Source organism: Monodon monoceros, unplaced genomic scaffold, assembly GCF_005190385.1.
Source record: "Monodon monoceros isolate NGI ecotype Baffin Bay Population unplaced genomic scaffold, NGI_Narwhal_1 Super_Scaffold_5, whole genome shotgun sequence".
In the NCBI taxonomy this organism is placed as follows: domain Eukaryota; kingdom Metazoa; phylum Chordata; class Mammalia; order Artiodactyla; family Monodontidae; genus Monodon; species Monodon monoceros.
In genome coordinates this window covers 108013128-108270871 of record NW_021703782.1, presented here as the reverse complement: position 1 = coordinate 108270871, position 257744 = coordinate 108013128, and the positions used below count along the sequence as shown (strand labels likewise).

Here is a 257744-nt window from a genome sequence, read left to right as displayed (position 1 = left end):
CGCCGCCGCCGCCGCCGCCGCCTGCGGACCTGCATCCCCGCGGGGCCGGCGAGCGGGCGGCGGTCTTTGCGTGCGCTGCGCTCCGGCCGGCGGCTACGGGCGGACACGGGGCCAGGCCGGCGCAGGGGCTGAGTTTCTGCAAAGTTTGACCTGGTTGCCTTTCCGATGCTGCAGCAGAGCGAGGCAACGCGGGGCGCGCCAGGCGGCTGCGGCGCGGCGGTGGGGCTGAGCGGCTACAGCACGCTCACAATGATCATAAAATAAAGCAGGCGCGCGGGGTGGGGGCGAGAGAGCCCCGAGCCTCACCCCTCCGCCCCCGGCCACCCCCTAGCAGCCCCGAGCTAGGAGGGCGTGGGGGCCGGGGGCGCCCACTCCGGCGCCAGACCCCAGTAGAGCTAAAGGACACTGCTTGGGGAAGTGGGGGGGCGCCCCGAGGACGTGCCCGCGGCGGGTTCAGGGCGTCCGGAGGGCGGCAGCCCGGGCACGCGGAGCGGCCCGAGGGGCAGGTGAGTCGGCGGCGCCCGGGTGGGGGTGTGCGCGCCAAAGTTCCCGGCGGCGGCGAGCGCGCCGGACGCGCGGGTATCGGGGGCCGCTTGGGGCTGGCGAGGGGGGCACAGAGGCCCCGGACGCGGCGGGGCTGGAGCATTGCGCCCTCCGGGAGTCGGGGGACCCCGGCCCGGGAAGGGGCGTGCGCCCGATCAGACCGGCCTGCGGGGTGGCACTGCGCCCCCCGGGGGCCGAAGGGACCCGTTCGGGGAAGGGGCGCCGGCGGCGAGGCGGTGGGGGCAGTGCCAGGACCCGAAATTCCACGAGGCCCACTGCAGTGCCAGCCAGTCGCCCCCCGCCCCACCCCGCCTACGGGCCGGGAGGGGTCAGCGGAGATGTCACCGGCGGCGATTATTCGCTGGTGCGCGCGGTCGTGCGGCCGCCACTGACGGGTTGGGCGCGGGGGGGGGGGGGGCGGGCCGCCGCCTCCGGGCAGACCTCACAGAGCTGCGCCGTCAGCTCCGCAGCCCGCGCCCCGCGCAGACGCGTCGCCGCCCCGCGCGCCCCCCGCAGCAAAGTTCGGCTCAACTTTGAGGCGGGCCTTGACGCCCTGTCCCTTCCACCTCCCACCAGGTCCTCGGCGGTCGCGGCGAACCAGGCGGCGGCCCGAGCGCAGCCCTGGGGCCCCGCACGGCGACAGTGACAGCGGCGAGGGGACGCGGCGTGCCCGCGAGTGGTCGCCGACGGGGATCCGCGCCGCGCTCCTCGGGGACCCCGCGGGAGCCGGGCGCTCGCCTCCTGGAAGCCCCCGAGGGCGCCCAGACCTCGGCGGATTGAACAGAAACTGCTCTTCCATTGATTCGGCCGGGCTGGGCGAGCGGCCGGGTGCGTGTGCCCCGAGCGCGTGCGGAAGGCAGAAGGGCAGGAAGTCGGTCTTCTGCAGCGAGGGTGGCGGCACCGCGCAGGCGACGGAGCCTTCCTTATTTATGTGCCTGCCGGCATTTGCCTTCTTCGCCTCAAGACTTCAGGGAGCGTCTCTGAGCTGCGTTCCCCGCGTGTGAGGCACAGAAGGAAGGGCTGGATGTCTGAACAACATGATTATCCATTAACCTCCAAACTTTTCTTTTTTTAACCCAAAGAATATCGGTGATTTTTGTCCACTGCTAGCAGAAGAAGAGAGAACCCAGGGCCCTTGAAATGCAGCAAAATCCTTATTTATAATCAGGCCCGAGGTAGTGATATGCAAACCCCCTCTACTCAGTGAATTTTCTATCCTATGGATATCAGTCTTGAGATTTGAGATTGGAGAGCTGTACCGTCTGCACTGGGTCCGGCAGCCTCCATCCTTTCAATGCCCGATTTTCTCTGGGACTGCTGGCCTTCCCTGGAGATCAGACTCGTACTGTGTGCCATGGGCTGTATTCAGAGCATCGGGGGCAAAGCCAGAGTCTTCCGGGAAGGCATCACGGTGATCGATGTCAAGGCCTCTATCGATCCCGTCCCCACCAGCATCGATGAGTCCTCCAGCGTGGTGCTCCGCTACCGGACACCCCACTTCCGTGCCTCGGCCCAGGTGGTCATGCCGCCCATCCCCAAGAAGGAGACCTGGATAGTTGGCTGGATTCAGGCGTGCAGCCACATGGAGTTCTACAACCAGTATGGGGAGCAGGGCATGTGAGTACTGCTCAGGAGCAAGCTTCGGGGGGCCCCTGGGATGGGGGAGCTTGGGGGTCTGGGGGTGAGCTCGGCGGGGTTAGAGAGGGGTCCCATCAGGGCCAGAGGGAAGTGTTAGGCAGACATGGAAGTGGCCTCTGATTCCTCCTTGGCCAGGTGACCTAGAGGGCTTGCCTGTTAATCAGATTCAGATTGGGGTCAAGGCTCTAGGACCGTCCCTTCCACTGTCCCTGGCCCCCTGCGGTTCCCGTACCCTCCCTGCAAGACGCCCAGAAAGCAGAAGGACGTTCCACCAGGTTCCTCTTTGGCAAAGCACGCATGCTGTCCCGGGTCACTAGAGAGGCTGTGGCTTGGCCCGGCTCAGACCTGCACACGCGGCAGGTACTCAGGGAAGGAGAGCTGGGCCTCTGCAGCCTCCAGATTTAGTGTGCAGGGCTCTGTGTTGGACCTGAACTCGTCCCCTGGTGTTTTCAGAGGCACATCAGGACCTGGGGGAACACTCTGCTCTGTTCCGGACGGAGTTTTGTTTGAGAGGGTTTTAGAAACCCGGTGTGCTTTTCAGTGCAGTGTTTTCTCTCTCCGCAGCAGAAGGCCACTTTATGTGGACAGCCAGTGTCTGTGTCCAGAAGGCTCCAGTGGGCCCCTAAGAGCTGAGAGGAGCCCACAGACCTCTTCTGTCCAGCCCAGTCCCCAGAATGTCCCCAGGAGGGTGTACCTCTCGGTGTGGCACCCTGAGCCCCTGGCATGTTCTCTGACCCTAGAGATGGTCATCCTGCATGTGGCAAGAGCAGCTGTAGACAGACGGGGAGGTGACTTAACTTGAAGGGCCGCCTAAGACAGGGTGGTGACAGTAGCTGTTTCTGAGCACGAGGACGCTTCTGAGAGCACCAGGCAGGCCCCAAGGGCAGCCCCCCAACTTGACCCCTGTGACTCCCATGGCTGGCCATGGACACTCGCCCACAGCCTGTCTCTCGGGGTCTCTACCCCGTGCAGCATCCCTCCCCGGTCCCGCAGGTGAGGAATGGAGTAGACTTTCCCCAGGACTTGGAACTCTTCACTGATTTAAGAATATCCTGGGCTTCCCTGGTGGCGCAGTGGTTGAGAGTCTGCCTGCCGATGCAGGGGACACGGGTTCGTGCCCCGGTCCGGGAAGATCCCACATGCCGCGGACCGGCTGGGCCCGTGAGCCATGGCCGCTGAGCCTGCGCGTCCGGAGCCTGTGCTCCGCAACGGGAGAGGCCGCAACAGTGAGAGGCCCGCGTACCACAAAAAAAAAAAAAAAAAAAAAAAGAATATTCTGGGCCAGCTGAAATTAGAGAGGGTGGGGAGGGGACACCAAATCTTGTGGCTTCTCCACTTGATGACTGAAGTTGCAAGGGCCAACAGGAGGATCATGGAAAAACTTAAAGCTAGGTGTAACCATGACCGCCCCAGAGGTGCACATGGCGCATATCTGGACACTCATCGGGTCCCCTCGGTCCACCCGACGTCTACATCCAAGTCTAATTCTCCAAGTGGCTCTTAAACCAGGCTGGGGGCTGACTTTCCATCCCAAGAAGGGAAACATGATTCTTAGTTATTTGCTGTGGACCTTCCCTAAGAAGCCTTAAGCCCAAAACCTCCTCAGGCTTTGCAAGGCTTCTGGGGCAACTGGCAAGACACATAGGTTTTCCTAGGGCTTTTAGGCTCCGCTTGTTTTCTTGCCTAGAAAGGGTAAGGAAGCCAGAGGGTCCTTCTGAACTTGGAAAGATGCAAGCTCCAAGAGGAAGAACATTGGGGAAAGCTAAAGGGACTGAGTTCTGCAGAGACGGACGTGGTGTGTGGTGGGGAGGGAGTGGGCCTGGCTTGGAGCCTCAGCTTCCCCATCTGTGCACGGGGGTGGGTGGGTGGGGGATGTTTACAGAGTCTTCAAGGCCCTGTGCTCCCTTTGTTGGCTCTGAGTCCATCCGAGCGCCATGGCTGGAGACAGGTGTGCATCAGGAGACCTGAGGTGACCTTTCTCTGTCTGTGCCAGTCCTTGGTTCCCGGTTAGAGGAACCCAGTGCACATCTAGACTGCAGTCAAGCAGACCTGGGCTTGAGTCCAGGTTCTGCCACTTTCCAGGGTGTGACCTGAGCCACTCTGACCCTCGGTTTCCTCGTCTGCAAATTGGGGCCAGTCACAGTCCTTGCACCACGGCTCATTGAATTACGGGAGATGACATTGGTCAAGCAGCCGGCACTCCGCCAAGCCCACGGTCAACAGTTACTGCAAGTGACTGTTGTCCTTAACAGTGTTATTACTGTTCTGATTCTTCTATCGGATGGGAAGTGGGTGATGGGATATGTAACGAGTTGAGAATCAGGGCCGAAACGACAGAATTTGGACAGATGTAAATTACTCTTTGTGTGGAATTTTCTCCCCAGCCCAGGTCTTCCTCTTTCACAGAGGGCCCACTCCCTGACTTTTAAGAATTTAATAATAGTGTAAGTCATGGACGATTTGAGTTTTCAAGTGGTTGAAGGCTGTTTTCCTTGAGTTCCATGTGTTTCCTTTTGTTCCCTCCCCTTCTCGGGACACGCCTTCAGCGCAGGGACCCCTGTGTCCCGCATACCTCGTTCTCCTGGGTCCACTGGACTCCTGGTTGGGATAGGACCAGCCCTGGAGAAAGGCAGAGTTCGAGGCTCCCTGGAGGGGCAGGATGGACTGGTCGTTAATGGGCTCAGGCCCCGGGGTCAGAATTACGGCCCAGTACTGGCTCTGGGGCCTTGGCAGGTCACCTCTTGGAGGTTTGCTTTTGCCATCTGTGAACAGGGTAAGAATCCCCCTTAGGCTGCTGGGAGGATTCGGGGAGAGGACAGGTGTAGGTCACCCGTGGTGAAACGCTGAGTTGGAAACTGCTCGATTGATTATTAATCAACAAAATTATATTAAGAAACTGAATTACCAAATAGCACGGTTCCTCCGGCCCATGGGGAGGCTCTGTATTCAACTGGCGCCCTCCGGAATAAGCCTGGACAGCTGCACCTGCTCGAATGTAAACGGAAGCATTTTGATGTGATGAAAATACCCTTCCCATCTCTCCTACCCCAAACCTCCTGTGGTAACTAAGCTTCTTCATATTTTTAAGACCCGTGATGTGAAAGAAAGTGAGGGATGGTGAGCGCTGGGATGACCAGCGGCCTCAGGCTGCCCGGAACTGTCCCCTAACTTTGCCGGGACCAGGCTGTCCTGTGCGCTGCAGGATGTTGGGCAGTGTCCCTGGTCTCTACCCACTCAATGCCAGCAGCCTCCCTCCCCCTGTTCTGACAACCAAGCATGTCTCCAGACACTGCCCCATGTCCCCGGGAGGGGTATGAAGTCACCCCTGGTTGAGAACTACTGGGCTAGACCCAGACAATTTGAAGGCTTAAAACGAAACCCACATGGGCACCGGGCTTTAATGGCCTGGGGAGGGAACAGCAATGTGGCAAAGGTTAGGTTAGGGCTTCTGCTTGCCAAATGGGCTTGTATTAAAAATATTAATTCCAAATGCTTAAGCAAAACCCATAATACCCCCAAACATTATCCCTGCTTGAAATTAATCTCTAATCCAGGAGGAGAACCGTTTTGAACGTCGTGGGTTGGAAATATTTGCAGTGGAACAATGCCACATGCCACCCCAGTAATACCCCGACTTACAGACGAGAGCTAGAAGATGGCGAGTGTCTTGTGCCAACTTGAGAGGATTCTATATGGTTTGGGGTCCAACCCACAGAGCTTTCAAAGCCACCCCCCCAGAACACTGTGGAATCCGCCTGCATCCACCACCCCACCCTCCACAATCGTTAGCTGCCACCTGTCAGCTGACGCAGTCTTCCGAGTGACGAGTCACAGTTTCTCCCCTGTGTGGGAGATGCTTCACGTTATCCCTAGTTTGCCCTCTTCTGGAGCCCCCAGAGAATCTGGCCCATGGCCAAGGTCAGGGTTGGTTCTGGCTCAGGGTTCTGCCACAGGTCAGGCTTGGGGTGAGGGGAGGAGAGCAGCTCAGGAGACGGGGTCTCTCTGGGTTGACAGTGCCACCCGCCTGTGCCCTTGTCCAGCCAGGCGTGGCTCCAGCTCCACCGTCCACGGGTGTGGCGAACTTGCGCCAGGCTCTCAACCTTTCTGAGCCTCACTGTTTCCTTCTATGAAATGGGGAGAACAGTCCCTCATCGCAGGGTTGTTTGAGGGATTAAATGAGATAGTATATGCGGTCGCTCTCCATACCGTAACTAGTAATAATTCATCATCAATTACACAGTGCCTGGCAGAGAGTCAGCACAGAGATTGCCGTGTTGGAGTCATTACTGTTCTTTCTTCTCCTGGGTTGGGTTTCACATACCCGCCTACAGTATGAGAATCTCGGGCGATGAGACCTCTGAGGGTCTCTCCAGCCAGAACCTGTGGTGACATCTGCTGTCACAGGGTTATGAGGCTGGTGGGAAAGGGCTGGGCAGGGGCGGGGGGGCCTGAGGCCTCTGGCCAGGGGATGCTGGAGCTGGGGTGATGCTGTGTGGCTGCCCCAGCTCCCCGTTCACTCTCTGGTCTCCCAAGGACCCCATGAGGATCCGATTTTATGGTGAGGCCAGGGCTGCTGAGACCTGAGGCCACTTGCCCCAGGAGGCTTGCTCTGCTCCAGTGGTCAGGGGCCGGGTCAGGAGGAATGGCCCTTGTGACCATATGGCCTCTTCCTGCAGCCTGGGCCCGTGCAGAACAATTGAGGACGATGCTTCCTCTCTGCAAGCGGAAGACAGCCTCCCCCATCTGCGGGGCCCTGGCAGAGGCAGGAGAGGGAAGTTCTCGTTTCCAGGCTTTGGGGTGGGAGGAAGTTTGGGGGGACGGCCTGGCCCCAATAAAACTCCCCCTGGACCGGCCCCGGCCAAGCGATCGCACCCACCCTCACCTTCTGAGGGCTGAAGACAAAAGCTGGCAGCTTCCAGAGACATGTGAGGAGGCTCTGACAGCACAGCGATCAGGGAACCGGCAATGACATACGGAGATGCTTTTCGTTTCTGCTGATCGGATCTGGGTGAAAATACAAAAGATCAGTAATGCCTGCTGTGGGGCGGGGGGAGTAGACAGCCTCCGGTGCTGCTCCTGGGGGTACAATTTACGCAGCTTCCGGAAGGTGAGCTTGGCTTTGTCCACTACAATTTCAAGCACACGTGCCCTTCAACTCTCTTGTCCTACTTTTAGAGTCTGTCTTAGAGAAACTGAGCCCCTGGCCTGGTGCCTGGAGTATGGCAGGCACACACAGAAATCTCCCGAGCAAGTGAATTAACGAATACGTGAATGCAGGAAGCAGGGCAGAAGGACGTATGTGTGGGGACAGAGACTCCGGCCCTGTCCATCACTGAAGAGCCACGAGCACCCCAAGTGTCCATCAGTAGGGGGGTGAAACTATGGTCTGTCTCCAGGGCAGAATAGGCTGAGGCTCTTCCACATGAGGAAGAGAAGCTAGAGATCCCCTATCATATTATCATCGTTGCATTAAAAGAAGTTGTAAAAGATGTAGGGTAGGAATCCATTTTTGTTAAAAGCACTAGAAACGGGAACATTTACTGTGTGTATGTGCAGGGAGGATGCTCTAGAAGGATGTTTATCAGAGTGTAATGTGGTGAGTAACCTCAGCGAGGGAGGCGGAAGCACGGAAGACAGGACTTTCGTTTCTCACTTTTTTTTTTTTTTTGCGGTACGCGGGCCTCTCACTGCTGGAGCCTGCTGGAGCACAGGCTCCGGACGTGCAGGCTCAGCGGCCATGGCTCACGGGCCCAGCCACTCTGTGGCATGTGGGATCTTCCCAGACCGGGGCATGAACCCGTGTCCCCTGCATTGGCAGGCGGACTCTCAACCACTGTCCCACCAGGGAAGCCCCGTCGTTTCTCACATTTTGTACTTCTCGATGGCTTGCTTTTTTTTTTTTTTTTTTTTAAACAAAAACGCAGCTTTTATAACTAAAAACTAAAACGCTGTTGGCCCGTTCCCCCTCGTGTTAGGCCCTGGGAGTGTGGCCTGGGCGAAGAAGGGTAAGGTGGGAAGAAAAAGTGGTGTTTGTTGTTTGGGGAAACCCTAGGGGCAGGCGGGGAGGGGACACCTCCAGCTCCTCCCCCAGGGAAGGGGCTCCTGGTGACCTGTCTGGTGGGCAGGGGCCAGCACAGTGGGCGGCCGCCCAGGGCAGGAGTCGGGAAACCAGGGTCCCAGTCTGGTTTGGAAGGGGGCTCTTGGGCCTCACTCCTCGTAAAATTGCAAACATTTTACAAAATTGGAACTTTTTGCAAATTGCAAAAAAACAGTAAGCTCTGTCAAATTGGGGACCAGGTGAGAAAATCCCTAAGCGCCCATCTGGCCCCCAGGAGGGCACTGAAACCAGCACTGGGCAGAAGAACCTTGTGCCCTGGGCAGCCCTCTTGCCCTCGAGCCCCAAGTCGCCATCTGTAAATGTGTTTCTTAGAGTGCCGAACGGTGCCACTTGTGGGAAGTGAAATAATATTTAGGAGAACTCGTTTCAGCTTAAGTATGATTGTAATTTAAAGCCACATATTTATTCTAATGTGTATTAGAAAAAAATATATATATATACCCAATATATCCGACCTGTTATTTCAAAGGTGTTCCATAGGAAAAGCTAAATTTAGTTGAGTTTTTTTAAAAAGTGATTAATTTCAAGGAAAAAAATTAAGTGAATAATAGCACAGGAGATATGTAAACAGGACCAAAATGAGGAAAGAGATGTGAAGTTTGGGAACTCTGCTCTGAGACCAGGTGCTCTGTTGTCCAGAATTCAAAATGCAGTCAGAGAGCTGGGAGAGACGAGGGCCCATGGGGGCACAAGGGTCCACCCGTGCCTAGGAGAGAGCTCAGGCCCAGGCTTGCCACCCTGCCTGGCACAAAGTAGCTGGGAAAGGTGTGCTCCCAGGGCCCTCAGACTTACACTCTAGGTCATGTTGCTCAGAGCCGTGTGTGTGCGTGTGTGTGTGTGTATTTCAGGTGAGGGTCTATTGGAAGCCAGATGGGTAAGAACCCGTATGTGTGTGTCTACGTGTATGTGCGTGCACGTGTGTGTGTGCATATGTGTGTGTGCGTGCATATGCATGTATGCGTGTGTGTGCTGGGTGAGGGGCCGTTGGAGGCCATGGGTAAGAGCTCGCTCGGGCTGTGGGTCCTGCCTGGTGGCTTCCCTGGGTCAGGCCTCTGATGTCCCCAAGTCTCCTCTATAAAACACCCTCAGTTGCAGCCCTGGGGTAACTGAGGAGAAGCCTGTGTGGATGTACGTACGCAGGGCGCCCAGCACGTCTGATGCGCTCAGGGAACGTGACCACTGTCACCAGTGTTGCAGTGGGGACGACCTGTGCTGGGCATGGCTGTCCCAGCCGCAGCTGCTCCAGGTGAGAAAGTACACAAGCAGAGGCAGCTTTGGGCACCCTAAACTCATCACTGGGACCCCTTTGTGGGGCTCAGGCCCTGAAGGAGAAACGGGGCAGGCTGCCCACCGCCACTGATCCAGGCCACCTGCCTCTATTGTGTCTGACTCTAGGCCGGGCACCAGGATAGATCCTGGAGGCCTGGCCCCTGCTTCTCGGCCCCTGTGGTCTGTCTGGGAGTGAGGTCGTCAACAAAGGGTGGCATGATTATTAAATCACCCCCGTGCGTGTCCCAGGAAGCAGCATGACAAAGGTTGAATATGGGGGCACCAGGCCTCGTGTGAAGGGTCCAGGTGAGCTTCCCTGGGGGCTCCAGAGATGAGCCGTGGGTACCACTGGCTAGGACAGGAGGGGGGCGGGGGACGCTGCTCGTGGCCAAAGACGCTGAGTCGGGAGGGCACAGCCCATTAGAGGGATGGCTGGTGGGTCTGGAGCCTGGGGAGGGAGGGAGGGAGGGAGGGAGGGAGGGTGGGAGGGGGGGGGAGTGTGTGTGTGTGTGTGTGTGTGTGTGTGTGTGTGTGTGTGTGCATGCAAGACCCTTGGCTTCACCTGCATCTGGCTTTCAGGGCCTTGGGGAGTCATGGCAGGCTTAACAGGGTTGGAGGGAGAACAGTTCCATCAGATCTCTGTTTTTAAAGATCACTCAGGCTTCAGGGAGGAGAGCATGGCAGGTGGCAAGAGGAGGCTGGGAGAGGTGAGGGGTCGTGGCCAGGGCGCAGGCAGAGCAGAAGGGGGGCAGTCTGGAGGCGAGAGGGAGTCAGGGATGGTACTGGGTGCCCAGAGGGTGCAGGCCCCCCTGGCATCACTGATGACCAGGTCAGCAGCTCTGTTTCCCTTTCACAGCATCGTGACCAGCGTCAATGGCAGGTCCCTGCAAACATCTGTTGAGTGCATGGTGGATGGGGCTGCAGAAGGAATGGGCATTGAGGGACGCTGAGGAGTCTGTCTCAGATGTGCGGCAAGGGGGCCCCAGAAAGCATTCTGAGGTCCAGCTTCAAGCCTGGACTTGCCTGCTGTCCTCTGGGTTCCCACACCTCTGGGATGAGGGTGGGAGTGTGACAGGGCCCACGGAAGCAGGCCAGTTTCCCGGGCGTGGGGACTGCACCGTCCCACTGGGCCCCGTGCTCAAAAGGGCCCCATGCTCAGAAGGGCCCCTTGCGTGGTTCCATGCTCTGCTGTCACCACGTGGCAATTCTTTATTTTTGGACAAGGGGCCTCCTATTTTCACTTCACCCCCTGGTCCCACAAATTCTGTAGCCAGTGTTGCCCTGAAGACCAGCACAGGCCAGTGAGCAAAGGGGGAGGACACGGGGGAGACCAGGGCCTCCTGCTGGCCTGTAGGAGGCCTGACACGACCTGCCCTGAGGTCTGGAGAGAAGGTGCTGGGGCAGAAATGGGCGTTTGCTCGTGTTCACAAAATGCCCCTCCTCCACCTAAATCTGCTGGTTGGGCATCCGTGTGCCGGGCACGGAGCTGGGAGCCTTGCCTACACCTTTCGTTGGCATGTGCACCTGTATCGTCCCTCCTGTGCAAACAAGAAGGCTCAGGGTGTGCAGGACCAGGGTCTAAACTCACCCCTCCACCCAGAAGGTGGAAAACTAAGGGTCTGCCTTGAAGCCCAAGGTCATTCCAGAACAAACAGGAAGTCTTAGAGGCAGGAGCTGTATGGAATCATTCCTTTCAGAGCATGGATAATCTGAAAACATAAATGAGGTCAAAAGCCTTCAGGTCACATCAGGGCTGGCAAATCCATTAGTGTTAGAGGCAAGCGTCACTCCAATGGTCTCCGGAAGTTTCCACGTATTGCTGTTTACTATGTACCAGGTAGTATATATTGACGCATTTAATCATCTCAAAAACCTTGAAGGTGGGTGCGGTTATCCACAGTGAACCAATGTGGGGCTCAGAGATTTGTGACTAGTAGCCGGGGGGGGGAGACTGGACCCGGGCTGGTCCACGTCCCTCAGAAGCTGTGCCCTTAACCATGCTCCCTCCACCACCTTGACAGGGAGACTGGACCACGGGGCCCAGAGCCAGCCCAGCTGGTTTGTGATGATTTGAAAACAGACGCCCTTGGCCCTGGTTCTGAGTAATACCCCACATGAGACACGGCTGTCTGCCAGCTCATGGGGACTGTCACCCATCTGTGACTGAGCCAGCGCCTGGGCATTTGGGGGCTGGGAGGCGGAAAAGGAAACCTGAAGCTGGGGGTCAGAGGCTGAGAGAGAGAGGCCATTCTGGTGGCAACCCCGCGTCCCACAGCAAGCCAGCTCTTAGGAAGTGAAAGAGGGCAAAGGCAAGAGAAAAGGTCTTTTGGCAAGATGGCTTTCTGCCTTAAAAACAAAACAAAACAAAAACCACTTTTATAAGCAAGTGTAACCACTGTGAGAAGACAGAGGGGGTGCCTTCCACCACAGGAGGCTGGGCACGGGTGGGGCACAGGCTCCTGAGAAATTCGGGACAGGGACCCTGACCCCCTTCTCTGGTCCATGGCGGCCACCCCCGGGGGCAGCCGAATCTGCCGGCTCACGACTGTGACCTCCTCCTTGGCGTTTGATGAGCTCAGGGCCCCGGGCAGGAGATGGCCTACTAGGCAGGTGTTACCCTAATTTTGTGACCTTTTTAATGAAATAAACAGAAAAATTAGCAAAATCACATTCCTGATCATCCCTCCTGTAGTGGCCCCACATTTGCTAACTGCTAACATTAAACGATGCATTTTTTGCATTGTGATTAGATACACATAAAATTTACCATCTTAACCATTTTTAAGTTTGGCAGCATTAAGTACATCCACATTGTTGTGTGTCTATATCCAGAACATTTTCATCTTCCCCAACTGAAACTCCGCACTCATGAAACGCTGACTCCCTCGTTTCCCTCTCCCAGCCCCTGGCAACCGCCATTCTACTTTCTGTTTCTATGAATTTGACTCTTCTAGGGACCTCATATATGTGGAATCATACAGTATTTGTCCTTTTGTGTCTGACTTATTTCACTTCGCATAATGTCTTCAAGGTCCATCCATGTTGTAGCATGTGTCAGAATTTCCTTTTTAAGGATGAATAATATTCCATTGCATGGATAGACCACTTTATCCACCATCCGTTGACAGACACTTCAGTTGTTTCCACCTTTTGGCTATTGTGAATAATGCTGCTGTGAACAGGAATGCATTTTGTAAAGGAGTATATTCTGGAGAGCACCGCTAGTGTACACAGGTGTGCGGAATTCTGGGGGCAAAGTGTCCTGATCTTTGGTATGGCAGGTGCCCAGGCCTGATTGCTTAGCTAAATCAACTTGGGAAAAAGATCCCCCCCCCCACAGCTGTCGTTACTTTATCTGTCTGGTGGGGTGGATGTGATTGTTGATGAGTTTCTAAGGGGTGGGCTCCCCAGACGCTGCTGTGCCCCCAGCCACGTGTCCTCAGAGCAACTCAGGACAGTCCTCTTCTGTCAGAGTTATTATTATAGTAACAATAGTGACAGCAATGGTGCTAGCAGGCACCAATCACTGGCATTTGTCTTGTGCCCTGCCCTGGACTGGCATGTTCCTGCCTGTGTCCTTCCATGACCTCAGGTGGGAAGTGGGTGATGAGTCTGGGGTCCAGGGAGGGCTGGGATTTTGCCCAGGGTCTCACACCAGTGAGAGGGTGGCTGAGACTTTCAGCAAGGTCACTAGGTTTCCTGAGTCCGAGCTCTGGACAGCCTGGCTGCCAGGAGGCTGAGCCCCCTGCAGGCAGGTCGGGCTGACCAAGTGCTGCCGGTTCTCAGCCCGGCCCAAAGCTGCAACTGCAGGTTCCCCGGCAGCTGCGGCAAGTCCAGGAGGCACTGATTGTAAAGCTGGCCCCGAGGCTGGGACTGAGAGCAGAGTTTTGAGACTGGCTGGTTAGGTTTTCTTGGTTCTACCGCTCCGAAGACAGGGGCCAGCCAGGTGGGAGCCATTCTGGCTGAGCTGTGCTTCCTATTCTAGGCAGGCATGAGCAGAAACAAGGCGGGGGCAGGGTGGGCGGTGGGGAGAAGAGGGCACCGCCCACGGTGTTGGCCTTGCTGGGCAGAGGGCCAGGGAGCCCAGGCCCACGTGTGGTGGAGGAGATGTGGAGGGGAGGGGCCAGAGCCTTGGTGAGGGCCCTGAGCGCTGGTTCCCATGCCCCTGGCCCCGGTGCTGGACACCAAAGCTCGGGGGCAGGCGGGCATTTGACCCCGGTCACACGCTGTCAATGAGGGGCTGAAATCACTCCCAGATGTGCCAGCCCCACGGCCACTGGGGGCCCCTAAAGCAAGAGAAAGAAACTCCCTGCCACTTGCACTCCTACCCAGGCCGCCCTGACGCGCTGTGTGGCCAGGAGAGTAGCCCCACCCCAGCCTCTCGGGGCCAGTGGCCTCCGCCCTAACCAAGGTCACAGGGTTGCATGTGGCCGTCCCACCAGCCGCTGGGACATGGGACGGGGGGGGGGGCACAGCGCAGGTTAGGGCCCCCCATTACTGTGTGCTGCCCCCAGGCCCCTCCCTTGAGGGCAGGGAGGGCTTCCCGAAGCCCAGCCAGAATCCAGCCCTGTCTACAGTGGTTTCCGGGGGAGACCAACTTGAGATGATGCAAGACAACAGGATGTGGCTTTTGAGGGGGGCCATGTCTAGGGGAGCCCCAGTTCCCTGACATGATGTTGGGTGTCTGTTTACTGTCTGGGCCCCTGGGGAGGTAAGCCCCAGGGACAAGGGGATGCAGACGAGCCTGTGCGTGGCTGGCTGAGTAAACTGGCCTTCCCATCCTCAGGTCTAGCTGGGAGCTCCCAGACCTCCAGGAGGGCAAGATTGAGGCCATCAGCGACTCGGACGGGGTGAACTACCCCTGGTACGGCAACACCACGGAGACCTGCACCATCGTGGGCCCCACCAGGAGAGACTCCAAGTTCATCATCAGCATGAACGACAACTTCTACCCCAGCGTCACGTGGGCCGCGCCCGTCAGCGAGGGCAGTGCGGCCAAGCTGACCAGCGTCTACCGGGACCAGAGCTTCATCACGTGGCTGGTAGCCACCAACACCTCGACCAACGACATGATCATTCTGCAGACACTGCACTGGCGCATGCAGCTCAGCATCGAGGTGAACCCCAGCCGGCCCCTGGGCCAGCGCGCCCGGCTGCGGGAGCCCATCGCCCAGGACCAGCCCAAAATCCTGAGCAAGAATGAGCCCATCCCGCCCAGCGCCCTGGTCAAGCCCAACGCCAACGACGCTCAGGTCCTCATGTGGCGGCCCAAGTACGGGCCGGCGCTGGTGGTGATCCCGCCCAAGCACCGGTAACAGCCAGGGCACCCGCGAGGTGACACGCAAATAATAACACCACGCAAACAACCCGCACGGACTCTGCAGTCGTTCAGCAAAATACAACCTTTCTACCTTCTCCAGCGGGCGGATCTCACTGTGCGAGCGCGCGGGGATGGCCCCCCGCCCTCCTGGGACCTGCTTCCCTGGCGGAGGGGGGAGACCCAGGCGGGACCGACCACTCCACGTGCGCCCTCAGTGTCACCTTGGGTCTCCTTTCCTCGCCTCGCAATTTCCGTCATTCACTTGCAACAGACTCCCTGAAACAACTGCTTTTTCCGTTCCTTTTTTTTTTAACGCCTCTTTAAGAGGTTCAGGGGTGGGACGAGGAGGAGCTGGTGATGAGCCTGGTCGCACCGCACCGGGGCTGATCCCACTGGGGCTGATCCCACCGGGGCTGATGCCACCGGGGCTGACCCGCGGCGGCCCCGCCCCGCCCCGCCCCGCCCGGGCAGCTCCCCTCATCCTCTGTCACGCGGCCTTATGTAGACTTGCTTTGCCAAACTTTTGCCTTAAGCCGATTTTAAAGGAAAAACCGGAAACAAAGAGAGCAGTTTGTCTTTTCTGCTGGACTTTGCATCTTCCGCCAGAGGTGAGGGAGGAGGGGGTTGGGCTACAGATTTAGATCTAAAACCGGCTGCTCATTCTTCCGTTTTAGCTGAGCCGAAACCACAGGCAGATTCTGCCCCCAAAGTCCCTTCTCTCCACCCCAGGTAGAACCCTTACCCTACTCCGTGCCTGCAGAGACAAGCTGTGAGCTCGGGCTCAGGGTAGATCTGCGGGGGGGCTTCTCTCTCCTCTCTCCTCTGCAGCCGGAACTTGCCTTGGGTGGGCCTAGGAGCAGAGAGGGAGGGTCCCGTGAGTTATAGGTTGAGCCCAGGGAATTCCCACCGTCTCGGTCCTCAGCGCCCATCGCCAGCTGGCTCTGTCGGCACATCTCAGTGGGCAGCTTTTCTGTTTCCATCCACACTGTCCCAAACGCCTGGAGGGCCAGCCACCTTACCCAGCTGTAGTTCAAAGGTAAGAAGGCCTGCCCTTGCCGCCCAGCACCTTCTCGGGGACGCCCCTCCCGGGCTCTCCGGGGGGTGCCTGCAGATCGGCTCCAAGCACCGCGGCGCTGCAGGTGAGGGCACCCACAGATGGGCATGCCTGGACCTGGTGAGGCTGGGGAGGTGGGAGGCAAGGGGCAGACCCCCTGCTGCCGGCCCTCACAGAAGCGAGCCAGCACCCACGGCCAGGGTGATGAAGTGAGCCTGGGGTTGAGGCTGGTCCTTGAGGTCACCCTCCTTCGGGTCCTGGGCCCTCTGGAGCCCCAGGACCTGGTCCTGAGTGTCGCCAAGCTTTTATAGCAATGTCTGCCTTGAAGGCTGCTTGCAGGAGCTGAGGGGGGACACCCTGCTGAGGGAGGCCCCCTTCCTCCAAGCTTGACAAACCCACAGCTACATCGCCTGGGTTCCTCATTCAGACCGATAATGATCAAGCCCAGAAGACTGTCAGATGAGAGAAATAATCCATCTCTGCTGCAACTGAGCCGTACGCAGGAGCCCCAGGGACAGCGTGGGCGGGCGTGGTTCACGAGTCCTTGCTCTGCTCCTTTACCCACGGGCTACTGTATTTATTCGAGGGGTGCTTAACGTCCAGCCATCGCCCGAGTGCCCCGCTCCTGACGGGACGCGTGCGGCTCTCCTGGAAACTCTGGACGGGAAACAGCTTCGTGCGGCCCGGCTGCCGGCCTGGTGCTTCGGGAACCCCTGTCAGGACTGGGACCTTCCCCCTGGAAAGTGCCAGTTCCCCCTGGTGTGTTCGGAGGGAGGCCTGCCACCCAGAGAGGCCACAGCCTCAAGTGAGGGGCATGATGGGTCCCAGCTCCCCCTCTGGGCACAGGCTGCGGAGGGGTCAGGGTGGCGGTGGCCGGCTGCCGCGGACGGGACCTGGCCTCCTGATGGCACGGCCCTTCTCTGCACTCAGGTCTTTCTTGCACTACAAAGGAGAAAGGGCCCTGGGTGAGGGGTCAGGGACCAGAGTGCTGGTTCTGGGCTGGGTCATCGCTAAGGAGTTCTTACTAGGGTAGGGGTGGGCGTAGGAACCAACAGTAAGTGGTGGTCCTGAGCTGTCTGGGGGCAGAGTCCCCCAAGCCCGCCCGCGCTTCCTGCGTGTGAGCAGGCCCTGGGCAGGGGCCCACGGCTGGGCCCATTGGGAGGAGCCCTGCTGCTCCGCCCCGCCCCTCACTGCCCGGCCCCTTGCTCTCTGCCCCTCCTAGCCTTTCGGAAGACAGGGCTGGGAGGGCCCTGGGGAGGCTCCAGGTCCCGCTAAGGAAGCTCGGCTTAGCTTGGGTCTGGTCCCTCGGCTTCTCATGTCAGGAACGCAGAGCGCAGGCTTCTCACCTGGGTCCCCGATCCCTCTGGTGTCCCCCTCCCCGGCGTGGACACACTCCTCCAGCAATAAGGACCGTCTGTGGTCGTGGAGAGTACTGTGAAAACAGACCAATGCACTTACTAGGAGGCACAAGACTCTTGAAGAAAATGTAAAATGAACCTTTTTAAAACAACAACAAATATTCACAAAGAGAAATAAAATGTAATTTTCAAGTAGGCCTGGCTAGGAGCTGGATGCTTCTGAAGTGGCGGTTCATTTGGGGGCTGACGGCTCTGGATCTCTGGCCTGGGGAGTGAATGTATCTGGGGGGGGGTGGGTATATGGCTGGAGCCTGGGGGTTCTGGTGCTAAGGGCCTCCACCCAGGAGGAGGTGGGCCACTTCACAGATGGCATCCTCTGCTCTCCACAGCTCTGGACCTCAGTCCCCACCCAAAGTGCCCCCTGGTTGGGGCCCTGTGTGGAGGAGGGGCAGGAGACTTGGATGTGCCGCTAGGACTTGGGGGCAGCTTGGCTTTTTGGCAAACAGTAGAAACCTGTGTGGCAAGAGGGGTTAGTGTTTAGACTGGGTCCTTACCCACAGACTTGCAAACCTGTCTTCACATGGAGACGCGGCTGCTAAGTCAAGGTCAACCTAGGCCGTGGCCCTGCCCCTGCCCTTGCCTGTAGCTGCCGAAAGGGGTCGTGTGGCCAGTGCACTGATAGTAAATATCTTCTCCTCCTACTGGAAGCTCCTTATGGAAGGATGAGAGGTGGGGCAGCCCAGAGGTCTGGAGTGGGTGTGGGCTCTGAAGGTGCACCATGGATTCAAGGTCATTGTTGTGAGTCTGGGCAAGACACTGAGCCCCTCTGACCCCGTTTACCTTGTATGGAAGATGGGGGTTCTCTGAGTAGCCGCCTCCTACCTGACACAGTGAGAACACCCTATTCTACTCGGTTTCTGGGTGTTAACTCACCAAATCCTCACAACACCCCAGATGTTATCCCGATCCCCATTTCACAGGTGAGGAAACTGAGGGAGAGCCGAAGTCGAGAAGCTGCCCAAGGCCACGCACCTGGGAAGGTGCAGAGTCAGGATTTGAACCCCGGCCCCAGGGCCCAAACCGTCCCCTGTGCGCTCCCAACCTCAGTGAGTCATTGTGGAGCACACGCTCTGGGCTCAGTAATTAACAGCCCCTATTAACAAGAAGAACCCCCGCCTGCAGCTCACTCCACGCTGGGTTCCTTCCCCAGGCAGGAAGTGCCTTCCTCCCCCGCCACAGGAGGTCTGTGCTGTCAGCTCTCCGTGGCCCACGGTGAGCCCGCTCGGTCCCTGCCTGCGAGGGGCTGCCTGGTCAGTTGCAGGTCACGGGCTCGTCGGCTGGGTGGGCGGTGGCCTCTCAACATCGCCACGGAGCAGGAGGGGCCCCGTTCACTCTGGGCATCGGGGAGTTGGTTTCTTCCCTGGGCTTCCCACACTGCAGCAACCCAACGGCATTCTGCATCCTGTCTCCTGGGTGTCTCCTCTGAGACACCAAAGCAGGAAATTGCATAATAGGCTCCACTGGCCGCCCTCCACCCAGATGGCTTATGGGTGGTGCGGCTCACTGTCGTGCTTTGGCTTTCGATTGTGGATTCAGCTCCTGCGCTCTGCCTGTGAGACCATGGTGTGTGCGTGTGCGTGTGCGTGTGTGTGAACAGAGAACGGGGTGTAGCCCCGGCCAATGGCAGGAGGGAGCTGAGCCGGATCCCATCAGGGTTCAGAGTTGCTCAGGCAATCGAACCTTCACACTGACATGGCAGGACGCTCAGACGGCTGCCTGCGTTCGGGGGTAACATTTGGGAGGGGAATGCGCAGGGGGAGTGGTTACGAGTAAAATGGATTCCAAGTGGCATTTCGTCACACAGTGGAAGCCTCCAGCCTCTCAAGCTGATAGCAGGTTAAATTTAGAAGTCCCAGACTGGGATGAGACACAGACACCAGGCTCCAGCCAGCTGTTGCAGCGTTCTCCCCACCCCCCGCCAGGAACCAAGGCCTGGGGAGCTGGCTGTCCAGGCTGGGCCAGGCCGACCTGCCCCAAGACGCCCGGAGAAACAGGCTCACTGCAACCTCACACCCAGCCTGCCTTCTACCAGTAAAGTCACTTCTGGGTAGAGCCCAACCTCTGCTCTGGACAAAGAGTCCCTGTAGGTTCGGCCCTGAGGCCTAGAGGAAAACCCCATTTGGGTCCAAGAGGGAGACAGCTTGCTGGCAGCTGCAGAAAGGCGAAGGCGGGTGGCGCTCTCAGGTCCCTGGACATTTCCAATGGCCCAGGCACTCTCTCGCACCTGCGGCTTGAGCTGTCTCTTGGTCCTCATCTATCCTGCCTGAATGGCCCCAAAGAGACAGTTTCCCACCTGGTTGGGGTCCGGGCCCTCAATTAAGGCAAACGTTGTGGGTAGCGACAGGCCCCAGTGCCCACACACTCAGGACACATCCGAATCATCGACACGATGAAATCCCCCAAGACAAAGCGCATGCAAAGGGCGAGCGCTTGGCTCTTCCACAGCCCCTTTCTGTCCCCAAACCTCATCGAATGGTACCCCGTTTACAGATGAGGAAACTGACCCTCCCAGAGGGCCGAGGGTCTTGCTAAAGATGCCTCAGCTGGGAAGTCACAGAGCTGGGCTGCTTTCCAATAGCTGTCTTTTGACGCGGCTCTGTCACTGCTTTTTTGGCTACACCATCCCCAGCTCTTCCACACCCCGATTCTACCACACTGCTCTTAACCATTCCTTCATTAACTGGCACAGAAGGTCCCTGAGCACGAGGCTTCGCATGAGTCGTCAGCAGCCCCGCTGGCACTGGAAGAAGGAAATTACTGAACGCAAAAAACACATCTGAGTGATGAGCTCCGCCTCTGCGCCTGTGTCTAGAGAGGCACATGCACACAGTTGACACCGGTCCTGGCAGAAGCCGGCCCAGCTCCGACCCGGCAGGCCTTCCCCACTTGTCCCTGCAGACTGGAACGCAGAGACGGGATTAGTTCCTCCAGCGGCTCGAGCCCAACTTCGGTTTTGGTGCCGCTGCTACCAGGCTCCTATTTTATGGTCCCTTTTAAAATCAGACACATGAAGGGGGGTGTGGCTCGGTGTTTACAGCAAGCGGGACGCAGTTCGAAGCCCTGTGCTATTCCTGGCTGCCACTTGTCTTGCTGAGTGAGGTCGGGCTGGTCGCCAGACCTCCCATGCCTGTTTCCCAATCTGCAAGCTGGGACACGCACCCCGAGCCTTCCCTCCCCTGTCGGGACCCAGCCAAGCGTAGGGGTGGTGCTCGGTATTGAATGTGCAGGAGGGGCTGCCTGAAAACGGTCACGCTGGACCCTGGTTTATATTAGAGACCAGAGACGTCTCTCTTTCATTGTGGCTAAAAGTCACGGCAACATCCCGATGACAGGACTTGGTTATTCAGGACTCTGAGCATCTTTAACAAACACACACCGAATGCCAGCCCGTCAGCCAGACAGGTGTGTTAAAAAAACTTTTTTCACGGCTTTAGTGAGATATGATTCACATACCATATGATTCACCCACTTAAAGTGTATAATTCTACGGTTTTTAGTATCTTTACAGAGTTGTGTAGCCATCACCAGTAAATTTGGGGATATTTTCATCTCAAAAAGAAACCCTGTACCTGTTAGCTATCACCCGCCGCCCCTCTCCCCAACAACCCAGACCTAAGCAGCCACTCATCTACTTTCTGTCTCTATAGATGTCCCTCTTCTGGACATTTCATGCAGATGGAATCACGTGACGGGTGGTCTTTTGTGCCTGGCTTCCGCACCGGGCACGTTTTCAGGTTCACCGTGCTACGGCACGCACCAGCACCTCCTTTTTGACAAACGCACTTTCGATCATCTCCCGTGAATGAGGTACTTTGCTGGGTGCCTGAGAAGCAGCAGCCTGGAGCATACAGTCCCGAGGAGAAGACAAATGAAATGTTACAAAGGACTAGCGCGATGCTGACAGTCAGCAGGGGCTGCGAAGGGAGGTGGGGAAGGCTTCCCCGAGGAAGAGGCCTTTTCGAGGAGACTTGGAGAATGGACCCAAGAGTCTGGGCCTTGTGAGCGCGGGGAGAGGAAGCAGGGCTGCCTGGAGAGGCTCTGAGTTAGGAGAGCGCCCTGGGGGCTGCAGACCAACTGGAGACACAGCAGCCGGGTGTAGAGCCAGGCCTGGTGAAGGAGCTCCTGTTATTTTAGGAGCAACGAGGGAAGGGGGTGCCTGGTTACGCCCGGGGTAAGCGTGCGGCTGCGGCAGCAGCTTTCTGGAAGGTGCCCATCACTTGTGAATGACTGAGAAACGATTCCGTGAAGGAGAGAACGATGGAGGCCACGTGCAGGAGCCCCTGCCTGCCAAGGGGAGCTCTCGGGCCTCCCCAGATGGCAGCTCCTGTTCCCTCTGACACAGCCGGCTGCACAGGCAGGAGAGGGTCACGGCAACCTCAGCGGGGTTTGCAGGCCTGCTCCACCCCTGCCTGGCCATGTGACCTTGAGCAAGATATACGGATACGGTTATGGAGAATGGGGATAAACATGGTTGCTTAATGAGGTTCTGGTCCAAGATGGTGGCGTAGGAGGACCCTGAGCTCACCTCCTACCACAGGTACACCAGAATTTCAACTATTTACGGAAAAACTATTCAAGAGAAAGACCAGAATCTAGCAGAAAAGATCTATGACTAAACATATAAAGTGGGGGGACTTCCCTGGTGGTCCAGTGGTTAAGACTCTGCCTTCCAATGCAGGGGTCCCGGGTTCGATCCCTGGTCGGGGAACTAAGATCCCACATGCTGCACGGTGCGGTCAAAAATTTTAAAAAGTAAAAAAATTTTTAAAAAAGGATATAAAAGCGGGAATCACAACGAGACGGGCAGAGGAGGCAGAGTCGTAGTATAGGAAAGACACACACCACTGGGTGGGTGACCCACAAACGAGAAAATAATTACAATTGCAGAGGTTCCCCTCAAGGAATGAGGGGTCTGAGCCCCACATCAGGCTCCCAGCTCTGGGGTCCTGCAATGGGAAGATGAGCCCCCAGAACATCTGTCCTTGAAGGCCAGCAGGGCTTACATTCAGGAGGCCCAGAGGACTGCGGGGAATATAGGAACTCCACTCTTAAAGGGTGCACACAAAATCTCACACACTCTGAGACCCAGAGCAGAAGCAGAAATTTGAAAGGAGCCTGGATCAGACCCAGCTGCTAACCCTGGAGAGCCTCCCAGAGAGGCAGGAGACAATTGGAGCTTCCCCTGGGGACACAGATGCCAGCAGCAACCACTTCTGGGAGCTCCTTCTACCATGTGGATGGCGAGGGCCATTTTGGAATCCTCCCTCGAGCTTATTAGTGCCGGGACCTGCCCCTGCCCACCAGCCTGTCGGCGCCTGTTCTGGGACACCTCAGGCCAAGCTGCTAGCTGGGCAGGAACACGGCCTCACCCACCAGTGGGCAGGCTGCCTTAAGATCCCCTGAGGCTACAGCTGCTGTCCCTGGACATGGCCCTGTTCACCTGAAGGCCCAGGACTCGGCCCCCCACACCAATGGACGGGCACTAGACCTAGGATTCCTAGGGCCCTGCAGCCAGAGATTCCAGGACCCAGCTCCACACACCAGTGGGCAGGTACCAGTCCTGGAATCCCTTAGGCCCTGGCTCTGCCCATAAGTGAGCCAGATCTAGCTACAGGACCAGCTTCACAGACAAGTGGGCAAGTATTAGAATCAGGAAACCCTGGGCCCTGGCCTGCCCACTGGTGGGAGAATCCCAGTCCCAGGACCACTACAGCCCTGCAACCTGCCATAGCAGGACCCAGTCTACCTACTGGCAGGCTGGCACCAGCTCTGGGACCCACTGAGCCTTGGCCCTCCCTACCAGCAGGCCACCACCAGCTCTGAGACACCTTGGGCCCCTCAGTCAGTTGCCCTGGGATTTCACCCCACTCACCAGTGGGCCAACACAAGCTCTGGGACCCCTGGGCCCTGCAGCCAGAGACTCCAGGACCAGACTTTGCCCACCAGTAGTCTAGTACTAGCCCTGAAATCTCCTGGGCCCCAAATCCACCCACTATCAGTGGTCACCAGCCCCAGGACCACTGAAGCCCTGTGGTCTGCCTTGTCAGGACCCAGATAACACATCAGCAGGCTGGCACCAGCCTGGGACCCTCCGGGCCTGGGCCCCACCCACCAGTAGGCCAACACCATCTGTGAGATACCTTGGACTCTTCAGCAAGCCACCGTGGGATCTAGCCCCACTCACCAGTGAGCCAGCACCAGCTTTGGGACACCCCAGAACCTGAATCCAGCTGTGTCATGAATTGCCCCCCCGCTCGCCTCCACCAGCAGGGTGACAATAGCTCTAGGAACTCTGACCTTACAACCACCCACCTCAGAACCTGGTTCTGCCCACTAGTGAGCCAGCACTAACCCCAGGACTCACTTCAGATCTAAAGACACACACAAACTGAAAGTGACGGAATAGAAAACAGTATCCCATGCAAATGGAAATCAAAAGAATGCTGGGGTAGCAATACTTATATCAGACAGAATAGACTTTAAAACAAAGACTGTAACAAGAGACAAAGAAGGACATTACATAATGATCAACGGATCAACCCAAGAAGATATAACAAATTGTAAATATATATGCACCCCAAAAAGGAGCACCAAATACATAAAGCAAATATTAACAGACATAAAGCGAGAAACTGACAGCAACACAATAATAGTAGGGGATGTTAATTCCCCACTTAAACCAACGGACAGATCATCCAGACAGAAAACAATAAGTAAACATTGGCCTTAAATGACACATTAGACCAGATGGACGTAATAGATACATATAGACCATTCCATCTAAAAGCAGCAGAATACACATTCAAGTGCACATGGAACATTCTGCAGGACAGATCACAAGCTGGGCCACAAAACAAGTCCTGGTAAGTTTAAGAAAAGTGAAATCATATCAAGCATCTTTTCCAACCATAATGCTAGAAGACTAGAAATCAAGTATAAGAAAAAAACTGCCCCCCAAAGACACGTGGAGGCTAAATAACATGCTGCTAAACAACCAATGGGTGACTGAAGAAATGAAAGGAGAAACAAAAATACCTGGAGACAAATGAAAATGAAAACACAATGTTCCAAAATCTATGGGATGCAGCAAAAGCAGTTCTAAGAGGGAAGTTTATAGTGATACAAGCCTACCTCAGGAAACAAGAAAAATCTCAAATAAACAACCAAACTTTACACCTGAAGGAACTGGAATAACAAACAAATAAAACCCATAGCTAGTAGAAGGAAAGAAATCATAAAGATTGGAGCAGAAATAAATGAAATAGAGACAAAAAAAAATAGAAAAATCAGTGAAACTTAAGAGCTGGTTCTTTGAAAAGATAAACAAAATTGATAAACCTTTAGCCAGACTGATCAAGAATAAAAGAGGGCCCAAATCAATAAAATCAGAAATGAAAAAGGAGAAGCTACAGCTGACACCATGGGAACACAAAGGATCATAAGAGACTACTATGAACAACTATATGCCGATAAAATGGAAAATCTAGAAGAAATGGACAAATTTCTAGAAATGTACAATCTCTCAAGACTGAACCAGGAAGAAATATGAAACGTGAACAGACCAATTATCAGTAATGAAATTAAATCAGCAATTTAAAAAACTCCCAATAAACACAAAGTCCAGGACCAGATGGCTTCACAGGTGAATTCTACCAAACATTTAGAGAAGAGTTAACACTTATTTTCTCAAACTATTGAAAAAACAAATTGCAGAGGAAGGAAATTCTGAAACCATTGACAAAACGATAAGATAACCTACTGACTGGGAGAAAATATTTGCAAATGATATGACTGGATCAGGGATTAATATCCAACATATATAAACAGCTCATACAACTCATTTTCAAAAAAACAAACAACCTGAATAAAAAATGGGCAGGACAACTGAACAGACATTTTTCCAGAGTGGAAATGCAGATGGCCAACAGGCACAGGAAAGATGTTGAGCATCACTAATCGTCAGAGAAAGGCAAATCAGAACCACAGTGAGATCTCACCTCACACCTGTCAGAATGGCTGTCATCAGAAAAACCACAAATAATAAATGTTGCCAAGGATGTGGAGAACAGGGATCCTTGTACCCTGTTGGTAGGAATGTAAATTGGCGCAGCCATTATGGAAAACAGTACAGACAGAGGTTCCTCAAAAAAACTGAAAATAGAACTACCATATGATCCAGCAATTCCACTCCTGAGTATATATCCAAAGAAAACAAAAACACTAATTCAAAAAGATACATGTGTAACCAAGCAGAACCCTATGGGGCCTTCCTGGGACAGACACCTGCCACCCCCACCCCCCGCCATGTCCTCTGCCTGCCTCTTTTTTTTAAAAAATAAATTTATTTATTTGATATATTTATTTTTTAATTTTTGGCCGCATTGGGTCTTCGTTGCTGCGCGCGGGCTTTCTCTGATCGCGGTGAGTGGGGGCTACTCTTCATTGCAGTGCACGGGCTTCTCACTGCAGTGGCTTCTCTTGTTGAGGAGCACGGGCTCTAGGCACGTGGGCTTCAGTAGTTGTGGCTTGTGGGCTCTGGAACACAGGCAGTAGTTGTGGTGCACAGGCTTAGTTGCTCCACGGCATGTGGGATCTTCCTGGGCCAGGGTTCGAACCCGTGTCCCCTGCATTGGCAGACGGATTCTTAACCACTGCGCCACCAGGGAAGCCCCTGCCTACCTCTTGTCTATAGACAAACTTTAGCCTTCCAGGCCTTCCCCACATTTCAAAGAACACGTTTAATCAGAGAAGTGAGAAAATGCAGAAACAAATGAAACAAATAAGACAAAATAATAAGTTTAGCTGTTAAACAAAGAAAAGGACTTTTAGTTCCTTCTCAGGGGCTACACAGTATTCTGAGCTATATCCTTTGAGCTGTTTTTCAGATACTGAAACCCCAACCAGGTGGAAGAAGTTAACAGTATAGTGCCCACAAGCACACAGACCCCAGACTGGCTGGAATCAGAAGGTTGATGATGTTAACTCCTTATTAACTCAACACTAACCAATCCCAAGAATGTCCACGAGCTGATCACACACCCTGCAACCCTCTCCTTCACGCTGTCTTCCCTGAAAGCCATTGGTGAGTTCAGATCTTTTGAGCATTAGCTGCCCGGACTCCTTGTTTGGTGTCTGCAATAAATGCTGTAATTTCCTTCACCACAACCCCGTGTCAACAGGTTGGCTTTACTGCACACAGTCAAAGAGACCCAAGTTTGGTTCAGTAACACACGCACTCCAATGTTCATAGCAGCATTATTTACAGTAGCCAAGATATGGAAGCAACCTAAGTGTCCATCAATAGACGAATGTATAAAGAAGATGTGGTGTTATATATACATATACATATATATATACACACACACACACACATACATACACACACACACACACAATGGAATACTACTCAGCCATAAAAAAAATAAAATTTTTGCCATTTGCAACAACATGGATGGATCTGAAGTGTTTATTCTTACTGAAATAAGTCAGAGAAAGACAAATACCGTATGTTAACACTTATATGCGGAATCTAAAAAATAAAACAAATGAGTGAATATAACAAAACAGAAACAGATTGAGAGATAGAGAGAACAAACTAGTGGTTACCAGTGGGGAGAGGGAAGAGTGAAGGGGCAGGTCAGGGGTAAGGGATTAAGAGGTACAGGCTACTATGTATAAAATAAATAAGTTACAAGGATATATTGTACAGCACAGGGAGTATAGCCAAAATTTCATAGTAACTTTAAATGGAGTAAAATCTATAAAAATTTTGAATCACTATGTTGTATATCTGAAAGCAATATAATACTGTAAATCAACTATACCTCAATAAAAAAATCTATCATTCAAAATACACAAACCTAAGTAAGTGTAGAAGAACTGTAAGTCAAATTTTTATTAAGTTTGTAGAATTTATGGTTCTGAAATTATTAAAATTTAGAATTGCATGAAGGAAAAGAAAAAGGTAGCTTACCCCAGGATTGTGGTGGGTGTTCAAAGGTCAATGGATACAAGGCATGCGAAACAGTACCTGACACATAGTAAGTGCTCAGGGCATTTGAGCTATTAGTATGGGTTAGCCCCCGAGCCTCAGTTTCCTCATCTGCAAGATGGGGCTAAGGGGCTCTCTTCATGGGGAAGGACTCAGCAGGATCAGTAAGCACAGCCTTACTGTGCTCACATGTAGCCAGGTGCCCAACTGGCATTAGCTGATATTGACTTTGTAACCCGGACGTTAAAATGGTTTTCTTTTCTGCCCCAATTTCAGCTGAGACACGGAAGGTAAAGTACAACACAAGCAGTACTGCTCCTCTGTGCTGGATGTGCTGAGGGACCAGGGATCACTTTGGCCAGTATTTGTCCAATCACACTCAGGGGTGTAAATGAGGCAGAATAAAGGCTGCCCTGGAGAGAGCCAGTGGTGGGCTGTGTGTTCTTCGGGATGCAGCGTGTTTACTTCACTCCAGCACCCCTCCTCGTGGCAGCCTCCCCGAGATGGGCAGCCAGGCCTCCCTGCAGCCATGCCAGCCTGTGTCTGTGGGCTGTGCCCTGTGCCCACCAGGTGCTTAAGGCTCAGTTAATGTTTACCACTGTCCTGAGCTCAGATGCGTGTGGTCCTGGAGTCAGACTGCTGGCTCCACCACCTGCCACCTTGGCTTGTGGGTTACCCTCCCTGAACGTCTTGGCATCCTTAGCTGAGAATGTGGATGGTATATTATTATTATTATTGTGGTAACATACAATTTACTACCTTAACCACTTTTTAAGCATACAGTTCTGTGCCATTAACACTGCACAACACCCACATTGTTGTGCAACCATCATTGCCATCTACCTCCAGAACTTCTTCACCTTGCACAACAGAAACTCTATACTCATTCAACAACTCCCGGGGCTTCCCTGGTGGTGCAGTGGTTAAGAATCTGCCTGCCAACGCAAGGGACACGGGTTCAAGCCCTGGTCTGGGAAGATCCCACATGCTGCGGAGCAACTAAGCCCACGTGCCACAACTACTGAGCCTGTACTCTAGAGCTCGCGAGCCACAAGTACTGAGCCCGCGTGCCTACAGCCCGTGCTCCACAAGAAGCTTGTACACTGCGATGAAGAGTAGCCCCTGCTCACTGCAACTAGAGAAAGACTGTGCGCAGCAATGAAGACCCAACGCAGCCAAAATAAATAAAATAAAAAAATCAAAACAAAAAAACATAACTTCCCATCCCCCTCTCCCCAGTACCCCTGGCAACCACCACTGTACTTTCTGCCTCTATGAATCTGACTAGTCTAGGGACCCCATATGTGTGGAATCATATACTTTGTCTTTTTGTGTCTGCTTTATTACACTTAGCATCCTGTCCTCAAGGCTCACTCATATTGTAGCAGGTGTCAGCATTTCTTTCCTTTTTAAGGCATTTCTCTCTGACCCATTCTTCCACGGGTCCTGACTACCCAGAGGTGTCCCAGAATTACAGCCCCCTCCCTGCTGCTCATGGCGAGTCATCAACACATGGGTAAATTCTAGAGCTGTGCAAAGACGTCCATGTGTGGTCCACTTTGGAAGATTTCGGAAACTCCAACTGGTTAAAATAATAAGATACAAAGTGCTTAAAGAGAGAAATTCTTCTCATCTAGAAAACTCATTTATAAAAGGCTATTCTCCATGAAATGAAAATTATTAGCTCTACGCATGAAGAAGGTAAGAGTATGAGGGAGCATTTTCCGAAGTGCCATAGTGAATCTGGACTTCAGGGTGACCTTTGATAAGGTCCTTTATTATATCCTCAGGGGCAGGTGTTTACAGGTATAACCTTGGGCTTCCCTGATTCTTTTAATCTGGATAAAGCCCATCACAAGATGTGGCGGAGACAGGAGGGGGACCCAGAGGCTGTGGGTTACTGGCAGGGGCATCTGCCCTGATTTTCAGCGATCACTTGGTTTTGGCTGCAGATCTGGCTGTCAGCAATGGAAAATGAGCTCCCTTTGGGACTTCTTCTGGTGCTTCTGATCAGTTAGGAGCTCTGCACGGCGGGGTCTCAGAGAATAAGTATGGCAGCTGGCAAGGTGGACTGAGTGATTAACGCAGCACTTAGGATGTTGTTACCTGCAAGGCGAAGGGATTTCCCTGTAAACAGCCTGACAATTCCTGTAAAGGTAAATGAGGGGCGGCTGACTAGGCTTCTTCAGCTGTCCTCCTAACACATGGCTCCACACGGTGTGGCACAGTAATTCTGCCATGTGGACACATTCCTTCACCCTCTGATGGTGACGGAGGAGGAGAATCCAACTCCTCCCACCCCATGACATGAAGCTGATGCTCCTAAAGGAACTACAGATGTGAGAAATGGTGGTAGGGTTGGCAGAATTGATGGGTTTGATGGTCAGGGAACCCAGAAAGGTCTGAATCCTGCCCACAATCCATCTTCTTTCCCTGGGGGGTCTGAGGGAGATGGACACCCTAGGAAGAAGCACCTCTTCTTTGTTAGCTGGACAGGGGTCCTGAAAATCCAGCCTGAGAATCCAGAAAGCTGGGTGTTACAGAAAATCCCTTTGGGTACTAGTTTCATCCCACCCCACACTCTCCATCGCCAAGGCTCAGCAATATGGCACATCACTGTGGCTGCCTGGAGGGCAGGTAGGAGAAACAAGATAAGGATGGCCACTCTTACCACTTCTGTTCTACCTTGTGCACAGAGCAAAATAGAAAGAAAAATAAAATGCATAAAGAATTGCTAAGGAAAAAGAAAACTATTCGCAGTGAAACGAAATGTCTCTGTGTGCAGATAATCCAAAGAAATCTACACATACACACACACATTAATAAGCAAATTTATCACAGTTACAGAGCACACAATTAATATAAATCAATTATATTTCTATATACCCTCACTTGTTCAGCACCATTTGCTGAAGACCATCCTTCCTCCACTGAATTGCCTTTTCACCTTTGTCAAAAATCAGTGGATCATATGTGTGCATCTATTTCTGAACCTTCTATTCTGTATAATTTATCTATTTCCTTATCTTGACACCAGTATTGCATGGTTTTAAATATCATAACTTTATAAGTTTAGAAGTCAAATAGCTTAAGTTCTCTTTTTCAATGTTGTTTTGGCTATTATAGGTTCTTTTCATTTCCATAAGAATTTTAGAATCAGCTACACACACACACACACAAAAGCCTATTGGAATTTTCATGGGATTGCACTGAATCTATAGATCAATTTGGAGAGAACTGACAACAATATCGAGTCTTCTTATTCATAAGTATATATTTCTCCTTTTATTTGGGTGTTCTTTAAATTCAGTCGGCATTATTTTATAGTTTTCAGTGTACAGGTCTTGTACATCTTGTCAGATTTATACTTAAGTAATAGGTATTTGATGTTACTGTAAATGGTATTTGCTTTTTAAATTTCAATTTTTAATTATTCATTGCTAGTATGTGGAAATACAATTGGTTTTTTTTTATATTGACCTTATATCATGCAACCTTGCTAAAATCACTTACTGGTTTTAGTAGTTTTATAGATTTTATAGAATTTTCTATATATATGATCATGTTATTTGCAAACAAAGCTTAACTTCTTCCTTTCTAATCTGGATCCCTATATTTCTTTTTCTTGCCTTAGTGCATTGGCTAGAACTTCCTGTACAATGTAGGACAGAAGAGGTAATGGATATTCTTGCCTTGTTCCAAATCTGATGTGAAAGCATTCTTTCACCATTAAGTATGATATTAAAAGTAGGTTTTTCCTAGATGCCCTTTATCAGGTCAAGGAAATTCCTTTTTATTTCTATTTCACTGAGAATTTTTGTCAGAGATGGACAGTGGATTTTACCAAATGCTTTTTCTGTATCTATTGAGATGATCATATGGTTTTTATTTTTGACTCTGTTAATTGTATTGATTGGTTTTCAAATGTTTAACCATTAATTGCTAGAACAAACCCCACTTGGTCATTATGCATTATCTTTTTAAATATATTATATAAAATATATATTTTATATATTTTTAATATATTATAATATTATTTAGGATTTGATGCCTAAATTTTTGTTAAAAATCTTTACATCTATCTAAATGAGTGATATTTGTCATTTTCATTTATATTATATAACTTTGTTGGGTTTTGGTATAAAAGTAATGCTAGCCTCATAGAACGAATTGGAATGCATCCCATTCTTTTCGATTTTTTTGGAAGAGTTTGTACATAACTGGCATTATTTCTTCTTTAAGTATTTGCTGGAACTCACCAGGAAAGCCATTTGGACCTCGAATTTTCTTTATGGAAAAATTCTGGATAATAAATTCAATCTCTTTAGTAGCTGTAAGGCTATTCAGATTATCTATTTCTTCTTGAGTGAGCTTTGATAATTTGTGTTTTTCAAGGACTATTTCATCTAAGTTGAATTTATTGACATAGGTTATTTGTAGTATTACCTGTCTTCTTAATATCTGAAGAATCTGTAGTGACGTCACCTTTCTCATTCTTGGCATTGGTAATTTGTTTTTTGTTATTTATTTTTTTCTTGATCAGTCTGGCTAGAGGCTTATCAACTTAATTGATTTTTCTCAAAGAACCAGTTTTTGGTTTCACTGATTTTTCTCCTTTTTGTCCTGTTTTGTTTTCTATTTTATTCATTTTTGCTCTGATCCTTATTTCCTGTCTTCTGCCTATCTTGGGTCTCATTTACTTTTCTAGTTTCCTAGTTTTCTTCATTTTTAAACATAGGCATTTAGTATTATAAATTTCCCTCTAAGTACTTCCTTAGCACCACAAATTGTGATTGGTTGTGTTTTCATTTTTCATTCAGTTATAAACATTTTCTAATTTCCTTTTAAATTTCTTCTTTGAATAATGGGTTATTTTAAAATGTGTTATTTAGCTTCCAAATATTTAGGGATTTTCCAGATATCTTTCTGTTATTGATTTCTAATTTAATTTCATACACTAGAGAACATATTTTCTATGCTTTGATTCCTTTTGAATTGACTGAGACTTGTTTTATGACTTGGAATATGGTCTATCTTGGTACATTTGAGAAGAACATATATTCTACTGATGTTGGGTGGAGTGTTCTATAAATGTCAATTAGGTCCAAGTTGGTTGATAGTGTTGTTCAAGTCTTCTGAAGACTTACTGATTTTCTGTTTACTTCTATCAATTATTGAGAGTGTTGCTGAACCCTTTGACTAGAATTGTGCATTTATCTATTTCTCCTTGCAGTTCTAATGGCTTTGCTTTATGTATCCTAAAGCTGTTATTAGGTACAGAAACATTCAGGACTCATGTCCTCTTCATGAATTGACATATTATGAAATGACCGTGCTTATCCCTGATAATATTCTTTGCTCTGAAATCTTCTTTAACTGATATAAATACAGCTACTCCAGCTTTTAAAAAAAATCTATGTTGGCATGATATCTTCGTCCCTCTTTTTCTTTTTAACCTACTTGTGTCTTATACTTAAAGTTGGTTTCTTCCAACAAGCACCTACTGTATAGCACAGGGAACTCTGTTCAATATTACATAACAACCTAAATGGGAAAAGTATTTGAAAAAGAATAGATACATGTGTATGTATAACTGAATCACTTTGCTGTACACCTGAAACTAACACAACATTGTTAATTACCTATACTCCAATATAAAATAAAAAGTTAAAAAAAAAAGTTGGTTTCTTACAGGCAGCATGTAGTAGTTGGATCTTGCTTTTTTATCCAATCTGACAATCTTGAGATTTTAATTGGGGAATTAGACCATTTACATTGAATGTGATTATTGATATGGCTTGGTTTACATCAACTATCTCGCTGTTTGTTTTCCTTTTGTTACTTTCCCCCTTCTTTTTTTGTCTTCTTTTGGATTAGTTTTAATGAAGCTCCATTTTATCCCCTTTGTTGGTTTATGAGCTATAACTCTTTGTTGTGCTATTTTGGTGGTTGCTTTAGGATTTACCAATACATCTTTAACCTACCATAATCTGTCTTTAACTAACACAGTGCTTCAGGGGTAGTTGATGAACCCTACAACAGTGTATTTTCATTTCTTCTCTCCCAGCCTTTCTGTTATTGTTGTCATAAATTTTTTCCTACATGTTATAAAACCCTTAATACGTTATTATTTTTGCTTTAGTTATATTTTAGAGACTTGAAAAATACCCCCACGTCCCCATTTTTATATTTACTCATGTAGTTACCATTTCTGATGTCTTTCGTATTTTCCCCCCATCTCTCCTCCCTTTTCAAGGACTCTCATTACACACATCTCAGGATGCCTGAAGTTGTTCTTCAGTTTACTGATGCTCTATTCCAATTTTTTCTCAGGCTTCTTTGTGTGGTTCATTTTGGGTCGTTCCTATTGCTATGTCTTCAAGTTCACTAATCTTCCTCTGAAGTGTATAATATTGTGTTAATCCCATACAGGATATTCTCATTTCAGACATTACAGTTCTCATCTCTAGTTTGATTTGGGTCTCTTCCATGCCTCTATTTAACATGTTCAGTCTTTTTTTTTTTTTTTTTTAGCTTCTTAAACATATACAGTTTTAATAATGATTGAAAAATTCTCGGCCACTAATTTTATCATCTGGGTCACTTCTGGCTTAGTTTCAATTGATTTTTCTCCTCATTACAGATACTTCTCCTTTTGCACACTTGGTAATTTTTGATTGGATGCTGGAAATTATGAAATTTATTTTGTTGGGTACTGGGTACTTTTGTATTCCTGTAAGTTTCATGAGCTTAGTTCTGGGATCTTACTCGGTAACGATCTTATTCATTTGGGCTTTGCTTCTAAGCTTTGTTAGGTAAGAGTGGCATTTTGTTATGACCGATTTTCCCCTACTACTGAAGTAAAACCCTTCTGAGTACTCTATCCAATGCTAAGTGAATAATGTGGTTTTCCACTTTGGTTGATAGGAACCAGCACTAGTTTATGCCCTAAAGTTCTTAGGATTTTGCCTCTAGTCCTTTCATGTTGCTTTTTCTCCAGACATGGGATTTCCTCACATGCATGCACTGATCAGTACTTAGTACTTGAGACAGTCCCTCTGCAGAGTCCAGAGCTCTTTCTGTGCAGCCCTGTCCTCTCTGATACTTTGCCGTATGAACTCAGAAAGACCACTGGGCTCTACTTGGATGCTTCTTCCCAATGCTGTGACCTGGAAATGTTCCCTAGGCAGGAAACTAGGGCAATTGTAGGGTTCACCTCATTTGTTTCTTGAATCCCAGGGGTCACTGTTGTTTGCTGTTTGATGTCAAACTGTTTTGAAAACTGACCGGTATTTTAGTTGTTTCAGAAAGAAGGTAAATCTGGTACCTACTAACTCATTTTGCTGGAAACAAAGTTACCCTACTTGGAAATAGAAGAATCTGTAGGCCAGTATCACGCATTTCCACAATTTCTGGAGGAAAAGAACTCTGAAATAACCAAGAATTAGAGGGACTGATTTTTTTTTAAAGGTTATTACTGCAGCAATTTTACAAGAACACAATGATCTACCAAAAGGAAAAACCACAGTAACCCTAAAATTTATGAATTCATCCATAAGCAGCAACTGAAAACCATGACCAATTCAAGGCAACGCTGCTCGCTGAAAAAAATCTGGCCCTCCCCCAAACTGCAAGAATTCCCACCCTCTTGACAGGCACTCATGCAGTGGAGAGTTGTACGACAGCTAGACATCTCAACAGGGACCTAGAGTTCTCTGTAGACTTTCGCCATGCTTTCAACTTGTGAATACCTAATATGGGTAACCTTTTCTAACTCAGTAAGTCATTTTCCTTGCATGTGAAGGAAACCTAAGGAGTTCTGTGTTGAAGAACAGACTTCCATTTTAGATCCACAGACCCTTCTAAAGGATGTTGCCTAGAGGTTTGGGCACTTGGCCCATAGCTCTGGTGTCAGTAGCCAAGATACAGATTGAAGGAGCTTTACTTTAAGGATAAGCAGTGTAAATTTTGTCTTCCTCTCTAGCCCTCTGGCCTCTCTTACCTCTCCAATCTGATATTAGTGCTAGGAAATAAACAGGAGTCACTCACTATTTGATAGTATTAATAAACTTACAAATGGCAACGGATCACCACAACATAGGTCCCCATGGTCCTGTTTCCTGTTACTAGGCAGCTAAGTCAAGTATACTTTGACTATTCTACTTGTTCTTGACAGAAGTTTAGCTTTAAGATAAAATAAACATCTTTGATTAAGAATCCAACTGGAAATTAAATTGACTTTCGGATAGAATAACTCTATCTACTCAGGCAAGTTGCTCTGATGCCCTGATCAGCATTAAATGATGAGCAGAGCTGGGGCCCCTTCTCATTCCAGATACCCCAGTCCAATCACTGTGACACAAAATACTCCTTTATAGGTAAGATGAGCCACTGGAAATAAAAATGAGTTTGACAGAAGCCCAAGGTACATTCTGATTTTATATCCAAGAGGCAGTGGATGGACACCATCATGAAAAGGCTCATCTGTACAGTAAAAATCAGACTAGAAGCTTCTTCAAAGGCAGGGTTTTAATTTCTGTGTATTTGCAGGTTCCAGTTTCAGGCCCAGAGCATTTTGAGAGACCTCACTTTAACATGGATCACTGGAAAGTGAAATCTCACCTTCATGGGTGCCATTCCATTGGGGAAAATTGTGCAGAGAGGGCATTTAGGGACACCCAAGAGCGATGAGGGACAGCTCTGGGTGAACTACCAAAAGTGGGAGGAGGCAGGGCCCACTGGTTTGTACCTTCGAGCGACAGGCACCCGTGGACAAGCCAAAGTCTCAAATGGACCACGTGTTCCTGCCACCCCTTAGTCCTTCAGAGACCACAGGGACCCACGTTATAGCTAGATTCCCATGATGAGACTTTTTTAAAAAATAAATTTCTTTATTTGTAAATTTTGGCTGTGTTGGGTCTTCGTTGCTGCGCGCAGGCTTTCTCTAGTTGCGGTGAGTGGGGGCTACCCTTTGTTGCGGTGCGTGGGCTTCTCATTGCAGTGGCTTCTCTTGTTGCGGAGCACAGGCTCTAGGCACATGGGCTTCAGTAGTTGTGGCACACGGGCTCAGTAGTTGTGGCTTGCGGGCTCTAGAGCGCAGGCTCAGTAGTTGTGGCACACGGGCTTAGTTGCTCCACAGCATGTGGGATCTTCCCGGACCAGGGCTCGAACCCGTGTCCCCTGCATTGGCAGGCGGATTCTTAACCACTGCGCCACCAGGGAATTCCCGTGACTTTCAATAATTGATTTTTATTGCATGGCTGAAAACATGAAAATAAAATGTTCACCAGCAGTTTAACTGTGGATACTTTTCTTATCCAGGGAACATCTATTGCACAAGCTGAGCCATCATGTGTACCTTTAAGTTGTAATGCTCTGAGCAAGATTTTACCTCTGGACAGTTGAGCTCATTTGTTTTGGAGTATAAACAGCTAAGAGAGCAAGCGACTCAGATCTTGCAGCAGACTCATTTTAGCTCTTTGATTACTGCCGTTATACTGAGTGCCGTAAATGAGAAGTGGGTCAGGGATGGGGAACTTAGCCTTCTGCTCTCACTCTAATAAATGATGATGATAATAATAACACCAGCCTTATATATAATGTCTCATTTAATCGTCAACAAACCTAGACAAATATATTATCATTCCCCCTTTTTACAGATGATAAAACTGGGGCTCAGAGAGGTTAAGTGACTTGCCTTAAGTCACACAGCTAGGATGGGATTCGAGCCCAGACACACACATGACCTTAAGCAATAAACTCTACTTGCTGGATTGAGTCACTTTCTTCCCTGTTTTGGGTCTGAATTCCCTTCTGTATTGAGAATAGAATCGAACAGGATCATCTTCGGCCCCCAGATGCCGGCTTCTTTGATTCCCGCTTGGGCCAGCGGGAGCGGAGGTGGAGGGAGGCCGGGAGGAGCGATGAGCTGGACTCGCCGCGACGTGCGGCCCGGGCCTGCCCCACGCCCCCATCACCACACGGACTCCCTCTCTGCAGCTGGCGGGCTAGGGCCGCGAACGACGTGGAGAATCTCTGGCCAGGGCTGTGGAATGGACGGGACTCCACTCATGAGCAGAGAGGGGCGGGACAATGGAGTAACTGCCGCCTCGGTGGGTCTGTGGCCGACCGTCTGCGGGACTCTGGAAAGCCTCAAAGCCAGAGCCCGGAGGAAACGGCGGAGGAAGGAGGGGCCTGGACGGCCAGAGGGCGTGGGGCCAGCTGCTTCATCCGGGGTCTGATCGCCTTCCTCCTCCTCCGGAAGCGGACGCGAGCCCCTATCTGTACATGGTGTGCGCCAACGCCGGCACCACAGACTCAGCCCCGCCCCCGCCCCGCCCCGCCCCGCTGGGGTTTTGGTTCAGTCGGACGATCACGCACAAGTTGGAGCAGCAGAACGGCGGCAACCGACCACACAACCGGCAGCGCGTTTACCGTGGTCCACACCCAATGTCAGCTCCTTTCCGTGGGGGTAGACACGACAGGCATGTGCTGGGCTTGGCAGTGTCCCTGGCACAACTGCGCAGGTACTGCCTCTAGAATGAACGACCACCTTGAGGGAGGACGATCACGAGAGCCAGCGGTGGACGGCCAGGGCCCAGTCGAGGGCAGGCGGGTGCGGTGCGGGGCAGGGCAGCAGGCACTGCCCCGGTTCCTTCTGGCTCCACCGCTGCCCGGCTTAGGACTCCGCAAACTGCTTACTCTCTTGGTCTCACTCTCGTCTGGAAGATGTTAAGTTAAACATGCAGACAGTGATCATTCAACGAGCCATCACTACTATTATCACTGAGTACGAGAGAGAGGAATGTGTATTGGAAACACAGCCTGCAGGAAGTAAATAAGCTATGCTTTCTGTCCAGCGACACCGACAATGAAGCAAGGATGAGTTTCAAGGAAGCCGGCTCCAGCAGAAAGGTTCCACGGTAAAAGTATTTGGGAAATGGCAGACTATTGCATCTTACTGATGTACAAAGCAAATTTGCATACTAAAGGCTCAAAAGAGTCCGATAAAAAGACGTGTTAAATTTCATTCTGTTCATTCTTTTCCCCAACTTATCTGACCGTGGAACCATTCTTGTTTTGGCTGAGTATACAAACGTTCCGTAGGGAACATCCTGAAGACAGAGGAGGTTTGGGGGCTAAAACCATCTCAGTCTAATTGCTTTTTTTTCCTCCTGTGAGTGATGAAGGAACAGACAAATCAGAGAGAACCGGGGTAGGAGGAGGAAGAAGAGACTGATCCCGGAAGCCCGGGGCCGGGAGGTACACCTGCCCCTGCTTTCCGCCCAGCAGGTGACACCCAGAAGCAGCAGGAGAGCCGGCCGATGCCCGGGAGCACTGGGCAGGCGCTCTGTGAGGAAACCGAGCGGGAACCCACAAGTTGACGGAACTGAAGAGAAAAGGAAAGGGTGACAGAGCCAAGCTCAGGAGGGTGCAGGACACCTGCCCCTCCTCCTCCAGTACTTTGTCTGAAGCACAACGTGGCGACAAGAGACAGCGGGGCTGAGTCGCGTCGGGAGACAGGATGAGGTCAAGGAGGGGAGCTCCTCCCACCCGTTGATCGGGGAGACCTCACAGAGGCGGCGTTCAGAAGCTGCCGAACAGGAAGGCGCTGACAGCCCACCTGCGCTTTTGTGTTTCCTTTTTGAGCAGGTGCCCAAAATGCAGCCGAAACTTAAACTCGGTGCCCCTCATCAACAGTTTCAGAAAGATCCCTTACCCTGGACTCACGGCCAAATCAACACAGCCGTGGGAGTGCGGGTCTCTTTCAGATGCTCCACAGGAAGAAGATATTTATAGTTATTGCCATTAAAAGGTTTCTCTAAATGTGGACCGTGGACCATGGACCATCTGCGTGGGAATCACCTGTGAAGCTTATCGAAAACACAGCTTGAAGGGACTCAGCTCTGCTGAGGGAGAATCTCAGACTGAAGTGGAGGCCTCCTGCGCCACAGCTTGGTTAAGCAGGCGCCCTCCCGGGCCCATCTGCGGTCACGGTCCCTTCTCACAGGGACATGACCCTCACACTCGCGGCTGCTCTCCGTTTGCCCCTATTTGGGGAAGGCGCAGCCCCACCGTCTCCTCCCCAGGCAGGCTGGAGCCACCGTGCATTCCCTGCCCAGCATCCTGGGAGCTTGGGTTTCAGGGGACGCATGCTGGCTGCGCTCTGAGATGACCCCTGTCACCCACCAGCGAAATCGACCCCAAAAAAGGAACTCAGAGGGGCTCCCACACCAGCCATACATTCCCTGGTGGCCGCCGCGCCCGACAGTGAGTGCGGGAGCGGGGGGGGGGGGGGGGGGGGTTATCTGGCCGAGCTCAGCTGATACGGCCTTAGGGAGAGATGTCACATGCCACCTCGATGGAGGATTACACAGAGAATTTGAGGTCAAGGGTTTAGGCCAAACCAGCTTCTATTTATAAAAAAGAGCCTCTGGGGGGAACATAAGCGCAGGAGATGGCTCTGTCGGGGTGCCGGTCAGGAGGAGGACACGCGGAGGCAGGTCAGCTCCTGCCGTTTAGTCACGTTGCTCCCTTAAAGCAAGGCCCTCCACCGCGAGCTGTTCCCATCAACGCTCGAATTCCTTTGTCTCAAGATGGCCCTGTGTACGAACTAGGGAGAGCACACGTGGGAGGAATGAGCCCCGTGTGGACGTCTGGGGGACTGGCTCTGTGGCTGGGGGGGCCTCACATGAGAACAGGTGGAGACGGGCTCTTCAGTTCCACAAAAACCAAAAAGGGTACCCGTTAAATGACTGAAGTCCAAGCTCTTTGAAGGAGGCAGATGCCCTGATTAATGGAACATACGAACAGACTCTCACTCTCCTCTCATAAACTGCACAGAAAACAGGATAAGTCACCCAGGGGTCCAATTCCGGTCTGGGATTCCTGAAACCCAACGTGCCGCACTTAGGAGACTCCTCTTCTGATGAGAGTAAGAAACTACTGCCTTCAGCCGGAGGGCGTCCAGTACCAATTTCAGTCCTACTGAATCACAACCTGCCAGACTGGGGCTTCTGAGTCTGTACTTTACACAGAGCCCCTAGCAGAGCGAGGACCGGCAGGGCAGGCTGTGGCCCAGGGTACCTCCCCGGGGTCTACCCTCCCAACAAGCCAATAGAACCAGCCAGGTCATACCGGCTGTAATGTGACAAATTCAATCACATGGAAAACTTTTATTAACACCTTTCAAAATACAACTTTCCAATATATAAAAACCTAAATAACTGTCCCTTTCCAACCCTCCCCTGCTAATGACCCAAGCCAAAGCGCTGTCCTATTCTGAGCCTGAAAGATAACAAATTCTTATGCCTACGCTTTGGTGCAAGGCAGTCCTTGTTTGCCAGCAACTGGCTAGGACATCACAGGCCTAAGAACACTGCATGACAAGCACTTTAATGAGACCAAAGTCACGACCTCTAGGCCACCCTAGCCAACACTTGCCTGGTGGCATCGGGCAGTAGCAACACCTTCTCAACTCCTGGGTCTACCCAAGGGTTACGTGCACTGCAGTTCATAGACAGGAGCCAGGAGTGGTCACCAATGTCACCATCACCTACTGGAGATAAAAGCTGTTTCTCAATCAACTGTCCACCTCGCCGCCAGAGTATAAGAAATTAGCCGTGGGACACACAGAGCCCAAGAGCCAAACTGAGAGGATGAGCAGAGGTGTTCCAAGGGCAGCACACCTGTCACCAGCACCCCCTGGCAGGTTTTCCACGCCTGCCTCACAGCTACCTGTACTCTGAGGCGTTAATACCTCTTCCGAAACTCAGCTAATGCCAGCATAAGTGAGTTTCTTTCCCTCTACTCAATCACGAAGTTGGCACCTTGAGGGGCCTCATACTCAATAGAAAAAAGGACGTGAAGAAAAGACACCGAGTTATGGCCTCAAAAAGGCGCTGGCCAGCACTCAACCTCTTCCCCCTGGGGAGGGCCCCAGTCCGAGGAGACCAGGGGAGACTGTCTGGGAGAAGCGCCTGCCTATCCGTAACCTATGCTGGATCCTTTTGGCAGCCGTCTTTGAAGACACATGCTGCTGGCTGATGGCAGGCTGTGCAGGTTTCTCAGACCCACAGAAATGAGGAAACCTCTCTCCTTGGCTGTGACCTGAAAAAGCCCACATACATTCTGTATGGAAACAGGCCAAACAGTTTAATAGCGGCGGGGGCGGGGGGGGGGGAACAACCAACACAAAATATAAAACAAAACAAGCAATCAAGCATCTCTGGAGTTTGGTTTCTGCTGTTTCTTTCGGGGTGTGTATTTCAATGAGAACGTCCAGTTCAAAGGACTGCTCCAGGGTTTCTCAGTGAAGGGGAGCTGAGAACGCAGTTGGTCACAGGAACGGAAAGGAACACCGACACCCACTCAGCTTCTCCAGCCACCAAAGCCCTGGACAGACCTGCAAGGAAGCGCCGGGAGAGGCATATCAGCTCCTGCTCTGAGGAAGGGCTTCGGGGCTTGTGCCACTCCCTGTGTTCAGAGTTCAGGACCCTGACTTTTTAATGTCATGCAGTTCTACACAGAAGCATAGAGCGGGGATCAAAAAAATAAGACCTGGTAATCGGCTTGGAGCCCAGGAAGCTCCTGGGACACCAACAGCAAAATAAGCAAAAGCATCTCTCGAGTCCTGCCTTCCAGACTTTGCTCATCAGAAGGCACAACCTTCTCTCTCAGGCTCAGCCCTTGAGGAGAGGCCAAGCCGGGCACCTCCTGCCACATGCCCGAGATCAGCAAGTCCACAGAACCCAAAGCCTGCTGCCAGACCACCATGCTGCTAGGACAAGCTTTTAAACCAGGAAAAATGGGCACAAAACGTACAAACAGAGCAGAAACTAGTATTTTCACATACCACACACTCTTTCATCCTTCGTTAATGACTCAAAATAACTGAAGATAGATACTTACGAGCTAGATGATCCAAAGCTAAATCCTGAAAAAGAGGAAAAGGGTGCAGTTAAAACACACACACACACACACACACACACACACACACACACACAGGACTTCCCGTGGCTCAGTGGTTAAGAATCTGCCTGACAATGCAGGAGACACGGGCTCGAGCCCTGGTCCGGGGAGATCCCACATGCCGCGGAGCAACTAAGCCCGTGTGCCACAACTACTGAGCCTGTGCTCTAGAGCCCTCGAGCCACAACTACTGAGCCCGCATGCTGCACCTACAGAAGCCCACACGCCTACAGCCTGTGCTCTGCAACAAGAGAAGCCACCGCAATGAGAAGCCCCTGCACCGCAACGAAGAGTAGCCCCTGCTCGTCGCAACTAGAGAAAGCCCGCGCAGCAACAAAGACCCAAAGACCCAACGCAGCCAAAAGAAAAAAACAAACAGAAAACCCAAAAAAAAACACCACCACACACTTGGAAGACAAAGGTGGTCTCTAGGCTGCATTCTTTCCCTCCCTTTGTCTCCCTCCTCCTGCACTGCCTGCGGGTCTGGGTGGGCAGGAAGTGCCGTGGTCTTTTATTTCAGGGTTCTTCCCCCCTCCCTGGCAGGCACTGCCAGAGGGTCTTGGGTAGGCGCCCTCTCACTGCTGCACCGTGCCACACAGATCCACTGCGTCGGGAAAATATGTTTTTTCTACTTCTCCCGTCCACTTGCTTCCTCTTCTTCTTGAGGCCAGAGCAGCAAGACACGCGGGTTCTAGGCCTGGCTCTGCTGCTCACCGTCTGGCCCTTTGGGCAAACTGGTTCCTTGGAGTTTTTGTGTCATTTGTAAAATAATAACGATGCCTAACTTCTGTGTCTAATAAGTGTGGTGCAAGGATAAAAGCAGAATGCACACACTGTACTATGTGGAGAAGCGGAGTGCCAAACAAATGAAAGACATTTTGTAAAGTCTCTACGTCTTATTTTTATTTTTTTCCATATCTTATTTTTTGAGTCTGATTTTTAAATCAAGGTTTAGTAGAACCTGATTTTTAAATCAAGGTTATTTTGGGGGGGGTCCTCAAATCTTGAGAGAAAAATCAGGTCAGCCATTTCTTTACTTGGTAAGAAACAGCACAGCGTTACAAATCTAATTAAAACCTAAAAAGAACATTTTGTCTTTCAAGCACTTTTGGCTTTTAAAATACTACACTGAACAGCCAGGTAAAACCACTCATTCTTGTTTTTTTGGGCCGGGGGTGTCCAGGCATTTACTGAGGAGACGAAAGGAGGGACCACGGTGAGGGAAGAGGTCTGGCTGCCTACCTCCGCTGCCTGACCCGAAGGCGGAGAATCCCGCGCTCTGGGCCCCGAACGCAGAAGACTGTTGGGACAGCGATCCGAACGTCGGGGCGTTCTGACTGGCGAGGGTGCCGAAGGACGTGGTGTTGCTGCTGCTCCCAAACCTGGGTTCCGGCGAGAAATGAGGCTGCGGTTAAGCGTGGCCACGCGGTCACTCTGCCGCCCGATGAGGGGGGGCCTCATCCCCCCTCCCGAGTCTCAGGAAGTGAGACTCGCGTGATTCGAGGTGACTTGCTTGGTTTAAAGTGGCCGCCTCTCAGAACAAACAGGCTAGAGCCCAGAGCCAACCTTCACCTCAGCTTCGGGAAGAAAAATAAAGGGATGCCATATGAAACGCCCCCTTGCCCAGTGTTTGAGTTCTCCTCCACTGTCTGGAAATTCCAGGTCACTGATCCTACTCTAACCCCACCCCTGCCTCGGGTCTCTCATGTACGCCTGTGGGAACTCTTCAGATGCCAGTCGGGGTCAGATACAGTTTCCTGGCCAGGGACCTGAAAAAAGGTGACAGGCTCTTTCGGAGATTTCAAACCAAAGCTGGAACTCAGCTCTGCTGGACAAAATGGAACCAGCCAGTCAGGATTTATGTGGGAGAGCCCCCAGCCAAGGCAGAACCTGATACTTTTTTTTTTTTTTTTTTACTAGTGAAGAAAATAGCTGGTTTCAAATAAATAAATAAAAACCTCCAGATTCCTAGTCAACCACGAACCTTCCACCAACTCTGCAGCATTATGTGCCGGGCGGCCACTGGCGAGAACAGTGCCCGTCAGAACCTGCCAGGATACCGGCTTAAGTCGATCCCAACTCTCCTTTAAAAGCTTTTCTTAACTTTAAGTCTTGGGGTTTCCTGACTTCCTGGGAGAAACTTAAAAGACCCATTGGTCTCTGCATGAAATCTAAGAAGCAATACATCAACTTGCTCACTTTCCTTGAAATTCGCCAGCACTGCTGCACCAGCATCTTTCATGGAGAGGAAAGGGTATGAATAAGGAGTCCACCTGAGTTTATTTTCAAGATAAAGATGCTTTCACCTGGCCAACCCTCATCCCATGTACCCTGACAGCTCTCCCAAACAAGCCCCTGGCTCCACTCCCCAGCCCTCTAGCTTTACACATCCTGAGCCAGTGCTGAGGACAAGGACAGCGAGAGGCCTGTAAGACGTTAATCTCAGACTCCACACCTCCTTTGAAGGAGACACTTCGTAGTCATCACCACATATATTTTACTGGGAATTTGTGGTGTGGTGAAGGCTATTTTTTCCATGGGGTTTTGGTAACCAGACCGAGTTTCTGGGGCCCTTAAAAGCAAATCTCTAATATGGCATTTTCAAGTGAGGATATGCACAAGGGAGTGAGAGCTGCCCTGAAGGCTGAGCAGTCGTGGAGACTCTGAAACACGCACGGGGCCCAGGCAGTGCCTAAGGAAGCTGGCCCAGGGGACTGTGCACCGAAGACCCACTCTGGGGGTCTGGAGCGGAGCAGGGGACACAAGGAGTTGTTTGCTCGAGGACAATGGGCCTCCTGCGCAACAATCCCAAGAGGAAAGAATGTGATTAGAAACTATTCATTCAGAGTCTCCTAACAGAAGTCACCACACAAGGGGCAATCCTGGCTGTAAAGCAGCCACGGTGAGACTGTTTCTCTTCCTCTAACCAATCCTGTAGCTCCACCAGGAGAACAGGGATCTGCCAGCCACGATGCCACGTATCAGGGGACAGCAACACGGCGGACGTCCACCGCGTACTGGACAGAGTCTGCCTTGGAAGACACGAACCTTCCCCTGGAGACAACAGGAATCCTGGAGCGACTGGTTTGCTGATTTCAAGGGAGGGGCTTTCAGCTCAGTCGAGAGTAGGGGAAACAGAAGAACTTTCTTTTCAAAGCAGCAGTACTGGGCCCCAGTGCTTCTGCTGACCTGAGCCTGTGGGTTTGCCCAGGCCTCTATGGGGGGCTTACCCGAATCCTCCCGCGCTGGCGGCCGCGGTACCCTCTCCGAACACTTTGCCTCCCGTCGAGCCCAGAGGGCTTGTAAAGGCTGGGGCTGAACCGAATGCTGGCACCCCTCCAAACCCAGGGGATCCCCCAAAAGTAGGAGGGCTGCCGAACACTGGAGCAGCACCGAAGCCACCTGAGCAAAACAGAGGCAAACAAACAGAAACGGGGAGAAAGAAAGAAGGAGACAGGAAGAGAAGACAATGAGCAGTGAGAAACCAAATCAAAAGAGGGAGGAGAAAGGGGAAAGTACGTTAGAGACTCAAATTCAAAACACTACAGCAAAGGGCAACATCCTTTCTACCAGCGAAATAACAAACCCAAACCCAACCCAACCCGCCACCCCCTCCATTTCTAGCAGAGGGGTCTGGGGTCCACGTAGGAGAGCTCCGTGGAGTTCTAAGAATCCAGCAGACTCCGTGCTTGTCTGCGAGCTCCCGGGCCCCTCCCAGGCAAGCTGCACTCGTCAGCTCCAAGTCTCGTGAGAGCCGACGGCCACCAAGAGCCGACCCCACGCACGCAGACCCCCGCCCAGACCCTCTGCCACGTTTTGAGGCTCCTCACTGCAAAGTCACGCTCAAAAGCGCCGATCCCTACCCAGCTGTCAAAGTGGTCAGAGTTTATTACTTATCATCACATAGGCAAGGCATCTCGCTTCATGGAAACACAAATTATAAAATTAGAGGCTCAAATCCCCTCTCAGGGAGAATCTGCGAGCCGGGTTACAGAGGAGATGGAGAGGCTGACGCTCGGCCAGGTGCTTTTTACTTATTTAGAGCCTGAGAGCTCTCACATCTCTCACAGGAGTCTTTCTCTCCCTGTACAGAAGAATTTTTAAAAAATGCTCTCTCTCTGCAGTCAGGAACTACTCCTCAATAAAAAAGCACGCCGTTTCTTGTCTGGAGGAAGGCTGCTGCATAAATGGGATAAGGCAATCAGTCAGCCAGGAGGAGAGCCCTGAGTCCACGACCCCCTGGGCAGGCTCCCAGCGCTCTCACTCACGTGGACACAGGCCTGCAGGGGTGGCACGCATGCAGGTGACCGCACAGGAAGGGCCAGGCGTGCCCAGGCCACCTCCCCTGATTGCTGGATGCCCATCAGGCGGGAAGACAGAAGGTCCTTCCCTAACTGTTCCTTCTGCTCCTGAGGAGGGTTCCCAAACCCCAAGATACTGCATACATCACTCTAGGCTATTAGCAGAGACACTTGCTGAGTATCTATTGAGCAGAACAGAGCAAAACGGTACAGGACGTGTGCTCTAAAGGGCAGCATTTCTTACAGTGACCATCGGCCCAGGAGCTACATGCTGAAGGGAGGAGTGGTGGCCCAGGCAGAGCCAGGAGGCGATTTGCCCAGGGAGACAGGGACCTCATTCTCGTCCCTTCAGAAAGTGAATCCCGTTGACAGAGGGATCACTCAGGCCTTCTTACTATGAGCGTAATCACAGCACAAGCTTCGGCCACCTGCAACAGGAAAGATCAACCGCTGGACACGAAAAGCTGTCAGCTGAACGCCTTAGTTAGCTGCTACTTTGTGGTTCAATCGTTTGCTTATTTACCATGAACAGCAGAAGCACAACTGAGAAGGTGCTTTCTGTGCGGGCTCACGTTTGGGTTTACATTCTGTATTTTAAAACCTTGAGTGAAATTCCAAGCCATGATAATGGAGGCTGTTGGGTTACAAATATAACAGACTGGAAAAAAAAAAAAAAGTGCTAAAAAACCCTTGCAGTTGAATTATTTAAGACTGATCACAGATCTGGTTACACTTTCTTCCTGGACACACAGGCCTTTATCTAGTGCCTTGTACTCAATAGTGTTCAGAGTTCTTGGTGGAAGGTGACTGAAAAATGAGAAGTCACAATGATACAGAAAGTATACTGGACAGGAAGGGGAGGAGATTAAGCGCACACGCGTGCGCGCGCGCGCGCGCGCACACACACACACACACACACACACACACACACACACACACACACACACAATGCCCCCAAAACAACGAATCCATGTCACAGCTACGTGACAGAAGAGAATGGTCACTTGGGCTTTATTTCTGGAGACAGGCAACTCACTCCTGATGCTAGGGGGGTTCCAATTTTATTAGATGCTTATATTTTTTCTCCTCCAGAAGAGACAGAAATTTAGTAGCACTCAATGATAATAAGATTTCTGATTTACTGAGGGCCCTCCACGTGCCAGGTGCTGTACACCAGTTTGTTTCAATCCTCCCAACAAACCTGGGACTCCCTACTTCACAGGTGAGGACCCCGAGGCTCAGAGAACATGTCTCTCAACTACGCTGAGCCAGCTGGTGAGCAGTAGAGCTGGGATTGGAATAGGGCTGAGTGACTCACAAGACTACCCATCCCCTCACCACTACATGCCACGCTGCCCCCTGCCACTACCACCAAATCCAGCAACTCCACTGACAGAGCAGTGGGGTGACCCCAGTGGGCTGGGGGTGGCAGGAAGGTCATTTTCAGTCTGTCCCACTTCCTGTTCTCTCCTCAAATGATCTCCAGTGGTATTATTTTCTACTGCAACTGTACTCAAGGGAGGATGGGCACTTTTGGGATTTCAGAGACCCATCCAAACCATCAATCTAAAAATCCCTCGAGACCTCAATCTAGGTGGTTTCATGGGGCAAGTAATCAAATAGGAAAAATATTCTGAAACGTGGGAGGACACATGTTCTCTCAGACTGCAAAAATAAAAGGGGCAAATTCTCAGATCAACTGGGACATGATCCCAGGATAAGGAACAACATAGAAGATAAACACAAGAATCGAAGAAAACATGATCAGGTTCCTGAAAAAGTAAATTTAAAAGTCTTGATGATTAATAACCTAAAATTTCTTAGTCAAATAATATTTGCCTTGTCAAGCAGGACCAAAACCTTTGTAGCCCTTTCATTTTTAAATCATTCACTGCAGGGAAGGGTGGCGGCAGAATAAAGCCGTGATGCTCATTTCTAGTCCATTTTAAATTCTAGGAAGGAGTATAAAAAAACTAGCACTCATAGACTAACCCAGCCCAGGCACGGGTCTGAGTAAAGGTGCACAGTGTGTGCAGAGACCTCAGCAATTCTGGTTCTAAAAGGTGGGATTCCAGGTACTAATTTGGGGCAGTTCTGCTCCTCAGTCAGAGCCACCCAGGCATCTGCTCCTCGGGTAGGGTCCTTCCTCTGCAACCCCCCCACCCCAATAAATTCAGATACACACAAGGGAGAAGTATCCTGTCCGCTCATCTGCGGGGCATTTGCTTTATTTTGAAGAACTGCTTGCTCAGCAAATATCCTCCCCCTTGACCCCCTGCCTTAAAAAAGTCTTTTCACACAATCTTCCACACAACAAGGGCAGGTATGCACAGAGCCCCTCTGTAGATCTCAGAGACAGAAATAGGATAGAGGGGCAGCTGACAGAGATGAAGTGCGGTTTTGCAGGTAAACATATATTGTTCTTTAAAATTTTAAATTGTAAGTGTAATAATACATGATTATGAGAAGCCACACAGTTTATAAATGTATACTTTAAAAGTAATGCTGGGATAAAAAGTAGTACTGTAGCGTTCTTTACTCCTGACTGCATGGGTATATTCCAACCGCAAAAATTAACTGAGCTGCAGAGTTATGATATGCGGATACTGTGTATGTACAGGAGTATCAATACATTTACGTATGTTACACTCACAAGTACAAAAAAAAGTGATTTGGGAAGGAGGACAAATGATACAGACGTAAGAAATTACATAAGTAGTCTGTCTTGCCCGTCACAGGTAGTGGGCATCCAAGCACATCTGGTTTAGGATGCTTTCTTGTTTATATTTCAGTTATCACGGTCTTATACGTTCCCTCACTTTGGTTGTTAAATGCAACTGAATATTTACAATGCTTTCTTCCCTAAGAAAACATGAAGTTCTCTTCAGGGCTGCATGCTATGCATTCTGTGCTTTTTAACATGTCTCAGGAGACCTAGAACAGCGTCAGAAACGTAGTAGGTGCTCAATAATTAGAAAATGAATTTTGGGGAAAAGGTCCCTTCATCCATACTCCATACTCTCCCCTGAGAACACCCCAGAGAGCTCTCCTTCCAGAGGTCTATACAATGTTAAATACGCATCTAACAATAACCACAGCTAACAGGCATAGGAGTACCTGTTTTACTTGGAGTGGAAAACCCAAAGCCTTGGGAGGCCACACTTCCTCCTCCAGAGCTAAAGGTGCCAGCAGGTTTCTGGTCTCCAAATGATGAGCCGGCAAAGCCGCCAAACGTCTTGGCTCCACTGTTTCCAAAAAGGTTAGAGGTATCTGAGGAGATGAAGAACACGTATGAGGGAGATCAGAGGGAGAAAAATGTCCTTATCTGCTTCTCAGAACAGAGAAGGAAGGAACCTCACTAGGTGTCTGCGGCGAAGGGAATGATAGAGAAGTCGAGGACCCAAGGTCGCTGAGACGACCTTGTGCGCTCCGCGGCACGTGGGATCTTCCCGGACCGGGGCACGAACCCGCGTCCCCCGCATCGGCAGGCGGACTCTCAACCACTGCGCCACCAGGGAAGCCCTGCATGCATCTTGATGACAAGTTTTTAATCATTCTGGTGCTCAGGCTCAGGATTTCCTGGCGTGATTCTACAGGCACAAAACAACGGGGCCGCAACAGGTCCCAGTGAAGGGGCTCTTCTGCAGAAAGGTACCTGCGTGCCCACAGGTATCACAGGTGTGTCCAACACAGGACCAGCCCCGCAGCTGCACACGAGACCATTCGCTTCTGAAGAACAGGGCTGGTTTTCATGGATCTCCTCGTATGAAGACCAACTTCAAATTTTGTCAAACTAGAGAAAACAAAGAGCGAATTCAAACCGAGCGCGGTGGCTTCCAGCGTTCTGCTTTTACAGTCTAGCTGGGCATGCTTGCCACTGCCTGATCTGTGCAGAGAATGGCAGGCGAAATAGGAAAAACCCTGCTGCTCCTACCTCTGATCTGATAGGAGCTAGGCATGCTCTGAAGAATGTAAGGGGCCAGCAAGACTTCCAGTCTGATTTCCTCTTTCTAAGAGGTTCAGTCAAGCCCTTGACCTGTCAGAGGGTTATCTAGTGGGTCGCTCCTGCAGCTACACACTGAATCGGCTCCAAGACTTAAAGGAAAAACGGAAATGAGGGACTTTCCTGGTGGTCCAGTGGTTAAGAATCCGCCTTCGAATGCAGGGGACATAGGTTCGATCCCTGGTCGGGGAACTAAGATCCCACACGTCGCGGGGCAACTAAGCCCGTGCGCTGCCAACTACCGAGCCCGCACACTCTAGAGCCTGCGAGCCACAACTAGAGAGCCTGTGTGCTGCAACTACTGAGCCCGTGCACTGCAACTAGAGAGAAGCCCGCGTGCCACAACAAAAGACCCCACATGCTGCAACGAAGATCCCGCGTGCCGCAACTAAACCCCATTGGAGCCACATAAATTAATTAATTAAAAAAAAAAATAAGGAAGTGAACTACTAAAAACCAAGATGGGTGAGAAGTATTTTGTTACAAGAAATGTGAATCTGACAGGCAACGTATAAACAGCCAAAGTCAAATACACAGAAGTGCTTGGAGAGAGTACAAACAGCACACTAAATGACAGGAATTTTTCTTTAACCCTTTTCCGGGGGGAGAGGGGAGGGATAACTCACATTTCCCCACCATGTTTGGATGCGTGTTTTATTAAAATGAGTTTGCACCCACAGTAAGGCAGCAAGAAGCTCTGCTGAAATGGGATCACTGCCCAAAGCCACAGGCATGGACAGGAGGCTGAAATGACATGCTCCGGGTGGCAATGGGGCATTGACTCCATGTCACCAAGCGAGGCCTACAAACACCCGCACAGGCCAGTCTTCCCCCAAGCCTGCCAGGCGCTCACAGAGAAGGTGACGGAAAGGAGAAGAGTGGAGGGCGAATAACTCTGCAAGTCGAGCCGTCTGAAGAGGTGGTCTACCACTAGCCCGTCAGCGCCAGGGTCTCTCATCTCGCTCTGCTGCCAATCCCACCCCAGTGTGAGATGCAACTCCGTTACTACTTCCGCTTGCAGTGCTCTCGATCTGCAGGCCAAGGAGTGAGGAGCCTCACCTCAGGGACACAACCACCTCAAATGTCTATAGGCACCGATAACATAGAGCCTCAGACCACCGCAGGGTCACCTGCTCTGTAAAGCTATTGCTGACAGTTTGGGAGCTTGGCTGTGAGTAGGTCAGGCACTGAGAGCAGGAGTGGATAACAGATTCCTTTTCACCACCTTCACATACGGTCGCACGGGACTATATACCCTTCGGTAGAGTCTGCAAAATGCCCTCCTGAGCAGTCTGATCCTTCCCTTAGTGAGCCGGCTGAAGGTTACATCAGATTCCTCCAATGGCAGTACAAAACCAGGCTTCTCAGCCATTCCTTTTATTTGGTATTTCAAGAACAGAGGACTGCAATTTTCTGACTTTGTTAGCGCTACCAAGGCAAAAATTCCAAATAGCAAACAAATTCAGGTACAAGATTAGAGGCTAGATCTCCTCTTGGAGAAACCAGAAATACAGAGATGAAATGATTTTACTGGGACAGTGCTGGAAGACAAATTCTAGAGAAGTCAGAGAACATTTAGAAGTCTTCGGGCTTCTGTATCCCTTTATCTCTTTAAGACTCCTTTGTCTTTAAGATGTTCACAGATATGACAGTGGAATAAATGAGTTGTGCAGTCAGCCCTGGCTTCGAAAACCTAATAACTGTGGGGCAAGGACTTAACCTTCCCGAGTCCCAGTTTCCTCATACATATAATGGGACAGCCACTGTGCCCAGGCAAGGCTGCTGCGAAGACTGAATGAATTAATGTATGGAAAGCCCCTAGTCAGGCATAAGGTAGTCCTAGAAAATAGGACTTCCCTCTCTGTTTAACTTTTCTCCTGCCAATCATGTTTCCTATCCCAATCAAGTTCAATACAAAAAAACAGAGCAGGTCAGCTGCAGAAAGTTAAACCCTTTTCATTTTGCAAAGATCACTAGAATCAAGCCATTCAAGTTGTAACAGCTGTCATTTGTAGTCTCCAAAGGAGCTCTGCATGTTGAAACATTTTAGGATTTATTTACGCTGCTCTGAAACGAAGTGGCATTAAACGATGGGATGTCTGCTTCTCTCTGTCTCTATGGCCAACAATGTGCTTCTCAGTTTTCTCCTAGTGGCTCCAAAATAACAGTCTCTGGCTCTTGAGAATATGGTGTCTTGGCTGTTGGAGCAATATTTCACTGTGGAAGAGACTTCTTCACTTGTGAACTAGCCAGTAAGAAAGCCTGTCTCTGCAGAGCCACCGGATGACCTCCACTGGGGGTCCCAAGAATGGGTCACACTGGCATCCGCTTTGGGCTTCCCCCCACTGGTGCAACGTGGATCCTCTATGGTCTTTTATTTGGCAAAAACACTAGCAAAATCCAACAACAGGGTCTGAGCCAATTTAAATTGATACTTGATATAAATTTGATATAAATAACATCACAGAGACCAGGTCCCACGTCATTCTGCAGGTCTAAAGTCACTAGACGAGAATTCAACACACACTGAGAAGGCAGTTCTCAGGAAGCCCTCGTCGAGGATACCTTCCCAAGACATTCTCTTAAAGAACAGTAGTAGAAGGAGCCTTGTGGGACGAAAGGATTCTCATCAAATGACTCCTTCATCCTCATACAAACATGTCTTTCAAGCCCCTGTGCAGAAAATGTGCTGAGAATTGTCCTCACCAGTGTCTTCAGGACAAGACTCAAGGAGGCAATAGGGCCTTACAGGTAGCAATTCACAGGACCCCCAAGGGTTAACTGTATCTATGGTAGAGTCTCGGGGAAGAGAGAGAGAAGAAACCTTTCTAGTGTGAGCTTCTGGATATAGAACACGCCAACTCCAAGCACCAATGTTCCTAGCTTGTCTTTCTCGATCAATGCATAGTTCCAATTACTTCTCAGGCCTAAAGAGGGCAGCTCCAGGACCAGGCAGCCTGGGGCCTAAATGTCACCAAGGGAACTGCTGGCCGCCCAATCTGTGCTCGGATATCTATCTGCAGGTGAGCATGTTCGATGCCACGCAGAGTGATCACAAGGGCTGTCAGACAAGGCGCGTGGGGAGGCGTTCCATTCCATGGCGAGGCCAGACGATCTCAGCAGGCAACACAGTGGATCAGAGCTCTGCACACATGCCAGGATGAAACCCTCCTTATGCCACTTAATGGCTGTTACCACTGGAAGTCAACATTCCCACTCTGAACCTACTTCCTTACTGGTAAAATGGGGACGGCCACATCTGAAAATACTGTTGTGAGAGGTGATTAGACCGCACACACTGAACAACTGGCGCACAGCAGGTGATCAGTAAAGATGAGTTCCCTTCTGCTGACGGCTCGTGAAAGAACAGAGCATAAGGGCTGCAGGATTCCAGAGAGGGAGAGATCACTGTGCATCCTCGTGACCTTTCGGCCACGCTGCAGAGGCAGACGTACATTCATGCTGAAAGGAACGGCAGGTTCAGAGGAGCGGCGTGTGGGGAGCAGTGTGAACCCTGGCACTGAAGCAGGGAGAAGTGAGGGTGTGTGTGTGTGCGCGCGTGTGCAGGCGAAGGAATTCGAAGTCAGAAAAGTGTGTCAGGGCTCATGGAGGGCCCTGCATTATAGCCTAAGGAGTTGGTCTGGACTTGGTTCTATAGTTAGTGGGACATTGCCAAAGGGTTCTGAGTAGGGAGAGTGGCAAAATAAAAGAGTTTTAAGACATTCAATTTGGTACAGGTTTCCAGACCACAGTGTAGGAGACAGCAGGCAGAGAGGGGAGTCTGGAGACTCCTGTGACAACCTGGATGACAATGGGGACACACCCCACGATGACAGGGAAAAAGGAGAGGGAAAGAGCAGGGAAGGAAGTGTTTGGCAGGCAGGAAAAGAGCCGGGAGCCCATCCACACAGGGCAGGAAACTGTGCTGCTCAGAGGATCACACGCCGCACGGTTGCCCGAGGAGAAAGAGGCCGCCCCCGTGACCTGCAGAAAGCGTTCTCAGTTCTGTGGCGAGGCCAGTGTCCTCCCCAGGGGCCTTCCAGCTCCTTCTCCACTGTTCCTTCCTCTCGTCCTGCACTTGGTCCTCAGGGCTACAGAAGCTCTTGTCCGTTTCACTAGCAAATTACGCAGTTTTAAAAACCAAAATAATGCTAAATCTTTCCTGCATACTTTCAAATTCACTTAAACTTCCCTTAAATGTGAAAGTAAACTGCTGGTTTACAACAGCTGACCTTTAGGAGGTGAAGACCCGCAGGTGTCTGGTATCAAGAACAGATATATGTTTATTTTAAACCAGAATTAAAGAATTAGAAACAACGGTGTGCCTATGAACAACAGGTCGGGGCCGGGCAGGGGGCGTCTGTCCCCGATCTGTAGCACTGTCCAGTTACTATGGTGTAAATAACTACTCCCTGATGTCACTGAACAGGGAGCTGGGGAGAAATGTGCAAGCTGGCTCTCCTGAGCCGGTACAGGCCACCTCCAGCCCAGCACTGACAGAAGGCCATTTTCTGCCAGGTAAGAGCCACGGCATTAAAGGTGAATCTGACAGGAGGAAAGGATTTTTTACAAAGATATGACACACCCACGTTTTAACAAAATAGGCTAGTAACACAATCTTGCAGACAATAATCTGCCCATGGGACAAACGCACATTTCTCACTAGCATGTTTTATCAAATGCCTGTTCTGTGCTAGACGCTGTGTTTGGCACCTTATGCATGATCTGGCTGAGTTCTAGGTCTGCCACTTTCTGGCTTTGTGACTAAAAATCACCTAACCATTCTGGGCTTGTTTCTTGATTGGAAAAGGGAGACCGACACCCGAGGATCATGTTTTCAAAGTACGTGCTATGGAGCCCTGCAGTTGTGTGCTGATAGCTGGGAAAAAGATGGGGAAACCGCCCAGGAGTATTGCTGGTTCTTGGCCCCTGCTTCTGAATACGCTGTTTTTCTCTGTTTTATGTATCAGGATTCTGCGTAAGAGTTCATCTGCAGAAACGGCTTCTGAAAACTGTTACTAGACTTGACTTCTAAGATCCCTTCATTCAAGGGTTCTAAATTCCTCCTAGCAGAACACAAACTTCTGATTATATAATTTCACAAGTTTAAAGCTATGTGTGTCTTCACTATAATCTCTCCTTATATATTACCAGATGAACAGTGACATCAAAATAACTGATCTGTGACTCCAGGAGTCTCAGCAAAGAGTTTTGCTTTTTAACTACATGAGCCTTAATATCAAGGAAACATCTGTTCTGTCTATGGAACACGAGCTCTCGCATTAAGATCGCGTATAGCACAACAGAAGAGAGAAGCTTCTGGTAGAGCGTATTAAACAAGAGAAGCTAAGATGAAGGTGACAGGTGCCCGACTTCCCATCTCAGTCTCCACTGGCAGCAGGATATATTTTTTTAGAAGATTTAAACAAACACGTTTCTTTCATTTCCAACCATGAACAGACATCAACAAGGAATCAGCTGGAGAAGAAAGTGCCGGCAGAAAGATACAGGTTCATTTGAAAATAAGACAAAAGCGTAAGAGATGGGAAATAATGACGGCGTCAACTTTTGTGTGACACTTCTCTACAGTAGCTGAATTTTAAAGCAAATTCAAAGAGAGTCCAACACAAATGAAAATCCAGATGCTCCTCCAAGCACACCCAGCTTGTTCTGCTGCTCTCTTTTACGCCTGTCTGCTTGCATTCATTTCAAGTCATTTCAATCCTAAGAAACAGAGCAATTTGGGCCTTGGGAGAGAAGAGGGGAGTAGCTCAATATACAGATCCTCTCTCCCTGCAGCTCTGATGTCTTTCCGTGATTATATAGGACATCTCATTAGAAAACCAAAAATAAAAAACAAAATCAAAACAGATCACACTGCTTTGGGGTAGATATTTTAAATGGGCCTTCTAGACCTTTTCTTTCCTTTCTACACTTGTCACTGAAGCTTTGATAACACCGCGAGGATGACGATGACATCAGGGGACCAAGAGACTGGGAAAACTTTCTTAACTTACTTGGGGTGGCTGTAGATCCAAAGCCCCCGCTGGCCGAGCTGAATGGGTTTTTGTTGGCTGCATCTTGGCTGGGTTTCCCTCCAAGGCCACTGAAGAAACCTCCCCCTCTTCCAGTGTTTCCAGACCCAAACACGCTGCCACTGGAAGAGGACGACTGCTAAAAAACAAAAGGGACAGGAAGCACGATAAGATGAGAGGTCACGGTAAAATGGCAGGCCACATCCACGGAGAGGAGGCACTCACAGCTGTGCAAGTGGAAGAAGCAAGAGAACGCTGATTAGTTCTGGTGCAGATGCTCTAACACCCACAAAGGAAGCTGAGCTCTGCACAGGAACACTCTCTACAATCACAGGTTCTCAAGTTCTTCTATGTGCACAGTTCTCTGGAAACATCATTTATGGTAGGTGGGAGTCTTAACAGTTCATCTGCCCTGCTGCCTGCAGTCTCTGCTGGACATGACGCCAGGGGCAGGAAAACCAAACCCTCACAAGCGCCCCCAAATGCGAAAGTTTAAAAACATGTCTAGGTTATGACGAGCACCAATTATTTTAATTCCTCTAGTGTTTGGCTGACCTCATCAGCAACCGACGATAAGGGAGTCGCACTGTCTTTTCTCCCAATTTGCGCGCTTTTATTTCGTAATGACTTCCCCAGTACTGCAGAAATGAGCTTAAATTAGCTCCACTGTTGAAACGATGACCGCAGCTGAATTCTGTCCAAGTTTGCAAATCTTATGCTCAGAGGATGGTGAGCACGTGCTGACACAAAGCTGTATCAGGCACCACACACTGTATTTTTGTTTGGAAACTGGTTCTTTAAGGGAGACCAGTGCTAGATTTGAGGGACAATTAATGATTAGTTAAGTATGACATCTCCCTGGCTGATAACGTAGAATACGATGGGCCATTAGAAATGGGTCGCTGTGCACAGGAACCTTACAGGAGTCACTTCAAAGGGGGGGGGAAACCAGAGAAGTGTACAAGTCCCTCTTCTTTCTGGCAAAATAAACCACCCACCTCAAAACAGTGAGTGAAATATCAATAAATGAGCTAGGAAGGTAGTGCCCTTCAGAAAAGTGCCTAAAATGTAATTTACACGCTCAAAAAATGGTTCCTGTTCAGTATTTTGACAATGACGATAATGAACCAATGACCGAGCACTTTCTCTGTGCTAGGCACTTTTCTACGCACTTTACAAATAATTATTTAATCCCCACAACAGTCAAACCTCTAGCAGCCTGCCCCTGAAACATGCCCCAGCACACCCCTGCTCTGAGCCCCCGTACCGTGACTTTCTGCCTGGACCATGTGACAACTTTATTGACGTTCTGCTTCCCCTACAATCTGTGTTCACACAGCAGCTGGATTAATCCTTGAAAATGGCAGTCAAAACATTTCACTCCTGCTTACAAATTCTGAAAGATACACATGACTTGGCCCCATCCATCTCTTGGCATCGTCTTCTATCACCCCCCCGCACTTGGTACAGTCACACCAGTCTTTTGTGCCTTGGACAGGACAAGCTAATTTTTACCTGAGGGCAACATACTTAATGTACTTGCCTGTCTCTCTCCTTTTTTTTTTCCCTCTTTAAACTTCTTTAACAACAACAGTAACTGTTTACTACAACCATTTAATGATGAGTAACAGCTTTTTAAAACTTGGAATGAAATCCAACCGTAAGAGCACAGGCTTTGATAACCAGTAAACTGACTTTCAAAGGAACGAAGACGTGACAACTACGCATGCACGCGGAAAACAGCAAATATCAGGTTTCTTGGCTGACTTCCACGCATCAGGCTGAAACATAGGAAACTGCCAATATACGGACATTTTTGCCCTACAAGGAAAAAACCAAAACAAAAACCCCACCGAACCCAGCAATTTCAGATGGCTCAACTTATTTTTAAAAACATCATTTGAAAAGTAATGGATATCTGCAGAAATGAATAGAAACGGGTAGCACCTCACTGAAGTGAATGTGAATCGACAGTTATTGCATCCTCAGAAGCGGGTTTAGAGTATTCCATTCATTTTAACTACAATAAATAACAACAGTTTTTAAAACTGTAAATTATGGAAAATCTCAAAAGTATAGATGGAGGAGCATAATGAACCCATGTGCCCATCACCCAGTTTCACCCGCTAACTCACAGCCAGCTGAGTGTTACCTAGAGCCCCATTTTCTTCCCCTCAGCCTTTATTAGTATGAAGTAAATCCCAGACATCTCACCATTTCATCCACGGATCTTCCAGCATAAAGCTCTAAAACATAAACCATAGCCATAATAACATTATCGTGTCTAAAAAATTAATTCCTTTATATCATTGAATAGAGAGCTAGTGTTCAAGATCCAGCCTAATAAAGTTGCCAAAAAACCCTGTGAATCTCGTCCAGCCTCCAGACCCAAGCACCATTTCACAGGAAGTAACAGGGCGCTACACTGCGGGGATCTCCAAAGGACCAACGATCTGCTTTGTTCATCAACTGTACTATGAGGGGAAATAAAAGAGGGGCGGTCCTGGGAGGGCAATTTATAGATACAGAGGCTGAAGAGAACTACCAGCCGACCTCAGTGAGTGAGGCTGACTTGATCCTGATTCAAAGAAACAAACGTAAAAACAGACATTTATGAGGCTTCTTCAGAAAGGCATTTCCTGACTATCGAACCTAAATCAGCTTCCCTGATTACTGCCACATCATCCTGCTTTACTGTCTTCATAGTACTTAAATTAACTATTTGAAATGAAACTGTTTTAATAAGGACTGACACCCCTCCCCACCCCGCCAAATGTAAGCTCTACGGACACAGCCACTTTTGTCTGTCTTACTCATTACTGAATCCCGGCATGAATGTTAAATTAATTTTCACAGTCCTGGTTCTCTACTGCCATTTTAACAACATTAAATCTTCTGATCCATAAACCCAGCATGCCCTTCCACTTATTTAGATCACCTTTAATTTCTTTAAACAATGTTTCACTGTATTCAGAGCACACGTTTTGCACTTCTGTTAAATGTATTTCTAAGTATTTTACTCCTTTTCATGATACTGAAAATGAATTGTTTTCTTAATTTCATTTTCAGATGGTTTGTTGAAAATGTACAGAAATACAATTAATTTTTATATATTGATCTTGCATCCTGAAAACTTGCTGGTCCCATTCATTAGTTCTAGTTCTGTAGTGGATTCCTTTGGGATTCCTATATACATGATCATGTTACCTGCCGATGCATAGTTTTACTTCCTCCTTGCCAATCTGGATGCCTTTATTTCATTTCTTGCCTAAATGACCTCGCTAGACACAACATATGCTCTTGAGAGCCACCCCTATGGTTGCATGCCATTAGCCGTCCTTCCCTTCTTGTTGCTGAATAGTATTCCACTGTGTGAGGACGCCAGGGTCTACTATTCCCCTGCCGATGAACATCTGGACTGTTTCCAGGTGTGGGCTATCATCAACAAAGCTGCTATGAACATTCTGATAGAAGTCTGTCTGTGAGTATACATTTTCATTTCTTTTGGGTGAATACCTAGGACTAGAATTGCTAAACCCTAAAATTAGTGTATATTTAACTTACTGAGAATTTGCCAAATGGTCTTCCAAAGTGGCCACACCATTTTACCTTCCCACCAGCCAGCGACGCGTTAAGAGATCTAGTCACTCTAGATCTTTTCCACATTTGGTCTTGTTGGTTCTTAAATTTCAGTAATCCTACAGGTATGACATAGTATCTCATGGTTTTAATCTGCATTTCTCTGATGACTAACAATGCTGAGCAAGTTTTCATGTGCTTATTGGCCGTCTGCATAGCCCCTTTTGTAAAGTAGCTGTCCAAGTATTTTGCTTATTTTAATATTGAGGTGTCTTTTTATTTTTGAGTCATAGGAGTTCTTTATGTATTCTGCACAGAAGTCCTTTAATTTATGTATTGTAAAAATTTTCTCCCAGTCTATACCTTGCCTTTTCATTTTCATAACAAAGTCTTTTGATGAGCATAAGTTTGTGATTTTAATGAAATCCGGTTTTTCAATTTCTTCTTTTATGGTTAGTGCTTTTTTGTGTTCTAAGAAATCTTTGTCTTCCTAATGGTTTCTTCACAGTGGCATTATTGACATTTTGGGCCACATAATTCTTTGTTTTGGAGGGCTGTAGGATGTGTAGCCTCTACCCACGAGATGCCAGTAGCGTCCCCCACTCATGAGGATCAAAGGTGTCTCCAGACGTTGTGATTGTGAAATTTCCCCGGGGAACGTGTCTCCAGATGTTGTGATTGTGAAATTCCCCCGGGGGGCAAAATCGATACCGGTTGAGAAGCACTGATTTACTCCAAGGTAGCAAAGATGTTCTTTTTGCCTTTTTGCTACGGTTGTCATATATTTAATACCTTGTTATTAACTGCACAATACATTGTTTCTCTTTATGTCATCAATATTCTTTCTTCAGATGCTTTAAAATTTATTTTCTTTTTGTATTTGGTTTTCAGAAGCTTAACCAGGGTGTGTCCAGGGGTGGTTTTCTGAGGTTCACAGAGTGTCTTGGATTTGTGGATTCCTGTTCTTCAACAAATTTGAAAAAGCCTGGCCATTGTCTCTTCAAAAAATTTTTTTCTCACCAATTCTGTCTCCTCTCCTTTTGGGACTCTGATTGCATTATGCTGAATTGCTTGATACTGTTGCACAGGTCACTGATGTTCCGTCCAATTTTTTTTCAGTCTCTCGGAGCTTCATTTTAGGTAATTTCTATTGACATATTTTCAAGTTCACTGTTCTTCTCTAGTATTCACTCTGCTGTTTAACCTGTCTAATCGTTTTTTATTTTGGATATTAGATTTAAACTTCAGATACAGACTGACTTTCTATTTGTTTCTGTAATTCCCATTTCTCTTCTGAGATTCCTTATTCAACCATTCTTTTATTTTCCTGTAAATCCTTGAGCACAACAGTTATTATAAAGTCTCTACCTGTTAGTTCTAATACCGGATCATCTGTAGGTTATTTTTTTGCTGATTTCTAAAGTATGACCGTAGGTCCCCCTTTTCATTTTGATTCTTCATGTGTTACATACCTTTTTTTGTTTGTTAGGTATACTGGACTTTATACAGAGGAACGGTGGTGTGGTGACTGAGGAACGCTAGCGTGTTCCCCAGAGAGTGAGAGACCACTCTCGTCTGTGTCCTAAAGTGAGGAGGCAATTATTCAGATCGCCCTAAGTGTCCAGTTGATCGGGAACTGGTTCACAGATTTAGACCGAACTCACCTCTGGTTAGCCAAACACTGTCTTTGCTTAGGGCTTAGGTTATTTGTCATGTAAGTGTTGGAGCCTGGAGCCAGAAGGCAGTTAGGCTGGAGTGCTACCTTTGGATTCAACAGTTTCAGGGAACAGGAGGTTGCAAGACTGCAAGTTCTTTCTGCTTTACTTTCTTTCTCTCAGCAAAATTGGGGGAGAGGTGAATAGAGGATTCTTATACTGAACTTGCAAGTCTTTCAGACTCCAATTTGTTGTTGTTGTTGTTTTTTTAAAAGCAGCTTTACTGGGATATAATTCATATACCACACAACTCACTGATTTAAAGTATAAAATTCAGGACTTCCCTGGTGGCACAGTGGTTAAGAATCCGCCTGCCAATGCAGGGGACACGGGTTCGAGCCCTGGTCCAGGAAGATCCCACATGCCGCGGAGCAACTAAGCCCGTGCGCCACAACTACTGAGCCTGCGCTCTAGAGTGCGCGAGCCACAACTACTGAAGCCCGCGCACCTAAAGCCTGTGCTCCTCAACAAGAGAAGCCATCACAATGAGAGGCCCACGCACCACAACGAAGAGTGGCCCCTGCTCACCGCAGCTAGAGAAAGCCCGCATGTGGCAACGAAGACCCAACGCAGCCAAAAATAAATAAATAAAAAATAAATTTATAAAGTATAAAATTCAACGGTTTTGGTATATTACATCTTTAAGTTTTAAAACGTGTGGTAAAATATGTATGACATAAAACTTGCCCTTTTAATCATCTTTTAGTATACAATTGAGTGGCATTAATTATATTCACAATGTTGTCCAACAATTACCACTATTTCTAAAATTTTTCATCACCGAAACCGAAATTCTGCAACCATTAAACAAGAACTCCCTGGTCCCTCCTCCCCCCAGTTCCTGGTAGGCTCTAATCTACTTCCTGGCTCTATGGATTTACCTATTCTAAACATTCCATATAAGTGGAATCATACAATATTTGTCCTTTTATATCTGGCTTATTTTACTTAACATAAGGTATTCACGATTTATTCATGTGTAATATGAATCACAACCGTATTCCTTTTGAAGGCTGAATAATATTCCTATGTATGAACAGACCACCTTTTGTTTATCCAATCCTCTGCTGATGAACACTGGGTTGTTTCCATCTTTTGGCCACTGTGAATAATGCTGCAATGAGCAGTGGTGACCAAGTGTCTGAGTTCTACTGCTGGGTCATATGACAGTTCTGTGTTTAGCTTTTCAAGGAACCTGTTTTCCACAATGGCTGTACCATTTTCCATTCCAACCAGCAATATACGACGGTTCCGAGCTCTCCAATCTTTGTCAATACTTGTTATTCTTTGTTTTTTTTTTTTTTAATTATAGCCCTCCTAGTGGTTGTGGAGTGGTATCTCATTATGGTTTTGATTTTCATTTTCCTAATGTTTATAATACTACTGATTATCTTTTTGTGTGTTTATTGGTCATTTGTTTGCCCTCATTGTTGCCAATAGCTTCCTCTGGCTTCTCCAGCCAGTAAATTTCCTTCGGCAAGGCCTCTCCTCCACTTCCTAAACCCAGACCTGACATTTGCCCCCAAAAGCTGCTGTACCATCAAGCTCACCTACGATTAACTCCCCTGTCTGGAAATCAACAAGGCTTTCTGCCATGTTTTGATGGTCCCATTGTGACAGATTATATTTTCCAAAGATGGTCACAGTAGTATTTCTAGACCTAAATGCTCTTCTAGAGCAAGAGGTGAAGTCTATTCCCCTCCCCTTGAAACTGGGTGGGGCTTTGTGACTGCCTTGAACAAGAAGATGCAGTATACATGATGCTCTGTGACTTCTGAGGACAGGTTCTGCCTGGCTCCCTCTCTTTCTTAGAATATTCTTCCGTGGAATCCAGCCACCATGATGTAAGGAAGCTCAGGCCATACAGAGAAGCCACATGTAGATGTTGTAGCCAAGAGTTCCAGTTAAGGTTGGAACTAACAGCCAAGCCAACCACTGGAGAATGCTACTGAGTTTTGGGGTAATTTGTTACACAGCACTAGATAATTCTAATATCCACAGAATTAGTGTGATTTTCACACCATCTGGATTTTTCTTGGTATTATGATGAAAATGAAGTTCTTCTATATCCTGGCCAGATCTACCTGTATCCTTAGATTTTTCTGAGAATACCCCCTACTACCTGAAAATTCATTCATTTTTACAATGCTTGTCCTGTGCTAGCCACAGTCCTAAGCACTGGGGATACAGCAACAAATATAACAGATAAAGCCCCTGCCATGACAGAAAAAAAATTCATTTGAATTTCTAGCCCCTCCAATTGCAAATATAATTTCTGTGAAGGAAGAACATGAGGTGCAGGGCAGTAACCAATATGGAATTTATCACAGTAAGCTTTAAATCTCTTTGCTCAAATTATGCCTGCGAGAGAGAGAAAAAATTTATGCCTGTGAAAGTCACGCATGTAGCTCTAATTTGTTCATTTCCACAACGTAGTAACGTTCTACTACAGAGTAATGTAAGTTCATCTGCCCAGTGGAATGGCCATAGCCGTCTGGGTTGCTTCTAGTCCTGTTATTGTAACAGTGTACCCTGGCGCACAGGTGCATCAGTTTCTCTAAAGAACAAACTAGGAGTGGTTCTTCTCTAAAGAACAAACTAGATCACACCAGACTATCTTCCAAGGTGGTGTGCAAACCTATGCCCCAGCTAAGAGTGTACGTGAGTTTCTGTGGCTCTGCATATCTGCTGACATTTGGTATTGCTGGGCTTTTAAATTTCTGCTGCGTTACAGGTGTGCATCTCTTAGTGGTTTTACTTTGTGTTACTAATTAAGTTGAATATGTTTATGGTCCTCTGGCTATCCTTTTTAAAAAATGTTTTCTTATTTCTCTCTTTTCCTAAATTGTGCTAAAATATACATGGAACTTACCATTTTAAGCTTTTTTTCCCCCATGCGTCTGGGGCATGAACCAGGCATGGGCACAAACCAAAAGCCAAGCTGGGATAAACAAGGAGTTGCTTTGTCCCCGGCTGATATGAGACAGGCACCAGCAACTAGGTGCCACTCGACCCAGGTCAGGGGCAACATTTTAAGGATTTTAAGTGTATAATTCAGTAGCATTGAGTACATTCCACAATGCTGTGTAACCAACACTACCCTTTTTTATGAAGTCTCTTGTCCTTTTTCTTTCTGTTGTGTTTTCTATTAAGTTTTCTATGTACAGAGCTCAATGAATTTTGACATATAACTGTTTATGATGTTCAACTTTTTTTTTCTTTTTTTTTGGCTGCGTTGGGTCTTCGTTGCTGCGTGTGGGGGCTTTTTCTAGTTGTGGCGAGCGGGGGCTACTCTTCGTTGCGGTGCACGGGCTTCTCATTGCGGTGGCTTCTCTTGTTGTGAAGCACAAGCTCTAGGCGCGTGGGCTCAGTAGCTGTGGCACACAGGCTTAGTTACTCCGCCGCATGTGGGATCTTCCCGTACCTGGTATTTTCAAGTTTGTCTTTTATTTCTTTACGGCACGTAAAACACAGCTGTTTTATAGTCTAGGAAGTCTTTGGAAATGTGTGTCTCATGTTTATTCTGGCTCTTGATCATAGTTCCTTGTTTCCTGTTGTGATGAATTTACGTGTGGGAATCAACGTCCTTAAAAATTATCTGAGGCCTACAGTTACTTTTCTTCAGAGTGGCCTGTGCTCTTCTGCCAGACATCTGGAGACACCGCCATCCTCTGATCGGGTCAAGCCGCATTCTTAGGCCGAGACCGGTGAATCTGGAGTCACAGCTTCTCGTGGGGATGGTCTCTTTTAGCCCTCCCACTTTGTTCACGTCTTGGTGAATGACGTCTGCCCCTCTGCCCTTTTGGTGTTGTTAACATAGTCAATTCAGGTGCTCTCAGATTAGTAGATGCTCTCAGGGCAGAACTGGCTTCTGTGCTCCACTCACTTCTACAGGTTCCCATTTTCCCTTTAATCTGGTTTGGTTAAATACCTTATTAGTTTATAAGTGCTTTTGAAACTATGGTTTGTACGTTTTATGTAGCCATTTTTAGCTGTTTTCAGTGGGGAACTTGAAAACCAGAAGTTCTGTTTCTCGGTCAAGGATCACTGACTAGGGCAGGGCCCATCTTCTAAGGGAAAAGGTGATAAAGAAAATCTCCTACTGAAGACTTGGAAGAAACATAATATGGCTACCACTTTCTTAACTACTGGACAAGTACCAACCCCACCTTTAGAAAGTCACAATCGTTTCCAATATGTCAGAGTACCTTATGAAGCTACTGTGATCTAAATGCAGCAGCTAGCGTTTACAACAGTAAATTTAACCCCTCTGGGTCCTCCGTGTCCTCATCTGTCAAATGGGGATAATAACAGCGTTACCTTATACAAGTACTAATGATTCCAGGACTCAGTGCGTGTACAGCACTTAAAACCACACCCAGCACATAGATAACCACTAGCTAGACAAAGTGAAACGGCTCAGGTCACCGAAAGGTCCCTGGACTATATACTGCTTCGCACAGGGGCCACATACAGTTTCTGTTGCATATTCTTCTTCATCTTGTTTAAACAACGACTTAAACAAATAAAAACTTTTAGCTCAACGGCCTTAAAAAAAAAAAAAAAAAAAGGCCAAGGAGCAGATTTAACCCATGGGCCATAGTTTGCCAATCCCTGGCCTAACAACAGGCAGAAGATTGATGGAAATCAGGCAATGTGCTTTAAAGTGCTTCCCGAGAGGACTTTCACACAAGGATCAAAACTGTAGTGATTCTCTCAAATCAGAGGCTGAGACTTCTGCATCCCCAAGGGAGCTACAGAAGGCAGAGCTTGAGAACAACAGGGCTGTTTGTTGGGGCTGGTTACATCCTACAGGACCGGTTACATCCTACGGGAACATGACTGATTGCATCCTATAGGAACGACGCAAATGGGTTTGATACATGTTGACATGAATAGAGGCAAACATCCATATTTACCTGGCCAAAGACTGTTCCACCAGTACTGGCTGCTTGACCAAACAAAGAACCAGTATTACTAGACCCAAAACCTGTAAAATAAAAAGAAAACCAAAGTTTAATTTGGATGAACCTTCTATAATATCAAAGTTTTGTTTTTTACTTTTTAAATGGCATTCAGGTGTGCTAAAGTGCCTCACAATAAATCAACTCATGAAGAAAATCTGTTTTCCTACCTAGGAAATGGAGAAAATTATGAGTAAATAATTTAAAGAAACTCTTTTTTTTCATTGCTAGAATTTTATAATAGTAAAAAAAAGTCCCAAAGTCCCAAGGACTGAATCCTTGTCTCCTACCAAACCCCAGGTGGGTGAGGACTCTCAGCGTAGCTCCCCTAGACTTACAGCTGCCAAGAAGTGCTTCCAGTGACTGACTTAAAATCATGAATATTCCTACTCCCTGGTTACCTCTAATCTCAAATACCAGATTCCTTCAGGGTAGTTTATCTTTCTTCTAGGTGGCATAACGTGGTTGAGGTGCTGAGTTAACAGGGCCTGGGAAAATCAGGAAGAACTATATTTTACAACAAAAGAGCCCTAGATGAGGAGCTGGAGGACAAGAGTTCCACGCTCATTTCTGCTACTGGTCTAGGCAGGGGAGCTCAGGCAAGGCTCAGTTCCTCAACCAGCGCTGGAGGAGGCTGCTCAGGTTATCTTTCCACCTAGCTCCTGTAGGAAAGAAGGGTTTTTCAGAGGTTCTCAGTTGTACTGAAATAGTTTTGATTATACTTGTGAACGAGGATTCTCAAGTTTTGACGGCAGAACAAAAAGATGCACTAGCGATAGCGTTAACTATCCTACTCTCTTTTAAGACCCACAAGGCCTCTTCCCTGCCCGTTCTCTAGACCAACTTATCACATCTCCTCCCGTCACTCAAACAGGCCAAGCAGCCTCTTCACAGGGCATCAGGTGGATCCCAAAACTGTCGTGCACCACTGTGTTCTTGTAGTGGAACATAGTGGGAGCTTCACAAACATTTGTTGAAGGCAGGAAGGAAATGACTTCCTTTCTAATAAGTTATGAACCAGTTTCAAATAAATTTTCACCAAAGGAATGAACGCGCAGTTACTTGTAATCCTGTCCACCAAATCATTGATCTTTGATTCCGCCCCCCATCCCCTGAGCCTGATGGCTGAAGAAATGCCTTTCATAAGATAACCATGGAGAAAGGAAAATTAGAAGAGATACTCGAGTTGTCCTGTCTACTGGCTTTAGGAGCAAAAGCAGCTGCTAAGCTTGGACATGCAATAGTGAGGATTACATTTTACTTTCAAAAATAGTAAAATTTAAAGATTTGTTTCTTTAAAAGAATTACACTGGGGCTTCCCTGGTGGTGCAGTGGTTGAGAGTCCGCCTGCCGATGCAGGGGACGCGGGTTCGTGCCCCGGTCCGGGAGGATCCCACATGCCACGAAGCGGCTGGGCCCGTGAGCCATGGCCGCTGAGCCTGCGCGTCCGGAGCCTGTGCTCCGCAACGGGAGAGGCCACAACAGTGAGAGGCCCACGTACCGCAAAAAAAAAAAAGAATTACACTGAAAATAGAAAAATAATCCAACTTCTCAAATGTCACTATTTGCCCTTCTAGAAAGCAAGGTGGTGTCAGCGGAAATATGAAATACCGGCAGCGCAGAGGAGGATGAGGAGCTCTGGAGTCTAGTCCTGGCTCCAGTAGTGGCACTAAATGACATTAGATCAGTCACCTCGAGGCCTGACAGGTTTGGACATAATGACCTCCAAAGCACCTTGCAAATGTAAAATTTCATACTTATGAGTCATTCGTTATTTGCCATGACTTTACATCTGTTTTTCTCCCCCCATGAAACTGGCACTCCGGTGGCTAGGAGAGTGGAGAACTTGCTGAGAAGCACAACTGGAGCTGCAGTGATTAGACCAAAGAAATGCCCGAGACTGCCAGTGGCCAGGCTCCCTTCCGGACTTTCCAGAGCCTCTTCTGTTTTCCTTTCCTTTCTTTTAATCACCAAACGAATGCAGATTTGCTGCAAATGTTTCAAATAATACAGAGGACAACAAAGTAAAAATCTTCTATAAATTCTTACCTGAAGCTTGACAAAAGCTAAACCCAGAGGATGGCGCTGTCGTGGTGGTGGCTGAGGTGCCACCGAACACAGAGCTTCCCTGCCCAAAGCCAGGACTCTGGCCAAAAGCAGGAGGGCTGCTCTGGCCAAAGAGCCCCCCTCCAGTGTTGGCAGAAGACTGTCCAAATGAGAAGGAGCTGGAGCTACTGGCGCTTGAAGATGCACCGAACACGTTCCCGCTGGTGGACGCGGGGGTGGGGGACGCGGACTGACCAAAAGCCGGCACGGAGCTGAAGCCGGGCTGACTGAAGGAAAAGCCGCTCGCGGGGCTGCTGGTCGGCTGCCCGAAGGCCGGGGCCTGCCCAAAGCTCGTCTGTCCAAAGACCGTCGGGGCGGAGGTGCCAAACGCTGGGCTGCCGAACCCCGAGCCGCTGACCTGCGGCGCGGCAGCCGCCGTGCTGGCGATGCCGCCCGCCTGCTGTCCGAACAGGCTCGGGGCAGTGCTGGCGGCCACCTGCCCAAACATGGGGGTCGCCGAGGGGGCGGTGGCTGTGTGGCCGGTGAGCTGGCTGAAAGCCGAGCTAGAGCTGGCGGCCGGCGGCTGAGTAAAGACAGGCGAGCCCGAAGTGACCGCCCCAAACACTGCGGGCTCCGTGGCTGGGCCTGGAGCATCACCGGAAACAGCGCTGGAGGCGGCGGGAGGCCTGGATGTCTCCGGGGCCACGGGGCCGGCACCTGGGACGGCAGGTGCTACGACAGCAATCTGCCCAGGCGCTGCCGGGGTGGGGGCAGGGGACGGCGGTTCGGTCTTGGCGTCCGGGGCCCCGGTGGCTGCCGGAGTGGCCTCCGCGGACGGCGCTAGGACGGTGGCACTGGGCGCCGCTGTACCAGGGCTGCTGGCCGCAGGCTGGACGAGAGCGGGCTCCTTCTTCACGGAGTCAGATGTTTGAGAAGGAGCCTGGGGAAGCTGGGCGGATGGCTGCTGCCCTAGGAGGGAGGCCGTTGACACCAAGGCCTCACTACCACCTGGCTTCTCAGGCAGAGCCGATGACGCGGCTGCTTCCGTGCTTTTAGCGGAGGACGTGGGCACGCTGGGAGCACATGCTGAACTCAGGAGGCTGCCAAACGACAAGGCGGGGAGGGATGTAGGAAGGGGTGTGGCAGCGGCAGCGGCAGAGGACGGCGCTGTACTACTTGTCTGCTGGCCTCCGAACGGAAAACTGGTCTTGCTACCGCTTAGCGATAGCCCCGCAAAACTGATTACGCTGGAGGGTCCCCCACTGGTGAGCGGCAGGCTGCCAAAGACGCCTGTCGAGGAACTGCCGGGGCTGGGGCCGGCCGCAGCCGCCAGGGTCACTGCGGTGGCAGCCACAGAGGAGGTCACGGGAGGCTCCGCGGGCTTCCCCAGCACCACGGGGCCGGTGAAACTAAACCCGGAGGGGACGGCCGGAGCCTTGGTGGGCTGTGCACTAGCACCAGTCCCGCCTGGGGATGAAGCCTTACTGGCTGCCTTTGTAGAATCATCGGCTTGGCCAACCCGCAGTCCTGAAAAACTTCCTAGAGTCTCTCCAGCCAGAGAACTTGGAAACAGAAGCTCTCCCAACTTGGACGGCGGAGCTTCCACCTTGCCAGAGGGGGTGGAAAGAGCAATTCCAGAAGGTGCCACGGGCCTGCCGCCGGATGGAGCAGACTCCCCAGGAGAGGGACCAGCAGCTCCCATGCTACTTGACGTCGTCATTCCCGAGGGAGGTGAGCTTTCAGGAATGGCCTCGTAAAAAGGTTTGCCTGTCCCGCCAAAGGAGAATGTGTCCAGCTGGCTTGACTCTTTGCCGGGGGGTGCTGCCACTAGCAAGAAAAATAAATTAGGAAATGGACTGGATTTCACAAAATATGACCTATCACAGTCTCACTGACTTTTCTAAGCCGAAGCCTCTCTCCTCCCTTGATACTGTCAGGGACAGCTTGTTCTGACAGCAGCAGACAGAACAAATGCTTCTCCGCAGGAACGTTAGCTCTGAGTCATCTCACTGAGGTGGGATGAACGAATGTTCTCTTTATGACCATTAAATAATAACAAATACATCTCTATCTAGAGTACATGAAATTAACCTAGTGGCCCAAAAGAGAAAGAAAAGGCATCTTCCCACATTTCCCCCGTGTGTGTGCCACAATAACATTCCTGGCAACAGTACTAGCCTATGGACCTCCTGAGAGACCAGGAATTGATCCTTTTTTTTTGGCCGCACCTTGCGGCTTGTGGGATCTTAGTTTCCCAACCAGGGATTGAATCCAGGCCCTTGACAGTGAGAGCACGGAGTCCTAACCACTGGACCACCAGGAATTCCTCCTTTGGTTTTATGGACAGATAAGAGTGTCAATCCACAGGCAATCATTTTTACCTATAATTAAGGGCTACTTCCTAGTGCTCTCCTCACTAAGTGCTTTCATGGCAGCAGTGTGGCCAGATGGTCAAGGACATACGTGGGCTCTGAGGCTGGGGGCTCTGCCACTTGCTGGCTGTGCAACTCTGGAAAAGTTAATTGACTTCTCTGGGCTTCAATTTCTCCATTTGGAAGAGAGAGCTAATAACAGTACGTACCTCACAGAGTCGTTACGAAGATTAAATGAAATACAGGTAAAGCATTCACAAGGCCTGGTCAAAAAACTGATCAATAAAGACTAATTTGACACTTACAAACTGAAATTGGTCTATCGAAAGTGGTTGATGTTTCTAACTCCATGCTGTTTTAAAAAGTCTGTCTAGGGGCTTCCCTGGTGGTGCAGTGGTTGAGAGTCCGCCTGCCGATGCAGGGGACACGGGTTCGTGCCCCGGTCCGGGAGGATCCCACATGCCGCGGAGCGGCTAGGCCCGTGAGCCATGGCCGCTGAGCCTGCGCGGTCCGGAGCCTGTGCTCCGCAACGGGAGAGGCCACAACAGTGAGAGGCCCGCATACCGCCAAAAAAAAAAAAAAAAGTCTGTCTATCACAAACGCCTGAGAACACTGCAAAGCCCCTACTATATACAGGCAATTCCCAGAAGCCCCTCTTTGTACCACTGGTGTCGTACTGAGCTGTTGACGGTGTTGGATCGTTGTCTATTCTTGTATTAATGAAAATGTTTATGGAATTACTACTGTGTTTTATTACTAATTTATTTCATTGAGGATTTTTGAAATTATTCTGTTCCTCTCCAATCTTTTTATATCATTGAGTTGTTTTTCTTCTAGAAAGTGAGACTGGGGAGAGGGTGGGCCTCAAGGGTATTCAGCCACATCTAAGTGGGCAGAACAGTTGAAGAATCACTGTTCCAGAGAGAAAGGACTGAGATCAACAACCCTTTAAGTGCCACACACAGCTCAGGTTTAGGAAGTCTGCTATGCTTTCAGCTCCCTAATCTCTTTCCAGGAGGTTTTAGGAGATCTCTTTTTTACTAAAAAAAACTTCTACCACTTGGGTTGACACATAGAAAGCACTCATAAAAATATGTGTTGAATGAAGAGATGAAAAATGGTCATTGTCTTATTTATCATAGGGAAAACCTGGAAAGAGCCTAAATGTCCAAAAGGTGAATAGTTAAATTACGGTATATCCACAAGACAGAAATTATGTGGCCATCAAAAATGACATCTACACAAGATTTTCAATAATACTGGAAAACTCACAAGAGATTGTGTTAAATGAAATGAGTGGAAGCAAAAACCCCAGAAGGAAATATAACCGAATGGCAATGGTTAAGGGTACAATGTGTGATTCTAGAACACATCACTTTTATAATAAAATATAACAATCACTTTTATAATAAAAGCTTTCTTTTTAAAATAAAAGTAAACTTAATTACTTAAACTGAGAACTGGAAGGCACTTAAAAAGTACATCTGGTTTCCTTATAGGTCTTCAAAGTCTTTTAAACATTAAAAACATGCTGGTTGGTAGATCTGTAACAACATGCATGAGACCAGTGTGTTTTCTGCTAGGTTATCAAGGAAAAAAGATGAGTTCAGTCTTTGATATCTATAGCATTAAGTCTATCTCATCCTATGAATTGATAAAATTTTAAATGACATAGGAAAAAGATGGAAAAAAATAATTCACATGTAAACATTCACATTTAAAGCACAGCCTTGCTTTTCTAGAAGCAAATCCTTTCCTTGTACTTAATTATGAAGAGTAGAAGTCCTTCCCCAGTTTCGTAAATCTAGCCTATTTTTAATGCATAATATCAACACCAGGTTAATTGCAGATACTTTAGGCAAGACGCAGCAGCAAGCAAAATGTCAACATATCTGACCCCCGAAACCTGCACTTGTTTAGGGGGAAACACAAAAGTAACACTATGCCATGCAGAGACTGTACCTTGTGTGGCCGTGAAATTAGAAGACGGTGTTGGTGTGACTATCCCAAAATTAAAGCCAGTCCTAGGGAGGGGAAGAAAAGAAGCTAAAAATGAACAAACCCAAGGCACAACATTGCCCTTTTAAAGTACATTTTATAATTCATTCACACAAACTGTTCTCGAGGGACTTACAATCTAGGAGATAAACGTCAACAAAGTGAAAGCACGTTATCTCTGAAGCAGCAGAGCCATCGCAAGCTCTCTAAGCGGGGAGAGACAATTTGTGGGTGAGGTAAGAAGGGAGAAGCAGGTGAGAAGACCTTGGAGGAACAGCTGGGCTTTCCACGGTGGAGGCTGGGGTGGGGACCTATTCCAAGGAAAGCAAAGGAGTAGGAGAAACGCACTGGGAATGTTTCTGTGGGGAGAGTGGCCAGAGCAGATGGCCCACCTAGCGAGCAAGACGAGACAGGCTGGAGAACCTCTATGACCCAGACCGAGACCAAAGAGCATGTCAGGACAGTGCACGCCACAGGGAGGTGACGGACAGCACGGAACAGGCGCCACTGTCTCTGCCGTTCTGACAGAATGCTTAGTTCTGGGCTGGGAAATTTGGTTCAAAAGCTTTTCTTTTCTTTTTTTAAAATTTTGGCCACACCTCGCGGCTTGCGGGATCTCAGTTCCCCAACCAGGGACTGAAGCCGGGCCGTTGGCAGTGAAAGCGCCGAATCCTAACCACTAGACCACCAGGAAACGGCCCTCAAAAACCTTTCTGACTCTTGTCATCACGTCGTCTCTTTCTGTACATTTTCTTTACACCGTGAATGAAGACACCATGGTCAAAGAAGAAAACGCAGCACGAGCTGAGCCAGAACAGACTATTCACTGTGAGAAAAGTTCAAATAGCAAATTTAAAACTCTACAGCTTTAAAATGTAAGGGACCAAGCATACCAAATATGGTAAGAAATGGTAAGGACTGGACTTAGAGTTTTCTTTTTAACCCATCATTGGCTTCGTCAAATGGACCAAGACCACCTAAGAGGTTGTGTTAAACATTTCATCACATCAAAAAAGAAAACAATTCTCTTTCTTTGTCTCAAACTTGGTGAAGAAATTTTATCTAATAGAGGTAAGCCACTGACCCAATGACCCAAACCTTTTCAGGTTATTTTAAAAATGGCAAGAAGACTATCAGTTCACAGAAGTAAAGATTAAAAGATGCAGTAACTCCAGGGCTTCCCTGGTGGTGCAGTGGTTAAGAATCTGCCTGCCAATTCAGGTGACTTGGGTTCGAGCCCTGGTCCGGGAAGATCCCACATGCCACGGAGCAACTAAGCCCATGTGCCACAACTACTGAGCCTGTAGCCTGTGCTCTAGAGCCGTGAGCCACTACTACTGAGCCCGTGAGCCACAACTACTGAAGACCGCGTGCCTAGAGCCCATGCTCCGCAATAAGAGAAGCCACCGCTGGGAGAAGCCCGCACACCGCAACAAAGATTAGCCCCCGCTCGCCGCAACTAGAGAAAGCCCGCGCGTAGCAATGAAGACCCAACGCAGCCAAAATTAAATAAATAAAATAAATAAATCTATTAAGGAAAAAAAAAAAGATGCAGTAACTCCTGGCACTGACCTACTCTTTAAAATTTGCTCCAAACTACCTTTGGGAAGTAGAAAACATAACGATTGACAGTAAAATATATATAATTTCCTCCCCTCAAATTCTATTCTAACCACCTCCTTTCTTTTAAGGGGTTAGGTTGAAGGATGCTCAAGAAACAAATTCACGTCAGGAAAAAGAGATTGTGGTCAATATGATTCCAGTTACAAAAGCATAACCTGAAAGAGCTTAAGAGGCTTTTCTAATGGAACTGAACATGCAACTCTTCACAGTAAAAACAATCTTTGGATGGGTTTTTATCTCAGCCACACAGAGCCTAACTCCACCCCTGAAGGGGAAGGACGCTTTGGCGACTCTCACAGGTTTCAAGATGAGTGCTTATAGCACAGAGAAAAGGCACTCTCCTTCCAAGGTTAATAAAAGCTCCCTTTGGAATGAGGGTTAGAAGACCCTTTTGTTTTTAAAGATGACTCAACTTGACAAGTATAGCCACCATTACTTTTTAAAAAATGAAACAGAAATGTATGTCCCCACATCTATATAAAACCCAAATTTTCAAATGGCTACTGTCTTGATCTCTCAGAAGTTGCATATAACGTGACCTCTCAAGGCAGCAAAGCCAATCCAAACTTCTCACCCAGCCCCCAGATGGTGTCAGAATGAAAACACCTCGGTGTCATAAACCTGATCAACCACAGACTCACTATCCAAAGAAAATGGAGCCTATCCTAAAAAACAAAACAAATAAGCAAGTATGTAATAACACATGTATAAACTTGAATCAAAAAGGGGAAACAGATTTACATTAGGACACTAAACTACTGTCACTATTATCAAACGCATCACTGCAGTGATAAGAACTCTGGCTTCATATAAGTATACCTACTGATGGTAGGATTTGGGACAGCTATCTGTAAGGTTGCTGGTGATGTCACAAAATTTAGTTCACTACTGACCCTGACGGAGAAAATGAGAAAGACTTGCTGAACTGCCCAACAACAGATGGGGTAGACGTCACAGCTGTCTCTATCTTGGTTGCCACTGGTCCTGAAATTATGGAAAAAAATGAGAACATTACAAAAAACCAGTTAGAATCACCATTTTAGTTTAATTCTCTGTGGCAGCGAATGCGTGGTGCCGTGTAGAGCGCAGCCCCAGGTCACGCACTTTCTAGGACAAGTCGGTGGCCGCAGCGCTGCCTAAGTCATGCTGCCTCAAGGTCTCTGAACTTGCTCTCCGGCTCAGTCACTGTCAATTCCAAACCAGGACATGCCACACTTGCCCCTTTGCAGGAAAGAGGTCAAAATAGCTGGAGTGCAGTTCAAATTTAAGGCTTTAAAAGTAGCTTTTACAATTACCGAAAAGTAATATATACCAAAGGAAAAACAAAATTCCAAAGAGAAATAGGTTAACTAAATAGCTCTGAGTAGTGACTTCGTGGCTATTTGCTTTCTCTCCGCATTTCTGTATTTTCCATAGACTTTTTGTATGTAAATAATAGTTCTTTTTTTTTAATTACAGAGGTAACATATGATTGCTGTAATATAGAGAAGTATAGAGAGTTAAAAGTGCAATCCATCATCCTTCCCACGTTCAATATACTGTAACTACTTATTAATAGTCTGGGGTATTACCTACAATCTTTCCCCTATCGCTCTACTTTTAAAAGGAGGAGGGGAATGGGGGAATTACATTTAAAAAGCCCAAATCAGGGATTCCCTGGTGGCGCAGTGGTTGAGAGTCCACCTGCCGATGCAGGGGACGCGGGTTCGTGCCCCGGTCCGGGAAGATCCCACATGCCGCGGAGCGGCTGGGCCCGTGAGCCATGGCCGCTGAGCCTGCGCTTCTGGAGCCTGTGCTCCGCAACGGGAGAGGCCACAACAGTGAGAGGCCCGCGTACCACAAAAAAAAAACAACAAAAAAAACCTTAACAGGGTACAACTGCACAGTGAAGTCTTAGGCTACCATTAAAATGAGTGAGGTAGAGTTGTATCAGATCTGGAGAGATGAACATGATATTTACTTTAGGGGGGGCGGGGAAACAGATTACATATCAATATATACAGGATATGACTATTTTTGTTTAAAAAAACAATACACATCAAACCCCAAGAGATACACATCAAATCGCTGAGGGCTGTTATCTCTGGAACAGGGAACTTATAGGGCAGCTTTCGTTTTCTACATTATATAGCTCTACACCATAGACTTTTTGTGGACTTGTAATAGTTCTATAATCAGAGAAACAATGAAGGTATTTCCATTATTAAGTAATAAGGGAATTATTCTATAGAAGTTTCAGAAATGCATTTTTTTTTTAAAGAAAGTTTTTGCAAACTCTTAAATAGTACTTTTCAGGGAAATTTTCCTACTCAAAAAAAGTCTGTTTCCAGAAAGTGAGGACAGAAGGAAACACACAGCAAGGACAGAGAATATTTCACAATCATCACTGAATGATGAATCCTAGAAATTTCTTCGCAAGTCACGCTAACTGCCTAGACATGCACGAAACAAAGCCCCTTAGATGTCCTTGATTCTTAACTTCAGGAGTGACAAAAAACTCTTCAATAAAATCCTTGAAAGGGGTTAAGATACATAATCTTTCAAAAAATTTTTCTAAAATATTAGCTAGAAATGGAAACAAATTTCTTAATTTGAATCCTAAATGATTCAAAAGTCTTCGACAAATTCCACTGAAATTTCCCTTCTAACATAAAGTTTTAGCTGCTAGTTAAGAAGTGCTATACACCTCCTTCTCATGGAAGGCTTACATGATAAAAACTGTGCTCCTCCATTAATCCGAATTCTAGAATACAACTTGGGCTTACACAATAAGGGTTTTCTTCTGAATGCAAGGAATACTTCTGAAGATAAACCCAATATCCAATGAGAAAGATTTGACTACAGAGAAGTTGGGATGATGGTATGATTGTGTAGCGATTACGGAAAGCAGGCTGCTAAAGTGTGAAGTCCAGCATCTCGAACAGAATTTATTAGCTTGAAGACCCACTGGAGAGCATGGATCAGAATGAAAGCTAGAGTCCAGAGCATGGGGAGAACGCTGGACCGCGGGCAGCACAGTCTAGCATTTTCTGGGCTGTAGCAGAAAGTAACACATGTCAAATGAAGCGGACTCTAACACAGAGTCAACAAAAGGGGCTGCTGAGGAAGAGCCCACATTAAACTAGGCACTACGTGTAAGCACACTTCTAGGTCAAGTGGGCTAGGGCGGCGTGGATGCCTGGTCAGAGCGCTTTATGGTGACTGTAAAAACTAATTTCGGTTGAGAGTAATTACGCCTGCGTGACTGCTGGAAGCATGTGAAGCCACAGTCTTTTAATACTGAATTTTATCTACTCTGAGATCTTATATTGTAACAGATCCATTTTACTTTCTGTGTTTTACCAGCTTCTGAATTGTCCTCGTAAACGCAGAGAGGTTTTCTTTCCTTTGTAGTAGAAGAAATAGAGTTCAGTGTTCTGATCCACTCCTCTCTAAACTTTGATTATCCAGCAAGGCAGGTGCTCCTTTTTAGGAAAAACATTTAAAGGCAGGCTTTCTCCTATTGCTCTCATATTTCAGAAGTCTGCAGGGCTGCTGAAGGGCTCACTAATTTCCTGGATATTCTACATCAACTGAGGCCTTTCAAATATGCCTTTACTGTACTTGATTTCACATCAAGCTGCCTTTGTGATCCACAACAATAAACTCTACTGTGGAGCATATCTTTCACCTTTATTTTCACTAAAACAAAAGTGCAAACTTACCTGAAGCTTTATCACCAGATGACAATTGACTGGACGCTGGTGTGGGCCCAGACGGCTTTAAGGCGTTTATCAGAGATCCCTATAACAGGAGCAAGACATTTATGTGAAACCGCAAACGAGCCTTTGGAATAAAGGAACATGTAAAATGATAACATAATTTAAAATAAGCAAGCACAAACACTTTGATTTAGTTTAATTTTGTTTTTTCCTTTTCAATTTAAGTCAGTATTTTTAAATGCTTACCACATGTAAGATCGTATCAGAGATGGGAATATTCCACAAGCACCAAGAAAACAGAGTCAGGCCTGTTTAGCTGGTGGCTATTTCCTCAGTGCCTAACACAAGACTTGGCACGTAAAAGGCACTGGGATATTTGATACACAAATGAAGGAAGAAGTTAATGAATGAAATAGGTCCTGGCTCTCAACAAAACTTATAATAAGGTTAGAAAGCAAAACCGTTCAACTTATCCACCTCCAGTCAATGTTCCTTTTCTCTTGGTAAGGCAAGAGGATTTGTGCCTTACCATGTGTCTTCCAAGGTGAACATGGAAACCTCCAGAAGAAAGACCAAATGCTAACCACTTAAGTGTCATGTTAAGTCACGGCAAGCTAAGGAGTAGACAGCCACGTCTGAGAACTCACAACAGGCAAGTTCTGATGTTCAATCTCAAACACAATCTACCATTATTTCTAGAGACAGAGATGAGTAGCAGAGCAACCAGGTTTCTTAGGGAAAGTCTCCGAGAGAGCTTGGTCTACCTTTCACCATCTCTTATGATTTTCTTCTGGATTGCGTAACTGTTTATAATATAACCTACCTTTGTAAGGGACAATGTTTATCAGGCAACAGCCTGAAAGTAGACATAACACACATCACTGAAGATGCAAGGTCTGAAAAACAGGGATTGCAAGAGAAAGCAAGAGAACCTATCCCCTGGATGCTGACACGGGAAGGTACAACGAACAAAGCAGTGGACAGGAAGAAGTTGGAAGACTTGGTTTCCAGCTCTGGTTCCATCATTTAGTAAAAACCGTGGGAGCCTACGTTAGTCACTTGAGCCCCGGCTTCTTCATTAGTGAAACATAGCTGAACACCTGTCTTGTCTATATGGTTGTTGTATGGGTTAACTAGGACAATGTTAAATGAAAGTAAATTTCAACTCCATACAGATGCCCCATATACAAATATAGAATTATGACCCAAGATTACTAGGTGCAGGATGTCACGTGGCCTACAAAGACAGTATCAGGTCCTAACTGACCTACCAGGTCAAGACTGGCATAAACTGTGGAGAAAGGATCACAGGCCTTTGTCAGACTTCCAGTTCCTTTAAACAACATGAGGACCTAGTACAGCACTGTCTTCAGTTACAAAGACGGTCACTGCAGGTCACGTTAGCAAAGCCCAAAGCAGCAGGTTACCTGCTTAGCTTGGTGAGCAGACGCTGGGGTCAACATCGGGTGAGGTGTTTTGGCTGCAGAGTACGGCACTGAAGAACTGAAAAACACAAAGCATATGCTCAAGAGCAAGGCATGACTGGGTGTAAATCACACTCATCCCAGAGCCAACCTTCTGTCCAAAAAACAGTATCAGTTTAGGGGTAGAACATAGATGTCTGGGACCCTAATCAAAGTCATTTGACATTTTTCGGATTGCAGACTAAATTCTTTAAATGACATTTGGGTCTTTAGCATAAAAGTCAAAGCAGCGACCTGTAATCCTAGGAAAAAATTATGAATATTCAGAAGTAGATCCTTTTCTTATCTGGAGACTCAGCCTTCTGCACCTCCTCCCCAACACCCACCGCCATTCCGGACCACGTGGGGAATTCCTGATTCTGTTTTCCAAGCCTGAGAAACTGTTCAACAGGATCTATGGGATGTATATGATCTGGCTCAAAGAAGAGACCTCAGCTTCTCACAGCAACCAGCCCTGGGAGCCCAGTGCTCACGATGTCAGCACACAAGAGAGTCAAACATACCACGGTTCCGTTCCCGACCTGCACTTCTGCTATGGTATGAAAAGTGCATCCAGTGTGTGTAGAAAGAGTTCTCACCATCTTTTGTTACCCCTGAACACAGTAAGCAGGGAACTGTTGTTTCAGTAATTACTCAGTGTTAATATGTGACGGAAAAAAATCACCTGTTTAACGCAAAGCTCTATTCTTGGCTCCTGGGAGCAATTCTTTCCAACAATCTATCTGTCCTCAGCGCAGAGCTACTTTGACTAGTATGCATAGGAATAGCAATTATAGGACCTGGTTTTATTTTTCAGAACTCTCATTTAGGGAGAATTAATGATTTTCCATTGAAAGATTAACTTGGAAGAGGAAAGACAAAAATAAGCCCATGCCTCATAGAAAAAAATTATCAAACATTTTAATAATCTTACAGTCACCTCAGGATACTCTCCTGGAATAATACAGGAACCTTCCCAAACAAACTTTATTAGATTCAGAGAGAAGAAAAAAGGCAGTTATTTTCAATGAAACAGAACCTCTTTATTTTCCTACTGAAGAGAGAAGGAGCTGTGAATGTGCGCCTCTCTGAAGAGACACACCCCTGTTCCCCTGAGATGTTCTACCAGACAGGTACGCAGGGACACTGCTCCCCTCATCTGCTGACTCTCCAACGAGAAAAGGAATGTGTGAGTGAGATGCTGGGACTGAGAAATCCCTGGGCGGACACAGCAGACTTAGGTGGAAAAATGGCTGCAGCTCAGGCGAGCCACGAGGGCAATGAAAATCTTTCACGCGTTCTTAAAGATAAGCAAAAAGTAAACTACAAATAAAAAGAAAAGCAGCAGTTCACCAATTTTAGAACATTTTTTGCACCCTAAACTTAGTTATAACATGACGGTAAATTAAATCATGCATGAAGCAGACTGAGTGTAATTACTGTTCTATTTACTTGTGATAATGCTATAAATCTCTTGGGTGTCCTAAATCCCCAAACACACAAAATTAGGATTCACAGTACTTACACACCGGGCCATATGACAACCCTGCAGAGAAATGCTGCTCAGTGCAATCAGCTAACAAACCTACTGACTAAATCGGACCCACCATGATCCAAGAGCACAAACAGAAAAGAACAGTATACTACCAAACAAATGTGTTCAAAGACTTGTGCGCGATTGTGAACCAAAACAATGGAAATCAACAGCTAGCAATGTTCAAGAGAAGATGGAAATGCTAAACTTGGAATTATCCTATTTTGGATGACTATATTCTACTTTCTAGCAGTATGGACCTGAAAAGAGATCACTGGAAATTCATTTGAAATGTTCTGTTCCACAGCTGAAAACAAAGGGCCACAGGCAGAAAATGGCACTGTCACATATATTTACTACATGAGTCTACAAATGACATTTATACTACTGCCAACACTAGGGCACTGCTTTAGAAAGGAGGAACGGAGTTCCACAGGTCACTAAGAGTAGTAAAATTAGGTTCTTGGAGAAAAACAACTGCAACAGAACTTAAGTTCTCCGACTTTCCATTACCCAGACCATCCTGATAAAAGTTAATACACAAGTGGAGGTGAACATATCAAGTATGATAAGCATCAAAAAATGTCACAACAAACCTCGTTCAAACACTGCCTTGAACACAGGAAAGCCATTTTTTTGTTTTTATGCCACACCCTATCAGCACTGCCTGCTGACATAGGCAGGCTAATGCATACACATTCTAGGGCTGTGTACTCTACACACAATGATAAAATTGAGTTGTTAAGATTGTGAAGCATTAAAATGTTGCCTAGGCCCTTTCTTAGTGGTCCCTTAAACTTTAATGAACTTTAACAAGGCAAATATTCATACTATTGTTGTGAAAGGGGCCAACTACTCATTCTTCTGCCTATTTCAACATTTTAAAGAGCTTAAAAAACAACAGACCTGGTTATGTTTTATTTTGGTAAGTCTGATTCATTATCATGTACATCTTTTTATAAATTCACATATGACACAGTGGATCTAAACTGTGAAAGCTGCTAAAGTTAAGTATTTAATGAACTATGAATTTTTTGTAATTATTTAAAGGTGAAGCAAGTAAGGGGACAGGACTACTTAACAAGAGCAACTGAAGAAATAAATCCGGAGAGAAAAAGAAAATAATAGAAGATATTGAAAACAAAAGCTCTCAGTTCATTTTTTCACCTATCAGACTGTAGTAATCGTAAAGTTTGATAATCTTGGCAAAGATATGGGGAACCAGATTGTCATACACTGCTTGTGGGAAGGAGAAATTGGTATAAGCTCTACTGAGAGAAAGTTGACAACAATTATAAGAATTATATGTATGTATATACACTCACATATATGGATATCTCCTTTGCCTCAGCAGTCCTACAACTGAGAATTTATCCAACAGATATGGCTGCAAGCATGTAAAATTATCTAAGTGTCAAATTATTTTAGCATTGTTGGTAACAACATAAGAAGCACATCCCTGAATATCAGTCAGTAGAGGAAAAAAAAGCTATCGGTTCACTTTTAGGCGTTTCTTATGTCTTGTTACCACCAACTACTGTGCCCTATTGGTAAATTTTATGTCTCTGAAGACTCAAATGCTTTCCAAAATATCATCTAAAAGTCTGCTAAATCAAACTAGTTTTTGCACGCATGTCTAGGTGCCAAGTAACTTAAATAATGCAAGTTGGAACTGCATTAGAGCTTTAAAAAAGACGTATATTAAATATGAAAACAGGATTGTTAAGAATTTATAATGACATGGAAAAATGTTAACAATTAAGTTTATGTGCCCACACCATGCAGCTTGCGGTATCTCAGTTCCCTGACCAGGGATTGAACCAGGCCACGGCAGTCAAAATGAGGAATCCTAGCCACTAGAGCACCAGGGAACTCCCTCCAAATTTTACTTTAAAAAACTAAATTTTCATGGAATAAAGATGAAGAAACATGTAAACAGTGATTAAATGTTTGCAGTGGGAATAAAGGTAATTTAAATTTTGTTCTTTTTTAACTACCTGAGATTTTCATACTATCTACAATGAACATTTGTAGTAAGAAAAATAAAAGAATGAAAGTTTTTTTTAAGGTTATGGTAATTACTATAGTTATTATTTTTAAAGTGGGGCAACATCTTTAAGTCAGTGAAGGAAAAAACTGTCAACCTAAAATTCCTTACTTAGGAAAAATATCTTTCAAAAATAAAGATGAAATAAAGACTCTGGAATACACACAAAAGATGGAAGAATTCAGATCTAAACCTGAGGAAATGTTAAAGAAGTCCTTGAGCAGAAGGAAAATCATACCGGATGGAAACCTGGGACTGAACAAAGCAATGAAGAACACCGGAAATGATAACTATATGGGAAAAGAAAAGATATTTTTCTTCTAATTTAGTTCTGTTTAAAAGATAATCAACTATTTATAACAACATATCATGGGATTTATAACATAGGCAGAAGGAAAATATACAACAATAGCACAAAGGTGGGGAGGGGAGAAATAGAAGAATACTGTTATAGATTCTTTTACTATATTTTAACAGTATAATCACACTTGAAGATAGACTGTGATAAGTCAAAGATGTGTACTATAAACCCTAATGCAACTACTTAAATAACACACAGAGGTATAGCTAATAAGCCAATGAAAAAGATAAGAGAATCATAAAAATATCACTCAATCCAAAAGAAGGCAGAAAAAGAGGAAAATGGAACACAGAACAAATGGGACAGACAGAAAACAAATAGCAATATAACAGATTAAAACCCAAACATGTTAATAATCACATTAAATGTAAATGACCTAAGTACTCCAATTAAAAGTCACAGACTGTCAGATTGGATAAAAAAAAAAGATCCAACTACATGCTGTCTACAAGAAACCCATTTTAAATATAAAGACACAAGATAGGTCTAAAATAGAAGGAAGGATAAAAAAGCTATACCACACTAGCACTAAACAAAGAAAGCTGGACTGGCTACATTAACATAGGAGAAAGTAGATTTCAGAGCAATTAATCTTACAAGGGAGAAAGAGAGTTATTTTGTAATAACAAACTGGGTCATCTCATCAAGAGTATGTAACAATCCTAAACATTTATGTAACTAATAACAGAACTTCAACATGAAGCAAAAACTGATAGAACTGTAAGGAAAATAAATCCACAACTATAGTTGAAAATACCAACACCATTCTCATTAATTGATGGAACAAGCAGACAGAAAATTATCACTATCAACCACCTTAACTTAATTGACATTTATGGAACACTCCAACCAACAAGAGTAGAATACATGTTCTCTTCAAGTGCACACAGAACATTTACCAAGATGATTAATATTCTAGGTCAGGGACTGGCAAACTACAGACCAAAGACCAGCTGCCTGTTTTTGTAAATAAAGTTTTACTGTAACAAAGCCCATGCCCATTCATTTACAGTTTGTCTACAGCTGTGTTCAGGCTGCAATGGCAGAGTTGAGTAGTTGAGACAGAGACTATATGTCCCACAAACTTAAAATATTTACTATATGGCCCTTAAAGAAAACCCTTGCTGATCCCAGTTATGGGCCATAAAAGAAGTCTGAATAAATCTAAAGAATTCAAGTCATACAAAGCATGTTCTCTGACCACAATAATTAAATTGAAAATCAATAACAGAAAGATATTTAGAAAATGTCCAGTTATTTAGAAACTAAATAACACACTTTAAAATAATCCATAAGTATATTAAAAAAAAGTATTTTGAACTGAATGAAAACGAAAAATAACATATACAAAATCTGTGGGATGTAGCCAAAGCAATTCTTAGAGGGAAATTTATAGCACTAAAATGCCTGTATTAGAAAAGAACAGTCTCAAATCAATGACATTAGCTTCTACCTTAAGAAACTAGAAAAAAGAGTAAATAAAACCCAAAGTAAGCAGGAAAATGAAATAATAAAGACCAAGTAAAAAAGTAATAGGAAAAAAAAAATCAATGAAACCAAAAGCTGGTTTCTTTGAGATCAATAAAATTGATAAACCTCTAGCTAGACTGATGAGGTAAAAAAAGACACAAATTACCACTAACAGAAAAGAGGGAACTGAAATCATGAATTCTACCCACATTAAAAGGATGATAATCAGTGACTATTACAAAAAACGTCATGCCAATAAATTTGACAACTCAAATGAAATGAACAAATTTCTTGGAAGACACAAACTACCAAAGTTCACTCAAGAAGTGGATAAGCTGAATAGTCCTATATCTACTAAAGAAACTGAAATTTCCAAGCCAAAATGACTTCAGTGGTGAATTCTACCAAACACTTAAGGATGAAATAATAACAAATCTACATAAACTCTTCCACGAAACTGAAAAGGAAGGAACACTCCCCAACTCATTCTGTAAGGCCAGCACTACTCTGATAACAGAATGAAACAAAGATATTACAAAAAAACAAAATCTACAGACCAATATCGCTCATTAAGACATGAAAAAATTCTTAACAAAATTTTAGCAAATTGAATCCAACCATATACTAAAAAAAAGGACAATACATCATTACCAACAATTGGTTTAACATTAGGAAACCGATCAATTGGGCTTCCCTGGTGGCGCAGTGGTTGAGAGTCTGCCTGCTGATGCAGGGGACACGGGTTCGTGCCCCGGTCCAGGATGATCCCACATGCCGCAGAGCGGCTGGGCCTGTGCATCCGGAGCCTGTGCTCCGCGGTGGGAGAGGCCACAGCAGTGAGAGGCCCGCATACCGCAAAAAAAAAAAAAAAAAAAAAAAAGAAAACTGATCAATCTGACAAGGGCACCAAGACAATTCAAAGAGGGAAAAGAAAAGAGTCTTTTCCGCAAATGGTGCTGGGACAACTGAATACCCACATGCAAAAGAAAGATGTTGGACCACAAAGTCACACTATTTACAAAAATTAACTCAAAACAGATCAAAGACCTAAATGTGAGAGCTCAAACAATAAAACTTAGAAGAAAACACAGGAGTAAATCTTTATGATCTTGGATTAAGCAATGGTTTCTTAAACACATACCTATATGTAAGACACCTATAGCACAAGCAACAAAAGAAATAAATAAACTGAATTTCATCAAAATTAAAAATTTTGTTGTTCTAAAGGACACTATCAAGAAAGTGAAAACTATGCAAAGAATGGGAAAACATATTCACAAATCATGTATCTGATAAGGGACTTGAATCTAGACTACACAAAGAATATGACACCTCAACAATTAAGATAAATAACCCAATTAAAAAACAGGCAAAGGATCTAAATAGACATGTCTCTAAAGAAGATACAAATGGCCAATAAGCACATGAATAGACTCCCGATTATCATTCATTAGTCATAAGGGAAATGCATATCAAAACCAAAAGGAGATACCATGTAACACCCATTAGGGGAGCTATAATCAAAAAGATGGACAATAACAAATATTAGTGAGGATGTGGAGAAATTGGAACCTCATACATTGCTAATGGGAATGTAAAATGGTGCAGCTGCTTTGGAAAACAGTTTGAACTACGTTTAGCTCAAAAAGCTAAATGCAGAATTACCATATGATCTAGCAATTCCACTCCTAAAACATTACCCCAAATCACTGAAAGCAAGGACTCCAACAGATACTTGTACAAGAAGAGGCGAAACACCCAAGTGTCAACTTACAGATGAATGGATAAGTAAAATAGGACATATGCATACAATGGAATATTGTTCAGCCATAAAAGGAATGAAATTCTGACATACGCTACAACATGGATAAATCTCGAAAATTCGAGCGAAATAAGCCAGACGCAAGAGGACAAATACTGTATGATTCTACTTATGTAGAACAGACAAATTCTTAGAGACAAAACGTAGAATAAAGGCTACCAGACACTAGAGGGAAGGGGGAGTAAAGAGTTACTATTTAATGGCTACAGTTTCTGTATGAGATAATGAAAAAGTTCTGGAAACAGTGGTGAAGGTTACACAACACTGTAAATGTACTTAATGTCACTGTACACTTAAAAATGGTTAAATTAATAAATTTTGTTATACATATATTTTACAATTTAAAAAAAAAAAGCTTCCTAACTGTTCTCCCTGTTTCTACCATTCCTCACTCCAGCCCTTTTCATCTATTCTCAACATAAGAACCAGAAGCCTCCTGCTAAAGCCACAGGTCAAGAGAGCTATCTGCACTTATCAAAGCTCATGGAATTTCACACCAAAAAAAGGTGAATTTTACTGCGTGTTAATTACGCCCCAATATTTTTTTTTTTTTTTTTTTTTTTTTGCGGTACGCAGGCCTCTCACTGTTGTGGCCTCTCCCGTTGCGGAGCACAGGCTCCGGACGCGCAGGCTCAGCGACCGTGGCTCACGGGCCCAGCCGCTCCGCGGCATGTGGGATCCTCCCAGACCGGGGCACAAACCCGTGGTCCCCTGCATCGGCAGGCGGACTCTCAACCACTGCGCCACCAGGGAAGCCCACGCCCCAATATTTTAAAAAATTGCTAAAATTGCTTTTAATAAAGGAAACATAAATCCGATCAGTTTGCTCAACATCCATTGGTCAGCCAGGTCCTGACCGAGGCTTACTAGATGTTACAAGACCTGTATCCCGGGCCCCGGCCCTGCTATCCCTCTCCCTCCAGCCACCAGTGGCTGTCTGGCTCCTTCCTGAACCTGCCAGACATGCTCTCACTACAGGCCTGGTGCTTGGGGCTTTCTTCCTTAGGATATTCATGCGACCTGCTCTCTTGTCTTTGGTCTTTATTCAAATGTTACGTGTCAAAAGACACTGCAAGGCAAAATATTACATAAGGCGGGAGAATCCAGCTTAATGGTGAAAGAAATATGGTCTGATATTTCTGAGATATTTTACTCATTGGCCATGTATGAATAGCGCCTTCCTTGTTCCTATTTAAAATTGCAACCCATGTCCAGACAACAGTCCCTAAACCCCTTCTCTGCTTTAATTTTCTCCATCATACCTATCACCACCTAAAATACTATATATTTTACGTACCATTTGTCTCTCTGTGACAAGGGCAGGGTTTGGGGGTTTTTGTTTTGTTAACTGCTTTATCCCTGGCACCTAGAACAGTGTGTGGCATACAGGAAATGCTCATAAAGTATTTGTAGAAAGAATGAATAAACGAATGCCAAAATTCCTGAAAGTAATGATCTATCCGGTGTGCTTTGGAAAAAAACCCAACCAACCAAAAATCCCACCGTATTTCTAACCTCATTCGGCCCTGCTTTCCTCATCCTCCATTTCCTGCCAGGTCTCTAGACATACTGGCCTTCTTTTACCTTCACCTCAAACATGCTCTGTCCTTTCCCAGGTCTGGGCTTTTACACATCCTGCACCCTCTGTTTATAACAATCTTCTCTCTACTCTGCCTGGCAGCTTCTGGTCACTGCTCAACTTTCAGCTAAAACACCTCTTCCTTCCCAACCTCCTCATCAGCCCCAGATTCAACCAGATGGCCTCACTGTGTGCCTTCTTAGCACCTTGTACGTCTCCTTCATCCAACTCATTACACTGCAGTTAGAGAACTGTCCATGTAATGGGTCATTTAGTGGCTGTCTTCTTGCTAAGATCTAAGTGCCGGGAAAGCGGGGACCTGGTATGTCTTACTCACGACTGGATCCCAAATACCCAGGGTGTTATCATGCTCATGGCAGACACCCCTTAGGAACCTGCTGAATCAAGTGACTGAGCACTAGAGAGGAGTCTAGATAGCCATGGGTTTGCTCCAGATAAACCCTCTTCCTGAAAACAGGAGGTGAATATAAGGGATGAGGCCAATGAACATAAGACATACCAACGGCAGAAATGTGTAAGCTCATCTTTTTTGTTTGTTTGCCTTTGTTTTAAAATTTTTATTGGAGTACAGTTGATTTACAATGTGTTAGTTTCAGGTGTAGAGCAAAGTGAATCGGTTATACATACACATATATCCACTCCTCTTTTTTATTAGATTCTTTTCCCATATAGGTCATTACAGAGTATTGAGTAGAGTTCCCTGTGCTATACAGCAGGTTCTTATTTAGTTATCTATTTTATATATAGTAGTGTGTATATGTTAGTCCTAGTCTCCCAATTTATCACTCCCCCCCTTATCCCCTCGTAACCATAAGTTTGTTTTCTACCTCCATGACTCTACTTCTGTCTTGTTAAGTTCATTTGTACGCTTTTTTTTTAAAAGTCCACATGTAAGTGATATCATATGATATTTGCCTTTCTGTGTCTGACTTACTTCACTCAGTATGACAATCTCTAGGTCCACCCACGTTGCTGCAAGTGGCATTATTTTGTTCTTTTTTATGGCTGAGTAATATCCCATTGTATATATGTACCACATCTGCTTTATCCATTCCTCTGTCGATGGACATTTAGGTTGCTCCCGTGTCTTGCCTATTGTAAACAGTGCTTCAATGAACACTGGGATGCATGTACCTTTTTGAATTATGGTTTTCTCCGGGTATATGCCCAGTAGTGGGATTGCTGGGTCACATGGTAGTTCTGTTTTTAGTTTTTTAAGGAGCCTCCATACTGTTCTGCATAGTGACTGTAACCAATTTACATTCCCACCCACAGTGTAGGACAGTTTCCTTTTCTGCACACCCTCTCCAGCATTTACGGTTTGTAGATTTTTTTTTTTTTTTTTTTTGCGGTATGTGGGCCTCTCACTGTTGTGGCCTCTCCCGTTGCAGAGCACAGGCTCCGGATGCACAGGCTCAGCGGCCATGGCTCACGGCCCTAGCCGCTCTGTGGCATGTGGGATCTTCCCAGACCGGGGCACGAACCCGTGTCCCCTGCATCGGCAGGCAGATTCTCAACCACTGCGCCACCAGGGAAGCCCTGTAGATTTTTTGATGATGGCCCTTCTGACCGTGTGGGGTGATACCTCACTGTAGTTTTGATTTGCAAGAAATGTGTAAGCTCATCTTATAATAAATCTCTTTAAGATATTACTCAGAAAAAGTTAAATGCAAAATTAAATATTTAAAATACACTTACCAAACTACTGCTTAAAAGAATCTGAAAGTAATTTTATAATGAATGTAATTCCCTCTCAAGCTTTCTTATTGGGGGAGGTGGTAAATACCAATTTCCACTTGTCAATTATGCTTAGATTCACCTATTATTCAACAAGTGGTTATTAAAAAGGAACTGCATTCCAGGCACCACTCTGGGCTTACAAGTTAAATAACTGCACCAGAGTCCAAATTCTGTGGGGAGAGGAAGAGATTTTCTTTGATTCCTTTTTAAGTTCTGTGTCTATTTTTCTTAAGTCAGAAAAAAGGGCAAACTCAGCATTGCTCCTTTAACAAAGCCCTTATCAATGATTAGCTCAGATGAACCCTGGAGGGAAACAAAGCCTGAGATAAGATAAAGGAAATCACCAACAGGTGCTTCTCATACATGGTTAACAGCTAAAATATCTCAGAAATACCAGACCATATTTCTTTCACCATTAAGCTGGATTTTCCTGTCTTATGTAATATTCTGCCTTGCAGTGGCTTTTCTTTGCCTACACTACACTAGGAATCTGGCTATAATTCCCAAACTCTAATGCATAGTTCTTTCCCTTGAGAAGTTCACAACGACCACAAATGCCATCTTGGTCTGAACAGCATACCAAAGCTTCAAGGTCACTACAAGATAGGAAAGCGAGAAGGCTTGTTTTTGGCTGTTAGTATGGCCCTGAGATAACTAAGAAATTCCTGGCAGTGTTGATAAATGGACCAATGTGGAAAAAAGAGGCCAGTGGACTAGTGCAGCAGGGCCACTCGATAAAGCCAAAACAGAACAGTGAGCAGACCTGGGGGCAGGGGAGTAGGAGAGAGCTAATGTAAACTGGAAAAAACACAGGGTCTGTGGCTGTTCATCTCACCGCTGGACTAGTAATGGGCACCAGACTCTAAATGCCTGAATGACACTGGTTCTCACGATCCCTACATTCAGACTGAGGAAACGGCCCTCAACTCTTCCTTCTTCAGCCACACTGAAGAGCTCCTGGCTACAAATACACAGAGCAACAGGGCACAAGCATATTCTATGAACCGTGCTGCCCAGAACAGTGACACGGAGTCAATGCCTTGAATTCTAAACACAGATTCAGACTTAAGAAAAGTCAGCTCTGGCAGCAACGATCCGGCCCTCAGATATGGCATGAAGTCAAGCTAGAAGTCTCCAAACAGAGCTGGTGCCTTTTAAAAGATTGTTTTTTCATACAAAAGGTATGAGAAACTTGAAAGAACAGGGGTGCCTGGAGACAGGAAGGAAGGGAGGAGAGACCGTCAATCTCAAGATCATCACTGGGTTTTCAGAATCAACAGTCTGCATTAGAGTCGAACTGCCAACTCAGGAGCCCCAAGAGTATTAAAAAACAAAACAAATCAAAACTCAAAACCTACACCTTACCTGACTTAATAACAGTAATGTGTATCATATGTAGACTTACACATGACAAACAGCATACTGAGTATATATCACCAAGACTTTGAAGGTTTATGAGGCAACTGTTACTGCCAGTTGAAGAGGACAATCTCCTGAAAACCCTATTGTGTACCCAAGATTAGCTGTCCACTCCACCCCTCTTATAACCTAAAGTTCTGCAGGAAAAACAGTCACACTCTGACAATGGCAATGCTGCTCCCTGCAGGCAGTTCACCACTATTACAGAATAATTCACCGGCTTAAACACACTGAAAAGTAGTAACATACCCCATCGCTGCAGAGGGGGCTGTAGGATTATTCTTCAATTCCTGCACATTTACCACTTGAGGGACATTCTTCAAAGTTGATTCGGTCAAAGTACTGACAGCTATTTAAATAGAGAAGAGAAAGGCACATTAATTGCGGTAAAGGATCAAAAATTCTAGCCAGGTATAATGAATCACTAGGACACAAGCTCAAGCAGAAAGCAAACTTATTATATAAAGGAAATTTAGGCTGTTCTGCAGCACTGTGTTCAGTGGAGCACCTGGCCTACTCCACTCATAAAAATTACTTGGTGAAGCTTTATGCAATTTAATCAAATGTACTAGTTTAGAAAAAAGGAATTCCCTAGCCAGCTTTTATACAGCAGAGCTGAGATACCTGCCTGCCATATTGTTGGCTCGCTCTGGAGAAGGGCAGAAGGAGCTAGAGGATTAGCAGTGCTCGGACTAAGGGCTTCTGCCATCCATCATGCATTCACTCATTCAACCGTTCTTTCGCATGAGCTTATTATTGTCAGACTCAGGTGCTGGGAATACAAAAAAATGTCTAAAACATAGTTCCCTGTCTAAAGAAGCTCATGCCTTAGTGAGACAGACACGATGAATAAAATGTGAAAAGTGAGGCCAAGAGGCCTGAATTAAGGAATGGCAACAGGGATTGACTTGACACCTACTTATCTATCTTAGGCTTGTCAGCTTTCAGATCTCCTTTTCTGTGTCTTATAATTTAAAGCTGTGGCCCAAGACAATGATATTTCATAATTAACTATTAAGAAGGCCTAAGCAAAGCTCTTAGATCTCTTCCAACTATACTTTGGGCAAAGTTGAAAGCTGTAGCCCAGGTAGGATGGTGGGTCCATGGCAGCTCACTTCACTCCCTCGTTCAGAGAGGTAACCAGGGACATCCTGCCCATGACTGCATGTATTTCATCCTTCACATTCAGAGGTGCCTACACCTTAGACATATTTGCTTCCAAAATGGTAACAGACATCACACCACCTCCTGCTGAGAGTGGAATAATCCTTAATCCTGACAGATTTAAGTTTATAAATAACCAACTCAATCAGCTTGATTTGGGGCCTGTTCAGCACAATGGTAAGATTCTGCTTGGTGCGACAAATATTTAAAACATCAAAGGTTTCTTATTTTTTCAGACGGCTCAAAAGTGCCTTAAAAAGTTCTCCGGTTTCTGCTCTTTCATTTCTATTTTAGATGGCTTAATAAGGGTTTTAATATTTGGACTTTTCTTAGAAATCTTTTATTATTATATAATGGCAATTCTTTTTTGTCTAAATAAAACCATCACGTTTTTTTAGTCTTTTAAAATTTTAGTCTAAATTGGTATGTGTTCTAAGCAGTTGCAGAACTAAAACCTAAGTTTATGCAGCTAAAAAAAAATATTTGATTTATAGCCGAGTTTCTCAACCTTGGCACTATTGACATTTTGGGGCTGGATAATCCTTTGTTGTGGGGTTGTCTTGTGCATTTAGGATTCTTTTTGCAGCCTTCCTGGCCTCCACCCACTAAATGGCAGCAACACTGCCAAGTGTTGGAGGGGAGATGGGTGGGGCAAAATAGCCTCTGGCTTGTAAAGATTGATAGCTAGTGATAACTGAGGTCCCGAGGCGAACTACCTATAAATCTTAATGCAGAAAATTACGGATAGCCACAAACCACTGACAAAATGCAAAAGCTGATTAGCTTCTTAGAGTTTTCATCTGTCAAGTTTCCATCTTAAATTTGCAGTCTTAAGAAAAAGCTGTACTACAATACAAAGAACACAGGGTTGGAGTCTGGGTTTTGTTACGTATTGGTCAGGTGACCTTCACCTCTCCAAACCTTACATTACTCAAAAGCAAAATGGGCATACTTATACCCACCTCAGAGGGTGGCTGGGATCCTTCAGATACCATCAGACAACTCTAATGTTATTAGGTGATCTAACTGCGAAGATTAATTTTGGGCTTAAAGCAGACATTATTCAAAAGTAGGGATCAACAACTCCATCAAAAAACCCCACTGATCTCCCACTTGACTGAATGTGGCAGATAATACTGCCCCTTAAAAGGAAAGTTCCCGACTAAGTCTCTGCCTTCACAGAACTCTCTCCCCCAAAAGGTGAGAGACCTGTCACATCAGCCTTCTCTTCTGAAGGGCAGCAAAGAGAGCCCGCCATTTCTTGGCACCTGTGTCCTGGCCTGGGGCTCAGACAGCTCACCATCGGCCCCTGCATAGATGTTTTTACCTGGCGCCTGACTGGCCATCTGCCGTCTCAGGGCTGCTGCAGCGGCCGCCTGGGGAGCAGAGATGGGGTGGGAAGGGCCAGGGGCGCCATGCTTCACGGTTTTTGTTGCAAGCATTGTGCTATCAGCCCCTTGGGGAATAATTTTGCTAGCAGGTGCAGACACTGAGGAAAAAAGATAAATTAAGTGAGAGAGTGGGTCAGAGAAGAAGAAAACACGAAAATTAAAATGGTAAATTCTCCATGTGTGGTTGCAGGGAAAATGCTACGATTAAAAATCCTTAAGCATTAACACAGGAAAGTACTGGCAACCTGACAGGCTGGCCCTTTTACCTTTCAAAGATGCTGCAGGCAATTTGCCTGCCTACTTCTATTAGTGAAAATACTTCACACGATCATTTCCTCTGACACTGAGAAAGATATAACTTTTGTGCCAAAACAGAGCAATGTCCTGCTCTCCTCTCATAAAATCTCTCCATTCTGGTACCTCATGCCCGGCTTTGTCCTCTTAGAAGTCACTGCAATACAAAGTCCTGATGCTCTGAAATAAGGTGTGACAGCACAACACAGGTCACATCAGCGAGCCAACACAGACAATGAGCATTCTGGCTGGTGAACTCTGAGGCACAACACGGCTACAATGGAGGAGCTGAAATGAGGTGGGACGTGAAAGGCACAAGTTGTGCTCCACAGTAAAGCAGTAACTGTGAACCTTGCAGGGTATCCTCTTCCTCAGGTCCTACCAACCACTTTCAAGGGGAACACACCTCTTGAAGCTGTCCTGTAATTTCTAGAATATTAACAGAAATGGGCTGGAACCCATGACTTATGGGTGCGATGATATAAAACCCAGTTACAGGAGTTAGAGATCTCTTAGGGAAAAAAAGATCATTTCCTGTCTCATTGTTTACTTACCTGAAGTCCCCATCACACCTGGTGAACCATGAATCAGGTGAGATTTAGCAAAAGGAGTCGCCTGGGGCAAAAGACTGGGCTGGATGGAAGGCGTCCGAACCACGGGAGCATGCCGGGGAACCTGGACCACTGCGTCGTCATCCTTACAGGATGCCCGTGTGTCTTCACCTTCCAGAGACTGGGAAATGGATGACGTTGAGCTGACTTCATCCAAGTCTTCATAATACCTCTGAGACAGGAAAGCTGACCGAGACAGGCTGGCTACAAAGCCCAAAACAAAACACAGCTTAGACAATTCAAGTCCAAAAGCTACGTAATTTTCACTGCCGCTAGAGAAATACCCAGTTTGTCAACTGACTTAATTATTACTTATTTTATGCGGAAGCAGCTGTTGCTGAACGCGAACAAAGATACTTTTTGCTCAAACGGGCTTTACAAACCCGAGCTGTGTAGGGCAAGAACATTTTGACTGTTAAACAAAAAAAATGATGTGAGGTGAGAGAGGGGATGCATGCTGGTGTAAAAGCAGGAAGTTCACAGGCAATAACACCGTCTCAGAAAAGCAACAGACAAGCTTCCAGAGCAGAGTAAACAGTCGCAGTGCTGCCACTGCGTTCCAACAATAAACTTCTGAGAACAGGCCTAACGCAAACTCGAAAAGACATCATGTCCTCAATGTTGAGGGTCTCAAACACTGCCACATAAATCTAATCATTCTTCTGAATCAATTAGGTTAAAACAAAAAAATCACTGAAATCGAAGATTGATTTTCACCTTCCCTGTTTTTTCCTTCCATAAACTATGGGGTAATATGCCATGTCACTTTCTACCGTGAATTTCAGAAGTCATGTTACTGTCTGTATATTGGAAAAAAACCAAAACCAAACAAAAAACAGCCCTCTCTCCTCCTCAAGTTACGTTAAAGTATTGCTAATATTTACTGACTTATTTGCCCTATAGGCACATCACTCTGCAAGATTTTATTTGTCATAATGGGACCGGAACATAAATAAATGCAAGTGAAAACCAACGCTGTGTGCTGGCGCTGCTGCTAGGCTGCACCAGCCATGCGTGGCTATTTAGATTAAAAGTAACGCAAAGTAAATCAATGAAAATTTGGAATCCTAAGTTGCACCAGCCCCCTTTGAAGTGCTCAACAGCCACAGCTTAACTGCTATACTGGAGAGCACAGACCCAGAACATCGTCACCGCTGCAGCAAGTGCTACGGGACAGCACTGTACCAAAGTGTTCTGACGCAGGTCACTGTGCAGCAGGGTCACTTAGCAAGTCCCTCCATAACCACCAGCACCACCAGTAAAATTGCAGTTAACATTTATTGAGAACTTACCTGGTACCAGGTACTGCTCAAAGCATCTAAATTAGAAATTCCTGTTATCTGACTTTATGGTTATAGAAAGGCTGAGTAATTTGCCCAAGGTCACGAAGTTGGTAAGTGGTAGAGCCGGAATTCAAACCTGGCGTGTATCCGACTCGAAAGACCATGTTCTTAACAATACTCTGTTATATATAAAATACCCTGTGCTAGGTAGAATTTTGACCCCACGACCCTTGCCCCCGGTGCCACGCCCATGGTTATGTTCTGTTCGATGGTTATATTACATGGCCAAAGGGATTCTGCAGACACGATTCAGGTTACTAATCAGTGGGCCTTAGAACAGAGAGGTCAGCCTGGATTTTCCAGGTGGGCCCCGTGTAAAATCTCAAGAGCCCTTAAAGGTAGAGAAAAGAAGCACAAGAGGAAGCAGAGAGAGGTGGCAGAAGTGGGGGCACAGAAGCATTCAATGTGCTGTTGCTGGACTGCAGATGAAGGGGGTCGGGGGCACATGCAAAGCAAACGAGGACCTCAGTCTTACAGCTGCAAGGAACCGAATTCTGCCAACAACTCAGAAGCGGGATCTTCCCCAGAGCCTTTAGATGAGAGCTCAGACCAGCCAACACTGATTTCAGCCTGTGAGCCCCGAGCAGAGGACCCAGCAGGGCCATGCTGCGCCTGGACTTCTGACACACACAACTGTGAGATCATAAACAGGTGGTGTTATAGGCCACTACATTTGTGATAATTTGTTACACGGCATCCACAGAAAACTAATATAAACCCCACACTCTCTTAGGGCCACACTGCTCTCACTAATTTCTCTAAAATCCCACTTCCTGAGAGTTAATAGCAACAAGAGATGACTCAGACTCATCACCTTCAGGAACTGGAGAGAAAACGGAAATAACTTTCACTCCCAAGGTCTGATACCACCTGGGGGTTCTCTCAGTTTCCTTCCTTCATCTTTCTGATGCCATTCATTGGATTTGGGTGGAGGGACACCCATCAATTGAAAATGCAATGGCCATGCTCACTTGCAGAGGCCAGGAGCCTGGTCTGCTCAACTGTCCCAATGACGCTGCCTCCGCAGCTGACACATGCTGCTTCCTGCTGTGATCAAGGCTGCAGCTGCCTTCCTGGCACTAGAAAGGGGGCCCCACTGAAACCTAAAGAATCTTACTCTGCTTAAATGCTAGCTCGGATCAGGACAGGCAGAAAGCCACATTAACAGGAAGGAGAAGGGGCAGAAATCATGATCATGTCAGTAGACGCAGCAAACCTCATATCTTATGAGGAACTACAGAAACTGTTCCCTTTGAGATAAAGGCAAGGATGCCTACTCACCCCTTTTATTGGACTTTGCATTGGAGGTCCTAGCCAGTGAAATAAGGTAAGAAAATTAAATAAAAAGCAGAAACAAAAGTGTTCATATCCATGGAAGGTGTAATTGTTTCCACAGAAAGTCCAAGAAATAGCTACAGACGTGTTATTTGAAATGAGTTAGCCAAGATGCTAGATTCAGTCAACATACCAAAAAATCTAGTACATTTCTATATACTATATCTAACAGAAAATAAAACATAAAGTGAAATTTAAGGAAAAAGCCCCCATCATTATAAAAGCATCAAAAATATCAAACTTAGGAATAAATCTAACAAAAGATGTGCACGTCCTCCATGCAGAAAACATTTAGAAAAATTAAAGACCCAAATAAACATACGCCCTGTCTAGGAAATGAAAGATCAACACTGTACAAATGTCAATTCTTCTAAGTCAATTTAGAGATTCAATACAATCCCCATCAAAATCTCAACTCTTTGAGGGCTGAGGGTGGTAGAACTTAACAAGGTAATTATAATGTTAATATGGAAACGGAAAGCACCAAGAAGAGCCAAAACATTCTAGATCATGGGTCAGCAAACTACAACCATGAGCTAGCTGCTTGCTTTTATAAATAAAGTTTTACAGAAGCATAGGCATGCCCATCTGTTTACATACAGTCTGTGGTTGCTTTCCTATTACAAGGGCAGAGTTCACTAGGTACCATAGAAACTACATGTTTACTACATATTTACTATCCAGCTCTTTAAGAAACAGTTTGCCAACCCCTACTCGAGACTGTAGAAATTTCTGTGATGATGAAATGTTCTATGTCTGCGTTTCCCACTACAGTAACCACTAGTCACGTGTACCTAGTGAGCACCTGAAATGTGGCTACTGGGATTAACTGAATTTTTTACTTTATTTAGTTTTTATTAAATTTTGAATAGGCTACCATATTGAACAGCACAGCTTTAGGATTTAGGAAAAAAACCAGTACTGAGACTTATTTTAGCACCAGTTAATTGAGGCAGGGTGGTGGCAGTGGTTTCTAATCAGTGTACAGACCATCAGACCTACAGTATAAGGAAAACCGATTTACAACAAAGGCGGCCACTAAGCGGGGAGGAAGAATCTTCACTCAACAGTGTTGGGACAATCAGATATCTAAATACAAAAAAATGACATGAGAGCCATACTTTGTATCATACACAAAAATCAATTCCAGATAGTACAAACGAAATATGGTCTACCCATACAGTGGAATACCATTCAGCAATAAAAAGGAATGAACTACTAATACATGATACACATCATGGGTGAACCTTAAAGTTATACTAAGGGAAAGAAGCTAAAGCAAAAGACTACATATGATTCCATTTATACGCAGTTTCTAAAAAAGGCAGTTCCACAGAGCAAGAAAACGGATCAGTGGTTGCTGGGAGCAGAATAGGAACTGATTACAAACAGCATGAGGCAACTTCTTAAGTGATGGAAATGTTTTAAAACTGGAATGTGGTGATGGTTATACAATTCAGTAAATTTACCAAAAGTCGTCAAACTATACACTTACAACAGGTGAATGTTATGACACGCAAATTATACCTCAATAAAGTTGTTTAAAAAAATCAATTTCAGGTAGATAGCAGATCTAAATTTGAAAGGCAAAGCATTAACATTTCTAGACAATAATACAGGTGCATACATACTCTTGTTACCTAGAGGTAGAGAAAGATTTCTTCAACAGAACAACAGGAACTGACCATAAAAGAAAAGGCTGAAAAATCTGTTTTAAAATTAAGAACTTCTCTTTGCCAAAAGATACTAAGAGGCTAAAAAGCAACAAAGTGAATAACTACAAACTCATATGACCAACAAAATGCTGGTATTAAGAACTGATAAAAACTTTTACAAATCAGCAGGACAGATTATCCAACAGACAGATGAGCAAAGGATTTAATCAGGCACTTCACAAAAGAAGATACCCAAATGGTAATTAAATATATAAAAGGGTGACACCAGCAGAGTTAAAAGGAAAAAGATTGATAATATCAAGCTTGGCAAGGCTGTGGAACAGCTGGAATATTCATACACTGATGGCCAAGTGTGACTTGCTACAAGAGAACTGCACACAGAATCTGAAGCTGAGCACAGGGACAGAGTACGAGACACAATTCCACTCGGAGCCACAAGACCACAGAAAAGACATACACGTGTACCCCAAGGGACAAGCACAAGAATGTTCAGAGCAACATTCTACTATGTTACAGCTAGAAGCTGCAAACAGTGAATGTCCACCGCAAGGAGAATGGATAAACAAATGCAGTATATTCATACACCGAGGCAACCAAAACAAACAGCTACCTGCAGCAACATGGATGACTCTCAGAAACCTCATGTAGAGTAAGAGAAACCCATCCAGAGAGTAAATAAATGGACTTCCACAGTATCCAAAGCCCAAAAAACAGGCAAAACCAAATTACGGTGTTTGGGGAGGCAAGCTAAGCAGTAAAACTATCAAAAAGGAAAAATAAAGGAGACTAAAGAGGACAGCGGCTTAATGCAATGTACAATCCTGAACTGGATCCTGATTTTCCAAAAAGCTTGGCTACGCGTGCTGAGCCCGCGCCTAGAGCCCATGCTCCGCAACAGGAGAAGCCACCGCAATGAGAAGCCCGCGCACCACAACGAAGAGCAGCCCCTGCTCGCCACAACTAGAGAAAGTCCGCGCGCAGCAACGAAGATCCAATGCAGCCAAAAAAATAAAAATTTCAACTCAAAACATAGTTTCAAAGAAAAAAGCAGTTACAGGCACTAGAGCAAAGCAGGGTTATGCCTAAAGTTGCATCTAACAAATATTTCTTTAAAAGCAGATTCAGGTAATTATATAGATAATTTCATGACAAAGTATTTTTTATCAGGTATATGGCTTCTTTTCAGCAAGTGTTTTTAGCCATCATTCCCTAATCTGTAGTTTTTTTTTCTTCTTTCTTAGAACATCTTTTTTTCAAATGTAGCCTTACTCAAAACCCCATACCAATCAGAAAAGTAAAGCTTCTCTAGCTAAAGCAGAGGCTAGGACCCCTGGAACCAGCTCAGCTTCCCCCAAAACCCTTGAGAACCACTGCCACAGAACCTAAGGACTACAGAAAACACAGTGTAAAAGCCAGAATAACTACCTTGAACTGCTTCATTGACCATGTATAAGCTGCTTCTTACCCCAATATTCAAATGGATGACAGGGACATTTTCTCTGTCTCCCATCAAGAACGAAAGGAAAACACACACAGACACAGACACACACACACACAGACACACACACACACAGACACACACACACACACACACACCATCCTACTCCCACACCATGTACTATATGGTTTATCCTAAAAATTCAGGACCAGTTTCCTCTACCTGGAGCAGTAGATCTCACCGGTGGGGTCTTCCTCTTGGCCAAGAAGTTTCTCAGCTGTGCCTGTTTCACGGGGGACAGTTTAGCTGCAAGAAATTCATGAACCCATAAATGCATAAGACTCGGTTTTTAAGATGTCAGTAGATGAAAGAGAACAAAGAGAGCTTAAAGACCGGGAAGAACTCATTTACCTGCGACTTTGGGCAAAGGTTTGGTTTGAAAGTCTATGGTGGTTTTCAACAAAGCATTGCGCAGGCTTTCGAGGTCACTGTCAAAACTGAAATAGGATAGTGTTACACATGAACCAACTACGACCCGAGAAATCGGGGTGGTGGTGGTGGTACATTATCCTCCTAAATATAAAGGCAAGATATGAGAGCATCCCAATACAGAAGTGGAAAATCTGACCAATCAAGGAAATTAATCCAAGAGGAAAGAGATCACAGTCTTAATATTATATCCGAACCCCAGAGCAAACACACCACCAACGGGGCTCCAGCAGGAAGGGCAATTAAAATCTACACATTCAGCCTAAAGGCAGAAACACAAGACCACCTTGGTAACTTCAGGGGTAAACTGTCTAACTGCAGGGTCTGAAATCTTCACACTCTTGCAAAATGATAAATCTGAGCTTCAAGACAAATTGGTCAACCTAATCCTGAGAGTTAATTTTCAATTGAACAATAATACTGTGACTATAGTACCTGTTACCATCTATTGAGCATCTGTTTCATCAGGCACACTACTAGGTGCTTTAAAGACTTAGTTTTAAACTCTCCAGTAATGCCATGAGGCACGTACTGTTAGCCCTACTTTTTGGCAAAGGAACAAAGGATCAGAGAGGGTGAGGAATCTGACCAGGCCCACACAGGGGAAAGAAAGCAGAGTCACTTTCAAAGCCACATGTGAACCATTCTAAGACTACTCCACCTAACTCTATTTATTCGTTCATCAAACCACATTTATTGAGTGCACGTGGCATTAACAGGCCCATCCTCCTGCACACCTGTGAGTGCTGCTCTGAGAGGGGACATCCAAGGGAAGGCCCCACTGGGAGGTCTGGTTATAAAGACGGAGCTGCTGGAGACTATCCACCAGGTGATTCAGCCTCTTCCTCTGTTGGTTGATGATTTCCCGGTTGTTGGCAAGGGTGTTAAACAGTGTCTCTCGCTCTGGCACAAACAGGCGCCTGTTGAGAGCAAGGAGGAAAGAATTAAATGTGAATGGTTCAAGTAAAGGAACTCCCCACCGAATGGAAAAAAAAAAAGACTGCAACTGTAACAGTGAGAAGACTGAACTGGAGAACCACTAGTGGGAAAGAAACATCAAGAAATTACTAGAACATAAAAAGGGGATGAAAGCCTAACGAGGATAAGGTGTAAGGAGGAAAGAGCAGCTCAGGATGTGCAGGACCGGGCCTGCAGCAGAGGACAGCACAGCCAGACAGAACCTCAGATGGGTTCCAGGGAAGAAATGGGGGAAATTCATCCTGCTATATATTTAGGATATGCATATTTCTCTGTATGTAAATTATATGAAAGAAAAAGAAAAAGCCCAAGGGTACAGGGAAACCTAGGGAGTCAGTCATTTCTTCAGAGTGCTGTCAAAAAAATACCTAGAAACAAATGCCAATGGGGACACAACGACCCAAAACCTATGGGATGCAGCAAAAGCAGTTCTAAGAGGGAAGTTTATAGCAATACAAGCCCACCTTAAGAAGCAGGAAACACCTCGAATAAACAACCTAACCTTGCACCTAAAGCAATCAGAGAAAGAAGAACAAAAAAACCCCAAAGTTAGCAGAAGGAAAGAAATCATAAAAATCAAATCAGAAATAAATGAAAAAGAAATGAAGGAAACAATAGCAAAGATCAATAAAACTAAAAGCTGGTTCTTTGAGAAAATAAACAAAATTGATAAACATTAGCCAGACTCATCAAGAAAGAAAGGGAGAAGACTAAAATCAACAGAATTAGAAATGAAAAAGGAGAAGTAACAACTGACACTGCAGAAATAAAAAAGATCATGAGAGATTACTACAAGCAACTCTATGCCAATAAAATGGACAACCTGGAAGAAATGGACAAATTCTTAGAAATGCACAACCTGCCAAGACTGAATCAGGAAGAAATAGAAAATATGAACAGACCAATCACAAGCACTGAAATTGAAACTGTGATTAAAAATCTTCCAACAAACAAAAGCCCAGGACCAGATGGCTTCACAGGTGAATTCTATCAAACATTTAGAGAAGAGCTAACACCTATCCTTCTCAAACTCTTCCAAAATATAGTAGAAGGAGGAACACTCCCAAATTCCTTCTACGAGGCCACCATCACCTTGATGCCAAAACCAGACAAGGATGTCACAAAGAAAGAAAACTACAGGCCAATATCACTTATGCACATAGATGCAAAAATCCTCAACAAAATACTAGCAAACAGAATCCAACAGCACATTAAAAGGATCATACACCATGATCAAGTGGGGTTTATTCCAGGAATGCAAGGATTCTTCAATATATGCAAATCTATCAATGTGATAAACCATATTAACAAATTGAAGGAGAAAAACCATATGATCATCTCAATAGATGCAGAGAAAGCTTTTGACAAAATTCAACACCCATTTATGATAAAAATCCTGCAGAAAGTAGGCATAGAGGGAACTTTCCTCAACATAATAAAGGCCATATATGACAAGCCCACAGCCAACATCATCCTCAATGGTGAAAAACTGAAAGCATTTCCACTAAGATCAGGAACAAGACAAGGTTGCCCACTCTCACCACTCTTATTCAACATAGTTTTGGAAGTTTTAGCCACAGCAATCAGAGAAGAAAAGGAAATAAAAGGAATCCAAATCAGAAAAGAAGAAGTAAAGCTGTCACTGTTTGCAGATGACATGATACTATACATACAGAATCCTAAAGATGCCACCAGAAAACTACTAGAGATAATCAATGAATTTGGTAAAGTTGCAGGATACAAAATTAATGCACAGAAATCTCTTGCATTCCTATACACTAACGATGAAAAATCTGAAAGTGAAATCAAGAAAACACTCCCATTTACCATTGCAACAAAAAGAATAAAATATCTAGGAATAAACCTACCTAAGGAGACAAAAGACCTGTATGCAGAAAATTATAAGACACTGATGAAAGAAATTAAAGATGATACAAATAGATGGAGAGATAAACCATGTTCTTGGATTGGAAGAATCAACATTGTGAAAATGACTCTACTACCCAAAGCAATCTATAGATTCAATGCAATCCCTATCAAACTACCACTGGCATATTTCACAGAACTAGAACAAAAAATTTCACAATTTGTATGGAAACACAAAAGACCCCGAATAGCCAAAGCAATCTTGAGAATGAAAAACGGAGCTGGAGGAATCAGGCTCCCTGACTTCAGACGATACTACAAAGCCACAGTAATCAAGACAGTATGGTACTGGCACAAAAACAGAAAGACAGATCAATGGAACAGGATAGAAAGTCCAGAGATAAACCCACGCACATATGGTCACCTTATCTTTGATAAAGGAGGCAGGAATGTACAGTGGAGAAAGGACAGCCTCTTCAATAAGTGGTGCTGGGAAAACTGGACAGGTACATGTAAAAGTATGAGATTAGATCACTCCCTAACACCATACACAAAAATAAGCTCAAAATGGATTAAAGACCTAAACGTAAGGCCAGAAACTATCAAACTCTTAGAGGAAAACATAGGCAGAACACTCTATGACATAAGTCACAGCAAGATCCTTTCTGACCCACCTCCTAGAGAAATGGAAATAAAAACAAAAATAAACAAATGGGACCTAATGAAACTTAAAAGCTTTTGCACAGCAAAGGAAACCATAAACAGGACTAAAAGACAACCCTCAGAATGGGAGAAAATATTTGCAAACGAAGCAACTGACAAAGGATTAATTTCCAAAATTTACAAGCAGTTCATGCAGCTCAATAACAAAAAAACAAACAACCCAATCCAAAAATGGGCAGAAGACCTAAATAGACATTTCTCCAAAGAAGAGATACAGACTGCCAACAAACACATGAAAGAATGCTCAACATCATTAATCATTAGAGAAATGCAAATCAAAACTACAATGAGATATCATCTCACACCAGTCAGAATGGCCATCATCAAAAAATCTAGAAACAATAAATGCTGGAGAGGGTGTGGAGAAAAGGGAACACTCTTGCACTGCTGGTGGGAATGTGAATTGGTTCAGCCACTATGGAGAACAGTATGGAGGTTCCTTAAAAAACTACAAATAGAACTACCATATGACCCAGCAATCCCACTACTGGGCATATACCCTGAGAAAACCATAATTCAAAAAGAGTCATGTACCAAAATGTTCATTGCAGCTCTATTTACAATAGCCCGGAGATGGAAACAACCTAAGTGCCCATCATCAGATGAATGGATAAAGAAGATGTGGCACATATATACAATGGAATATTACTCAGCCATAAAAAGAAACGAAATTGAGCTGTTTGTAATGAGGTGGATAGACCTAGAGTCTGTCATACAGAGTGAAGTAAGTCAGAAAGAGAAAGACAAATACCATATGCTAACACATATATATGGAATTTAAGAAAAAAAAATGTCATGAAGAACCTAGGGGTAAGACAGGAATAAAGACACAGACCTACTGGAGAACGGACTTGAGGATATGGGGAGGGGGAAGGGTGAGCTGTGACAAAGCGAGAGAGAGGCATGGACATATATACACTAACAAACGTAAGGTAGATAGCTAGTGGGAAGCAGCCGCATAGCACAGGGAGATCAGCTCGGTGCTTTGTGACCGCTTGGAGGGGTGGGATAGGGAGGGTGGGAGGCAGGGAGACGCAAGAGGGAAGAGATATGGGAACATATGTATATGCATAACTGATTCACTCTGTTATAGAGCAGAAACTAACACACCATTGTAAAGCAATTATGCCCCAATAAAGATGTTAAAAAAAAAAAAAAGAAAGAAACAGAGGAACAGCACACGATTTAGCAGCAGGGGGGTCACCCACCCAAAAGAATTACAAGAAGCCAGGGACAACTGTTCCCTTCTTTCTGGTGACAAGGTAGTTAGTTCAACATATATTTTTAACAGGCATTTCAATAGGGTACAAGGTAATATTTAGAGAAGGGCCCAAAACAGAGAAGTGCTAGAAAATTGTACAGATTTAAGAATCTGAACTCTACAGAAAGGGAACTTAAAAAAAGCACATTAAGGGACTTCCCTGGCAGTGCAGTGGTTAAGAATCTGCCTGCCAATGCAGGGGACATGGGTTGAGCCCCGGTCCAGGGAGATACCACATGCCAGGGAGCAACTAAGCCCATGAGCCACAACTACTGAAGCCCGTGTGCCTAGATAGAGCCCGCGCTCTGCAACAAGAGAAGCCACCGCAATGAGAAGACTGCACACCACAACGAACGAAGAGTGGCCCCCGCTCGCAGCAACTAGAGAAAGCCCAAGTGCAGAGGGGAAAAAAAAAAAAAAAAAAGCACGTTAAGTAGAAAACCCATGGGGTTGTTTAAAGGAGAACAAAGAGCCTGGCTTCTCTGTAAGCATCATGCACTTTTTATTGTTTATTTTCATTTTAAAATATTTTATTTTATTTTATTGGCCGTGCAGCTTGTGGGATCTTAGTTCCCCGACCAGGGATGGAACCAGTGCCCCCTGCAGTGGAAGCACGGAGTCTTAAGACCTGGATCGCTAGGGAATTCCCCATCATGCACTTTTAAAAAAAGCCAACTTATTAATTAGCAAAGAGAAATCCAACTGTCAAGCAGAGCAGAATGCTCTCACTGTCAGGTCAAGCCATTCTCTCACATGGGGAGCAACATGAATTCAGAATCAGGGGAGTAAGCTCTGAAATCTCTAAAGGGGCCCAACTGCCCACGGGGACAAGTGCTCCAGGCCACAGAACCTTCCCCCTGCCAGTGTCTGGAGGATCAGTGTTCACCTCTGTCGTCCCATATCTATGCTCCTCATGGCGGGCACAAAGCCTTTTCTCCACATTGTGGAATATAATGTATTAAATTTTGTTTACTGAATTTTAAACACCTTCTAGCCCTGCCCCTGACACAACACCCAGGTTGCCCCACTTAAAAGTCTGTGACCTCACAGCTTTGTGAACAAGTGAATAGACCATTTCCTGGTTTGTTTCCTTACAAGGCTAATCACATTAATCAAGTATAGGTGTTTCAGAAATCTAGCATTTGGAGGGCTGACCTGGTTTTCACATTTCTTGTGGGCACCTTACTGCTTTCACAATGTACTGCATTCTATTCCTTCTGGAAAACACGAGGCATAAAACCAAATATCCACGGATGGAAGATCAGGACAGAAGATTTTCCTCTACCTCTGTTACCACTCCTCTCGTCCTTTTAGTTATCCATACTAATTAGGAATGTTTCCTCCAAAGGAAAATTTGGAATATACAGAAAAGTATAAAAGAAACATTCCTCTTGATCTCGTCTTGCAGGTGTAACTATGAGTATTTTGACAGATTTATTTCCAGCCTTTTCTACATTAGACCTCCACAATGAGGTCACCTAGTATGATTTTATGTCTTACCTTTTTCATATTTTATATTTTATACCTAATAATTAGTTACAGAATTATGTATCTTGTATAGTTCGTGTAACACAAAATATATTTAATATGATTTTTCTGAGAATATGAGATTCAACGGCTACACAGTATTCTGCATTAAGAAAAAAATGTGACCAGATTTATTAGCCACTCCTCTAACTTTTGGGTAACTAGGCTGAATCCAATTTTTCACTCTCATAAATTGCACTGTAATATAAACTGTTCTATGTAAATTATTGTGAATGTTGCTATTATTTATGTAGAACAAATTTCTAGATGTATAATGACTGAGGGTCAAAGAGAATGAACCTTTGTAGGGTTTTTTATAAATCCTCCTAAGTGATCTTTTAAAAGGGCTACAGCAATTATCTACACAGTGGATGAGAGACCTCGCTCACTTTTGTTTTTTCTTTTGTTCCAGATGCCGATCCCACTCCAAGTCTAGAACATCATTCACATCTTGGACAGCAAATTTCACATACTGATGAAGGCGCCGAATTTCCTACAAGAAACAAATGAAACGTCAAAATGACTCAGTTGTCCAGTAGCTTGCAGGAAGGTGTATCAAAACAGTTAAAATGACTTTGAAGTCTTTTTATACTGAGAACCATAATGAACAAGGAAAACGTAATAGGCTTTAATACAATATTAGAATGTTATAATTCAAAGGAAAAACAGCAACTCGACCTTTTAAAGCGTGTGACAGAGAGGTGGTGTGAAGAAAAGGGAAACAGAAAGGGCGGATCGGCCTAGGGCCTCTAGGGAACCAATGTTCTTGCTTAGTTCTCATTTTCAGCTCCTGTAAAGTATCTCCACATGGCCTAGGAATTTTCCACTGCACTCTGTTACTCCGACAGGGCACCCACTTAGCTTTTGCTCTCCCACCCATGAAATTAACTGTAATACAGACAAAATTATTCTACAAAGCAGTGGCGGAAATACTTCTGCACCTATCTATTCATAGAGTAGAACACATAAGTCATCTCACCAGTGGCGAAAAACTCATTTCTCAAAAACAAAGAATAGTATCAGCACTAGAAACTGAATTTGCCATTATTAAAAGTCTTACCTATTAATTCATTTTAGGCCTGCAATAATTTTCTTTAAATATTGGTCCAGTGTTAACCTTCATGGCTATACCATTTGACTCTCAAAAACTAAAAAAGTATAGCATTCCATTAAACATGTATACAGATGAAGACAATGTACTTTACAGTGGAAAACACTCTTTACATCTGTACAAAGATCTTAATGTGTTTAACTGTATTTTCAAAATTATTTTCGGACAAGGGTATGTGTCCTAACTGAAGAAGAAAATGTCATGTAAAGAGAGCCAGGCTGATTCTAGGAAGCAGCAGTAACCTTAGCATCAAATACAAATTTCAACTCAATGCTCCATGACTACAGGGAGGCCCTTTACTGTGGACACTTCAAATGTGACCATACCTCTGTGCATTAACTGATCTTGTTTCTTCTGAACGCCCTCCCAACTTTGTCTGCCAGGAAAAAAAACTTTTCTTTTAAGGCCTATCACAGATATTTTTCTGTGGCTTAGCTGCTCCCCCATCTGCAATCCCATAGCAACACACCCCACGTTATATTTACAAGTCGATCTTTCTGCTGCTACTAATCCAGCTGTAGTGTAGTGTTGAACACCATAGGCTCTGAGCCAGACCCCCCAGGCTCCAGGGTCCAGCATTTATTAGTGGTGAGACTTGGGTAGTTCCTGTGTCTCTGATTCCTTATCTTTCTTTTGTATATGGTATGCATTCAATAAATGCTAGCTATTATTATCTACTTAGCACTGTGGAAAAGAGAAAATTATTTCCCTTGAATGGGGAAAGTGGTTCACCCAAAGCTGAATTCTTTTAGTTTGCACACAGAGCAAGGGGTGAAAAGGCACATAGGAAGAAAGAGTAACCAGATTCAATGTGGAGGCCTGTAATTTGATGAGTGGTAGGCAGGTGGTCGGCACTCTCTGCTAAGAGGGTTACCATCCCCAGAAGGACACACCTAGGAACACCTCAAGGGTGGCAGGACACAGCAGGGGTTCCTCAACCTTTCTGGGAGGCCTCCACTTCTTTCATTTTCCTACTGTCAGTATGCTTACCAGGTGTGGGATGGAAATGACAGCAACAGTAGAGTCTGCAGCCTCAAATCCTCCGAGGCAGGAGGGGGTTCACCACACTCACAGGCCCTCAGGTCCCAGGTGAGGAAGGCCAGTGCTGCCACCCCTGCACCCTTTCCTACCTGATTCTAGGGAAATGCAAGGTGGTGGGAGATGACCCCTACTAAAGCTGTGATGCAAGCTGTGATGCAACAATTTTGAATAAATTGAAAGATGGAAACAAAACTCAGATTTCGCTCAGAGAGAATATAGGAATAATTAAGAATGAGAAAAGTAACTTTGCTAATAGTTACAGGAAGGAGCCCCGGCAGGTAGAAGTTTCGATTCTGGTCCCACTCTTACTAGTATCAACATTACCTTGGGCAAGCTCCTTAGCCTATGATATTCCAGTTCCTTATCCGTACAATGGGATCAGTAACTCTCACCTTGCAGAGCAGCAGGTTTTGAAGACTAGAAATAATGTATTAAAAAACACCTCACAGGGCTTCCCTGGTGGCGCAGTGGTTAAGAATCCGCCTGCCAATGCAGGGGACACGGGTTTGAGCCCTGGTCTGGGAAGATCCCACATGCTGCGGAGCAACTAAGCCCGTGCGCTACAACTACTGAGCCTGTGCTCTAGAGCCCACGAGCCACAACTACTGAGCCCGTGTGCCACAACTACTGAAACCCACGCGCCTAGAGCCCATGCTCCACAACAAGAGAAGCCACCACAATGAGAAGCCTGTGCACCTCAACAAAGAGTAGCCCCTGCTCACTACAACTAGAGAAAGCCCGCGTGCAGCAAAGAAAACGCAATGCAGCCAAAAATAAATAAATAAATGAATACATTTATTAAAAAAAAAAAACAACACACCTCACAGAGTACTTGGGTACTTGGTGCCCAATGAACAGTTGCTAGTTTAATAATTATTATTCCTGATTTGATTTCTAAATATATCTTTTTCAACAGCTACTCTCTACCAATCTTAAGGTTTAATTAAGAATTATGTTTTTGTTTAATCCAAAAAACCTTAAGTGGGAAAGTGCCATTTTCTTTGTGACAGTGAAGGGAGTCTACGCCAAGTGGGTCAACACTCGCAGGAAATGAACAACTTTACAAGCAGTTGGGCAAGCCTGTACCTCCCAAAGGAGTACCTGTCTAGGAGTCTGTTCTCAGCAGCTCTGGCAGGGCTCTCCCTTACCTGGAGCTGAGCCTCACTCCTGGGGTCCAGCGGCCTCTTATAGAGCAAGTGCAGATACCCAGAGTCACGGTTTCTCTCATTTTGTTCTCTGGCTTCTTCAACACCAGCAAAGCCCTCAAGTAAAGTTGTTTTCAGGGTACTTATATCTCCATGAAGAGACTAGAAAAGGTACGAGGATGAATTGATACAAAAGTTATTTCCAAGAAATAAACCTTTCTTTCTAGATCAAGGAAGGTGGTATTTCTCAAATATTTAACACGATGAACATATGAATATAGCAAAAAGTGAATTTCACTGCTTGGAAAGAAAGATACTAATGCTCATTTTTTTTTCCTTCCTCACTAAAAAAAATACATACTCTAATGATCAGAAACTCAGGAAATAAGATAAGTACTGGTAATCCTGCCATCTAAAGATGATCACTGTTAAAACCGTGGAGAACTTTCCCCTTTCTTTTTTTTAATTTTTAAAAATTTTATTGAAGTATAGTTTATTTACGATGTTTCAAGTGTACAACAAAGTGATTCAGTTATATATACATATATATATATATATATATATATATATATATATATATTCTTTTTCAGATTGTTTTCCATTATGGGTTATTACAAGATATTGAATATAGTTCCCTGTACTATACAGTAGGTCCTTGTTGTCTATCTACTTTACATATAGTAGTATCTATTAATCCCAAATTCCCAATTTATCCCTTCCCCACCCTTGAGAACTTTCCTCTTTCCAAGTGTGTTACTTAAGACCAGAGCTCTGGAGTCAGGCAGTCTGAACTGGGATCCTGGCTCTATAACTCAGTAACTGGGTGGCTTTGGGCAAATTACTTCATCTCTCTAAGCCTTGGTTTCCTGTTCTTGCAAAACAAAAAGAATAATAGTGCCTACCACACAGAAAAGCTGTGATGATTCAATGAGATAATATAGATATGTCTGGCACATAGTAAGTAGTAATAATTGTAACAAAGTAAATAAACAGTTAACAACAAATATTTGTTATTTTTATACTGTATATGCTCTTAAGTATCCTGCTTTTACTTTAAACCTAACCCTTTATAACCTAACAATTTGCCATAAAAAACAGTAAATTTTCTCCTGTAAATGACCCACAGTATCTTCATTAAAGTCTGCTTTAATACCAAGAAAAAAAACTTAGTAAATTTTCAAATATATCTAAACTAGGGCTTCCCTGGTGGCGCGGTGGTTGCGAGTCCGCCTGCCGATGCAGGAGACACGGGTTCGTGCCCCGGTCCGGGAAGATCCCACATGCCGTGGAGCGGCTGGGCCCGTGAGCCATGGCCGCTGAGCCTGCACGTCCGGAGCCTGTGCTCCGCAACGGGAGAGGTCACAACAGTGAGAGGCCCGCGTACCGCCAAAAACAAAAACAAAACAAAACAAAACAAAACAAAACAAAATATATATATATATATATATATCTCTAAACTAAATTAACAGCTAGAATAAACTTTTATGGAGTGCCTTGTAAGTGTCAATGGGGTAGAAAGTACTTATTATTCCATTTTCCACATGAGAAAACTAAAACATAGAATAGCTGGAATAATTTGCCCAAAGTCACATAATTTATTATTAAGTGCTAAAGGTAGGATTTGAAGTCAGGCATTCCTAGGTAAACCACTCATCCACGTAAAAAACAACACTGGTGGTTCTTGAAGAGAGAAAATATATATATCCGTGGAGTATTAGGACAACAATCTGCAGATGTGCAATTCAACTTAGGAAGAATATCAAAAACACAAACCTCTGTGGTCTCTTTAATCTCCAAAAGAAAGGTGTGCAGGTCATCTGATTCTGTTCGCAGTATCCTCATCTCCTCAGAAGTGCCCACTTGGAAACAGGCTTTGGAAGTTCGGGCTTTCAACTCTTCCAACTCCTTCTGAAAGTGAGTGATCTGTAGAGGCCACAAATGAGGAGACGGCTCAGTCTGAATGGCATGGCAGTCATGTCACTGCTCCCGGGCCCACTAACAGCGCAGACTCCCGGGACAAGCCAAGGCTCAATGCCAGAATAAAACAGTCACGTATGAGTCCACACTCAGAGCCAGTCAAGTCTCACTATCAGAGCTACTTCTGGAAAAATCTGCAGGAACAAATTTACCTCCTCCCCGATTCCAGCCATCACAGGGTCTGACTCTTTCCACTGATGTCCCTGCTTTTCTGTAACAGGAGGCTGAAGTGATTTTGCCTGAAATGAAAGGCAAAGGTTTTAAAGTGCACCCCACCCCCCAAGTGATGGCATCCTGGAGCAGGTGGCTCAGTGTCTATCACAGGTGTGGCGCTCTCACAATACCATCACTGTTCCACCATTCACTCTTTTGAACCCGTATTTACTGGGCACCTTCCTGGTATAAGATACGCTCTAGGGCTTCCCTGGTGGCGCAGTGGTTGGGGGTCTGCCTGCTGATGCGGGGGACGTGGGTTCGTGCCCCGGTCCGGGAGGATCCCACGTGCTGCGGAGCGGCTGGGCCCGTGAGCCATGGCCGCTGAGCCTGTGCATCCGGAGCCTGTGCTCCACAATGGGAGAGGCCGCAACGGTGAGCGGCCCGCGTACCGCAAAAAAAAAAAAAAAAAAAAAAAAGATATGCTCTAGATAGAGGTAAACAAGGTAGATGAGGTCCCTACTCTCATGGAACTCACAATCTACTGGGACAAGACATATAATAAGAGGTAAACAACTCAGGTAATTTCAGCTAGTGATAAGTGATATGAAAAAAGTAAACAGGAACATATAGAGAGAATAAAAGTGGGCACTGCTTGACATGAGACAGCCCAAAAGCCCTCACTGATCACTGCCTCTGCACTGAGACCTGAAGAAAGGGAGAAAGCTATGGAAAGCTCTAGGGGAAGCACCTCCAGGCAGTGAGAAGAGCAAGTGCAAAGAACCTGAGGCAGGAAAGACTTCAGCAAGTTTGAGGCAAAGATATAAAGTGAAGGTGGGCACATCAAGTCAGGGAGGGAGCTGGGGGCAGGCAGAGGCAGGTCGTGTAAAGCTATTCCAAGGAGTCTGGATTTTATTCTAAGTGTGTTGGAAAAGTACTAGCGGAGTTTTAGGAGAGTTTAAACTATTCTGATTTATGATATTAAAAGATCCCTCCTACTGCTAAATAGAGCATGGATGACAGTGACAGGTAGGAAGAGAAGTAGGAAGAGGAGTCAGGAGGCTAATGAGGGAAGAGATGATAATGGTCTGAAATACGATGTTAGCAGGGGACAGAGATGTGGATTTATGACATATGACACATCACAGAGCAGAGCTGGCAAGACCTTTGCTAGTATGGACTGGGGGAGGTGCTATTAAAGAGAGGAATCTAGGATGACTTCTGGACTGGGGGTAGAGCAAACTACCTGGTTAGTGCTGCTTACTGACAAGGGAATACTAGAAAAGGAACAGGGTCTGGGGAAGATGGAAATCAAGGATTCTGCTTTGGAGATGTTATAACTTGAGATGGCTTTCAGATTATTTGATACCTACAGCAATTAACACATGGAGAGTTTTCAGACTGCATAAGCATTCATTAAAACAGCTTTATTTAATAAATGCCATGTGTCATGCTTTATGCCAAAAGCTACACCTGTAAACTGGCCATTTACTGTGGAGCCTGTACAGGTGTGTGCTGGGGGCAGGAAGGAGGTTGACTGGGAGAGGGACAGAAGGAAAAGACATGACTCCTGTTCTGAGGACACTCAAGTAATCAAGTGGGAAATAGACAGAAAATGCTCTTTAAGTTAAACCATAAAAATAAATGGAGATGACAGACTGCAGATCTAAGTATGAAAAGTAAAATAATAAAACTTTCAGAAAACACAGGAAAACATCTTTTTCTTTTTTTTTTTTTTTTTTGCGGTACGCGGGCCTCTCACTGCTGTGGCCTCTCCCGTTGCGGAGCACAGGCTCCGGACGCGCAGGCTCAGCGGCCATGGCTCACGGGCCCAGCCGCTCCGTGGCATGTGGGATCCTCCCGGACCGGGGCACGAACCCGTGTCCCCTGCATCGGCAGGCGGACTCTCAACCACCGCGCCACCAGGGAAGCCCAGGAAAACATCTTTTTGACCTTGGAATAAGAAATGATTTCTAAAACAGAACACAAAAAGCACTCATTATAAAAGAAAAATTGATATATTGAATTATACTAAAATTAAGAACTGCAGTCATCAAAAGACACCACAAAGAAAATGTAAAGGCAATTCAGAGAATGAGAAAGTATTAGTATTTGCATTATACGTATGTGTTTGCACATGCATGTGCATATCCAACAAGGAACGAACTCTTACAGATCGGTAAGAAACAGACAACCCAAAAGACACCCTGTAAAAGAAGACAGTCAAATGGCTAAGAGTCATATGAAAAAAAAAAAGCTGAATTTTACTAGTCATCAGGGAAACACTAATCAAAACCACAAAATACAACAACAATAAACAATGAAAAATACAAAGGCTGGCGAGGATGTGGAGCAGCTGAACTCACATGCTCCTAGTAGGAATGTACTGAAGAGGAACATATGAATATTCTATGACCCAACAATTCCACTCCTAGGTATCTGCCCAGCAAAAACGCATACACATATTAACCCAAAGACGTCAGCTAGCATGGTTATAACAACACTATTCACAATGACTTAAACCCAGAAGCTACTCAAATGCCTGTCAAGGATGGAATGAAACTTGTAGTAGAGTCGCCCAATGAATTCCATACAGCAACAATGATAAAGAAAAATCTCACAAACATAATGTTGAGCAAAACAGTCAGACACAAGAATATATACTGTATGATTCCACTTTACAGAAGGTACAAACAAGCTAAACTAAGCTATGCTGTTAGAAATCATAATAGTGAGACCCGTTTGGCAAGAGTTGTGACCAGAAAGGTGAACATGAGGGGGACTCTGGGACCCTAGTATGTTCTATTTCTTGATCTGGGTGTTAGTTACCAAGGTGTATTCAGCTGGTGACAATTCACTGAGGTGGACATGTGTCATATGTATCCTTTTTTACCCCCATGTGTATTCTATGTTAGTAAAAAACTAAGTAACTAAAATAAACTGAGTTGTTATGGAAAGAAAAAGAAAAAGAAGGCAGTGGGTAGATTTCTTGGTTACTTTGGGAATGATAGAAAAAAATCAGGTGCTACACCACAGTCTTCAGACATAAAGAGAATTCAACAAACGGAACATAACATGGATAAGTTCAGGAACCAGCAGAGAAAACAATTCTAAGACTCTAGGGATGAGATAAATGGCTTTTATGAGCTCACATTACAAATATTCAAAGATCATACTTTGGTATTTCCTATCACATAATCCTATATACTATTTCAAAGGTGTGAATTCTAAAACACAAAAACCCATTTTATAAACATGTATGTTTTGGGCAGTAAATTAATAAACACAGCATTGTAGGTTGAGTTTAAACATACCTGGGGAGAGCCTGACTTGGCCACCGGAGGGGTTATCCTGGGTGATTTCTGTACCGTTGACGGCACTGCACTTGGACTACCCTGAGCAGACCGCCCTGCTAGAACAAGAAGTCAGTTAAAACCAACAGTATTTATTCCCATTATTTCTCCTATCACAAACATCCTTTCCTCAAATCTAAAAAAAAAAAGTTTCTCATTGTCCCTAGCCCCCGTTTATGATCTTTGTTACCAAGAGTGACACCCACAGTTCCCAAATAACTAAAAAACACATATTACATTTTAAAACGGGAAACTCCTTTGTAAAGCAGGTAGAGCTGGAGTGTCTCTGATCGTAGGTGTGTGGATGGTGTGCAGGCCCAGGAGGCTGCCCACTTGGCCCATCCTGACTCCCCACAGAGGCTCCTGATGCACCTCTGGGAACTGGGGGCAAAGTTTAAAGACGACCAGAACAGTAATCCCCATCACCCTTTAAGAACTCACAAGGTCTTCAGGACCCTCCTGGAAGCCTGTAGGACAAGTCTCACCCTGTTGTGCATTAGAATCACCTAGGAGTTCTTTAAAAAAATACACCAAAACTCATACCCAAGCCTCATCTCCAGAGAGCCTGATTAAACGGATAGGGAGGGGATCCCCCCACTGCGTCCAGTGTACAACTGGGATTGCAATCCAATAATGCAAGACCCACCAAACTGTAAGAATTAAATATGTCAATGGGGGTAGGGAGATCTGGGCGGTAAGCGGTGGAAATGGAGAAAATGTACGTGTGTCACGGTACATCTCCTCTCTCCCAAACTGTAAAGACATGGGAAAAGACTAAAGGAAGGCTTGTTAATTTTTTGGGTCACAGACAGGTGCTTTTCAGAATTTGATGACAAGTCCCAGAATGAGGTGACTTTGGCAAATGCCACAAGGCAGCTCTCTCTCCTGAGCAATAGGTAAGAGAGAAGATTTCAGGAATTTCACAGCTCAATGCTTGCTCAATATCTATCAAGATAAAATTATTCCTGACGCTCAAACACCAAATGGCTACCCAAGTATGTCTGGCTAGGTATTATCACTGGAATTCATAGAAGCAATCAACTTAAAAACTGAGACAGATCTGACAAACACCATCCCAACCATGTGAGCAAACTGACATCACTTACGTCAGGACAAAAAGAAATCATGTGATGTGATGCACGTCACCTATGTGGTATTACTGCTCGAAATGTTTCATGCGAATCTCACCATGTGGAAACTCTCAAATCCAAATTGAGGGACTGTCCACAAAACTAACTGGCCTGACCTCTTCACGAATGTTAATGCTGAGAAAGACAAAAAAGGTGAGCAACTGGTTGAGACTAACGAGACAAAATCGGAATATAACGTGTGGTCCTTGAGTGGCTCCTGGATTGGAGGGAGGGAAAAAACGACTACAAAGAACATTAAAAGGACAACTGTGGAAATGTGAATACCGGCTGTAGACTGGATTACCGTTAAATTTCCTCAGTGTGACAAGGTATTGAGTACCCTTATTTTTGGGAAACATACTGAAGTTCCTAGGGGTGAAGTGTTTCATGTCTGCGATTAACTTTCAAATGTTTTAGAAAAAAATTACATTAAAAAGGAAAGACATAAAGCAAATGGTGCAAAATATTCGCAAGTGTTGACTCAGGGAAGGGCATGGTATTCAGAATATAATTTATGCAACCTTTCTGCAGGTTTGAAGGAAGAAAGAGATAGGCTGGGAACATTTACTCGTGGGGTTTTATAACGCACTTCAACTTGGCTATAATCATTATTCCCATTTATGATCTCTATTTAATAAATTTGCTTGCGGTAGGGCTGAGTGTGAAAACCCAAAGACAGTCATCAGAGGAAACAAGCATAAAGCCACCGTAGGCTCCTTCTCATCTATGTGGCTTAAAGACTTGCTCTGTGACTGACCTTCACGTAGGGCAGGCTCTGCGTGAAGATAAATGTCCCACAACAAGATGGAGACAGCATGGCAGCACTGAGGCCACTGTGAACCTTCCCAATCCAGAGTACAAAAGCCACAGAACTTCAGTGTGAGTTACAGGGAGCAAGAAAAAGGATTTGAACAACAGTCCTTAAAAGTAAGGATTTTTAAACAACTTGGGAAAATTTTTTTTGGCCGTGCCGTGTAGCTTACAGGATCTTAGTTCCCCAAACAGGGATTGAATCCGCACCCCTGGGAGTGAAAGCGCGGAGTACTGACCACTGGACCGCCAGGGAAGTCCCACAGCTTGGAAAAATATTCATCTGGGAATTCAGGATTGAGCTCTAAAGCAGTTTGCTTAAAATCATACCCGATACTGAGGAAGAGACTGAGGACTTGGATGACAAGGAACTGGATGATGCCGAGAGAGGTGCAGGGTGGCTGAGAGGTCCAGAGGATGCTGGCTTGGAGACCGAGGAGAATGGCAGCATTGAGGGTGAGCTCTGTGAGTTGTGAACAGGAGCAGAGGTGGCCGCGGCCGTGAACCTGAAAATGGAAGCCCGAATGGATCAAAATGGCCTGCTGCTGTGAGATCCTTTCACACTGGTCATGAGCGATCATCAAAGGATAACTTACTATCCATACTTTTTTGCCTTCAGGAAATGCAAACGTTTAGCTGTTTCTTATGAAAGGTGAAAGCTGCATGAAAGCATTTAGCGTCTGCTTATTTGGAATGAAAAATTCAGTGAAAATATCTAATAAGTACTTAACATGATGATGAAACTGTTTATCATGGCATAAAACATTTATTGTCGATTCTATCAAGCAGAGTAAAGAAAGAGGGTGGGACTCTACTGGACTTAGGAGAGTTTAGTGCTCTCCCTTTGCCAAGGAAATTACTGAGAACTCGTTGTGGGGTGATCATCTCTGGGGAATGAGGAAGGAAGAGGAGAGCAGGTCACCCTCTTTGGGATGCTGACCATCTACTGGGCAGGGGAGGTAAGTTCCACCTAAAGAGCAAACGTCTGTGAACAATGTAAACAACCAGCATCAGATGACTGGTCAAATAAATTATGGTGTGGCCACAAAATGGAATACTAGGCAACCTTTAGAATGAAGTGGCTGCGTGGCAAATTTAATATTAACAATGACAGCGGCCAGCAGCCCCTTCACAGTAATAAGGGATAATACAGAAGAGTGGGGGAAAACTGGTAGCGTTTACACTCAATGGCTATCTTAGGAAGGGTTACAAGGTATAAGGGATTACTTCACTCAAGAAGCTTACATGCTAGTGGTGAGAACAAAACAAGCAGATAAAGAAGTAAAAAGTAAGATATGAGTGAGTTAGTAGGACCCAGATCTGGAGGAAAGTGGAATACCACGCTGAAGTGTTTGGATTGTACTCAAACAGCAATGAGAAGCCGCTGGGGACTGTCATCTGATGTATTTACAATTCCACAAGATCACTCAGTGGCTATGTGGAAAACAGTTCAGAGAGTCAAGAGTGGACACAAGGGAGAAAAAGGACTAGAGGGATTCAATTTCCTTAAGGGACATATAGTCTGTATTGCTTCATTTTTTAAAAGTAAGGAATACCTCCTACATTTAAAACCTGCAAAAGCAAAACAAGCATTTAAATATAAACGTCTAATAGTTAAAAAAAAAAAAAATTCTAAGAGACATCTCTGGACTCTGTCCACTGATGAAATGCAAACCTTTATGTTGTTTGCATTTTTACCATTTGCAAGTATTACTATGGGAAAAAGGAAAAGAAAATCTATTCAATAACTCCACTCACAGCGACTCTATTTCTAGTGAACAACAAGCGATATTTCTACCCGTCAAACTTTAAGTGTTACCTACTTTTCGCTAAGGTTGACCTTCACTGCAGAGGCTGATGGTGGGAAGGTGGGCTTCATTCCTGTATTTGGAGCAGACATGCTTGGCACTGGCGTGCTTTCCAGGGTAGGCTTAAAACCCGATGATCCAAAGGAGAATGAGGCGGCTGAGGGTGCCATGGGAGAGGCCGCAGGGGTGAGCACGAGGGAGGCTTGAGGAGGAGGAACAAAAGAGAAGGAGGATGCTCCAGGGCCCAAGGCTGCTTTGGAATTGTCAGAGGCACTGGAACACGGAGGGGCCTCCCCAGTGACAGAACCAGATGACTTCAAGGATGAAGAACCAAAGGAGAACACAGCAGGCGCTCCCACGGCGGAAGGCAAAGAGAAGGTGGAGGTGGGAGCAGCCGGTGATGAAGGCAGAACGGAGGCAGGAGCTACGGCTGCTGCCGCATCGAGCTTCTGCGGGGCCTGAGAGGAGGTGGGAGTAGTAGGAGTACTTCCTGCAATGGGAAATATGGAGAAAAAGGAAGGGAGAAGTTAACCCCGTAACAGTGGAGGTCCACATCACAGAAAGCAAGTGGGTTTGTGGAAGAATGAAGCCAGAAATAATGGTTCTCGTTCCACAAGGGGAAAAAAAAAGGGAAATAGAGTTGATGTTGGACTTTCCATAGCAAATATTCCATATGGTAAGATGTCTAAAACTTTGAAGGAAAAAGGAAATGCAAAAAGACATTAGACTAATAGGAATTCATGAACACCCACTTGAGTAATGTAGAAAAAATACACTTCTCAATGTTACAGTGAAAAATAAGTTATTCTGCAATATTTTATTATCAGGAAAAACCTTTAATTCAGACTTACACCTCATAATAGTCACTAAAACAACTCTAGGTTAATTAAAGATACACACATATACAAAAGCATATATATAACTATATCTCAAAACAAAGGAGGCAAAAAGTGAGTTGTCTCTTAGAGTCTATCAACTTGATAAACCTAAAAGTGACCCCCCCCCAAAAAAAACACAAAAGATAAAGATTTGACTATGTACAGAAATAGTTATACAACCAAAAGGTAAATGAAAAAAAATCTGCAGCAAATGACAAGTAATATGTTTTATTTTTTTTAAAGCTCATACAAATTGAGATTTAAAAAAATTTGAGACTTTAATAGTATAAGCTGGGAATCTAATTCATAAAAAGAAAATATATTCAGTCTCTCTAATCAAAGAAATACAAATTTAAAAGAGGCATATTTTTGCCTGTCCTCTAAATTATCAAAATAAAAATATATATAATCCCCTATGTTTGAAAGGGTAAAACAAACCTGAAACTTTTTATCACTACTAGGTACCTTTTTAGCACAGTCTTTTAGAAAGCATTTTAGCATTTTGCCTCAAAAATCACAGAACATGTACCTAGTAATCCCAATTTTAAGAATAAAGACTACGGAAATAACCTAAAAAATGAAAAAGATATTTAATACAACCCAAATGGTAAAATATATTCAACAGAGTGTTAAACACTCCTAAATGAATCATAAAAATTACTTAAGAACCTGGAAAACACTTAAAATTTAAAGACCAGCATACCAATTATGTATACAATATAATCACAACTATGAAGATGTTTATGAAAAAACACTGAAAGAGAATACCATAAAAGGCAAGTTTAAAATTTTTTCTATTTTCCAAACTTTCTATAAACATGTTAATTCTCCAAATTAAATAACTAACTAAGAAAGCAGTTTTTTTTTATCAATACATTTATGGGTCTTGGTTCTTCCAAATTGTCAGAGGTGACAGTTTATCTTCACTATGTCTAAAGCAAGGAAATACTTAGGATACAAGTATGAAAATGCCACTTTCTGAAAACAATGACCCCCAGGTAAATTGTCACTTCGATGACAGTATATAATGCAAGCCTATCTATTCTGTTAATACTTCCCTTACACAATAAATATGGAACCAACAACAGCTTACCTCTTTAGAGACCCAAGCATATGTGTCAATCACTTCCATGCATTTAGTAGACGAATACAAAAAGCATATGCCAAACCCCAAGGAAATCACAGGCATCTTCCCCACTGAAAATGGAACTGAATATCTGAAAACCATCATGCTGCTCTTTGTGATCATTCGACCCAGCATCCTTGGCGCTGGAGTGTGGGAGCAAGCAGAAGCACTGATGTCCTCTGAACCCATGAGCCAGCTTCAGCTAGAGCTGGTGAACTGGTGGGACACCTCCTCCCCCTTCAGTGGCTCTCTTCCTCTCATCTAAACATGGCTGTTACCTCTGGGCTAAGCATGAGGGAACACGGGGTTTCTCTAGGAGAGGCAAACAGTAAAACTGGTCTTTGCTCGCGCTCAGGGAATAAGGGGTTTGTAGCAAGCCCCTCACACTGAACTGTGCTCAGAAACAAACATCATCCCACAGGCTCCCGACTTCACAGGGTACACTGCTTGTTACAGACAGACCCAGCAACTGAGTGTAGGTAGTTCATGGGACTCAGGACCACTTAAAGGGGAAAAAATAACTCAGAGTACACACTGCAGGTAAGGAGATATCCCAACACAACAACACTGATACAGTCTATGCAAGGCACCCGGTACATTACTTGGGGTCACACTGCCAGTTGATAGGAGCCCAAGTATCTGAGTGGCTCTATTTATGAAGTACGACTCACTCTGCATTGGGAAGCAGTGAGAAAAGATCCCCCAAGTGTTCTCCACCACATCCAACCCAACTGGTCAACATTTCTTCCTAGATATAGAATTGGTGGCAGTATGAGCTTTTTTAGCTATATTAGAAGAGAAAAAACTTACTAGTTATATACTCACAAAATTCAAAAAAAGAAATATTAGTAAAATTCCACAATATGAAACAATGCCCTTCTAGAAAGTTCATTCTGTTCTCACAAGTGACCCACTGCCGTTGTGAGAATTCTGAAGACGCAGATTGGCACTTACATGCATGCATTTATGTATGTGAAGCATATGTACCAAAATGCTGACTGGCTATATTGCTTGATGGGTTCTGAAGTGGTTCTGTCTTTGTATTTTCTAATTTTTCTCCAATAAACATATATTACTTAAGTGATATCTTCAAAGAGAAAGGGAAAAATAAACTAAAGAAAATTAAATACAAAGAGAAAATTCCCATGTTCTCATCACCCAGCAATAGCCACTATTTAGATTTTAACATCTTTCAAGTATTTTTTCTATGTACATATTTTTCTCATAAAAAAGGAATCAGAGTATACAGTGCTCTTTTACAATATGTTCTGTCCTTTCCTTGTCAATAAATATAACATTTTTAATAGTTACATGGCATTTCACTGTATGGATGTACAATCATTTATTTAACCAACCTCTCATGATTAAACATGTTAGGTTTCAAACCATATAATATAGGGTCTTATAATAGGATACTGTCAGTAAATTACCTAATGGGATCCATCGGGCTGAGATTCCTTTTTCTCTAAAGTAAAGGTTGGAGAATAAAGCTTGGGGGTGAGAGAAGGCAAGTATGTGCACGTGTCTGAGGAAAAGATTAGTCCTGCCTCGATAAGACAGACCGGCTGCTAAAGATAACCACTGTGTGTCCTCACAGTATTCATCCCAGCAAATACTCCTGTACAAGCCCTCGGTATCCCCTCTCGGCCAAAATGGGGGGAGGCACGCACCTGATGACTTGGGTTGTCGCTCTCCTTCCAATGAGAGCCGCTCTGGTGTCCTGAGGAGGGACCTAACACCAGGATTTTGATTGATCATGTAAAATGGACAAAGCACACCGTCTGTCGAAAGTAACATAAGAACTGGAGCAGGAGGAAGAGTCATCTCATCATCTGTTAAAAAAGAAAACAAAGGTGACAAAAGGGCCAAGTCGACTGAAGGCCTGGGCCCAGAAGCAGAAGACGGCCGGAAGCAAAAGACTCTTCACAGGACTCATCTCTACAGTAGCTCGAGGTGGTTTGTTCTGATTTGGATCTGAACAGCCTTTTATGAAACAGCTCCTTAAAGAAGGGCTACTGCCATGATCAGATGGCCACCGTCCCACCAGCCCTACAGGGAAGCCCTAGCAGTCCTGCAGTGGCTCTGACTCCCAAACCTCTGATTTTTACGTGTGTCCTGGTGTCTGGGAGGTAGGTTTAGCATTCCCCTGACCAAGACAGGAGTCTCCAGGAAGCGACTCCTTTAGTTAAAAAAAAAAAGACAGATGAGCCTCTTTGGAAAACACACGGTAGGGCACAGAGAAGTGAGTCCCACTACTTTATATTCATTCACAGTTGAATCGTAAGCATGTATTTTGTCAATTAAGTCTTTACGAGAATCAGAGTAAATGAGCTAATCAGACCAAACAGCCTGACCAGGGAAAGGACAAGGAACTTAGTGGTGTCTGACGGGTACACCTTTCTAAAATGAAGCACAAAGCGCAAAGAATATGGCTTTTTGTAAACAAATATTTTTTCCCAGTTTTATTGGGATAAAACCGACAAACATCGTACATGTTTACGGTACACAACATGATGGTCTGATGGATGTATACGCTGTGAAATGATCACCACAACCAGGCTAATTAACACATCCACCACCCCACGTACTTTACCATCTTGTGTGTGTGGTGAAAACTTTTTTTAAAAATTTTTATTGGAGTATAGTTGATTTACAATGTTGTGTTAGTGTCTGCTACACTGAATCAGTTATACACACACATATATCCATTCTCTTTTAGATTCTTTTTCCATATAGGTCATAACAGAGTATTAAGTAGAGTTCCCTGGGCTATAGGGTAGGTCCTTATTAGTTACCTATTTTATATATAGTAGTGTGTCTATGTTAAGATCTACGCCCTTAGTAAATTTCAAGTATAGATCCCCAGACCTTATTCATAATATAATTGAACGTTTCTACCCTCTGACCAACACCACCCCATTTCCTCCACCCTCTAGTCCCTGGCCACCACCATTCCTGCTCTCTGTTTCTCTGAGTGTAACTTTTTTAGATTCCACATATAACTGAGATCGTGCAGTCTTTGTCTTTCTGTGTCTGACTTATTTCACTCAAGGTCCATCCATGTTGTTGCAAATGGCAGGATTTCCTTTTCATGGCTGAACAGTCCATTGTATATATACAACACATTCCCTCTATCCATTCATCCACTGATGGACACTCTGGCTGCTTCCGTACCTTGTCTGCGGTAAGAACACTGCAATGAATATAGAAGTGCAGCTATTTCTTCAAAACCCTGATTTCACTTCCTTTGGAAAGGGAAGTGGAACTGCTGGCTCACATGGGAGTTCTATTTTTAATTTTTTTGTTTGTTTGTTTGTTTGCAATACACAGGCCTCTCACTGTTGTGGCCTCTCCCGTTGCGGAGCACAGGCCCCGGACGCGCAGGCTTAGCGGCCGTGGCTCACGGGCCCAGCCGCTCCGCGGCATGTGGGATCCTCCCGGACCGGGGCACAAACCCGTGTCCCCTGCATCGGCAGGCGGACTCTCAACCACTGCGCCACCAGGGAAGCCCTATTTTTAATTTTTTGAGGAGCCTCCATGCTCTATTCCATGCTGGCTGCACCAGTTTACATTCCCACCAGCAGTGTATACAAGGATTCCCTTTTCTCCACATCTTTGCTAACACTTGGTATCACTTAGCTTTTTGATAACAGCCGTCCTAACAGGTGTGAGGTGATAACTCACTATGGTTTTGATTTGCATTTCCCTGGTACTTAGTGACGTTGAGCACCTTTTCGTATACCTGTTTGCCATCTGTACATCTTTTTTGGAAAAACGTCTATTCAGGTCCTCTGCCCATTTTCTAATCAGGTTGTTTACTTTGTTTTATTCTGCTATTGAGTTGTATGAGTCCCTTATATATTTTGGATGTTAACCCCTTATCAGATATATGGTTTGTAATTTTTTTTCCCATTCCACAGGCTGCCTTTTCGTTATGTTGTTGGTTATGCTGTTTCCTTTGCTCTCTCTCTTTTTTGTTATTCTCTTACTTTATATTTTTATACAATTTTTAAAGGTCACACTCCATTTATAGTTATTACAAAACATTGGCAGTATTTTCCCCATGTTGTACAATACACCCTTGTAGCCTGTCTTACACCCAACAGTCTACCTCCCACTCCCCCACCTCGATATTGCCCAGCTCTTCCCTCTCCCCACTGGTAACCACTAGTTTGTTCTCTAGATCTGTGAGAAAAAATGTCTTGTCTCACTTTCACATTTCAGGGGACTGCGGCCCTGCCGAGCCTCAGCAGGGGAGAAGACAGACTCAAAGCATGTGCTCAGGCCCCATCTGGAAGCCTGTGCCTGAGGCCTCCATTTTCTAACCAGGCCTTCGAACCAAGTATTGGTATGTAGCACCCAAGTGCCGTGGGGCGCTGTCCCCTTGGGAGGCACTGGGAACCTGGAAGGGGCACAGAGACAAAGCTATGATATCAGCACTGTGTATTTTAGCCGTATTCTAAAGCACACACAGACACGCCAACACTCAGATACTCAGACACACAGAGTATGTGACCTCGGTCAATGAATATCCATTCAAATTAGATGAGCGCTGTATAACACACTGTCTCACTCTTTAAGTAGAAACATGGTACAAGTTAAAAGTGCACAGCAGAGTAGATTCTGTCATGAAAACGTAGAGCTGGATTTGAATATTAGCCATGATGGGAAGAAGACCACTTCTGCGCTAAGCTATGTCAGACTATACTTACTGATGGTGATTTCCACTTGGTTGGTGTAATCTATGGCAACTCCCATGGGCAAGGAATCATCACTCTTGTCTGTCACAGGCAGTTCAGCTCGGCTAGAATCCTCCAGCAGCCAAGATTCCCAATTACTCTGGACAAAGGAACAAGGAGAAGAAGAAAATGCCTTGTTGGTTAGAGCCTTCTCCAGCACTGCTCAACAGGAGAGAAGAAAAAAGACAGCTCACGTGGTTTAGAGTTATATGTTGACTGAGACTCTGAAATCTGGAAAAACAGTCTAAAAGCTATGAGTCCCCCAGCAAGCGAGGGGTTACTTTTCCAAGTCAACCTCTCTGTCTGTTCCTGGCATACGAAGCTCCTGCCTTGTGAATAAATAACCACTACTGTGAACACTCTCTGAAGTAGTGTCCACCACAACCAGGTAGACTCCTGAACACAGAGGGTGAATCTAATAGCTGCACTAAGCCAGTCAGTAGCTGCTCCTAGAAATCTGGGACGGGAACCAGGATCTCCAGGGGATCCCCAGTGAGGTCTTGAGCAGAGCAGCTTATAAAGCTGGCCAGATGCCCTGTGCTCACTCGACCACAGAGACAGAAGGTAACCTTAGTTCTTGTCTTCCTAGTTCCTGGTGTCAGTTCCTCACACTGGCCAATCATCCTGCCACTGGATTCCTTGAGAAACCAGCACATCTTTCCAATAAACTCCCCTTTCGTTCAAGTTTGCTCGAGTGGGATCTGTTCCTTGCAACAAATGATTCCTGGTTTTTAAAAATCTAACCTTTCAACGTTGACCAAAACTGGGCAGCATGAATCAAAGGGGAATAATGCTCAATGAGAAACAGAAAAACAAAAAAACTGCTCAGGAAAGGGAACATAATTATGCTCCATGACTTAGCTATGGAGTCAATAGTCACATTCATAATAACGTAAACAAAATGGATTCCAACTTGGAAAAACAATCTATAGACAAAATAAAGAAGGCTTGCTAATCACTACAGAACAGAATACAAACAGTATCAGCTTTGATTTTGCGAAAGACGAGACACAGATGACAACAGCTTACAGGTGGGAGTGGGGAAGGTGTGCTAAAGGCAAGGGTGGGGCGCTGACATGTTCCTCTCACAGCTCGGAAGATCAAGAGAGATGCTATATGGGAATACCTTAAGAAACGAAGGTAAAAATGATTACTTAAAGTTCAAAGATAACAAACAGAAGAAACTAAAACAGTGCTATAACCCTACTGAAAGGAAGGAGGGAGGGTTTGAAGGCCACATGTGAGCTAAATCCTCATTTGCCCTAACAGCCCAATAGTTTAACATTAATAATCAACAACTAGTGATAAAGCAAATTATTATTTAGGGATAAGGAGGTAACCATTAAAAGAAAAAGTTTACAAGTTAAAAGTGGTCCCCTTTCGTGGTTGAGAGTCCGCCTGCCGATGTAGGGGACACGGGTTTGTGCCCTGGTCTGGGAGGATACCACATGCCACGGAGTGGCTGGGCCCGTGAGCCATGGCCGCTGAGCCTGCGCGTCCGGAGCCTGTGCTCTGCGACGGGAGAGGCCACAACAGTGAGAGGCCCGCGTTAACGCAAAAAAGGTGGTCCCCTTTCGAGAACAGGACAGATCAGGACAGGATGGGCAGTGGTGATTTTTCACTTATAAGCCTTTCTCCACTATTTGATTCTTCAACCATGAACATAATTATTTTGATAAAAAGCAAAAATAAAAGTGTTTTTCAATGTGTGAATACATAAAATATTTGTGCTACTAAGAAAGTGTGACTGAAGTTAATCCAAGAGCAGCAAATCAGACTGCTGAACTCTGGCCTGTGACCCTGAGGACTACGCACTCATGGTTGGCCACCTTGCTGCCCAGAGAAGGATGGATAAATGTTGAATGACTGAAGAGGCATATGTACCTGTGCATGGGGTGCACAAAACATTTTTAAACTCAAGGTAGACTTTTAAAAAGAAAAGTTTCTGGCTGAGGAGTTGTGAGAAATGGTCAGAATGCAGATGCATTTTGCAAGTAGACCAAACATTACCTTTTGATAGATGTGAGATGTGAGAGAAAGAGAGTCAGAGGTGACACCATAATTTTTGCTTGAGCAATTGATGGAATGGAGATTAACCTACAAAGAAGGGAAAAACTTGAGGGAGGAGCAGGTATTGGGAGAAAAACAAGAGTTTAGTTACAGACAGTGTTAGTTTAAGATGCCTCTTAAAAATACAAGAGGAGTTGCCACTTAGACATTTACATATGAGATAGAAAAATACCCCTGGAATAAACTCCACTTGCTTATTGCATGTGATTCTTTTGCTTAATGCGTTATTTAATGTAGTGGTATTTAATTTGCAATGTCAAATTCTGATACACATACTACTTCATCTGTATTTTATTGGTCCACGTATTATTTTGTTTCTTTTTGCCTAGTTCACTATTTAGGGTATACCAACACCCTGTAACAAATATAGATCCAAATATGCACTAGCCAACATTACAGAAGATTTTTGGAGTTTGACTGGGTATTCAAGTTGGCAGAGTGGCTGTCCTACCAGCTTTATTCAGGGATCCAAGCTCCTCATTTGTGGCTACACAAGCCATTATTTTAGTCCTTAACCAACTCTGTATCCAGGTGACAAAGAGAAGAACAAATGGAGAAGGCCCATAGCTCCTGGTGGCCGGGCCTAGAATTAGCACAGAAACTGCTGCTCCCATTGGAATAGGTAGAACTCAGTCACGTGGCCACACCTAACACCAAGACAGTAGCAGAAAAATAGCTCATCAATTTAATGTTCAGAAGCGAAACAAATTTTAGGTCATCCTCCTGGTTTTCTTAGCAATAAGAAAAAATATTTAAAATTAGCAGAATTCTGTACTCACTTTGATTAGGTGAATAGGTAACTGACCCATATTCAAAATTCTCTGCATCCTTTTCTTATAATCCTTTACAAAATGCAGCAGAGGCACTAAAATTTGGCTCACATTTTAAATAAAACATTTTATTGATTTGGTCTCCTGTAGCTTATTAAGTTTTCATTCTCTCTTATTCTTTAAGAACAGCTCCGTATGTTTTTAGTTTGTCTCTGCCGTTATTTCTAAGTAGTCTGCAACTGTAGCTCTGAGCTTCTCTTTGACCTGCGTTATTTCAGTTAGTGACTTCATATACATGTATATATATTTGCCAGTATTTTGCAGTTTTGTTTTGATGGTTTAAAATTGTGTCATTATCCAGCTTTACTACAATGTCAGAAACAGTGCAATGTCATTTCTACATCTGACTTGATATGATCAATTTTTCAAAATGTTTTGTGGGGCTTCCCTGGTGGCACAGTGGTTGAGAATCTGCCTGCCAATGCAGGGGACATGGGTTCGAGCCCTGGTCTGGGAAGATCCCACATGCCGTGAAGCAACTGGGCCCGTGAGCCACAACTACTGAGCCTGCGCGTCTGGAGCCTGTGCTCCGCAGCAAGAGAGGCCGCGATAGTGAGAGGCCCGCGCACCGCAATGAAGAGTGGCTCCCGCTCGCCGCCAACTAGAGAAAGCCCTCACACAGAAACAAAGACCCAACACGGCAAAAATAAATAAATTAATTAATTTAAAAAAAAAATGTTTTGTGGCTTCTGGAAAAAAAAAAGTTTATTCTTGATGTGTACCCAAATTTAATACAACCATTACCTGGCCTTTACTAATTATGTAATTAAAAAAAGAAAGAAAGAAAGAAAAGCTTCCCTTTCATTGTGTCTCCTGTGTAGTCACTGTGCATAATCTACCAGAGCTCAGGAGAGCTTACCACGACAACTTCAGCCCACCCTGGCCTGCAAAGAGCACAAAGGGGAAGAAGGGAGATGGGTGCTTAACCGCACAGGTGCTTTTAGCTTTCTGGCAGTTTTCCAAAGTCAAACAGAAAGTATTTCAGATGAGTCACAATTTGGTTTGATTTGCATGTCTCTCTTCCACAGTCAAGGATGGGTTATAGTTAACCAAATAGAAGAGGCAGGTTCAAGTAATAGGAAGAAAATAAAGACGGTTGAACAGAACAAGGCAGAAAAAACCTCCTACACATCCAGGTACACTCCTACTGGAGGCTGATTACTAGTATGTTTCCACACACAGTGGATACATCCTAACCTAACAGAAGGGCTTTTGATGACATTCAAGGAACGGCTAAATCTGACACCCATGTTTGTCCAATGCAATATCCAAGCCATTTGATCCAGGGCTCTTGGTCATTTAAGCTGTGCTCTCATCCAGAAACTCATTAAAAGGGATGTGCCTTCATCTAAATCTTAACTTCAGTTAAACTCCTCCAAAATCTTTCTCAGAAAGGTATCACATAAAAGTGACGAGAGAGGCACTTACCTGGCTGCTCTGCCGAGCGAGGACACTAACTTCTGTTGAAGCCGCAGATGCTGCCAGCACTAAATCCCTGCAAAGGATAAAACCGGAAGGCCATTAAATTCAAACAGCAGCAGTTGTACCTTGACTTGAGTCACTGGTAGCATCTACAAGGCTTTCATTGGGACGTGAGGGAGAAAAGCAAGGTTTTCTACCCGGCTGAAGAAAGGTAAGAAGATTTTGGATGTAAAGCTTTATGTTTTAGTTCATAGGCTAGAGCCCTGGAGACTCAGCCAACTGCCTCCCTACTTAAGACAAAGGAGAGACACAACAGAATCAAGTCAGAGTTCCCAATAAATATAACACCCCCCTGCAGAGAGAATAATCTAATTAGAGGAACAGAAGCTTTGCTTCAAGTCATCTATCTTTCAAAGGGACACTTCTGCTCAGAGGGAACCTTCAGTATGTTCCTTAAATATCAGTATTTTCTTAAGTCATCACCGGAGTTAATGAGAAAATGGGATTTCTAAGTTTAGTATGTATTTGAGCTAAATAATTCAAGACTGGGAAAACAGAAGTAGTAGTCAGAAAGGCATTATCTAGCATGAGCTGAAAACGTTCGGGGTATCTCCAGCCTCTAGTTTCCTCCCTTACAGAAAGGAAACAAAACAGAACAAGCAGGACCAAGTGACTCAGGGGTGACCTGACAGCGAGGGCAGGTTGTACCCTCCCTGGGTACGCGGCTCACCATTCTTCAATGTAGCTGAGGTAGTAATGATGCTGCCTCTCTGTACAGCTGCCGTAGCAGGGCTCCATAAAGTTCACAAACACTTCTGGGTGCTTTTCTTCTTTTTTCTACAATGAACAGAACGAGAAAAAAAAAATCTCATGGGCGATTTTTCTTGAATCCTACACAGTTAAGAATCTCAAAAGATAAAATCATTTAAGTTTTATGAGAAAATTCATTCAAAATATATAGACACTATATAAAGGCAGCATCGAGCAGTACAAAGAACAGAAGCATTGGCCACTGACCAAACTGAATTCAAAGTTTTCTGTCACTTTAGCATGGACAGATTACTCAACCTCTCTGATAATGTTTTCTCTCATGTATGATGGACCTAAAAAACCTACATCAAAGGCTGTTGTGAGATATGAAAGGATACATATAAAGCATCTAACCCAGTCTAACACGGAACATAAGTAGTATTCAATAAATGCTAGTGTTAATATTATCCCTGGGAAAAGAAAATCTTAATAATATCTTGAAATAAGGCATCTTAATAAACTTATTTGTAAAATTCAATATTGTCAGGAACCCAAAAGAGTTAATAAAAACAAGGCACTTTTTTCTCATATCAGATTGGCAAAGATTAAAAATGGTACCATTGCATATTGACACACATATTGGGAAACTGGTAGTTCCAACCATGGTAGGAGTACAAACTGATACAACTTTTCTAAAAGATACTTCGGCAGTGTTTTCAAAAGCCTATATCAAAAGAGCATATACTGCTTGACCTAGCAAATTCATTTCCAGGTATTTATCCTAAAAAATAAACATAATCCCATTAAGTGTACATAAAAGAGTGTTAGTATTCTTTAAAACAGGGAAAAACTGAAAGCAACCTGAGTATTCAACAGTAGAGGAAGCGCTAAATAAATTGATTATCTGCCCAAAAGCAAAATTCAGATTTACTGAGGTAGAAAGGTAGTTGCAATTTACTAAGTAAAACAAGGTTGCAAAACAGAATGACTAGTGCCACTCCCACTTTTGTTAGACTTAGACTTTTATGTATGTATTTAATGTTTTTCTAGACTTTGAAAGTTAACATGATTTGGAAATATAAGCCCTGCCTCATTTGCTGTTTTTAATGCCACTGCAATTTAGGAAGACAGTGTAGATCTTATCATTCAGGTCCTTCTTTGTCCTTCAAAATGACTCACTCCCTCACTCAAATGGCTCTCCCTCAGAGGCCTTCCTTGACCACCCAAGCTAAATCACACCCCAGTCATCAACCACCCCTTACCCTGCTTTATTTCCTCCATCACCCCTATCATTCCTTGATCCGACACTTGTCTGTGGACTAGCACGTTCATCCGAATGCAAGATCCACAAAAGCAAGACTTTGCCTTGGTCGCAGCTGTATTCTCAGCTTTAAAGCACACTGTGTAGGCATTCGATAAATATCTGATGAATAAATAAGTGAACGAATTTTGAAAATCAAGGTACTTTCTTGCTTCTCTAAAACGTCTTTATCACGTTAACATCTACCACAACTCATAGTTTGCAACTTAAGCAAAGTAAGTTTTAGGACTTTTTTCACCTTGTGACTCAACAGTAGAACATGCTCTAAGTGAACACCACCATTTTGGTCCCTAGGCTCCCAGTGCAGCATTAAAATCTTACACCTCAAGTTGCACGACCACTGCCAGCAAGAAAAGGAAACTGAAGCCTAACTGCGAACTTTATTAGAAGACTTCTAAAATCCTCAAATAACAGAGACATCCTTTTCATAGACATACCGGGAGTAGAGCCATCACCACATCTGGAGCAGTTTCCAAGGTCCCGTCTGCAGCAGCATATACTATTGTGAATTCATACGTACCGATCCACAGCACATCCAGAACTGAAAGACACACATCCTAAGAAACCATCTTGTGCTTGGGATAACCCCTGTACATTATATTACCATCTCATGGATAAAAAAAAAAAAAAATCCAACTCCTATAGCTTTTAAAAAGGTCCAGATTTCACTAACTAAATACAATTTCACAAAGACTCAAGAAGCCCAAATTCATCCCAAAGTGGTATTTTTTTTTCTTCTGGTGGATTATAATCAAGGCAAATAATGAAGAATTCTAATTAAAAAATCAGGATCCATTTAATGTCATTTAGCAAGAGACACAGGTGTCTACCAGAGAATTCTTGTTACAGCGACTTAATTAGCTAACTGAAATAATGAGAGTTTTCATACAGGAGGCACCAACACTTCCCTGATCAGGTATGCAGGTACATCACATGATCTGAAATTTCTGCAATACGGACATCACCTCATTAGAGGTCAGCCCAATAAGAAAAGCAGATGTGTTACCTCTGACAGGATGATCTGCCTCATAAAATGGAGGACAAGGAATGACTTTTTTCTCCTGCAAAGTCTGAAAGAGATTTGAAAAAAAAAACACAGAGTCGAATGAAACAATCCCCAAACCAATGAAACTGTCAAATCCAATAAGTTCCCCTAGAAACCACCTACGTCTCATCTCCCCAGCCAGGAGAGAATGAATACAGAGACGAGTGGATGCCTACTTCTAGAATCCTACCCTATGGAAATACTCTCAGCAACGTGATCAATGTAGGTGATGAGGATGCTCAACGCAATACCACTCAGAGTAGCAAAACCACTCACACTGATACAGATAACCATCAATAATGGAACAGAGATATTCACATAGTGGAGTCCTATGCAGCCATTCAAAAGAATGAAGTAGCTCTATATGTAATGAGCGGGAAGAAGAAGACTCCAATACACTTTTTTTTTTTTTTTTTTTGGCCGCAGTGCGCAGCATGAGGAATCTTAGTTCCCCGATCAGGGATCGAACCTACGTCCCCTGCAGTGGAAGAGCAGAGTCCCGACCACTGGACCGCCAGGGAAGTCCCTCCAATACACTATTAAGTTAAAAAAAAAAAAAAAGCAAACAATAAAATTAAACCAACTGTATTAACTTTTTTTTTTTTTTTTTTTTTTGCGGTACGCGGGCCTCTCACTGTCGTGGCCTCTCCCGTTGCGGAGCACAGGCTCCGGACGCACAGGCTCAGCGGCCACGGCTCACGGGCCCAGCAGCTCCGCGGCATGTGGGATCTTCCCGGACCGGGGCACGAACCCGTGTCCCCTACATCGGCAAGCGGACTCTCAACCACTGCGCCACCAGGGAAGCCCTGTATTAACTTTTTACAGGCTAATGCCCTAAAAGAATATGTACCAAATGTCACATAACAACTTTGATGACACAGAAGAAACAAAACCTTAACCTCAAACCTATTCCACCACATTCACCACTCTGCAACCCCTCAGAGAACAGGAGGAATACACAACGGCACAGGCCTTGGCATTGCCTGTGAACCCCTCCTTCCCATTCGGATGTGACCAGATATATATGGATTCTTTGTCGATTTACATTGAAGAATATTCATGAATATCACCTCTGGAAGACCACAGGGAGAGCTGACCGAGTGCACATGCAACACTCTTTCCTGCATTCACTTGTGTACTGACAGATTTGTTGCAATGAGCGTAAATTACATTTTAATAGAAAAAAACAGCAAAGATACTCCCAAACCACCCCCAAAACAGTGGGTAACTTAAGCAAAAAAGTTCTGAAGTCCAAGGCAAGACTTACAGGAAGATACTGGACCACAGTTCCATTCTGTTTCCCCACTGCCAGCTGCTTTCCTTTGGGGCTCCAGCAGACTGGGTAAAGAAGAGAATGCTACCAATTAAAAACTGAATAAAATGGAGCAAACCAATGAGATCTGTACCAAAACAGCTACATAATAACCACTTCTTGTTCTTCTGTCAGTCCATGGAAGACTGTGGGATCATCCTTACTTGGCACAGTGAAAAAAGAAAGATCATTTCGATGATACAAGCCAATTGTGATTTATCACTGGGCCACTGAATCAGCTGTTAAAAATGCTTTTTCAATGGAGTACTGCCCAGAAAGCTGTAAAGTACAGAAAACTCTGTAGTCTTTAGATAAAACAAGGAGAATACAGAAGGTTCTCAAATATCAAGATGTCATTCTCTTGCTCCTGTTTGATATTTTCTAATGCTTTTCCTCAAAGGTACAAATGACTGTTTCAGAGTACGACCCTTTTAGATCAAAACAATTATTCTCAACAACACAGTTCTAAACCGGCTATACTAAAATATTTCTTTCTCCAGAAAACCCAAGCACATTCAAGTTAAATCATGTATGCTATTTGGCTTCAAGGACATTAACCATGGAAATAAAAAACACTCTCTCCACTTCTACCAAAGAACAACAAATATGACAAAAAACCCCATTTGCTTTTTTTCCAGAGATTAAATTTTAACTAGATCACCATTACCATATGTTACAGAGGAGAAGACTTTATTACTCACCAGATGTTACTCCTACTGTGGAAGGAAGAGTCGCACACACTTTCACTGTCTCTGTGATCTGTAGGACAGCAATGCTGCCATCAGCCAGGCAAACTGCCACCATGGAGGAAACGGTAGGGTTCCACTTCATATCGATCACCATGCCTCCTGCATCTTTCAGGAGCTTATGATATGCAAACGGGCGTTTCTGCTGTTTGGCCTTTTAAAACACATGCCCAGAAGCAAAAATAAATTAGTAAATTAGTAAGTACAGAGACATTTAATAGTCAAAGAAAATTACTGAATGTGCAAGTTTTCTCGAATTACGGTTCACCTTTCTCCACGACCATGAAAAACAAACGCAGCTCTGCACAACAGTCTATTTGTTACAGACAGTTTTAACACAGCTTTGAAAACGGCAATCAATCGTTATAGCATACTCAGAGGGACTCGCAACAAAGGAATACACAAACGCAAAATAATCCGTAAAGAGCAGACACTAAATAAAAATCTGGGCTCTGCTTCTTAATACTGTTGGGCCCTTGAATTTTAGAGAGCTCGCATCTTAAAATATTATACCTATTTTAACTGGTATGCAGAAACCACCAAAGGCTTCAGGATTCCAAAAGAGCTTCACTGAAGATTTGTTGTGGAAGGTTAATGAAAGATTATTGATATAAAAGGTACCCCAAACAAACAGACACACAAGAACCCCAAATACCTAAACTCCTTGGGCCTGTTTCTCTACCTATGAAATGAAGATGACAGTACCTACTGCATAAGGCCATGAAGGGTAGGCATGAATGAGAACAAGGCATGTCAAGCACTAGCACAGGGCCTGGCACAAAGTCAGTATAAACACTCAATATTATTAACTATTATCATTACTAAACGGCCTGGAATGGAAGAACACTATATTAGGAGGCCAGAGATCCAGGATGTAGGAACTTCTGACATTAACTACTAACTCTATGGCCTTGGGCAAGTCACCTAAGGGTCCCTGGGCTCTGGCTGTCTCATATATAAATGAGAAATGATAACATCCTGGGGCAGGTGGTATTATGAAATAATTTCTTGAAGTCACCTCTATCTCCAAAGATCTATGATTCTGTAATTAAGGACCTTTTAAAAACCCATATTTTAATCTAGAAAAAGGATTCAAAGGCCAACCAAGAACTTCTAGGTTATGATTCAATACCAGGAAATCTTCTTAGGTCCCTACAGTTTGCCAGCAGCTTACCTCATTTGAGAAAGTGCGAACATCAAAAAAAGCAATAATGGAACCATATTCACTGGACATCATGCACACGGAAAGTGTGAGGTTATCACAGCTCAGGGCCAGGTGATGTATCGGGAATTTCATAGGAACTAGCAAGCTTTGAACTTTATCAACTATGAAAACATAAAAAAACACAAAGCAGAAAATGGAATGCTCTAAGCATAAGCCACAAACTCTCTATTCAGGTCTATGTGAAACAATTTTTACATCTACATAAAAATATGCACACACCCTGATAACAAGTTGTACAGATAAATCGTAGCTTTCTTACAGATGTATAATGTTGCATTAAGTATCATAGGGACTCTTCCTCATCCGACCTGAGAAAACTAACTGTGGCTGTAGCCCTTGTTGAAAACAGTGCCCTGTACCGTATTTTTGCAGCAATGCTCCAAAGAGCACACATTCCCATTTGTTTGGATGGCGCTGTTGTGACAACTAAAAAGCCACGCAATGAAACTCTTCTCCCAGGGAGCTGGAACCCAAGTTCAACTGAGCATGGCACAATGGTAAGCTGTTCTTCCCTTTGAGCTCAGAGGGACAGCTCTTCAAAAGAGAAATACAATGGACCAAAGAGAACACCCAGGAGGGCTTCCAGAAGCCTACCTAGAACTTCCTCTTCTTTGGGGTCAATCTCAGGACTAACAGCAGTTTTACTACTAGAATGATTTCTTGTAAATCAAGTGACATTAGCACTTCACTCCTCTATCACGCAACACAAACCAAGGAACTTACCTATCTTATTGGGATCATCTCCAGGTTTATTCTGAATAAGAAGATTTTTAGTAGGAAAAATCTGCAACCCACTGGCTCCACCAGCGAAGACCAGGCCATACTTGTTGGACACGGCAAGCAGATTCGAGCGTTCCTTGGGCAACTCCTCGGGGGAGTCAAAGATTCTCACCTTCTTCAGGGCTCTAAACTGAAAATCCTGTGGTGCGGGGTCAAAGCAAGATCAATTCAGGGAAGACAGGAAATTAAATCACATCTGTCATTATATTTCAGTACACCCAATTCCAGTACAACAAAATATACATTACCCTGAGGGTAAGGGCTGTGTGGCTCAGTCATTTTTAAGCTTCCTGTGATATTGTGGCACCCGGTATAGTGCTTATTAGTATTTACTGAATAAATTAAATTAAAAAAAATTCTTTCATGAAGCCTTCCTTGACTAACCCAGATAACACCGATCTTTTCCTTTTCTGAATTCCTAGCTAATTTATTGTCTGAACCACCACACAAGCTGCACTTTTTTATTTACAATCTTGTCCTATTTCATGGTATGTCTTACGATACAGAGTAGTGCTTAATAAATTGTTGCTAAATATTGAAAGCATCACTCAACTACCCTGTAAGCTCAAACTACCAGTGCAGTACTCAACAAAGATACATGGAGATAATGGCCACTGAATGGTAACCGAGTCCCAAACTGGCTTACCTGCATCAGACACTAAACAAAACTCCCACCACAGAAGAGGTCAATCTCTTGGTGTTCAAGACCTATAAACATACCTAGATGCTATGAGGACATCTAAAATCAAGTCCAAACCCCTTAACACAGGCTATAAGGCCAACATGGCTTGACTCGTCCACTTCCAGAGCCTCACCCCACAATACTCTGCTTCCCTCCCACAACTGTGCCATCACCTCTGCCACATCCAGTGCCACCTCCACCCCCCACCTATTTCCAGTTTTCATTTCCGCCCATTTTCATGGTCCTTAGCCCCTCAGGGCCTGGGAGCCTTCCCCAACCTCCTGTCAATGTCTGATTCATCCAGTCTTCCATGAATTTATTGATCTACTTTCAAGGAATTTTCAGTGTGTACCACTTCTTGGTAAAAAGAGTTCCATACGTTTACCAAGCATTATGTTAAGTTATGTTTTATATATATATATATATACATTTTTTTTCTTCAATTCTAAACCTATCTTTAAGTCAAGGTTTTGGTGAAAAGAATATGAATCTCCTTTTGCTTACACTCTAAAAAGTGTAAAAGCCAAAGACAGCCTTTCTCAGCCTTCATTTGTGTCCATTTACGGTGTTTCATCCAGGATCCCTAACACACCCCACATACTAATTTCCTTGGATTCAATGTTTAATACATATTTGCTAAAAGATTAACTGAAATACTCTTAATTCCAACTGAGTATGGTGATCAGAAATCCACACGGCTTTCCAGGTCAGACCACAAAATTTTCAACCTTTTTTGTTAATTCTCATCCTGATAATCCCAAATATCCTACTTGGGTCTTGTAATCAGAAACTCAAAGGGAGGCCATCATTTTCTAAGTCTGTGGTTCTAAAACCTTTTTATCCTTCTGCTCCAGCATATGAAATATGGCACACTCTCACTGGGTTGCTCACCCTTGGCGGTGATTCTCAAGAAGAACGAGAGCATCACTATTCTAAACATGGTGTGGATTACTACTCCCTAATGCATTTCAGTGATTTCTTGTTCAAATGCCTAAAATATTCCTACAACTTATTTCCTTTCGGGTGTTTACAACCATCATTTGGATCACCTGGCCCTCTCAAGTTTCCTGACTTCAGGCTGATTTCCAGTCCCGAAACAGCCCTCCGATTCTAGTTAACTAAAGCTCTTGTAGGATAAGTGATGAACCCTGGCTCTGCACTAGGCAAGCGTGGACCGCCTTACTAGTACAGCGAGAGAGGAGGGTCTTAAAAACAGTAACAACAATCTGGTTTTCAGCCCGCTTGTCAAATGCGGCTTTGGGTAAGTTACTTCCCGAGCCTCAATTTGCTCCTCTACATTAACAAGTATTCCGCGGGGTTGCTGTGATAATTATCAGTGCCTCGCACAGTAAACGCTCAATAAACAGTAGTTAGTACCACTACTCCAATCACCACATTAAAGGGGCCAGGATAACTCAAGAGGCTCGCACAAGACCAACAGGGGACGCGGAAACCGCATTCGGTGGGGTTTTCACGCCGACTGCACTGAAGAGCTCTCCAGGACGCGGTAATGAGAATTCTGAAAGCGGCAAATTGTTCAAGCAGGAGGCGCGGGGTCGGGGGGGGGGGGGGGGGGGGTCAGCGGACATCCGAGCTTCCCGGGTCAGCGGGGCTCCAAGGCAACACCAGAACTAAGGAAGGGAGGGAGGCCCCGGCCAGTGTCTGACCTTCATCTCCCGCTCGGGGATCACGGCATCCATTTCGTCTCCCATCGCGCCGCCCTCAGCAGGTCAAAGCAGCTACCGCAGCTGCCCGCGTCCTTGCAGACACAGCCCAGGCAGCCCCCAGGCCAACTTCCTTCCCTCAGCTCTAGCGGCGCGCGGGCATGACGCACTTTCCGGCGCGCTTTGATGACATCACACGTTTCGGGCCGAGGGAGGTGGAGGGACCATCTAAAGTCGCGAGCTCTTCTGGCCGCCGCCTCCCATTGGCCGGCTCTGACAGAGTATGGGGCGTGGCCCGGCGTCTGTGCGCCTGCGCCCGGGAGCGTCCAGGTGCCGCCGCCGCGTTTTCAGGTGGAGCGCGCTTGCTTCCTGTTGGTTTCTCACACTGGGAAGTGCAGGCGCGAGTCCTCCACGTTCGTTTCGTTGAAACTTCGCGGTAGTCTTTGGATGTAGGTGGTTATTAATAGTTCCGATTTCAGAGGAGTTGGGAACTTGACAAATATTTCCAAGGGGCTGTAGCTTCTGAGAAAGGCTTTACAGGAGTGTGGAGGAAAAAGGTTCTCAGAAAGTCGGGGGGCCGGGTTCTCGCCAAGGAGACCCTTACGTGTCTGAAGGCTGAAAGGGGATATTAAAGGGCCCCAGCGATCAGCTTTGTTTACTCGTTGGAGTAACAAGCCTGGAAACTGCGCGAAACACTGCGCAAAGACATCCTAGTCACCTAGCAGTTATTGCCATTTAATTGATGAGGCAGCTGGGAGCACAGAGAAGTTAAGAAAATTCCCCAATGCCCCTCAGTCAGAAAGTGGTGAAGGCTGGATTAGAAATCAGCCTTGCTGATTGCTGGCTATTACACAGTCCTACGTAGAGATTTTTGTAGTTGAATTATAAATGCTCTAGGACAGAGATTCTTATCTTGGAACCCATGGGTCAGCTCCGGGAGGGGGGGGGTGTATTCTGCCACTTACTATTTGGTTTTCAGCAAACTGCTTATCTGCTCCAAGCCTGCTTCTCATTTATCAAACTAGGATGATATAATAGAACCTTACTCATGGGGTTGCTGTGAGGAGTAAAGGCACACAGGACACATTCAGTCGTGTCACTATATCAGCTAGCTCTTCTGAATTTGCTGACCCCGGAACCACCCCCAAAATACACCAGTCAAGACGTTGATAAGTTTGTCTGTTTTATTTCCAGTCCAGTACCACACATACTCAACACGCACACGCACACACATACTGCATCCACTTGAACTTGCCCGACACACTCCTTCCTTTTGAATGGCAGGGACAGAGCCATACTCGGCAGTCCCCAAGCTGCTGGTTACATTAGTTAGATTTGGTCTTTCAGAAAGAAGACAGCTGAACTCCTAGAAGCTGAGCCCTTAGCCAGAGAAGTAAGAGTCCTAGAGCTAATAGCCACAACCTGAAATACATGCAGACCACCACCCCCTTTCCAGGGACCACTCTTGAGACCCTCTCCCTCTGGAAGTTGAATTCCAAATGATGAAGGAGCTGGTAAAGTTTCCCCAGGACACTCCCCATCCAATGAGAGAACTCTTTCCTGCCCTTTCTAGAAGCTGGGGACACACCCACTTGCTCTCCTCCCTTAAGAAGGTTTCCTGCAGTCTTGTAAAGTGTGTAACCCGCTGAAATAAGCCTGGTTGGTTCTGTCCTCCTGTCTGAGTGAGGTACAGATACACTGACTATGATGGGTAGTCAAGGAAGGCATTACCTTGCTCAAAGGTCTCAGCCTGTCCCAGAAAGGAGAGGCAGTGGGAAGGGGTGGAGACAGGCAGTTGCTCATCTAAGGATCTCAGGAGAAAAAAAAAAAAAAAAAAAAGGCAGGGGAGGGAGTGGAGGTGAGATTTTACATTTACAGGGTGGAATGTTCTGCTGGGGTTTAAACTTCAACTAGGCTTATGCATTTGAAGTACCTTCTTAGGCCGAAGATCAGCCAGTCATGGCCAAATAATCTCGTTCCTGAACTGGTCGAGACCAGTGGATTAACCCAACCTGGCCGTTTCCCCATCCCCTACCTGCCCACTCCCTGCAGCTGCTGTAAAGTCAGCTCCTTGGCCTTGATTACGGGTCAGAGGAGTCACAGGGAGCTCCCAGGGGCTCCAGCGCCCCCCACAGCTCTCCGCTTCAGGTTTGTGAAGGCTTCTCCAAGACCCTTGCCCAGTGTTGGACCCAGTTAGGCCCCCCAGGATTGCCCTGCAGTCACCTCATATCCTCCTCTTTCCTAACTTTCATCACCTGGGTCAGACTTCCCCACTAGACTCTAAATTCCATGAGTCTGTCCATTTCACTACTGGGTTCTTAGCTCTTGGCCCATAACAGGTGGTTAATAAACATGTTCAATGGATGAGTGCATCTAAGTCCTGAGTGGGCAGCGGAAGGGACTCCAGAATACAGGTGGGGTCAAGGCTGGGGTCCCTGCTGATGCTGCCACAGAGGCACTGGGAAGGGTGAATCCTGGCCCAGGGCCTTGCCCAAGGGTTGACCTAGGAGACTGCCCCTCTCCGCCCCTTCCCTTGTTTTCATCACTGACTGAGGCATGGGCAGGGCATCTGAACACCTGGGCCCCGGTCCGGATCTTCCATCTCCAGATTGACCCCTGCCCTAGGGCAAGGCACTTAATCCCTGTGGGTCACCTGTGAACTGAGAGGCCTGGCCCAGCTAACCTACAGGGTGAGTCAGGGCTCTAAAACCCTAGTCCATAATAAAAAACACAGGTGACCCCAATCTAATCCCCAAGCTCAAGGTTTTGAGTGATTTGGAAACAGAATAATGAATTAGAGAGACACTGGACATGGCACATGTCAGGACAAAGTGGGGGGACTTAAAGCTTATAATAGGTTGTAAATAAATACCTATTGAATGACGGAGTGAGTGAGTGAATGAATGAATGAATGGTGTGAGGAAGGCGTGAAGGCAAATGCGGAAGCGGAGTCAGGTTCCAGGCAGATTGGGATCAGAAAGGCAACCTGTTTCTCAGCTCCTGGCTTAACAGTGGTGCTGCCTCTCTTTGCCATGAGCATTTAAGTCCTCATCCTCCTATCCTGTAGCCCTCAACATCCTCCCTAAAAGGTGGGACTAGACTGAGCTGAATCCCCTCCCCCAAGGCCCCTGGACCCCCTCTGCCTCTGAAGCCCCAGCAAGGGTCAGTGGGAGCTGCACCCTTCCTCTGAGCTGCCTGTAAAGGTGTGGCCAGGGGGCAAGGCTAGAGGATTCCTCTGGAACCTTCCTGAAGGGCTCAAATTGCCAAGTCCCTCTCCTTTTCTCCTTCTGTCACCTCACTAAGGATAAGACGAAGTGTGGACTGAGAGGGGACCAGCTGAGGAGATGGGACATCGTGTGGCCACATCCTGGCCCACCCAAGAGCACTGGAACCACAGAGCTGTCCGAGGATACCCTAACGAGGCCCTGCAGCCTTATCCCGACTCCAGGGTCTTCTGAAAGGGGCAGAGGGCCTCACCAGGGCCAGGCCAGGGTACCGGGACTTAGCTCAGTGACCTGGAAGGACAAACAGTACCAGCTTCAAGTGCGGGAATCACAGGCTTCTGGTCTCCCTGTCCTGGCCCTGCCCCCTCTGGTTTTTGGTTTAATGTCAGCCCTTCTGCACAGGGAGGGGAGATGCAGGGAAAAAGAGAAGGAGGCGATCTGGACTCCCCAACCCAGAGCCCCTTTAAGGCAGATAACTTGTGCTATACAAAGAGATCACTGACTCTGCTGACGAAAAAACAAACGCACAACGACCAAACAGAACAAATAAGACACATCGCAATGAGTCGAGAAGGGCAGTGAGATCACGAGGGAGACAGAGGAGTGGGGAGGGCGGGGCAGGTCCAGGCGGGGGTCCTCAGGGCAGGCTGGCAATGTCTCTCTCTGGAGGGGGGCCAACTGGCTTGGGGCTGCTCTCGTTGGCTTTTCCTTCAAACATCATGACTCTGGTTCAGAAACGGAGAAAAGAAAGAAAACACAAAACAGGATTAGGACTCCTTTCCTCGTCCAGGGAAAGATCATCCCAGCCCTCACGTCTGCAGGGTCCTCCACAGAATGCCCTTGCATCCACTCTCCAGCGAGATTTTCCCAGAAGCCCATGCGGCAACTCCACAGAGGGGGCTGCCAGTCCCATTTTACAGAGGAGAAAGCTGAGACACAAAGGGGCAATGAGACTCGTCCGAGTCACACAGGCAGCCCGAGGCAGGACGACACTCACTCGAGACCTCGGACTTCTAGGTCATGCGCCCTCCCCTGAGCACACTGCCTGGAGGAAGCAGAGCTCGGCTGGGCCGTGGCTCTGCTCAAAACCCCTTCAGATCTTCAAAAACCTCCCACTACTCTGACAGGAAAAATCTGGGCAGCAGAAGAGGATGGGGGTTCAAAGTATAGCCTCTGGAGGGAAACTGCGTGGATTTGAATCCCAGCCCTACTCCTTCCCAGCTGGTGACTCCTGCAAGACACTCAACCCCACCGATGCTCAATGTTTCCAACTGAAAGTGAGGATGTCAAAAGCACTTGCATCCTGGAGCTGTTCCAAGTGACAGTGCCCTTCACCCTCTGTACTCCCTCCCTGGGTGGGCTCCTTCAGTCCCTGGCTTTAAATCCCATCCAAAGTGTGACAGTCGGGCTTCCCTGGTGGCACAGGGGTTAAGAACCTGCCTGCTAATGCAGGGGACATGGGTTCGAGCCCTGGTCCGGGAAGATCCCACATGCCGTGGAGCAACTAAGCCCGTGCACCACAACGACTGAGCCTGCTCCCCAGAGCCCGCGAGCCACAACTACCGAGCCAGTGTGACACAACTACTGAAGCCCACACGCCCAGAGCCCGTGCTGCGCAACAAGAGAAGCCACCGCAATGAGAAGCCCGTGCACCGCAACGAAGAGTAGCCCCCGCTCGCCGCAACTAGAGAAAGCCCATGCGCAGCAACGAAGACCCGACGCAGCCAATAAATAAATTAATTAAAAAATAAAGTTAAAAAAAACAACAACAAAGCGTGATAGTCCACAAACGGCTTACCTCTGAGCTCCAGATCTGCACAGCCAGTTCCCTCCTCAACCCCTCCCCTTGCGTGTCTAGGGGCTCTTCCAATTCAATACATCAAAACTGAGCTCAATTCCCACCTTCCCCCCTGCTCTTTTCTCAAAGCAAACAGCACCATCACTCAGTTAACTCAGACCCCAGACCTTACAACCATCAGACTCCTTGTTTTCTTTTAAACCTGGAAACAACCCTTCTAGCTCTACCTCCAAAATCACTCCCAACTCTGACAGCCCCTGCCCACCTCCACTACAGCCTCTCCAGGATGAGAGCCTCATTTCTGACTTGCACAAGTGCACGAGCCTCCTACCGGCCTGCTTGCTGCCACTCTTGTCCCCAACGCAGTCGGAGGGGGCCTTTTAAAAGTCAGTTCCTAGCTTAGAGTACTCCAATGGCATCCCTCCACGGCAGTACAAAATGCTAAATCAACCGTGGCCTACAAAGCCCCACATCACCTGGCCCCTGCCCATCTCTGCAGACTCATCCTTCACTCACTGCACTCCAGGCACACGGGCCTCTGTGCTATTCCTTGAGCGTAAAAGGGCCTCTGCACTTGCCGCTTCCTCTGCCTGGAATGCTTTCCCCTAGATACTCACATGGCTCATTTCTTCACATCTCCCTCGCGCAGAAGGTCAGATGTCACCTGCTCAATGAGCTCCTCTCTGCCTACTATGCCATCCCTCTCTATTCCTCTCGCCCACTTTATTTTTCTTTGTATTGCACTGTTGCAATCTGGTGTTTTGGTTTGTTTTTGTCTGTCTCTTTCCATTAGAATGTAAGTAATTCATGTGTCCCCAGCACCGAGCATAATTCCTGGCACATAGGTGGTGCTTAATAAATATTTGCTGAATGAATGAATGATACATCTAAGGAGTCGCTATGCAGACTAGATGTATCAGATTGGAAGTGCCCAATACATAGTAAATGTCCACTAAATCTTAGGTGTGGTTTTTAAAAGCATCACCACTCTTATTGCTACCACCTGGCCTCTCGGGTGCAGCATGATCTGACCTGGACGGTTTTCCCACCACACCTCCTGCCCCACCCCTCCCGACAATAAACACTCCAACCAGGCCAGCCTGAACCGTGGGCTTACCAGCAGGTCACCCCGCTTCCCCCTTTGTAAAATGAGACAGGTATATTTTACACTGGTACATTTGAAGAAGTTAATCTTACAGATACACACCACTATATATAAAATAGACAAACAACAAGGATTTACTGTGTAGCACAGGGAACTACATTCAGTATCTTGTAATAAGCTATAATGGAAAAGAATCTGAAAAAAACATGCATATGTATAACTGAATCATTTTGCTGTACACCTGAAACTAACACAATATCGTAAATCAACTATACTTCAATTTTTTTAAGAAAAAGTTAATCTTATCGCATAAAAGCCAAGTGAGTGTCCTTTACAGCTTGAACACATACCATGGGACTCTCCAAGGAATTTCTCTGCTGCTCTCCAGTGGGGAAATACCCGCAAAGTGTGATTTTGGCCACCATACAATAGGTGTTTGCCATCAGCCAGGTGCTGGGCTAGACGCTTCATATATATTATCTCATTAACCCTCAGGACAACACTTCATGCAAGATATTTATGACCGGGGCTTCCCTGGTGGCGCAGTGGTTGAGAGTCCGCCTGCCGATGCAGGGGACGCGGGTTCGTGCCCCGGTCCGGGAAGATCCCACATGCCGTGGAGCGGCTGGGCCCGTGAGCCATGGCCGCTGAGCCTGCGCGTCCGGAGCCTGTGCTCCGCAACGGGAGAGGCCACAACAGTAAGAGGCCCGCGTACCGCAAAAAAAAAAAAAAAAAAAAAAAGATATTTATGACCATCTCTGTCTTACAGGTGAAGGAAAGTAATTTGCCCAAGGTCGTTTCAGTAGCGAGAAATAGCATCAAAATTTGAACGATACCTCCCTTTAGAGCCGGTTTTTGACTCTGTTATGCTCACAACCCCATGGGGTGGTAGAGTCACTCTACAAACAAGGAAGCTGAGGCTCAGAAGATTTCAGCAGTGCATTTATCATCATCGTCACCATCACAGTCGGCCACTTACTGAGCACTGATTCTACCAGAGGTTCTGCTACAGGCTCATTTTGCCTGCAAGGTACATATTAATGTGACCATTTGACAAATAAGAAAATCATGTTCATCAAAGTTAAGCATCTTGCCCAGCAGATCACATAGTGAATTACCTCCTGGCCAGGGACTGGCTGGGGCGCCCAAGCCAGGAGCCTCTCCACACACTATGACTTTGCCTCCAGAGGTCCCAGGAGAGGTGGGAGGTACTCACAGCTTGAGGACCGCCGACCGTTTCCCCAGCATCACGTTGACAAAGTCTCGGTAGGAGATGGTGTCGCTGACCCCGCCCGTCACCTCCGAGATCATCTTCTTCATCTCCAGGTGGGTCTTAGGGACCCCAAGCTTCTCCATCATCCTCTTTAAAGACATCAGGTCTGCCGGAGGAAAAGCAGAGCCGTTAAGTGGAGTCAGGGGGCCGGGCTGAGTGGGGAAGCTCCCCTCTGGCACCCCCATGCCCAGAACAAGCCCGGCAGGAGAGTCCATCCCTGGAGACTGCAGTCGACAGCTTTTCTCCTACAGGGAGAATGAGCCCATCGCATCTTCCCTGCTCTCTGCGGAGGCAGTATGGACTAGTGGTTAGGGACTTGGGCTTCTAAAGTCAGACAGACCTGGGTTGGAACCCAGCTCTGCTATTCTTGGCTGTGGGACCTGGGACAAACTGCTTAACCTCTCTGAGCCCCTCCTCCCATCAGTGGTAAAATGGGTTGATGGGATCATCTGGAGTGAGGATACAGCAGAAGCACCTGGCACACAGCAGGTGCCCAGGAACACAGCCTGTCTTCTTCATTCTCTTGTTCTCTCTGCTGCTGCCTAAGGTTCAGGTGACCGTGAGCCTGCGGCTCCAGCTACCCGGGAAGTCACGGCCCAGTGAGGTGGGGTCAGGGAGTCGGCCTGACCCAGGCATCAGGAGTCACTTTCCAGGGCGCGGCGGCAGCTTCTCCCCACCTGCCACTCCCACCCTGCAGTCCCTGGCTCCACCTCGCTGGAAGGGAGAGGATGCCAAGAACATCCCGCAGAGCAGGAAAACCAACAAAAGAACAAAATTCAAGAAAAACAAGGGAGGCACCAGAGTCACTACACTCCGAGGAGTTGGTGCCTCTGACCTCCTGGCTCCCAAGATCTGAGGCAATTTCCTTCGGATTGTTCCGTGAACAATGGGGCAGGTCAGCAAAGGACAGTGGGAGTGTGGGTGGAGCAAGGGGCCAATTTTAGGGTCAGGGGAGTAGTGGGCCAGCTCACCGGAGAGGCAGGGCTGGCACAACTGGTGCCAGACCCTTAGGTGCCAGGATGTCCAGGACATTTCAAAGAAAGCTCGGCAGTGTTCTACAGGAAGAAGTGAAAGGTCTCCTACACGCTGCTGGCCACACTCTAAATTGGCAAGACCTTTCTGGAAGGCAATTTGGCAAGATGCTTCAAAAGCCTTTGACCCAGAAGGTCTAATTTCTGAGATTTACTCTAAAGAAATAATCAGCAATGTGGATAATGATTCATGTACAAAGACGTTCTTCACAGGATTATCAATGAGTTAAAACCAGACGTCATTTAAATGGGTGATACTAAGGCATTGGCTGAATAAATTATAGTCTGTCCCCAAATGTAATATCACGCAGCCATTAATTATATTTTTAAAAAATGAATTATATGTCAAAATACTAACAATATATTGTACAAAATTTTAAAAGGAGGTCCTAAAATGGTATTGAACGGTGTTTGTGATTAGAACAAGGAATGGAAGGATATAAACCAAAATCTTTATCACAGTTATTTCTGGGAGTTGGGATTGTGGTGATGTATTTTTGTCTTTGTGCTTTGCTGTGATTTCCAAAACGTTTTATGATGACGATGTATTCATTTGATACATCGTTTTAAGAAAAAAAGGGATAAAAATATTCAAAAAGGAGAAAAATGTGAGAAGACAGAGGAGGGGGAGAAACGCTGGAGGGAGAACCCACTCGGAAACCACAGGCTGGGATCTGGGCCCTGGCTACCACTTAATGACCACATGCCCCAAGCAAGTCCTTTCACTGTTCTGAGCCTCGGTTTCCTCATCCATACAATGGGAACAATTAAACCGACCTTGACCACGTCATAACACTACTGGTGAAGGTCAAGGTATGGTCACGAACATAAGTGCCATGGAAAAGGTGTTTGTCACCCCTAGCACCTGGACGGCAGGACACAATAAAGGTCTGCTGGAGGAGAGGACCAATGTCCATGGAAGGCCCTTGTCAACTGCAGGACAGTTTTCAAATGGAAGGACAGGCTTGGGGACAAAGGAAATGCCAGCCCCCTGGGCCAGGGTGGCAACAGCCTGAGCATCTCCAGGCCTGGGCTGGGTGGCACCTCTATCCTGAGTCCGGGGAGCACCTGGGGTGGGAGGCTGGGGTGTGGGCAGGGAGCTGGGGTCGGGGAGGGAAGCAGTGGGGAGAGGAGTTTGGGGGGCAGGGGATCCAGGGTGAAAGGCAGACAAGTTCAAGGCCAGCTTGGCTGGCCTGGCCCATCGGGGAAGCTTCAGTCGGTGCTTATCACACTCAAAATATAGCCCCAGGCCGCTCACCCATGCAGGTGAGTCAGTGGGGTTCTCTGGACGCCCACACCCCCTACCCACGGAGCACTCTCCCCCACCCCACCCGCCGGCTCACCCAAGGCCTCACTCACCAATCTCGCCCTCATTGTTCAGGTCAAACTCCATGTACTTCTCTGGAAATCACAGAGCAAAAACTGGCATTAACTGGGAAGCAGGGCTGCCCCCTGCAGGGTCCCAGGGACTCCCTTGAGGGCAGCTGGCTGGGTCCCCAGGGTGCCCACACCATCCTCCTCACCCCACGTCGGGGTCTTGACACAAGTCCCGTCATTCCTCTGGGGAAAACCATTGTCTCTGGGAAAAGGGCTTGCCCACCTGCATCACCTGCTCACAGGCACCATGGAGAAAGGTGCCCGGGGGCCACTCTGACCCTGTACCAAGAAGGGCAGCGGCTTCCCCCCAGGCCCCCAGTGTGGGCTGGCTGCATCCGAATCGGCTGTAAAGTGACTGGAATAAATTCCCGGCCCTGGAGATGCAGATCTGCAGGATTTGGGAGGCAGAAATTGGTGTGTTTTCAGAGTATCTCAGGTGATTCAGATGGGCAGCTAGGTGTGAGAACCCCCAATTTAAGAAGTCCCTGTAGTTCTGAACTTTTGGTGGCGGGGGGGCGGTCATGGCTGCCACTGAGAATCTGATGCTCTCTCCGGAGAAATGCCCGCAGACCTGCCCTTGACTACAAAGTGGCACATACAGTGCCCGGGGCGCAGAGACCCTCCCCGCAAACCTCACCTACAGACTTTGAGTTAAACCTCCCTGATCAAGGGGTCAGAGCAACGAGCTTGGTGTCTGCTGACCAGGCAGTGGGTGCAAACAAGTCATGTGGCCTTGAGTAGCCACAGGGTCTATTCTGCACCAGCAGCCAGCACGAGAAAGCCAAGGTCCTGCCAGTGACCCTTGAGCCCAGGCTTGCCGCCCCTCTGCCTGGCATGTTCCTCCCGGGCATTCTCAGGGCCCCTCCTCACGCCTTCAGGGCCCCCAAGCCTTTTTAACTGGGCACGGTCAGTGCCCCCTGCAAAGCACCTGCTACCATGACACACTTTCTACTTCCTTGCTCTCTCTTCACCACCCCTCCCCCACTAGGACACCGGCTCCTTTGGCCAGGGGCCGTCTTGTGTGTTCTCCATTGTGTACCCAGGCCCCAAATGCCCTGGTGCCTAGTACGGCTCATTTGGAGATCAAATGAGTGAATGATTTGAAACCTCCGTAGTCCCTTGGCTTCCAAGGTAACCTCCTGTGGTCCCAGGATGGACCCTTATCCTACAGCCCAATGAAGACAAGGAGAATGGTCGTTAGACCCCTGGGACCTCTCCCTCCTCTCATAGCCACCTCTGAAGAGTGACCCTATTGGTATCCAGGGAGAAGGGAATGGACTGGCTGCTCCTGCTTTGCACTGGGAGGGGGAGGGGCAGAGGGATGGGGCAGGGGAACCAGCCAGGGGTGGGCGTGTCTTTGTTCTAGTTCTTTTTTCTTTTCTTCTCTTTCTTTTCTTTCTCTGTCTTCCTTCCTTCCTTTCTTTCTCTTTCTTCCTTTCTTCCTTTCTTTCTTTCTTCTAGTTCTTTTCTTTCCTTCCGTCTTTCTTTCTTTCCCTCTCTTTCTCTTTCTCTCTCTTTCTTTCTTTCGCTTCCTCCCTTCCTCCCTTCCTTCCTTCCCATGTAAAAAGCACCATTGTGTAACAGTCACAAGCAGGGGCTTTGGAGTGAAACCAATATGGGTATAAGCCCCAACTCTGCCATAGGTGAGCTGTGTGACCCCAGGCAGATGACCCCACCTCTCTGAGCCTGAGTTTCTTCATCTGTAAACTAAAGCTCCCACCATCTCCCTCCTGGCTGGATTGGGATGAGGCAGAAAGATCGCAACCCTGAACACAAGGTCACGCTCAGCAAATGCTTAGCCACTGGTGTCCTGCCTAAGGATGGCTATGTTATAAGCGGTCTGAGGAGCATTGGCAGGTTCCTTGCCCTGGAGCAGGGAGGGTGTCCACGTTGCCAAGACTCTGGCGGCGGGGAGGGGGGACGCAGCCTGGAGGATGTTCACGTGGTCCCCCAGCGCACCCAGGGCCCCCGCAGCGCGAGTGCATCTCCCGGACAGGAAAGGTGGGTCTGTCCCACTCCTTATGTGCACAGCTCCTCTCCTTTCGAGCCGCTGGCTGAGAACCAAGCGCCAGGGCCCGGAACAGAAGGACCTTTATGCCGCCCCCTCCCCGCGCGGACTCCCAGGCCCTGTTTTCTTTTCATCCTGTACTGCCGAGATTCAATGGGCAGAAACTCTGCCCCCTGCCCCACTGTGGTGACACAAACGTCCATTCTCTGCAGGGGCTCCCAAGATGCTCCACCGCGCAGGGGGAGAGACAAGGGCTGCTACAAAGAGCTGATTGTGTGCTGGGGCCCCGGGAGCGAGCAGGGCCTGGGCAGGGGCGGGCAGGAGCCAACCTGAGCCCTGCTGGGCAGCAGAAGGGAGGGCAGGGCAGGGCAGGCTGGGGCCCGCAGGCGAGGGACGAGCGGCCTGTGCCCCCAGGCTGGGCATCCCGTCTCACAGCCCGTCGGGAAGAGGGGTATTGTGGATGCAACACGGGTGCAGCCTGGCCCTGCGGGTGAGGATTTGTATAAGCGGGTGGAGGGGCCCACCCAGCTCTCCTGTGGGGGGTGGGCAGCCAGCCCCAGCTCACCTTTAAAGGCTGCAAGTTTTTCCGGCAGGTTCTCTTCATCACTGTACTTCTGGTCACAGAGGAACTCCTACAGAGGAGAGAGGACAGCACTGAGCAAGGGGTCAGCAGGCAGAACTCACCAACACACAGGCCCACTGCCCATCGCCTCCTCTCCCGCCAGGTGGCTGGGCTTGGCCGCGCAGGGCAGTGGTAGTCCTGGCCTCCTGTCAACCCCCAGAGGTGGATCGGTACAATCCACCCCATGGGTAGGAAGTTTGCTCAGCAGCTGGGGGTGGGGCCCAGAGGTTCCGCTGTAGAAGACTAAACACCTTCAGTCAACCTCTGAATTACGGGTGCAGGGACCTGGGCTTCCCCCCAGGGCACCCCGGCTCCAAGATCCATGAAGCCATGAGCAACCAAAGACACGTGGCTTGGCCCTGGCATTAACTTCTTAGGTATGTGACCCTGAACAAACTGATCCCTCTTTGAATCTCTATTGCTTTATCTGCCAAATGGGTATAACTGTCATAGCGTCTTCTTGCATGAGAATCCAAGGAGAGTGTATACAGGAATCTTAGCAGCTCAGTAAACAGCAACTGCTATATCATTATTATTAGTCTCTCTCTAGTCAGAAAATAACTGCCCACTGCTTGAGAGGTCACTTACCCGCTCACCTGCGTCCTCACCTGTAAAACAGGGCCCACCTTCCCCTCAGATGCTTGGAGAGACTCAAATGAGTCTTTTCAGAACCAGATGGAGTTGGGAGGAGATGGGAAGGGACTAACAACAGCCCCCAGAATGAAGCACTAACCCACATGGTCGCTCCGGATCTCTCAGTGGGCCCAAGAGGTGGCAACTATTATTACTCCCATTTTACAGATGAGGAAACTGAGGTTCACAGGGCCAGAACTTCAAGTCATCTCTGTCTGACTTTAGAGCCTGCATCTATCTTTAACCCTGACACTTAAAGATGGGCAGTGAGCAGGTATTCACCCGGCTTTAAAACAAAAAACTAACAATTAGCACTTGCGAGGCTGGGCGCAGTGGCCAGGTATCTTACTTGCCTTGTTGCTAATCTTTAAGCGTCCCTAGAACCTGCATTCAGATGAGGAAACAGAGGGTGTGTTCCCATCCTGGCACCAGAGTCCACAAATCCCCTCTACTTCCCTGGACCTTGCTTTCCTCATTGAGTCAACTGGACATGGCTGTGACTCCTTCATTCCTTCAACAGTTTTTGAGGAACCACAGTATACACTGCTCTATTCTAGGCATCCAGGGAGCCGGTGAGACTAAGGTGAATAACACAAGGTCCTTATCCTAAAGGATAATTTTAGGATGCATTTAAATTTTATCCTAAAATTACAGGAAGTCCCTGTTTAAAATGATGTTAGGGACTTCCCTGGCGGTCCAGTGGTTAAGGCTTCACACTTCCACTGCAGGGGACACGGGTTCGTTCCCTGGTCAGGGAACTAAGATCCTGCATGCCACGTGGCACGGTCAAAAAATAAATAAATAAAATAAAATAAAACAAAACAAAATGATGTTAAATGTTATCTAGGTCTAACTAATACACGGTTTGAAGGACCCTTCTGCCCCTCCCTAATCCAATTTCTTTTCCTTCCCAGAGGTAATCATTATGCTGAACTTGGGGTTTCTACCATTCTCTTGAATGTTTTTCCTACTATGACTAGGCCAACCAAAGACATCTTATAAGTTAATTTTGAGGGGTTTAAAAAAATTCTAATTCTAAATTTTGGAACATTCCATACAAATATATACTTGTAGTTCAATAAATGATCTTTTAAATGAAAAAAATTTTATCTGGGTCAGTCACTCAATATGTTTCTAAATTCCTGCCGTCATTTCCCACTAAATGATGACCAAGTCTGTACTTACACATCTCCTAGGACAGGGAACTCACTACCTCTCCAGTCACTGTAAATGGAATGTAGAATGGGACAATGACAAGAACCTAAGTGAGGATAAAGCCCTCTGGGTTTGGATCCTCAGCCCCCTCCTTACTAGCTGTCAAATGGGCTCACGGGTACCCACCTCCTCAGGCACCTACCCCTCAATCGAGACAACCCACTGCGGGCAGTTAGCACCTGGCTCGAGCGTCCGTGCTCAGTAAACAGTAGGTACAATTCCGTGTAGGGCAGAATCTGATCCCTTCCAGGGTTCAAGTTCCTCCACACTAACTCAGCACCCTTTGACTGAGTAGAAGGAACCCCCCGCCAATGTGGCTTCCCTCGCTGGGTCAGGGGGCCTCTGATAGCCCCCTTGCTTTTGGCAGGCACTATGTTATCCCATTCAATCCTCACAGCCACTGTTATTTGATTTTACAGGTGAGAACAGGAGGACCAGAGAGCTAATAACCTGTCCAGGGTCCCCAGGCCCTGGGGAAGCTCAGGGTTGGTTTGGAACCTGTGTCCATCAGACTCCAGGGCCCATGGGGTCCAGCTGGCTCAGCCACAGACTCACTCAGAGCCTCATTACCGTGTGCCATGCACAGCCCTGCCTGCACTTAGCTCCACGGAGCTGGAACCTTCCCCTGCAGCCTGGAAGGCTGCCCTCCTGTCGGCTGGCTCTGTCTGTCCTTCCCTTCCTCTTGGCTTCCTCTCGTAGGTCTTCTCCACTGAGGCCCCCACCCCCATTCCCTGACCAAAAGTAGGGCAATTAACTCTTGTCTGTGACCCTGAGCAACCCAGGCACCTCCTGGGGTCACAGATCCCATATCTGTCCAACGGAGGTACAAATTGGCCAATGGTTCCCAGACTCTGGGGTAAAGCAGAAAGAAACATTTCCAAAAAAAACACAAAAGCGTGGGGGAAGGTGCTAATATTGGGCTTTCAAGATTTTATTTTGCCAAGTAAAGACTTTAAATGATGACCATGGACTGTTGCCACGAGTTCAGAAAAGGATATTTCGTAAAAGTAGGAACTTCACAATCTCCGAATTTTTAAGTGGAACCCATTTAGCCTACGTTCAACTCACCACATTGTCCCTATGTTCCCTTCACTTCACCACATTAGGAACTGGAAAGCCTTCCTGGGGAGGCACAAAAACCCAGGTAAGGCTCAACATCTGGGAACCTCTGGGGAAAGACCTGGGGGTCCTCCAAATTCCCAGGCTCTGGTTGACCCGAAATCCCGCACCAGCCTGGAGCCTGTCTGTAATATACACTGATCACCTCTAGGGATCCAGACAGATTGGGTTCGAGGGGTAGGACATGGTCCTGGGTCTTGGAGACAAATGAGACACAGACAGAGACAGACAAGAGCTCAGCCTAAGCCACAGGGTGCTTGATAGCCACACCCCTCCCTGGACCTGACCCCAGGACCATGCTCTCGGCAGCCCCGGGGCTTCCAGGATTATTGTCTTTTCGCTGACGAAGCCGGTTTTCTCCTTAGCACCAATCACCATCTAACATGGTATTTCATTTTTGTCCCCAACTCCCCACCCCTCTCCACCAGAGTGGGTGCCTCAGCCACCCTGACCTCCCTTCTATGCCTCTCCCATGCCAGGCGTGCTCCCACCGTGGGACCTTTGCTCCAGCTGTGTGCCCTGCCTGGAGCGCACATATCTGCGTGTCACCTCCTTCAAGTCTTTACTCAACTGTCACCATCTCAATGAGACCAACCCCATCCACTCTGTCCACTGGAGTCCCCTCCTCCACTTCCAATCCACCTTAAGATAACACCTTTTATACCATGATGAGTCATCTCCTAACACAATTTACAGTGTAATTGCTTATTAAGGGTGTTGTCCATTATCTGTCTCCCCTGCTGGGTTCTACATAGTAGGTGCTCAATAAATATTTGCAGGAAGGGTCAATGAACTGAGACTCAGACAGGATGAACAACTTGCTCATCAAGGAAGCACAGCTCACAGGTGGCTGAGCTGGGATTAAGCTCCACTGCAGAGGCTGCTTGGGTTCCCTCCCTGCAGAGAGCTGGGGAGTAGAAGTGACCCAAGGAAGTGGGTGTTGGAAGGATGCCGAGAGGAGGCAGGTCCATGGTCACAGGACACATCCAGGAGGATGTGTTTACTGTCTCTGCCCCACGGATGCCTAGCACCCAGCAGTGCCCAGCGTACAGTAGGTGCTCAATAAACATTACTGAATGAATGGAGAAGGCTGCCGTTCAGCCCAGAATGACTTTCTCCACTTTCAGCCCTGCAATGGAAAGGCAGCTTTGCAAATGCATGTGTGTGTGTATGACGGAGGCTGGAGAGGCCTCAGAGATTGGAAACACACATTTCCTTAGAGCCAACAGTGGCAAATGCTTGAGCCACAGAGTGACCGGGGGTGGGAGAAGCAGCTGACTCGTTCACGTGTGGGTGGGCAGCCCTCGCTGACCCAGGGCTTGGGGCAGCTGTGTGGACCAGGGGGCCGGGGAGGCAGGAAGGCGGGTGGCAGGCACAAGAGCTCCACTGGCTGGGCTGCCAGCTCCCACCCCACCTCCGAGCTTTGGATTCCTGGTTCCTGCTCATGCACAGCCCACAGCTTCCTCCCTCCAGGGGTCCTCCCCCCCCCCCCCCCATCCTAGCTCAGCCTCAGGGCACAGCCACGCCCACTGGGCAGATCCGCTTGTACCCGCCCCGCCCTGCCCTAACTCTGGGCCCCCAGGCAGAGGAGATGGAGCTAGAAGTCACTCCAGATGTTTGGAAGAAAAACAAAAACAGAAACAAAAAGAGGGCAAACTGGAGCCAGAATGCCTAGGTCTGAGCACACTTAGTGCTGTGTGAAAATGACTTCATTTACCTGTGCCTCAGTATCCTCCTCTGTAGGAAAGATAAAAGTATTAACCACATAGGCTTGTCCTGAGAATTACAGTATGTAAGCAAACATATCTAAAGTGCTTAACTCAGGGCCCGGCACTTAGTAAATGTTAAATAAATGTTAGCCATTTATTATTATTATCGGCTAACATCTATATACATTCAGTCCACTTACAACCCACAGCTCATCATCCAGACCATCACTGACTATTAAATAGATTAGGAAGGAAACCCCTCCCCTAACTTAGGCTGGTTATGGTTGCTCTTTCTCCTTTTTGGGTATTCCCATTTGACAGATGGGACAACTGAGGCCCAGAGAGGTTGCTCAACTTACTAAAGATCACAACGTTTTCACAATTCAAGGTCTATCTCCCTTCACCATCCCAGCTCCCTCCCTGCCCCAAACAAGGCCTGGCCACAGGTTTCTGGGCAAAGAAAGTCAATACTGGGAGTTACCTTTCCTCTTGGGCAGAAAGATGTTATTCCAGAGGCCAGGGAACCACTTTATAGCCCTCTAGGGGCATGGGGGTGTGTGTAGATGGTTTATTCTAGCCCCTCTCCCACTCCAACCCACCGTCCCAAAAGACAAGTTTTTCAGGCTGTAGAAGCTGCTGTCAGGACCTCCAGGTATGAGGGATGCAGCGGTCCCCTGGGCTCTGAGAGTGGCAAGTCTAGAGGCCTTGGTGGCCTGGTCAGTCCCTGGCAAAGAACCAGGAAATGCAAGCAGGGAGGAGCCTGGGGTTGAAAACAGGAAGCTCTGAACCAGGCAGTCGCTTCTCAAGCCAGTGTCCACAGGCCAGGTCCAGGGAGGTGGCAGAGCTGTTCCAACATCCACCCAGTCACAGAACCCAGAAGGGACTCCTCAGAGCATCCGGCTTGTTCTCTTTGTTCAACAGCTGGGGAAACTGAGGCCCAGAGGGCAAGGTCTTGATTAAACCATCCTTCCTCTAGGCAAGTACAGGGCGTGCAAGGCAGAGGGACAGGGCAGGGAGGTTGACTCGGGCTGCCAGGGTTCAAATCCCAGCTCCGGCACTTACTAGCTCTGTGGCCCTGGGCAACTTGCCTTACCACTCTGGGCCTTAGTTTTCTCATCTGCAAAATGGATTCATAAAGATAGAACCTCCTCACTGGGTTGGTGTAAAGATTAAATGAGTGAGCTGCATAGAAAGAGCCTGGCTTCTAGCACACTTAACTAACGGTTAGCGATTATCATTGTGCGTTTGGATCGCCCAAACTCAAGCCGCACCGAGAGACAACTCTTGGGGAAGGGCAGAGAAGAGACCCACCCACAACTTTCTTTGTCCCCTACTGTGCCACGAAGTCCTCCTGGTGAGTCATGACCCTCTGGTCATTCCTCCTCGAGGACAAACTTTGCTTTGTCCTTGGATACCTATGGCTGAACTGGTCGTGACTGGCCATCCACGGAGGACAGACTGCACCCATCTCAGCCCCGAGGGACGGTGCCTGCAGCTGCACGGGCTCACTGCTGCCTCTCTTGGTCATCTGCAACCTCCGACGCACATTAGAGACTCCCCCCACCCCCAGAGAGCCCCGTCCAAGTGCTCATGACCAGGAGGGGCTATTTCCCCAACCAGCAGAGGTTGGCAGCCCCTGCTGTGTCCTGGCCTCCAGACCTTTGCCACCTGCCTGCACCCCCCAACGCCCACCCTGACTTAACTCTCTTTCTGGGCTGGCACCTCTAGCACCTGCTCCTGGCCCTCCAGGCTTGCCTTTATGAATTAGCCGCAGCAGAATTTTAGGGCTGGCAGATAAGCACCATCTCGGAGGCCATCCAAGGGGCTGGTGGCTGAAGCCTTGGGGGAAAACCCCAAGGACAGGCAGCAGGATGCCTGGCCGTGTGGCCTCTGATGCAGCCCACAGGCTCTTAAAGGGCCAGGGCCAGGCCATAGACGCCCGGCCTGGTGCCTGGCGTGTAGCAGGAGCCTGTAACGTGCACCCACGAGGACAGCAGGCTCACATTCCCCACGGCAGCTCTGGGGCCTCATCCGGACGCTGTGCCCTCGCCAATAGATGGGGCAGCTGGAGAAAAACACCCCCACTGACTACACAAATGAAGCAGACCCTGCAGAAATTCCATCTCCAGCTTCCTGCGACATGGCCACACCGAGGTCGAGACTGGTTGGACCTGCGGGGACACTGAATCCTCAGAGGCTCACGTGGCTCCTTATCACCATCTCCCTTATAATATATTAAGGAAGAGCAAGAGAGACGGGTGCCCGGCGATGCCAGCTGGGCACATTCACCTGGGCAGGGACAGGGTGGCACTGCCAGTACACAGGAAAAGAGACACACCTGTGTAGTGCCTGGGTCAGGTCTCAGAGGTCCCCCACTGCTGGGGGAGGGGCTGGGGACAAGCCTCACCCCAGGTAGAGATATCCAGCCTGCCATACCCAGTTCTTCCCAGCACAGGTGCCACGTGGGTTCTGAAATAACCATCAGGCACCGAAATGCTACAGGGAATGCTGAGTGCCCTTCATTCGACCCAGGACGGCTGAGAGGGCAGGACAGTAGCCAGAGATCCTTATCCACATAAGCAAGAGAGGCCTGTGTCACAGCGAGGCCACAGCCACCTGGTGGACAGAGGCCAGGGCGGGCCAGGGGCAGCGTCCGGAGACAGAATCCCGGCTGTGTCACTTCCTGGCTGGGTGACTTCACCTGGCTGAGCTTCTGTTTCCTCATCTGTAAAATGGGAGGCTTAGTAATCCTTGTCTCATGGGGCTGTTTACAGACTCTTGCTGGGCATCTATCTAATCAAGTGTTCCATTGAGAGGAGTCAGTGAGATGATTTATGTCAAGTGCCAGGTCCGGAGCAAAGGCACCACTCATGCTATTTTGTTAAAGATCCTGGCCTCTGACCGGTGCAAAGCCACGGCTCTTGCCATCCTCCAGTGTCTTCCTGCTCCATTCCAAGGCTAAGGGCACCCTGGGCACCCACCCAGCCCCACAGCTTCCCTCTGTCCCTGTGGGGAGCTGGAGGGAATTTGTCCCGTTGCCATATAAGGCCGGCCCCGGCTGGCCCAGGGTCACCTGCCATGCCATCAGGGCGCGGGGAATGTCAGCTATGTGGGGGAGTAGGAGACGCGCACTGGTCCTGCCCGCTCCAGTGGTGCAGAGCACGCGCGAGCACGCACACGCGTGCGCACACACATACAGCCCGGAGGTGGGGCGGGCACATACAGAGGAGCCCCGATCAAGGCCAGAAATGGAGAGAAGAGGCTGGGTTCAAGTGTGGCTGTTTAAACCCAGGCAGTTTACTCAGGCCCTCTGACGTCTCCTGCAAAATGGGAACAGACACTCGCAGGGTTGGAGTGCGGTGCATCCGACGAGATAATGTCTGAAGCACGCCTGGCACACTGCCTGGCACACGCCAAGGGCTCAGAAAATGAGAGCAAAATCTAGAGTGAAACCCTAAAAAAGTGCATTTTCATACAGTTCCACCAAGACCTTTAGGTCCACCCAAGTCCCCTTCTATTTTGACTCCTGAATCCCTTATAAGCGCAATAGCCAGGACTGAGCTACCCCACTGCCCTCTGGAAGCTGGCCCATCCCAGCAGGGAGAAAGGCCCCAGAGGAACTGTTGGCCCAGAGAAGCCTCCAGAGCTCATAGCCAGGCTGGGCTCTGCCCCAGGCAGCAGCCACAGCGGTGCCCAAGCACATACAGCGAGTCACGAAGCCCCATCCTTCACGCCTTCTGGCTTCCACGGGACCACTGGGGCAGCTGTTCAGCCCAGCCCCCCAGAAGCCCCCCTCCAGTGGGGCAGTGAAGCTGCACCCCCAAAGACAGGCAATCTGGACTGCCAATGTGGTTCCCTCCAGAATCCATCCACCCAAGGGAACTTCCACCATGGCCATGGCCGTGGGTAAAACCGACTCAGACCCTCAAACACAGCGACTCCCTGAAGTGTCTGCAAGAAGCTTCAGTCTGTTCATCTCCTCCGATTGTTGTAGGGACTTAGAGCAGAGCAGGGGTCTCTGCTCCCATTTCAGACAGGGGAAGATAAGATTCTGCCAGACAAAGGGGTCTGGTCCAGGCTGAGCAGCCAGTCTACCTCAGACCTTGCCCCTGGGTTTCCACTCCCACACTTTTAAGTCCCAAACAAACCAATGATAGCAATCAAGACAGCAGCCAGCTCTCCTGTGTGCTTTACATAGATTATCTCCGTTGCAAAATCACAACAAACCTACTACCGTCATCTCAAGTGACTTGCCCAAGGTCACAGAGCCAGTGAACAGCCCCCTCTGCCCATGACTCTAAACCATGGTGGGGCCACCCTGACCTGCTGTGGTGGGAATCAGCTCAAGCTTCTGGTTTGAGCCTCATTCCTCCAGAAGCCCAGAGCCTGGGTCCCAGCAGCCTGACCGTAGCCCGGGCTCACACGGTGGATCTCAGAGTAGCATCCAGTCAGGGAAAGGATGCTAGGCTGGAAGCTCTGCCACTGGCTTAGGTGTGGCCTTGGCCAGCTGCTTGCCCTCTCTGGGCGTTGGGGTCCTGAGGTGGTTGGACACAGCCCCCTCTTGTTCACCTTCCCCAATCTCAGCGCTGTCCAGACCAGCCCCAGACAGCCACAGCCCCTCCCCTTTCTGAGCCAAGCCAGTACACCTCCCAAAACAGCCCTGTGGCCTCACCTCCACACCCCACCTAATCCCCCCATCCCCCCAAGGGCAGGGTTGGCATGGAAAGTCCCACACACTCTCAGCTCCTCTGGTCTGTCCAACTACAATCCCCTCCCCATCTCCAGCTGTCTCTGGCTCGGGGTCCTCTGGCTGTGGGTGGATTCAACTGGCTTGGAACCCAGCCTGCTGAGTGGCCCAGGGGGCTGTATGAGGTCAGGGTTCCAGGCTCCTGTCCAGAGGGCCAAAGCAGCCAAGACCAAGGCTGAGCTGGCCGCAGAGTGAACTGGGGGGGAGCCCAGCAGCCTGGACCCCCGAGAGCCCCAGCCAGACGCCCAGGCTCCCTTTCAGCTGCGCTCAAGATGGCACTAAGAGGCCAGATAAGGATGGCGATGAGGAGGCCAGAGTTTACCTGGAGGGACCCTGGGGTCCCCAGAACCCTCCATGGGATTCCTACGGCCAGTGGAATGAAACCAGGCAGGCTGCCTAGCTCTAGGCAGTCCAAGGAAATCAAGGGGCAAATAAAGACTGCAAGCCCCTGTCGGGAGTTATACTACAACCGTGCTGCCGCCCGTGGACCCACCTCCACATGGACTCCACCAGGACCCTGCTGACCCTCACCAGCTTTCCACTTTGGGACTCTGAGCTGGGTGCCCAGTGGCCCGGGGGAGCCTGCAGGGGAAACGTCCAGCCTTGTTTCAGTGGGCATGGTTGTGCAATCAGTTAGAAGGAAACCTGGAGACATCCTCCTCAAGAAGTAATCCTAGTACCATCCATGGAGGTCTTCTCTTGTGCTAGATGCTGGACCAATCACGTAACATGCCTTCCCTCGTGGAGCCCTTACGGAGACCCTGCGATGAGGGTCTCTGTGATGAGAGGTCCTCGCTGGGGACCACAGAGCTGGTACATAATGGAGACCAGATCCGAGCCCCAGTCTTGCTGTGCTGCGTTTGAGTTTCGGCCAGTCCAGGCAGAGGCCCTAACAGTTTTCCTTATCTTCTAGAATTTAAATGGTGGTTTTTTTTGTTTGTTTGTTTTTTTGTGGTATGCGGGCCTCTCACTGTTGTGGCCTCTCCCGTAGCAGCCTCTCCCGTTGCGGAGCACAGGCTCCGGACGCGCAGGCTCAGCGGCCATGGCTCACGGGCCCAGCCGCTCTGCGGCATGTGGGATCCTCCCGGACCGGGGTGGGGGGGCACGAACCCGTGTGCCCTGCATCGGCAGGCGGACTCTCAACCACTGCGCCACCAGGGGAGCCCATTTAAATGGTGTTTAAGCAAAGGTCTAAAACGTCCCATTGTGTGCCTGGCAACAGCCGGAAGGATTTCTTTTTAGAAATCCACTAGGATCAGGATGAAAAGCACCAAGTCTCTAAGGCAACCTTTCCTAAAAGCCTGAGTGAGAAGGAGTTTTGTGTGTGTGTGTGTGTGTGTGTGTGTGTGTGTGTGTGTGTGTGTGTTGGGGGGTGGGGAGAGGCAGGAGGCCAACCTTTTTTTGGGTGGAGAGAGCACTGGCCTGTGAGTCTGGAGCCCAGGGTTCTAACTGCAGCCTGACCCAGACTTGCTGTGCCATCTAGGGGCAGCCACCTCACCTCTCTGAGCCTCTCTTCCGTCCCTCGCTGTAAAACTGGGAATTACTCGAGACATCAGGGGTCCCTTCCAGCGCCAAGTCCCTGCAGCTGGTCCCAGGCTGGCTCCTGGGGAGCCCGGGGCCGGTGGGCCGGGCCGGCATCAGAGCTCCCGGGAGGGCCCTACCTCCCTAGTCTATGAGTAACAACTTGCAACCCGAGACCAGAGGGCGGTGGACGGGGTGGAGAGGGACCTACCTGGAGGCACAGGGAGGGGGCTGGAGGAAAGAAATCGGGGGAAGCCCGGGTGAAGGAGAGGAAGGGGGGTTGATTTTGCGGCAGGCACAGCCGCGCAGACGGAGGTGGGACCCGCGGAGCGCTGGGAGCTTTAGGGCCGACTCGCCAGCTGCCCTCGGAGGCGGCGGGGCTGGAAAAGCGAAGGCGGCGGCGCGCGCTTACCCGGTTGATCTCGGCCAGCCTCCTCTCCTGCCGGGCTTTGAGCAAACCGAACGCTTTCCCTCCTGGAGGAGACAAAGAGGCGGCCGGGGAAGCGGGGGTCTCCCCGGGCCGCGCGCCCTCGGCTCGCGCCCGCTTCCCGCGCGCGGCGGACCCCACCGACCGCCCCGTGTGCACAGGTGGCGGGCGGGGGACACCGGGTGTGGGCAGGGGCGCGGGACAGCGTGGGGACAGCGGCGCCTACCTTGGAACCTGTTGCTGAGCGCGACCGACATGGTGAGCACCGGGCTTCCGCCGGCTCGGGGCTTCGCGACCGCGGCGAGGACGAGGAGGAGGGGCGGGCGCCTAGTCCGAGCTCGCGCGGCGTGTGGCGGTGGGACCGAGGGGCGGAGGGATGGCGCGGGCGGCCGGACACTCCCCTCCCTCCCACCCCTCCCGGCCCGCCTCCCCTCTCCTCCCCTCCCCGCCGCCCGGCATCAAAGCGGCTATTATGCTGGACGCCGAGCCCGCCGCCGGCCCCTCTGCTGGAGGACGCGGAAAATGCACGGCGCGGGGGCCGCCTGTGAGCACCTCCCTCTCCGCTCCTGCAGGAACCTCGACCTGTCCCTTCCCGCTCCGGGCCGCGGTTTCCCCTCAAACAGACCGTGGACGACCTTAGTACGCACTTCGTGGGATGGCTATAAAGATCAAATGCGGGTCCCAGCTGCCGGGAGCTGTAACGTGCCTTTCGCCTTTTGCGCAGCACGCACTTTCGGAAGGGAGGCCTAGGTTCCCAAACGTTACTCTGAACTCTTGCAAGATGAACAAACTTTTAGTTTCTTGAGAAAATGCATAATGACAGAGTGCCTCTAGGGTATCAGTGACACTTGAAATCAATGAGAACGAATTAGTGTTTTGTTAATAAAACCTTTTTTCTTGAGCCCTCACTGGGCACCAGGCACTTTGCCAGATCAACCCAGGATACATGTGTTACATCATTTAATTCTCAGACCTCTGTGAACCAGGACCCGGCATTTCTGTCCTGCAGAATGGAACGGAGGAAACAATGCTTTTCACCCAGCAGGGGCTGTTATAAGTTTTATTACCGTCAGGGCGGTCTAAGCAGATAGGAGTTAGAACCCTTGGCTGCTGGGAGACGTCCCGCCTGGAGGTCAGAGAAGACAGCTGACATAGAATGGGACCCTCATAATGCACTTCTGAGCCTGGTTCAGGCTCAGAGAGCCTGTTGCCCTGGGCTGGTTGGCCCCAGTCACTGGCTCTGCAGGGCAGAGGCCACCCCATCTTCAACTGCTCAGCTGCTGGGCTGCATTGCTAGCCAGATGTTCGCAGCTGCCACCTTCCACCCAGCCCCAGCCCCACCTCTGGGGCCAGAGAGTGGCTCTCTACACCCGAAGCACGACTGGACTGCGTGAGTCACGAGATGTCAGGTCTGAGGTATGTCACCGCGGAACAGAGAGGAAGCCTGTGCTCCACCCATTGGGGATGCTGAGACTGGGCCTTGCTGAGCCCCCCACGGCTTGAGCAGAGAAAGGTTTAAGGCCAAGAGCAGGCATCAGGACAGCTGTGTGCCTCTGTCAGCAGAGAAGCTGGGTAACAGGGAAGAGGGTTTGGGGGCATCAGACCCCGCCCCAGAGGTCTGCAAAGCACCCCCATCTCCTTGACACCACTTACACCAGACATCAAACACAATAGAGCAGCGACCTCCTGTTTTGGCCTCCCCACCCCCGTCCTCCCTCCCAAACCTACCAGCTTACTGCCTGGGCCATTGACGTGCATCACGTCACCCCCCTACCCCTGGCCTCGGTTTTCAGTTTCTCCGTGGAGGAGCGCACCTCTTCTCTGAATGCTCTCCCCCAGTGAGTTTGCGGGGCTGGGGAAGGCACAGCCCAGCTCTCATTATATGGCCTTGGACCCAGAGACCCTTGATTTTCTGAACAGGAGTAGGGGGGGGGACCCGGCCTAAGCTGGGTTGGTCCCTCCTGGGAAGCTGGAATCAGGTCAGTTTTCCAGCTTGTCTCTGCCAAGCTTTTGACCTGATGACAAGTAAACATGGGGGCCATGGTGGGTCCAGGTGGGGGCAGTGGGGACATTCTCTTCCATCAAGCACAAGAAAAGCAAAGAAAGCTGCTCTGCAGAGAGAAGAAAACAAAGTAAACGCAGAGAGAGCAGAGGCAGAGACCAAGGGGAGGGGCGGGAGGGAAGGGAGAGGCAAGCCCACGGCCCCTGACCATCTCTGAGCCTTGGCAGCCCTTCCTACCCCAGGATTCCAGGAGACTCTCCCAAGTCCTCCCAACGAACTCCCCTTTTCTGCTTAAACCAACCCGGGAGGGGGGCAGGCCTCGTGGTCAAGAGCCCTGACTGAGCATGTGCCATAATCCCGCCCGCGACCTGAGTTCCTGGAGTGACCCGTGCGGGCCAGGCCCCTACCCTGCAAATGCTGCGCTGTTGCCCACCCTCTTGCCTGGAATGTTCCCCGCTGTCTCCCCACCCTTTGAGGCCTGGCCCAAAGCCCTCCTCCTCTCCTCACTGGTGTCCCTCCCTGAGCCTTTCTGCGCTGCTGGACACTGGTTTTGAGTTCCTTTCCTGCCTCGGTGTCTCCAGCCTGAGCCAGAGGTCACCTGAGGACCTCTCTGTACCCCACCCCTCAAACTCCCCCAGGCCCTAGACTTTGCCTAATAAGCCCCCTGGAGCAGAGAGGACAGGGTAGATGCTTGGGGTTGCAGGACCCCAGCAGAGCCCCCCCAGTGGGAGGACACTGGCAAAGCCGACGGGCTCAGCTTTGTCACCTTCCTTCTACCTCATGTGGGCCAAGAAGAATCACTGAACCCTCTGCCACTGACTCACTGGTTGGGGGGGATGTGCACCCACAGCCAGGCAGTGAGTCTGCACCCACACCGGGGATCCTGCTGCCGACCAGCACCAGAGGACCAAAGGCACACCACCAGCTAGTAAAGGGGTCCTTTATTGCCACGTTAAACAGAGTTGGTTAAACAGAAATGGTCTGGGCTGCTGCCTGTCACCCCTGCTGGGGGGCAGGAAGAACGCTGGGAAGGGGCTGGGCCCCCCGAGGCACCCATCCTCCCAGTGCCAAGGCCCCGCAGTCTGCTGGAAGAGGGCCCGGGAAAGGGGAGGAGTGCCAGGAGGAGATGCCGGGAACCCTGGGCAGGGCCTAGCCACAGGGGGAGACCCTAGCCTGACAGGTTAGAAAGGCAGCCAGGCCTCCACGCCCAGCAGGGCCTCCCATGTGGCAGATGGGGCCCCAGGGCCGCAGGGCCAGTTTGGGAAGTGTCGATCGGTCAAAGGCCAGCCAGGGTTGGCAGGGTCACAAAGGGAAGATCCAAGCGACCTGTCTGAGCCCCCTGACCCAGGCCCCCTCAGGTCACGAGGCCATGGCCCAAAAGGGGCACCGGGCCTGGGGCAGGTGATTCCTTCAGTGAGTCTGACCCAGTCCCAGGATCTTGAGAAGGAAGTATTCCACAAAGCCAAAGATACCCCTGCATGGGTGGGCCACGGCCCGGCCGGCCTAGCAGGCTGCACCACGGCCCCAGGAGCCCTGGGCCTCAGGTTCCTCCGCTGAGAACCCCCCGGAATCCTGTGTCTTTTGACCTGCCTGCTCCCTCAGCTATGCAGAGCTGCTGGGTGTTCGTGGCGGGTGACACACTGGTCAGGGGGCTGCAGGACAGAGGGCAGGGCTGGGACTAGGGGCTCTGGCTCTTGCTGAACCCGCCCTGGATCTCTGCGGATGACCCCCCGACCCTGCCCGGTCCCAGCCTCCCAGGTACCAACCCTGCCTGAGTATGTCAGTGTCACAGGGCATTTAACATAACATAACATAACATAATATAACATAACAAACAGCCCCAGCATCCAGAGGGGGGCACCACACATGGATGGACTTGCACACGTGTGCAGTGCACACACGGGCACATGTCCACATGTACCTGTGCATGTGTGTGTGTGTGTATGGGGTGGGAGAGCACACCGATGGGTGTGTGCACACCATAGCCGCCTGGGTGAGCTCTGAATGCACACTCACTCCTGCCGGTGTGGAGGGGGTGTAGGCACAGACTCGGGAGGGTACGCGGCAGCAGGATCTGGGCGGTGTGCCTGCATGGCGCACCTGTGGCGGGCGTGCATGCCCTGGGCCGGGGGCACCATGGGTCCGGGCAGCCCTCACTGCCAGCTGGCACAGCCGTCGGGCAGGCTATGCAAAATGGCCTCCAGATTCTGCTTGTCAGCACGGATCTCAGCAAGGTTGCTCTCGAAGCTCTGGATCTGCAGCTGCTGCTGTTCAGACTCCTGCTCCAAGAGCCTCAGTTTCCCTTGCAGCACCCCTGGTGGGCCCAGTTGCAGCCTCAGGCGCTCCAGTGCCCGCTGGGTCTCATTCAGGGCCCGGGCGGGGGCTCCGAGGGTGTCCAGTGACCCTGTGGAGGGGCACGGACAGCCTCAGGGTGGGCTGGCTCCCCTGCAGGCCCCAGAAGCCTGTTCAGGCCCCATCCCCAGAAGCCCTCCCCAGCCCAAACCCTCCAGGTTTCCGAGTGCCCACGATCTACCAGGAGGCAAGGGACCGAGAGGGCGGCGTGGTGAGGCAGGTAAGGGCCTGGCCTGGGCACCCCACCGGGCTTATGTGCAGACCCCGGAACTTTCCCCCTGGGTGGCACTGGGCAACTGTTAATTTTTGTTGTTGGTATTACTATTACTGTTGAAAAATGAAGGCCTTGGGTGAGTCCTGAGCCCCAGGTTCCTCATCTGTAAAGCAGTGTGAGTGGGAGAGGCCCCATAATGCCTGCTGCTCCCACACACTGTTTCAATTCACTGAGAGCCCACACTTACAGATGGCACTTGTGGGCCAGGATGCGGGGACATCAGGGTGAAAAGAAAGGTTTCTGGCATCAGAATGAGGGTGGGTGAGGCAGACGGGGCAGGAGGGGCTGCAGGCCTGGGCAGCAGGCAGCAGGGGTCTAGTCCTGGCCCAGCACACATTAGGACTTCCTGGAGGAGCCTCTCCAAGTGTAAAACGAGGGGGTGGGGCCGGGTGCTCACATATGAACTTGGTGATGGTGGCACGGAATCCACGGGCTGTCTCCCCCACCTGGCCTTTGTCACCTTGTCATTAAGGTGGCATTCAGTGGAAAGACAGCTGAGCCAGGTGGGAGAGTGCTGGAGTCACAGAAACAAATCCTCAATGCCTTCGAATCCCACAGGACCCCCCTGGGCCCCAGGGCTCCCCATGGCCCTGAGTTTCCTGGGCAATGAAGGCTGGTTTGGAGGACAGGCGACCGCAAGAGCTGAGCCCCGGGGCAGGAAGAAGCAGAGAGAAGCTGAGCCCTGCTGCCGGGCAGGCCCTGCTCCCAGCCAAGACTCGGAGAGGTCCCACCATCCACGGGAAAGTCCAAACAGCCTGGCCTTTGAGGAGGTTACAGCCTCCACTCTAACTGCCCAGCTGGGTCTCCTGGGGCGGGGACAGGGTCTAGTTGTGCGTGGTCACTCCCGCACCCCCGAGTCAAGCATAGTGCCGATGTGAAAGAATAAATGACAACAACAACGGCCAGAGTGGTTTACCCACACAGAGCGTTTGTTTCATGCTGGGCATCGTGTCCAGTGAGCTGAGTTCTTGCGGGTATAGACCTGTGGCTACGAGCGGGCGCTCTGAATCGGTCAGACCTGAGCGTGATCCGCAGCCTCCCCACTGACTGGCTGGGGGACCCTGGGCGCATCATTTAAATTCTCTGTGCCTTAATCTCTTTATCTGCAGAATAGCAAGAGCACAGGGATCCTTGCCTCGAAAGTTAAAATGAGACACGATCGTGTGTGTGAACAGCTTAGTGGCGCCTGGCATCCAGCCAAAATGCAGAACCTGGTGATTCTTCCTTGTCTTATCGATCATGGTAACCGAAATGCATGCTGTTACATGGATGAACCTTGAGGACGTTACACTAAGCGAAATAAGCCGGTAACAAAAGTATATACACTATATGATTCCACTTAGGTGAGGTGCCTACAGTACCAAATTCACAGAGACAGAAAGTAGAACAGGGCTTGCCAGGGGCTGGGGGAGGGAGGAATGGGGAGTCTGTGTATAACGGGGGCGGGTTTCATGTTGGGCTGATGAGAAAGTTCTGGAGATGGATGGTGGCGATGGCTGTACAATAAGGTGGAGGTTGTGCCTAATGCCATTGAACTGTGCGCTGAAAGGTGGCTAAAATGGCAAATTTTATGTTTTGTGTATTTTACCCCAACTTTTAAAACTGCTTGTTCATTTCAGCCTAACTGCTCTGACACTGTCCCTTCGCCCCTGCTCTGAGGGCTCCACGTCTTGGGGGCTGTCCCTTTCACGATTTACTGTCTCATCACACACAGTGTGGAAAGCACTCTCGAAACTACCCCACTGTTACTCCCATTTCCCGGGTGGGGGAACTGAGGCTCAGAGAGGTGGAGTGATTTTCCCAAGGTCTCACAGCCAAGGAAGGGAAAATGCCAGACTTGAATGCCAGTCTCTCTGATTCCAAACCAGCACCTGATCCTCGATGCCAGACTTGCTTCTGTGACATCCTCTCTCCTTCTCTGAAACCCTCCACCACTGAGGGAGGACCTAGTCACCTGGTACCTACAGGTGTTCTGTGGGTGGTGAGCGTTCTGTGTCTCTCCTCTCCTCCTGACTAGCAGCCCCTGGAGGACGAAGTGAGCATGCTTCTGGACACCATCCCTGCCTCGCCCCGGGGGGCCTGGAGCGGTTACAAACGCTTGTCGTTGAGCACAAGGCTCGGGATAGGGGGAGCCACGGACAGGAGGGCTAGGAGGCAAGCTTCCCCAGGACGGGGCCTCCCAGGAAGATCCTGGAGATGCACCGTGGACCCAGGGGGCCAGGGCCCGGTCTTGGGGTCTCCTTACCCAGCCTGGCAAGCAGCTCCGACAAGGCTTTGATGTCCTTCTCCAGAGAGGTGCGTGATTCCCGGATCTGCTTCTCCATCTCGCTCAGCCCGGCACCCACCTTTTGGGGGGGGAGGGGAAGAAAAGCTTGAGCGGCTCCTGGCTGGCTCCCGGGACCACAGGAGAAGGAGTGCTGGGGTCTCAGCACACGTACCTGATCAGTTGCTTCTAGCTGCTGTCTGCGTGCTTCTGAGGCCAGCACCTGCTGGGAGGCCTGTTGGAGCATCGACTGCGTCTGGCTGGAGAGCCGGCCAGCCCGGCGGTGCTCTTGCTTCCCCTCCCTCAGCAAGGCCTTGGCGAGCTACGTACGGGGTGGGTGGCAGCAGCAGGGAGGGGAGTGTGAGTGGAGAAACTCCTTTTAGAGGTAAAGGGTGACCGCCCTGCCCAGCGGTCATAGATTCATGCACCAGATCATTCATTCATTCACTCAACAGCTGTGTACCAGATGCCGGCAAAGTGCAGATTGCTGGACACTACCCATCTCCCCCGAGAGGAGAAATTCCAATAATTTACAGATGGGGAAACAGAGGTGCAGAGAGGAGGAGCTGGCCAAAATCAAAATGGCGGGACCAGAAACCAAGCCTGGGGACTCCTTCAATCCAGCACTGTCTCTAGGGAGCTGTAGAGGCAGTTCACTTGGGCCCTGAGTGACGGTGCTGGGAAGACGCCTATTGATTCAAATTTGGCCCGAATTAAACAAGAAAAGTCTAGAAGTTTAGGGAGTAGAGCCAAACAGACCGAGGTGTGAGTCCTGGTTATGTTAAGTTACTGAACTGGGCTGGGCGTCAGGGTCCTCACCTGTCCCATGGGGACAGCAGTGACATCTATTTCATGCGGAATCAACAGGGTCGCCCGCGTGAAGCTCCAGAGCTCAGAGCCTGGGGCCCCTTAGTAAGTGCAGAGTGTTCAGCATTGCATACAGAAGGGGCATTTACCCTACAGAAGGGCACCTCTTCTATGACAGGCCTCCCACACGCCCAGAAGGCAGGGATGCCCCTGGAGTCACATCCGTGGCCCTGACCTTGGCACTGTCCTTGGCCAACAGCTCGGCTTCCCTGCCCTTCTTCTTGGCACTGGAGGAGATAGATGCCGCATTTCCCAGCATCCTCTCCACCTGCTTGGTCTTCTTTTTGGACTCTGCAAGGAGCCTGTCCTGGACGATGGCTGCCTGCCTCCTCAGTGCGGCCTGGTCCTTGGGCCGAGGAAACCTTGGCTTCATTCCTGTAAAGCCAACCGAGGCTGTGTCAGGAGGGCTGGGCTCATGCCTGGAGAGCCCATTGGGTGGTCACTGCCAGATGTCTGACCAACCCCAGACCCTTGGACAACGTGAGCAGAGGTATGAGATGCACGAGATCTGTGTGTAAACTTCTCAGGCTCACCCAGGGAAAACAAATGAGTGAGACATACTGCCCTGTGAGTGTAAAGATTCATGTTATATTATGATACTTGCTAAAGTCACAGAAGTGCACGGTGGTCAGTGCCTGGGCCAGTGGTAGAGATGGGAGCTATACCACAGTACACAGCGAGATCCATTAAGTTCTTTGTTTTTTACATACCACGCATTTCTAAACAGGCTTTGAGGCAGCTTATCGTGATGAACAGACCAAAAACTGGGCCATTAAAATGATACACCAAAGGCCATATGTAACTAGAGGGATGATGAAAGGTGAGAAGTGCCAGAAAATTAGGGTAATGACGGTGCAGGTACCAAATGCACTATTTACCTTTTAGCCCCTAGCAGCCAAGACAAAAAGAGAAACTCTACAATTCACATAGGTTTTTATTATCTAATAAGAAGTAGTTTCCTTCTATATAGAAAGAGAGACTTTTTCATTTCCTTTCAGATAAAATTCTAAGGGAAATTTATCCTAAGGAGTACTGATTATAGTAGACAAAGTCAAAATTTAAAAAGAATCAAGGGGACTTCCCTGGTGATCCAGTGGTTAAGAATCCACCTTCCAGTGTAGGGGACGTGGGTTCGATCCCTGGGCGGGGAACTAAGATCCCACATGCCGTGGGGCAACTAAGCCCACGCATCGCAACGAAAGATCCCGTGGGCTGCAACCAAGACCCGATGCAGCAAATAAATAAATAAATAAATATTTTTTTAAAAAAAGAATCAAGCCTTCTAATATCCAGGGACATAATACTACATAATCATTCTATGAAGATAATCCAAAAGTTAGATCTACTTTACTTCCTGTACACAAAATTGGCATTTCTTAAAGTGCACTCTGGGGGGACTTCCCTGCTGGCGCAGTGGTTAAGAATCCGCCTGCCAGTGCAGGGGACACAGGTTCGAGCCCTGGTCCAGGAAGGTTCCACATGCCGCAGAGCAACTAAGCCCGTGCGCCACAACTACTGAGCCTGAGCTCTAGAGCCCGCGAGCCAGAACTACTGAGCCCTCATGCCACAACTACTGAAGCCCTCGCGCCTAGAGCCCGTGCTCTGACACAAGAGAAGCCACTGCAGTGAGAAGCCGCGCACCGCAACAAAGAGCAGCCCCCACTCGCCACGACTAGAGAGAGCCCGTGCGCAGCAACAAAGACCCGACACAGCCAAAAAAAGAAAAAAAGTGCACACTGGGGAGCCCTAATTCTACAGGGTGTTGATAAATGCTAGGGGAAATTAAGTTTACATAAAGTGAACCCGGTTTCTTTATTGAAGGACTTCTCAGAGCCTTTAATATTCTCAGGTGTGCACTGCAAGGCCTCAGGGGGATCTATAGCACGTGACATTTCCTAAACTTATTTGAACACAGATCCTCTCTTGGCAGAGCAGCTGCAGGCTAGGGGCTGTTCCACATTTCATTCAGTAACATCTCCTTTCTTGGTCTACCCAACTGTAAAATGGGGGCACTTGGCCTCATTTTCCTACAGCTCAAAAGAGACCTGTACTGGCATCAACCCATCAACCCACGTTCTAAAGAGGAACGCTGCATCCCTTCCCATAGCCCCACTGGACATTGGACCAGGGCAGCCATATTTGTACCAGGTAACCAGACGCCCAGCCAGAGTGGCCTAGATCAGGGATGGACAGCTGATGGCACCAGATTCTCTTCCCATCTGGTCCTGAGGGGCTCTGCGCGTGTGGTCTGATGATGGATGGCCACGTAGGCAAGAACCTGGTGAGTGGCATGTGAGATGGGGAGGGACAAAGCAGCCACAGGAGAGGGAGGTCCTTAGAGGCAGAGGGAATGGTCTCCTTGGCTTATGCCCACATGACTGGACTTCTGTCCTCTGCAGCCAAGCCTGCCCTGGTGTCTGTCATGGGCATCTGTGCATCCATGAGCCTGGGGCTAAGCAGGGCACACATACCTTCTAGGTCAGCCAGCAGAGTCCTGGCTCCTGTGACAGTCACCATGGCAGCCCGGACAGATGAGGAAGCCCGGGTCAGAGCAGCTCTGGCTTCCCGGTGCAGCTGGAGAGAGAAGAGAGAGTCTGGTTAGGTGATGCTGGAGGTGTGCTGGGCAGAGAGGGGTCAGGTGGGCACCAAACCCACATGTACAAGGTCCCAAAACATCACCAAAACTCTGACACTGAATTATGCTGTTTACCAGGAACATCTGATCTGTTTTATTATACCAATATTAAACCTTGAATATCTCTCCCAAGAAGTTACCTGTCTCACCAAAGCTCCGAGGAAAACTGGAACCTAAGAACTAAAAGAAAGATGGACAACTGAAAATTTCTTGTCAGAATGCTGCTGCGTCTCAGCCAGAGGATGTGAAGTAGAGAATCTGTTTCTTAGACAACTTTTACTCATAGAAAATTAGTTTCTTCCCCGTTGCCACTAAAAAAAGGCTGGATACTTAAAGAATACGGGTTTGATGGATGAAGAGATACACAAAATGTGGTGTATCCACAGAATGGAATATTATTCAGCCACGAAAGGGAACGAAGTGCTGATATATACTACGATGTGGATGAACCTAGAAAATATTATGGTAAGTGAAAGCAGCCAGACACAAAAGGTCACATATGGCACGATTCCATTTATATGAAATGTCTGAAATAGGAAAATCCATACAGACAGAAAGCAGGGGGCTGGGGGGAGGGAGGAATGAAGAGCTTAATGGGTATAACCAGTCGCCCTTTGGGGTGATGAATGTTTTGGAACTAGACAGAGGTGGTGATTGCACAACACTGGGAATGTGCTAAATGCCACTGTGTTGTACACTTTCAAACGGGTAATTTTATGTGATGTGAATTTCAATCCATCAGCAGTCATGCGGGGTCTAAAAATATTTTTTTGGTAAAGTCTTTATTGAATTTGTCACAATACTCCTTCTGTTTTATACTTCGGGTTTTTTGGCTGTGAGGCATGTGGGATCTTACCTCCTCGATCAGGGATGGAACCTGCATGCCCTGCATTGGAAGGAGAAGTCTTAACTACTGGACCGCCAGGGAAGTCGCAATCATGTGGGTTCGAAGAGCCACCAGATGCTGCCCTGGGATCCCTTGTGTCTTAAGTCTTACTCCAAATGCCTAGCAGGATGGGAGAGGAAGGTGGGAGGCACTGTGTTGGGGCACTGCGCACTAGGGGCTGGTCCTGACTCTGCTGTGGCCTCATCTGTGCCCCAGACCAGGGTGATGGACTAAATCAATGGGTACCACCCCAGGGAGCCCTGACACAGCACAGGTCTCCCAGTATGTGACAGGCACCAGGCCCAGCTGTTCGGATGCAGGCAACAGTTTTCTGCCTTGTTTCTTGTCTTTAAGAGGAAAATTAAGATGGATACAGGGGACTTCCCTGGCAGTCCAGCGGTTAAGACTCTGCTCTTCCACTGCACGGGGCACGGGTTTGATCCTTGGTCAGGGAACTAAGATCTTCCGTGCCCCCCCACCCCCTGCAAAAAAAAGATGGCTACGGGATAAGCCACTGCTGGGATTTGAAAAAGGTCTGTAGATTAGCTCATTGTATTATATCATGTTGATTTCCTTATTTTGATCCTTGTAAGGTGGCTGGGTAAAACATTAACAGAAGGAGAATCTGCGTGAAGGGTATACGGGACTTCTTTGTGCTTTCTTCGCAACCTTTTTCTAAGTCTAGATGAAAGATGGAAAGTTAAAAAAAAAACACACTTGAAGGGGTGCTTATACTTTAATAGGTTGGAAACCACTGGTTGGGGCTCAATTCACTCCATGATTCTTGAATTCCCTGATTATTTAGTCTTGCCTCCCCTCCTGGGTTGTAAATGCCAAACAGTGGGGTTTAGCACTAGAGCAACGTATGTGCTCGCTAAAATATCTGGCAAGTGAACTAATGAATGCAAGAATAAGTGAATGAGACCCATCCCAGCTGTAATTAACACTGAGTAAGGGTGGTGGGCGTGGCTCTGTCTGTCTGTCCATCCTGCCTCCTCTCACACCTTTACTCCTTCTCGGGAAATCAGGACCTCCTGCCTTGGCACGAGCTAACTGAGGTTCTCTGGAATTTGGGGGAAGGCACTGGAGGGGTGGAAAGAACTACTTCTGGTCTTTGCCCTTCCCTCCCCCTGCAACCCCTGAGCCCAGATCATGCCTGGGGCAGCCCCAACTTTCTCCAGGTGCTGCCTCAAAGGACAAGAGCCCACCTGCGTAAGGGGTTCTGTCTTGTGCAGCACGGCCTGGGCGGTGGCCTGGAGGGCCCGGGCAGCCTCGGTGACCACGCGCTCTCTCGATGTGACCGTCTTCTCCAGGGCCTGCACCTTCAGGCCCAGGGTCCTGGCCTGGGACTTCTGAGGCTGCCGGGAGATGGAGGGCTCAGACAAGGCCTGATGGGAAGGTCCGAGGGGCAGGTCCTCTACTGGGTGGGAGAAGCCCAGGGGCAGGGACCGTGGGGGGCAGGGCTGCACGTGGACCCTAAGAAGCAGAGGGGCCAGGGCGAGAGAAGCCAGACTGGGGAAGCTTCACTTGAGGTCTGATTCTAGCACCAGCAATTTCTAGAAGCGCAGACTCAGCTCACCTCCCGGACCTGTGTTTCCTTCCCCAGGCTCACAATCCCTTAGCTGAAACCTTGGGGCCGGACGTACTTCTGAACTCAGAATTTCCTGCGGGGACTTCTTATTACCTAACGCCCTCAGCAGTATCTGGGGCAGTGCTCAGGGCCAAACATGTCACCACCTACATTTTCCTTCTTCACACACAGTGGGAGGATCAAACATCCTGAGTAAACAGCCTGGGAGCCGTCAGTCCTGGGCAGGCTGGGCCCCAGATGCATTTCTATAAGTTTAGTCTTTTTTTTTAAAGTTTAGCTCCCAAGTTTTGGAATTTCAGGATTACTGAGAAGGCCTGATGAGCTGATTTATCCAGAGGTAAACAGCATAGGGTGACAGGCACATAGAGGATGAGGGCATTGCTCACGAATCCCCTCCAGCCCCTCATGGATGCAGGCCTGAAATAACCAAATGGGTGAGCTCTAGCCGACAGACGGACAAAGTAACCGAGGCATAGGGATGGGAAGTCCTTTGCCAAGGTCACAGAGCTAGAGTGGCGGAGCTGGGATTTGGCCCCATGTCCGTCTGGTGTCATTGCCAATGCCACTATGATGAAGAAGAGGCCTCGGCCTTGATATTATCATTATAATCAACAACAAAGATTGGCTGAGATCTTTAAATCAACTGCTAGAGAGTTAGAAATAAGCCACGTCCTCTGCCTCTGCCTGGGCCACACTGGTTTCCCAGCTGCCACATTCTCCCTCACAACCACCGCATGCAGAGCGTCAAGGACAGCTGAGCTGACCGGTGCTGCAGGGGCAGCCGGTGAGGCCAGGCGCTGGGCTGCATCTGCGCCGACTTGCTGCACGGCGGCCAGCACCCTCTCAGCTTCAGGCAGCACCTCTGCCACAGCCGTGCCCAGCGCCCTCTGGGCCGCATGTACCTCCTGGTACCTGGGAGGAGACAGAGGCAGGATGGCCCAGGAGCAGGACGCAGGCCATCCCTCCCCATTGCTGTCCCGGCCCCCCCAGTGGAGCTCCCGGTTGAAGGGGCTCTGGCAACTTCCCGGGCAGAACTGCCGTCTGCGGAGTTGGTACCCAGCAGCTGGCCTCGGAAACTGGCTGCTCGGCAGCTGTCTAATGAATGGGGAAGGCAGCCGAGGGACTGCATTCTTGTTTCCTCATTCACTGAATTCAATCACGCTTTTCTGAAGGAGCTCCCGCTTGGTTTCCACTTGAGAATCACATGTTTTGCAAATGTTTGGCTCCTCTGGATGAATGATGAAGAGGAAAATGCCTGGTGTTGTTGGAGGGATAGCGGCCCAGGCCCTGATGCCCCTGAGTGACCTTGGGCATGTTGCTCTCCAGGTAAATGGAGACCTCTGGGCTGTACGACTGTTCTGGGGCCCTTTCTCCCTGAAATGCTGTAATCAATCAACCAGGACAGCTTTCCTGTCCAGCTGTCCACACCCTGCCCCACCCAGCTCCCCCTACCATGGGTACTGCTGGACCACCCCCCGTCCCCAGGGTGCCTCCCATCCCTCATCCCTTTACAGAAAGCCAGCCCCCCCGCCCCTGGGAGTGGGTCATGTGATCCACCCAGCCATACCGATTGGCTCAGGACTGGCCACCTGACCCAAGCTGGGCCAGTCAGATTCTCTCATCTAGGAAATCCACTTGGGCTCAGTGAGACGTTTGTGGGTCTCCGCTGACCCTCTGAATGAGCTGGATACAAGGGGGCCACCCACAGCAGAGAAGCAGAGGCCAAGAAGAAAGCTGGTGCCTGACAGGAGCTCCCCAGGGGTCTGGGGAGGGGCAGGGGAGCTTCAGGGGGCCGAGGAGGAACAGATCTGGGGCCTCCTTGTTTAGGTTCTCATTCCTTCTCTCCAGAGGCTAAGCTGCACCCTGGCGTGAGTGGGTTCCTCTAACGCACCCCCAAGCAGGCCTAAGACCCTAGGCATCACACCCCACCCTAAAGAACATCGGGACTCAGGGAAGGAAGCCGGTTCTGGAACCAGCGGCCTCTGACCAGGCCCTGCCGGCTTCAGGAAGCCAACCCAAGTTCCTACCCACACCTGGGAGGTCTCCTCACCTGTCCTCTAGCTCCTGCTGGGCCTCCAGGGCTGTTCTCCCCTCCACCAGACTCCAGAGAAGCGCATAACTGCTGTTGGAGGTGAGCAGGGCCCTCCGAGCAGTGGCCTCAATCCTGGTGGTGGTGTCCCTGTGACTGTATGACAATACCCGCCCGACCATCACCAGGGGCTGACACAGAGGGGGCCCGGGCCCACCCCCCACCCCCCGCCACCGCATGGGCCTCTTGCCGTCCCAAAGGGAGTACAGCCACGGGTACCAGGCTCCTGTCCTCCCTCTGCCTGACGCACAGTGAAGACTGATGGGAAGGGGACCCGTGCCCCTGCTCCTGTTATATAGGGTTTATGCCTGTTGTCCTGGCATAATAAATAATAGGGCCTTTGATCACACATAAAATCTCAGCTTGGACAATAAATTATATGGTTACCCTAATAAAGAGAGCACAGAAGAGACAGCCTGGGTTTGATTCTGGCTCTATCACTTCTAACCCCGTGTCCTTAAGCAAGTCACTTTACTTCTCTGAGTCTCTTTTCTCATCTGTAAAATGGGTCTACAGTCCCTAAAGTACAGCTAAAGGGACAAATTGCTTCAGAGCTTGTGTCTTTAGAATCTTAAGCTGCTTCTTAAAAGCAGTGGATGAAACAACCCAAATGTCCATCGACGGATGACTGGATAAACAAAATGTGGCATATTGGTACAATGGAACATTATTGAGCTGTAAAAAAGAATGAAGTACTGATATATGGTACAATAGGCATGAACCTTGAAAATATTTTGCTGTATGAAAGAAGCCAGATACAAAAGACCATGTGTATGATTCCATTTATATGAAACGTCCAGATTGGCAAATCTATAGAGATGGAAAGTAGATTAGTGGTTACCAGGGGCTGAGGAGGGTGAAGAGGAATGGGGAGCGATGCCTAATGGGTACCTGTTTCTGGGGTAAGGAAACTGTTCTAAAACTGACTGCGGAGATGGTTGCACGATTCTGTGAATACACTGAAAACCACTGAACTGTACTTGAACTGGTTGACTTGCAGGGCATGTGAATTATATCTCAGTAAAGCTGTTATAAAAAAAAAAGCCAGTGAAGGCTCTCAGATGCCTTCAGGCGACCAGTGTCGGCAGACCCCCACCCCGACCCCTGCATCTCATGCCATCCTTGCACACCTCTCCTTCCCATGGCGATGACACTTCAGCTCTGTACTCAAGTGATTCCAACTCCCGGGGTGGGGATACCTATGGGGCTGGCCCTGACCCTGGAAGCCCCCAGCAGAAGGGCTGGGCTCCCTTCATGGTTGTGTGGCCAGGACCTCACCATGCTCCCAGGGCATGGGGGCTCACCTCCTGGCGAGGGCACGGGCCTCTATGGCCAGATGGCTCCAGTTGGTGGGCTGGCCGAGCCCTTCCTGAGGAATCGCCTTTAGAGAAGAGAGAGAAATAGGAGGAAACTGATGGTCCATCCCTGAAGGGCAGGGCCCACATCTGGCTAACTTGTTGGGCAGACCTGGGCCATGCCACTTATTTCATAAACGCTCAGAGCCAGCTACAGAGTCAGCATCCAGTGGGCGGAGCCCTAGAGCTTGGAAATAACAATAACGACGCCTACCACTTGCTGGGCATTCACTGTCTATTTGGAATACGGCTCGTTCTTTGCAAATATTATCTCACTGAATCGGCAGAGGAGGCACTGTGTGACCACTATTTTGCAGATGAGAAAACTGAGCCTCCCAAAGCAGGGGGCGGGGGCATGCCCCAGGCTCAGTAGAGGGGAGGAGTTGGGGACGGGTCCCCTGGGGTACCAGAGATGCAAGGATGGTGGCTGCATGCAGAATCTCCTCTTCTGAGGACTCCAGCACCGCCTCGAGGTCTGCCAGCTGGACGCAGGTCTTCTCAGCTCTGGCCTGGGCACAGTGGGCTTTCCTGCTCAGTGCCTGCAGCTGCTCCTGGGCAGCCTTCACAGCACCCTCAAGGCCCGTCACCTGCTCCAGGAAGTCTTCCTGGGCCCCTGCAGAAAGCCCAGAGTCCAGGAGTCACAGAGCACTCGAGATTTCACAATAAAGCCTGCAACTTCAAGGGGCCCCATCTGTGTCCTCTACTCCTCCTGGGCACAGCTTGACTCCATCACCAGGCCTGAGCACTGGTTCCAAAGGAAAGGCCTCCCCATTTTACAGATGCGAAGGCTGAGGCCCAGAGATGGCAAATCATGACCCAAGGTCCCCCACACAGAAAGTCAGCCACACAGGAAGGACTGGAAGGAATCCAGGCCTTCTAGATCCACAGCAAACAATTCCTGAACCTGAGACAGCAGTAAAACCCGCCTTGAGTCAGCTCTGTAATTCGCAGCGTGGCTCAGTGTGGGAGTTTCAATGCACAGCATCTGACAGCTCCCTATTTTGTTAGTCTTGCAAACAGGTGCTCAGCTCACCTACGGCTGCTACAGGAGTACAGGTGCTTGTGAACGCGAAATTTAACACAATAAGCAATTCACGTTTGATTCTCCTAAATTTCAGTGTTCCAGGGACAAATTCCACGTGGACTTAATGACAATCTTTTTTCTTATTTACCCATTTATTTTCTATGCTGGGGATACAGCAGTGAGCAAAACGGCCAAGAGTCAAAGACGGCAGGAACTTTACCTGTTCAGCACCTGGGACAGCGCCCCAATGATTATTTGTTGAGTGACTGACTCAACGAATAAACCCACCCCCTGTCCTCACTGAGCTTATGGGTGCAGTCTAGGTGGCGCAGGGGGCATGGGGACCGAGGCTGTAGTCAGAGGTTGATATTAATAAAGCTACAAAATACAACTGGGTGAGGGATATTGAAAGAGAGGTCCGTGGGATGACAGGACTGCGTAGCAGGAGGAACTCACTTAGTTGGGGAGGTCTGACAGGCTCTCCCAGCAAGTGAGTTCTCCTAGGGGTGAACCCAACTGAGGTCAGACTGAAGGGCTCCAAAGGGGGCATCTGACCAGCCAGCCCCCTCCCCTTGACTCCCAGTCTCCCACTCTGCTCTCCCACTGTACCTTGCAGCAGGGGGTGGCCCTGGTAGACGTCCCCCCGTGGGGCCTCTCCCTGTAGAATGTCCAGTGGTCCCCAGGGCCTGCCACAGTTTGACCCCTGCAGCCACCCTTCCATCAGGGTCAGCCTGGCCTTTAGCTTGGCAGCCTGGAGGGGGTCAGGGAAGGAACGGTGTGTGAGGCTGGTGGCCTAAAGTCCTGCTTGGAAACCTCAGCCTGGCCTGCCCACCCCGAGCATTGCCTTCTCCAATCCCACCCTGGGCCTCAAAGCTAAGCACACACCGGACTTCTGAGAACCAACTGTGCCCACCCTGTCCTCGGAGCTGTCCCTTCCCTTCTCATACCCACAGCACCTGCTGGCATTCAGCCGACCACACCTCTGCCCTACTGATGGAGGGACGGGAAGGGAAGCCCCAGGAGGATTTCTGTCTGTTTTGCTATGTTCCCAGGACTTGGCACAGAGCAGGCATGTGATCCTTGCAGGCTGAGTGAGTGTGCTTTGCAACGTCTCCTAGCCCCATTCTTTCAATCATATGAACAACACACACATTTACGGGGCACTTGCTAGGAGCCAGGTATGAGCGACCGCTGGCCACGCACCAGCTCACATTCACCTTGTAACCACCCTAAGGGGCAGGGGATACAGGTCCCGAGCCCAGTCCTCGATTCCAAAGTCCAAAATGCTCTGAAAACCTGCAAAGCTTTCCATTCCTTACTGGGTGGCAAAATCAGGTTGAAAAAACCCTGCACTCAATTAGAAACACAACTGCTCTGAACAAGGCTACTTATGATCTTTATTTACCCCCTTGGTGTGACTATTCACCTGTTCTCCTGCAGATGTATCACTGGGTTTGGTTGGGGGCTGGCCCAGGCACCGCTGGGAGTGGCACCTAATATTCAGCACATACCATCCTATCTTTCTACAGAACCATCACTGGATTCAGGTTAAGGGGCTGCAGGTTTTCATTTTGGAGTAGGAGACACACACTGAAACTTACCAAGGCTGTCACCTGCCTGGGCATGTGACAACTAACAGGGTTGGGGGGGGGGTAGGGGAACCCCAGAGGTCATGCTCCTGACCCCTGCACGACACCACCTCCCTGCCTGAGATACTACTTGTGTCCCATAATGGGCATTGCCCTCCTCCTGACCCTCCCCCAAAGGGCCTTCTGTGGTCTCGTTCCCATTGAACTTGAGAAAGTGTGAGACCTCGGCCTGGGTGGTGGGGAAAGACATGCAACAGAAGCCACCTTTCTCCTGTCCACTTAAGAGCCAGGGAAGGGCAGAGGTGGGGCTGGGCCAGATGGCTGGGTGGGCACAAGAAGGAGGTGGCCGGTGGTCCTAGAAGGCCTGAGAGCTGTGGGTAAGTGGGCATTTCCCGGTGCCCAGCACAGAGCTGGTGCTCATTGGGGGTGTGAAATGAACAGAAGGTGGGGCGGCCCTGGGCAGGGCCTGGATGGGAGGGCTCACCTCCTTCTTCACCAGGGCGTAGCAGGACGGGCACTCCTGGCAGTGTGTGCCGCCGGCCGTGAGGAAGAAGTTGTCCTGGCAGAGGTCACACCTGTAGCCCACAAAGCCGGGCCTGCACACACACGTGCTGTTCTCGTGACACTGGGCCGAGGCGGCGCCCAGCGGGGAGCACCTGCAGGCTGGGGGGCGGGGCAGACGGCGCTGGGTGCCCTGATGGCCACCCCACACTGGAACCCCCAGGTCCCCCGCACCCTTGCGCCTGGCTGCTTCAGACCCCGTGGGCAGCTCAAGTATATTCCTGGGTCCTTCCTGGGAGACTGATTCAGAAGGCTGGAGGTGACGGCTGAGAGCCTGAGTTATTTCAGTGCCCCTGGGATCTGAGGACCAGTCAGGTTTAGGACTGCCACGCAGTCTAACCAAACAAATGAGGCCCAGAGAGGTGACCTGATGGCCCCAGGCACACAGGGATTTAGCAGTGGAGTCTAGGACTAGATTCTTGGCCTCCCATGCTGTCTTCTGCGCTGCTCACTCACTCCATGTTCCCACGGCTGCTCTAAGAAAACCTGCCCCGTATCTGATCTCCCTCCTGCTGCGTGGCCGTCTGCCCCGTTGGTCCTCTTTCCTAGAAGCCTCACTCTCTAGGCAGCCTGGGAAGGACCCGGCTTCCTTACCCCGGCAGCCCTCGATGGAGAAGCCGAAGAAACCCAGCTGGCATCTGTCGCAGGCCTGGCCCTCGACGCCTGGACGGCAGGGGCACTGCCCGGTCTTAGGGTGGCACTGGTCCTCCTGGGAGCCCAGCGGGTGGCACTTGCAGCTACGATAAGGGAAGGGGCCCAGGTCTGAGTCCAGCTCTGGGCCATCCCCAGTCCCACCTCTGCCGGCTAGGGCTGGTGATCACGCCTCTGTTGACAAGGCCCATTCTCTGTGTCTGCACATGTCAAACAGCTTCCCTCAAGCTGTGCCCTGGAAAGCACAGTCTCATAAAATGCTCCCCCCGCCCCCTAAAAAAAGGTATGGGGACGTATATACATTTGGACTATACCCTTCAGTTGGAAAGTCACAATGCAATTAGCATATTAAAGGCCTGAGAAGTCTGGTCAGGAAGAAACCTGTTTGCTTCACTGGGCATTTCCCTGGAGTTCTCCACTGCTCCCTAAAGATGGTATCTAAGCTGCTGCTGTGGCCCAAAAGGTCACAGAGCGACAGAGTTACCGAGAAGGGAATCAGAGACCCAACCAGCCCCTGCCCACCTGGGCATCCCTTAGGGCTGCTCTTGGCCTGCAGCCTGGGTTGGCAGGGCCATGAATCTGACCCCCAAGGGACCGTCCCTTTGTCCCCCTTCAGTGTAGGGCACAGTGTACCTGGCAGTGGGCCTGGGACGACACATGCCAAGCCAGGCCCCTCTCTGGAGGCTCCCTGGCGACTTCGTCCATCCTGGAGAAACACCCAGGGGAAGGGCACCCACAGCCTCGCCCCACCCACCTCCGGCAGCCCCTGCCAGGCTGGAGGTCGTAGAAGCCAGGGCTGCAGTGGCCACAGTCCCGTCCGGTCACATGAGGCAGGCAGGTGCACTGGCCGGTCACTGGGTCACAGGGTCTCTGCTCGCCGACTGAGCCCGCCTGGTCGCAGCTGCAGGCTGGGGGTGGGAGCAGGAAAGGGTGGTGGGGAACCATGCCGATCATCCGTTCAACCTCTGGGGACCCAGGAGAGGCAGAGAAGATGGGGAGCCCACAGAGATGACTCCCGTTCAGCTCAGACTCCTGAGCAGTCTCTGAAAAAAGGTTCTAGGGCTGGGCTCAAGTCTCAGCCCATTTTCTACGTCCTTGGAGAGACAGCTCAGAATAGTCGTGGTGGCAGATGGCCCTTCTGAGCCTGCCCTGAATCCCCACAGGCTGGAGAGAAGGCCAGAAGCTTGGTTGGGGGTTAGGGGCAGACCTCTGTTCCCACTGTTTTGGGCCACTTGTCTCTGCTCTCCTGGGCCCCATAAAACAAGAGGCGACGGGTGCTCCATATGCAGCAAGGGCTCAGGAGCAAGTGAGTCGGGGGCAAATACTGAGCTTCTCCCTGCAGCACTTCTGGAAGCCTCCCACGAGCTCACACACGCTGTGGCCCTCTGAGAGGGCACAGAGGGCTGAGCATCTTGGTGGGGAGGCACGGCCTGACAGGAAGCCCAGGGGCAGGACAAACATGATGAGTGCCGCAGGCCATCTGGGACAGTCTTGCATGCCAACTGTGGAGCGTGAGGTAAGTGCTAAATTATCCGGGCAGGAAAAAAAAAAAAAATCACAGGGTCAGAGTTGATCAGATCCCAAGGCTGAAAGACCTTGGAGAAGAGCAAACCCTTACACTTTCTTGACAAGGCAACAGGGAAGGTGAGTAATCTGCCTAAGGTTGCACAGCCTTGCAGAGCAGCCAGCTGGATCTGGTGGAGAAGGGGCCCACCACGTCCCACCCTGTGGGTCTGGGAGGGGGGTACTCACGCACGCATTTGTCTGCGGGCCGAGGGGACAGGGCGCTCCCGTAGAAGCCTTCCTCACAGCTCTCACAGTGGGCACCTGTCGTGTTGTGTAGGCATCGCAGGCAGCGGCCAGACAGGGGGTCACAGTTGCCCACTGCGTTGGGGTCCACGTTCCCACTGCACTGACACAGCTGGCAAGGCTGGGGGGCCCCAGAGAGCCCCAGCGGGTCCCCAAAAAAGCCATCATCACAGATCTCGCAGCGCCACCCTGGGAAAGGAGAAACCTTGTGTGATTGAGGAACCCAGCCCGCTGGGTCCATGAAGGGTGAGGCCGGGCATGAACCAAAGCGAGCTCCCTCAAGTCTCCTTGTGGAGCAGAGCAGGGGCTCTGGGGTCAGTCTGACCTGGGGCCAGGGCCCAGCTGGGCCATTAGCAGGCTGTGTGGTCTTAAGCAAGTCACTGTGCCTCTCTGAACTTGGGCTCCTTGTCTGCAGAGCGGGGACAATAATGGCAGCTACCTCAAAGGACTGTTGAGAAGGTTTGGTGAGATCACTCGTGCAAAGCACTTAGCACGGATCCTGGCACATGGTTGGTGCTCAACAGCAGTGGCTGTTATCACCCATTCACCATCATCACCCTCCTTGTCGTCATGTCAACACCCACATTCTCATCATCACCACCATTCTCTTCATCAGCGCCTTGACCATCACCTTCATCGTTATCGTCATCGTCGTCTTTGTCGACGTCATCGTCATCATTCATCACCTTCGTCATCGTCTTCCTTGTCTCCATCTCAACATCACTGCCACCCTCCTCTTCACCCTTCCGTACCTCCTCCTCTCCCCCATCTCCCTCCCTCAGCTGTGGTTGCTTTTTCGTTTGCGGTTTCTGACCCCTTTGCCTTTTCTGCTTCTCACGGTTTCTGAACTCCATCTGGACTGTTTATTTCATACTCCCACCTTGCTTCCTGGGGTTGATCTGGGGCTGCTGCTTCATCTCTCAGCCCCAGGGTTACTGTGAGTCTCAGAAAAGAAGGTGTGTGAGGAGGCTTTTGGAGGGTCATGGCCTGGGAGATTCACTCTGAACACAGATGGGGCATAAAAGGACACACTTGGACTATGTGCTTCAGGCAGTGTCAGTTCATTCTTGGTAAATACACCTACCTCTCTGTGCATATCTGCATGAAACAGACGACTGGGGGGACTCTGGGGGTGGCAGGATGATGTGGGCATCGTAAGTCGTCTTCTTGCTTGTATGCACATTCATGTTCCTCTTTACACTTTTACAAACAGTTGACATTGTTACAATGAGTATTACTAACTTTATAACTTAGAAAATAGCTACTGTCACGGTGAAAGATAGTTGTGGGCTCCCTGCATCCTCAAAGTTCATTGGTCCAGTTGAAATCAAGTTAATGCGACTAAAGGCAGGCAACCTTGAACATGGAGAGGAGGAATACTAAGGAAGAGATGAAAAAAAAAGAGAGAAAAGGAAGGAAAAGAAAAATCTGAATGGAGTTCAAGGTAGAGGCTAGTGTCTGGCTTTGAGACTCTGAAATAGAAATGAAGTAAGAGGGGGGAATTCAATGATTAGGACTCCATGCTTTCACTGCAGAGGGCCTGGGTTCAATCCCTGGGCAGGGAACTAAGATCCCACAAGCTGTGCAGCGCGGCCAAAGAAAAAAGTAAGACGGGCAAGGGGGAGATTGAAGCTGGTGATGAAGAATGTGGTCCCCATAGTTAACCTGCCATCCACTTGGGACCAAGTGAGGACAGCTCCCAGGTAGGAGGCAGCTGCAAGGGTTCAGGATGGTAGACAAGTGAGGCAGGCAGGGATCAGGGCTTGACCCTGGTCAGTCCCGGCTCAGACTGTCTGGGTGAGGGCTTTGGCGGGACCTGAAGGATGCTGGTGTGATAAAGACAGGAACTGGTACAAAGTCCCAGGGCCTAACGTCGACCCCAGGGAGCCTTCCCAGTGTTCCCTCTGTGGACAGCAGTGGCTTGCTCCCCCAAAATCCTCCCTTGGGTAACTTCTCTAAGTGTCCACCCTCTCACTGAGTGGGATCCCCTCATGTTGCAGACCAGAGGAAGCCACAGGTAGGGAGCCAGAAAATGTGGGGAAGTTTATGGAAACAAAGGGGCATCATGATGGCAGGGGGCAGGGTCCTGTGGTGGGACCTCACTCCCTCAGTTCTTGGGACCCCTGCTCTGGGGCATCTCCCCAGTCCTGCTAGCCATCAGGGAGCTGCTTTCAGAGTGGTCCCAACAAAGCAGGCATCTGACAGGACCAAGATAATGGGCTGTCCTGATGCAGCCACAGGTACTAGATATAGAACCAGATGTCTGGGAACCTTGGAACATTATGCCAAGTGAAACAAGCCAGACACTGGACTTGCCTGGTGGCGCAGTGGTTAAGAATCACCTGCCAATGCAGGGGACACGGGTTCGAGCCCTGGTCCGGGAAGATCCCACATGCCGCAGAGCAACTAAGCCCGTGCGCCACAACTACTGAGCTTGCGCTCTAGAGTCCGTGAGCCACAACTACTGAGCCCGCATGCCACAACTACTGAGGTCCGCGCACCTAGAGCCCGTGCTCTGCAACAAGAGAAGCCACGGCAATGAGAAGCCCGCGCACCGCAACGAAGAGTAGCCCCTGCTCGCCACAACTAGAGAAAGCCCGCGCGCAGCAACAAAGACCCAACGCAGCAAGGAAGGAAGGAAGGAAGGAAGAAACAAAGAAGCTAGACATGAAAGGACAAATGCTGTCTGAGTCCACTTACATGAGGTACCCGGAATGGTCAAATTCAGAGACAGAAACTAGAATGGTGGATGGCAGGGGCTGTGAGGAGGGAGAACTGTTCAACAATAATTTAATGGGTGTGACGTTTCTATTCAGGATGATTAAGAAAAATTCCGTGGATGGAAGGTGGTGATGGCTGCACAACGCTGTAAATGTACTTAAGGCCAGTGAACTGTACACTTAAAAATGGTTAAAATGGCAAATTTTATGTTATGCGTATTTGCCAAAATTAAAAAAAAATCAATAATGGCATATACTGAAAAACCATTGAACTGTACACTTTAAATGGGTGAACCATAGCGTATGTGAATAATATCTCAATAAAGCTGCTTTTTTTTTAGAAAAATCAGATGCCTAGGATGACTCTGAGTCCTGGAGCGGGAATGAGGAACAGGGAGAGAGCTGGGGATGGGGACACTTCTGCTTCACACATTATCTGGTGACAGTTTACAATTTTATTTATTTATTTGATGCATCACGTGGCTTGCGGGATCTTAGTTCCCCGACCAGGGATTGAACCCAGGCCCACGGCAGTGAAAGCGCCGCGTCCTAACCACTGGATTGTCAGGGAATTCCCACGACGACATTTTTTTAAAGCTGAAAGTTCAATCAGAGGTTTTCCACCTTAACTATGGGGGAAAATTGATAGGAATACGGATTCCTGAGCTTTGTCTTAAGCTACTAAACCAGGCTCTGCGGGGCCAGGACCGGACATAAGGATTTCCAAAATCCCACGTGGTATGTTCAGTGGCCCAAGTTCTGACGGGAACCCATTCAGCCCGGGCTCCTGGCTATGGGGCTACGAGACTCAGTGTCCCCAGAGGTCAGGCCTGTCACCCCTAAGCTGGGCCCTCCGTCATCTGTCACACTCCAGACCCAGGACTCACTCCTGGAGGCCGGGCAGAGGCAGGGCCCCAGGGCATGAGCCACTCACCTCTCTGGCCCCGGGGGCAGTGGGTACACACCACCTCTCTGCTCTCTGGGATGGTCATGCAGGCCGACTGTCCAGGGCACGGACAGGGCTGGCAGTCATCGGCTTGCCCTGTGAAGGGGTTGCCGTAGAAACCTGGCAAGCAGCGCTCACAGGACGGGCCCTCGGTGTGGTGGTCGCATAGGCAGATCCCTGAGGGGCAAGACGAGCACCTGGTCACCACTGCCTGAGCCCAGACGCTCCAGAGACAGCAGGCAGGCTTCTGGCCGTGGGGGTCACAGAGCACGTCCCAGGCAGAAAAGGGGTGGGAACACTTCCAAGGTGGAGGCAGCATAGCCCAGGGATGAAGTGTCCACCCCAGGTTCACATCCACCACTTACTGACCGTGTGAACCTGGGCACCCCTGTGCCTCAACGTCCTCACCTGCAAAATGGGCATAAATCGCTCTGACCTCAAAAGGTTTTCATCAGGATTCAATGAGGCCACGCAGTCAAAGTGCCCTGCACAGTCTCTTGCACACAATTACTATTACTGTCGTCATTATTATTTTGTATTCCAAAACCTGTAACCGAACCAGCTGACGATACAGCTAGCATTTGCTGTCACAGTCTTCCTTTTCCTCTTCCTCTGTGTCCTCTTTATCTTTTTAATTGAAGCCTCCGTGTCCTCTTAACTTCAGGGACAGTGACACAGATCCAGGATTCTGGCCTTGACATGAGGCTCCCATTTAGGGGGTCTATGGGTTTCCAGAGGCTTCCTGGTCTCATAGAACAGAACCCCTGTCTCTGCCCACTGGTTTCTAATGAAGGGGATTCTGCAAACCCCCTTCTCCAGCCCCACAGCATCTGGAGTCTTCTCAGAGCTACTGCCAGGGACTAAGGGAGGAGCCTGGCCAAGAAGGGGATAAGCAAGACCAGCACTTCCCAGAGGCCCCCAGCAGCACCCAGCAGGGACTGAGGTGAACAGGAGGAGAGGGGACGCAGGGCGGACAAGCAGAGCAGGGGTGGCATCCAGGGGGAGCTGTCACACCTGCCCTGCTTTCTTGGCCCAGCACCCACATGCTCACTGCTCCTCCTCCCATCCAGGGTGGACAGCAGTGGCTGGTGTGCCCATTTTACAGATGAGGACTCGCCCACATGGAGCTGGAAGTCATGCCAAGGCGAGGGGCTCTGAGGGATGACAAACTAGTCCCATCTCAAGAGACAACTCTCCTGGAGCACTGCATAGAAGGACTATGAGGTCTCATCTGGCTCGATTAGTGATGCCTGCCACGGGCACAAGAAGCGGGGAGGCCCCTCATGTTGCCGGTGCATGCCCATCTTGGCTGGCCGGTTCATTCCCAGGTTACTGTGCTTTGCCAGCTGAGAAAAGGCATTCTTTTCAGAGACCCCAGCAGCTCCAGGAGAGCAGCAGGGCGCTGACCCTCCCACCTCCTGTGTGAGGGACCAGCGTCCAGCCCCTGTCGGGCATCTCCTGCCCAGTGACTGTGGGCGAGGTCTTTCCCCAGGTTTCCTCTGCTACAAGTGGGGATGAATAGCTGGTACTGAACTTGTGGGAGGAGTAGCTCTGCCACCTATTGGCCGTGCAGCCTCCCTGCACCTTAGGTCCTTCATCTGTAAGATGGGCCAGGAATGGCCCTGGCACTGCCAGGGGTTTTTGCAGGATTCAATGACATAGCATATAAAAAGGTGCTTAGCACTTGGAGGGACTCGAGGATACCATTTTATCGGTATTGTTTTTCGTGACTTACATGCTCATAGCTGACCCCGTGCAGGTCAGTACTCATCTCGCTGTTCTGTGTGCCCAGGTGGCCTTGCGGGGGTGGGGGGGGGATGCAGGGAGACTCACCTGTGTTGGGGTCACAGGTGCCATGCTGGTTACAGGTGCAGGGAACACAGCTGGCATAGGGACCCCCCAGTGGTGTCTCCCTCTTGTATCCCAGAGCACAGGACTCACAGAACTGGCCCGTGTAGCCCCTGGGACACGAGCAAGTCTCCACCCAGGAGGCTGGCGGGGAGAGTCCCCGCCGGGCCGACGTGAGCCGGACCTCAGTCAGGAACACTGGGCCTGCAGATCGAGGAGAGAGAGAAGGAGAGAGTTCCATGCACATGTTTCTCCCCCAAATCTTCCTGTTCACATATGTAAAAGGCAAAGGGTTATTGGCCCACGTATACAGAGGCAGTCCATGGATCACTTATAATTTTTAAAAAACAGACCAAGGGCAAAGGAAAATATAGGTAATTTTCAGAAGGAGAAATAGATATGGCTGGGAATTTTACAGAAAGACATTCACTCTCACTGGTTATTAAAGATGTGTACATTTAAAGACTGCTATCGGGCTTCCCTGGTGGCACAGTGGTTGAGAGTCCGCCTGCCGATGCAGGGGACACGGGTTCGTGCCCCGGTCCGGGAAGATCCCACATGCCGCGGAGCCGTTAGGCCCGTGAGCCATGACCACTGAGCCTGTGCATCCAGAGCCTGTGCTCCGCAACGGGAGAGGCCACAACAGTGAGAGGCCCGCGTACCACAAAAAAATAAAAAATAAAGACTGCTATCGTTCACGACCCTCAGATTGGTGAGCATGTTACAGTCAGTGACAGTGGAGGATGTGGGTGTGGGGAACTCAGGCACGGGACTGTGGGAATACAAACCAGGAGGTCCTGCTCCTAGTAACAGGGGAGTAGCTCCTCTCAGACCAACCTTCCCACAGAAAACAACTAGCGACTTGGGACAAAATATAAAAACTCTCTACAAACACTGGAGGAAAACCAGAGCAGGTAAATAGGGAAGGAGAGTGGACACCTGTCATCAGAATATAGATTGGTACAGCCTTGCTGAAGCAAAATTTGATAGCATGTGTCAAAGTGTGAAATGTACACTCTTTGACCTAACATTTCCATTTTGAGGAATGTGTCCTAAAGACACACTTGCATGAGGATAAAAGACCTTTATACGAAGCTGTTCCCTGCAGTGCTGTTGGCAATGGTGAAAAGCTGGAAACCACTTCAATACGTATGAGTAGGGGGGGTGGGTAAAACTTTATGGGGCGTCTCTACCACGGAGTGATATGCGGTGGACATGCAGAGCCAGCCTTTTCTACGTGTAAGGCAAGTAGCAACCTCCAGGATGCATTGTTCGCTGAAAAAAGCAAGTGGCAGATCACTATACTGTGGGATCACATTTCTGTATTAAAAAAATACAAATGTAAGTACACGCACACAGAAAGGTCTGGAGTGATACACCCCGGAACGTTATCAGTGGGCACAGGAGGTTTGGGGGGTGGGGTGAGATGAGTGTCAATACGTCCACGTGCGTGTCCAGTTCACCCCCAGCACGGGCCTGGCCTAAGTAGGTGCTTTGTAAACATCTGTTAACTGACGGCTGAGTGAGTGACAGAAGGAAGTTCTGGAAGCTGCTGGAAAGAGTAAAAATGAAATTCCTGCAAGGGGGGGGTCTGGGGAGCAGGGAGTACTGGCAAGGATGATGGGGGTGAAGGCAATTAAACCACAGCTCCAAAGAGGAGGAAGGTCTGGGGCTGGAGGGGGCTGGGTTACAACCCCCAAGTCTTGGACTCAAAGGCGCCCCAGGAAAAGCTGGCCATCTAAGCCAGGGGTTCTCAAATCACCCTCCTAGAAGCAGTGACTGGAATTCATACGGTTATTTTAAAATATCACTTACTTTCCTTTTATTTATTCTGTGTACTACAGTTAGAATATTATACTGTTTTTTAAAAATTATGTCTAGGTTATAATATCTGTGAATTTCATTTCCAGATAGTAAAAGGGGTGCTACATATGAAAGATCTGTTCTAAAAAGGGGCATGGAGGATCCCTGGTCTAGGCACGTACAGGCACGGGGTGGGGAGAAGAGAAAGTACATTGAGGAAAAAGGAGGGAACCAGGAACAGTCAGAGGACCATCAGGGCAAAATCACCCAGTGACCAGGATGGGAGGTGCTGAGAAGTCCCAGATGAAGTTGTGATGACTTCGCTGGCTGGTTCAGAGGGTTTAGAAACCAGGCTTTCTCTAGGTGCAACACCTCCGATCACCAGCAGGGGGAAGCGATACCCTGGGAACCCTGGCCTGGCCCCTGCGGCCAGCACCAACCTAGGGCCGGCCCTCTAGGGTGCGGCCTCCTGGCAGTGGGGGACTCTGCCATGGTACGACCACGCCAGGCTCTTGGCTGCCTTGTGGCCAAGCACCTGTCCCTTAGAGCTGTCCATCCTCAGGCCCCTCACCTGTCCAGCGCCTGCCTCTGTGCTCAGCATCCCCTCCTGCTGCCCTTACTGGTTACATGAACTTGGGCAAGTGTCCCAACCTCTCTGAGCCTCAGACTCCTTCGTGGTAAAGCGGGGACGATGATCGCCTGCTGTGAGGACTATGCAAGGCTATGCACGAAAGAGCCCGGGGGCCTAGCTGGTTTGGGGCTGGGGGTGTCCCTACCATTACTCACCGGCAGGGCTGGCACTGCGGCCACTGGCCTGGATGCACAGAGCAGTCAGATTGGTGAGCAGCCGCTGGACGTGGAAGGGCGGCAACGGAGGGTCCACGTCCTCAGAGGTCTCTTGCAACCTGGCAGGGGGAGGGGGTCAAAGCAGAACGTGAGGCCCGGGGCAGGTGGTGCCAGGAATCCTCCAGCAGGAGTGGGGAGGGCGGGAGCCCCCAGACCCCAGGGACCTCAGGGACCACCCCGACTGCTCGACCCCATCTCTCAGGACAGAGCGGGACACTTACAGGAACTTGAGCTGTACCTCCCCCGGCTGCCTGGCGTCCAGGGGGCTGGGCGCGCTGGAATGCCGCAGAGTCAAGGTCAGACCCGCCCCTTCCAGCCTCAGCCTCACAGGGATGGGGGAGCCCCTGGGGGGGCCCCGGAATGTCAGTGTGAGGGGCTGCCCATAGCTGAACCGCTGGTCTCCCAGGAACTTCTCTGAAGACAAGAGAGGGCAGCTTTGACGGTCTTCAATTAATTAGCTGGATTTTAAATGTCTACACTGATTTTATTGCCAATTAAACCTTCGAAAGATAAAACTACAAAATCAAAGGGTCCCTGCACAGAAGACGCTGAGTGTGGCCCACTCATACCTCCGCAGACAGGGCTGGCTTCCTGGGCATGTGACCCCGGCAGTTACCTGGGGCCCCACGCCTGGCTTAACGCTCTGCTGTCCCTATCTTGACACTCTTAAGACTTTTATCTTGGAACTTGGGTTTTGTAAGTGAAGTGCCATGGGACAAGGGAGTCTGTACAGGAGCAGAGGAGAAACTCACAGGATGCAAGGCGGTGGCACCTGCCTGCCCGTTCACACAGCGCTCATGACGCCCAACACCGTGAGCTCAGAATCCCTAGGGACCCGCATCCACTGCATTTAGTGAGGCTCAAAGCGAGTACCAGGCAAGCGTGCTACACGTGTGACTAAGTAGGGGCACTGACAGCCCCCAAGGGCCACACTTTCCATGGGAATCAGAACTTGCTTCCAGTGGGAAGAAGGCAGACGCATAAAGGACCGAGGGGCCCTGTCATAGCCCGTCTTACTTGGTCATTTCTCTGTATTAGCCAAGTGCTTAGGCGGAAAATCATGACACAGAAGGAAAGGGACCGAAAGACACCCCATCCTTCCTCCCTTCAGGCCTTCCGTACTCACGAGAGTGTTTGTTGAATGTGTGCGTGAAGAGAAGTGAAATCAAAACGGTTGAGTTCGCCCGCCACCTGCCCTGCCCACCGCAGTGTGCCCAGCACACCCAGCAGAGAACCCAGCAAACACGTGAGCGAATAACTCCTTCTGCTTAAATCCGTTGACAAAGCAGCGAGGGAACAGAGCGTGTTTTCTGCTCTCGGGCTTCTGAACTTGGAACACCTGCCCCAGGAGGGGACCCGAGGACCCCATGTCCTTTATTTCCTGACTGCAGGGCAGACGGGTGCTGCATCCACACAGTTCCTCAGACGTCTGAGTGCCCCTCTCTAGCCCCTCTTGCAGAGAGAGGGAAAGGGCAGGACTGGGTGAAGGGAGCCAGTGGACCCCAAATCTGGCCACAGTGGAGCTAAGAATGGGCTCCAGGCTCCTGGTCTGATACAGTTTCCAGGAGACCAAAGCTGCCCTAGTTGGAGGGGAGTGGTTCAGAATAATCTAGAACTTCTTGCTTCTACAGGAATACCATGGTCCCGGGCCTGGGGGTGCGGTGGCCTGGCGGGGTGAGACGCTGATGGGAAACGCGCAGGGACTGTCTGGGGTGCGACGGTGGTCTGAGGGAGGCCTGGGTGGCAAGGCTGTGATGAGGAAGCAGAGGCTGCAGGGCACGTGGTCGGCAGGAAAAAGGCCCCCCAAAGTGTCCAGGTCCTGATCCCCGAAATCTGTGAATATGTTATGCTGCGTGGCGGGGGCAATTAAGTAGGGAGATTAGTTTAGATTATCCAGCTGGGCCCGACGTAATCACAAGGGGCCTTCAGAGATGGGAGAGGAAGGCAAAAGAGGTGGTGTCAGGAAGATGCAACGTGAGAAAGATCTGACCGGCTTTGAAGGAGGAGGAAGGGGCCACGAGCAGAGGGATGCAGGCCACCTCGAGAAGCTAGAAAAGGCCAGGCAACGGATTCTCCCCCGAGCCTCCCCCAGAAGGAGCCCAGCCCAGCCGACACCTCGACTTCAGCCCAGAAAGACCCGTTTTCAACTCCCGACCTCTAGAACACTAAGAGAATACATCTGCGTTGCTTTTAGCCACTAAGTTGGTGGTGATCTGGGACAGCAGCCACAGGAAATGGATGCGGGCAGCCCTGCCCCTGCCTGTGGAGGAAGGTACCTGGTGCTGTGAGCTCCTCCTTGCCCTCTGGGTCCAGGAGAAGCCCTCTCGGGCTCCACTGTGCAGGATGCTCTGGGCCCCCCATGCTTCTGGTCCGCCAGCCCTCGGCTCCTGGACAGCAAACACACACACAGGGCCCCTGTGAGGTGAGGCCCTGGAGGGTGGCCTCTGCCCCCTCCCACTTCACACCCTTTCCCGGGTCCCAAGGACGACCCCCAGAGGCCTGAGTGCAGCCTGAAACACCAGGACCCAGAGAGGGGAGAGACTGTTCTAGAGACAGGCCAGGGGGGGATGAGAACTGGCTGGTGCGAGCAAACGCTCCGTGCCCAGAGCCAGGCAGCTTGGAACCCCATTCCAGATCAGGATGGGGGTCTTGGGGTGGGAGGTGGCTCCAGGAGGAGCTGGGAGGCTCAGAGACCCAGCTCTGTTGGGGCACAGTCAGACCTCTGGGCCTGCCCTGCCCCTTCAGTGGGCTTTCTCCTTTTTTAAAATATATATTTATTTATTTGGCTGCGCCAGGTCTTAACTGTGGCGCACCGGATCTTTAGTTGCAGCATGTAGGTTCTGAGTTGCGGCATGCAGGATCTAGTTCCCTGACTAGGGATCGAACCTGCGCCCCCTGCACTGGGAGCATGGAGTCTTAAGCACTGGACAGCCAGGGAAGTCCCCTTCGCTGGGCTTTGAGCACATGATGAGGACATGAGGACAGCCCGAAGACCCCACTGTGGGCAGAGTCTCTAACAAGACTGGACTAGACCTTGTCCTCAGGTCTTCAAAGGATTTCCTCGCCCGTGACCTCACCACCCCGTCCTTCCAGGTGTGTGTGCCTCGAGCCCCACTGCACCCAGGGAGGCCACCTGGTTAGGAAGTGGCCAGGTCAGGGTGGGAACCCAGTCCCAGTTCAGTCCACCCTCCCTCTGGGGATGGCAGTACACCAGGCACAGTCGGGCACAGAGCAAGTGACCTCCAGAGGGTGCTCTCCAGGGGGGCAGCTGGAGAATACGGTGGAGGCCCAACACCTGGGGCACCCAAGGGGTGAGGAGGGAGGGATGAAGAAACAGAAAGAGGTCAGAAAGGGGAAGTCCGGGGCTCCTCCGTGCTAGACTAGGCTCTGCCCCTTTGCTGGCTGTGTGACCCTGGGCAAGTTACTTAACCTCTCTGAAGCCGGTTAGTGCCTCATCTGCAAAATGGAGGCAATGAGGTACTGTGGTCCCGGTAGCAGTTCTCAAGCTGGTTTGAATATCCTGGGAGATCCCTAAGGCTCTTTCAGGGGGTCCATGGCGTCAAACTATCTTCTAAATAACATTAAAATGTTATTTGCGTTTTTCATTCTCTTTCTTACAGTGAGAATTTTCCAGAAGCTACAGGATGTGTGATATCACAACAGACTAAATGGCAGAAGCCGTGGTAAGGATCAGCTGACTTCTATTAAGCCAGACCTTAAAGAGATGTGCAAAAATGTAAAACGGGTAGCACTCTTCTCAAAGTGTTTTGTCTTTTAAAAGGAGGGTTATTTTTCACAGGCAGAAGTTATATTTTGTTATAAGTTTACTACGGTCATCCGTAAATGAATTAATACACAGATATTTAAAAACTACTGTTTTAATTTCTAATACAGAAAATATCCGTATAAACAACCCACATAAACAAAAGGACTGTGAGGTTCTCTCTAATTTTCAAGAGCATGAAGGGATCCAGAGATCAAAACGTTTGAGAACCGCTGGCCGAGGGTGCTAGTGAGATCACGTGAGATGCTGAGACTGAAGGGCCAAACCCAGGGCTTGGCTCCAAGTGAGGAGGATCGTGATGTTATTCTAGGATCTATAAAATGAGTCCCTTCTGACGCTGACATCCTGGACTACAGCCCAAGTGACCACAAGGCGGTCCCCATTCCAAGCCCCGCTCCGTCCTGCTTTCTGCGTGGTGTCCAGCAGAGGGCGCACTGCTCCCCCTGCATCTGGGGCGCCCCAGAGGCAGCCCTGAGGTTCTAGCTCCCTGGGGGAGATGCTGGGGTGGGGAGACTCAGTGGGCATGGCAGGGACCCACGCAGGCCATGATTTAATGCAGAGTTCAGAGCTCCACTGCTTTCCTGCTCCAAAGATCCACCTGGAGCTGGGGACCCAGGTCCCCACAGCACCCCTGGACCTAGAAAGAAGAACTGCACAGCAGTGAAGAGCAAAACTGGGGAGCTGATGAACCCAAGGTGCCAACAACTAAGTTACGTGACCTTCCTTTTCTGGGCCTCAGGTGCCTCATCTGTAAAATGGGGATGAGAATATCTACCTGCCAGGGAATCCAGGAGGTTCCATGGACATAACGAGCTCAGCATGGTGCCTAGCATATAGCAGGTGCTCAATAAATGGAGGCCAGGGGATTGAGCCCGGATCCCCAGCACTAGGGGGCCAAGGAGCAACTGGAAATTCCCCCACAGGCTCCAAAGGCTGCCAGGTGCCCACCCCCCACCCCTGCTGGAGGCTGAGGAAGACGGCAGCGGCCAGGAGGGAGCCGAGGGATGCAGGTAGGTGCTGGGGGTACTGAAGGACCCCGAGGCGCATGGCCGGTGTGTGGGCCTGCGGGAGACGCCCGGGCTGGGGCCCGAGGCTGCCCCCTCCTTTCCACACCCACCCATACCACCATCGCAGGATCTCCCCAGAGCAGGACCCAGGACCGCCCGTCCCAGCTGCACTGGGAGCAGACCCCTCGGAGGTGGCTGCAGTGGGGGTACTTCTTACCCCGGCGGAAGTCGGAGAGGATGTGGTGCTCCCGGAAGTGGGCAGCGGCCGCGCACGCCCTGGAGTGGCCGTAGCAGAAACAGCTGCTGCAGCCGGCTGGGCTGTGGGACTGCAGGCTAAATGTGCCCGGGCGACACCTGCAACGGAGGCGGACACGCCCACGGGGGCCAGATGAATTGGCTACATTCGGGGGATCCCAGCGAGACTAACCGGAGCCCAGAATCACCGGGGAAAGTTGTTTTAATTTCAGATTTACAGAAGAGTTGCAAAGATTGTAGACACGAGCTCCCACGGCCTCTTCACCCAGCTTTTCCTGATGTTAACATCTGCCATTACCAGGGTACGTTTATTAAAGCCAAGAAGTTAACACTGATTAACGTCATTTCCTAAACCCCAGATTTTATTAGGATTTCTCCCCCTTTTCCACAAACGTCTGTTTTCTGCTCCAGGATCCCATCCAGGACATGACATCGCATTTAGCGGTGTCCTTCATCTCATCTGTAACAGCTTCTCGGTCTTTCCTGGACACCTTTGACAGTACTGGTCAGATATTTTGTAGAATGTCCACCATTTGGGTTTGTCTGGTGTTTTTCAAGATTAGACTGGGGCTGTGGGTTTGGGGAAGAAATAGAGGCGAAGTGCCCGTCTTCTCACATCATATCAGGGTAAATGATACCTGTGTGATGTCACTGGTAATGTATGACATCACTGGTCATGTATGACATCACTGGTACAGTTAACCTTCACCATTTAGTTAAGGCGCTGCCTGCCGGGTTTCTTTTCTTTCTTTCTTTTTTTAATATTTATTTGGCTGCGCCAGGTCTTAGTTGCAGCACACAGGATCTTCGTTGCCACGTGCGGGATCTTTAGTTGCTGCACGCGAACTCTTAAGTTGTGGCATGTGGGATCTAGTTCCCTGACCAGGGATCGAACCCGGGCCCCCTGCATTGGGAGTGCGGAGTCTTAACCACCGGACCACCAGGGAAGTCCCTGCCAGGTTTCTCCACTGCAAAACTGCCATATTCTAGCCGTCAAAAAAAGTCACTAAATCTAGCCCAGGGTCAAGGGGAAGGGAATTAAGCTCCACCTCTGGGAGGGGGGCAGTAATCAAAGAATCGTGGACCTATGGTGAAAGCACCACAGTAATTAGTAAATATTTTGAGGGAGATATTTGGGGGCCATGCAAATATCCTGTTTCTCCCTCAAGTTCTGCCCACGAATTTCAGCATTCATCAGCGTGTCTGGCCTACAGCGATCGTTACTCTGATATTGTAACAGTACTTTAATATTTCCCTCATCCCTTCTCCATTTCTAATGTGGAATTCTTCTGCCAGGAAGAGTTGTCCCTTCATCCCCCTGTATTTATTTATTCACTCATCTATTTATATCAGTGTGGACTCATGGATGTTTATTTTATACTTTGGGTTATAATCCGATATTGTTGTTATTTATTTTGTTCCAGCTCTGGGAACTCTTTCAGGTTGGCGCTCATGTCCGTTTGACACGGGCCCCCATCCTGGTTTGGGGTTTTCTGGGTTTGTCTTTGTCTGGTTTTGTTTTTAAGCACTTCCCTGCTTTCTACAAGATGCTTCGGGCTCATCCTGTGTTTTCCCCGCCCCAGCCCCAGAATCAGCCATTTCTCCCAGGAGCCCTGCAGAGGCCTTTTACAAACACATATTCCTGGTTTGCACCATGAGGGCTCCATTCGGGCCGACCCAGGTGGAGGAATCCAATTCATAAGAAGATGCCAATTACCCCAAAGCTGGGCCAGCTCCAACGAACACATCTCACCAGCCCCCCCATCTCACAAACAGGTAAAGTGAGGCTCAGAGGCAGACCTCCTCAAGGTACGAGGCAGTGGAGTAGAGCTAGTGGGATCTAGTCCCCCAACTCCACTCTGTCTCTTCAGCTTGAGGGGTCTTGGGGGAGGAAGATCCGGCAGGGAGTCCACCTCCCACCCCAGGACCCACAGGCCCCGCGTGGACAAGGTGAGAGTCAAGGCCGGGCTTCTTCCTGAACCAGTAGAGGCCCAACATAGTCCGGCAAGGGTAGAGTCCACAATATACTGCTGTGTCAGGTTCCCATGGCCAGAGGATCAAAGAGGCCCTGGCACACCCCACGCTGGCTGCAAAGGCTTCAGAGGTTGGAGATGAAGCCAGGAAGAGGGGACAGAATGTGCCCAAGGACGTAAACCCACATTTGTCTGCCAGCCCGTTGCTGGGGCTAGGAGGCCCCCTAAACACATCAAGGAGGAAGGGCAGGGAAAAGTCCTTCTGCCTCGTCGAGCCTTAGAAGCTCCGCTTGTACCACGATAGGATGGCAAGGATGGCAAACAAGCTTGAATCTCAGCTCAACTGGTGGGAGCTTCTTGGAGCAGGGCGTAGAGAAGGATTCTGAGGTTATAGTAGAGCTCATGGTAAACTGCTGTGGTCCATTGGTGATGTCTGCCCTGGGTGTGAGATGGGAGGGTTGTGGTAGCGCTCTACTAGTGATGTCTGCCCTGAGTGTGAGATGGGAGGGTTGTGGTACGAGTACCATGTATCTGCTCTCCCTGGATTAGATGGTCTCTCCTATCCTTTCTAGCTCTTTCTTTTCAGGATTCTGAGATAGGGGGAAAAAGATGTATTTTCACAGCTTATGAACTCTCAGTGGTGGTGGGTCAAAGTATAAATGGTATTGCAAAGTCTTTAGATAACTTCCTGGGTGTCAGATCCATGGTGCTCCAGGAAGGGTGCCAGGTGGTGGGGTTGCCCAAGTCTGGGAGGGTGATGGCCCCTGCTCCTCCCACCACCACTGAGGTCACTTCCAGCAGGCTTATTACTGGATCGGTTCACCCACCTGTCACACAGGTTGCCTTCCACATTCTCTTTGCAGGGACAGCGGCCACTGCGGGGATCACAGGTGCCCAGGCTGCCAGCGGGATTGCAGGTACAGGGTCTGCCAAAGAGAGAGGACAAGAGGAAAGCGTCCAACGAGCAACTCCAGTGTGGGAATAGCCCACCCTCCTTGGAAGGAATCTCTCTATCCTTCCCCACGCCCGAGAGGAACAGGAGGCAGGCTGACCCAAGAGCCTGCCCACTGGCTCTACTGTCCCCACTGAGTGAAGGAAGTGACCCACCCACTCACCTGAACAGTGATCCATCTGCCTACCCACCTGCTTATCCATCCACGCATTCATCCATCTGTGCATGCTTCCAACCACTGATCCATTTATTCATCCTTCCATCCTTCTATCCATCCCACCCACACACCTATTGACTTACCCATCCATGCATTTTCCATCCACCCACCCATCCATCTACCCATCCATCCATCCATCCCCCATCTGGTAAGACACGGTCCCTGTCCTCACAGAGCCTAGAGTCCAGTGAGGATGGGCAGGCAAACAGGTAGACGCTGTACTTGGATACAAGCTACGGGAGAGAATGTACAAGAGAGGCTGTGGCAGCACCAATGAGGTGTCTGGAGTGGGAACAAGGTGGGGAGTTGTACCTTGACTGAAAATTAAAGAATGAGTAGGACTTTGTTCAGACACAGGCTGGGGAGAGGCAGGGTGTTGAGGGAGAAGAGAATGCTCCAGGGTAGGAGAAGTGGCATGTACAGAGGCCCAGAGGCCATAGAGACCCTGGGGAAGCATCCAGGTCCCCACCTAATGGCCAGTTTTATGCCTGAATGACTGAGTATTTTGAGAGAGAAATGAGACTCCCCAAACCTCCCCAACGGCATTTCCACTGCCTTTCAAATATACAAGGAGACTGGTGCAATGAACCAAAGCCAAGATCATTTAATAGTACTTCTGAATTTATACGGGCTTCATTTTTTTTGGTCATTGTGTATTTTCTCAATCAAGCGATAGTAAAGCGTTAGACCCTCTTCTGAGGTCCAGACCCCAGTAGCCCCTGCCGATCTCTGTCCCCCTGGATGCCCCACGAGCACTGCAGACTCAGCCTCTCCCCACCCTGTGCTCCCCTTGCCATGAATGGCCTCCCTTCACCCAGGTGCCTGAAGCAGAACCCCAGGGGGTCAGCCTTCATCCCTTCCTCCTCTTCCGCCCCCGGGTAACCGCCTGCTGCCAACTCTGCCTTCCGAGGGGCTTGGGACTCCCCCTCCTGCTTCCCATCATTCAGTCCAAATCCGCCACCGTGCGCCCTTGCTGGGTCATCTACACCCACTGTCCCCACCGCCCTCACCTGCAGCCGCCCTCACTGAGCGAGTGGAACCCGGGCAGGCAGCGGTCACACTTCCAGCCCGTCACCGCGGGCTTGCACATGCAGGTGCCAGAGTCATTGCACTGGAGGTGCAGGGAGCCTGGGGAGGAAGGACACAGGGCAGCAGGAGCCCGTGGCGGTGGGCGAGGGTGGGGGCCGGGGCAGTGCGGCCCACTCACCTGCTGGGTGGCAGTCACAGGGCTGGCATGGCATCTGTGGCTTCCAGCGATAGAAGTTCTCCCGGCAGCGCTCACAGTGTGGCCCGGCTGTGTGGTCACGGCAGTGGAGGCAACGCCCACCATGGCCCGAGCTGCGGAAGAGCTCCCGGTCAAACATGCACTCCTCAGAGCGGCCGCTGCAGTTGCAAGCTGTGGGCAGGAGATGGGGGAGGGTGTGTGAGAGAGGCCGCAGCACATGGTAGGAGGGGAGTATGGGCCAATCAGCTTCCTTGTGGTGAGTGAGCAGACAGCTGGAGGAAGGGCAAGGATGGAGTTCAGGCCTGGCTTGATCAAGGATCTGGAGACCAGTCAATTGATCTTCCAAAACAGGACACTCTCGAGAACAAAGGGGGCACCATTAATAAATATACCCACACACAGGACCCTCCCAGGCAAGCCAGGACGTACAGTCACCTGGTCATGGATCACAGACTGGCTACCTTCTCGAGTGGCAGCGTGGCTCCCTCCAAGATCTCCTGTGGATCCTCTGAGCCATAAGAGTATGTGAATCTGATCCCCAGTGACCATGAGGTCACTCAGAAGCATGGAAAATACAAGTCACCTTTCATTCACTCATAAATACGTTTTTTAAAAAACATCTTTACTGGAGTATAATTGCTTTACAATGGTGTGTTAGTTTCTGCTTTATAACAGAATGAATCAGTTATACATATACATATGTTCCCATATCTCTTCCCTCTTGCGTCTCCCTCCCTCCCACCCTCCCTATCCTACCCCTCTAGGTGGTCACAAAGCACCGAGCTGATCTCCCTGTGCCATGTGGCTGCTTCCCACTAGCTATCTATTTTACATTCGGTAGTATATGTTAGTTCATACCACTCTCTCACTTCGTCCCAGCTTACTTTTCCTACGTTTTTAAAAAGTATGTACCAAAGGGACTTCCCTGGTGGCACAGTGGTTAAGAATCCGCCTGCCAATGCAGGGGACACGGGTTCGAGCCCTGGTCCGGGAAGATCCCATATGCGGCGGAGCAACTAAGCCCGTGTGCCACAACTACTGAGCCTGCGCTCTAGAGCTCACGAGCCACAACTGCTGAGCCCACGTGCCACAACTACTGAAGCCTGCACACCTAGAGCCCGTGCTCCACAACAAGAGAAGCCACCGCAATGAGAAGCCCTCGCGCAGCAACGAAGACCCAATGCCGCCAAAACTAAATAAATAAAAAAACAAAGTACATTCATGTTAAAAAAAAAAAAAAAAGTATGTACCAAAGATCGGCTCCGTCTTGGCTCCCGTGGTGAGCCCAGCATGGTGTGGACCAGTGCCCGCACACATGGTCCCACTGTTTGATGGAGGTCAGATGCAGCAAGCAGGTGGATATCCTGCAGGTGAAGGGCTGTGATGGGAGAGGCAGGGAGGCTCCGGGAGGTGAAATGAGGGCCCTACAGCTGCCTTCCTGGAGGAAGTCACAGCTAAGTGGGACCTGAAGGGTGAGCAGGAAGGAAGTGTCCAGGCAAAGGAGGGGAGGAGAGGGAAGGGAGAGTCCCAGGCAGGAGGGGAGAGGATAGTTGTGGCACAGGCAGAGAAGCAAGGTTCACCCAGTGTGGCGTGGGAGGGTGGCATGTCATGTGATGGGCAGGGCAGAGGGTGGGGACGTTGTGCACTGTGCTGGGACAGGGAGGGGCGCAGGGGCAGTTATGAGGTCAAGGGGTCAGCCAGGGCTTGATCCAGGGAGGCTGGGCAGCCAGCCGTGGTCAGTGGACTTCACCTTGGAGCAAGTGGCTCTGTGGATGAATATAATCGCATCTGCACTTGAAAGTGCCTTCAGCTGGGCAGCAGGCGGGTATGGGGGCTGGGAGAGCAGGGAGGTGGGGGCTTCAGATGCTCAGAGGAGGGGTGACCGGCCGGACCACAGCGTCGACCGTGTAGAAGGACACAGTCAGATGGGTTGGGGGGATGTGAATGCGGCTCAGGGGCTGCCTGGACTGGGGAGCATGAGGGGTCAGGCACGAAACGCAGGTTCCAGGCTGGGAGGACAGAGATGTGACCTCAGGGGTGAGGACCTGACGGGAGAAGCAACCTGGCCTTTTGTGTCCCCACCATGGAGAGAGCCCCAGCCTCAGAACGGCTGAGCCAGCCAGCTTCCTTGACCCCGAGAGGACTTCCTGGTGGAGGCAGGGCAGCACGGGCAGCAGGAACTCATTAGGGCCACAGTGGCCCCGGGAAGCTCCTGCAGACAGCATCCTGTTCCATGGAACAAGCCGTCCTCTCCCCACCCCAGCTCTACATGCCAGCAGCCCAGGAGCACAGTGGGCCAGAGGCTGAGCCATCAGGAGCGCCTGCACATGAAGACATGCCTCCTGCCAGCAGCAGAGCCAGGTGGAGCCTGGTGCCCAGCGACAACCAGCCACTCATGGGAGCCCGGAGCAAGCCAGATGACTGTCGGAGGGCAGGGCTTGTGGACAGAGGGAAGCTGGAGGGGCACGCCAGGCTGGGAGGAGCCCCCCACCCCATGCGTGGCCCCCCATCCCTGGAAAAAGTATGATGGCAACATCCTCTCCAGCGTGTCTGTGAGGACAGGCAGTGCCAGCCACGTCGCATGGGGGCCGGGGCAGCGAAGGGCTGCCTGGGGGCCTGCAGGAGAGGCTGGGTGGGCAGGTCAGCACCCCAGAACCTGGGGTGGCCTGGCTTTGATCGACAGCTGTGGTTGGAGCAGTTGACACAAAGGAACAAGTTGGGGGTCCTTCTCAGCCCTCCTGCCACGCATGCCTCTACCTGGGGAGACTGGGTCTGAGGGGCCGCCTGGGGGGGTGAGGACGGAGGATCACGTCCCCCCTCCAGCCCCCCCTCAGCTCGTCCTCATACCTGCACAGGATTTAGAGCCCCAAAAGCTGCGGCCAGGACCCCCAGGAGCAGCCCCGCTGCCAGGGATGGGGAGTTTGTCTCCTGGCCTACACCCCCGGCCTCCGGCCACCGAAGTCCCAGGACACTTACGCAGACACTCGCTGGCCGCCTCGGCTGTGCCCCGGGCCCACGGGCGGTCCTGGAAGAAGGGCAGGCAGCGCTCGCAGTCCGTGCCCACGGTGTTGTGCTGGCATCGGCAGACCAGCCGGCCCTCCTCGTTGGGGCCACACTCGCTGGCGTGCCCGTTGCACTTGCACCTGCGAAAAGAACACGGGGGTGCGGGGTGTCTGGAAGCTGGGGAGGTGCCGGCGGAGAAGGGGTTCATCACCAGGTAGCCCCGCCTTCGGGTGAGCTCCTCATTCTACTGCTCAGCTACGGAGCTTTATTGAACTCCTGCTATGTGCCCGGGACAACAGTAACGGAACCCACCGCGATGGGCTGTTCTGAGCTCTGTACACGTGTAAACCCATCGCATCTTCACAAGCCCACTATGATCCCCATTTAACAGACGGAGGAACCGAGGCAGAGAGGCTGCCCGAGGCCACCAGTTAGTAATGGTCAAGCTCTCGATGCTGCCACTGAAGGCACCACACCCAGGGGCCGAGGGGGACCCAGGAAGAAGTCATCTCAGTCTCCTGGCTAGAGGGTGGGCCAGCTCTCAGGGCAGTGGGTGGGAGGTGGAGGCAGCCAGGGAGGCGCCTCATGCCCCCTCCTTCGTGTCTAAAGGGATGAGAAGGAGATTGCGCCTTACACAGGACAGCCCCCAGCTCATCTCAAGACCCCAGTGAGCCTGTGCCTTTGAGGGCAGCCCTGGGCCTGTCCCACCCCCGCTCCCGCAGAGTCAGACAGGTGGAATCAGGCAGGAACAAAGGTGCTCAGGGGGCCACACAGCGTGCTCGGCTGAGCCTGACCCGGTGGGGTCATCGCCCCCATCCCGGGTGGCCAGGCTGAGGCACACAGAGGATGGCCATGGCTCCAGCTCCCAGCCTTCCTCTGTAGCGGCCCCCAACAGAGCAATCAGCTCACATCATGTCTCTGGAGTTTCACCACTGCAGCAGGAGGGGCCATAACTATGCACATTGCACAGATGAGGAAACTGAGGCTCAGACCATGAGGTGATGAATGCTACGTGGCAGAGCTAGAATCTGAACCCCGTTCTCTCCTACTCCACGCAGACCCTGAGCTCCTAGACACTCCTCTACAGCCACCTGGTGTCTCCCCATAAGCTCTGCTCCACGCTCTGTCCCAAGTGGATGTTGAAGAAACTCTGGCCACTGCCAGTACCCAGGGACTGGGGACACAGGGCTTGGGAAGGTCACAGAGCACTGTTTCCTCGCCTGGTCTCCCTGGGAGCTCAGGGTAGGCAGGTAATGCCCAGAACTTCCGGCAGGGGTGAGGCGGGCACCAGGCAGTCTTGGGACAAGGGACCACCCACGGCCCCAAGGGGATATTGCCAACACTCCCTCCTCCACAAAGCCCTCTGATCCCAAGGGAAAGAGTGAAAGTCCTACAGGCCACTGTGGGACACAGGCTGCCGGGCCACTGCCCCCCAGCCAGCTGCTGGCCTGAGGGTGGTCCGGCTTTGGCAGCTGGGGCCCGGATGTTCTCTGTCCTGAGGGCCCCTGATGGCAGACGCTGCAGCTCACCGCCATCCACCATCCGTGGAGAGGCCCTGCTCCCGGGCGGTTTGACCTGAATCAAGTGTGGGAGTGGCAGGGGAGGAGGAGAAGCAGAGGGGCCCCCGCAGACACCCCCCATTTCCCCTTCACTCCCGAGCGCCAGCCTCCAGAGGGTGCAGACACCCTGCGTGTAGGCAGTTGCGCCCGTGCTCCCTTCCCAGATATCTTCACCTCTCCGAACGCCACCTAAACGTCCTTGAATTTTGGAAGCCCCTCGCCCCCTACCCCCATGGGCCACCGCTCCCACATGGAGCTGGCTTCCCACCCTAAATAGCTTTCAGATCCACACTTCTCCCATCCTGCCACCAGCTCTGCCCAACCAGCTTCTTCTCTCTCCTCTTGTTTGCCCCCCTGTGATGGCAAGGGTTGGGGTGTCTTAGAAATCTATCCCTGTCCCTACCCTGGCCAAATCCTCAGCAGCTTCCCACTGACTGCATAAACTTGGTCCACGGCCCCGACAATCTTCCGGCCGTCTCTATGCCCCCTGTTCCAGCTGCAGAGCTGTTGCCTCGTTCGTCAAGCCTGGGTCTCGTACACGCTGGCTCTTCCACCTGGGATGCTTGCCCCTCACATCTCCAGCCTCGCCGGGTCCCCATCTGCAGGGTGGTCCCCCTGACCTCCCGCAGGGTCCCCATCTGCAGGGTGGTCTCCCTGACAGCCAGCACACCCTGCCCTGGCTTCCTATCCTTGTTAATCTGGGGCGTGCGACATGATTACTGGGGACTGATCTGGTTCCTGTCTGCCTGGGGCGGGAACACATCTGTCTCCTCTCTCCTTTCCAAGAAGGAGCCTGATGAGGGAGTGTTTACATTGAAGACGTCATTTGTGCCTGGAGGGCCCAGTACCAAGTGGCCACGTGTGCACAGGGTGGCCCCTGCTTCTTGGAGAGGCGAGATGCTTAAACTACAGTGTGCACCGATCGAAGCTGCAGGAGTATGTAGGCCAGGGCCAGGGGTCCCGACGGAACAGCCCGACTCTCCTCACATGAGAAGGGGCAGAAGTGCGGTGCCTCCCTCCTCGGTGACCTGTCTGGGTCACTGGCCGTGGGGCTTTGGAGTGGCCTGAACCGTTCGTACTGTTTGGAGATGCCTCAAAACCTTATTAAACATGCTTAGGGGCTTCCCTGGTGGTGCAGTGGTTGAGAGTCCGCCTGCCGATGCAGGGGACACGGGTTCGTGCCCGGGTCCGGGAGGATCCCACATGCCGCGGAGCGGCTGGGCCCGTGAGCCATGGCCGCTGAGCCTGCGCGTCCGGAGCCTGTGCTCCGCAGCGGGAGAGGCCACAACAGTGAGAGGCCCGCGTACCGCAAAACAAACAAACAAACAAACATGCTTGGGTCCCCAGGAAGCCCTACTCTACCCAAGTTTACCGGAAGATTTGGGGAAGAATGGGGTTGATGGGCTCCATCAGTTAGAAGCTCATGAGTGCTGACGAAAGAAGCAAAGCTTTGAAAGCCTGGGGTCCCGCGCCTGCTTATGGTCACTGTTAACCAGCTTCATTTGTCCCACAGAACAGTGGTCCGACTGGAAATTTAAGCAGGTTCTACGTGTTAGACGAGAGTGTGGAACATTGCCCCACACGGGCACATGTGGCGTGAATGAATGTACTGTCAGAGGCAAAAAAAATGGAAGGAAGAAAAGAAAGGGGGACGGACCACCAGGCAGAGGAAACCACAGGTGCAAAGGGCTGGGGTGTCCCGCCAACGGCAGCGGAAACACAGCTGAGGTGGGAAAAGCAGCAGGAACGGGGCTGGGAGGCGGGAGGCAGGCGGGCCACGGAGGCCTCGAACGCCGGGCCCGGGAACCAGGCTCCTGCTCTTTTCCCCCCCTGCGGCACCAGAAGTGGTTTCTTTACCCTCCACGGTAGCCACCGGGTGAGCCCACGTGGCAGCCACCCCGTCCAGCGTCCCGGCCGCTGCCCTGCTTCCCGCCTACCTGCCGCCCACGGAGAAGTCGGACACAGCGTAGTAGTAGGACTGCAGCACCTTGGGGTCCTTGAAGATGTCATCCCCAAACGTGTTGAGCCGGTCTAGGGAGATGAGGAACTCGGTGCTGGTGACCCAGTCCTGGGGGACAAGATGCAAGGGAAAGGGCTCCATCAGCAGGTTCCTGAGTGTCTGCCGGCTCCCCGGGGCATCTTCTGGGACACGGGGACACGCCAGACACAGACAAATTCCAAGAACACTGCAGAAATAAGGAGCCTGTGCTTCTGGGTCACACCAAGCTGGATGCCCGGCCCCTTCCTAACTGTGCAACTTTGGGGAATTTGCTCAATGTCTCAGAGCCTCCATTTCCCCATCTGTGAAATAGGACAAGGAATAATGTCGGCTCCAGGAGGGTGCTGGAGGACGGCCAGTGTCAGCGGCGGGGCACGGAATCCGGCACGTGGTCGAGGTGCCAGAGCAGCCCATCTAAAACCGTGTCACGCAGGTTACCTGACTCCTCAGCGGGACCGCACCCCCGCTCTAGAGGGCAGCTGAGGGAAGATGCGTCCCAGCGCCCTGGCGTGGGGTGGGCCCTGGGTTTACAGGCTTCTCACGTTTCAAGTATCAGGCTCCCACAGACAAGGCACCTGCCCCAGGTGACATCTGTTCCACCAGAACACAGCCCCAAGAGAACAAGGACTCAGGGCCCCTGGTTCTCACTGCATCCCCAGCCCGGGCTCTGCCGGGTGCACAGCAGGCACTCGATAAATACCTGCTGGTGGCGGAATGAGAGGCTTCCCCCTGGAAGAGCTGGTGGGGGGTGGGGGAGAGCCCACGTGAACGGTGACATTTTCATCTGCCTGCTGTTATAGTCAGAGGCAGCTCCAGCTGAATGTTAGCTCCAGCATTTTAATTCAGCCCAGCAGCTGCTGGTTTAGCAATCAGGCTCATCAGGACAGAAAATGAACTGGCAAAGTCTGACTTCTCACCCCAGCGTGACTCGGGCCAGCGGGCCTCTCCGATCCCCTCGGGCTCAGCAACTCTCGAGCCCGTGGCCTGGGGCCCAGGGCCTCTGCTTGAGGATGCTTCAGCCAGGCAGGGGTCCAGGACCAGAAAGCTTCAGAGGGGACCTCGGCGCTCAGCTGAGTTTGTAAACCTCCGGGGAGTCACTCCCTGAATCACTTCCCAAACGTCAGTGTGCATTCAGGGATCAGGTTAAAATGCAGCTTCTGATCAGAGGTGGGGCCTGAGACTCTGTATTTCCACACGTGCCCAGGTGGTACTGATGCTGCTGGTTGGTCCCTGAAGCAGCTGAGGAGCAAAGGGGCTAAGGCCCGGGGTGGGAGCCCAGCAGAGCACAACTGATGGTCTAAGAGTCTTCTCTTTCTGCAGAAAAAGTGCCCCTAGAGAACCCAAACCAGCTGATGTCCAAGCTGGAAGGTGCGGTAGCTGACGCGTATTGTGTGGTTATGGCTCAGGTCCTCACCATAACCCCACAGGGAGGTGTTATTCTTACCCATGCTTTACAGATGAGAAGACTGAGGATCAGTGAGGGTAAGTACTCTGCTTCCTAGTTGCATGGCTGGTACACGCAGAGCTGGGATTCGGGTCTATCTGACCCCAGGGTCCCAGCTTTCGCTACTAGGTAGCCTGCCTTCCTGCATCTACTCCAACGCCCTCATCATACTAATGGAGCCCAGAGGGCAATGACCTGCCCAAGGTCTCGGCCTGCAGTGACCCCTCTTTGGGTTCCTGCATCTGCTTTGCAGCCTATGACCTGCTCCATCAGTCTTGAAGACAATGGTGATAGGAACAGCATCAAAATCTCCCTGAGACACCAGCAAGGGAGCTGGGAGAGAGAAGGGGAATTTGTTCCCTTAGCCCAAATTGTACGGGTGACTCCCCGATGCCTTAGAGGTAACTTTGGGGGCAAACTGGAGCCCCAGTACGCAGAGGCAAGGAGCTCGTGCAACTTGCAGTGGCCCAGCTAAAACTACAAGTGGGCGCTCGGGTTGACTCTGGACAGACGTGGGAGCCAGGACGCAGCGTTAACTGCAGAAGCGGCAGGCAGGAGCTTCGTCTCCAAGCAGCCCAGAGAGGGTCAGCCTTCTCCCCAAGGTCCTTGGCCCCCACGGAGGACAGAGGGACCCAAGACACAGCAGCCGCATGGACACATCCTTCGTTACCCCACACCCCCAACGCTCCACGTCCTTAGAGGAAGCCCCACCCTGGGGGTGCCCAGAGGGGAGAGAAGGGGAGGGGGGGCTTGGCTTTTTTTGTCCTTCTCTGACCTTCTCTGTCCTTCTGCCTGGGGGCTGCAGGGATCTCATTTCTGAAAAGGCTGTTTTCCCGTTAGGGACAGCATCCAGGACATAAGCGGCAACGAGTCAGGGGGCCCCTCTGTCCAGATAGCACAGATGCAGGCAGAGCAGGTGCCCCGCCCTTGTGCTTGTCTTCAGATGCCCTTGGCCGACGTTTTCTAATCTACAGAGCTTGGAGCCCCATGGAGAAGAAACTGTCATTTTCAACAGAATGATGTGATGAGCACAGGTGAACTTTTTTTTTTTTTTTTTTTTTTTGCGGTACGCGGGGCTCTCACTGTCGTGGCCTCTCCCGTTGCGGAGCACAGGCTCCAGATGCGCAGGCTCAGCGGCCATGGCTCACGGGCCCAGCCGCTCCGCGGCATGTGGGATCCTCCCAGACCAGGGCACGAACCCGTGTCCCCTGCTTCGGCAGGCGGACTCTCAACCACTGTGCCACCAGGGAAGCCCACAAGTGAACGTTTTTAATGGGATAAGCAGGGCCTGGGCGTCTGGAGATGAGACTTTGTGCCAGAAAGGATTAACCTTGCCTGAGAGAGTTCTGACCTTTGCCCCCCACTCCTGGGGGGTCACCTGCAAGCCCTCAGAATGTCCTCCTTGATAAGAGTAACTTTGTTCACCTGGGGCCCTGGGCCACCCCAGATGGTCAATGCTGACAATGTGATTTATGGGGAGGCCTTGGGCCACACAGAATCCACCAGCTCTCTGGAGGGGCTGGAGATCAAGGTCAGCCATAGGCTGTCCGCCATGTGCATGTGGCTGGCCCCCAATAAAAACCCTGGACTCCAAGGCACAGGTGAGCTTCCCTGGTTGGCAATGCACTTGTCACATGCAGTTGCTGGGAGAAATCAGCACTGTCCCCACGACTCCACTAGGAGAGGACACCCAGAAGCCCCATGCCTGGTCTCTCCCAGACCTGTCCCATGTATCTGTTCCCTTTGTTGGTTTCAGTCTGTATCCTTTCACTGTAATAAATCGTCACCGTGAGTACAGCGGCTTTTCTGAATTCTGTGAGTCCTTCCAGTGAATCACTGAAGCTGAGGGTGGTCTTGGGGACCTCAAGCCAGCTGGCACCGTGTTTTCTTGTGCTGGACAGCCTGGGTGGGGCACAACCTCTTTCTGGGCCTCAGTGTTCCCTCCAGAAACAAACGGGATTCTAATCCCAGCCCCCTCATTATCCCAGACAGGCAAAGGAAATGCTCTGAATATGTCGAGGGAAGAAGACAGCAGTTTTTCTCGGCAGAGGTCTGTCAGAACGCAGGGAAGTGGACTAGAGGGCCGTCCAATAACTCGAAACATCAAACAGACCACCACATCCACAGATGAACCGTCACTGACGCACAGAAATGTGGACATGCGTGGGTGCTTATACTGGTAGGGCCACAAAGCTGAGTAGACCCAGGTGGGCAGGATGGGGGCCCTGTATGGATGCACACAGCCACAAGCCTGCCATGCTCTCTGCCACGAGGATGAGACGGGTGAGCTACCACGAACCCTTATCTTCAAAGCGTGAATGAGCATCTCTTCTAGGACACACACTGTGCTGGTCACTTTATAGTTGGCTGTCCAACGTGGCAGCTGCTGGCCCCATGTGGCTGTTTAAACTTCATTAAAATGAAATAAAAATGAAAATTCAATTCCTCAGTCGTGCTAGTCACATTCCATGTGTTCTACAGACAGACACGTGGCTCGTGGCTACCATACCGGAGGGTGCTGCTAGGGATCATTTCTGTCGCTGCAGGAAGTTCTGCTGGGTAGCTCTGCCTGACAGCACAGATCCCAGGACTCTATGGCTCCAAACTCACGTTCTTTTCGTGTTTTCCCTTTTATCCCCATCACAGCCCTTGGAGAAACACAGGGCAGGCAACGCCATCCATCACAGAGTGGGGAAGCGGGGCTCCCAGCAGGGAGTTCTAGCAGAAGCTCCAGCTAGGAGTCAGGACCCTCAGGGTCTGCGCTGGGCCCTTCCACCAACCCATGTATGCCCTTGGGAAGTCCTTTCCCCACTCCGGGCCTCAGTTTCCACACCTGCCTAAGGAAGGGGTCAGCTGAGTTGGTGGCTGTCACAGGGCACCCTCTTCCATCTATTTCATTATCAGTCATCCACAAAAGATTCAGATACAACAAAAGCTTCTGTTTCAAATCTGAAAACCATGGGAGGTCTCACAGTCCCCTGTGTCGTCCTGCCCTTTTAGACTTCCCTGTGGTCCCCTGGACCTGAGTGTCCAGCACAACCCCTGCCCCAACCCGGCCCCCGCCCAGCCCCACTCCTCTCTGACCTGCAACACGGGGCTCTCCTCAAAGTTGTAGGCACTGGGCCGGCCCTCCAGGGTGGAGAAGGCCACGTTGCCCCCGCTCAACGGGGAGATGTCGCTGAACTCGGAGGTGCAGAAGGCCATGCGCTCGTCCTCGCCGAGGCGCAGGTACTGGCCCTCGGGCTTGCCGTAGGTCGTCTGGCAGGAGGCGCTGTAGTACTGGTAGGGCTCCCAGGGACCGCCGGCCCGGGTGCGCTTGTAGATGGCGAAGCTCTCAGGGCGGCTGGTGTGGAACTTCAGCCGCACGTAGGTGATCTCGTAAGCTTTCCCTGCAGTGGGAAGACGTGGACCCATTTTACAGAAGGGAAGGGAGCGTCAGAATCCTGGTCCAGGGAGAGCAGAACGGCTGTGCTGCGTATACTATCTTGGATGGATCGTTAGAGGCTGCCTGGAGCACCGTGCTGGGTGTGCCATGATTAATTAGTGATGCCTGTCAAGGACACAGGAGAGGACAATGCTGGCATGCTTCCCAAGTACTTGCCATCCCTTAACTAGGCCCGTTTGTCTCCCTGCACAGAAATCTGCAGAGTAACACCCCTGACAGGCAGCCATCTCTTTCTGCTCAACTATCTCCAGCAATGGGATGTTGCCACATCCTGAAGAAGCCTGCTCTACCATTAGAAAGTCATTTCTTTTACTACACTCCAAAAAACCAAACCTTCCACCTGTGCCTTTTGGTCTCATTCCCTCCCAGTGATTTTAGACCCCTGGAGTCTGGAGACATGCCTGTTTCAAGCCACCACCCCCCCCCCCGCAATCCTAACACAATCCCCCCTGAACTCCTCTCTTTCTCCTGCTTCCATTTAACTTCTGTTTGATCCAAAGTTCTTAAGAGAAGTCTGTATCTGTTGGTCCCATGGTCTCATCTCCCAATTTAACCCTCAGTCCACTGCAATGCAGCTTCTCTGGGTCACTCGACAGAAACTGCTCTTGCAACCAAGAGCCCCTTGTGGTCACAGCCAGGGGACCACGCCTTGCCTTACTTCCTGGGCCATGGATCATCGCTGTTACTTGGAAGCCCCCTCCCCAGGCCTCCGTGCAGCCCACACTCCTGGCCCTGCCTCCTGGGTCTTGCTCCTGGGTTGCTCCTTCCAGCCCACCCTGGGTCCCCTCCTCGGCCCCCTCTGCTCAATCCCCCCGCCTCCCAGTGGCCTCTCCATCGGCTTTAGTCCTGCTCCCCTCCCCCACCCTGCTGACGTCAAGGTGTGGGATCTTCAGGCCCCACCCTGCCCTCCTCTCTGCCCAGCTGCCACCTTTATGCCGCAGGAGCGCTCACAATGGCTCCAGATCCACCACAGTTACTCAGAGCTGGGAGGCTGGGATGGGAAGGGGCATGCGGCTGGGGAGCAGGGCGGGTGGGGAGGACAGCCGCCTACATTCTCACCTGCCCCGACAGGTGTCAGCCAGCAACGCCTAAGAGCAGAAAAACCGATGGACTAATGAACGAATGAATGACCAAGAGAGGGCGCCCTCCCATTCCCCAGAGCAGCACCGAACTTCTCTCCACCCTTTTCCCACATCTGCTTTCTTCCCTCTGGCTGTTCTGCCCTGGTCCCAGATACCCCAGGAGGCCTTTCCCGCTGCTGCCACCTCTGTCACTGTCCACAGTCTCCCTTACGCACTAAGGAGAAGTCACTTCAATCCTCTGTTTAAACATCTCAGCCCAAAGTGAGAGCTAAATCTATAAAACTCTTACAAGAAAATATAGGAGTAAATCTTCATGACCTGGGTTAGGCAAAGCCTTCTTAGATGTGACACCAAAAGCACAGCTGACAAACGAAAAAAAAACAGATGAATTGAACGTCATCAAAATCAAAAAATTTGTCCTTCTAAAGACACCACTGAGAAAAATGAAAAGCCAACCCACAGAATAGGAGAAAATATTTGCAAAGCATTAAATCTGTTAAGGGATTTATCTAGAATATTTAAAGAATTCTTACAACTCAAAAATAAAAAGACAGATAACCCGGGAATTCCCTGGAGGTCCAGTGGTTAAGACTCCACGCTTTCACTGCAGGGGGCACGGGTTCGATCCCTGGTCGGGGAACTAAGACCTCGCAAGCTGTGCAGCGCAGCCAAAAAAAAAAAAAACCACAGATAACCCAATTTAAAAATGGAAAACAGAAAAAAGGATCTACCAGGCATTTCTCCAAAAAAGATATATCAGTGGTCAATGAGCACATGAGAAGATGCCCAACATCATTAGCCAGACCAAAGCCACAATGAGATACCACTTCACTCCCTTAAGATGGATAAAATAAAAGAGACAGACAAAAATAAGTGTTGGCAAGGAGGTGGAGAAATCGGAAGCCTCGTACACAGCTGGTGAAGATGTAAAACGGTGCAGTTGCTTTGGAAAGCAGTCTGGTGGTTTCTCAAAATGTTAAACACAGAGTTACCACATGACTCCGCAATCTCACTCCTAGGCGTGTACCCAAGCGAAATGAAAACATACGTCCTCACAAAAACCTGTACACCAGTGTTCAGAGCAGCAGTACTCGTAAAATGCAAAGAATGGAAACAACTCAAATGTTCATCAACAGATAAATGAATAAATAAAACGTGGTATCTCATACAAAGGAATATTATTTGGCAAGAAAAAGGAATAAAGTACTGACACATGCTATAATGTGGATGAACCTTGAAAATATTGTGATAAATAAAAGAAGCTAATCCCAAAGACTATATAATGTATGATTTCACCTATATTAAATGTCCTGAATAGGCAAATCCAGAAAGACAGAAAGTAGATTCGTGGTTTTCAGGGCCTAGGGTGTTGGGTGAACACTTGGCAGGGGGAGGCGACTGCTAATGGGCACAGGGTTTCTTTGGAGATGATAAAAATGTTCAAAAATGGATTGTGGTGATGGGTATACAATTCTATGAATAATACTAAAAAGCACTGAATTGTATGCTTGAATCGGGTGAATTGTACAGTAAATTATATCTCCATAAAGCTGTTACATATATTTTTAAAAATTGGTCCTCACATCCATTAGGATGGCTATTATTTTTTAAAAAAACAGATAACAGGGACTTCCCTGGTGGTCCAGTGGTTAAGACTCCACGCTCCCAATGCAGGGGGCCCGGGTTCAATCCGTGGTCGAGGAACTAGATCCCACGTGCCTGCCGCGACTAAGATGAGGCACAGCCAAAATAAATAAATTAAATAAATAAATAAATATATTTAAAAAAGTCAGATAACAATGACAAGCATTGGTGAGGGTGTGGAAAAGTTGGAACCCTTGTGCACCGCTAGTAGGAGTGTAAAATGGTGCATTTGCTTTGGAAAACAGTTTGGCGGTTCCACAAAAAATTAAAAATAGACTTACCATATGATCCAGCAATTCCACTACTGAGTATAGACCCCAGAGTACTGAAAGCAGGGTCTTGAAGAGATATTTGGACACACATGTTCATAGCAGCATTACACACAATAGCCAAGACGTAGAAGCAACCCATGTGTCCATCAACAGATGACGAATAAACAAAATGTGGTCCAGGGACTTCCCTGGCGGTGCAGTGGTTAGGAATCCGCCTGCCAATGCAGGGGACACGGGTTCGAGCCCTGGTCCAGGAAGATCCCACATGGCATGGAGCGACTAAGCCCGCGAGCCACAACTACTGAGCCCTCGTGCCACAACTAAAGAAAGCCCACGCGCAGCAACGAAGACCCAACGCAGCCAAAAATAAATTAATTAATTAAAAAACAAAATGTGGTCCATGCACCCAGTGAAATAGTATTCAGCCTTAAAAAGGAAGGAAATTCTGACACATGCTACAACATGCATGAACCCTGAGGACATGATGTGAAGCAAATTAGGCCAGTCATCAAAAGACAAACACTATATGATTCCACCTATATGAAGCCCCTAGAGGAGTGGAATATATAGAGACAGAAAGTAGAATGGTGGGTGAGGGGAGAGAGTAACAGTATTTAATGGGGACAGAATTTCAGTTTAGGAAGATGAAAAAATTCTGTGGGTGGATGGTGGTGAATATACAACAATAATACAACAATGTGAATATACTTAATACCAGTGAACTGCACACTTAAAAATGGTTAAGGTAATAAATTTTATGTTATGTGTCTTTTACCACAATAAAAGAAAAAACTGCGGCAAAAGCATACATATTGGCCCCTTGGGAATGCAGTGTAGTGACACAGATGCAGGGCCATAAAAATATTCCTGGCCTTTGGTGAAAAAAAAAAAAATCCCACTCTGGGAATTCGAACAAGGCATGGAACCTAAATCAAGAAGTTCATCAAGGAATTTTTTTATAATAGGGAAAAAAGTGGAACCATAAGGATTCAATAAATTGTAGGGATAAACTCACAGGATGATTGAAACCACGGAAACAGCTGACAGTGAGTTTATGCTACATGGGAAAGTGAAAATGTTGAATGAAAAACAAAAGACAAACGACCTTACGTTTAGAATCGTCAGATAATATTTAAAAATCCCTAAAGAACAAGCAGAAAAGAAAGACATCGAATGCATAAGCATGACTGTCCTCAGGGCAGAGGACTCAGTGACTTTTCTTCCCTTTTCAAGTGTTCTACATTTTCCAATTTTTTCTCATGAAGTTTGTTCTAATTTAAAAACTGGAGAAAACACAAATTAAAAAAAAATTTAAAAAGCAACCGCCTTGCCATGTTCTGTTTTAAGATGTTTTTCAAAGTTACATTGCAGCACAGCCTGGCACTGTCACTCCAAAAGCCCCTTCAAAGAAAGCATGTGTTGCCAACGGAGCCAGTGTCTGGGGCGGCCGCTTCTGTTCTGAGCAGGCGTCAGACCTCGGAACCAGGTGAGGACTTGCCCTAGGTGCGTGTTCACGAAAGGATGCTGTGTGGAGGTCGCCGTGGGTCCACAGGCCCAGATTCCTCTGTAAACATCTAGCAGCCAGACACCTCTCAGGAGGGGAACTTGGAGCCACTTAAAAGGTAGCTGGCAGCTAGAAGCGTGATTGGAAAAAGGCAGCCACCGGGATTTCATGCAAATGAGCAACACCGCACACTAGGAAACATCCCGGCTTTTCCCTTTCCTTGCCAAGGCAGGTGCGAGAAGATGCAGGTACGTCACAGAGGCGCGGCAGGGACTTTCTGTTACAAGAGTTAACAGAAGAGCCAAGAGTTAATTAGAAGGGCTAAGAAAGCAACTTAATCCCTGCTTTGCGATGAAAAGGTTTCTGCCAAAGGCAACCCGAAGGCTGGGGAAGGAACTGGCCCTGAGATCTTCTGAACAGCGACAAGAATTAAATTTGCAGCCTCAACCCAGACCCTTGCAAGCTCCAGGGGCCAATGAAGCTTCAGGGTGATTGAGACAGGTGTGCTCCCATCAAAAAAGCTGGGCCAAAATGTCATCCCCACCTGTTAACTGCGGAGTGACACTGCTTGGGACCACATGGATCTCAACTCCCAGTCACCCAATATGCTGTTCCCTCTGCCGGAACGCTGTTCCCTCCGCTCCTCACCTGGCTGGCTTCCGTGCATCCCTGCTCATTCCACTGGTTTAGCAGACTGATCAAATGCCCCAGCCTGAGTCCTGTGTGGAACACCTTTCTCCCGCCTTCCCTGATGGCTACTCATCCCTGGAGCTGTGGGTATGGGTGCCTCACTGGTGCTCCCCAGCTGCCCTGAGCCTCTTCACCCTGTTCTGTAAAGACCTGCTCATCCCTCCCACTAGTCTGTGCCCTCCTTGGGACGGGGCAGTGAATCCTCAGAGCTGAGCACAGTGCCAGGTACACAGTATGCGCTCCATAAATGCTTGCCAGACGAAGCATGATTTGTACCTTTAAGGAGGTTATAATCCAGTGAACAAGTTGAGACAGGCAGGCCTGACAACATGACTGAGGCTGTCACAGTGTTCTGCCAATCACGACCCCCCGAATGAGTCTGTTGAACAACAGCCAGCATTTAGTGAGCACCTACTATGTGCCAGGCACCTTGTTAAGTGCTCTATGCACACTCTATCTCAGAGACCCCCGAACAGTTCCATAACCGTGCACATCTTACTAACAAGGAACCCGAGGTTCAGGCAGGAGAAAGGGTCTCGCACAAGGTCACGCAGAAAACAGCTGAGTCTCTGCTCAACTACAGGCTTGTCTGCCCCCAGGTTGCCGAACCAGCCACCCCTCCATTCAATGCTCAGAGAGAAAGGGCTGCCCGGGAAGGAGGTGCCAGTGCCCATGAAAACTGCAGAGGTCGCCCAAGCCAGCACCAGGAACACCAAGCCATGTCCTCTCCAGCCAGCTGGGACGTAAAGCCCAACAGGAATGACACCAGGGCGGCCATAAAAGCAGGCTGGCCCACATCCGGCACCGACCAAGCAGAACGAGCTCCGAAGGAGAGGCTTATTTTGGGAAAATGGAAACAAAACAAAGCCCTTTAATTGAAGCCATCTGGGGAGCAGTGGCCTGGGGATGGGGCTGGAGGGGACAGGGTGGGGAGCTGAGCGGAAATGCGTGGGCGAGGCTGCCCTGCCCACTGTGGGCATGAGAACCAGGTGGGGAGAGCCGCTCCCAGCCTGCAGGAGGCATCACAGCAGGGCTCCTCTGCCCTAGCATCTGGCCATCCACTGTTCTCGTCTTCCTCTCCCATCCTAGCTCTTGGCAATCTGGGGCTCGCTGAATCCCTGTGAAGAGCTGGGGAATCCCTGTGACCACAGCGCCAGACACCACGAGAGCCTGGCTGAATCAGAGCTAGGCCCACGACAGTTCCCTCAACTTTGGGCCAAGAGTCTAAACCCCAAATATGGATATCAAGATTGTCAAGCCTATTGTCTAACCTGGGGAGAGTGAACAGATTTCATCTGATTGATTATTGCCTAGGGCTTTGTGTTAAGAAGGATTCTGAGGTCCAGTCTGAATGGAGCCATGACTGAAATGTACAAACTACAAGTCTGCAAAGAGAGGTGTCAGGGCATTTAAGACCATTGCAATCAATCAGGGAACAGATGAGGGGTTGAGTGGGAATGATGGAGAGGAAGGCAAAGACAAAGAACATTCCAGAGAATGATCTAGTGATCTGGCGAATGCTGAAGTCAAAGGATGAGGAGGGAAGAACTGCAGCGGATTCCTGAGTTCCTTGCTTTGGTGCATGGAGAGATGAGGGGGAAGGAAGAAGGATGCCTTTACTTTTTAATTTTAAATATATATATATAACAAAATTTACCATCTTAATCATTTTTAAGCACATGGATCACTGGTATTAAGCACACACACTGTTGTACAACCATGGCCACCATCCATCTTCAGAACTTTTTCATCTTCCCAAACTGAAACTCCATACCCATTAAACACTCATTTCCCATTCTTTCCTCCCCCAGCCCCTGGCAACCACCATTCTGCCTTCTGTCTCTATGAATGTGACTCGTTTAGGGACTCATATGAGTGGAATCATAGAGTGTTTGTCCTGTGTCTGGCTTATTTCACTGAGCATAATTTCACTTCGAGGTTCATCCACGTAGCAGCACGTGTCAGAATCTCCTTCCTTTTTAAGGCTGAAAAATATTCCATTGTATGGCTGTGCCACACGTTGCTTATTCATTCATCAGTGGACACTTGGGTTGCTTCCACTCTTCAGTTATTGTGAATAATGCTGCTATGAATGTGGTTTACACGGTGCACCTTTACTTTTGGACCCTAAGTTTGGGGCCCATGTGTGACATTCAACGGTCGGCTTTCAGGAGGATGCTTGAATGACCTGGTCAAGGGCTCAGGTGGGAGACTGGGCTGGAGGTGCAGGTGGAGCCCCAAATGTCGACCATGATCCCAACAGGCAAAGCCAGGGGCATGAGATGGGGAGAGGGCACAGCTGGTGGCAGGGCTGGCGGGGAGATGAGGGAGAGCAGGGGAAGGGAGGCAGGTGAAGCGGCTGGAGCCCTGGGGTGCCCAGGTGCGGGGCAGGGCCAGGAGGAAGGGCGGAGCCACAGCTTAAGAGTCTGGGATGGATCTGGAAGGCTGGGGAGTTATTCATTCATGCGTTCATCCACTCATTCCTTGTTTCCAGGGAGGAAATACAGTGTAGCCATGATGTGCTGGGGTTCACATCCCCGCTCCACTGCTTAGCAGCTCTGTTGCCTTGGGCAAAAGACCTAACCTCCCTCCAGTGAAATGGGCAAGTGTCTTGAACACAGTGACTCCATTTCCCCATTTGCAAAATGGGCATCACAATAAAACGGCTTCATGAGTAAATGCCTGCAAAGCACTTACCACAATCCCCGGCACACGCATGACTAAATGCTGTCATTCCATCCATCCACCCAACCAACAGCACCACTGTGCCGGGGGCCCTGCACTGGGCGCTGGGGTGCAGCTGTGAAAACAGGCATTCCCTCTGTAGCCTGGAGCCAGTGATGGACACAAACAAACAAAAACCTCACGCCTATGATCTAGACTGTGACGGGGGAAGGGTGAGGGGCTGCAAGAGCATACAGGCAGGCTCTCTGCCCAATCCTGGGGGCTGAGGGTTTCCTGTAGGAGGTGACCTCAAAGCCTAGTGGTGCAGCTAGCGGCCTGTCCGCTGTTGCATCCCCAGGGCTTGGTACAGGGACTGGCACGCAGTAGGCACTAGGCTGTTCTGTTTATGAATGAGATACGGGTTATCCAGGAGAAGGTGGGAACAGGAAGTTTTGCCGGGCAGATGCAACAGCAAAGGCAAAGACCAGGAGGACAGAGGCAGTCTCAGCCCATCCTCAGCCCTGCTGAAGCGCAGCTGGTGCAGCCAGAGCGGGAGGGGAGGGAGGGGAGATCTGGAGGCCGCCTGCATCCTTCCTGGGCTTTGGGACTTCCCACTCCTGCAACGGCTGGGTCCATCCTGAGCCCAGATGGGGGCGAGGCCAGCCAGGGCCAGCTGGGCCCAGGGCCATGGGGGGCTGCTTCTGCGGTAGAGGCTAATCAGGGCCGCTGCCTTGACTCCTGACCTGACTGGGGCCCGGCATTCCAGCCAGAACCCCCAGGGAGAAGGAAGGAGGACTTGGCGCCCCGGCACTGGCCTCGTCCAATGCAAACATGGCCGCCCACTCGACAGGAAGACGCAGTAGAGTCAAAGCTCAGGAGACCCAGCCGGCGTCGGGCTCCACCGGGGCCGGCAGGTCCTTCTGACGTCCAGCTCCCACTGGGCCAGGCCCCGCTGTCCTCTTGTCCCCTCCACTCTGGTCATCCAGGCCGTGCAGGTCCAAGAACACACAGAGCGGCCTCCTGGCTCTCCTTGGCCTGGGATGCCTTCCACTCTTTTGTCAACTCCCACCACCCTTCACATCTCCAAGAGGCCCGCTCACCCCGGGTGTGTCCCCTGAGCATAAATCTTCATCCACTTCGTTCCCGGGGCCCAGCTCGTCTTCTGGCGCCATGAAGATGGAGCAGATGCCGAAGGAATGCAGGGAGAACTGGCCCTGCACACGGGCAGCCCCCAGCCGGGATCTGAGGCTGGAGAAATCTTCCCCTCGCTCAGGGGCTCAGAACTCACCTGCTCAGGACTTAATGGTCTTTCCAGTAGCTTCTCAGGAATCCAAGAAAGTGTACAAGCAAGAAGGGAGACTCCCCTGAGGCCAGCCGAAAGCTGAGGCACAACCTGGACGTTTATCATCCCCAAACGCAGTGCACCGCGGGGAGGGTCCCAGGGTCTGCGGTCGGACCCTAGGCACTGATTTCCTCCTCAGAGCCTCAGTTTCCCTGTCTATAAAAGAACAAACGGGGACTTCCCTGGTGGTCCAGTGGTTAAGACTCCACGCTCCCAATGCAGGGGGCACGGATTCAATCCCTGGTCGTGGAACTAAGATTCCACATGCCGCACGGCGTGGTCAAAGAAAAAGAACAAACGGTGCTGGGATGGGGTGCTGACTTATTGGGGTCCCTAGCACGTGGTGAGGGCCCCCTGAATACTGTGTTACCCCTGATGACCATCCACCTCCCACACACCCACTACAAGGCTCCAGCCTGCTCACTTCCCATGGCCTCCGTGGAGGGCTGGGAGCCACCAGACCCCGCTGCTGCCTTTCATCCCAGACAGGAAGGCTCAGCTTAGCGACAGGACTCAGGGATTTGGAACAGATGTCTGCGAGCTCACAGGGGGCTGGGAAAGCAGCGACCTCCATCCAGGGCTGACCGGCCGCCTGTCCCTCCCCCGGCCTCACCCCACTCCCTCCAGGAGACCGGGGCCAGAGCCGCTGCCCACTCCTCCCTCCAATGAGGTCAAGGAGAGAGGGGGCAGAGCCAGCAGAGGCGGCCTGAGGGCTAGGAGAGGCTCCCCCGCCCACCTTGACTGAGGACCCACCCGGCCCCCACCGGGAATACCCTGATGATCACCTCTTCCTCCCCTGATACTATGCGACCTGTGGCTCAGCGTGGAGAAAACCAAATTTGAACAGAACCAAACATGGGCCACGTCTGTCTGGGGCTGCTGTGGGTCCCCAGAACCCCTCCTGCATAAATGGGATCAGGGTCAGGATGTCTTTTGGGAGCAAGCTGGGAGAACATTTCTCAATCCCTTTGGAAGAGGCCACCCCAAGAAGAACCTCAGCCTGAGCCGCTCTCAGCAGAGTCCTGTTGGTCACACACAAGGACTGTCCCAGCTCCTGTAAGCGCTTGGCCTACCTGAGCTCACAGGACCTGCACACTGCCCAAGAGGTGGCAACTCTCACCCCATTTCACAGGGAGGAAACCGAGGCACAGGGAGGGGGTGGCGTCTGCCCAGTGAGTGCCTGTGCTGGGCTTGAGTGTAAAGCCCCTTCTGTGGCCTGAGGCAGACAAAAGAGAGACCTGAGCTGGGCCCGGGGCACAGGACGGAGGAGGTGGGGGCCTCCTTCATTCATTCACTGTACAGACCCTTCCAGAGCCCCTCCCACATGCCTGGTGTTGCACAACACGATGGGAAGAACGATGGTGTGTGTGTGTGTGTGTGTGTGTGTGTGGCGTAGGGCCTGGCACACACCAAGTGTAAACGGGAACTGCCCCAAATCCAAACACGTAGACCCTCCCCCGCCCGCTCCTGCCTCGTCTGTGCCTGGCCTGAGCCCCTCATCTGACCCAGGTTCCACCCACACAAGCAACACATCAGCCAATCCCGCATCCTCTGTCATGGAACAAACTGTCTCCCACAGACCCCATCCTATCCCAGATTCCTTCCCCTGTGGCCTTGGGGTCCTGCCAGGCCAGTCTAGCCAGCTCCCCCAACCTCTCTTCCCCCACTGGTTTCCTGTCGCACGCCTGGGTAGAGAGACCCGTCCCATCCCATCCCTCCCATCCCATCGACAAGCTCCACCTGGAGAGCCCGACAGGTCAATGGGTGGTAACAAGGCCTCAGAGCAACCGAGCTTCTTGGGGTGGCAGTGGGTACCAGCCTGCTTTTCTGAGAAGGCTCGGTGTCCCCCCTACCACTTCAGTGCCATTCCCCAGCCCTCCCCAAGGCACTGTCACCCAGAGCTAGGAAAAGCCAACTCCACTGATGGGTGGAATTCACGTCAAGAAGTTTATGCTCTGATCTTGGATACACACGGATGTCAGTATCATTTAGCAGCTGTGTGTCTTTGGGCAAAAGACTTAACCTCTCTGAACCTCAATTTTCTCATCTGAAAAATTGGGATACATTCCCATAATTCCTTATCGAAACCGTTTGGCTCCGGATGTGGTTTAGCATTCAGAACTCTTCAGACTTTAGAGAGATGATGCAGTCCTTATGCCATGCATTGTGTTAACACCTCCAGCCGGGTCTGGGGCTAACAGCCATGTTCAAACATCTCAGGGACAGAACGTATGACTATTCACTCCAGGATCAACAAGGTCTGTAAGTAGCCTCAGGTCAGGTTTAGCAGCCGAAATGAGTTATAAAAGTACTTTGAGGGGCTTCCCCACTGGTCCAGCGGTTAAGACTCCATGCTCCCAGTGCGGGGGGCCTGGGTTCGATCCCTGGTCAGGGAACTAGATCCAGCATGCACGCCTCAACTAAGAGCCCTTGTGCCACAGCTAAGACTCAGCGCAGCCAAATAAATATAAAAAAAAATACTTTGAGTTTTCAGAGCTTTGGGAGATTTTGAACCCACAGATAATGGAGTGTGGACCAATGGAAACACTCCCTCCCTGAAAGGGCTACGGAGCCAGGGGTCGGGGGGGAGGTGGTTATTCCCATTCGCTGAAATGGGGGAGGTGCCATGAGTGAAGTGCTGGGTCCAGACTCGGGGTTGTGATTCCCGGGGACCTAAGGGCTCTTGCACCATGGCGTGGGGTTGGGTGGAGAGGCTTGGGCACAGCAGAGAGGCCATGCCATCCGGTCCTGTTACCCAACAGCCGGGTGAAACTTGGCTCCTGCCCTGAGGGCAACCTTCTCGGTGATGAACACACTGGCTCTGTCCCCAAGATCACCCCCAGGGACGGCACACAGCCTCAGGGATTCACTGAACCCCAGAAGTCAACCAGATGCCCCAAGATTAGGAGCCCCTGCCCCAGAGAGCCGACTAGTTCACCCCCTGGTGGGTCACCTCCCTTCTTTGCCCACAACAGCTCTGGGTGTAGGATGGACAATCATTACAGGGCATGGTCCTCGCACCCAGATCCGCTGCTCTGTAAAGGGCTCCCAGGAGGCTTCCCACCCCTCCCAGCCCCAAGAGACACTCATCAGTCTATCCTTCCAGATAGTGGGGGGCACAGGTCCCTTTCCTGAGGCCCCCCCATATCTGGATCCTACAGCTAACCCAGGGCGCGCAGCCTCGAGCCCCCGATGGTGGGCACAGGGGACGAGGTGATGGCGGTGCCCTGAGCCCGCGCTTACCCAGGTTGAGAGTGATGTTGACCGAGGTGGGGTACTGCACCCCAAAGGCCATGGACGGGCTCTGCCACCAGGTGCTGTCGTCCTGGCTGTGGAAGTCGGTGAGGTAGGAGGCGTTGTGGTGGCGCTCGGGGTCGGCGGCGTCGCAGCGCTGGCACTGCGCCCCCGCTCCCTGAGCGCCCACGTGCGGACAGAAGTCCTCGGGCGGGCGGCCGCACGTGTGGGAGGCCTCGGCTAGCCGGCCGAACGCCGCGTTCTCGAACACGGGCAGGCAGCGCTGCGGGCGCCCCGCGTCGTCGTAACACGCGCCCATGCCCGCGCCGGCCGCCCGCGGCGTCAGGAGCGCCAGACCCAGCAGGAGCGCGGCCACCGCCGCCATCGTCCAGGGCACCGACGCCCTTGCGGTCCGGCCGAGCACGCCCGGCTCCGCGCGCCCGCCTCGTCTCCCGCTCCGGTGCGCGCGGACCGCGCGCGGGGCCCCAGTACGCGCCTCCCCCGGCGGGCGGGACCCATGGCGGGAGGGAGGGACAGACGGCGGGCAGCGCCCCCCAACCTCCCGACCGCTCCGTCCCTGGGCGCTCACCCCCCCTGGTGGTCGTGCCCGGGAGTGCTCGGCTTGGGAGTCAGCCCCAGCTGCTTTGCCCTGGCTCTGCTGGGGGACCCTGGCTCTTTGACCCTCGGTGTCCTCGTCTGTAAAAAGGGATTGGTAATGATGCAGGTTCATTACCGTGCTTGTGAGGTTTCAATGGCTGTTCATGACATGGAAACTGCTCACTAGTGCCTTTCAAGTCCTGAAATAAAAGGGGGCATCAGGGTCTTTACCTGGTCTTTCCCGTTGCACGTCTCCTCCCAGCAATAAAGTCACCCTAGGGGTAGATCCTTAAGTTTCCACCGTTCCATTAACTCTGAAAAGTGCTTCTGCTGCTGGCTATTCCCTGCTCTCAAAGCAGAGATTCTAAGCTGACATTTGTGACCGAGGATACCTGGTCTCATCACAAACATCACCTCAGAGACAGACCTTCCCTCCCCCCACCCGCAGGACATGCCCCCTTATATGCTCCATTCATTAAAATTAGTAAATCAAAGGAGAAAGCCAGATGCTCATATCAATAGATGCTAGAGAAAACACTTGATAAAACTTAGCAGCCCTTCCCAGAAAAACTCCAAGGAAAATAGTAATAAACTTCCTAAACACGCTCAGGACTATCTTTCAGCTGCAGCCTTTACAGCTAGGTCCTTCCCATCAGATGTCCTTGCTTGAGACTGGGAACGTAAAAGTGGGCAGAGGCCATCCTCTGCCCTTCTGTGATTTTTTTCTGGTGGCAAGTGAGGTCACAGAGGAGGAGGCTTTCTGCAGCGTGCTTCCCATTCTCCAGCTCTGTGGGGGTCGAGAGGGCTTTGTGTGGCGGTAGCAGCAGCCCTGAGCTCCTGACTCCTATTTCTGCCCCCTGGATTGCAGTTACAGAGTGAGCTCCCAGAGCCTCAGGTGGCAGCAGCTTCCCAGGTGGGTCAGTTCTGCAATGTCCTAGATGTCAGCACTTCCAGTGTCTTTCCATCCATCCCCTGAGCACTTACCTCTCTGCATTCAGTCCTTCCTGCTGCAAACACCTAAGCACTTGCCAAGTGCTTGGCGCCGAGCTCAGCATGGTGACGGTGGAGAGGGTGGGCAATAAATTGCTATCACTACAATGAAGACAAGATCCTGCTCTCTATGAGCCCTCGGTCTGACCGGAGAGGGAGACAGGGCACTAAGAAACAGCCTGATGACATTCCAAGGCTTGTTCTTGCCTGTTTTATAAGACTGGATTGTGGCCACGTGTTTTCCATTCGTTTGTTCCTCAGCAAACGTGTACTCTTGCCCACTGTGTACCCTGCACTGTGTTGGGGACACAGAGGTGAATTAGACACCCCCATCCCACCCCCTAGTGAGGGAGAGACACCACATCCATTGATGTCCATGAAGAGGCTGATAGGATGTAACGGAAGGTGGTGCATGGCGGGCTTGGGGTGTAGGGAGGGTGGGGTGGCTAGTTCTGCCTGCCGGTGGAGGGTGCTTCCTAGAAGAGGTGATAAATAGACCAAGTTGTAAAGGATGAGTAGGGGAAAGGGCATCTCAGGCAGGAGGCACAGCTTGTGCAAAGGCTCAGACGTCTGAATGGGGAGGGCAAACCTGTTGTGTGTTTGCAGCTCTGGGTGGGGACTTGGTCCTGGGGGTGAGGCTGGAGCAGGGTGCAGAGGCCAGATGACGTGGGGGTGCTGGGCGCCATGGTGATGAGCAGGGGCTTCGTCCTGTAGAGGATCTGCGGCTGCCGTGGGTTGTGAGTTCTTGGCGGGCAGGGACCTCGTGTGCATCACCCCCTGTCCCCAGGACCTGAGCTGAGCATAGTTCAGGGAATGTTTGGGGAACAAGCAGGAACCACATGGCTGGCAAAGGCTGATCCTACAGGGGCAGGGCCGGAGATGATGGCTCCTTTAAGAGGCTCCAGCCGGGTGCTCCCTGACCTTGCCCAGCTCCTGGCAATCGCTCTTGAGGGGACCACACCACACTAAGGGGCCAGGATGAGGGGCTAAGTTTAGTTTGGGCAATCAGGGGAGGCTTCTTGGAAGAGGTGACAGCACAGCGGAGACCTGAAAGATGGGATGAGAGGCAGGGTGGAGAGGGAGGGCTCACACTGATGGGAGCTGACAGGGACTCCTCAGCTGTCACCCTCAGAGAACATTTTCTCCCTGGAGTTAACAAGTTCAGACAGGTCCAGGGACATGGTTGGCCTTGGGACATGCCACCCCTCAGTACAGCAACTGTCTCAACCCTCCTCTGTCCCCAGCCCGAGCAGGGCCTGGGCCTGGGATTGAGTCAACCCTGGATAGCCCTTCAAATCCAAGGGGCCCAGATGGATAAATGATGCACCCCCTTGTGGGTGGTGCAGGGGCCAGAGGCTGGGCTCCAAAGGAGGTAACAATGGCTGTTGGGACTTCCCTGGTGGCGCAGTGGTTAAGAATCTGCCCGCCAATGCCGGGGACATGGCTTCGATCCCTGGTCCAGGAAGATCCCACACGCTGCAGAGCAACTAAGCCCGTGCGCCACAACTACTAAGCCTACACTCTAGACCCCGTGAGCCACAACTACTGAGCCCACGTGCCACAACTGCTGAAGCCCGCATGCCTAGAGCCCGTGCTGTGAAACAAGAGAAGCCACTGCAATGAGAAGCCCACACACTGCAACGAGGAGTAGCCCCCGCTTGCCGCAACTAGAGAAAGCCCGCGTGAAGCAACAAAGACCCAACGCTGCCAAAAATAAATAAATTTCTAAAAAAAAAAAAAAAGGCTGTCCACTCATCATTCATTCACTCGCTGGACAGACATTTACTTAGTCCGCATGCCATGCCCTGGGCTGGGCGCAGGGGACAGAGTGATGAATTGGTGAAACTGTCCCTGCACTTGGGGGGTCCCAATAAGAAACTGGTGATTATAACACAGAGTGATCAGAGCACTGGGGAAGAGAGAGTAAAGAGAAGGTGCTTACCCCAGTCTGGAGAAGTCAGGGAAGGCTTCCTGGAAGAGGTGAGGTCTCAGCTGAGACCCAGAGAGGAGGAGATAGCCAGTAAAGAGGATGGGGATGAGCATTTCAGGAGAGGAAACAGCATGTGAAAGGCTTGGAGACAAAACCGAAGAACTGAAGGAAGTCCAGGGTGGCTGGAGATGGGAGTTTGGGAAGAAGCAGGTTGGGGCTGGTGGGGTGGGCAAGGGCCAGCCCTACATGTCCTGATGAAGAGCCGGACTCCACGTGGGGACTGCCGGAGAGCAGCCTCCCTTCTCCAACCTCTCCCAGGGGTCCAGGCTCCCCGCTCCCCAGTGAGAGGCTCCTGCCCTAGATCCAGCCTCTGGCCCCTGCTAGGTCCCCTCCCACTTCCTCTGGACACTCAGGGTCCAGCACGGAAATCCTTGGGCCTGGCACTCCCTGGGGAAACCCCACGGCCGAGTCCACACAGACATGTCTCTGCTGTGCCTGACATTGCCCACACGCAGCCAAAGTCACCCACAACGCAGGCCAGCCAGGAACACAAGGCCATGGAGCCCACCCTGTGGGTAGATCACAGAGCCCAGCTGCTCCTCAGTGGGTTTTCTTATTTGTCTGCACCGCTCCCCCAACTAGGGGCCCCTGGAGGGTAGGCAGGAGGGGTGTGACTCATCCCCTGGGTGGGTGCTTGCAGAATGCCTAGTGAATGAATGAAGGATGACGAATGTTAAATGGATGGTAAGTGAATGAGAAGTACATGAAGAATGAGAGCATCTGAATGAACGGATGGAGGGATGGAGGGATGGATGGAGGGATGGATGGATGGAGGGATGGAGGGATGGAGGGATGGAGGGATGGATGGATGGAGGGATGGAGGGATGGAGGGATGGATGGATGGATGGATGGAGGGATGGATGGATGGATGGAGGGATGGAGGGATGGATGGATGGATGGATGGATGGATGGAGGGATGGAGGGATGGAGGGATGGATGGAGGGATGGATGGATGGATGGAGGGATGGATGGAGGGATGGAGGGATGGATGGAGGGATGGATGGATGGATGGAGGGATGGAGGGATGGATGGTGAACGAGTGGATGTAAGTGTGATTGACGATGGTGGTGATGATGATGGTGATTATGATGGTGACGAATGAATGCACGCATGTGGGAAGTGAGGGCTTCTGCTCCCTGGGTTCTCCCCACACAACCTCTGCCCCCAGTTCTGGGGCCCTTGCCCTCTCAGCAGTAGGCACATCCTGATAGCCCCCTCCCCATTTCTCCCACTGCACCTGCCACCCTCTCCTTTTGGCCACTCAGCTCCGGCCACACGGGCCTCCTTCCCAAACACACACAGCGCATTCCCACCTCAAGGCTTTTGCACATGCTGTGCCTTATGCCTGGAGCGCTGCTCCGGCAGATTTCTGTGTCCCTCCCTGCCCCAGGGTCCCGATATGGAGAGTCCGGCCCAGACCTTCCTTGACCTTCCCCTGTGCTTCCTACTCCTGCACTGGGCAGTATTTTCCTTCCTAACCTGTGACACATACACACACTTGCTTGTTTGTCTGTGGTCTGTCTCTCCCATCAGACTGGGAGCTTCCTGAGGGCGGCAACTGTGCTGCCCCCCTTTCTCTGCCCAGCAGGGACACTTGTGGGATGAATCCATGGGGCACAAAGCAGCAGATGAGGGCACAGAGTCCCCAGTGGAGTGACGAGCTCCACGCAGACACTTGTCTGTGCCAGCAGTCCCCACCGCAGGGAAGCTACCCTTAAACAGTAATTTCACTTCCAAGCTCTTTCTGCTGAGGACAAGGAAATGGAAAATATAAGTCAACAGCAGAACCTAGCAAGGGAAGGGAAGGCGCAGATAAGCCACACCTGCACTCCAGCTGCCCCAGGGATTCTTAAACATTGCCGTGAGCACCGCTGGAACCAGGATGGGACCCCCAGGCCTGAGTTGGACCCCTGTCTGTCCCCAGGGCCTGGCACGACCCTGCAGAGGCTCCCATTGCTCTCGGGTAAGGGCGGTCTCTGAGACCTCAGCTCCTAAGACTCCAGAACTCCCACATCGTCGGCCAGCACCTTCCAACCCTCAGGCTTTCCAGGTCCCCTCCAACCCCAGGACTTTGGCACCTGCCAGTCCCTCTGCCTGAAACGCTCCTCTGCTCTTCTCACCAGCCTGATTCTTGCTCCTCCTCTAGGGCTCAGACCTCGGGATAATGTCACTTCCTCAGGTTGCCCCGCCCCCTGACTTCATGGCACTTCTAGACCCATCATTATTTTCATGTCCCTATTTCCCGGTCCCAGAGGACAAGAATCCTGTGGCTTCCCGCTCTGTCCCTGACGTGCACCCAAGGCAGGGTGTACACTAGGAGGTCCATAAATGGTACAGAGTGAATGAATGAGTGCAGGAAAGCAGACTGGATCGAGGGAGGGAAGGAAGGAGAAAGAAATCTGGCAGCGAGGCCCAGGCTCCAGCTGGGCTCTTCTTTGGGGGTGAGGCTGCCCGTAAACGGGGGTGAAGGCCAAGGGCGGGGAAGGATCTCACAAGCCCATGATCCATGACTGGGAAGTGATCTGCAAATGCACCTCACCCTTCACGCGGCTTTATTTTGAAAACGTGAACCTGACAAATGTCAGGGAGAGGCTGGGGTTCTCAGCCTGGGGCCACAAGGAGCCATTTGCATTCCTGGTGTCAGCTTAATGGGGCTCTGCAGGGGCTGCGGGAAATTTGTGCCGCCTGCTGGGGCCGGTCCAAGGCCAAGGCAGGGGCAGGAGCATCTAGAAAATAAAACGGTAAGGCTGCCGAATCTGTGCCTCCCCCAGGAGGGTGAGGCACCTGGAGGACAGGCAGGTGGAGAGGGTGCCTCCCACGGGTGAGGGTAGCCGTGGGGACCGGGCGGTTAGGGGCCCCCCTTTGCTGCACCCTTAAATGCTGACCGCTCACCCTCCCCGCCTCGGACAGGGCCGGTCCCTGACCACCTGACACGCAAACCAACTGGCTCCTTCTCACGGGGATCCTACTAGGGCGCAGGTATTGGCCCCACGCCTCGGATGGGGAGACTGAGGCACAGGAAGCAAAGTAACTAGCCCAGCGTTACCTGGCTGGGAAAGGTCAGGTGGGGTTTGAACTCAGTTCTCTTGGATTCTCTAGCAGCCTCCATGCCTGCCCTCCCCCACCTTTCCTGATTTCCAGAACAAACCACATGTAGGGTGGCCCCCCAGCATGCTCTCCCCCCGAGAGCATCCTGGGTGCTCTGCCTGGGCCACGAAGCCCTTGCACATGCGCTGTTCCTGCCACTGGATCACCTCCCCACCGCACCCCTTCCTTTCCAAAGCTGTGGTCGATTGTCCGTCCTGCTCTCCAGCAGGGAAATTTATCTCTTCAGTGGGGATCATCTTTGCAAATCGCCCTTCCCGCACGGCTGTGTCAGGGGTGTGCTGGAGCTGTCAGGCTTCCGTTTGGATGTGTGCGCACGCGCGTGTGCACGTGTGTGTGCATTCACGTGTGTGTGCGTGCATGAGAGGTGTGTGTTTTGTGAGCGTGAGCTGTGTGTGTGTGAGATCGATGTGGGGTATGGGCGGGTGTGTGTGGGTGTGACTGTGGTGTGTGTGCTGGGACCTGGGCTGGGGGTGGGCACAGACATGGTCTGAAGTCCGTGGAGCCCTGAGACACGTGGGGTCCCGCAGGCAGGCTCCGTGGGAGGTAGAGGAGGAAGAGTGGCGGGAACTGATGGGGGGTGAGGGACGCATCCCCTGGAGCCTGAAGTTAGCGGTGCTTGTCCTAGACCCTGTGGCCTGGCCCGGCTGGGGGCGTGCGGGGCTCCGAGTCTACTGCTGGGATGGAGAGACACAGGACGGGAGCACCTCGCGGAGTGGGACTCGAGGCCAGAGGCTGGCCCCTGGAGGACAGTCCCCGAGGGGCACAGGGTGGGCACTGCAGGCTACTCAAATCATGGGGTACAGGAGTCCACATGAGATGGGGGGCCACAGAGAGGCTGTAGAGGGTAGCCTTGAAGCCAGCCTCAGGGCTCTCCAGCTGTGTCCTCAGCAAGGGGCAGGGAACCAGCCACTGAGCCCTTCTGTCACCCCCCAGAACAGGGCTGGCTGAGGGCAGGGCTGGGGTCTGCCCACTCCCGAGGCCCCTCAACCAGTCAGTGCCCGGGCAACGTTTGTGCGGAATGAACGCCCAGCCCTGTGCCGCGAGCGTGCGCAGGGCCTCCCTGCATCTTGGAAGCAGCCCCGGGATAAAGGCCGCTGCCCCCTCCTCAGATGAGGAGACAGGGGTCAGGCAGGGTGACTTACCCAGGCCCCCAGGGCTCAGAGGTGCCGCTTCTTGGTTTTCAAGATGTGGTTTGTTTCCCAAGCAGAAGCACGGCCTGGCCACTTGGCGTGGGGTCCCCACGGGAGAGCGGGCAGGGGGCACATGTCACAAGTCTTCAGTGTTCTCCACCCGCAGAAGAGCTGGCACATCTGGACCTCAGGGGTCCCTGTAAGCGAGTGGCACTGGTTTCGGTCCTGAGTAGGGACGCCTCGGCCCGGTGGCAGGCAGAAGGTGGGTAGGGCAGCCTGCCAGCAGAGACCCCTAAATAACAGGGAGTGACCAGCATGACTGCTCCCGTCCCAGCCGGGGGACAGGCTCAGGCTTCATAAAGCGTGATAGATGGGCCTAATATGGGACTGGAGACGGCGGGCTGGCAGCCCCGGCCCGGCCTGCCGGCTGCCATTTACCCATATATTTATTTATTTATGCATTCTCCTCCATGGCAAAAGCCCAAAGACAATAAAAGAAATTGAATTGCATATCAGATGGGACATCAGAGGGAGATACAGCCATAAATCACGTCGTATTTATTCCATAAATATCAACACCTCCCGAATAGCCAGTGCCCGTTATGAGGTTATAATCGGGAAGCTGGTCCCGCGATGCTCACCACCAGCCCCTCTCCCATTAGACAAACGGGCTAAGTCCCCAAAATAAATAAGCACTTCCTCAGGCCACCTGCCCTCTTTAAGGCAGGCATCTGGTCACCCGGGCTGCCTTCACCCAGAGTAAGGGGCGGGGTCCTCGGGAAAGGGCAGGAGGTAGCTGGAATTACAAGGTGCCCAGGCCCCGATGCAGTGAGCCCATGGAGGGAAGTAAGTTTCTGCAGGCCCTTTGCTTCCACCTGCACACCTACCACCCTGGCACCTGGTTGGAGCCTGGATTCTTTCTCTTTCATCCTATGACAGTTTTTTTTCCCAAGATGTAATTCACATTCGGTGAAATGCACACATAAGTACATAGCTTGATGAATTTTTACATGGGTATGTAAAAACACCACCAGGATGGGCTTCCCTGGTGGCGCAGTGGTTGAGAGTCCGCCTGCCGATGCAGGGGACACGGGTTCATGCCCCGGTCCGGGGAGATCCCACATGCCGCGGAGCAGCTGGGCCCGTGAGCCATGGCCACTGAGCCTGCGCGTCCGGAGCCTGTGCTCTGCAACGGGAGAGGCCACAGCAGTGAGAGGCCTGCATACCACAAAAAAAAAACAAACAAAAAAAACCCACCACCAGGATCAAGACCAAGAATGTTTGTCACTGGGGAAAGCTCCCTCATGCTCCCTCCCTGTCATTAACACCTTTCCAAATGAAGCTGCACTTCTGTCACTGTAGGTCACTTTGCAGGTTCTAGAACTTCAGAAAAATGCAATCATATAATATGTACTCTTTTGTGTCTGTTTTCTAATTTGTTTGACATTAGTGTATAGGAGATGCATCCATGTCACTGTATGTATCAGGGGTGCCTTCTTTTTCATTGCTGTGTAGTATTTCATTGTGTGGATACACAATTTTTTCATCCATTCTCCTGTGGATGGACATTTGAGCTGTTTCTAATTTGGGGCTATTGTGAATAAAGCTGCTTGTATGTGTCTTTTTGTGAATATAAGCACTCATTTCTCTAGGGTATATGGCTGTGAGTGGAATTGTTGTGTTGTAGGGTAGAAGTACATTTAACTTTACCAGAAACCGCCAAGTATGTCTTCAAAGCGGCCGTAACATTACATGCCCACAGCAACATATGAGAGTTCTGGTTGCTACAGGTGCATGTCAACACTTGGTTATGTCTGTCTTTAATTTTAGCCACTCTGGTGGCTATGTACTAGATCTCTTTGTGGTTTTAATTTGTATTTCCACCACCGACTGTTACCTAGATGACTGCACTGACCTCCCACCTGGGGTCCCCGGGCTGACTTTCTGTCCCCTGCAGTCCATCCCACACTCAGTAACCAGAGGGACCCTGTTGTCAGGTCAAGACCCTCCTCTGCTCAGAACCCTCCCATGGCTCCCAGCTCACTGAAAGTAAAAGCTGAGGTCCTGATGGGTCCTGCTGTGCTCGGGCCTTCCCCCACCGTTGTCATCTGTCCCCCCTTCCCTGGTGCCAGCTCTCCAAGGGCAGCACCTGTGTTTTGCTCGCTGTTGCATCCTCATAGCCTAGGTCAGTGCCTGGCACCGAGCAGAGGCTCAGTCAATGCTGGCTGAACAGTTGAAACGAGTCAGTGGCGGGTAACGTGGCATTTAGCAGAGCCCCTGTTCTGAATGAACATGAAACTCATAGCGTAGAAGTAAGCATTTTAAGGCACACAGTCCAGTGGCACGTACCGCATTCACACTGTCGGGCAACCACCATCCCTGTCTTGTTCCAAATGACAACAGTTTTAACGTGGCCTCCTCAACTCCTGATGTGACCTTAACAGCCTCCCCTCTTTATTTTTTTAAACAACTAAATGTCTTTGAGTTTCCAGCTCCCAGCCCTGAGTCTTGCTGTGTCCTGGAGCTCTCTCTTATGGTGTTTACAGATGGTCCAAACGTCCCACTTTGAAGGTTGGCTGACCGGGGGCTCCCATCCCCGTGCCCAGAACGTCCCCCTCCATGTGGCCTTCCCAGGGGCCTGATACAGGGACTGGGGGACAGGGAAGTGGCTGGTTGTCCCCCCGCCCTCTCCCGCCACCCACCAACACACACACTGTTGGCCACTCTGCCTGGGCCCACAGGTCCCCTAGAGGTGGGACAGTCCTGGGCAAACCTGGGCTCTGCCGTCCCACACCCCTGCCTGCCTCCCTCACACCCCCGGCCTCCCTCTTCGACCTGCAGGAATCTTTCCTTTCATTTGGCTGATAACTGGGGGAGGGGAGGACGACCCAATTTATTTGGCAACAAATAAAGAGTTGCCCTGGTTAAGAGCGGGGGAGAAAATTTAAAGGAGGAAAAATACCTTGGGTAATGCCATCGCCTGCGTCTTTATATTCTGAAGCGGATCGTTCTGGATGCGGGCAGAAGGCCTGATTTAATATCCTCATGGAAAATACTGCACCTGATCCAATTACCACGGGAATTTTGATACAGTCAGCAGTCAAGTTGAAAGATTCAGAGGCACTCACCGTGGGAATAAACACAGAGACTGAATTACCCGGATGCCTCTGGGGGGTGTTAAGCGGTTCGGGTCGCTGTGAGGGCACCTCTAGCCAGGCTGGGGGGCTCGACGGAGGCCAGTTTGCTGTAGCCGGCCCTGTGGCTATGCTTCTCTGTCCCTCGGGCTGCTCTCCACGCTGTACTCCAGGCCAGCAGAAGGCCCTCGGCTTGGGGTCCTGGTATGGCAGGCCAGGGGGTCCACACACGTGCCAGGGCCCAAGCAGGCCCTGGAGGTCCTCCTCGATGTCCAGTCCCTCCCCCACTCCACCCTTGCCAAACCCTGTCCAGGCTGCCAACTGAACCAACTTCAATGCACCCAGCTGGCTCAGTTTTCCAGCCACTAGGCTGGCCCAGGCTCCAGCTCCCTCACCTGGACGTCAAAGGCAGCCCCTCTCTGGTCTCCCTGTCTTGTCTTGCTGCCCTCCCATGATGGATGGTTTACAAACGTAAGTCCAACTGTGTCTCTTCCGTGCTCAGAGCCTTTCAGTCGCCTCCAGCTCTTCTCAGGAGAAAGTCCAAAGGCAGGAAGCACGTCCAGGGTGCTGCCCATCCTGGTCCCTTTACCCACTCCAGCCTGCCCCCCATCTCCCTCCCTTGCACCCACCCGGCCTCCCCTGTCCCCAGACCAGTCCAGGTCTCCCTGCTGCGTGCGCTCTGAGCCCCTGTCCTCTGCCTGCAAAACATTGGCCATGACAATAACTATTACAAAACCATCTGAGGACTGTATGTGGAAATCCATCTCCCCCCACCGGATTTGGGTTACACAGAGGTTGGAAGGGCCAGAAGCTACTGAGTCTCTGTCCCATGCTGGCCATGCAGCCTTGAGCAAGGCTCTAGACCCTCTGAGCCTCAGTTGAATAGCTGCACGATGGGACAATAATGTCTACTTCCCAGAGGTGGGAGGGTGGAGGAGGAACTGGAGGAAAAGAGCGTGATGAAGACCCAAAGTCCCGCCACCAGACTCTTGGGAGCCTCGTCCCAGCTTTGCCACCCACAGCCCTGTGTCTCCGCCCCCTCATCTGTGAAATGGGTTGTTCTGGCCATCTCATGAGTTAATATCCCTGGCGTTAATAACACCATAGCCGTGTTAGCTTTTGTTACCTTGTTGGGTACCTTGAACACTTCCTAGTTACGACTGGAGCTCCGTCCCCCCGTTGAACAGGAGGGTCAACTAAAGGCCTCGGGGCAGCCCCACCATTAGAGACCAAGGCCAGGGTCAAAGGGCCAAGTGTTTCCCGCTGAAGCCAGACATTAGCTTGTTAACCATAAACCCATGAGTACAGCCAGGCCTGTCACCTCCAGAGCTCACCTTTGGGAAGGGACATGGCAGGTGGGGTACACGGGAGGGATAAGTTTTGAACGGGGGCAGGAATGTGGGCTTGTGATTGGTTTGCTCCCTGGGTGACTTTTGTGCACAGGAAAGATGGCTGAGACAATGACTTTGGCTTTAAACATTCAGATTTGATTCATGAATGTGCCATATGAAAAAATGTTGTTCTGGGACTTCCCTGGCAGTTCAGTGGTTAGGACTTGGTTCTTTCACTGCCGAGGGCCTGGGTTCAATCCCTGGTTGGAGAACTAAGATCCCGTAAGCCACGTGGTGTGGCCAAAAAAAAACACAACCAAACACAAAAATGCTGTTCTTTCTTAAGTTCACCTTACATCTTACTATTCTATTTCTATTTCTATATTTATAAATGTAACACAACTGAACAGTCTCTTTTAAGGGCCGTTTGATTACTCTTTGGTCCCATTTACAAAACTAGTTCATCAAACTCCTTTAAGCATTTGAAACTGCATAAATAAATTGAATATATCCAGTTTTCTTTTAACTACTTCGACGATCTGACTGAGAAGGCAGCCTCTCAGCAAAATTAAGTACATCCTTTGCACATCTAATACACGGAATTTGTAAACGTGGTAAACTCCAGCATTGGTTACAAACTTCCTAAGAGTATATACAACCTGAAATCCCAAGTCTTAATCAAGCACTCAATTTCATATTTTAAATTCGAATTGCAAGGTTGACTAGTGCTTTCTTTAATCGGCAAATCCTGGAACTTACAAATGCTTAAGCCACCCAACCTGCACACACTAAAGGCAAAGATATTAATGTTGTTTTGATTCTCTTAAAAGTGCCTTTTTTTTTTCTTCCCTGTGGCTGCACTGTGTGGCATGTGGGATCTTAGTTCCCTGACCAGGGATCGAACCAGTGTCCCCTGCAGTGGCAGCATGGAGTCTTAACCACTGGACGGCCAGGGAAGACACAAAGGTGCCTGTTCTTAATTCTAAAGCTTCTTGAGGCTGCAAGATGCTAACCCAGCCTGGAAAGATCAGGTTCCCGGGGCTCCCTGGCTGGTGGGGATGTGCCCCTGGGCCCTTCATTCTCCTCTTTGCTCAGCCCAGCCTGAAGCCCCCCATCCTGTCCTCCCCTTCCCCGGTAGATTGGATTCAGCTAATCAGTTTACTGATTCCTTCTGTCCTGAGCTCTTCATATCCCTCCTCTCAGTTAGGGCTGCTGCCATGGAGGACTCCTAATGACAGGTGATTGGATTCTGTGTGTCTCTCAGGGATTCTGTCACAGTTCTGAGGTCACCACAAGGACAGGAGGTAGGTAGAAAGCCTGGCCACCACCCAGGAAGAGGCCCAGAGTAGGAGGAAGGGGTGGTCATGAGGAGACTGGGGCTCTCCGAGGGCCGTGGACCCTCATGGAGACTCCAGGGTCCCCACCGTTAATGGCAGGCCCTGCATCCCCTGCTGCCGAAGCCATGGAAACTTGGGGCGGCTTGAAGAGTGCAGGCTCTGGGGAAGACCCTGGGCTTCGAATCACAGCAGCCTGGCAGGATTGCACTGCCTCACCCTCCCTCCTGAGTGCTGTGGGCAGTAGCTCACTCTCTGAGCCTCACCCGTTACACAAACCAACTGCAAACAGGGTCTAACGCTGGGCAGCGCTGCTGCAACACTGAACAGGGGCTGGTGGCCCGCAGGCTCTGCGTAAACACCTGTCCCCTTCCCTTCCAGAGGGTGGGGTGGGGACAGAAACAGACCTGGCATCCACAGTAGCCCCTTTCCTCGACTGGGCGCTTCCTAGGTGCCAGGTTCATGGGAGGGACTGTCCACACTGTGTCTTGTTTGATGTCTCAACAACCCCACGAAGGCTGTAACTGGTGTCTGGTCAGTCCTGGGGCTCAGCAAAGCTAAGTAGCTTGCCCAACGTCACACAGCTTAGAAACAGCGGAGCTGAGGTTCGCACTCAGGCAGGTCTGACCCCTCGGGCCCCTGGTCCTGGCCCATGTGCTGTCCTTCCCCAGGGCTCTGGACCTCCAAATTCGGGCCTGGGCCGAACGAGGCAGCAAGCAGCAGGGGGAAGCAGCCACGACCGAGGTCCTTCCACAGTGGAGAGGATTTCGTTCCGTCAACTCGTCACCCCCTCCTCAATTATCTTGCCACCGGGAACCTGAGAGAATCAAATCTGCTTCAAAGGCGTCTCGCGGATGAAAGCTGCAGCTTGCAAGCCAGGCTGACAGCCCCGTGGCAGGGGTGCCCGCTGTCCCAGCCCCTCCTGGCGGGACCCGCTGGAGGGTGGGCACCACGGGTGTGGGTGGGGTCGCCCCTCCAGCCTCTCCTCCCTGCCCGCCAGTGGTGGTAACTCGGGCTGGGTTGATGTTAGTCATCTTCTTGGGAGTTTTTCCCTGTGATGAAAGGTGCAGCGAGGGGCGTGGGCCAGGGGGAGTGGTGGGGGAGAGGCAGGAGGAGGCTGACGCCCTCCTTCCACGGGGCTGATGACTTCATAAGACTAAAGGCAGCTCTGATGGTGCAGGAAACACCGACTGGAGGTCTGACATGTAGCCTGGGGGCCAGGGAAGCCAGGCCCAGGTGTGAGCAAAGTCCTCAGGCCCCAAATACCCACCAGGCGGGGACAGAGCCTTGGAGGGACCAGTGTGAGTCGTGGCTCCTGAGAAGTGGGCACGGCCGGCCAGTGGTTGGAGTTCAGCTCTGGCTGGCCGTGAGTCCCCTCTTTTCACAGGCTGGGCGGACTTTTCCTCATCAGAACTGGGGGAGTAGTGGCACCCCTCCCCGGGGTTGGGGGGTGGGGGTGGACTGAGAGAGCACAGTGAGGCCTTTAGTGGGGAGCCCCATCCGACGGCCGGCACTGCCCTCATCATGGATGTGGTGGGGTGCGGCCTCGCCCCAGCCTGACCTTTTCTTTTTTCTTTTTTTTTTTTTTGCCATTCCACGCGACACACGGGATCTTCGTCCCCCAACCAGGGATTGAATCCACGCCCCCTGCGTTGGAAGCGAGGAGTCTTAACCACTGGGTCGCCAGGGAAGTCCCTCCTTTTCTTTTTCTGAAGCAGTTTGCAGAACTGCAAAATCATCTCCCTTGGACTTGGAAGAGAGGCTCACCATGGCCTGCTCTGGGGCAAGGGCACGTTCCTACCTTGATCCCTTATTCACTTATGTCCCTCTTTACAGACGTGGCCACAAGCCCCAGGAGACCATATGACTTGCCCTGGGCTCCCCAGCCAGTTGAGTCTTCTCTGGCCGAGGTGGGTGGCCCAGGGTGGGGATGAGATCCAGGTGGCCCCCACCGATGGCTCTTTTTCCTGACAGCCCATCGGCTCTGCCGTCTGTGCAGAGACCCTCAAGTCCCCCCGCAATGAGGATGGCTTCACAGTAAAATGCCCACACTCTCTAACCCAGAGCCCCACGTGGCCTAGACCACAGCTCCAGGAAATGACCGTGTCAGAGGCCAAACCCACTCTCGTAACTGACCACCCCCAAGGCCCCAACGCACGGCCTGAGAGTCAGAGGGGCTGTTAAATCACAGAGCCAAGGATGAGAACTCCTCTGATGGGAAGGGGTGGGTGGGACGGGGCTCAGAGGGGCTACAGACGTTTTCTAAAGCTGCTTCTGCTCAACCACTGTGCAGGTGACCCGGGACACCCTCCACTGCCTGAGAGGCAGTGTCTCGTTCCTGAGTATCCATACTGACAGGACTGCTATGCATTCCACAGCAATCAGAAGAGATTTCATTTAGTGAGCACTTACTGTGTGCCAGGCCCTACACTAAGGCCCTTCGTGCTAACTGCATGCAGCAGGGAATGTTATGTCTGTCCATTTTACAGGTGAGGTAATTGAGGCTCAGAGAGGCAAAGTCACCTGCTGTCTTAGGCGAGGTCTTCCAGGAGCAGAACTGAGTCAAGGATTTCAGGGCAAGTGATTTTATGAAGGAAGTGCTCCCAGGAGAAGCCAGAAGGAGTGGGGGAAGCAGGACGGGGAGGGAGAGAAGGCAGACAAGGGTGTGATTTCAGGTGAGGCCCGGACTCAACCTGATGCCGTGAGGAGCGCTGGAGCCGGGACTGTACCCTTGGCCTTTGTCTCATCAGAGGACCAGGCTGGGCTTCTGTACCCACCCACCAGCCAGTGGCTGTAGACAGTTATCAGCAAAGCCAGAGAAGCTGGCAGATGGGCAACAGTGCCAATAAAGGGGACTCTGGGGACCCGGCCGAACACCAAAGCCTCTACCTTACTTGCTGTAAGTCACACATCTGGAAAGTGGCAGAGCCAGGATTCAAACCCAGTCCAGCCAGGCGCTAAGCCCTGGGATCTCACCCACTGTCCTGCATGGGCTCTCCTGGGGCTGGCGTGTCCTCACTCAGAGGCCGGCGTCCCCTCTGTTCCCCTGCTCTCTACTAGGAAGCCACGGGGCATATTGTAGGTGCCAAAGTGACACGCCTTCATTATCCCACGTACTGTATCGTGTCTAATACACGTCTCACCATGGAAAATGTAGCTCAGGGCCTCATGTATCTTTTATGCAGTGGGACTCTCGGCGGGGGTACAGTGGGTGAGACTTGGATATATACCCCTATGGCCCTGCACACTCAGAGAACTCCCCACGCGCAGAGGGACAATTAGACGTTCCTGGATTAGGGCCCCTCTCCTTGCCTTGCAAAGCGAGCAAACAAACGAGTGCATTTAAAGAAAACGATTCTGTAAATGATGTGACCATCAGCCCATGGATATGGCCGGGTGGCTGAGGTTTGGATCAAGCCGCCCAGTGGAGGGAGGAGGAAACAGAGGGGCAGGGGTGGGGAGTCACTCCTGGAAGAGTCATTCCTGCCTATACGGGGCATCGGCTCCAGACAAGGCAGCTGCCATTCTCACAACGCCCTGGGAAGTGGGATCCAACACCCCGCTTCTGGGGGCTGTCACCTCTCGAAGTTAGACACAGACGTGTGGCAAAGGAAAGCTGACGGGGAGGTAGGGGGCCACTTCCGGACCAGAGCAGGTACATGTGGGTGTGGGACCCCTGGCTCTGCTCTCCCTCCAAATGGTGGAGCTTCCATTCGCCTGGTCCCCAGAGCTTTTAAGCCAAGGCAACTCTGGGCTTGTTACCAACCAGTCATGCTGATGGGACATTTCACAAATAAGCAAACAGGCTCAGCGGCCAGAGGAGACTTGTCCGACGTCATGCCCCTGGAAGTGGGGCGGCAGGACCCGGATCCAGTCCCTTCAGCACCCCCAGCCCAGCTCCCTTCTAGCCCTGGGACAATCTGGGCTTGTTTCAGTCCCTCAAAACCCCGCACACAGGCTGTTCCCACTGCCTGGAACACTTATCCCTGCGATCTTAGCTCACTCTCACACCTCCTTCAGGCCTCATCTCAGACGTCTAAGAGGCCTCTGCAGTAAAAAACCAGTAAACGTGAGGGTGGAGGAGCCCCAGAGCCCAGAGTCGGGGCCCAGGAACCGTGGGTGCACACATGTGAGCGTGTGTGTGCATGTGTGTGTGTGTGTGACCTCCATCTTCCCTAACGCCCCTCCGCAGATGCTCTAGTCTCTGCCCAGGCCCTGTCCCCACTGCATCAAGCCATGCTTCCTCCCAATCCACCTCCCCTACTTGAACAGAAGCTCCATGTGGGTGGCGACGTTGCCTTTTTACTGTGTGCCCTTAGAGTCTTACCCAGTGCCTGGCACAAAGGAGGCATTTAAATAGTCACTGAATAAATGAATGAATGAATGAATGAATGCCTTGTACTGGTTGACACCTCGAGTGGCCATGAGTCAATGAAGATATATTTGAATTTCTCTGCCTGTCCCAGCTGGGACACAGACCCAGCTGCCCCTGTCCTGGGGTCCACACCCAGGCCAAGACCCGCGCCCCCGTCATGGATGAGCCATGCCCTTCATAGGGCAACACCCTCGTGAACTCGACCTTCCTGCCCACAGTCCTGGCAGCGCCTGGTGCCCCCTGTGCTCAGGGTCTGTGTTCTCTGAAGTTCATGTGCAGAATCCCTTGTGGCCCCAGGAGTCAGACCTCCAGCCTTGAGCATGTGCCTCACGCTGGTTCTGGGTAGTAAAGACCTTGGCCTTTGGAGCCAGAGAGACCTCCCTTCCAGTCCCTCTTACTAGCTGTATGACTTTGGACAAGTCACTGGATAACTCGGTGGAAGCCTCAGTCTTTTCCTCTGTAAAATGGGTATGAAATGGTACCACCTCCAAGGGCCATTATGAGGACTTGGGGAGCCAACTTCCAGTGTCTAAATTTGTTACTATTATGACCATGGCCACCCAGCCCTGCCCTTTGGACCTGCTCCCCCAGGCTGGTACTGCTGACCACGCGAGATTAACAGGGTGTTAAAATGGACTGGCCCTCTGTGGAAACTGCCTCTCCCACCGAGGGGCCTTGATGGTGGCGTGTTTCACATCTGGAGGAAACCACTCACCTGTCTGCATTCTCAAGGAAGACGTACCCATCGAAGGTGTGACACCAGCATCGCTGGAGACTGCTCCCGCCCCGAGAGCCCGTGTGGCCTCACCTTGGGAGAAGGGCCACGTCCCACCAGGCTGGCAGCTAACAGGCAACGGCCTGAGGGATCGTTAGGTGAAGCTTCTCTCTTCTCTCTGAGCCCAGGCAGGGCTTGAGAGGGAAAGTCTTGGTCACGTTTCCAAGCCTGTGATCCTCTGGCCGTGATCAACTACAAGGAGCGGAAGTCCCTGGGGTCTGGGCAGGAGTGAGCGCGAAACGTGGGCTGGTCCAGAATTGGAATTTGTGACCCAAAGCAGAAGGAACGGCCAGGGTTCGTGGCCCGGTGGACATCGCTGTCCTGGCTCCTGCTGCCCCATGGGAGCTCCCCGTGGCCTCCCACTTGCCTGGGACCAAGGCAGGGGAGTCCCCATCATGGGGCCGTTGAGGGGCTGCCTCTGTGTCTCCCGCTCCCTGTCTCCTCCCGCAGGGGCAGAGCTGGGAAGGCAGGGCTTACAGGTGACAGCACGGCTCAGGGAAAGTCTGTGTGGTCCCCAAGGAAGCCCCGGAGAGGCAGGTCCTCCTACACTGAGCTCTGGAAGCGTTTCCACCCCTTCCTCAATGGGTGCCCGCTTGGGGCCAGTGGAACCGGAGGAGGGGATACCACGGGGATGCACACAGACATGACTCTGGCCACAGCTGCAGGAAGCAGAGTGCGCAGTCCTTGGCCATGGGCTGTGATGGAAGTTCAGGAACCGGCACGGGCCGTCGGGGAAGACTGGACCCAAGGATCAACCAGGGCTACAGTCAGCTGCTGTTGACGGGCAGGGAAGAGTGGTCTAGGCAGAAGGGCAGCTTGTGCAAAGGCCCTGAGGAAATAAAGACACAGAGTATCTGTGTGTAGTGTGTGTGAAGGGAAGGCTGGGTGGCTCCTCCTGGCGGGGCGGGGGTTGGGGGAGGAGTGAGACACGGGGCTGGAGAGGTGGGCACAGCAGACCCACAGGCACGAGTCTGGGCTTTGTCCTGGAGGTGGGGCTGAGCCAGGAAGGGGGGGATCGCCCCTCCTGTCCCACCGGGGAGGTGGCAGGGTCTGCACTGAAGGGTCCCAGCTGTGGCCACAGCTGTGTCCCCAGCCTCCAGGCCTGATGGAGGGACTGTCATTTAAACAACCTGGGGATATGCAGGAGGTAGAGGCTGGGGCTGGGGCTGATGGGAGGCTGCTGGGAGCAGGGGACCACCACCCCCAGCCCAAGGGTGGGCAACTACGCTCTGGAAGAAAGCCGGGCTGGGTTAGCAGCCGGGGACTTGCTGTTCTGGGGCCTCAGTGAACCCCGGTGCCCTCAGACCTAGGTCAATTCCTCTTCCCCGCGGCACGCCGGGAGGGGATCAGTCCTGGGTGGCCTGGAGGGGAGCCCCCAGCCATGGTGCTGGGACCATTGCTTCTCCCTGCACACCACTCTTCTACAGCGACGCTTCCTGGAATGGCCCTGCCCTGCCACCGTCACTGTCACTGTCACAGGCGATGGCTGCCCACAGCCTGGGAGCCGCAGGGGCTGGCAGAGACCTCAAGAAGGCTGGTCTGACATCTGCACAAATGGGAAGTGGGAAGTGGACCCAGCACCCCTCCGGCTGGGCCCCCAGCGGGCTGTGCTACCCGAGGTCCCAGCCCACCCGCTGGAATTTCAAAGGCAAATGTTCTGAGAGATAATGAGGCTTAATAAGCCAGGCTGATCGATATTCCACCGAAGGAGAGGGACAGAAGGAGGGAGGGGAGAGACTGACCCAGAGAGACACGAGAGACCTAGGGAAACACAGATTAACAGAGCCGAAAACAGAGAGAGATACTCATACACGGAGAGAAACGACACAGAGAGATACAGGCAGAAATCCAGAGACAGAGGGATGGAGAGAGACAGACACAGATAAATACATAACACGGAGACACACAGAGATACAGTACAGAGAAAGGGAGAGACTGAGACCCCCACCACGACACATACACCCAGAAACAGAGACAGGGACACGGGGGGACACCCAGAGAATGGGGGACACCGGAGATCTGGGGCGCTGGGGGGAGTAGAGCTATGGGGTCTGAGCCTCCTCAGGGGAGCTTGGGTGAAGCTGCTGGAGTCCTGGGCCCACTGTCATGCTAGCTATGGGGTAGTGTCCTTGGTCCTCAGGTGAGGGGCGTGTGTGTGGGCATCCCCCTGCCCCAGTGCTCAGGACACAGAACGATGGACCACCTGACAGCAGTGCCTGAGGTCAGACAGATGGGAGGGGCTGTGACCTCCCACCCCAGGCCAGCTCACCACTCTCCTGCCTCAGTTTCTATATCTGCAAAATGGAGGGGGAGGCCCCAACTCTTGCCTCCAGGGTGGTCTCGAGGGTTAAACGAGGTGAAGACGATGAGAACCACTAGTCCAGCAGCAGCTACGCTTTCCAGAAGCTTCTGATGTGCCAGGTCCATCTGGGGACCTGAGGACCTTCAGAGTGAGCCACAGAGACCCCATTTCCAGATAAGAATACGGAGGCCAACAAAAGAAGTGACGCGACCGAGGCCACAGAACTACCTCCGCAGACATGAGATCGGGACACGGACCCTTCTTGCTCTTTCCATTTTTAAATCTGTTTCTACCACCCAAGTCCTAGGAGCAGGCGGACCAAGCAACCCAAGTCCTTTGCTAAGAATTGGGTGAATGGGGCTTCCCTGGTGGCACAGTGGTTGAGAGTCCGTCTGCCGATGCAGGGGACGCGGGTTCGTGCCCAGGTCCGGGAAGGTCCCACATGCCGCGGAGCGGCTGGGCCCTTGAGCCATGGCCGCTGGGCCTGCGCGTCCGGAGCCTGTGCTCCGCAACGGGAGAGGCCACAACAGTGAGAGGCCCGTGTACCGCAAAAAAAAAAAGAATGGGTGAACGAATAGCCAAGACATGGAAGCAACCTAAATGTTCATCGACAGAGGAATGGATAAAGAAGATGTTGTACGTGTGTACAATGGAATACTACTCAGCCATTAAAAAGAACGAAATGATGCCATTGGCAGCAACATGGATGGACCTAGAGATTATCATACTACGTGAAGTAAGTCAGACAAAGACAAATATCATAGGATATCATTTATATGTGGAACCTAAAAAAAAAAGAAACGAACTTATTTACAAAACAGAAACAGACTCACAGACATAGAAAACAAACTTATGGTTACCAAAGGGGAAAGGGAGGGTGGGAGGAGGGATAAATTAGGAGTTTGGGATTAACATATACACACTACTATATATAAACTAGATAATCAACAGGGACCTACTGTATAGCACAGGGAACTCTACTCAATACTCTGTAATAACCTATATGGGAAAAGAATCTGAAAAAGAATAGATGTATGTGTATGTATAACTGAATCACTTTGCTGTACACCTGAAACTAACACAGCATTGTACATTAACTATACTTCAGTAAAAAAAAAATAGGCAAATGTCCACCACCAGGGGCAGAGAGCCATTCACTCATTCATTCCCCCGTCCACTCACTCATTCATTCACTCACTCATTCATTCATTTCTTGAACATGTGTGAGTTGTCTGGCTGGTGTAGATTCCTGATAAACAATTTTGGAAACTAGGTATCTCCCGTCCCTTCCACTGTTCCTCAGAGGCTGTTCTGAGTGTTCTTGACCACCCGTGGATTGCTGGACCTCAGGCCTCCTTCTCCAAGCCCAGAAACCGCGTGGAGCCTCTTCTGTGCAATGTTACCCCGGCTGGTGCACCCTGAAGGAGAGAGGGGAGGGGAGGCTGGAGCTGGGCATCCATCTTGGGAGGCCTGCCTGCCGCACCCCATCAGGTCAGGCCGGGGCAGCAACGTGCAGGCTGCCCTTCCAGCCACCACCGGGAGAGTCTGCTGGATGGCCACCCCGTGCCAGGCCCACGCGCGGCCCCCTCTCAGCTTTGCCACCGCAGGAAGGAGAGCGCCTTCACGGCTTCATTTAAAAGCTGGGAGAGGGAGGTGTCCCATCTGAGGTCGCACAGCTTGTGGCGGCAGAACTGGGATCCCAGCCCGTGCTCTGGGCCACCTTCCCGTCCGTCAGGCCAGGGCCCTCGCCCAGCAACACTTCCTGCCCGTGCCCCCAGCCGTTGTGTCCTCGCTCAGGGCCTGCACAGGTGTGGCCACTTCAGGCTCATCTCTGGGGCTTGGTCTTGGAGTCCTGCCTCTGCATGGAGCAAAAGGTCTTCGCCACCCTGGTTTACGAATTGTCACCATAACCCAGCTAAGCAGTGAGCCGACTCTGCCCGCCCTTTCTCTGCAGACTGCCAGCTCGACCGCACAGCCTTCCTGTCTTAGCGGGCAGCGTCCATGCTGCTCGTCCCCAAGGGCTCAACAAAACAGAGGGTTAGAGGGAAACTGCTCCCCTCACTGGCTTATGCCCCCCACCCATGAGCTTCCTCTCCAAACGTACGCTTCCTGAAGGCCCTCCTTTAGGTGGCTGCCCCCCAACCCTGGCTCTACATCAGAGGCCCAGATCCCTGGGTCCCACACGGCACCGTCTGGTTCCACCAGCCCGGATATCTCCTGGTATTTGTTTACAGAGGTAAAATACACAAAACATAAAATTTACCGTTTTAACCTTTTTTTTTTTTTTTTTTTGCGGTACTTGGGCCTCTCACTGCTGCGGCCTCTCCCGTTGCGGAGCACAGGCTCCGGACGTGCAGGCTCAGCGGCCATGGCTCACAGGCACAGCCGCTCCGCGGCATGTGGGATCTTCCCGGGCCGGGGCACAAACCCATGTCCCCTGCATCAGCAGGTGGACTCTCAACCACTGCGCCACCAGGGAAGCCCCGTTTTAACCATTTTAAAGTGTACAGTTCAATGGAATTCAATACTTCTACAGTGCTGTGCAACCATCTCCACTATCTGGTTCCAGAACTTTTCCATCACCCCAGTGGAAACCCAGAAAGCAGTCAGTCTCCATTCTCTCCTCCTCCAGCCCCTCTCCCCAGCCTCTAGCAGCCACTTATTCTACTTTGTGTCTCTGTGTATTTTCCTATTCTGGGTATTTCGTATAAATGGAATCATACAATATTCAGCCTTTGGTGTCTGGCTTCTCTTACTTGCCATAATGATTCTGAGCTTCATCCACATTGTAACATGTATCAGAACGTCATTCCTTTTTATGGCTCAATAATCCTCCATTGTATGGATGTACCATATTTTGTTCATCCGTTCATCCATTGATGGACATCTAGACTGCTTCCATCTTTTAGCTATTGTGAATAATACTGCTAAGAATGCGGGTGTACAAATACCTCTTTGAGACCCCGCTTTCAGTTCTTTCAGGAATATATTTTTCTTGGAATATACCCAGAAGTGGAATTGACGATCATACAGTAATTCTATTTTTAATTTTTTAAGGAGCCACCATTTTACATTTTTACCAGCAGGGCACAGGAGCCCAATTTCTCCACATCCCCACTAACACCTGTTATTTTCTGTTTTTCTTTGTTTGTTTGTTTTTTGCGGTACGCGGGCCTCTCACTGCTGTGGCCTCTCCCGTTGCGGAGCACAGGCTCCGGACGCGCAGGCTCAGCGGCCATGGCTCACGGGCCCAGCCGCTCCGCGGCGTGTGGGATCTTCCCGGACCGGGGCACGAACCTGCGTCCCCTGCATCGGCAGGCGGACTCTCAACCACCGCGCCGCCAGGGAAGCCCCCTTGTTTTGTTTTAAATCATAGCCATCCTAATGGTTGTGAAGTGGTATCTCCAGTTTTGATTTTCATTTCTCTGATGGACGCCTCTCATTTCTTTTTCTTGCTGTGGCTAGAACTTCTAATACTACATTGAACAGATGTGGTTAAAGCAGACAACCTTGCCTTGTTGGTTCACTGTGGTTTTGCCCCCAGAAATTTTTCAGGACCTGGGTGGTTCTGATGGGCAGCCTGTGGTATAAACTCCTAGCATGCTTTGGTCAGTGTTTCCCCACCTTATCTCTGATTCTCATGACAGTCTTCTGAGGCCCTGTTTGTGTACCCACTTTACACTAAGAGAGAAAACAGATGGCCAGAGGTGAGGGTTCTCCACAGGATGGGTGGTGGGCAGCAAAGCCAGGAGGACCCAGGCAGGGTAACAGGTCTCAGGGGGCACCTGTTCTGATTGTTGGAACAAAGATGAACCGGTTGCTGAATATTTCAAAGGTCACCAGCCCTGGCCCATGTCTGCCTGATTCCAAAGTCCTTTGCTCCCCCGTCTCTAGGCACAATATGGTAGCCCAGGGGTTGGCAAACTACAGCCCAGAGTTAAATTCAACTCCAGCCTGTGAGCTAAGGGTGTTCATATTTTTAAAGGTTGCCAAAAGAAATCAAAGATGTACACGCAAAGCCTAAAGCATTCACTGCCAGCCCTTTACAGGAAAAGTTTGCTGACCCCAGCTTTGTCCAGAGGAGAAACTCTTATGGAGGAGCCCCCCATCCTCGGGGCAGGGGTGGGTGCATGAGGTTTGGGGCACAATCCACACCCTTGGACGGTGTCTCCCAGCTGTGCCTTGTCCAAGGCCCAGGCGATGGCCGAGGGGCTGGGCCTGGGTCCCCAGTGCCAGATGTCAGCACTCAGCAGCTCAACCCTCCCTCATCCCAGGAGGTGAAAAATGTGACACCTTTAATGGGACATTAAAGTTTCATGGGGACGATGCATATTTAATGGCGCTTAACAAAGCATTCTTAAAGGCGGCCCAGACAGCCCCGCAGGGGCGGGTGCAGGCTGCAGGCGAGCCGCCCTGACCGAGGCAGCCCAAATGCTCCCTCATCTGTCTGCGGGGGACAACTTGGCATTCCAAGCTCCTGCTGGAGCCAAGTGCAGGCCCTTTCATGATTAATATTAATATTAATAATATTAATATTATGAGGATGTCTGAGGGGCTGCGTGGGCAGGGACGCAACTCAGGCTGCCTGGTCCCTTTCCAAGCAGCCCCCAGCCTGTGGGACAGATGCGGGAGGCCTGCCCCTCATCCCCCCCACTTCTCCCTCCATCTTCTGACCCCCCACTAGTGTCAGGGGCCACTGCTGAGGGTGGGAGGTCAGCTGGAGGCATCCTTAGGAGAGGGGCACAGGGACGGCCCCCCGGGAGCTTTGCTTGTGATGGGTCCCAATCATTGACTCTGAGATCAGTGTCTGAGAATCAGAGGTCACAGATTCTCAGATTCACGGCATCTTGGAAGGGCTGCTACGGACTCTCCTGCATCTAAATGGCCCTAGCAGCTGTGAGTTCTGACAAAGTCACGTGAGCCACAGGACTCACTTTGCCGCTCTCCACCATCCACACGACTTTGTGGCTGCAGCCTACTCTCAGAGCCACCCAGATCCTGGGGGCTTCCCACAAGGAGGCCACCAGTCCTTACTGATGTCCCGCACCGGCCCTTGACGAAGGAAGCTCCCCTCAGCCAAGCGGCAGGCGACCTGCCCAGGATGGCCACCTAGGATTCTCAAGCTGGGAGTCCCTGAGACTCGGCCCCGGGATCTTGCACCCATGATCACCCCGCGTGCAGCGATGATACAGACCTGCACCTTCAGTCCAGCACCTGGACCTCTAACTGCCTCTAACTGTGGCCTCTAACTTGCCGCATGGAATGATTCAAGGGCTCCCCCAACCCACTGTGTCAGTAGGAAGCTTCAGATCTACCCACCAAGCCTGGTTCTCACCCGGGTTTCCTGTTGAAGTGACTAGCACCCCATCATTGAAATGCCTGGGCCACATGCCAGTCTTAGGGTCACTCATGACACCCGCCTCTCCTTCACCTGTTTCTGACACTGTCCTTCCTAAGTCCCTGCAGCTCTGTCCTCCGCACTCCGTCTCCTCTCCCCAGGCTGGCCCAGGTGGCCAGCACCTCTTCTGGCCCCTGTGCAGCCCCTGGTTGGCCCCCAGTCCGTCTCCCATCACCATCAGAGTGGACTTCCAGAAGTGCCATCTGATCACATCAAGCCCCTGTTTAAAACCATCAGTGAGTTCCCAGTTCTCTCCCCAGCAGGGCTTGCAGGGGACACAGAGTCTGGTCCCTTTGCCCTGCAGCCCCCATTACACACCCTTCCCCTCTCCTCCCCTCCCCCACAGCCCCCCACCCCAGCACAGGGCCCTGGCTCCCTCCTCTCCTCACCTGTAACACCTGTTAGCCTTCCCATCTCACCTGCTCCTTCTCACTTCCTCAGGGGACCCTTCTTGACCAGGTCAGACCCCCAAGCAAGTTCCCGCCCTGCTGGGGTCTCTCTCCCTCAGGACACATCACAGAGGGCACTTGATAGCTCTCGGGGGACACCCCCCCCCACCAGCTGACCCTCCCAATGCCCACGGCATGCTGGCTCCACTGTAAGATTCCTGGCATCACCCAGGAAGCTGGCTTCAGGCCGAGATGTGAGATGGGCCACACCCTTCCGTGCCAGTTATTCAATCTCTATTTATTAAGCACCTGCTTTGGGCCAGGCCTGGTCCCCTGGGTCCCAGAGCGGCACCGCGTAGCCCCAAGCGTCCCAAGGTCGGCCCTCGGAAGGGCCCCTTCCTCGGAGCAGACATGCCAACTCCCACCTCCTTCAGTCACCTCCACCCGCTGACATCTGGGGCCCCTGCTCAGGTGGTTATAGACACGAACAGAGCTGACGGCCAGGCTGGCAAGGAGCCCAGGCTCCCTTGGAATCTGAGGGGCTCACCCATCGTCCTAGAATCCGAGGGCTTTCCAATGTTCAGAAGTGTGGGTGTTACGTCTGCAGAGCATCCATCCAGGCCAGGGGTTAAAGGCATCTCACAATCTCAGGTTCTGTGGGGCGGCTTTGGGGTGTTGAAGGCAGGAGGGGCTGAAGGAGGAAATTGGGAGCCCAGGAGGGGCCCAGGGCCCTTCAGCACACCCTGCCCCCCAACCCAGAACAACTCTGCTCTTAGACTGCAGGGTTCCTTAAAAGGTCTCCTTTAAACAGAGCGTGGCAGCTGAAATCGAATCCAGAGACCTCATTTGAAGATGGGGAAAGTGTAGCTGGGCCTGGGGGAGGGGGCGCTGGGCTGGGAGCTCCTCCTGGCCTCAGCCACATCCCAGGCCAGCGGGGACCTAGCCGCAGGGATGGAGTTAGCAGGAGAAGGAGGGAGCAGGGGGGCTTGGCAACATCTGGAGTGGGTGTCAGTCTCTGGCTCTCACCCAGGAAGCAGCAGGTGTCCTGGCAGCCTCTCCAGCCCCCTCTGTGTTTCCACCCCCTCCCAGATACCCCACACCCACCCTCCAAGACGGCACAGAGCAATCAGCCGTCCTCACGTTTGGGAAGAATTACCAAATTCCTTTGCCATTTGTTATCTCTCTTAAAAAAATATATATTATCCCAAACATCCTGGGAGGCCCATGATTTCATGATTCTAAGATCCTCTGGTCCCCAGATTCAGTAGTTGGAAGATTCTAGGAGCTGGAGATTCCCATTCTGCCCTGTGGACGGCAGAGCCCATCCTGGCCTCAGGCCACCTGTTCTCTCTGCCCTGGCCTGAGCCCTCCCCACCAGTCATGTGAGCTGAGAGACAACTCCAGGGCAAGGTCGCACCTGCTGGCCTCCGGGGAGAGGAGGCCAAACGCCCTCACTCTGCTCCCCCATCAGGGTCCAGAGGAAGCCTCTCCTCCGGGCCACCATGATTGAGGGAGCTGTGTGGGGCTGTCAGAGCCCATGACCACAGCTCTCTCCTCTCCTTCTCGGCCTTTGGGGGCCCCATCCTCCCATCACAGCCTGAGTGGGCAGTCCAGGCCCCGGCCCAGAGAGGGTAGAACAACCACACCCCACCCCGGTTCCCATACCCCTTCTCTTGGGGCCTGAGGTGAGAACTGACTTTTCCTTTCCTGGCAGACTCGGGGTGGACACCTGGGGGTCAGAACCACCTCTGAGCTCACTTTAATCGGGGCAGTTTAGACCCGAGTTGCTCAGGACTAGGTAGAACTCTCCACAGAACCTTCTGGAATTGGAGGCACACTCAAGTCCCATTTCACCTCCCATTCACCATCATTGTCCCTGGAACCAATCTCCCTCAGGGGCCTCTGGGGTGGGGTGACCAGGCCCTGGGGTAGCCATGTCCATGGTTTACCCCATCCTGGTCCTCTGTGATCCCTCTTAGGTTTGATGTTGATAATTTATGGAAAAGGGGGCTGACTGGCGGGCGGGGGGCAGAGGGAGGCCAGCAGGAAATCCGGGCTAAAGATAGGCCCTTACTTCATAAGCAGGTCCCACTGGGCGGGCCTGAGCTGGGATGATAATCAAGGCATTAACACTGGGCCCTATGAGCTGGGTAGAGAGCTCCAATGCTCAAGGGCCCGCTCAGAATCAGCCCAGGCCCTGGGGGTGTACCTGATGGTCTATGGGGAGAGTAGGGTTGGGGTGAAAGGGGGGGAATGAGGACTTTTGTGTAAAAGTAACAGGGAGGTGTGGTGGCAATGGTGGTGATGGTGGTGGTGATGATGGTGATAGTGGTGATGGTGGCGATGAT

General features: G+C 49.7%; 5 protein-coding genes, 1 long non-coding RNA gene and 1 other non-coding gene across 17 annotated transcripts; 2 read left to right on the top strand and 5 right to left on the bottom strand.

The window, feature by feature from the left end:
* The first annotated feature begins 53 nt into the window (after window positions 1-53).
* Window positions 54-15256, top strand: FAM78A (family with sequence similarity 78 member A). The gene is made up of 3 exons (XM_029201344.1): window positions 54-506; window positions 1120-2160; window positions 14355-15256. The coding sequence occupies exons 2-3, from the start codon at window positions 1838-1840 to the stop codon at window positions 14881-14883; spliced, it is 852 nt and encodes a 283-aa protein (XP_029057177.1). The 5' UTR covers window positions 54-506; window positions 1120-1837; the 3' UTR covers window positions 14884-15256.
* LOC114883568 lies at window positions 4064-17361 on the bottom strand. The gene is made up of 4 exons (XR_003790620.1): window positions 17289-17361; window positions 15631-15738; window positions 7064-7185; window positions 4064-5166 (listed from the first exon to the last, which is right to left on the bottom strand). It is a non-coding gene; the product is annotated as an uncharacterized LOC114883568 (long non-coding RNA).
* Window positions 14969-17495, top strand: LOC114883565. Its single transcript, XM_029201342.1, has 3 exons — window positions 14969-15496; window positions 15811-15924; window positions 16529-17495. The coding sequence occupies exons 1-3, from the start codon at window positions 15020-15022 to the stop codon at window positions 16973-16975; spliced, it is 1038 nt and encodes a 345-aa protein (XP_029057175.1). The 5' UTR covers window positions 14969-15019; the 3' UTR covers window positions 16976-17495.
* A 22174-nt stretch (window positions 17496-39669) lies between these two features.
* Window positions 39670-141482, bottom strand: NUP214 (nucleoporin 214). 9 transcript variants are annotated; one of them, XM_029201337.1, is made up of 36 exons: window positions 141332-141482; window positions 138926-139121; window positions 138152-138303; window positions 136933-137131; window positions 136187-136257; window positions 134881-134944; window positions 134312-134415; window positions 132534-132640; window positions 131810-131876; window positions 127455-127581; window positions 124413-124574; window positions 120754-121228; window positions 119261-119436; window positions 116952-117049; window positions 113637-113723; window positions 113281-113430; window positions 111511-111669; window positions 108600-108703; window positions 102593-102775; window positions 101778-101863; window positions 101589-101672; window positions 95518-95778; window positions 94606-94767; window positions 92364-92463; window positions 80086-80161; window positions 78662-78740; window positions 75851-75941; window positions 73299-73360; window positions 68968-70791; window positions 66874-66944; window positions 56643-56799; window positions 49740-49892; window positions 45552-45723; window positions 43564-43703; window positions 42262-42286; window positions 39670-41755 (listed from the first exon to the last, which is right to left on the bottom strand). In XM_029201337.1, exons 1-36 carry the CDS (start codon window positions 141374-141376, stop codon window positions 41722-41724), a joined length of 6303 nt encoding a protein of 2100 aa, XP_029057170.1. In that variant the 5' UTR covers window positions 141377-141482; the 3' UTR covers window positions 39670-41721. The 9 variants fall into 9 exon arrangements, with proteins under 9 accessions (XP_029057170.1, XP_029057174.1, XP_029057166.1 ...); XM_029201341.1 differs by having other exon boundaries at window positions 116952-117046; XM_029201333.1 differs by lacking the exon at window positions 42262-42286.
* Window positions 64847-64981, bottom strand: LOC114884868. Its single transcript, XR_003790933.1, has one exon. It is a non-coding gene; the product is annotated as a small nucleolar RNA SNORA48 (small nucleolar RNA).
* Window positions 141483-142498: 1016 nt separating the features above from the next.
* AIF1L (allograft inflammatory factor 1 like) lies at window positions 142499-165496 on the bottom strand. Of its 2 annotated transcripts, XM_029203204.1 has the most exons (6): window positions 165364-165496; window positions 165123-165184; window positions 153710-153776; window positions 151119-151160; window positions 148672-148834; window positions 142499-145277 (listed from the first exon to the last, which is right to left on the bottom strand). In XM_029203204.1, the coding sequence occupies exons 1-6, from the start codon at window positions 165392-165394 to the stop codon at window positions 145190-145192; spliced, it is 453 nt and encodes a 150-aa protein (XP_029059037.1). In that variant the 5' UTR covers window positions 165395-165496; the 3' UTR covers window positions 142499-145189. The 2 variants fall into 2 exon arrangements, with proteins under 2 accessions (XP_029059037.1, XP_029059038.1); XM_029203205.1 differs by lacking the exon at window positions 151119-151160 and having other exon boundaries at window positions 145043-145277.
* Window positions 165497-168071: 2575 nt separating this feature from the next.
* LAMC3 (laminin subunit gamma 3) lies at window positions 168072-228976 on the bottom strand. 2 transcript variants are annotated; one of them, XM_029203883.1, is made up of 28 exons: window positions 228553-228976; window positions 215751-216055; window positions 211161-211291; window positions 207638-207804; window positions 204644-204832; window positions 204447-204564; window positions 203095-203193; window positions 200257-200393; window positions 197525-197635; window positions 195470-195662; window positions 195189-195307; window positions 192585-192803; window positions 190740-190928; window positions 187029-187274; window positions 186031-186184; window positions 185220-185362; window positions 184549-184727; window positions 183085-183226; window positions 181859-182064; window positions 181401-181477; window positions 180058-180192; window positions 178772-178919; window positions 177625-177774; window positions 175367-175469; window positions 173071-173270; window positions 172204-172350; window positions 172011-172110; window positions 168072-169543 (listed from the first exon to the last, which is right to left on the bottom strand). In XM_029203883.1, exons 1-28 carry the CDS (start codon window positions 228926-228928, stop codon window positions 169293-169295), a joined length of 4734 nt encoding a protein of 1577 aa, XP_029059716.1. In that variant the 5' UTR covers window positions 228929-228976; the 3' UTR covers window positions 168072-169292. The 2 variants fall into 2 exon arrangements, with proteins under 2 accessions (XP_029059716.1, XP_029059717.1); XM_029203884.1 differs by having other exon boundaries at window positions 182039-182064.
* Between the last annotated feature and the right edge of the window lie 28768 nt (window positions 228977-257744).

Excerpts from the sequence above, each read along its gene's own strand:
- FAM78A (XM_029201344.1), top strand. The coding sequence starts at position 1,838 with ATGCCCGATTTTCTCTGGGACTGCTGGCCTTCCCTGGAGATCAGACTC. Across the intron at positions 2,161-14,354 it reads CAGTATGGGGAGCAGGGCAT|GTCTAGCTGGGAGCTCCCAG; the intron begins GTGAGTACTGCT and ends TCCCATCCTCAG.
- LOC114883565 (XM_029201342.1), top strand. The coding sequence starts at position 15,020 with ATGGCCCCCCGCCCTCCTGGGACCTGCTTCCCTGGCGGAGGGGGGAGA. Across the intron at positions 15,497-15,810 it reads CTTTGCATCTTCCGCCAGAG|CGCCCATCGCCAGCTGGCTC; the intron begins GTGAGGGAGGAG and ends CTCGGTCCTCAG. Across the intron at positions 15,925-16,528 it reads TACCCAGCTGTAGTTCAAAG|GGGTGCTTAACGTCCAGCCA; the intron begins GTAAGAAGGCCT and ends TATTTATTCGAG.
- NUP214 (XM_029201333.1), bottom strand. The coding sequence starts at position 141,376 with ATGGGAGACGAAATGGATGCCGTGATCCCCGAGCGGGAGATGAAG. Across the intron at positions 138,304-138,925 it reads AGATGATCCCAATAAGATAG|TTGATAAAGTTCAAAGCTTG; the intron begins GTAAGTTCCTTG and ends ATGTTTTCATAG. Across the intron at positions 70,792-73,298 it reads TAATTTCACGGCCACACAAG|TGGCAGCACCCCCCGGCAAA; the intron begins GTACAGTCTCTG and ends TTTTCTTGCTAG.
- AIF1L (XM_029203204.1), bottom strand. The coding sequence starts at position 165,394 with ATGTCGGTCGCGCTCAGCAACAGGTTCCAAG. Across the intron at positions 165,185-165,363 it reads GCTCAGCAACAGGTTCCAAG|GAGGGAAAGCGTTCGGTTTG; the intron begins GTAGGCGCCGCT and ends TGTCTCCTCCAG. Across the intron at positions 148,835-151,118 it reads GAACAATGAGGGCGAGATTG|ACCTGATGTCTTTAAAGAGG; the intron begins GTGAGTGAGGCC and ends TTCCTCCGGCAG.
- LAMC3 (XM_029203883.1), bottom strand. The coding sequence starts at position 228,928 with ATGGCGGCGGTGGCCGCGCTCCTGCTGGGTCTGGCGCTCCTGACGCCG. Across the intron at positions 204,565-204,643 it reads CTGTGACTGCCACCCAGCAG|GCTCCCTGCACCTCCAGTGC; the intron begins GTGAGTGGGCCG and ends CTTCCTCCCCAG. Across the intron at positions 200,394-203,094 it reads GAAGGCAACCTGTGTGACAG|GTGTCGCCCGGGCACATTTA; the intron begins GTGGGTGAACCG and ends CCTCCGTTGCAG.